The following is a 288,358-nucleotide window of genomic DNA, read 5'->3' as shown; positions in this document are numbered from 1 at the left end:
TTATTTAATGTTATCTATTGTTGAAAGCCTTATCAGTAACTTAATTGCTTCCAATTGATCCATTAGTTGTGGCTTAATTGTTTTCTCAGTGAAGAATTCAGATTACAGTTCAGCACATTTGATACAGAAAGTTTATCCAAGGTGAAATTCCAGTGAGACATGGAATTCCCAGCTAGGAGCTGAAGTGGGAGCCATTTTAATGGCTCAACTTCAACAGCACTGTTTTGGTCAGTGGCTGTACAAAGGCACTGGCTGGTTTCGACCTGCAAAGTTTGGGCAGTTTGTCATCTCCATGGAAGGATTCTTTTTGTCTGATCATGGGAAACATGGGGAAGGGCTGGGTGATTGTAAATCTCCTGCCCTCATTGTCCCAGAAGGTATATTTTAAACTTAGCTGATGGGACCTCCACTGGGTTTCCATAGGTTTGCGAGCAGAACCTGCAGAAAAATCTATGCTCCTTAGATCGTTAAAATTGTATCGGGATCCTGTTGACATCTTAGAACCCTAATTTTAATATATTCCTGAGTCTCCCACTGAAGTCAGGCAGTTGCCTCAATAAACCAGAAAACAACACCAGCATTAAAATAGATGCAGGTCAAAAAAGATCAATAAATCCACTGCTCAGATTTTAACTCTTCTCCAATGCGATTACCACAGGGGACTGAGCTAGAATTTCTCCTCCTACATCAACAATTGAAAACAGTATTGATTCCAGTGTTCCAAGGAACTGCAAATTTACTGTTTCTTATGAGATTTCGACTTTTTTTCTGTTTTTATATCTCTCATATTTTCTTTAATGTGTAAAATATCAAAGCAATCAGGCAAGAAAATTGCATATTTTCAGTAGCAGCCTGGATATGAAGCTGGTTGAGTGACAGGAAATGAAAAGTAGTGGTGAACCACTTGTTTATCCGACTGGAAGATGGTATATAATTGGGTTTGAAATATGTTAGTACTAGGGCCACTGTTCCTCTTGATATATATTGATGACCAAAACGTGGGTGTGCAGAGCACAATTTCAAAGTTTTCAGATCACACAAATCTTAGAAGTGTTGTGAACTATGGAAACAGTAAGTGATGCACTTCAAGAGGCCACAGAGAAGCTGGTGGAATTGGCAGACAAGTAGCAAGTGAAATTTAATGGTGGAGAAGTGTGATGCATTTCATTTTGGTAAGAAGAGTCAAGAGAGGAAACATAAAATAAAGGATATAATCCTAAAAGGAATGCAGGAACTGGGGGTATATATACATAAAATATTGAAGGTGGTGGAGCATGCTGAGAAAGAGATTAAAAAGACACATGGGTTCCTCTGCTTTATATTATAGGCATAAAGTGTAAAAATAAACAAAAATTATGATGAATTTTTATTAACAATAAAGTAGTATTATGTACAATTCTGGACACCACTTAAGGAAAGATGTGGCTTTAAAGAGGGTGCAGAAAGGATTTTAGAGAATGGTTGCAGGGTTTAGTTCTAGTTATATGCATAGATTATAGCAGTTAGAAATGGCTTTCTTAAACAGAAAAATGAGAGAGGATTTTATTGAGGCATTCAAAATTGTAAGGGATCTAGATAGAGTGGAGGAGCTAAAACCATTCCTATTGATGAAACGGTTAAGAGCCAGTGGACACCAATAAAGGTGAGTGGTGAAAGAACCAATGGTAAGATGAAAAGGTTTTTTTTATACAATGGGTGGTTTGTTTCTGGAATGCACTGACTATGGTGAGAGCAGGTGTAATTGTGACTTTCAAGAAGGAAACATTTAAGCACCTGAAGAGAAACAATTTGCTTTTAGAAAAGGATGAGGGAGTGGTTTCCATTTTGCTGTTAATACAGAAAGTCAGCATGGACTCAAAGGGCAGAACGTCCCCAGCCTCTGAACAATGTGGGCAATGGAGAGTCAATTGCGACCATGTGGTGAAAATGGAAAACTGAGATTCTCCACACCGACAGAAAAAGTGATTTTTGTATGTAAGTTTTTAATGGTTGGATGAGAAACACACTAGCGAGCAGTGAGAGGCCTATTCGTATTCATTAACATTTTATTATTACAAAGTTTGTGAGAAAATTTGTAGCTCGGGTGCTCATTGCTGTGGTTCTGTTCGCCGAGCTGGAAGTTCTTGTTGCAAACGTTTCGTCCCCTGTCCAGGTGACATCCTCAGTGCTTGGGAGCCTCCTGTGAAGCGCTTCTGTGGTGTTTCCTCCGGCATTTATAGTGGCCTGTCCCTGCCGCTTCCAGTTGTCAGTTTCAGCTGTCCGCTATAGTGGCCGGTATATTGGGTCCAGGTCGATGTGTTTGTTGATGGAGTTTGTGGATGAGTGCCATGCTTCTAGGAATTCCCTGGCTGTTCTTTGTTTGGCTTGCCCTATAATGGTAGTGTTGTCCCAGTCGAATTCGTGTTGCTTGTCGTCTACTAGGGATAGCTGGTCGTGTCGTTTCATGGCTAGTTGATGTTCGTGGATGCGGATCGTTAGCTGTCTTCCTGTTTGTCTTGTATAGTGTTTTGTGCAGTCCTTGCATGGGATTTTGTACACTACATTAGTTTTGCTCATGCTGGGTATTGGGTCCTTCATTCCGGTGAGTTGTTGTCTGAGTGTGGCTGTTGGCTTGTGTGCTGTTATAAGTCCTAGTGGTCGCAGTAGTCTGGCTGTCAGTTCAGAGATGTTCTTGATGTATGGTAGTGTGGCTAGCCCTTTGGGTTGCGGCATGTCCTCGTTCCGTTGTCTTTCCCTTAGGCATCTGTTGATGAAATTGTGAGGATATCCGTTTTTGGTGAATACCTTGTGTAGGTGTTCCTCTTCCTCTTTTTGCAGTTCTGGTGTGCTGCAGTGTGTTGTGGCCCTTTTGAATAGTGTCTTGATGCAACTTCTTTTGTGTGTATTGGGGTGGTTGCTTTCATAGTTCAGGACTTGGTCTGTGTGTGTGGCTTTCCTGTGTACACACTTCACATCCAACAACCAGATATACGAACAAATCAACGGAACACCCATGGGCTCACTGATCTCGGGACTCATAGCAGAAGCAGTAATGCAAAGGTTAGAACAAATAGTCTTACCACAAATTCAACCCAAACTCTGGGTCAGATACGTTGATGACACCTTTGTAATCATTAAAAACACGGAAATAGAGAAAACACACCGGATCATCAACTCCACACTCACAGGAATCCGATTCACGAGAGAGGAAGAAAAGGACAACCAACTCCCATTCCTAGACGTGAGGGTACAGAGAACACCTAACGGAGAATGCACCACAAATATACACAGGAAAGCCACACACACAGTCAGGGCTGTCTATCCAAGTTGGTGAGGGGAGTGAGCCACTGGCACTCCTGGGAGTCTGTTCACTGAAAGTTCAGGGGACTTATCTGGGAGTAGTATGGGAGGTGAAGAAGTAAGCCATAGGGATCGGAGGCAGCATGCTGAGATGCAGAGGGAATAGCGTTTATGAAGAGATGTAATTCAATATCTTAAAGGGTGATGATACAGCCTGAGAGACGCAGGGAAATACGAGAAGGGGTTCATCAATGGTCATCATGTCCCCAGCTTTAATACTGGACAGTGCATAACAATGTTTGACATAACTAAGCTTATGCCTGGGGGGCAGCAGATAAAGTATGGTTTACGATTTTTGACAAGATTGGTAGCTCAGGTTAAGGTTCAGGTTGTGAGTTTGTTTGCTGAGCCGGTATGTTTGTTTTCAGACATTTCATCACCATGTGAGATAACATCACTAATGAACCTCCCGTGTAGCGCTGGTCTTCTGTCCCGCTTTCTATTTATGTGTCTTGGTCTGTTGTGCTGGGTGATATCATTTCCACAGAGATTGGCAAATGGGGTCCAAATTGATGTGTTTATAGATGGAGGTCTGGATTGAATGGCAGGCCTCTATGAATTCCCGTGTGTGTCTCTGTTTAACCTCTCCTAGGTTGGAGGTGTTGTCCCAGTTGAAGTGGTGTCCTTCTTCGTCTGTGTGTAAGGATACTAGTGGTAGGGGATCATGTCTTTTGGTGGCTAGCTGATGTTCGTGCATCCTGGTGGCTAGTTTTCTGCCTGTATGACCGATGTAGTGTTTGTTACAGTCCTTGCAGGGTATTTTGTACATGATATTCATTTTGCTAGATGTTGGTATAGGGTTCTTTAGGTTCATCAGTAGCCTGTTTGTGTGTTGGTAGGTTTGTGGGCTACCATGATGAGTCTGGTAGTCATCTCCGGGATGTCTTTGATGTATGGCAGTGTGGCTAGAGTTTCTGGGTGTGTTGTGTTTACTTGTTTGGGTTTGTTATTTAAGAATTGGTGTACTGTGTTTATTAGGTATCCGTTGTTCTTGAATTCGCTGTATAAATGTTTTTCTTCTGCCGCTCATAGTTCCTGGGTGCTGCAAAGTGTTGTGGCCCATTTAAATAATGTCCTGTTGCAGCTCCGTTTGTGGGGGTTGGGATGATTGCTCCTGTCGGTGAGTATTTGGTCTGTGTGTGTTGCTTTTCTGTAGACACTGCTGGTCTGTGGTTCTCCATTAACTGTTCGCTCCACTGTGATATCTGGGAAGGGGAGTCTTGTTGTTCTCCTCCCCTTTGGTGAAATTTATGCTAGTAAGGATATTGTTGATGATATTGTCCATTTCCTCTAATTTATTCCATTTCGCAATGACAAAGATGTCATCCATGTAGCAGACCCAAAGTTTGGGTTGGATCGTGGGGAAGGCTGTTCGTTCAAGTCTCTGCATCACTGCTTCTGCTAAGAATCCTGATATCGGTAATCCCATGGGTGTTCCATTGATTTGTTTGTCAGTCTTTTCATTGTAGGTGAGGTGGGTAGTGAGGCACAGGTCTATGAGTTGAGGATGTTGCCCTTGCTGATGGAAATGATGCTGTCTGGTATTTGTGTCCTTGGTTCATCTAGTAGTGAGGTCAGTGTTTCTTTGGCCAGGCTGATGTTAGTTGATGTGAATAGGGCCATTACATCAAAGGAAACCATGACTTTGTCATCTTCTAAATTGGTGTCTTTGATGATGTTCAGGAATTCTTGAGTGTTGTGGATGGAATGGCATGAGTCTTCTACTAGGTATTTCAGTTTATGGTGAAGTTCCTTTGCTAGCCTGTATGTCAATGTGCCAAGGAGTGAGACTATGATCTGAAGTGGGCTCTTGGTTTGTGTACCTTAGGTAATCAACTTCTGTGGACCCTCTGCTGTATTTCATCTTCATCTGAATCACAACAGTGCAATGGAAATGAAAGCTGTTACAACCACATTCACCCCAAGCAGAGTCAGAGTTTACTTTTATCTGAGAGGTTGCAAGTTCTACTTACAGCCAATGTGAGGCCCTTCAAATGGCTTTAGCAATGAACAGATACTCAGATAGTACAGATTAACGATATCTCAGAATCTTGGATGCAAATTGCATGCATTGAACTATCCTGTTGACCACAAGCAATCTCAACAATGTTATTGAAGATGACAAATGAATCCAAGTAATGGCTATGAAGTAGCAGTAATGGCAAGTGAACTGTAATGTTACATCTAACTTCTTCAATTCACAAACACATTCCATGATCTTACAGCCTGCACAAGGCCCAGGAGCTGCTCAGCTTATATCCTGCACAATAAAATGTCCATGTCTTTATCTTAAATGAATGCTGCCTTTCTTGAATTGGGATTGTGAGGTTCTCATTTTCCTACCACACGTAGTCTCATACTATACATTTGTCAAAATAGCTGTGAGCAGAATATATCTGAATCTGGTTAAGAATGTGGAAGATCCACATAGAAGCATCCCATTGCCCTCCTTGTCTGAGATATCCAACATTTTCAATGTTTAAGTGTTAATTGTGTGTGACTATTGAATGATCATGTCACAGAGGAGCTGCTTTGTTTCTGATATTGCCCCATCTCGGCTAATTGGTACCATCCCTGGTGGATCCAGGCTCAAAGGCTGTGGCTGTCTTTGTGCCCACTGCACTAAGAGTGTCCACAGGAACAGATGAAGTACACCTGCATCTGAAAGCCCACGGTCAGCAGTGACCTCCTGCAGATGTAGAACAGCCTCCTAAATGCAGAGATCCCAGCCTGAGGTGCCCACATGATGCAGTGGAAATGCAGAAAACCCAAAGTCAATCAGCTCCCATGAAATGCTGTGCAACTAAAAGAAGAGTGAGCCACACTCGGCTAAATTATGCGTCAAAGTGCTATATCAGGATGCCTAGCCTATCTGCAATATAACACATACTTCCACTGGGACCAACAAGAGCAATAAGTTGTCTCGCTGATTTCAGATTTCTCAGCTTGTCGGGGTAAGGGTTCATTGCAGTACAGTAGAGTACAGAGTGAGATCGCTACCTTACTATTGCTCCAGACTCAACAAGGGTACATGACAACCAGGGAGGATCTATGAGAGCTGCCATATTGGCCTGAGTAGGAAAGTGAGGACGTTCATCAGAAAGAATGTTACCACTACCACCCATTATTCACCAGCACAATTATTGGCTTTGTCAATCCTGACAGGACTTGTTTAGAAACCGTTATCAATGAAACTGGAAAAGATATAATCTCTTACTCACTGTGAATGTTTTCATGCCAGAGAGGCAAGCAACTCTGTTTATTCCAATGTAAATGTGCAGGTGACTAGTCTACTGTTTCTTTATGTTCCTTCTTGTTTAGAAATATTAAGGTTATAGACTTGTGGAAGTCTTCCCAAAATCTGATACTCCGTCATTCAATCCTGACAAAGTTTGATGCTTGTTTGGGTGTTGTGGACAGGACAGCTATCATTCAGATAAGGTTAGAATACTGCGTGGCACTAAAGCTGGCTAGCCTCTCTACCTTCATTCCTGTAGCTGCAACTAAAATGACATTAACACAAACACACAGCTGATGATGAAAAGTGAACATATATTTACAACTCTGTTATTCTAGTGGCAAACAAGTTTCACTGCATCTCCTATTTGTGCTCTCAGAAGATTTTGTTTTTCCTTTCCCTCTCACTATATCTAGATGTAGTCCCAGCTGCAGGGTGGACACTATGTTGGAGGGGATCTGCCCTATAGTGGAGCGTAATGCCCTTGAGATGTTTGGACTGACAACCTCTGTGGTGTTTTTGGCTTCAGGGCTCAGATGTGCCGAGGGTGTCCTGACCAGATGCAGGTACATCCCTATCACTTTGGACCTCAGTAGGGTTGATGGTCATGTGTAGGGTGGAGGTGGAGAGACCAAGTACCTTGGGAGGGGCCTGAAAGGGTGCAGCATCTGGGAATGGCTTATATATGGCTCTGCCTCCAGGAGGGTGCCTATTGTCTCCTTGTGAGGGAGGAGCATCTGCAATGAGGTGAAGATTCCATGCTGCCCTGGCACCTTTATTGTTGTTGGTTGGAGAGGAATAGAGTGCAGCTCTGTGTGTATAGTGATAGCAATGAGTGTGCCGAACTGGGCTTACCATGGCAGCCATCAACATAACCATGGTGACAGCCAGACATACGTGCTGGAAGGAGAACATAACCAGTGGCATGGGTGGACTCTACCAAACTGATCCACTTTGCCAAGAATTTCCAACAAACCCGTCGCTCCTATGTTTATTCTTGCCTTTGAATGTAGTTTTTATTGGCCAACACCCTGAGGTTCACTCCTGCCTGGGGCTGAGAAGAAACCTGCTCTCTAGGAGCTATTTGAGTGACATGCTCACTAGCATGGCTCCCAACTCAAATCTAGCTAAAGTACCCACTGAGGTGTCAGTGACCTGAGCTGATAGAGGGTGCAGATGGAGCCTGACAGGTGTATCTTCTGAGAGATCCCTGCCTCCTGCCACAGAGATGGAGGAGGAGGCTGATGGTCTGCACTCTTTGGGACAGATGTTTTGGGGGTGTCACTGGTTCTTGTGCAAAGGTAATAGTGGGGAATGACTTGCAAGATAGAGGTGCAAGTTTGAGCTTGTTAGGAATATGTTCACAGTACTAGTAATGGGAGAACAGCGCTTGACAATGAATCTTATTGGTTGCCGGGATGTGGAGATTTCGGCATCATGATGTGAGCAATGTCTGTCCTTTCCTGTGAGTCCAAGGATTCCCTGCTTGTGTAGAGTGAAGAGGCAGACTTTGGCCACTCCCCGACTCGTCTAACTTCCTTTCTGCCCCATTGTGGGCTGCTTACTCTTAGAATGAGATGAAGGGAGGAATTGAGTGAGGTGAAAGTATCTGGCACAGTTGTTAGTCTTGGGGCAGGTGGAGGAATGGTGGTGAGATGTCCCGATGAGTCAGTGAGAAGCAAAGGGATGGGATGGGATGGGTGAGAGCAATTGAGGAAAACATAATGCAGGAAATAATGAAAGTTATAAACCATATTCCTTTGGGAAAGTGCGTGTCATAGCTGAGTTAGACTGAGTGTGAGATATCAGAAAGAAGAAAGTGGCATTGACCTACTTGAGGTATTCCTTCAGACTGTAGACACTGTACTGACCCAGATGGCAACTTGGACCAGCTGGCAGGGTCTGATGTTGTAGTCTCTTCTGTGGTCCGGAGGAAAGAGGACAGGTCTCTGTCAGCAAATTGGAATGCCAATTTGTCTTTATCGGAATTGCCGAGTCAATACTTCACTCCCTAGAACTGTGATCAGTAAATCCTGGTTTGCAGTGTTTGAACTGGCACACATCTGGAATTTAAATAGAGTGTTGATGACAGAAAGTCCTAGTAATAGTGAGTATGTCTGCCAGTAATGAGCGCAAGTTATCTCCAGTGTCTCACTGTGGGGACGTGGTGCATAGGTGAACAGTGCAAAGTTGCATGAGAAAACTCACTCGAGCTTACAGAGAGAATATTTCCATGACTTAGCCAAATCTTGGGGAAATTCAGCCCAAATAGTCAAATGCTCTCCCTCTGTACTGCAACTATTCAATGATTTTAATAATTGGCATACAGTTATTTTGAACACGACTCTCAACTTTAGATTATTCACAATTCCAAATAACGAGTTAAAGATGTTGTCATATTTCCAGGGCTATCTTCTCACAGTCCTGGGTTTTTATAATGTTGACATTTATGAAAATATTTGTTCTGCTTATGAGTAATTCAGGCAATGTTCCTTCTTGCATAATATTGAGAAACAATATAAAAGTGAGGGGTTCATGAATAGTGCATCACCATTATAATCCAATAGAGCTCTAGTTTTCTGCCAATTTTGGGACATTTCAAGGTTCATGAGCTGGTGTCATAGAATGATAGAGTCATAGAGCTGTACTATATAGAAACAGGCTCTTTATTCCAACTCGTCCATGCAAACCAAATATCCTAATTAATCTAGTCCCATTTGCCAGCATTTGGCCCATATCCCTCTAAACACTTCCTATTTGTGTACTTGTCCAGATGCCTTTTAAATGTTGCAATTGAAACAGCCTCCACCACTTCACAATGAGGAACAAAAACAAAGGTATTATTACAGCGAAAGAAAAGTACTACTTTTGATATAGCACCTTTTTCATTTTCAGGATGAATGACTTACCTTTGGGTTGTTAGATTGACAAATGCAAAACCCAATGTGGCATTGAAGATTATCATAAAGTCCATTAAGATAAAATATCAGTTGAGCAGTTTTAAAGGGTAAATTTTGATCAAACTCCAGTTGTTGGAGGGTTAGTTAGCTCAGTTGGCTGGACAGCTGGTTTGTAGTGTACAATAATGCCTACAGCATGCGTTCATTTCCTCCATTGGCTGAGTTTGCCATGAAGGACTCTCCTTCTTAACTTCTTTGCTCACCTGAGACATGGTGACCTTCATGTTACTACCACAAGTTATGTCTGTCTCATGAGAGAGCTGCCCTATGGTGGCTTTACTTTTATAGATGTATTTTACACTTGGATAGAGAAGGTTTTGTTTTACTTCATTCATAGGATGAGAGCATTGCTGGCCAAGCCAGCATTTATTGCCCATCTCAAATTTTTCAGAGGGCAGTTAAGAGCCAACCACATCGCTGTAGGTCTGGAGTCACATGTAGGCCAGATAGGGTAAGGATGGCAGATTCCTTTCCTAAAGGACATGAGGGAGGCAGATGGGTTTTTCCAACAATTGACAATGGGTTCACGGTCATCATTAGACCCTTACTTACAGATTTTACTGAGTTCAAATTATGCCATCTGTTGCAGTAGGACTGAAACCCAGGTCCCCAGAATATTACCTGGGTCTCGGGATTGACAGTCTAGCAATAATACCATTTGGCCATTGCCTCCTCTTAACAACAACAATGAAACATTTAAATTAATTATTACCATAAATAATCTTGTTGTGGAACAAGAGCCCCCCAACAAATTATGATAATAAAACAATTTTGCTTCTACACAATTGGGTAAGCTGAACCCACAAAGAAAGAGGAGTGGTCTGAACATCAGGTCAAAAAGTGTTTAAAATTGTAATTAGAGAGATAAAACTCTGCTAAGATTTCCAGAGAATGGAAGCAAGATGGTTGAAGACTGTTTTATTAATATGTGATTGTCATCTGTTGAACATTAATAAAAGTATGAAAGAAAATAAATGTTGTTTATTTGAGTCAAAGAATATACAATGTGATTGGTTTGTCAATTTATTATGAATGAGCCCTTCATCAAGTCTTTTTAATAACACTCTAATTCTGAATCAACTGTTTTCTTGATTTGCAAAAAAACATGAGAATACTGTGATACAGCAAATAAAGCTTTCATAGCTGTCATAGATAGTGATTGTAAACAAAACCTCGCACAATATGTCAAGTTTGACATGATGGGATTACTAAAAATGATCTGTAAAAGACAGCAGTGATAATTTGTATAAATTAGTATGGAAAGCTGACAGACTAGTAGAAGATGCACAAGAGACAAAGTAGTCACTTTATTTGCACTCCATTGTTTTTCCTGTTGTGCTAATATGCTTCATGGGTCTAATCAGATGATCATTGAAACAAGTCAGTTTGATTTGAAAGTACTTCCCAACAGACATTAGACCTTTGCCCTCACTAGAAAATAGTTTCCTATTTTAGTCAAACCAATGGATGGTTAGCAACATTCTTTAAAGCGTTTGTTATAATAACTGAAACTACATCTAGATCTGAGGCTACATCAGACACTCCATAAAGTGACTGCGGTGAAAACTATCCATAATGACTACCTTTGGGATTGACTTCAGGCGATCCTTTAGACAGGTTAGGCCTTAATACATATTCAACACTCAGTCATGAATCTTTTGACGGAGCTGGCATTAGATAGATGCCATGTACAGGTTTGGTGTGATTGTACTCAAACAGGGAAACACAAGGAAATCTTGCTTATTTGCTTTTGTCTGATGTACTTTAGAATGAATTGTTGCTGTACTTTTTTTTACAAAGTAAGCTCAATAACAAGTCACATCTTCCTATAATGAATTAATATTTCCCTAACCATTGCAAATGCTGCAGTCAGGTTGTAGCACAAGAATGATAAAACCGTTCACACAAAGAAACATTTACTTGAATTTTTTAATGTTTTCATTGCTTTTCCTCACTAAATAATTCATGATACAGTATTCACCACTGTGCATCATTACAAACAGCTGTGGTCTCTACACATGTCTGCTTCACAATGATCAAAACAGCATGCTCAAAAAACCACTGTTTTCAAATTGAGAATTAGTTCTGTACTCGTAAGTACAAATCTATTGAGGAATCAATTAATGCATAAATGATGCTCAAAGAATACTAGTAATAAATCAGCATGGTCAACACACCAGGAATATTGCACATTATATTCTACTGATCTGTAGCGGATTCTGCTTTTATCTAAAACTCAGCACCTTAAACCATTCTGTACTGGGACTTTGCCATTGTCTATCTTCCTGACCTCAATGAATGAGATTGCTCAACATGCTGTATCTTTTGGGAGATTTTGTTTTTGGTTAGAGATGGATTGATGTCAACTATAGACTGGATTAGTGATTCCCAAGCTCATTTCACCTCTCAGCTGTCAGACAGGAGTCTTTCATTCTCCCTGTCAGAGATAGTTTTGAACTCTGGCCCAGAGGTGCAACAATATTTTAACCTACTGCATTACCTCTTCCTTAATCAAAGTGTATCTTTAGAAACTGAAGATGAGATTGCTGTATGAAAGTATCACATTAAAACATTGTCTACTTTGCTGCATTGTCTCCTCTATTGCAAAAATTATTAAGACATTTTTTTGCCAAAAGACAAGCTCCAAAAGTAATCTGTCTGCATGGTACAGGTTGTTCTGCTATAACTCAAGCTTTGTTAACACTAATTCATGATAACACGATTGACGAATTGGGGACACTTTCTAAAGCACAAACTTTTAAAGTGTATATCGCTTATAATGCTATTCCGGCCCCATTAGTTTAAATGGTGCTTTATTACGAGATTGTCTTATAACATGGGGTTGCACAAGAACCGAACTATCATGTTATATCAGAACCAACTATATGTCTTTCACATCCAAAAAAAATGATATAAAGAAAATCTATTGCTCTCGATTTAGGTGCAACAAAATCCATGGGTTAATGTACTTGCATTTTGCTGTATTTCTAAGTTGTAGAAATATTGTAGACTTGTTGCATTTTCTTCAATTTTAGAAACACATTCTTTGGGAATTAAGACTCTTAACAATTATCTTGAAGCAATTTCAGCCTTTGATGTTTAATCAATGAAATTTAGAAAATACATCAAAAGACAATTTTATTTGTCATGTAATCTACCAACACACCTAATATTTAGGAGGATATGTTAAAATTTCTTCAGCAGAATTAATAGCTCATACCTGAGGCCATTTGAAGCAAAGTCTTGCATGTGCTTACCAAGGGTGTGCCTGTACGTTAACAGGACACAGCATTATGTAATGAAATGGATCTTACTGCTTTTCAATATCATTTTATAATCTCTCAAGTAAATAAATGATTCCATACTTTTGCAAATATGATTGATAAAAAATGCTTTCTCTGAACACTTAGTTATTTTACATTCATTAAGTGATGGTGATGTATGTTTTCATACATTGTGAATTTATGTGACCTTTCATTATTTTAAACTACACATAACCATTTTTATAGCTCCAGGTGCCCGCACCACTTTATGACAATTAGGCTATTACTATACTGAAAGTTTGGACTGCAGCTCTCAATTTCATAAAATGGGTCTGGGTGGGTTGTTCAGAGGGTCAGCGCAGACTTGTTGGGCCAAATGGCCTCTTTCCATACTGTAGGGATTCTATGATTCTATGATAAATAAGACATAAGTGCCTGGTGATACCCACTGAAAATACGAGAATTGTATTTGTACATTGGAAGACATTCTTATCAGAAACAAGTGTATTCTCTCACTCATACTCCCACCCTTTGTTAATGGGAGTTTATATAGTGATGTAACTATACTGCTGCCCACAGCCTAACTTCCATAGGCCTTATTTGTTTTCAAATGGTTTTCTGCCCTTGCTATTTTCATCCTGAGCAACGAACTCAGCAGTAATTAATCTCTCTCCAAGTTCTGAGTTGCAAGTCTTCACAATTAGATACAATCACTTTATTTGATCTGGAGCTTGTTGACTTTGTTTATTTACCTTTTTTAACTCTGAAAAGAATCACACAAAGGACCTGACTGCCTTACTTCGTGCCTGTCTCTTTCCTTATCCCTTGTCACCCATTTAAATGTGTCAAACATCAGGCATTTTATCTAATCAAAAATGTGCAAACATTGATCGATGTCCTCCTCAGGCCACAACAAAAGCTTCCCTCAATCTGGCCATGTTTGGAACAGGGCTGTGCTATTCACTGGTAAGGCAACCACAATGTGTCTGCTTGTGGTGCCCTGAGAGACACATACTGTAGAACTGCTTTGAAATATTTAAACTGGTGAAAATACAAAGTTGGGAATTGCAACACTTCCACAACAGCAGTTATACACAAAATGACACCCAAGTCGACACCACTGAAGTGACTGATTTTTATGCCAGATGCTGTTGTAACCAACAATAACAGAACACAGCCCTAAAATGCATTAAAGGAAATGTTAAAACTAATCAAATTATCAAATGTCAGTTGTAAAATTGTGTCTCATTTCAGGCAACTAAATTGTATGTAACATTTGTTTAAATTGCATTCACGCATTTTAACTCCACCTTTGTTCGTCACTGTATGATTTCACTGAAGTATTGACAAATGCATCTCTCAAATGTGTGAGTCAACGCATTCATACATGACATGTTCATTCAATAAAAAAGTATGTATTGTTTATTTTGTATTTTCAAATGCTTGACTTTTATCTGTGCATATTGTTTTGTATTATATTAAGATACTTATCGAGGTACATTTAGATCTACATGATTATAAATCAAAGAAAATGCATTAGGGGTTGGTTTGCAATGACTTTGGCAGTTAATTAAGTAGTTCATCTGACAAGCAAATTAACAAAAAATCAACTAAATTTTGTTCATTGGAATACTATCATTATAAAGATCTTCTAAATTGGATATCCATTGTAAAGCGTACACGAAATGTTCTAGGCATTGTGGAATGTTTTGAAGTTCAGCCTAATATCAAAAACATGTAACGTAAGCAAATAGTTATCATGGATGGTAGGGTGCATGTTATGGCAGTGATAGCTGACTTTAGTTCATTTTCACAACTTGCCCAACCAGATCAATTACCCTGGCATTGTATTGTAGGGATCTACCCACTCCTCTATCGAAATTTGGCCTATACTGTGCTCCAAGTGTCCTTTATGTATTACATCCCTCATGCCAAGAACATTAATGGACACATCAAAAAAAAAGTTACTCCTACCACCAATTTTGTCTATAATAGTCACTGGTAGTTCACTAATCGGTTATTGTAGAAGAACAAATGAACTTTGTCTTTCATCCTGCTTTTGTAGATTAATTTCAAATATCCTATTATTGCAACAGCCAGGCAGGTACATTGAATTTTCATGAATCCATTGTTTGCAATCAGAATGAAGAACAATATTCCACAAAAATTAATTTACTCCAATGTTTTGTGTCAGGTTGCTTTTAAACTCTTCATTAAAATATTCAGATATGGCACGTGTGAATCTAATACTATAGACCATGTATCAAATATTGAGATACTGGCCAGGATATATTTGGTTTTGAATTGCAGCTCATTGTAAATGCTGTCGGGGGTCTGATTTTGATCAGCTATTGCAGATCTAATAACAAACTGTACACCTAATCTCACAGCCCTAGAGAGGAGATTACTACCAAAGGTTAGGTTCCATCTGCAGCTAGAAACTTGTTAGGTGGTCAGTCTTTCCAACGCACATCTCAGAGAACAACTTGACACATTTGAACTGTTTCTAGGACAAGAAAGCTGACTGAAATAAGAGAAGGGAACAAGTCAAAAACAATACCTTGTACATAGTCAGGCAAAGGTACTTACATCAAGCATCAACTACTGGTAACAAGATTCCTTTGTCCATCTAAAACCAATAATTAACAAATTATCATAAACATTATTGGATATATGAACGGAAAGCACAACAAGATCCAAAAGTCCAACAATTATCCACAATCAATATATATATAACAGCACAACAAAAGATCCATGTATTTACAAAGAAGATGTATAGAACATAGAATCTAGAACCTAGAACACCTTGACACCAAGAACAGCTACATAAGAATCCTACTCATTGACTACAGTTCAGCCTTCAAAACTATTATCCCATTGAGACTGATTACTAAGCTTAGTGATCTCAGACTAAGCCCCACTCTTTGCAACTGGATCCTCAGTTTCCTGACTCAAAGACCACAATCAGTGAAGATTGGAGACAATATTTTATCCTCACTAACACCCAACACTGGAACCCCCCAGGGATGCGTACTCAGCCCCCCCTACTGTACTCACTGTATACCCATGACTGCGTCACCAAATACCAGATTAGTACCATTTACAAGTTTGCTGACGACACCACCATAGTCAGTCAAATCGCAGATGGTAACGAAACACACTACAGACGGGAGATGGAAGACCTGGAAAAATGGTGCACTGAGAACAACCCAGCTCTCAATGCCAGCAAAACCAAGGAACTCTTTATTGACTCTTGGCAGGATGTTACTCATGCCCCCCTACATGTTAACAACACAGAGGTGGAACAAGCTTTCTTGGACACTTCATGTGGACGCACAGGTTACAAAGGCCCAGCAATGTCTCTTTTTCCTCAGGCAGCTGAGGAAATTTGGCATGATGGCGAATACACTTGCCAACTTTTATTGGTGCGCCATCAAGGGTATTCTATCTGGATGTATCACAACCTGGTATGGCAACTGTATCATTCAAGATCGGAGACGGTTACAGAGAGTGGTGAACTCAGCCTGGACAATCACAAAGGCCAACCTACCATCTATAGAATCCATCTATCAGACCCACTGTGAAGGAAAGGCTGCCAGCATTCTCAGAGATCCATCCCACCCTGGCAATGTTTTTCTACAATCTCTACCATCAAGGAGAAGATACAGAAGCCTGAACACATGTGCCAGCTGGTTTTGAAACAGGTTCTACCCTACTGTTGTTAGAATATTAAACGGACTCACAAACTTTTAACATTCGCCTGTACCTGTGTTTTTGATTTGCTGCTCTTCACTTATTATTTACTTATCTGCTGTGCCTCGGTACACGTGACAATAAATTCAATTCAATTCATTATAGCACAGTACAGGCCCTTTGGCCCTGAATGTTGCGCTGATCAGTGGAACCAATCTGAAGCCTGTCTATTTGACACTATTCCATTCTCATAGAAATGCATATCCAATGACCATTTAAATGCTCTTCACATTGATGAGTCTACTACTGTTGCAGGCAGTGCATTCCACGCTACTACTACTCTCTGAGCAAAGAAACTACCTCTGGCATCTGTCCTATATCTATCACCCCTCAATTTAAAGCTATATCTCCTCAGGCTAGCCATCACCATCCAAGGAAAATGGCTCTCACTGTCCAACCTATCTAACCCTCTGACTATCTTATATGTCTCAATTAAGTCGCCTCTCAACCTTCTTCTATCTAACAAAAACAGCCTCAAGTCCCTCAGCCTTTCCTCATAAGACCTTCCCTCCATACCAGGCAATATCTCCGAGTAAATCTCCACTGAACCCTTTCCAAAGCTTCCACATCCTTGTGGTGACCAGAACTGTACGCAATACTTCAAATGTGGCCACACCAGAGTTGTGTATAGCTGCAGCATGATCTTATGGTTTTGAAACTCAATCGCTCTACAATAAAAGCTAACACAACATAGACCTTCTTAACAACCCTATCAACCTGGATGGCAACTTTCAAGGATCTATGTACCTGGACACTGAGGTCTCTCTGATCATCTACACTACCAAAAATCTTACCATTGCCCAGTACTCTGCACCCCTTCCAAAATGAATCACCTCACACTTTTCTGCATTAAACTGCAGTTGTCACCTAGCAGCCCAGCTTTGCAGCTTATCTATATCTCTCTGTAACCTACAACATTCCTCGTCACTATCCACAACTCGACCAACCTTTGTGTCATCTGCAAATTTACTAATCCAGGCTTCTACACCCTCATCCCATTCATTTATATAAATGACAAGCAACAGTGAACGCAAAATAGATGCTTGTGGTACCCCACTAGTAACTGAACTTCAGCATGAATATTCCCCATCAACCACCACCCTCTGTCTTCTTTCAGTTGGTCAATTTCTGATCTAAACCACAAAATCACCCTCAATCTCATGCCTCCGTATTACGTGCAATAGCCTACCATGGAGAACCTTATTAAATGCCTTACTGAAATCCATTTACACCACATCAATGACTTTATCCTCATCCACCTGTTTGGTCACCTTCTCAAAGAACTCAATAAGGTTTGTGACGTACAACATACCCTTCACAAAACTGTATTGACTATCCCTGACCAACTTATTCATTTCTAGATAATTATAAATCCTATCTCTTGTAACCCATTCCAACAATTTACCCACAACCAAAGTCAGGCACACAGGTCTATAATTTCCAGGGTTGTTTCTACTCTCCTTCTTGAACAAAGGAACAATATTTACTATCCTCAAGTCTTCTGGTATTATTCCTATAGACAATGATGACATAAAGATCAAAGCCAAAGGATCAGCAATCTCCTCCCTAGCTTCCCAGAGAATCCTAGATTAAATCCCATCCTGCCCAGGGGACTTATCTATTTTTACACTTTACGGAATTGCTAACACTTCCTCCTTACGCACCCCAATCCCATAATGGTTAATCCCATGATGGTATAATGATTAGTCATCTCCAAAACAATAATATACAATAATATATAATTTCATTACTTGGAAATGGTAAATTGGCAATTCATGATCTCTCTTAGCTATCTCTGCTGTCCTCCTATTGATTATTTCTCCCTCTTCAGCTTCAATCTTTCTCTTTCTTTACATCTTTCTTCTTCAGCTTGATCTTCAGATGGGAGGTATTGGGTAGACTAGCATCTTACAGGAGAAAATGAGCTTTCAAGACCTGCATTTCTACTGGACACTGCGGAACAATGTAGTCTGCAATGATCAGCAACTTCCCCACCACTTGCACTTAACAAGAGCAACATTCATTTATATGGTATTTTTAGTTTAGAAAAATGCCTCAACTAACATGGCAGATACATAGGGGTAACTTTTGATATGCAGGAGTGCATAGCTTTGGGAGCAAGTCAGAGTTTAAAACCTGGTAAAATCAACAGTGCATCAGGAAACCAGCTCTAACCCACTGATTTCATTAGTTAAATGCAACACACTGCTGTAAGATATCACCAAGGTTGTATAGAGTGGCAGGCTTTTTTTTCCTCATTCCAGTGAACAAGAATCTTTATTAACTATTTACATGATATCCATAGGCAGGCAGGGGAGAGCATTTATATCTTTCTTCTTCAGCTTGATCTTCAGATGGGAGGTATTGGGTGGACTAGCATCTTACAGGAGAAAATGAGCTTTTAAGACCTGCATTTCTACTGGACACTGCGGAACAATGTAATCTGCAATCTCTTCACCCTGGAGGCTCCCTGCCTCATTCCCGATGAAGAGTGTTTGCCCAAAACGTCGATTGTCCTGCTCCTCAAATGTTGCCTGACCTGCTGTGCTTTTCCAGCACCACTCTAATCTTGACTCTGATCTCCAGCATCTGCAGTCCTCATTTTCACCCAGGAGAGAGCATTTGTCAAACCAATTCCTAATTCCAAATGTTTCGCATCAGGAGGCATCAACTGATGACATACACCATGCATTTAACATAGGGGAATTACCTATTATCTTGCATCTCCTTCAACTCTTTTGTTCTAGCTCTCACAATTATTGTCATTTAACCACGATCATATCTCTTAATTTTTAGCCATTAATGTTTTCCTCATAAAACTCCCACCCCAAGGTGTCTACTGTTCTCAGGCCAACATGAGGAAAGATGAGATGTTGGTGCTTTGCTTTTATAGACATGGGAGGTCAAACACATGGAAAGTCTCCATGTTGGTTTGACTAATTTTCCAAATGGCACGTGGAGTTTCATAGCAGGTTACAACGGATCGGTAAATGTCGAAATGCAGCCCTGAGAGTGACAGCCCTTGGCCTAGTCACTTTTAGCGGAGTTAACACAGCATCCTCCTGGGAATGTGAGTTTGGAAACCACCAGTATGTCCTTTAATAAATGCTTGTCCTATTATATGCTTGCAGGAGGCAAATCTGAGGCGAAGTACAGTTCTAACAGCATGCAGTAATATAGACCACATTTATTTAATCTGTAAGTAGTTACAGTGGTGCAGTAAATCTCTTACTGTTAACACAAAATTCTTCTAATTAGGTCAAAAAGGTGGCTATCCTCATCCATGCATATTGTTTCAGATTTGAAGGAACCAACACACACCACATGGTGAGTTGTGATGTCGTGAGCAGCAGTATACTGGAAATGGTTGGGCCCTACTGGAATGACTGAGAAGCAGTGGACTATTGCAAAATGATTCCATGCAAGTAAAATTAGATATCTGGTCTTCAAGGAAAGAAAACAGGATAAACATTGTAATCACCTAGAATACTTCAACACAAACAGAGACTATTTACTGCTGATGACAGAGAACCCCACAAATTTTGTGATAACACTCAACACAGAAGAACACCAGACAACAACACGGAATATGTTCACACCTCATACAATATTCAGAAGATGAAATGGAAAGAAACTTGGAGCTTAAAGACAGATGTGCAGGCTATATCATGACACAGTGGACTATGGGAGTGGTGCTCAGTCTAGGTTGAGCCAGTTGAGCTGACCAGATATCAGAGATTAAAGCCAAAAATCTCTCGTAAAAAAGGGGGAGCATCAAACAATGCAGTAATTCAAGCTGGAAGTGGAGTAATTCCAAGGAGGCATTTTTGTCATAGCGCAAAGATGCCATGAGGAATGGTCGGAGAAATGAAACTATGAGAGTGATGAGAGAAAAATTACATATCGTAGGAGCAGACAGCCACTTAACAAAGCCAATTAAAGCATCGAGCAATTTAACAATGATGCGAGAAGCAGATGTTCAGAAGCTACACATACCAAATTCTAAGAGGAAACAGTAAATCGTGCACAGGGGATCAGTGGAATCTATTCATTTCCTAAGGTACTAAACCACAGAAGAAGCACCAAGTAAGTCAATGTTGCCAGTAGGACAGACACCAGCCACTAAAAGTCCTTGTTAATGCTGTGAAGCAAAGAAACCTCACAAGCATGAACAGTATCCAATTTTAAGGACTGAATGTTTTTCTTGTAAGCAACTGGATCACTTACAGAAAATTTGCCAATGCAGGATGCACAGAAAAGCAAAAGCAAATGAGCCAAATAAAGACAAAAATGCAGAACAGTTAGTATGAGCCAATGGCTCCGTCATTGTTCCTGGTGAAAGTGTGTACTGCAGATGCTGGAGAGTAGTGTCAAGATTAGAGTGGTGCTGGAAAAGCACAGCCGGTCAGGCAGCGTCTGAGGAGCAGGAAAATCGATGTTTAGGGCAATTCCTGATGAAGGGCTTATGCCTGAAACGTCGATTTTCCTGCTCCTCAGAGGCTGCCTGACCTGCTGTGCTTTTCCAGCAGCACACTAATCTTGACTGTCATTGTTCCTGCTAGCTGAACAAGATGGATCTAAACTTTGGTCAGTTCCTTGGAGAAATTGCACGTGTTGTCAAGTGTCAAGCCACCACTTTATAACTTATTCAATAGTCTCTGTAATGTATCATTGAGCTTTAGGGAGCCATGGGTGAGAACGTCATCCATGTGACAAACATGGCTTTCCATCCGTTCTTTAGGCGGCACCGTGGCTCAGTGGTTAGCACTGCTGCCTCACAGCGCCAGAGACCCGGGTTCAATTCCTGCCTCGGGCAACTGTCTGTGTGGAGCTTGCACATTCTTCCCACGTCTGCGTGGGTTTCCTCCAGTGCTGCGGTTTCCTCCCACAGTACAAAGATGTGCAGGTTAGGTGAATTGGCCATGCTAAATTGCCCGTAGTGTTAGGTGGATTAGTCAGAGGTAAATATAGGAGGGTGGCTTTCTCTTCAGAGGGTTGGTGTGGACTTGTTGGGCCGAAGGGCCTGTTTCCACCCTGTAGGTAACCGAATCTAATATGTTGGACATTGACTGTTGAAAATGGGATGCCAAAGGGCAGGTAATTTCTGACCTGGAAGAATTTGCCAGAAGCTGCTCTTTGCATTTAACTTAGTGAAAATTATGCTGTTTGTGAGCTTGGCAAGACTTTTATCCATAGATCCTGCTGGATTGATCTCACTGCTTAGTTGGAATGTGATAAGTTGACACAGATCCTAACCATTTGATTTGGGAACAGGCACCATAGCTGAGCTCCACATAATCAGCTACATAACTTTTTAAACTAACCACTCTTTTTAAGCATCATCCCAATCTCCTCTTTTACCTTGATTCTAAGTGGATGTGGAGCCTTGCTAGGTGTGAAAAACCAGATGGGTTTGGTATTGATTTGATGATGGTGTGATTGGCAGTAATGAGCCTACCTTGGCCTGTAAAGTGTCAGAGGAACTGTGACCTAAACTCACTTCCAGGTGTCTGGCTGACAACTGCCTCTAACTTAAAGACAAGGCTGAGAGCTGTACTAGTAATGATCATGCCTGGTCATTGAGAACAAAATGGGTTTCCTCAATTTGCCCTTCTTTGTGTTGGAACATTGACTGAAGCTGAACTTTTCCTGTTAAATCCTTCTGGCTGAATAGTTTGGCAGATGAAATTTGCAGGGTAACCATTCTTAGCCATGTAAGGCTGTCTGACAAAAGAGTGACTGTTCCCTCTGTGCCGACTTACTGTGTGTAGTGTGGCCATTCTATCCTTGCCAATTAACTATTCTGGTTTATGTCTTCTCTAAGAGCCAGATTTGTTCCACATGTATGCCTTTCAAATTGTGTCTTGTGTGTTCCTAACACAAGCATGGGTGCTACTGATCGCTGTTGTTTAAATATTCATGGTAACGGCAATCCCATTGCTTTGAGAAAGGTCTCTTCAGTTTTCTCACTGCTGCCATTTTGTGAGATCATATCAAGGAATGTAGAGAGAGAGTCTGACCTCATAATGGCGAATGATGACTTTTATTAACTGTTTACTCAAGTGGGTCAAGAAAGCATTCATAGATCTGCAAGGTCTGCCTGAGTTTCAAGTGTATCTCATGTCAGCAGTTGGTTCAGTAGGCTGGATGGTGGGTTTGTGATGCCAACAGCAAGAGGTTCAATTCCTGGATGAGCTGAGGTTACAATGAAGGACTTCTCAACTTCTCCCCTCAACTGAGGCACAGTGACCCTCAAGTAAAACCACTAACAGTTGTTAGTGAGTGAGCAGGATTATGGTGACTTTACCTTTTATGCGCATTAAAGCTCTGACCCACCAGATCAGCGAGGATATCATTTATGCGGTATTACTTTGGAATGCAAGATGACCAGCAGTGGAGCACAAGCAATGCTAGGAACAGGAGGCACAGCAGCATGAACAGGCTGCTGCTCAAAGAGCTTCACTGAGGGAAGGATATCATCAGAGAGGTGAGTCTCACAGGAAGCCATACCGAGCACAAAATGAAACGCTTTCACAATAATCAGAATATCAGTGTCTCAGGAGGCTCATGGTGTTGTGTCAAATAGTAGTAGACCTTTGCAATCCACTGGAAGCTTATCTGCTGTCAGGTGGACCTGAAGACCATGTTCCACCAGTACCTATCAAAATCACCATTGTTTTCATCCTCGAAGCCTCTGGATCCTTCCAAATGCTATGACCCCAGCTGATGGTGCCTCTGGTCCAAACAGATTCCAGAATGAAACCTAGCTTGATATTTTTTTTTAAGCTACTTCACATGATAGTCAGTCAATGAATATATTCATATCAGGCTGTAGATTTTCTTTTAACAGATCAGAGGTTTATTGCACAAAAGATGAAAAACATAAAAGAGAAAATGTTCTCTAAACATAGAAGGCAGTTAGCAAAACCTAAAACACATATTGAAGCTAGGTTTCAACCTACTTCCTGGCATTACTCATTACAGGGACTCTCAAATCCAGAAATATTTCATTCCTATCGCAACTCTTTAGCTTCCTGCTTAATTGACACCTTCCAAGTTCTTTTCCCTGGAGTGTGGTGATACCTCAATAAGTCCTTTTCCAAATGTGTTGACGTAAACATTTTTTTTCACAAATCTGAGAGCCTGAATATTCCCAGTTCTAATAAGCAGCAGATTTCTAACCAAACTCTTCTGGTTTGGAAGTTTCAGAAACTAAACCCTTCTGCTGAAGTGACTCATTCTCTAACTTGCCTTAAATCCTTCACGAAGAGAAATTAAAATTACTTCTAACCTCAACACTGATGTTTTCTGAGCAGAGTTTATGTCTTCAACTGTTTACTGTGCTGGTCATAAATGCAACAATATAAACAACCTTCCATTAATATTAGTGCAGTTGCCTCTTCTCTGACAAATTGTTGGATTTCAATCACTATTCCAAAAGGACTCATTTATTTTGAAAAAGAAAACCTTTCATATGAGTAGCCCAGACTTGCTCTCTTTTAAAATCCAGATTCTAAATTTGATACTAATATTTCAAAACCAGACTTCCTTCATCACACAAGGCTCGATTGAAATCAATCGAAGGACCTCATAGTGCCCAGCCCAATAACGCATCAGATAGCTGATTGATGGCATGGTTGCCAAGTACTACAATTCTGTCAGTTTTGCCTGTGATGACACGAGTCAGAATGGGGGGAATTCAGGACTGCTAGCTGTTACTGGCTTCAATGCATAATCACTTTCCATAAGGCACCCCAAGATCACCCAGGATATTGATTTTCAGCAAAAAGCTTCCGTACCATTCATGTATTGGTAGTGCATAAACAACACAAAAAACATTATGCAGATGCACATACAATTCCTGAAAAATTGCCATGATTCTTATGCCACACAGTAATCCACCGTCTCTGAACTCTTCACACATCATAAGTGATGATGTCCATGAGGACTTCAACCAATAAGGCTCAGGAATGATGCAATGAAAATGAAAAAAATGAACTGAGTGTTTTATTGTTGATGGGGCATGCTAGTTGCCTGGACAAATCTTCAGTATTTTAGTCAGGATCTCCAAAGCTGAGCCAATGTGCTGTGTCTCCACGACATTGCACAAAGGTAAGGTTTGGCCCCACAGAAGGAACAAGGTACAAGTTTCTTCAGACAATTCTAAGGAGTAGGAGAAAGACGATGTGAAAGCAGAATGTGATGTGGCCGAGGCACCAGTAGCAGTGCACAATAATCCCTATGATTCCCTCATTATTTTGAAGCTTAGTAAGACAATAGACCATAAGACCATAAGATCATGAGATATGGAAGCGGAATTTCGTTATTCAGACCATTGAGTCTGTTCTGCCATTTGATCATGGCTGATATGTTTCTCTATCCCATTCTCCTGCTTTCTCCTTGTGATCTTTGATCCCCTTACTAATCAAGAACCTATCAACCTCTATCTTAATTACACTCAATGACATGGCATTCACAGCCTTCTGTGGCAATGAGTTCCACAGATTCACCATTCTTCTGGCTGAAGAAATTCCCCCTAATCTCAGTTGTAAATAGCCGTCCCTTCACTCTGACCTGTCCCCTTGGGTCTGAGTCTCTCCTACTCATCGTAACATCTTTACTATATTTACTGTATCCAGGCTTCTCAATATTCTGTAAGTTTCAATGTAATCCTCCATCATGCTTCTAAACTCCAATGAATGCAGACACAGAGTCCTCAACTGCTCCTCATATGACAAGTCATTCATCTCTGGGATTATTATTATAAACCTCTTCTGGACACCCTCCAAGGCCAGCATATTTTCCCTTAGATACAGGGTCCAAAACTACTCACAATATTTCAAATGTGATATAACCAGAACCTTATACAGCCTCAGCAATACATTTCTGCTCTTGTATTCTTGCCCATTTGAAATGAATGCTAATGTTGCATTTGCCTTCATAACTGCCAAATGAAGCTGAATGCTAACCTTAAGGGAATCCTGAATAGGACTCCCAAGTCCCATTGTGCTTCAGAGTTCCAAAGCCTTTCAACATTTCAAAGATAGTCTACGCTTGTTATTTCTATCAAATTGCATGACCGAATAATTTTCCACATTGTATTCCATCTGCCACTTCTTTGCCCACTCTCCTAGCCTGTCCAAGTCCTTCTGCAGACTCTCCCCTTCCTCCACATTACCTGTCCCTCCACCTAACTTCATGTCATCTGCCCTCAGTTCCTTCATCCAGATCGTTAATGTAAAACGTGAACAGTTCTGGTCCACAATGGTTAGGTTCCTCTAGTTCCCTCAAGCTGACAACCACATCTATAAACCACGTCCCCACCACACCTCCACTGTATCTTAAAAGAAGGCAAACCTGCCAGTAATAAGCCATCCCTTTCACAGCCCTTCATTGCTCGGCATGAGTTCACATTTTTCTGTTAATCTCTCCTTGAAAAGGCCTTTTGCCAACCCAGCAACCAAAAACAGACGTCATGGGCAAGTGGTGAACAGAAATTATATTTATGTGGCTCAAAAATTAAATAGAAGCCATCTGTCTAACATTGCGTAAAACACCCATGTGTAAACTTGTGCAGCTTTAAATTGTTACTTTTCCTTGCACTTCTGCTTGGCATGATCCCTATGACTTCACCAGAGAGAAGCAGCCTGTTCAGATCACTGCACTGACTGCTCAGATGCTCTTTGACGATGTCTCATGTGCTGAACAGAGCTCAGAGCACCCTGCACTTTCCAGTAAAGACTTGCCACTGCTGGTCCTGCCTCCACCATCTACTCTTGCTCACTTGTGACCTGTGAGTCATTATGTGAAAACCCAATTATCTTCCTTAGCCACCCCACTGAAGTGTGAGAATCTGAGATAGTGCATGATCTGCTTGTGTGATGGTGCATTCTCAAGGTGCTTTTGTCAAAGGAATCAGCTTTATTCTCCTGGACTGCGTCATGCAGGATGCTTGACAGCCCAGTAGGAGATTATTAATATGAATTAGAACTGTTGAGTTAGTGTATTTTAAACGATAATTATGCACATGAACATATTGCATTCAAAATGAGTGACCATATTGCTGGTTCTCGGAAATTTAATTCAGCCTCCAAGTAGGTTAGTGACCAATGTCACTGCATCTCCAACTTTCAAGTACCACCAAGACATGACTGTCAGTCCCATGACCTCTGCAACTGAGAGAGAGTTGGAGGTTTCCATCCAAATGTTTGCCTCGACTTCACGCTCTATCTTTTATTTTACTGCAAGGAGAAGAGGGGACCTGTGAGTAAGAATAATTGCATGTCTTGAATGAATGAATGGATGGAATGAGTATATTTGTCAAAAGTGACAATGAAAAAGAGGAATGAAAGATGAAGATGATAACCAATTGTGAATGTGGGAAAATGCATAGGCAGAGGATGATGGATGTACTGCAAGCCAAGTTGGAGTCAAGAATGATAAACTGGTGTTTTCTTGAGAAGACAAAATGAGAGAGATGGAGTGATTGTCGTCTGAGGATATAGCTGATTGCACAACTGTACTAACTTTCTCTGTCCTGCTTATACATGTCTTTGAGCTGCTTCCAGCATTGAATCCCGTAAGGATGGCTCCAGTCATTCTTTCTTGCTTTCACCTGTAGACTTCTTTGTGCTGTTTTACTGTAGATCCAAACACCTAACATCACAGCCTTTGAGGTATCACTCAAAGGAGAAACACTTAACCTGTCCTTTAGCAATAATGTGAGGCAAAAGGCTGGCAAACTAACCTGATATGGCTTTGGTAATACACCTGACTGTTTCCCTTGCTGTGCCATTTATTCAGCATTGGGAAAGCTGTCAGATCAGCAGCCCACTGGGAGTGACTTAACTGCCCACTTAAGGGCCAGTTTCTGCCTCTGTGTGCATTTTTCCCACATTGAGATGACCTGCCATTTCGCTGGAAGACTGAGCAATAAGACTAGCCAAAAAGACAAAGAGCACACCTAAGGAAGACTGGAAAATATGAGGAGTACATCTGAGAGTGAGAGCATGCTGAGACCAGAAGGTGTGAGAGTTAGAGTGAGATCACAGTGAGACTGCAGGACTGAGAGTGAGACTACAGTGAAACTGCGGGAGTGAGAGTGAGATTACAGTAAATTGCATGAATGAGAGTTAGAGTGAGACTACACTGAGACTGATGGGGTGAGAGTGACTGAGACTACAGTGAAACTGCGGGAATGAGAGTGAGACTACAGTGAAACTGTGGGAGTGAGAGTTAGAGTGAGACTGCGGGAGTGAGTGTTAGAATGAGATTACAGTGAAACTGTGGGAGTGAGAGTGAGATGACAGTAATACTGCATGAGTGAGAGTTAGACTACAGTGAGACCGTGGGAGTGAGTGTTAGAGTGAGACTACAATGATACTGCAGGAGTGACAGTGAGACTACAGTGAGAATGTGTGAGTGAGACTGCGTGAGTGAGCGTGGGAATGAGACTTTAGTAATACTGTGTGAGTGTGAGTTAGAGTGAGACTACAGGAGTGAGAGAGACTGCGGAGTTTGAATTAGAGTGAGACTACAGTGAGACTGCGAGAGTGAGTGTGAGGCTACAGTGAGACTGCGAGAGTGAATGTGAGACTACAGTGAGACTGCGAGAGTGAGTGTGAGACTACAGTGAGACTGCTGGAGTGACAATTAGAGTGAGACTGCGTGAGTGAGTGTGAGAGAGAGACGACAGTGAAACTGCAGGAGTGAAAGTCACAGTCAGAGCATGGGAAGACCAGAGGGAGTGAATGTGTGAGTATATTGGGAATGGTGAGAGTGAGTAAGGACATAATGACAATAAGATGGAGCAGATTAAATCTGCTCTGCCATTCAATGTGATCAATCATGGCTAATCTTATCATCCTCAACTCCAATTGCCTACTTTATCCCCACACAGCAAGAATTCTGGGAAAGAGAGTGAGAGCATAATGAGACAGGTTGGAGTCAGTGTGGGAACACAGTAAGATTCACAGGAATGACAATGAGAACATAGTGAGAATGTGGCAGTTAAAGCAGCATGATATTGGTGAGAGAGGATGAGAGCACAGGAAGACCTGTGAGAGTAAACGTGACTGCAGGGGGGAGAACAGCAGAAGTGAGAGTAGGAGCAGTGGAGGTGACAGTGAGTGGACGGTGAGGCCAATGGGACTGAGAGTGTCAGCCAGCAGGGGGTGACAGTAAGCAAAACTGCAGAAGAAAATTAGCAATAAGTTTGATTGGAAAAAATGGCAGAAAAATCCCCACTGAGCAATATAAAGAAGCAGTATCTTTTTTTTTCATTTAAAATTTAATAAAAGTAAAGTAACAGTATCACCATAATGAACAATTTAAAGCTTTAATAGAGAGTTATATAATGAAACTGCCAAAATAGAGTTTGAAGCTTGCGTGCAAATGAAAATTGCAACATTGCTCAAATTTAAAATTTGAAAAGATTTTAAGTTGAGAGCATTAAAACATCATTGAATGCAAGTTTACAAAATTTAAGACTTGCAGTATTTATTGATTCAGAATCATAAAATGTTTCAGGTAAGTAAAATAAACAGCATTGAGATCCCACAGATTTAAAACAGAATTTGTGCAACAAGAATAAAAAGATATTATAAGAAATGGCAGGAGAAATAATATTACCACCGAGATTGAATGTCAGTGATTGCCAGTCAGAAAACAAGTTTGAACAGCTTGGAGAAAACAGTTTTTTGATGCAGAATTTCTTCAAAATTAAAGGCTAAATCTCATGATGCACAAGTAAATATAATATTGTTTTTACCAAAGTGGATGGTATTACAAGTCGTTCTGCTATAACACATGTTTCGTCAATGCGAATTCACTGCAATGCAATTGATGAATTGGGGACACTGTTTCTAAAGCACAAACTTTTAAAACATATGTTAGCTGTAACATGATTACATCGCCAACATGTTAAACGCTGTTTCTGTAATGTGAGGTTGCACAAAAACTGACTGTATGCATCATCAAGTTATAAAAAAAGGGACAAATACATGATGTCATGATTGTAACGTGGTCAACCAGCTGGATGTCATAGAATAGGTGTTCCCTGATTAGAGCTGTTAACCTAGTCCAGTCAGGGAGCCCTGGCTGACAGATAAGAACAGGGATGTTAGACATGCTGTTCACTCTGACAGCTGGCTCTGAGGGAACTATAAATAAAGGGTGACTTGGTGACAGGCTACTGGCCTCTGTGGAGTTAGTTTACTGGCATAATTGTTTTTAATTAAATAATAATGGCTGTTATAAAGTTGAAACTCACGTATTTTCTGTCCAGCCATATTTCCTGTCAACCTGATCTTGCTGCATGAAATGAAAACATATTATCAGTTTAATTGAAGAAATGGGCCTCTTTATCAGTATTAGCAGCTAAGTCAATAACAACTCATTGCAGTTGTCTATTTATTATTGCCTCCATTTAAAATTGCAACATTTAAAAGACATCTGGATGAGTATATGAATAGGAAGGGCTTGGAGGGATATGGGCTGGCAGGTGGGACTACATTGGGTTGGGATATCTGGGAAACAAAAGAAAAAAGAACAGGACTGTCAGACAAGCTGTTCACCTTGACAACTGCCTCTGAGGAAGCTGGATCAGTGTCAATGACTCTGCATGTGTAAGTAAAGGGTAACTTGGTGATGGAATACCAGTCTCTACTGAGTTATTTCAGTGGTGATAAGAGTGGGATATGAACTTGCAAACTTCTGACTCAAAAGCAAAGGCACTGACATTGAACCACAGCGGGTATTTAAATTACATTAAGCACTAAATTGTAACTCTTACAAGTTGTATAATATTTAAAGTTTTCATGAAACAGTTCTACATTTCACCTCTTTTTTTTAATTCGTGAACTTTCACTCCTAACAACCAAGTGACTGCTGGCTTTGACATTCTGCATTCTATCTGCTTGCCCCTGTACATTTTTGGCACCTGCTAAAGTATATGATGAGTAGCAGCAAATGACTTTGAGATCAGATCATGCTGGATAGATCAGTCTTGGGCAGCTACGTTTGCATAAAGGGTGGTGAATTATTACGGAAAATTCATACATAATCTGGCCTCCATCCTTTGCATCAACTCTTTAAAAAGGGTCAGCCTTGGAAATGGTCACATATCCAAGCCACAGCTTTTACGGAAGTGAGGAAACAGCTGTCATCCTCAAAGGCGTTGGCACACTATGATCCCAAGCAAGATCTGGTATTGACATGCGATGCTTCCCTATACTGCATAAGGGGAGCATTAGCTCATAGGTAGCCCAATGCAGAGGAATACCCAATAGCAGATAGAGGAAGAAGGTTTTGTAGTCATATTCAGAGTCAGGTTGTTCCACCAATACTTTTACAGACATAAATTTGTAATAATAAATTTACAATAAAATTGTAACAAACCCCTGCTAGGTCTACTTAGAGAGGACAAGGCAATGCTGCCCGTAGCTTCAGGCTGAATTCAGCAGGGGTCTTTAATACTAACTACGTGTAATTACATGTTTGAACACAGACTGGGAGGCCAAATAGCAAATGAGGATGCATTGAACCGTCTCCTGCTGGCAGATCTACCACTGGTGTTGCTGCCACTGGAAGATCCATGATGGTTTTACATTTTCTGGGCACATTTCCAGTCACAGCTTACAATGTCAGACTTTGGACGCAAAAAGATCCTCTTATTCCCAAATCCTCCACCTCAGCTGCATCTGCTCCCAGGAGGACCAGTTCCACCACAGAATGCACCCGATGGCCTCCTTCTTTAAAAACTGCAATTACTCCTCCCACATAGTTGATGATACCCTCCATCCTCAACTTCACTCCATGAAGTGCTGACATCCACTTCCCACACCTCCGCCCTCGAAACCCACCCTTCAACCACAAGGACAGAACCCCCTTTGTCCTCATCTTCCACTCCACTAACCTCTGTATATATCACATCATCCTCCACCATTTTCTCCACCTACAAATGGACCCCACCTTCAGAGATGTATTTCCCTCCCCATCCCTATCTGCTTTCTGTAAAGATCATTCCCTCCGCAACTCCCTCGTCAGGTCATGCCCCCCACCAACTCACCCTCCCCTCCTGGCACCTTCCCCTGCCACTGGAGGAAGTGCAAAACCTTTGCCCACACCTCCCCATTAACCTCTGTCCAAGGCCCCAAAGGAGCCTTTCACATCCATCAGATTTTCACCTGCATTTCCACACATATAATTTCCTGTATCTGTTGCTCCCAATGCAGTCTCCTCTACATTGGGGAGACAGGACGAATACTCACAGAGTGCTCCAGAGAACATCTCTGGGACACCCGCAGCAATCAATCCCACCGCTCCGTGGCTGAACACTTCAACTCCACTCCCACTCCGCCAAGGGCATGCAGGTCCTGGGCCTCCTCCATCACCACTCCCTAACCACCCGACACCTGGAGGAAAAATGCCTCATCTTCTGCCCCAGGTCCCTCCAATCCCCGGCATCAATGCGGATTTCACCAGGTTCCTCATTTCCCCTCCCCCCCACCTTACCCCGGTTCCAACCTTCCAACTCGGTACTGCCCTCATGACCTGTCCTACCTGTCCATCTTCCTTCCCACCTATCAGCTCCACCCTCCTCTCCGACCTATCACCAATATCCTCACCTCCATCTACCTATTGCACTTTCCGCTACCTTCCCACCAGCCCAACCACCCTCCCATTTATCTCTCTACCCACTTAGCTCACAAGTCTCATTCCTGATGAAGAGCTTTTGCCTGAAACATCGATTCTCAAGCTCCTTGGATGCTGCCTGACCTGCTGTACCCCACTCTCGACTCTGATCTCCAGCATCTGCAGTCCTCACTTTCGCCCCTTTCTTTCATTTTCACTCTCTTTTGCATAAAGATCCCGTCCCAGCAAAACTGAAACAGCTGGTGGAGATGGGGGACACCAAAGGGCTGCCACAACCAGAACTGAAATCTTTTCAAACCTCAAGAGACAAGATCCCAGCAGAGGATTATTGCGGGGAGCAATATTATTATGGGGAGCAAGAGTGATTGTCCTGAGCAAAGGTCACTGCCAGATAGTGGCTGAACCCCATCAGGATGATCTAGAGGTTTCCAAAATGAAGATGTTAGCGCGAAGTAATGTCTGGAGTCCAGGACTGGATGCAGACACAGCCGCATTAGTGGGGCAGTGCCCAGAGTGCCAACGAGGACAAAAATTACTGCTAGCAACTTCCCCACATTTGTGGGAATGGGTGGGCAAACCATTGACTTGATTCCACATTGACTATGCAGGTCCTTTCATGGGCTCAATGTTCTTAGTCATTGTGGACGACCACTTAAAGCAGTTTGACGTGCATGGAGTTTAGTCGTCAAACACAGGGACAACAATAGAAAACCTGTGAGTATCTTTCACAACATGTGGACTCCTGGAAGTGTTGGTCACAGATAATAGATCTTCATCTACCAGCAGGGAATTTCAGTACTTTCTAAAGTTGAATGACAGTCAACACATAAGGACAGCTCCATACTTAAATAAGCAGCCTACACCTTCACTAGATACCAAACTGTCCCGATTCCTATTTGATTATAGGATCACCCCTCATGTAACTACATGAACAGCTTCAGCAGAATTGCTAATAGGGAGAAGACTCTGCACCAGGTTAAATCTAATCTTCCTGAACTTGGGGGGATGTGTTAAATGGCAACAGGAATGTCAATTCCGGACACAAGACTCCAATAAGTGAGCAAGGTAGCTTACTTCAGGGGATGAAGTTTGCTGCGGGAACCATGGGAATGGCCCTGAATGGGTAAGAGGCATGGTCGATATGAGGTCAAATCCAATGATGCATAAAGCTCGGGTAGGTTCTGATCTTCCTGAACCTGGACCATGTGAAAGCTGCAAATGGTGTGGGACTGAAGCTTGCCTTGGTTCTGAACAGCATTTCTGACCTCTCTGGCGCCCATGAGTTCCGCCTCTCTATCAAGAAAGGATTGGGAAGGTGATTCAGGAGATGAGTGACAGTAATAGGGTGGTTGTTATGGGGGACTTTAACTTTCCTGATATTGATTGGGAAAGCTATAGCTCAAGTTCGTTAGATGGGTCAGTGTTTGTTCAATGTGTGCAGGAGAGTTTCCTGACACAATATGTAGACAGGCCAACAAGAGGTGAGGCCATACTGGATTTGGTTCTGGGTAACGAACCAGGCCAGGTGTTAGAATTAGAGGTAGGTGAGCACTTTGGGGATAGTGACCATAATTCGGTGATTTTTACACTCGTGATGGAGAGGGATAAGTGTGTACTACAGGGCAAGAATTATAGCTGGGGTAAGGGAAATTATGATGCGGTGCGGCATGACTTAGGATGTGTGGCTTGGAAAAGTAGACTCCAAGGCAAGAGTGTAAATGATATGTGGAACTTGTTCAAGGGGCAACTATTGAGTGTCCTTGATAATTATGTACCTGTCAGGCAGGAAGGAAAGGGTCGTGCGAGGGAGCCGTGGTTTAATAAGGAATTGGAATCCCTTGTTAAATGGAAGAGGGCGGCCTATCTCAAGATGAGACGTGAAGGTTCAATTGGGGCGATTGAGAGTTATAGGGTAGCCAGGAAGGACCTGAAGAGAGAGCTAAAAGCAGCAAGGAGGGGACATGAAAGGTCCTTAGTAGATAGGATTAGGGAAAACCCTAAGGCTTTCTATAGGTATGTTAGGAATAAAAGAATGACTAGGGTAGGAATAGGTCCAGTCAAGGATAGTAGGGGGAAGTTGCGTGTGGAGGCGGAAGAGATTGGGGAGACACTGAATGAATACTTTTCTTCAGTATTCACTCAGGAACAGGGCATTGTTGTCGATGAGAATACTGAGGCACAAATAAGTAGAATGGATGGCTTTGAGGTATGTAGAGAAGAGGTGTTGGAAATCCTGGAAAAGGTGAAAATAGATAAGTCCCCTGGGCCTGATGGCATTTATCCTAGGATTCTCTGGGAAGCAAGGGAGGAGATTGCAGAGCCATTGGCCTTGATTTTTATGTCCTCTTTGTCTACAGGAGTAGTCCCAGAAGACTGGAGGATAGCAAATGTGGTTCCCTTGTTCAAAAAGGGGAGTAGGGATAGCCCTAGTAACTATAGGCCGGTGAGTCTCACTTCTGTTGTGGGCAAAGTCTTAGAGAGAATTGTAAGGGATAGGATTTATGCACATCTGGATAGGAATAATGTGATCAAGGATAGTCAGCATGGTTTTGTGAAGGGCAAGTCGTGCCTCACAAACCTTATTGAATTCTTTGAAAAGGTGACGAAGGAGGTTGATGAGGGGAAAGCGGTAGATGTGGTATATATGGATTTTAGTAAGGCGTTTGATAAGGTTCCCCATGGTAGGCTACTGCAGAAAATACGGAGATATGGCATTGAGGGTGAGTTGGAGGTTTGGATTAGGAATTGGCTGGATGGAAGAAGACAGAGGGTAGTAGTTGATGGCAAAGTTTCTTCATGGAGTGCCGTCACTAGCGGTGTTCCGCAAGGATCTGTTTTGGGACCATTGCTGTTTGTCATTTTTATAAATGACCTGGAAGAGGGGTTAGAAGGTTGGGTGAGCAAGTTTGCGGATGATACGAAAGTCGGAGGAGTTGTTGACAGTGAGGAAGCATGTGGCAGGTTACAGCAGGATATAGAGAAGCTGCAGAGCTGGGCAGAAAGGTGGCAGATGGAATTCAATGTAGCTAAGTGCGAGGTGATTCACTTTGGGAAGAATAACAAAAAGATGGGGTACTGGGCTAATGGTCGGATACTTGGTAGTGTGGATGAGCAGAGGGATCTTGGTGTCCATGTACACAGATCTCTGAAAGTTGCCACCCAGGTAAATAGTGCGGTGAGGAAGGCATATGGCGTACTGGCTTTTATTGGTAGAGGAATTGAGTTCCGGAGTCCTGAGGTCATGATGCAGTTGTATAAGACTCTGGTACGGCCGCATCTGGAATATTGTGTGCAGTTTTGGTCGCCATACTATAGGAAGGATGTGGAGGCATTGGAACGGGTGCAGAGGAGGTTTACCAGGATGTTGCCTGGTATGGAAGGAAAATCGTATGAGGAAAGACTGAGGCACTTGGGGCTGTTTTCACTAGAGAAAAGAAGGTTTAGGGGTGACTTGATCGAGGTGTACAAGATGATTAGGGGGTTAGATAGGGTCGACAGTATGAACCTTTTCCCGCGTATTGAGTCGGGTATTACAAGGGGGCATAGCTTTAAATTAAGGGGGGGTAGATATAGGACTGATGTTAGGGGTAGGTTCTTCACTCAGCGAGTCGTTAGTTCATGGAATGCCCTGCCAGTAACAGTGGTGGACTCTCCCTCTTTATGGGCATTTAAGAGGGCATTGGATAGGTATATGGAGGATAGTGGGTTAGTGTAGTTTAGGTGGGCTTGGATCGGCGCAACATCGAGGGCCCAAGGGCCTGTACTGCGCTGTATTGTTCTATGTTCTATGTTCTATGTTCTATGTTCTATGTAAGTATTGAAGATATCCCAGAATCTGAGTTGGGCACAGCGAATGTCACTGCTGTAATGCCTTTGCCACCTGAAAAAGAGAATGAATTTCTTCCAAAACACTCTGGAGCAAGAGGCAAGCTAATGTGCCTTATGCACTGTCCACATCAGTGGCAGAGTCAGAGGAACCTGACCCGGTGGTTAAACACGCCAGAGGTATCTACAAAAAAAGGATGCAGCTATGTCCTCAGAATCAGAGAGGGAGAGATGTAGTGATTGTAATAAGGTCAGCCAGGTGGACCTTATCAAATACGAGTTCCCCGATTCGGGCTGTTAACCTGGCCAGATCAGGGAGCCCTGGCTGACAGAAGAACAAGGGTGTCAGAGATCCTGTTCACTCTGATAGCTGGTTTTGAGGGAGCTGGTACAGTGTGAAGGACTCTCCATCTGTAAATAAGGGGTGACTTGGTGACAGGATACTAGCCTCTGTGGAGTTATTTCAGTTTCAAAGAATTTCTAACAATGTTTGGAACTGCTTGAATCTGACAACAAACAGAATCTTTGAAAGAACAAGATTTAACAGAAGAGTACAACAACCAGGGGAATCTGTACATAATTTTATTAATAATTTCCACAGGTTTGTGGAAAACTATGACAGGGAGCTTTTGAAATCAGAATTCATTAGAGACAGATTTTTTGTTACAATCATTGATGATTCTTTATGAAATTTATTACAGTGCAAGAAATGTTGAGTTTGGAGAAAACTATTCAAATTGTGCTAGATACAGAAATCAGAAAACTTTTAAGACAGATCCTAAGACGGGAATGACAACTTTGTCATAGGAGATCAATTGCACCAATCCAGTTTGTAAGGTATAAATACTCTATACACATGTGACAAGACAAAACAAAAAGTAGACCAAACAGCAGACATTAAGTCCGTGACAATGCTCTGGAACAATAAAGCCTCCCAAGCACAAATAGTGCCCAGGTACAATGAAAGAATGCTACATATTAGGTCACTTTTAGAAATGTTTACCAGAACATAGAACATATGGGAAGTTTGGAGGTGTGTACAATTCTGAAACTGGTACTCATCATAAGGAACTACTAGGAGTGATAACACTTTGATGGAGTACAGTGAATGGACAAGTGATTATACAGAACAGAACATCAAGTATGAATAATGCAGCCATTATTAGGGTTGCAGTTTAAGGTTAGAAATAATCCCAAATTTACAATAAATTTGATTCAGCTTGAGAAAGAGAATTGAATTATTGGGAGGGGTACCCAGTTTATGGCAGGGTCCAAACAAAATGGTTTAGTTCTTCTCAGTGTCAACTCAATGTATGTATGAACAAAGGTGTACAATTTTATTTAAAAGCAAAATTGTGTTTTGAAAGAAAATTCTGAATAAAAATTACCATAATATACTGTGCCTTATGTTTGCCTGCTTTGATTATTATAATGTTCGTCTAATTTAGCATTGTCATGTGGAATTTTCCCTGGCTGGGGGTGACAGAGGCAGATGGTGGGAGCAGGTTTCAGGTCAAAGGGAAAATGGTCCTGGAACAGAATCCTAATGCATTCCATGTCTTTCCATGGTTCCAGGATTGTGTTAGTAGTGAAGTCAGAAACCCCCACTGCTGAGGCCAGAAGCCAAGTGAAGTACTTCAGAAGATAATGAAGAAAAATTTTGTGTCTCCTACCTACAGCTTGGATAAGGCAAGTGCACAGCAAGAAGAATTTTCTCAGTGAAACTGACAAGCTGTGAAAGCTTTGATCATTTACACAGAAGAACTCCAGCTATGTCCAGGTGAGAGACTGCTGTTCAATATATCCCTTCTTCCAGGGAGTGCTATTCATGCTTGAAAGATGATTGCTTACAAGGTACTTCAGCTATCTAAAAGTTTACCTACCTCAGCCTTCACAGAAGCACAAAAAGAGTGCATGCAGCCTCATTTATCCCCTCGACTGAGGGTTCAGGTCAGAGAGCTTCCCACTACCAAACGGTCTGTCTCAGCAGCAGCACCTGTTACTCTCTCCTCCGCTGAATGCCCGCCCTCAGGACAAATGGAGTAGACATCAAGGTCCAGCTGGAAGAAGTCAAAAACCACCAATATAGACTAAGCACGGTGAGGATCAATTTTCCCAACATGTCTGATTACCAGTGCTTTAGGGACCCCAGACTATCACTATAGGTTGGTGTAGCCTCCATGACATGGACCTCACTCTCAATTGTTACAACAGTGGTGATTATTTCTGTTAATTAAACCAAAAACACAGAAAAGCTCACCTCACCTCATATTCTGTTACAGTATGAGTGACAGAGAATTCCCAAATTCCACTATTTAAAGAAAAATCAACTTATTCTTTAACTCTAAAAATAAACAACAACTACTCACAACTCTAAGCCCTCCCCCTTTCCTCTTAACTGCTTATTACCTGCCTCCAACAGGATATGCTGTTCCAACAAACATTTATTAAAATTACCTCAACTTAATTTCAAAGCTATACAGCGGCTGTCATCGCTGGTGTCTTTCTTCTTTCAACTGAAAATCTCCTTGGGTCATCTTTTGTCATTTACTGCAAAGATGTTTCACATGAAAAGATACCTTGGATAGAAAATGTTTTGATGGCAGTTACACTCTCAATGGCAGTTACTCTGTCTGACTTTCAAACTGCCTGCCTTTTTTTTATCCCCCCAACATCGGATCGTGTCATTGGTTTGATGCTGGCAAAATGATAAATTCAAACTGGATTATATTTTAGTATCCTGGGGCATAATTTAAACTGATTGGTTAAATTTGAATTGTTGTCAAAACAGCAACCAACTCAGGTATCTACTTCACAGCCAATTGTTATATATTTTCAATTTTCCAGGACATTCTGAAACTGCTAGTTAGTCATATGACAGGTGTTTGTAAGCTGTCAGTGCAAAACAGCATTCACTCTGTCTTAAAGGTACAGTACATGCCTTCAACTTCATAACATAATGGAGAAGATGGGAATGGATTTTCAGTGATTATCGAGGTTCTTGTCACTACAGGAGTATCCCTTGTTACCCCCTGAACCCTATCTTCACCTGTCACCAAGGTATGTGTCCTTCCCTTCAAGGAGAGACATCAGCAAGGTATGAGAGCTCATTATGGATTAGGTGTGAGAGTGGGAAGAATACCATTTGTGCCTTCTGACAGGCACGCATTGATGTGCAATAGGCTTATTGTGATTGAATGTTGGCTGCTCGGTGAAGATGAGAGAGAATCATTGATAGAGGAAAGTGAGATGCTGAAGGATGAATTGGCAGTGTGCAGGAGAATGCCAGGCATGACAGAGTATGCAATTGGCATTTGACAGTGATGCAGCTTTCATCTGCCCTCCTGAAGTGATGGATCCTTGGCTTTCTTGACTATTTCCAGCAATGTCCTTTCCTTACTCATTCATGGAATTGCTAGCTGAGCAATTTATTGATCATCCTCATTGCCCTTGACAAGGTAAGGCTGAGCTGCCTTCTTAAACTGTTGCAGATCATGTAGTGTTGGCGCACCCACAGTGCTGTTTGGAAGGGAGTTCAAGGATTTTGACAATGAAGAAATGGCAATAACATTCGAATTTAGCATGGTGTGTGCCTTGAAGGGGAACTTGCAGGTGGTGATGTTCACATGAATCCATTGCCCTTCTCCTTTTAGATCAGAAGTCACATGACACCAGGTTATACTCCAACAGGTTTATTTGAAATCACAAGTTTTCGGAGTGATGCTCCTTTGTCTTGTTGGTGACTTGTTGGACTATAACCTGGTGTGTGACCTCTCACCTTGTGCACCCCAGTCCAACACTAGCACCTCCACATCACTTCTCTTTTTAGGTGGTTGAGACTACAGCTTAGGAATGTGACTATTGCTGTTTTGCATCTTGTACGTGATACACCATTGTCTTTGTTTGTCAGTGGTGGAAGAACAAAATGTTGAAAGTTCTGGATGGAATGCCAATCAAGCAGCTATTTTGTCCTGGCTGGTGTTAAGCTTCTTTATTATTGTTGGAGTTAAATTTGTCCAGGTATATGGAAGGTGTTCCATCACCATCCTGTTCTGAAGAAGGGTCATCATAGCCAAAACATTAACTCTGATTTCTCTTCACAGATGCTTCCAAACCTGCTGAGCTTTTCCAGCAACTTCTGTTTTTGTTTCTGTGCACCATCCTGGCAAGGTTTAGCCTGTAAGGTGGTGGAAAAGCTTTGGGGAGTTAGGAGGTGAGTTACTCACTGAGGAATATTTAACCCCTGGCCTGCTCTTGTAGCTACAGTATATTATTGGCTGGTCTAGTTGGTTTCTGGTAATTAGTAAGCTCCAGTCAATAATGGGAGATTCATCAATAGTATGCCATTGATTGTCAAGGGCAATGGTTAGATTGTCTCTTGGTGAAGATGATTGCCTGGCCCCGGTAGCACAAATATTCCTTGGCACTTGTCAGGCCAAAACTCAATGTTTTTCAAGTCTTGCTACATAGAGATTTGGACTGCTTCAGTACCTGAGTTGTAAATGTGCTTAATACTGAGCAAACATCAATGAACAACTTTATTTCGAAGCGTATGGTGGAAGGAAGGTCATTGGTGAAGCAGCTAAAGATGGTTAAACCTGACACATTAACCTGCCAAAATTCTACAATGACGCCCAGGGTCTGACTTTTTGATCCCAACAACCACAACCATCTTTCTTTGTGTTCCGTATGATTCAAACCAGTGGAGAGGTTTCCCCTTGATTTCAGTTTTGCTAGGGCTCCTTTATACTAACCTTGGTCAAATGCCCCTTGATAACAGATGCAGTCACTCTCCCTTCACATCTGAGTTTAGCTCTTTCTGTTTATCCTTAGACCAATGCTGGAATGTGGCCAGGAACTGAATGGCCCTGACAGAACCCAAACTGAACATCAATGAGCACAATATCATTGAGTAAGTGCTGCTTGACAGCACTGTTAGTGATCCCTTCCATCACTTTGCTAATGATTGAGAGGAGTAATATGGACATTAATTGATTTAAATTTGTCCTGCTTTTAATCAGCATGACATTGCCAAGTCCATGTCATTGTTGTAGTTGTACTGGAATAGCTTGGCTAGATTCTGGAGTACGTCTTCAGTATTATTGTTAGGACTCACAATCTTTGTATTATACAGTGCTTTCAGCATTCCTTTATATCACATGGAATAGATATTTTTAACCAACCTGTTCAGATGTGTTATGGCACACATCTGGAGCAGGTCGGACTTGAACTTGAACCCAAGTCTTCTGGCTCAAAGGTAAGCTATGACAGCCCTCATCACTGGGTATAAATATTTTCTCATAAAACTTTTCAGAGATATTATTTTTTACATTTTCTAATCAACCTGATCAAAGATGTTATATATCCCTGAAGCCAAATCCCCTGGCTCAGAGGTAATGGACACTGCCACTGTACCACAGGAGCCCCATCACATGGCTTAAATCAAATTGGCTGAAAACTGACATCCGTGATGCTAGAGACCAAAATGGATTGTTTATTTGGTACTTGGCATTTGGCTAAAGACAGCTACAAATGCATGAGCCATAGTGTCATCGAGTCTTGATTTGCTGGGCTTTCCCATCTCAGTCAGGTTGGGGATATGTGTGGAGTCTTCTGTTGCATATGCTGCAGAAATAACCAATACCAGCAAATGGTTAGCTCAAGGTTTAACAGCTTATTTGGTTAACAATGGTAGAAGATGAATGACTATTGAGTCTTAATTAGATGGGGCAATTGTCTTAACAAGATGAAGTTTATTGTTCAATAACAATAAATTCAGATTACATTGACTAATTAGACATAATGACTAAGACAATCAGGAGGCAATGAGGCACATCTATTTCCACGGGGATCTCAAGCCATTTTTGTCTATTAAGACGCTATGACAATCTCTTTTCTAAATTATTGCCATATACAATATTACCTACTACTATCAACTCTTAGCTTTTTCTCCTTATTGTTAATTGTTTTTTTAAACATTACCTCATCTCCAGTCTGGGAGTTTCACAACTCTTCCAGAACCCAGTCTCTTCAGGCGAGAAGACTGATAGCATTTTGCCTTGAGGACTTTTCACCTTGGTTCTGCTTTGACCTTGATAGATCTAGGAATAATTTATCTGTTGAAGGATCTTTTACCTATTGGATATTCTTTGTGGAGGATGTTGTTCTGTCTAAAGCTGGTAGTTAATCCATTCCCTTATCTAGAGATCAGTTAATTTCCTGAAATTCTTTCACAGAAGAACTTTTTAAAGGGGGAACACTTTAATACCCTGGAAGTCCATCATAAAAGATGGAAACAAAAGCTTTATCTTTTGCAGTATCATGGATTTCTGAACCAGGTATTTTCTTACCTATTGTGTGCTAAATCTATTGACATCGATCTGGCTTCCATGAAGTCATTTGCAGTTCATCTGCAGCATATGCAAATCAATTTTCATTTCTAGTCTGCTAAAATTCTTCCTAGTAATCTGGACATTTTCATATCCTCAGTAGGTTACTGGATGATATCTTCTCTGTCACTGGTACTGATTTTTTTTGGAACACAAAGGATTGAAATGTTACTCTTGAATTTGTGACATGCATTCATCTGACATCAACGTATCAATATGTTCACTGTGCTGCTTTGCTATGTGAATAATTTCAGTTATTGATTCCTCAATAACTTTAAGTGGGTGATACTGACCGTTCTGTTGTTCACTAGTTCCATATTCGCATAAACTTTGTTGGTTTCTATCATGTAAATTTTCTTCGGTGACAATGTGTGTTATCCAGATATGACAAACCCCTAGAATCAAACTCTCCTGAGACCTTTAGCCACCACACCACTGACTGAGCCCTGGCTGTATACCTGGTGATGTGCAAGTGCCCATAGTGTGTCCTTTCCAAGACACCTTCTTGATGGGAAACTGCAAAAACTAAACACCAGTCTATAAAAGTAAGTGGTCTGTAATTTTAAACTTTGTCAGTGTTCAAAATAACTGTTTCGCAAACTCACTGGACCTTAGATCAGATAATTCCTCAACTCTATAGCAAGAAATGGTCACACATTCTTGGTCACCTGTCTGTTCTTGTTGAGTGTGATTGAACTTCTTTTGGTTTGTTGGTCATTTTTCTTTGGTGGTATGAACATCTCTTTTATGCCACTGTAGGCAGTCTCAATAAATTCTTAGTCTCTTTGGAGTCCATCAATTTTCTAGGAAGCCCATTGAGGTCTCTTACTGACTGTCTCTTGATGAGTTGATCAGCAATGGTTTGTTCCTGGATCAGGTGTTCCAGTGGAACTAGTTGAACCACAGGATCTTGACCCAGTATCACTGAAGGAATGATGATATCTTTCCAAGTCAGTGTGGTGAGTGGAAGTGGGGGGGAGGAGATGTAGCAGGTGGTGGTGCTTCTGTATATTTACTGCCTCATCCTTGTAGATGGCAATGGTCATAAGCTTGCAAGATGCTGTCGAAGGAACCTTTGTGAATGACCTCTAATTTTACAAATATGATATTTTTTTATCATGGCAGGGTCATGCTTGTACCTTTGAAGCTTTCATTGTTCCATGATGGTGACACTGACTCTTCTGTTTGCTATTTACTTATTCTGTGTTGGTTTTTCATATGCCTTTAGAGCATTGCAGACTTGTACAATGGAAGGATTAGCTTGATTCGTTTCTTCAAACTCAAATTGTATTTAGACAGCAGTAGATCTGAAAATTCTAACAACAATTGTTACCTTGTAGTTTTTAAGAAAAATGCCCATATCTGATTACCATGTTGTATTTGCAGCAGAACTAAGCACTACCAGAATCTTAATGAGCAGAGACATTTGGTTTAATAAGATATGCTTATTGCTTTAAACTACAAGTTAAATAATATTAGCTTTTTCTAGCTAGCTAATCAGGAGACAATGATGACACCTCTGTCTCCATTAAGACCTTAAACTAGACTCCTCTTTCCCCAACCAAGACATCATCAGATTGTGTGGAGCTTAATGCAGTCTCCAACATTAACACTTCTGGAACAATTACCACATATATTATCTCCTCCTCCTCCTCCTCTAGCATATTGTACTCCTCCAGCCCTTGAGGTAAGTCAGCCCACTGCAGCCCCTCAGATTCCACTCGATGGTCGATAGGGAAGACCGGGAGACCAAGGTCAATCTTTTCCATTTACGTGAGTGCTGCAGTCTGAAAAATCAAAGTGTAACTGTGCTTCTCTGAAACTTGCCATGATCCCTTTAATTAGAAATTCTCAATCTCCAAATAAAAAGGTGCATCATTTCTCCCACCCCGATCTTCCCCCAGTTTCAAAACAAATCAACTCTAATTAATTTTGAACCTGTGTTTATCTAGTAAACGTTCATTTACCAAAGAAAAGGGTAGGAGCTGATATGGCTTACGCATAGGTTTATTCTGAACACTGAGCACAGCATAAATGAAGAGTGCCTTTCCCTTGATATTGATATCTTATTGATATTTTCAATCAACTTGCTCACAACACACCTCTGCGGCAGTTGGGACTTAAACCCTGGCCTTTGAACTCTTCTGAGTACCAAAGAAACAAAAATAACATAGCTGCCCCATGGTCCACTTTCTAAAGGGGCAATATAATGAAAATCAAAACTTTAAAGGAACCTTAAATAATGAAACTAAAATGCCATTATGAAGGAGGTAATGTCCTCTAGACCCTTGGGAGCCTACCGGTCACTGAAGATTTCATACATTATGATGGACATGATGTGCTCTCTCTTCAATGACATCAGGCATGAAAGAGGGGTAGGTGAGCTTACAAGTAATTCCCTTAACCAAGGGATATCTAAGGGTTAATTTGAGCATATTTTAGTATGTTGATTTAGTAAAATCACACTCATTTAATTGCAAACATGCCATTTTACAGTTGCAGTATGATAACTTAGGACTGCATAGAGTTTGACAATTATATGTCTAGACTCTAACAGGTAATTGAACTCTTAGCATTTAAATAAGGGGTATAAAATGCAACACTATGCATTTGGAAGAAAATTACTGTAAATATGTAGTTAACAAATAAGGCTTCATGTTAATGAATGGTGAATGTTTTAGCTTTAAGTGTACAACTGCTAAAGGTATTGAAGTGGAGAAGACTGCCATAAAATATTTTTGGGATTTTTTAGTAAATGGTCTATCCATCGTAGTTACAGTTCCACATTGATAGACCTTTGAGTGATAAATGCATTGATTGTGTAATTTTAAAAGGTAAAAACATAATCCATGCATTACATCTGATCCAGCTAACACAGAAATAATTATTTCTCCATTGTTACCAACTGTTCTAATAGGCATCTTTCTCATCGATAAAATATAGCAGAAATGTTCAACATTCACCTCCTGTAACAAATTGTCAAGGTGAGCGCATTGGCTTAAACAAGCCCTTTAACTACAGCCCTAATTTATGGTGGACAAAAGTGTTCTTTCTAAACATATTACTGTTGTCCATTATTGGCCCAGACTTCCAGCCACCTCATGTCATTACTCTCCCTAGTGCATTGTTATTGATCACTGTCTTAGTGCTACCTTTGTTGAGTGACAATACTTTGCAATTGTAAAAAAATCCCAAGTTAAAAGATGTCCAAAATTATTGTACAGAAAATGTTTTCAAAAAATGCAAATCATATGTATTTTAAAAACCCTGTTGTTATCAAACCGAAACACAACACTTAAGTCATTATAAAAAAATTCTAAAAACTGTCTTAGTTTACAATGCCAAGTTAAAATATATGCTTTCATGATCCACTTTCTTAAATAAACTTTTCAGTTCCTTGTGTCTTCAGACCTGGTGATCCTCATCTACGCATAGCCTTAAATAGTGAATGCTGGCGTCTATCTATTTCAGGATAGATATGCTAATGTATGTTCTATATTTCACTGTCTCAATATCAGAATACCTTCCTTTTACACTTCTGCTTTCTATCCACTGCTTGCTATCTTTCATTTTTTCTTGTCCTTATTGAGTTAATGTTTCAAACCAGTGGGATTATGCATGGCCATATTCTTATTCTATTATTTGTCCTCTAACACTGGATGAAAAAAACAGTTTTGTTTCATTTTAATCAGCTGACTATTTCAATATAAACAGAATATAAGAGAATTTTTGCTTGTAACTTGTCAAGCATGCCTTAGTTATGAAAATTAAGTTACTATACGCAATCAGGGCACCTTCTGTGTATAATTCAAGGTGATACAGATGTGTTAAAAATAGAAATCATTGTTGGTGCATCAACAGAACATTAGGCCAGAACATAAAATACATTGGCATCATGTGACCTTGTCCTTTACATATAATTAGCTTTGGTATATTAAAAGAAAGCATTAAGGGACAATAGAATGAGCTGTATTGTTATGGGTCTGCAATAAATTGATTTGCCATTTCTAAATGAAACACTGTTCACAGATTTTATCAGACCCCTGTCAAGACCTGTAGATTTCCATTTCATTGGATTTAACGACTGTTGGAGGAGGTGTGCGTTACAGCAAGATACTATCACATTTGTCAGCATGATCCTTTTATCTGTAATTCAATTAAAGTGTTATTCTCTAATTTCATTACAAACTAAGCTGAGTGCTAATGCAAGTGACTACTTCTGCTACAGGTAGATAATGGTGCACAATTTGATTTATCCAATTAGAGTTTAGTGGTCTAACATGCTTTTCATATCTTAATTCCCTGAATATTCTATAACTTTGCATCCGGAACAATTCTTTTAATGGAAAATGTCAAGATAGTACAAGTGTTACTTTTTAGAGACCAACGTTATCCCATTAGAATATGCATCCAATAGTATTGAAAGGATTCCATTAAATGCTGAGTATAAATTTTTGTCCTTACGTGTTTCAATATCTGCCTTTTGTATCCATTGTATGTTTAATGCCAGTAACCATTGTTCTCCATTATAAAATATCTGAGACTAACATATTTTGAGAGTATTTCTTTCTTCAGCTTCAAGAACAATGCAATTCAAGGCTAAAACTTCCAAAAACACATTTCAGTGAAATGTCCAGTGTAAATTGCTATGATTGACTAATGTTAGTCCCTTTTTGTTCACTCAATTAGAAAATCATTTTAGTTTCAATTTTCACAGGGTAGCTAAAAATGAGCTCTATTGAATATAAAGTCCTTTTAAATGTCCTTTATTGAAAGTTCCTATGTACTGAGATAAATTGAATAAAATCATGTGAAAGGACATAGTTTAAAAATTTTCAGAAATGAAAATAAAATAAATTATATCATGTGGAAATTCTATCTGTTGCATCAAATTAGTTAAATATGTTTCTTCTGAAAGTAAATGCTTGTACTCTTTATGTCCTGGAACAATGAAATAGAAATATAGTATTGAAATCTGTTCTCAGTCTCTGACCTTTACTGAGAAGGGACACAGACACATGCCTAGCAATGACACCCTTAGTCCCCAGTCCTTACCGTTGTGCTATTATCTGGAATGTGTGATTATTACTGCTCTTTCTACAGGAAAATATGCCTTGATTTCCATCGACCCGACTTAAATCAATGCTTTTAAAAATCTTGGAACCTTTTACTTAAGAGCAAAAGCATGCATTTTATGTTTTGACATGGTTTTATTGATTGGGACCAGTATGAGAGAGCAGTGCTCTATTCCTAACTGTCTACTGCACTTCCAAGCTACCAGTGTCTGATAGCACACTATTCATAATGATTTCATTTCTTTTTTTCCCTTTTCCTCTCTCTCACTTGCCCTATCTCTCCCACTTGGTCACTATATCCTCCCAGCCGACAGCATGATGCCTTTCTCGGTTTTTTAGAGTAATCAATACCTCCTGCTGTGCCTCTGTCACTCATATTTGTTCCAGCCATAAATTATATATGGGCTGACCTCATCTGATATAAAATTTCTATTGCAGTTGTCAATTGTTGATCAATAGTTTTAAATTTTCATCCTCAAAGGCTCATCATTTCTGAACATCTGATGCAAATATTTCCTTGAACTTAAGATAAAAGAATGTCCTATTACAAAAGAATAAAGGTGTAAGCTTTAGGTGCTGGTCACTCCTTTAAATTTCTATATGTCATATGCTAGCCAAAGACATGATACAAAGCTTTAATCTTTGCATTTGGCCATTTATATCACTCATAGTTATGTATTCAGTCAATGCCCTTTTCAAAGATAGAGCTCACCTTTTTCAACCTGAGTCACACAAGCTGCTTTTCTGCCTGAGGTCATGTTTGAACTTCTTTTCTCAGCTAACAGTGGCTGGCAAAAAAAAGTGGCTAGTGTTTTCCTCAATCCAGCTGAAAGACATAAACTGTTTTGTTAGTCTATGTGTGGAATTTGTGAAATTATCCTCTTTAGTTAAAGGCATGTAGTCCTTTAATGGATATTTAGTGCTAGTGTATTCTGTGTATTTCACCTGTTTTCTTTGCTAAGTTGTTTATCTTGGTCATAGTGGGTAAAGTAGGAAGTTCAATTCGATAGCATCCACGAAAGGGTGGGTGGACTGGGATGGCCAATTTAACTGGACTTGTTAATGACTGTGCAGGCAAGTGCTGGTGGTCATGGGGAAGAGATCTTGATCTAGGAAACATTGAAGAATGATGCAACATGGGAGAGAGTGCACTCCATGGTTTCCAAGTGCTGCACTGCAGGTCTTGATGAAAGGGAGGAGAGATGGCCTGTATCTACAAAAGACTAAGAAGCACTCCAGATAGACACATTCAGAAGCCCGAAGAAATCAGCAGCAGTCAGTGTCCTGGCAGTCCAGTAATCTGCCTGTTCTTTGGATTGTTTCCTAGGATTGCTGATGTACCATTCTAGGAAGTTGTAATGATTCCATGAAGCAGGTGTCCGTTGATCCATCCTCAGGCAGTCAGCTTTCATGCTCCTGCCCATCCTACGCCAGTACAGAACAACCTTGATTATTCAAACAAGAACAAGATGGGGCTCAGTGGTTAGCACTGCTGCTTCACAGCACCAAGGTCCCAGGTTCCATTCCAGCCTTGGGTAGCTGTCTGTGTGGAGTTTGCACATTCTCCCCGTGTCTGTGTGGGTTTCCTCCGGGTGCTCTGTTTTCCTCCCACAGTCCAAAGATGGGCAGGTCAGGTGAATTGGCCATTCTAAATTGCCCATAGTGTTAAGTGCATTAGTCAGAGGGAAATGGGTCTGGGTCGGTTACTCTTCGGAGGGTCGGTGTGGATTTGTTGGCCCAAAGGGCCTATTTCCACACTGTAAGGATTCTAATCTAAATATGGGCAGAGAGTATTTTGTTCAGATAACTGATTGTTCAGATGTCTGATTGTTCGGATAATAGACAATGTTTTTACAGGACCTTGAAATCTTGTTCAGATAATCCAAAATTCGGATAATTGACATTCAGATTATCAAGATTGTTCTGTAGTTGCTGTTGTCTGTTAGCCAGTCAACCAGCCTGGAATACTGCCTCCCATGTCAAGATTGCGTCATCTCAAACTGGATCTTAGAGTCATAGAGATGTACAGCAGGGAAACAGACCCTTCAATCCAACTCGTCCATGCTAACCAGATATCCCAACCCAACCTAAACCCACCTGCCAGCACCCGGCCCAAACCCTTCCTATTCATATACTCATCCAGATGCCCTTTAAATATTGCAATTGTACTAGCCTCCACCGTTTCTTCTGGCAGCTCATTCCATGTACATACCAGCCTCTGTGTGAAACAGTTGCCCCTTAGGTCTCTTTTATATCTTTCCCCTCTCACCCTAAACCTATGCCCTCTGGTTCTGGACTCCCCTACTCCAGGGAAGAGACTTTGTCTATTTAGCCTATCCATGCTCCTCATGATTTTATAAACTCTTTAAGGTCATCTCTCAGCCTCCGACACTCCAGGGTAAATGTCCCTAGTCTATTCAACCTCTCCCTAAAGCTCAAATCCTCCAACCCTGGCAACATTCCTGTAAATCTTTTCTGAACCCATACATGTTTCACAACATTCTTCCGATAAGAAGGAAACCAGAATTGCACGCAATATTCCAACAGTGGCCTAACTAATGATCAGTACAGCTGCAACATGACCTCCCAACTCCTGTACTCAATACTCTGACCAATAAAGCAAAGCATCCCAAATGCTTTCTTCACTATCCTATTTACCTGCGACTCCACTTTCAAGGAGTTATGAACCTGCACTCCAATGTCTCTTTGTTCAGCAACACTCCCCAGGACCTTACCATTAAGTGTATAAATCCTTCTAAGATTTGCTTTCCCAAAATGCAGCACCACTCATTTATCTGAATTAAACTCCATCTGCCACTTCTCAGTCCATTGGCCCATCTGATCAAGATCCCATTGTAATTTGAGGTAACCTTCTTTGCTGTCCACTATACCTCCAATTTTGGTGTCATCTGCAAACTTACTAACTATACCTCTTATGATCCAAATTATTTATATAAATTATGAAAAATAGTGGACCCAGCACCAATCCTTATGGTACTCCACTGGTCACAGGCCTCCAGTCTGAAAAGCAACCCTCAACCACCACCCTCCATCTTCTAACTTTGAGCCAGTTCTCTATCCAAATGGCTGGTTCTCCCTGTATTCCATGAGCTCTAACCTTGCTAACCAGTTTCTCATGGGGAAATTTGTCAAACACCTTACTGAAGTCCATATAGATCATGTCCATCGCTCTGCCCTCATCAATCCTCTTTGTTACTACTTCAAAAAATTCAATCAAGTTTATGAGACATGATTTCCCATGCACAAGGCATGGTGACTATTCCTAATCAGGCCTTGCCTTTCCAAATACATTACAGACATAGAGGTCCAAAATTACCTAAAAGGTAAAGGTAAAGTTGCCATAGTATTACCAGATCAGAGGGATGCTCCCTCATTAGAGTGAGATATCTGGTGCTGATTTAATCTGCAGGTCATCACGCCTCAGGTGAGAGAGAGGTTGAGAAGGAGAGTCCTCCATGGTAACCTCAGCTGGACAACCACTTATAGTCCTGCTAAATAGAAAGCCTCAGTGATCTCTTTCATGCAACAATGAATTGCAAATTGTGAGATGTTGCAAGTATAATAATCGTGGATAAATCCATTAAGCCAATTGTCTGATTTCCATGAAGAAAATACATGGGTGGAACAAGGAGAGGACTAGAGTGTATGCAGGGGGAAGTTCTGTTGACTCCACACAGTGCCAGACAGAGTGGCATCACTGAGAAGCTTTCTGAAGAAGCTTACCAAAGAAGGTCGTAATGCCTTCCAGATTAAATCTCTTCAAAGTTAGGTTAGATATGCATATATAAACATATTTTATAAGAGCTGCTGGGAATATCAGGAAAACAAACAAGGTGGATCTATTTTGTTTTTTCCAAATGGGACTTTCTGTATTCTGTGATTCTTGGATATCATAAGCTAAGCTGTTTTCTATGAGATAATCTAATTTTCAACCCTGTGTACACAATGGCAGAAAGGAAGAAGCTAATAATATGACAGTATTTTGTTCAATTATGTATTTCAGTCACATCACGCTCTGTCCTTTCCCATCACATCCAGTACTCATAAATGCAGCTGGAAAACTGCTTGTAAAGATCAAAGCTGCACTTATTCCTGACCTGATAACACCTCACCATTTCTGTTCTATGAACCATGACAATGTTGGTGACCTTGCAGAACAACGCTCTTTTGCAACAGACAGACCATATAGTCATGAATTATCTGTCTCTTTCCTTGCCCAGATCATTAAGTTCACCATCTTCTCCTACACTTAGGTCTTGAGCCTGGTCACCACCTTCTAACAGGCAATGAACCAGCATCAAATGGGTAAAGTGCCCAGAAATGCCAATCACAGCAGATCCTCAATGCACCATTTCATGTCACAGCTTCACCAGTTGCAGGCAAGGGGGAAGTATTGCACCACTATCACTTGCCCAATCACTATAATTTTAATCTTAAAATAGGTTTTGTTGGGAAGGGAGAGGAGGGTTGTTAAAATTTCTGGAATCCCACAATATCAAACCAACCTACGTCTGATTTTTATGGAGAACAGAAGCAAGATATTACAGAAGAGCCAGAGATCTCATACCTGCTTCATTGGTGCCAAACTGGATCAAGTGCAGGAGGCAGTTAGGAAGACGAAGGAGGACCTTCTTTCTGGAAGGTCGCAAGAGGAGGCCACATCGTCATGAAGCAAGGGCATTTCTCTGATTAGCATTAGCTCCCTCCACCCCTTCTTTCTTCACCTCTCTTATCTCATTCCCCTTCTCGACCGAAAAGCTATCTGCTTTCAGGGTATAACTGTCCTCTGGAAGGCTATGTAATAGAAGGTGCAGCAGTGCACCACAATCAGCAAGATCCTTGCAGGAGTACTCTTCAGGATGCTATCCAGGCACTGAAATCTCAAACTTCCAACACTTAACTGTCTGCTCAATGATTAACCTTCTAAGTTGGTGACACTGTTTAGAATCCTGCTATGCCTCAGGCTTCAAGGAAATTCAGGCCCTTATATCTGAATTAGAATCGAAGCTATAAGTGTGAAATACATAATTGGTCAATTTAAAAATCCAGGTTTTAAAGAACATTTATTTATTGCAACGATCAATGAAACAATGCTATCAATTGATTAAATTACCAAATTTATTTTAATCCATTAGCAAACTTCTGAGCAGTTCCTTTTAAATGTTCAGTTTGCATGTATTATTAACACTGCCTTTATAGACCTTATAATAGATTATTTTATAGTGAGTTAAGAAATGCCACATGCTGAGTAATGCCCGAGAGAACAGAGTGTTATTAAACTTTACATTACTTATCAATATAAGAATGTTGTAGCTAATCTCTAATTAAGATATATTTCTGGAGCTCACATTAACTTTAAAATAAGTTTTGGAAATTCTGCAACTTTGTAACAATCTTTCAATATCTGCAATATCTGCAGAAAATGAAATCAAGAATGGCTAGCATATAAATAGACAGTTATTTCTATTCTCTACATTGGATTTGTTTCAAAGCTATCCATGATAAGGTTCTGGCAGTATTTCACTTAAACTCATGTTATTGCTATGTGATCGTACATGCACAACATATGTGAAATTCTGAGCTGAAAATGTGTTGCTGGAAAAGCGCAGCAGGTCAGGCAGCATCCAAGGAGCAGGAGAATCGACGTTTCGGGCATGAGCCCTTCTTCAGGAATGAGGAGAGTGTGCTAAGCAGGCTAAGATAAAAGGTAGGGAGGAGGGACTTGGGGGAGGGGCGTTAGAAATGTGATAGGTGGAAGGAGGTTAAGGTGAGGGTGATAGGCCAGAGTGGGGATGGGGGTGGAGAGGTCAGGAAGAAGATTGCAGGTTAGGAAGGTGGTGCTGAGTTCGAGGGTTGGGACTGAGACAAGGTGGGGGGAGGGGAAATGAGGAAACTGGAGAAATCTGAGTTCATCCCTTGTGGTTGGAGGGTTCCTAGGCGGAAGATGAGGCACTCTTCCTCCAGCCGTCGTGTTGCTATGGTCTGGCGATGGAGGAGTCCAAGGACCTGCATGTCCTTGGTGGAGTGGGAAGGGGAGTTGAAGTGTTGAGCCATGGGATGGTTGGGTTGATTGGTCCGGGTGTCCCAGAGATGTTCTCTGAAACGTTCCGCAAGTTGGTGGCCTGTCTCCCCAATATAGAGGAGGCCACATCGCGTGCAGCACCCCCAGTGACATCACTCACCTGCACAAGGACCACGCCGCATGCGTCTCCGCCCCCACGCCGATCTCCATCACCACACCTAAACCCACCCCCAAACCGATCTCCGTCCGCATGCCTAACCCCGCCCCCACGCCGATCTCCGTTCGCACGCCCCAAACCGAACCCCATCTTGCCCTGATCTCCATCCCCGCCCCCAGGCCTAACCCCGCTCCCAACTCCAGCCCCACACCAGGTCCTAGCTCCCATGCCTGCCGTGTTTTCACCATCCCTCCAGAACTACCCCTCTCTGAGGATGAAAGATCAGTCCTCGGCAGAGGCCTCACCTTCATTCCCCTATGCTTTTGGATTAACGAGTTCAACACGCGGCGAGACATCAAACAATTCTTCCGCCGCCTTCGCCTCCGCGCTTACTTCTTCAACCAGGATTCTCAACCACACTCTGACGACCCCTTCTCCTGTCTCCAACACACACCATCCACCTGAACACCCCGTGCTGGCCTCTTACCTGCCCTCGATCTCTTCATAGCCAACTGCTGCCGCGACATTAACCGCCTCAACCTCTCCACCCCTCTCACCCACTCCAACCTCTCACCCTCCGAACGTGCAGCCCTCCACTTCCTCCGTTCCAACCCCAACCTCACTATCAAACTGGTAGACAAGGAAGGCGCGGTAGTAGTTTGGCACACCGACCTTTACACCGCTGAGGCTAAACGCCAGCTTGCAGACACCTCCTCCTACTGCCCCCTTGACCATGACCCCACTTCCCACCACCAAACCATCATCTCCCAGACCATCCATAACCTCATCATCTCAGGGGATCTCCCATCCACCGCTTCCAACCTCATAGTCCCACTACCCCGCACCACCCGTTTCTACCTCCTGCCCAAAATCCACAAACCTGACTGCCTCGGCCGACCCATTGTAACAGCCTGCGCCTGCCCCACCGAACTCATCTCTGCATACCTCGACACGGTCCTGTCCCCCTTAGTCCAAGAACTCCCCACCTACATTCGGGACACCACCCACGCCCTCCACTTCCTCCATGATTTTCGCTTCCCCGGTCCCCAACGCTTTATCTTCAGCATGGACATCCAGTCCCTGTACACCTCCATCCCCCATCACAAAGGACTCAAAGCCCTCCGCTTCTTCCTTTCCCGCCATACCAACCAGTACCCTTCCACTGACACCCTCCTTCGACTGACTGAACTGGTCCTCACTCTGAACAACTTCTCTTTCCAATCCTCCCACTTCCTCCAAACCAAAGGAGTAGCCATGGGCACCCGCATGGGCCCCAGCTATGCCTGCCTCTTCGTAGGATATGTGGAACAGTCCATCTTCCGCAGCTACACTGGCACCACGCCCCACCTTTTCCTCTGCTACATCGATGACTGTATCGGCGCTACCTCATGCTCCCACGAGGAGGTTGAACAGTTCATCCACTTTACCAACACCTTCCACCCTGACATCAAATTTATCTGGACTATCTCAGACACCTCCATCCCCTTCCTAGACCTCTCCATTTCTATCTCAGGTGACCGAATCAACACGGACATTTACTATAAACCGACTGACTCCGACAGCTACCTAGACTACACCATCCACCCTGCCCCCTGTAAAAACACCATCCCATTTTCCCAATTCCTTTGTCTCCGCCGCATCTGCTCCCAGGAGGACCAGTTCCAATACCGAACAATCCAGATGGCCTCCTTCTTCAAAGACCGCAATCTTCCCACCAGACTTGATCGACGATGCTCTCCACCGCATCTCCTCCACTTCCTGCCCCTCCGCCCTTGAGCCCCACCCCTCCAATCGCTACCAGGACAGAACCCCACTGGTCCTCACCTACCACCCCACCAACCTCCATATACATCGTATCATCCGTCGTCATTTCCGCCACCTCCAAACGGACCCCACCACCAGGGATATATTTCCCTCCCCTCCCCTATCAGCATTCCGAAAAGACCACTCCCCCCGTGACTCCCTTGTCAGGTCCACACCCTCCACCGACCCAACCTCCACTCCTAGCACCTTTCGCTGCAACTGCAAGAAATGCAAAACTTGCGCCCACACCGCCCCCCCTTACTTCCCTCCAAGGCCCCGGGGATCCTTCCATATCCGCCACTAATTCACCTGCACCTCCACATACATCATTTACTGCATCCGCTGCACCCGATGTGGCCTCCTCTATATTCGGGAGACAGGCCGCCAACTTGCAGAACGTTTCAGAGAACACCTCTGGGACACCCGGACCAATCAACCCAACCACCCCGTGGCTCAACACTTCAACTCCCCTTCCCACTCCACCAAGGACATGCAGGTCCTTGGACTCCTCCATCGCCAGACCATAGCAACACGACGGCTGGAGGAAGAGCACCTCATCTTCTGTCTAGGAACCCTCCAACCACAAGGGATGAACTCAGATTTCTCCAGTTTCCTCATTTCCCCTCCCCCCACCTTGTCTCAGCACCACCTTCTTAACCTGCAATCTTCTTCCTGACCTCTCAGCACCACCTTCTTAACCTGCAATCTTCTTCCTGACCTCTCCACCCCCATCCCCACTCTGGCCTATCACCCTCACCTTAACCTCCTTCCACCTATCACATTTCTAACGCCCCTCCCCCAAGTCCTTCCTCCCTACCTTTTATCTTAGCCTGCTTGGCACACTCTCCTCATTCCTGAAGAAGGGCTCATGCCCGAAACGTCGATTCTCCTGCTCCTTGGATGCTGCCTGACCTGCTGCGCTTTTCCAGCAACACATTTTCAGCTCTGATCTCCAGCATCTGCAGCCCTCACTTTCTCCCATATTTGAAATTCTGGTCATTTTTAAAAAATGAACACAAACCAGCATTAAAATGGCTGCCACAAATCAAGTGATTTTTTTTGGCAATTAGACTATACACAGTATCAAGTCTCCAGCAAATATCTAGTTAAATATGGATGTAGATGAGTGTATCTCACAGCATTGATAGAATTCCCACATCTTGAGAGAAGAATGATTTAAAAGAGACCTAACAGGCAACGTTTTCACTCAGAGGCTGAATGTATGTGTCAAATGAACCAGCAAAGTGATGGCAACTAGGGCAATTACAGAATTAAAAAGGCATCTAGGCATATGAATAGGAAGGGTATAGGCGAAATGCTGGAAAACGGAACTAGATTAATTTAGGATATCTGGGTCGGCATGGACAAGTTGGACCAAATGGTCTGTTTCCATGCTATACAGCTCTATGACTCTATCTCATTGTTTAGAGATGATCCAAACACTATGAAAAGAAACCACAGAGTTTCCAAACAGCCTGTCTCCATGTTTCGTATTGTAATGAAAAGGAAGATCAAGTCTTAGTGGCCAATGAATCACTATGGTCTCCCCATTCAAACCAGGTAGTTAACCCAGCGGTCATTTGACTGAAACTGGGTTCAGGGACTGTACCTTTATTATTCCTGGATCCAGCAGATTCTTCTGAAATATCAGTCATCAGCCAGTCAAGCCAAAATATTTAACTTGTTTTGATTTCAAAGATCGACTGAGGATCAACTCCTAGATATTCAACTACAGGAAATCTCCGAATCTGTTGGGGGCCCTTTGCTTTTCACGATCCACTTCAACTTTAAATCACAGAAGAAATCACAAGTCTGCCACATCGGAACCAGAAATTGTACATCAGAAACTGAAGTCACTGTAATCTGAAAAAACCTAATCTTTGTCTGTGTACAATCTGTGTGTATATCTGAATCTGCATGCAAGAAACAGTGTATGCGACATTTGGGAGAATAAATAACCTTTATTTTAAGCTCATCAGACCTTACTGCTATATGATACAGTTGGAATACATATTCCAATTATCAGAAAATTTTCTTTTACACACTTAACAAATTCCTCTCCATCCAAACCCTTAACACTATGGCAGTCCCAATCTATGTTTGAAAAGTTAAAATCCCCTACCATGACTACCCTATTATTCTCATAGATAACTGAGATCTCCTTACAAATTTTTTTCTCAATTTTCCGCTGACTATTTGGGGGTCAATCTCAATAAAGTGATCATCCCTTTCTTATTCCTCAGTTCCATCCAAATAGCTTCCTTGGAGTACTCCCAGGAATATCCTGCCGAAATTCCTTCCCAAATAAATGTGTGACCATGTACCGTTTCAAAATCTTTCCAACTTGGCCTCCGTTATGTATGGTCTTTCACTTCCCATTCTATAATTTCAGCTCTTGCAGCATACAGCAGTAATCAATTTCTACGTGAGACGCCAGAGAGGGTGGCCAACGGTGAAGCACATATCCATAAACATTCTCTTACTTGGGTTGTGACAACCTTGATGGCACAGAATCCTGAGGGACTCCCTTCCTTGACCCCTCTAAATGGTCTGGTTCTACGCTGGTAATATCGCTGAAGTGGGTCTTGATCAATCATCAAAATTTTGCCTTCCAGTCTTTAGTTCTCTACTCTCTCCAATCGTATAATAGAAACAGTTACACAATTCCTGCTCTTTCCAGATATTCCCAAGCACACTATGGCCTTAAAGAAACATCCTACAGAAAGAAAATACATGCTTCAAAAACACATGGGTCATTACATATGTAAAATCATTTTCTATAATAGAATAAGAATTCACAATGCAAATCAGATTACAAAACTAAACTGATTCATGATGTTCAGAAAGTCAGCAAGTTTTTGAATCTGTAATTAACTGTGGAAATATTCTGCACTCTGCAAGGTCAGATTAATTCTGGGGAATCTTGATTACAAACAGTAGGAAGTCACTGCCTTAAGGTACAAAGGTACTCGCTGTTCCCTTCTGAAGATTCAAGATTAAACTTAACATTTTTCACTTTGTAAACATTCATTTACACCAAATATAATCTGTGTTATTTGGACCCTCTTAACTAAAATAATTTTCTTTTTCATTAGAAGTAAAATGTAAAAATGAACTACAGTAATGTATTGATATTTTGTCTTGAACATCAACCACGTCAAATTTTATATCAATCTTTAGTTGATGTGAAATTGTTTTAAACTTGAATTATATTGCTCAAATAGTGCTAGTTTTGGATAGTGATGCCTTATAACTTCTAACGTTCAGCATTGCAAATTGTAATGCCTTTTGAAAAAGATTTTGTTAGAAATGGAGATTTTGTCCCTGATGTGAAGGTGACTGCAACTGAGAAATACGTAACAAATGGGAATGTGAATGTTCTGCTGAATTTATTGGCAGGGTCTCATTAGGATTCTATTTACTGCATTTCAAGCCCGTCAGTAAACCAAATTGAGAAATCAGAGAAAATAGGGTGCTGTTTCTGGGTCTCACGGCCTGCCAGAGAGGATTCAGGAAAGGAAGAGGTAATCACAAGTGGTGAGTTATCGGAGAAATCGTAAACATCATCAGAGACCTGATGATGTTAGTTAGTCTGGTAGTTGGGATGGAAGGGTGGTGAAGTTCCGGGAGACAGCACTGTTTCTCCTCTGAACCCACAGCCAGTACTAAAAAAGTACTTATTTACGACTCTATCAACTCCCATATCTTCCCAGCAGTGAGGTTTCCTCAAGCCCTGGGAACGTCATTTTATTTGTTTAAAAAATGCAAGTACCTTCGGAAATCTGAGGAATGGAGCCTTGTTTAAAAGGTTATTTGCCCCAAAGCCAGACATACATTCATGGTGTCAGTGAGGTCTGCAGATGCTGGAGATCAGAGTTGAGAGTGTGTTGCTGGAAAAGCGCAGCATTTGAGGAGCAGGAAAATCAATGTTTCGAGCTGAAGCTCTTCTTCAGGAATGAGGCTGGGAACCTTGGGGGCTGGAGAGATAAATGGGAGAGGGCTGAGGCTGGGAGATGGGAGCTGAGAGTGCAATAAGTGGATGGAAGTGGGGCTAAATACATTCATGGTGAGTTGAGGTCTGGCTTTGCTTATTTACAAATAATTGCTTAATAGTACATAACCTAAATATTGTTAAAAAGCAATATGAATTTAAAGCTTTTTGTGTTGGAGGTAGGGCACTAATTTATTCCAGCTTATCTGAGACAAGAGGATGCTGAGGCTACCAATCAGCATCCTTCTTTCATGCTGCCATCAGCACCCTCTTCTCATACTCTATAAATTGGTGTTCCCTTTCCAAGTTTGGTTTCTTTCCTGTCAGTCCTCCTGAATGCAAGATGAAAAATTCCAACTTCATATCCCTTTTTCGCAATATTTATAGTTACCCCCTCAACACTCTGCCAGTTGTGAAAGGGTAATAATGACTGCCTTGATCTCTTGCCTGTGCCTCTTCTGTTTGGCTATTTTTTTTCCAGGTTCATTTGCCATGGTTTTCATTTCAGGAAAGTTATTATGTTTTTTTCCCCTTTTTAAGTTACTATCAATATTTAGTCACCTAACTCTGCTCTTTTGGTTTGGCTGCCGACTTCTATTATTTATAAGTCCATTTCTTTTTTACAATATAAGGAAAAGCATATTGTCAGAATATGGCACCATGGGACTGATTCCAGAGCTGGAGTGGAATGGAGGGTCAAATTGGTCAGAAAATCAAAGAATACACCAAAAGGCATGGTGAATTACACTAAACTCTTACAGGGCTCGACAGGGTTGATAAAGAAAGAATATCTCCCTTTGCTCAGCCGTCTGAAGTTGGAGGACATAGTCTCAAAATAAGAGATAAGCCATTTAGAACTGAAAATAGAGAGAATCTATTCATTCTGGAGAGGTGTAGAGGCTCAGAGATTGACAGAGATCGATAGATTTCTGGATATTAAAGATATCAAGGGATATGGGATCGTGCAGAAAAATGGCATCAGGTAGAAAACCATCCATGATCTAGTTGAAAGGCAGAGCAGGCTCAATGGGCTGAAAGGCCTTCTTCTTTTATTTCCTATGACATGGAACATGGCAGTGAAAAGAAAAGTGGGCATTAATTTGATTAGGGTTTGTGCCTGCGCTAATTATACATTCAAACTAAGGGAAGAATCACTTTATGAAACAAGATTATAAATCCATTTGAAAAGAACATATTCACATAGTAAGGGAGCAATGCCTCCCAGTTAGTATTAATAGAATTGTGCAAATTTCTGTGTAAGTTCAATTCATTGTTTCCTGATCAGAATGTGTATTAACATATTGTTTCCTTTTGCTTACTAGGTAATTATTAAGCAAAAATTGATGCAAATTTACTCAGGATTCACTGGATTTGCATTTTACATTAATTTTGCACAGGAGGTTTACCAGCATGTGAGAAGGACCATCAGGAATCAAAACTATCCAATGCTCTGTCAATGCTATCAAACCTGCCCTTCAGTTGGGCCTGAGTATGGAACAGTGCTTAAAGGGCCTGCTCTTTAGCAGAGACTCAATCTCCTGATAGTGGCTGTACATTTCAAGTACAACAAGCAGCCAGCACTCAGTAAAACTGAAAGTCATCATTGTACTGAAGTTCTGCACTATGAGATCTTTCAAAACACCAGCAAGGGACATCAGTCAAATCAGTCAGTGTATGATTTACAGGTGCATTACAAAGGTAACAATTCTTTCTCTCACCCCATGTCTCCATCCATCACATTACCATTGGCCCATAGCAGAAGCTGGAAAGACAGGCTGCCAAGGTAGCACTCCTCAATACTGTTCTAAGATCTATGAAGGGGGAACTTCAACCCATCAGAGACATGAATGCTCCCAGCTGATCCAAAGTTGACACATCCTGTATTTTGCACAGCGAAAACATACTTCACAACATTGGTCAGCTGGGTTGCGAAATCCAAGACTTTGTTCAGACTGACTATCAGCGTAGAGTCATAGAGATTTACAGCATGGGAATAGACACTTCAATCCAACTTGTCCTTACCAACACAGATATCCTAGCCTAATCTAGTCCCATTTACCAGCACTTGGCCCATATCCTTCTACACTCTTCCTATTCATATACCCATCCAGATGCCTTTTAAATGCTGTAATTGTACCAGCCTCTACTACTTCCTCTGGCAACTCATTCCATATATCACTATCCTCTGTGTGAAACAGTTGCCCCTCAGGTCCCCTTTATATCTTTCCCTCTCACCCTGAGCCTATGTTCTCACCCCAGGATAAAGACTTTGTCTATTTACCCTATCCATGCTCCTCATGATTTTATAAACCTCCATAAGGTCACCCCTCAGCCTCCAACGCTCCAGGGAAAACACCCCCAGCCTATTCAACCTCTCCCTATAGCTCAAATCCTGCAACTCTGGCAACATCCTTGTAAATCTTTTCTGAACCCTTTCAAGTTCACAACATCCTTCTGATAGGAAGGAGACCAGGATTGCATGCAATATTCCAAAAGTGACCTGACCCATGTCCTGTACAACTTCAACACGACCTCCCAACTCCTATACTCATTGTTCTGACCAATAAAGAAAAGCATACCAAACACCTTCTTCACTATCCTATCTACCTGCGACTCCACTTTCAAGGAATTATGAACCTGCACTCCAAGGTCTCTTTGTTCAGCAACACTCCCCAGGACCTGTCCATTAAGTGAATAAGTTCTGCTCTGAATTGCTTTTCCAAAATACAGCACCTCACATTTATTTAAATTAAACTCCATCTGCCACTCCTCGGCCCATTGGCCCATCTGATCAAGGTCTCATTGTACTCTGAGATAACTTTCTTCGCTGTCCTCTACACCCCACTTTTGGTGTCATCTGCAATCTTACTAACAGTACCTCCTATGTTCACATCCAAATCATTTCTATAAATGACAAAAAGCAGTGGACCCAGCACCGATTCTTGTGACACACCACTGGTCACAGGCCTCCAGTCTGAAAAGCAACTCTCGACCACCATCTTCTGTCTTCTACCTTCAAGCCCAGTGCTGTATCCAAATGGCTAGTTCTCCCTGTATTCCATGAGATCTAACCATGCTAACCAGTCTCCTGTGTCTCCAAAAAATATTTTCCATTTTGCTGAAACTCCCATGAAGCTAAAATCACAATGTGACACCTAAGGGCCCACAAAATGGGTTCCTCCACACAGAAACAAACAGCCTTTTTTAAGCACCACTTGTGTTGGTTTTTCACCTTTTGCTCACCATGAATTTATCTCTCAAATTCAGAGACATCGTCTGAAATCACAGAGACTTACAGCACAGAAGGTGTCCATTTGGTTCAATGTGCCTGTGCCTGTGCTTTGAAAGAGCTGTCTAATTAGTCCCACGTCCCAGCTCTTCCCCCATCACTCAGCAAATCTTTATTTTCCACATGTATATTCAATTCCCTTTGAAAGTTACTATTGAATCCTGCTGCTACCACCTTTACAGGCAGTGCATGTGAATTATGGCTGATTGCCTATTAACTATGCCAGACTAACATGTAAAAAAGACTCTTCCCTCCTCTCCTCTCTCAATCTTTTGCTGAATATCATAAGATCTGTGTCCTCTGGTTACGGATCCTCATTATATTGGAAATAGTTTCTTATTTTTTAAGTTTTCTGGCTCTGCTGTGGCTCAATGAAATCGCTCTTGCTTCAGAGTCTCACTCCAAGACTCCAGCACAAAAATCAGGGCTGATGCTCCCATGCAGTTCTGAGGGATGCTGCATCATGTAAGGTGCTAACTTTTGGATGAGATGTAAACTGAAGCCCTGGCCCTCTCCCAGGGATGTGTGAAGATCCATTGGAGAAATATAATAGAGCCTACAATTTTAGAAAGTGTAGTGTGCAGGTTAATTTACTGAAATGGGCTGCAAGATTTTGACTTCCCAATAGTGGTTTGAAATTTAGAGATAAAATCAGCAGCCTGTCAAGCTTTATGCTAACCTGGGACGGGTTCATATTTCTAATACGTTTACATGCCGTGAATATTCTTTAATGTGAAACAGTTCTTTAGAATGTCCAACTTTCAAAATAAAGTCAGTATCACCAAGAATCCCGTGGCACCCAGTATAATGATCATAGAGTCATAGAGATGTACAGCACTGAAATAAACTCATCCATGCTGACCAGGTCTCCTGATACACCTGGTTCCATTTGCCAGTATTTGGCCCATATCACTCTGAACCCTTCCTATCCATGTACCCATCCTGACGCTTTTTAAATGTTGTAATTGTACCAACTTCCACCACCTTCTCTAACAGTTCATTCCATATGTAATGCCCCATTTGTGAGAAAGTTGTCCGTTAGGTCCCTTTTAAATTTTTCCCTTTCACCTTAAACCTATGCAGTCTCGTTTTGGACTCGCCTATCCCAGGGAAACAACCTCAATATGATTTTATAAACTTCTATAAGGTTAACCCTCAGCCTACAATGTTCCCGGGAAAATAACCCCAGTCTATTCAGCCTCTCCCTATAGCTCATTATCTATTGTTTAAAGGTGGGGTACACCTATCAGCTTCATGAGGTAATCAGTGGCATTCTCATTTAGTTTTACAAGACAAGTGAGGGAAACAGGAGAGTGGACTCTTGCACAGAGGCAGAGTGAGTCAGTTGGTGCTGGAGTCATGGGGAGTTGAAGAATGATTCAAGGGAGCAGAGAAGGTAAGGTCAGGGGCATGGAATAGTGAAGATGGAAGGGCCTAGCGTTGGACAGTCAATTAAAGTAAGAAAGGTAGGGGCCGAAAGGACTGTGTCAGTGCTGTCCAAATGTGTGGCCCGTTCAGAAACAAAAACAGAGATTGCTGCAGAAACTCAGCATGTCTAGCAGCATCTGTGGAGAGGAAACAGAGTTACATTTCGGGTCCAGTGACCCTTCTCAGAGCTGACTGAAGCTCAGCAAAGATCGGCATATATGCTGAAGGTGGGGTGGAAGGAGGGCAGAGGAGTAAACAAATAGTTGGGGGTAGAGCCCAGAGGCAGAGAGCAAGGATTGGGCAGATAAAGGAATGCATAAAGGTCAGCCTGGGAGAATCAATAGCTGCTAATGGGGACCATTAATAGTTGACAATTGATTGTTTGTGGTAGCAGTCCATGTGGTGACAAGGCCTGGTGTGGGAGCTGGGGTAAGGACATGGGCAAAAGTGCTCAGGTCCTAAAATTATTGAACTCGATATTGAGTCCTGAAGGCTGCAGAGTCCCCAAGTGGAAAACGAGATGTTGTTCTTCCTGCTTGCACTGGCGCACTGCAACAAGCCTGAGACAGAAATGTTGGCCAGGGAACACAGTGGTATTAAAGTGGCAGGCAACTGGAAGTTCAGGATCATTTTTCGCAGAGCGGGCACCCACTCTCATCTCCTTAATTTTGAGGAGAGCACATTGTGAGCAGTGAATACAGTAGACGATATTGACTGCAATGCAAATAAAACACCTCTTCTCCTGGAAGGTGTATCTCATGCTCTTGGATAGTAAAGATGGAGGAAGTAAATGGACACGTGTTCCACCTTCTGCAATTGTTTGGGAAGGTGCCGTGGAGATGAGGGAAGGTGTTGGGAGTGGTGAAAGAGTGGATTAGGGTGTCCCAGAGGAAATGGTTACTGTGGAAGACTGACAAGGGAAGGGAGGGGTATGTGTGTCTGGTGGTAGCACCCCACTGGAGGCATCACAAATGGCAGTTGATGCTCTCTCGGATGTGGATGCTGGTGAGAAGGTAGGTGAAGGGAGGCTCTCTTGCTGGTATAGGAGGGAAGAGAAGGGGTGAGGGCCGAAGTTCGGAAGATGGGTTAGACCCAACTAAGGGTCCTGTTACCCACTGTGGTGGGAATCCTTGGTTGGGAAAGAAGGTGGACATTTCAGAGTCCCCGGATGAACCTAACATCACCAGAACAGATGCATCGAAGACAGAGAAGCTGATAGATTAGAATAGACCCTTTACAAGAAGCATGAATTGAGTGTGTATAGTTGAGCAAACTGTAGAAGTCAGCGGGTGTGTAGTAGATATTAGTGGTCAACCTATCCCCAGAAATAGAAACAGAGATGTCACAGAAGGGAAGGGACAAGTCAGACATGGACCAGGTGAAGTTGAGAGCGGTGTAGAAATTCGTAACTTTTTCCAACTTCAGACAAAAGAGGGAAGCAGCACCAAAGATGTAATTGATGTACCGGAGAAAGATTTATGGGTGAGGGCCAAAGTAGGACTGGAACAAGAATGTTCCACATACCCCATGAAGGGACAGGCATCATGGAGCCCATTTGGGTACCCCTTTGACCGGAAGAAAGTGAAAGGAGTTAAAGGGAAAGTTGTTGAGGGTGAGGACAAGCTCAGCCAAACAGAGGAGGGTGGTAGTGGATGGGGACAGTTCATGCCTTTTTTCCAGGAAGAAGCAGAGAGCACTAAGACCATCCTGTTGGGGGATGGATGTGCAAAGGGATTGCATGTCCATGGTGAAGAAAAGGAGACTGGAGCCTGCAAACTGGAAATTCTGAAAGTGGCATCAGCGGAATCGCGGATGTAAGTAAGAAGGAAAGAGAAGAGAAAAACATTGAGTTGAGGTAGGAAGAAATTAGTTCCGTGGGGCAGGAGCAGGCAGAAACCATCAATCATAGAATCATAGTATCCCTACAGTGTGGAAGCAGGCCATGCAGCCTACTGAGTCTACACTGAACCCACTGAAGAGCATCTCACCTCAACCCACCCCTCTAGCCAATCTCTATACCCCTGTATATCCCATGGCTAGCCCACCTAGCCTTCACATCCCTGGACACTATAGGCAATTTAGCATGGCCAATCTGCAAACTTTGACTGTGGGAGGAAATTGGAGCATCCCTGGAGGAAACCTATGCAGACACAGAGGGAGTATGCAAACCCCACACAGACTGTTGCCCAAGGATGGAATCAAACCCAAGCCCCTGGCACTGTGAGGCAGCAGTACTAACCACTGAGCTACCATGCCACCCTGGTCTGCCTAGGGAGTTTTGTTTGTGGATTTTGGGATAAGGTAGAAGTGAACTGCGTAGGGTTGGGGGACTTTGAATTTGGAGGCAGTGGCGGGGGGGATCACCAGATGAAATAAGTTTAGTGACCATTGTGGACAGAACTGGCCTGATGTTCAATTGTGAGGTCAAGTTCCAAGCAGAGATGGGAGGGGTTATCTGAGGGCTAGTGTTCAGCCTACACAATGTAGCAATCAGAACACCAGACAACAACAGCACTACCCATCTCAGCAGGCTTGATTCCAAAGTTAAGGTTGGATCTGAGAGCATGGAGTTCAGTCAGTTCAGAGAGAGATAGGATTCAAATGGATAGAGGACACAGAGAAATTGAGGCGATCAGTGCCACGTTTCTTGGTGTCCAATTTTGGCTGGCAGTCTTTGCAAAGCTTTGAGTTCACCTACGACATTTCCATTACCCCTGCTGACATTTGACTTGAACAATATTCACTATCGTGCTCAGAAGGGAAAGCCCCCTGTGGTTGTAGCAGAGAACAGTGAGCAAACTATTGGGTGCTCATATGAACATTGTTACGCTAGTGGGAAAATATGGACAATCCAATTTTAACTTCTTTCATCTGATTACTTGAGACCTTTCTTGAACTGAAAGGATTTTAATAAAGAAAGAAATATAGATCTAAATTAGCTGCAGTGCTTTCCTGATCATGGCATTTCAGGCTGGAGCAAACTTTGGGAGACCCAAGTGAAATAAATAAAACCATTTGCAGTGAAATTGCTGTTTCTATCTAGAAATGTTTTAAATGAAATGTGATAGCTGCATTCCAAAAATACGGTTGAAATATTTTTGTGACTGATCCAGAGGTCTAAAAAGAGGGAAGCTGATACCCCCTCCTCACCTAGTCATAATGATGAGTGAATGGAAAATGACACCAATAATCTTTTTCTCCCCCCAAGAAAGAAAATGTCTCTGACACCCAGGCAATCATCAAGTGTGCAAACTACGAGATGTGTCTGTACACTTAACTCTCTGCTGAAATTAATCGCGACAAATAACTATAATGAATGAAATGAATTTTAAAAATTTACAAGTGAAATTTACTTGTATGCCATATTTGTTCCTTCAAGGTTTATATTAATGGCAATGGAGCTGAGCAGAAAAGTTGTGGCCAAATTACAGATCATGCCACTTTGACCAGGAGACTGTTCTAAAGACCGCTGGTAACTACTATTGTTGGCTAATACCAGATTTCACTGACAAAATATTTTACCAACTATTACATCGAACATGCCTTTCATGTACACTGCTAGCACTTAGAATTTAAATTTTACTCGTGTGGGATAAGGCAATAAGTTATGGTGCACAATTCTGGTTATGACATTAGGAATAGCTTACCACTGGTAAAAGCCAGTCTCATAGCATGGTTTCCAAGAAGCATAATGGGGGTATACTTGGGGGCCTTCCATCTTTATCACAGAAAATACATTATCAAGGTATCACATTGCTGTTTGTGGAATCCTGCTGTACAATTCCTGCAATAGTGATGAAATCAGAAATATTTCATTGACTATAAATCTTTAGGATATATATACATTTCTAGATCTGCTATATAAATTGAAGTATTTCTTCCTTTCCATCAAAAATGCTGAAATGCTTCTATCATGTCTCCCCTTAATTTTCTCTGCTATAAGGAGACCAGTTCCAGGTTTTTGAGAGTCTCAATGTAGCTGAAATTCATTCTGTCTGATATAATACAGTAAATTTCTTCTGCTCGTCTCCATGGGTATTCTTCCAAAAACACTCCAACTGAGGCCTAACTAGTGAACTATAAAAGCTGAACATATCCCTGATGCATGCTCCTGGATGTTGTATCCTTCAACTAAGGTAGGTGAAGTGACAGTCCCACAGATCTGTATTCCTCTTCCGTGACTTTCTGCAGCGAAAGGCAGATACAGGATGAACGTGTGGAAACTGTTATGCACAGTCATCTTTCAGTGACACTGCATGCTGTGTTTAATGCCAGAACACAAATCGTCTTTGAACTTGATCTCGTCACATGCTGCTGAACCCTCTGCTTAATGAAAGCTTTGCCTTTATGACTCACAGAAAATAACTTTGCCATTTCCTTGCACCTTCACAATGATCTATGGGCTTCTCCAGTGATAGCTTTCCACATCTTTGTCCAAATTTATATACTCCAAAGTTGGATCAAAATACTGATCATTAGTTGTTGCATTTGTATGTGACGTAAGGCAGTTTCCGGGTCATTCAGTTACATTATTTGAATCAAAATATCCTGAACAATTTGGTTGTTTCTGACAATGCAGTAAAAAAGGGCAAGAACAACTCATACAGTGCATAAACAGTGCCAATCACACAAACAGGTGACTCCTCCAGTGAAAACAATTTTAAGCACAGTGTTTTAACCAACACACAGAAAAAGAACATGCAAGAGAAAAGATAATAAATCTTATGTTCTGTCACTAATTGATTTTTATCTTCTAGTTTGAAGTATAACCTGTTGATACATTACTAATTGAAAACACAATAAACTTTATTGAAAGCTGATATTTAAACAATGCATTCTGAAAATCCTGCAGCAATTATACTGGATTCTATGACTGCCGTAAATTAGCAAATCCTCTCATTACGAACCAAGAAATGTTTTAAGTATCGGCATAGATGGTTAATTATTTTCAGTGAAATATGCTGTAAGTCACTGAATATAAAGTCAACTCACAACACTGAGTCTCAGAATAATGGATGACAATCTAGAACTGAAATAAATAAAAATTTGTTCATTCATAGGTTTATGAATTGTTCAAATTCTGTACCCCAAAGATCACAGATACTGAGTCATTGAATATTTCAAGACAGATACTTTGATTTTTGGATCCTAAATGAATCAGGGTTATGGCAGAAATGCAGGATCACAGAGTTGCAGCAGAAGATCAGCCGTGACTGTGCTAAATGGTGGAGCAGATTCGAAGGGCTAAATGACCGATTCCTCATCCTTTTTCTTCTGTTCTTGCTGAATCAGCGTTCCATCAAGATCTCGCTGTCATAGAAATCAAAAAGTCAATTAATAAAAATATATTTTATTCTTCCACAGGTTGTGGTTGGCACTGGCAAGACCAGCATTTGTTGTCCATCCCTAATTGCCCCTGAAATGAGTAATTTACTCACCCATTGTGAAAGGCAATTAATATCTAATCATGTTGCTGTGAGCCTGGAGTCACATATATGCCACATCAGGTAAGAATGGCAGATTTCCTTCCTTAAAGCACATGAGAGACATTTTTTATATGAAAACGGTTGTTCCATGATATTGTTACAGAGATCTTTCAATGTTTTATTTCAGCAGCTGCTATGGGTGGGATTTGAGTCTACGCCCCTAGAGCATTAAACTGGGCCTCTGGATTACCCACTCAGTGATATTTACCACTTTACCACCATCTCCCCATCACCAATAAAGGTGCAGTTTTAAAAATTACAATGTTTCCACTCCCGATCTTAAGAACAAAACTTTAACCTTCCTTTCAACAAAATATTTCAACCACCCCCCCCCCCCCCCAAACACCATCCTTTAGCAGCTCTTTCAGTTCCACACTGGAATACCCGAAATGGGAATTTTGGCCCAGATCATTGCTACTACTCGCAAAGTTTATTTTTTGACCTGAAAATACAATCCATTTCTCCCAGAAATTCCGGATCCCAGTTGAAGCAGAATGGGCAGTGCGGAGACATCAGGATAAATCCAATCAGCATGGTAAATGGAGGACAAATCCCCTTTGTGCAGCAATGGCTGCTGAATTTGGGTACCCTTTTAAAGGGGTTAAATATTTGAATGAATGAGTGTAGATTAGTTTGTGGGTGAGAGAGTTAAATTACTGTGGATAGTTGTGGGAGATTGTTGAATTGGGCAGGTGGGCTGGGGTAATTGGATCTGATGGGGTTCGAGGTATAGTTGGGTGTTGTGGTAGAGAAGTGGTTGGGGATGTTGGTCATTCTGGTCAGGAGCTAATCAATTTGGTGGGAGTATTTGGGTGTGCGGAACTTATTCAATTAGTGTTAGGGGTGGGGGAGTAATCAGGGAATTGGGAATAGATTGTGGGGAATCCATTGTTATGCTGAGTTGAGTTATCTCATTAATAGAACAGATATTAATCTCTCCAACATTCCCTGGTGAAGTGTCCAGGTTAGCTCTGTTTCACTAGCCCTGGTCCTTGCTCTGAACTTAATGTGAGAGATATTTGTGGAGGATCCTTGACAGTAGAGATTCAAGCCATTAGAAATTTAAACCTTCTGTGTAATTTTCTCCTTTATCAGGACTTCTACAGGTTCCTGACACCCATTTCCCATTTTCCCTATTTCTGACAATCCAGAGGCCCAGATAAATTGAACCTTTGTCTTTCAAACCCCAAATAGTTTCATCTTTGGTCTCAGGTCATCTGTAAACCTTTAGCTCTCATACACCTGTTTTCAAACAGTTTTAATGGATAAACAAAACATTTGGTATAGTGTTGAATTATATAAACCAGGAAAGTCCTAAATTCAATTCAAAATCTGTCCAAAACTAACTAATCTCAACCTCCAGAAAGTTGCCCAAATTAGTCTCTGTATTCTTTGAAGTGGGAAGTGGGGTTAGGCGAGAGCTGGATGAATTTCAGTCATTTATTCTACTCCAGGTGACATTCAATGACTAGTATTTTAATATTGAGCAGACGTTTGAAGCATAGATTGGGCTTAGATTGAATGTCCTTCAATGAAAGAAACCACCAAGATTCACGGGAATAATAATCACTTGGACAAGGTGTAAACAGCAGTCTGTGGATGTATCAATACACCAGCTCTGCAAGAAGACAAATTGAGAAAATTGTAAATAAGAATATGTAAAATTCTTATTCTAGAGTGCAATCAGACAATAGCTATTATTTTACGTCTAACATGTTTTAGTTTTTTGTTGAAAACCAGATAATCTGTGCATGTCACAGGAAGATTTTTAATTGTAAATTATAACAATTATCAAAATAACCATTCAGACAAGGGTTCTTTAAAATCATCTCATCAGTACCAACATAAGTAATTCCAACAGTACAAATTTAATTAAGTCATGCTATTTTCATATAAGTCAACTCCTTGGACATTGAGGTGCACCAATTACAATTCCCAGAATTCACTGCACCACTTTGCTCATGCAATTTTGTCACAGTAAATGGAAAGTAGAATGTTTATTAAGTTTTATTCCCATAGCATGCATGCTTTTCCTTGAAAATGCAATCACTAATCAGTTCCAGTTGAACGTGAAACTAGTTGTTTTTCTCTCTCTGCAGCCAAAATTTCAACCATGAGGCAGGATAAGTTAAAATGTATAAAGTGACAGACAACAGCATCTGAACTGGTGACAGCAACCTCCTGTGGAAAATTAACAAAGGATCAGAGCAAGCAGTTGCCACCTAATCAAAGGGTCTTTGGGGAAGATTGTATCAAATTCTAACAAAAGCGTAGATAAGGTGGAAATACCCTTGAGCTACCTTCAGTGTTCCAGATGTTAAACAAGAGGGAAAGAGTTTGTAAAACTGATTCAGCTTAAAGGATCCTGGCAGACAGATGAGGGTTCAAATTTCTTTACATTTTTCAAAATTAACAGTAAAAGGGATTGCCAATCTGATTACGCAAATCTTCATTTAAGGTGACCGATATATAAGGATTCACTTGTCCTACAATAAAGTCAAGCTGCCACATTTACATTATCTAACTACATGTGATACACATAGATAGCTTTTTTCTAATGTTGCAGAAAGTGAGTTGGTCATGTCAAAAACAGGTTACATTGTAAAAGTTTTGAAATACAACTGCTGGACAGCAAAAAGGCAAGTGTATATCTCCTTTACAAAATAACACTGCCCTGAGCCGTCTTTTCTGGGCCAGCAAATACAGCCATTGCCAAATTAACAGGAATTACAGTTTGTATCTGGTTCCATAAAATTATAGTTCTTCTTTGTTTAAAAAGAAGTAAGGCAAAGTAACTGAAAGAGTACACTGTTGATCAAGACTATTCTTTGACTACACGTGGCTATATTTAGCAGATCATAAACTTTTAAAAAATGAGCAATGTACCGCACCAGCATTGTTTGTCAGCAATTTGAGACACTGAATGGGGTCCATTTTTGTCTTCATTGCTGATTTAGTCATCTGGCAGAAATCAATGCAATGAAGATCGGGTGGGTTCTAATAGCAGTGGGTGATCCACTCAAGCAGTGCAGGGAAAAATACACTCCCATGAGTTTCAAAGCAACAGAAAATATCCAAGGTATAATCACAAAATGATCAAGATCAAGTGATCAGTAAGCAGAGAAAATATTAGGCACTCACTTGCATGCAGCTGTAGGATATTCCAGAGCTTGAACGTAGCCCTTCCTGTTGAACTCAATAGTCACTCTTCTACAAGTAGTGTGATGTGGCTGTAATATACATCTGTGGGACTCCAACACCACTGCCATCAGGTCAGACACCATCCTGAATTGGATGTGTACAGTTATGCTCAAAGCTTACGTTCAGCACCATCACCACAAAGACGGAGCCTTTTCAAGGTGGAGACTTAAACTCAAATTCTGAGTCTTTTTAAAAATTCATTCATGGTATGTGAACATGAATGGTAAGGCTAACACTTACTGCCCATGTCTAACAATCCTTAAGAAGGTGGTGCTGAGCTGCTGTCTTGAACTGTGACAGGTCACATAGTGAAGATACTCTCATAGCACTGTGAGGAAGGGACTTCCAGGATTTTGACCCATTGGTGATGAATGAAAGGCACTTTATCTTCAAGTCATGACTTTAGGAGCAGATCTGCTGCCCTTGCCCTTCTCTTGGCAGAAGCTATAAGATTGGCTCTCTTTAGTCTCTCAGCAATTAGAGATGGGCATCAAATTTTGACTTAGCCAGAGTCACCCAGATCACACAAACAACTTTGTATTAACTTATACAAAAACAATAGCTTATTGCATATTTGGTGCAAAGGTGAACCTCACTACTTACTTCATAAACGTGTTGCAGCAGCATCTTTTTCTGTCTATCTCATTAATTATCTTTCAGTTCTGAATTGAATGCTGTTCCTCCAACGAAAATACAATGGAAAATCACAGAGATATGAGTCTTGTGTGATATGCCAGGCTTTATAAATTAAATTGAAGAGCACTGGTGGCAATTTACAGATAATTATCCCTTCCAGCTGTATGTATTAATCTTCTTGGTATTTGCTACTGATCGCTGTAACAGCTAATCTCCTTATGCTTAAGGTGTCAGTTTTCTTTTGATGTTGTAAGACATGTTGACTCTTGTTTCGGTTGGACCCACATTCAAGGTAATACAATTATACTGTTACATTTTTGAAAACTCCTTTCCCACAATTTATCATTTTTATTTCTGCCACATTCATTAATTAGGCTGGATTTTCCCAGCCTCTGAATGATGTGAACAATGGTGAAACAATTGGGAAAATATGGCAAGATCAGAAAAATGAGATTCTCAACAGTGAGAAAATAAAGTTGAAACTTTATTGCTGGAACAGCACAGCAGGTCAGGCAGCATCCAGGGAACAGGAGATTCGACGTTTCGGGCACAGGCCCTTCTTCAGGAATGAGCAGAGAGTGTTCAGCAGGAGAAGATAAAAGGTAGGGAGGAGGGACTTGGAGGAGGGGAGTTAGAAATGTGATAGGTGGAAAGAGGTCAAGGTGAGGGTGATAGGTCGGAGTAGGATGGAGGCGGAGAGGTCAAGAAGAAGACTGCAGGTCAGGAAGGCGGTGCCGGGCTGGAAGGATCTGGCTGAGACAAGGTGGGGGGAGGGGGGATGAAGAAACTGGTGAAGTCCAAGTTCATCCCCTGCGGTTGGAGGGTTCCCAGTCGGAAGATAAGACGCTCCTCCTCCGACCGTCGGGTTGTTGTGGTTTGGCGGTGGATGAGTCCAATGACCTGCATATCCTCGGTGGAGTGGGAGGGGGAGTTGAAATGCTGTGCCACAGGTTGGTTGGGTTGGTTCATCCGGGTGGCCCAGAGGTGCTCTCTGAATCGCTCCGCAAGTAGGCGGCCTGTCTCCCCAATATAGAGGAGGCCACACCGGCTGCAGCGGATGCAGTAGATGATGTGGGTGGAGGTGCAGGTGAATCTGTGGCGGATATGGAAGTTTCCCTTGGGGCCTTGGAGAGAAGTGAGGGGGGAGGTGTGGGCGCAAGTGTTGCACCTCCTGCGGTTGCAAGGGAAGGTGCCGGGAGTGGTGGTTGAGTCGGTGGGGGGTGTGGATCTGACAAGGGAGTCGCGGAGGGAGTGGTCTCTACGGAAAGCTGATAGGGGAGGGGAGGGAAATATATCCTTGGTGCTGGGGTCTGTTTGGAGGTGGCGGAAGTGACGGCGGATGATGCGCTGTACATGGAGATTGGTGGGGTGGTAGGTGAGGACCAGTGGGGTTCTGTCCTGGTGGCGGTTGGAGGGGCGGGGCTCAAGGGCGGAGGAGCGGGAAGTGGAGGAGATGCGGTGGATGGTCCTCCTGGGAGCAGATGCGGCGGAGACGAAGGAATTGGGAGAATGGGATGGCGTTTTTACAGGGGGCAGGATGGGAGGAGGTGTAGTCCAGGTAGCTGTGGGAGTCGGTTGGTTTGTAGTAGATGTCCGTGTTGATTCGGTCGTCTGAGATAGAAACAGAAAGGTCTAGGAAGGGGAGGGAGGAGTCCGAGACTGTCCAGGTGAATTTGAGGTCGGGGTGGAAGGTGTTAGTGTAGTGGATGAACTGTTCAACCTCCTCGTGGGAGCACGAGGTAGCGCCGATACAGTCATCAATGTAGCGAAGAAAAAGATGGGGGGTCCCCATCTTTTTCTTCGCTACATTGATCCCCCATCTTTTTCTTCGCTACATTGATCCCCCATCTTTTTCTTCGCTACATTGATCCCCCATCTTTTTCTTCGCTACATTGATGACTGTATCGGCGCTACCTCGTGCTCCCACGAGGAGGTTGAACAGTTCATCCACTACACTAACACCTTCCACCCCGACCTCAAATTCACCTGGACAGTCTCGGACTCCTCCCTCCCCTTCCTAGACCTTTCTGTTTCTATCTCAGACGACCGAATCAACACGGACATCTACTACAAACCAACCGACTCCCACAGCTACCTGGACTACACCTCCTCCCATCCTGCCCCCTGTAAAAATGCCATCCCATTCTCCCAATTCCTTCGTCTCCGCCGCATCTGCTCCCAGGAGGACCAGTTCAAAATACGTACAACACAGATGGCCTCCTTCTTCAAGGACCGCAATTTCCCCCCCGACGTGGTCGACGGTGCCCTCCACCGCATCTCCTCCACTTCCCGCTCCTCCGCCCTTGAGCCCCGCCCCTTCAACCGCCACCAGGACAGAACCCCACTGGTCCTCACCTACCACCCCACCAATCTCCATGTACAGCGCATCATCCGCCGTCACTTCCGCCACCTCCAAACAGACCCCAGAACCAAGGATATATTTCCCTCCCCTCCCCTATCAGCTTTCCGTAGAGACCACTCCCTCCGCGACTCCCTTGTCAGATCCACACCCCCCACCGACCCAACCACCACTCCCGGCACCTTCCCTTGCAACCGCAGGAGGTGCAACACTTGCGCCCACACCTCCCCCCTCACTTCTCTCCAAGGCCCCAAGGGAAACTTCCATATCCGCCACAGATTCACCTGCACCTCCACCCACATCATCTACTGCATCCGCTGCAGCCGGTGTGGCCTCCTCTATATTGGGGAGACAGGCCGCCTACTTGCGGAGCGATTCAGAGAGCACCTCTGGGCCACCCGGACGAACCAACCCAACCAACCTGTGGCACAGCATTTCAACTCCCCCTCCCACTCCACCGAGGATATGCAGGTCATTGGACTCATCCACCGCCAAACCACAACAACCCGACGGTCGGAGGAGGAGCGTCTTATCTTCCGACTGGGAACCCTCCAACCGCAGGGGATGAACTTGGACTTCACCAGTTTCTTCATCCCCCCTCCCCCCACCTTGTCTCAGCCGGATCCTTCCAGCCCGGCACCGCCTTCCTGACCTGCAGTCTTCTTCTTGACCTCTCCGCCTCCATCCTACTCCGACCTATCACCCTCACCTTGACCTCTTTCCACCTATCACATTTCCAACTCCCCTCCTCCAAGTCCCTCCTCCCTACCTTTTATCTTCTCCTGCTGAACACTCTCTGCTCATTCCTGAAGAAGGGCCTGTGCCCGAAACGTCGAATCTCCTGTTCCCTGGATGCTGCCTGACCTGCTGTGCTGTTCCAGCAATAAAGTTTCAACTTTGATCTCCAGCATCTGCAGACCTCACTTTCTCCTCCAGTGAGAAAATAAAACCTAATTTTTCCCATTTGGTTTGAACGATCAGATGAGAATCTTGCCATTGAGTAGTGAGAGGCCTATTTGCATGCATTTAAATCCTATTGGTTACTAAACTCACCTCAATTATATGCAATTTCCTATTCTCCCATGTAACAGATAGAAATTAGACTACAACAATTCCTGATATGGAAAGCAGAGCAAAAACCTTATGACTCCTGCTCACTTCATGCTTCTCCAGGACTCCAGCTTGAATAGCAGCTCCTAACATTTCAGGGTACCGTCCATGAGTAGTGACCGTTTGTATCTCCCATGCATGAAGGGTGGCATCAAACATGCACCAAATCATCATGGCATATCTCTGACCTATTTACAATACAATTCTGCGTATAATATTGGACTTTGGAGTACACTGGCACCTTGAACTGTAATGCTGCATCGGGTCACTTTGCATACAGGGACAGGCAACTACCTCATGGATCAGAGAGCCTGCCATTGGCTCTCTTGGCACTTACTCATTTTGTTACTTACTTGGGCACTCAAAGTATCTCTGCATTGGTTTGTTTTGCCTTTTCACACTTTGCTGCATTATTTATGGAATAAAGTCGTCCCAAAGTCATGGCTTGAAAATATAGTACCTTTCCTTCATCACCACACAGTCAAAATCCTGAAAGTCCTTTCCAAACAATGCTGCAAGTGTACATTCACTACATAAGCCGCTGCATGACCTACTCACCAGACTTCTGCCCTGCCTTGTTTTTGCGCAGACACAAAGTCAGGCAGCTTGTCATGTTTGTTGGCAGGGATCAGTCAAGGGACCAGATATGTAGCTGAAAGGCACCGTGATGCATCAATGACATACATGGTGCATGTGCTAGCAGCTTATAAGGCCATCACACTGAATGAACGGCAAATAACAGTCCGTCTCTATGTCATTCAAGAATCCACTCACACATATGTCTCAGCATTTTGAACAGCATTCTTAGGGCTTTGAGAACAGAACCCCAACCTAAATCTGATCTGCAGATGATGCAAAAAGAAAATACTTTTCAAGAAATAAATGAGAATGTAATCGTGTGTTAGTTGTTTAATTAATCTTCCCATACTGTGAATTAATTAAGATGCAGGGTTATGCTGGAGACAACATGTAAATTTTAGTTACGACCTCCCCAATCCATGAAGACATGTTTATTATGATGGCATTTTGTATAAACAGGATTTTTTTTTAATCTTTGTTTCTAACTTATACCTGTTGTCTTGTGCCAGTTTAAATACTGCGGTGTCTAGGAAATTAATGCTTTGCTTGTTTATATTGTGACTTTAAGTTGCATGCAGTGGTAATGATTATTGAAGATGTTGTTGAATTATTCCAATCCTGCTGCTGTGAGAGCTCAAATATGCTACATATGTCCGCACAGTTTCAAAAGATAACATTAGGACTACACCACCTGATAAAGGAGGTACTTTAAGAATAGAAAAGATGCCACTGACAACCAAAACGTTGTTCCCAGGGTCAAGAAATAGAACTTAAGAAAATCTCAAGAGGAGTCCTCACAAATGACTTCTGCTTCAGCACAGTTGTAAAAATGATATAACATATTTGATCCACTTCTATTTATCCTTTTTGTGCATGGGAGAAATGGGACAACACAAACGATATAGTTTCCTGCAAAGGGTCTTAAACCGTTTATCTTCTGTGAGGTCAAAATATTCAGATGGGAGTTATACCATCTTTACCTGAAAGTTGTTTGCATTGCTGTAAGAGATAACATAGCTTTCCCTAATTATTCAAATCAATTTTGGTGGGGCAGGTGATGGTGGTGTCCATTGGCTTAGTTCATACTAGCTTATGGTTGAATTCAGTTTTTACATTAGATTCCCTACAGTATGGAAACAGACCATTCGGCCCAACAAGTCCACACCAACCCTCCGAAGAGCAACCCACCCCGACCTATACCCCTACCCGCTATTTACCCGACTAATGCACCTAAAACTATGGGCAATTTAGCATGGCCAATTCACTTGCCCTGCTCATGTTTGGATTGTGGGAGGAAACCAGAGCACCCAGAGGAAACTCACGCAGACACAGGGAGAATGCAAACTCCATGCAGTCACCCAACGGTGGAATCGAACCTGGGTCCCTGGCACTGTGAGACAGCAGTGCTAACCACTGAGCTACTGTACTGCCCTTATTTTCCTTTATTTATATTCTGAAGTAAAGCTTCAAACCTTTGCTGCTTCTATAAATCAATAATCTGAACCAATGAATTCCTGTAATTCCTCTTGATCTCATAGTCTTTGCACAAATTTTGAACATTTCATGCTGAGAACTGAAACCCAAACCCAACATGGGACAGTGTAGTGTGGTGGCAGCATATTTCAGACTAATAGAAAAGTTGTGAATATAGTCAAACTGGAGATGTACTTTATAATAAAGTAACACTGCAAGTACTTAGCAAACTTCTAATTCTACAAATCATTCTAGTAACTTGTTTCAACTGCACAAACCTGTCATTTAACATCCTAACTCTAAGGAATTTGTGTTGTTACGTTGAGAACCACAAGATTTATTGAAGTTGTCACTGGTTATCTATTTTAATATCCACTGCTATCCTGTAACTAGAGTACATAAGGCCAACTGATTAAAAAAATGTTTGCCTAATTATTTTCATTGAATTCCAATTCTAATTTTGATTTTTTTAAACTTTTCATGCAGACCATTCCTGCTATGTTTGGAATGGACAACATGGGATGGACACTATCCCTTGAGACAGGAAAGTCATTCTGAGGTTTTAAAACACCTTCACATGTAAGTTATGGTGCATTTTATAGCTACTATTTTCTCTTTGGCATTCTCCTAAATATTTATTAGCCACATTCAACCTTGTCAGCCAAAGGGACTGGGCAAAGTTCATTTGCAATTATTTCCAAGGAAGGAAGACAAATGGCAGAAACAGGCAGTGTTTCTAAAGATTGTGAATTGATTTTGGGAATTTAAGAAAAAAAAGATTGTACTGTTCATTGTTCAGATACTGTCTTCTACTAGCCATAGGGATCTTCACAAAATCAATTATACTACTTACCCCTAACACAAGTAGCAGGTCCCACTTTAATATCATTAAGTTATTACAAGGGATTTCTAGGCATCTGTGTTTTAGGAAATGCACTGCATCATAATAAATCAGCGATTCAAGAAATGACATTATATTTTTATGATTCAAAGATTGATACTAATGCTAGGAAAACAGACTATTTGAGGTAATAACAGAGACCTTGCTCAAACCAAGAAGGAATGGTGAAACAAACATAGAGTATGCTGGAGGAAGTCTGGCAACACCTGTGGAGAGAAAACCAGAGTTAACATTTCAAGTCTGGGATGATATTTCTCAAGAACTGGAAAGCAGTATCAGAAAGTATCAATTTATTTTAATGCAAAACGGTATTTGGTTAACTTGATTGAAATTTTGCATGCAGTAACAGAGGGGTCTAATCAGGGTAATGCAGTTTACATGTATGTGGGCATTCAAAAGCTGTTTGACTGAATATCACATATTAGACCTCTCAGTAAAATTAAAACCCATCAGACCAAAGGAACAGCATGGATACAAGATTAGTTGAGGGACAGAAAGCAAAGTGTAGTGATTCGCAATGGTTCTTCATTAGAAGGAACAGTACAATGAATTTTGCTTCTGGTTTCCAATATCCACAGTTATTCAGCTTTTTTTTTGTTTTGTACAATGGTGTTCCATTGGGCTCCAAATTAGGATAACTGCTTTTATCAATGTGCATTAATGACCTGGACTTGTATGTGCAGTGCATAATTGGAACAGTTTTAGATAATACAAAACCCAAAACAATAATGAAGATTGTAACATAGGTTTATGAAATGGGCAGAAGAAATATAATACAGACAAAAATGAATGCAATATTTCATTTTGATAGGAAGAATGAGGGTAGGTAATGTGAAACTGGTAGAACAATTTTAAAGGCAGTCCAGAAACAGACCAGATAAGTCTACACAAATCTTTAAACATGGCAAGATCATATTATCAAGTTGTTAAAAAAAGCAACAGGGATCCTTGACTTTATGAATGTAGCATAGTGTACAAAAGTAAGGAAGATACAACATACCTTTACAAAATCATAGTCAGGGTTCAACTAAGATACTAGTTGTGTGCCAGTTCTAAGCACCACAATTCAGGAAGGATTTCAAAACTTTGAGGAAGTTGAAGAAGAGATTTACTGGATGGTAACAGGGAACAAGACTTCCATTCTGTGGAGACACTGAAGAAGTTGGAATTGTTCTCCTTAGAATACAGAATGTCCAGAAAAGATTTGCTAAACCTGATCAGAACTATGATAGAGTAACCAAAGAGTAAGATTTGCAGGGAGAAAGATTAGTATCTAGACGGCATGTGTTTAAACCAACAGGCAAAAGAACTAGAGGAAATATGAGCAATCTTTTTTTACGTAATGAGTTATGATGACTAGGAATATTGATGGGGTGGTTGAAGCAGATTCAATACCAACATTTGGAGGAGCACTAGATAAACTCTTCAAGTGAAAGACATTATAGAACTATGAGACAAGATCAGAGGAATGTAATTAGTTAAACAGGTCTACTGAAAAGCAGGCATAGTCCTTATTTGTCCTGTAAGGGATATGATTCTGTTATTCTAGGACAATACATTACATGTAAAAAAAATCTAATTTGTTTATATAAATTTTTAGTACCCATTCCGTCATATTACAAACACAAGAGTTCGATTTACATATAAAGTCATACCATTTGCTTGTTTGAAAAAAAAGTAAATGGTGTTCTCTCAAGATCAAGCCTTAGATGCCAAGATAAATCATCGGTGCTATTTGATCTTCACAACCCTTCCTCTGTTTTAACTGTAATCATTAAAATATAAAAGAAAAAACCCTTGAAGGAAGTTTTCTACTTAGGGAGTCAAAATCTTTTTTCCATAATTTCAGCAAAAACAATTAATGCTACAAATTGGGAAATTTGGTTTGGTACTAAAATTATCAAAGGAATATTTTTTACCCTGTGGGTGTCATTAGTTCGTTTTGTTAAAATTGTATTCCAGAGACATCTAGTGGCATATTTTGGGCACTGCACCAATTACAGCCTGTTACAGGTGCAGGTGGATTTTTCATATCCATTACCGTTGCCAGTCAAATGCTTACATCTTTATTAAGAAATTAGTATTCATGCTATTCACTCTATACCTTAGCGGTCCAAAAGATGCTGAATAAAAGTTTTGTTATATTGATTATATATGTGCAATTACGATTAGAAAGAGTATAGATTACGCTTAATTTTTTTTCCTGAACATATTAACTATTTAGAAATCTTATGGATTTATTTGAAGAACACACTCATGCAGCTCTCTTCATGAATTCATTGAAATAATACATTATTGTGGTGCAGAAAGCAGAGAAAAGAACTGAGTTTCAAATGTGTCTAAAAATGCTGTTGCCCATTGAATACATAAGATTAAATATGATGGAACTTGATTGTTTATGTACATGTAACATATAAATAAAGTTCAGTAAACACTTAATATTTACAAACAGAATTTTACTTGTATGCTATCTGTACTTTCATTTTCTATTTCACAACAATAGAGTATTTTACTTCAATTTGAAGCTGCAGCTGACCTTAAGATAGTCACCTTACAAAAAATGTTGTCATACTGAAATGTTTTGGGGCAGCCATGATCCTATAATTATTTTCCAGCAGATACTACTGTATTATTCCACAGTAGTTTTGGGAGATAATTTTCATTGTCCAAACCGTTCTTTGTAACAGTTTGATATTTAACTAGCAACCAAGTACTAGCGGTAAATGCGTCCTTCAAACAGATATGTATTTTATTTTAGCTTCACTGAAATACCTCAATCTTATTCTTCTGTTCAGAACACCCTGTTCTTGTGTATTTAGGGTGTGTAGGTTGCCACTGACATCTATTCTTCCTGCAATGGGAAAACAAAGTCACCTTGGACATACAGTTCTCATGTAATGTCAGCCCTTATTACGTCATTCTTGTTTAAATAATGAAATTGTTAAGTAGACTTCAGACACAACTGTCACATTATGATTATTCTCATGACCTCCAGTCCTCCTATTTTCAAGAGCTTGACTCTATTTAAAAGGGCAAGACTAATACTCTGGAGCTAAGCCGCACTCATTCAGTCATCATATTTTATCGCCTGATATGCTGCAGATGCAGTTACCCCAACTATTGGCTCTAAACTGCTACAATTTTATGATCTACCCAAGATAGCAGTCACAATATTGCCAATTTGCATAATCCCAAATTGGGGAAAATATAGATATGTATCTGTCTTTAAGTGACAGTTTAGATCTGTGTGCACTGGTTGGTAGAATTCTTTCAAGTTAGTGAATAGCTGACATTCCTGTCAATTTTGCTTTTAAAAGTAGAAAAATCATCTATATTTTCCTCTTCACTGTGTTTAGCAGAAAAACAGAGCTGAAAATGTGTTGCTGGAAAAGCGCAGCAGGTCAGGCAGCATCCAGGGAACAGGAGAATCGACGCTTCGGGCATAAGCCCTTCTTCAGCAGAAAAACAGACAAGTGGAAGACAGTCCCTCTACTTTATGCAGACCTATCTTTGCTTTAGTTAGTGAACAAATTAAAATAAACACTTTAAAAAACTGTTTTTGAAAGTATACTACATTCATTTTCATGACAGTCAAGCTGAAGACATGAGACTACATGACTATTAAGGTTTTAATGGTCAACCTTAAAGGTCTCCGTGGAAGTTTTGAATGTTAGAGGTTAGCAGATGAGGTAGAAATTTGTGTTGGTGTTAGGGACCTTACATAAAATGTTTCATCAGCTCAAGACCTCCTAGTGCCTTAGAACAAATTAAGTACTTGTGACGTGTAATTACTATTGGAATGTAGAAAAATATCACAATCTTATCCAAGTGTAATGGAAGAAAATGAATCTGCATCTAGCATATGTCATTTAATCCAAATAAATGGTGTATTGTGTGTGCAGCTGAACAAACATGATTATATGCCATGTTTAGTACAGAATTGAAGTCTGTTGACTAAGAGAAGAACCATGGCACATCACTACATGAGTCTCTGAAGCTGGATGAGCAGTGCTATTGCAGAGGTAAACAGAGCACTGGAATGAACAGCCTAACAATACAACATTTAGCAATTCAGTATGAACCTAAAAGAACCACAGTAACATTGTACAATATATTAATTAGGCCTCATCTAGAATACTTTTTTCAGTTTGGCCCCATCACACAGATAAGATTTAAAGGTGAGTCATTTGAATGATTCCCAGTTTAAACATCTCTAGTTGTAACAATAGCTTTAGATAGCTGGGTCAATGTAAGGTAGAAGAGTGTAGACTTTTGGAATAATTAATTGATTTGTTTAAAATATTAAATGGACTAGACAGTCGACTGACAATTGAACAAAATAGTTTAAGAAAAACGAGTGGTCATATTTATTTTTATAAGCAATTGTTTAAGTTTGATATCAATAAATGTTTCATGACACAGAGGGTTGTTTACACTTGGAAGAAGTTACTAGTTCAGAGGCAAGCATGGATTCAATGCAACAAAAACAAAAATAGCTGGACATGTTCATTTCTGTGGATGATAAGACTAACAGTACATGTTTCATGTCCAATTTGATCCCTAGAATTCCTGTGGACTGCCTTCTGGGTGGTGGGGCTGGCAGGGGGTGAGATGTCAAAGAGAGATTTCTACTGTGTTTGCTTTATTCTGAATTGCCACAATACTTTATTAATCTGGATATTTGCCTCTCCGAGGACAAATAAGACCATAGGTAGGAAGATGCACTTGGAATCACAAAGTCCATGAATCAAATATCTTGTCTTGCAACATCTAAACTTTGCATTATTGTGTGCTAGGTTCAATGGCATAAAACATATAATGTATACTGAAATTGATATTATTGAGAAGCAACATTACCTCCTTCAACACTGTTCATCTATGACATATGTAAACAAGAATCTACCTTGTATTTAAATCATATTATTAAGGTCAAATTCAAGCTTGTCAGTTCTGTCTTTAGATATATTGGTATTCTGTCCCTTCAACAGAGATTTTCTATTAAAAAGGTAAATCAAAATCAATTTATTTTTAATCAATCAAAAGGCCCTCTTCCTCTCATCTCCACTGGAGATTAAATCATTTTAAAAATGCAACATCATTTTAATAGTTATATAGAAAAATGTTGTGTTCTTCAATTATTTCTTCCTATGTATTTTCTTATTTTGTTTCAAATTAAAATCAGTAACATTTTATTCTTGAAGATAGAAGTCCAGTTTTTCATCAAATGAAGCACAACTAAATTTACCCTATTTAGTCCCACATATGAGATATGAAATAAAGTTATTTGTCCATTTCTCTTCCATGTAGAAAAAGGATGCAAATTGAAATAATACTGATTTTAAAACACTCAAAGACTCAAAGGTCTTCATTGCTTAAAATAGATTTTCTGAAATTTTAAATAGTCTTAAAGATATGCTCCAATTCATAGGGACCATGAAATTTTGCAAAGAGAGAAGTAATTTTTATCTGTGCATCATTGTATTATTTCAGGCTTTCAAATTGAATAAACTACAATTAGTGGTGTTCCAGTGCTATATACTTTACTGAATCATTGTAACCCATTATAATTAACAGTATCATTAAAATCTTTGACTCACTACAATGTTGCAATTATAATTGCGACTTGTCTAATGTTTTTGTATGTTTCTGAATTCATGATCATTTTCTACAATTCCTCCAGGCAGATAGGACACTGAATATGATTTGGAATTTTGATTTGCTTGTAATGAATTAAATTATTAAAAATAGATAAAATAGTTCAATGCAACTCCTTGAGTTTACAGGATTGTACTATACTGCTGAATAATTACAATAATTAGGTTAAGATAAAAAATGGTTTCCAAAAACATAATCAGATAGGATTTGCTGCAGGATTTAGATTTTACCTGAGATTCTTGATTTGATTACATTCTGATTTTGGGTTTATCTTGAAGGAGGTGAAGAGATGAAGTTGTTTCTCCACAGAGACAGTGTGGTAATCTCAATTGTTGGCCATACCCATAATCTCATATCAGTGAGTATCCAGTTCTGAAAATCCATTGTCGATATCAAATTTTCATAAAAATGATAGCTGGCACTTCGGACTCAATTAGTAGGAAAAAAATAAGTTTTAACAAATCACAAATACAGTAAAGAAATCTGCAAATATTAGTGACAAAATATTTGAAAGAAAATATTCCTTTTTGAGGTGATTTAATTCATTGACTGTGCACTGATCCTACAAAGAGCATCCCATCAGACCCACCCCATCAACCTAACCCCACATTTCCTGTGGCTAATCCACCTAGCCTGCACATTCCTCAACACTACAGGGCAATTCAGCATGGCCAATCCACATAATCTGCATATCTTTGGACTGTAGGAGGAAACCATAGTAACCAGCTGAAGCCTATGCAGACATGGGGTGAATGTAGACACTCCACACAGAAAGTGACTCAAGGCTAGAATCAAATCCAAGTCCCAGGATTTCATAATCTAATTGAAATTTGCATTTTTATATGTTTTACTTGTAGGACATGACTGTTGCTTACCCATTCCTAGCTCCCCTTGAACTGAATGGCTTGCTCGGCCATTTCAGAGGTCAGTGATAATCAATCCATTGCCATGGGTCTGGAGTCATATGTAGGCCAGACCAAGTGAGGGGGCAGACTTCCTTCCCTAAGAATAATAGCTAGCCAAGTGGATTTTTCCAATAATTGGCAATGGTTTCACATGGTTATCAGTAATTTCTTAATCCTAAATATTTTGTCGTATTGAATTCAAATTCCACTGTATTCAAACCCAGATCCCCATAACATTAGCTGACTTTCTGGATTAATAATGTAGTGATAATGCCACAAGGCCATCAATTGTTCAATTATATATTGTCCTATAATATCTTTTCTGGGGAGGCAGCCTCGTCAATATCCTCTTCCCCAGAATACTATGTACAAAACAACAAATGCTCACCTTTTCACTCTGCAGACACCAAGACTAAACAATTCGCCATTCTCCAGGGAATATGTCAAGACCCATCTGTTGGATTGCCAAGTAAAATTGATTCATACTGTGCCACTCGAGCATTAGCAAAGAAGTAATCTTCAGTAACCATATCATCAGGAATGGTTTCCAGCATCTGCAGTCATTGTTTTTACCCCTTTTATATCATCAGGAATAAGATGCTCTAGATTAGATTAACAAACATGTGAAAAATATTCCATGTTACCATGTACCTTCTAATCAAATGACTAAACCTCAAAAATGACATCGCCATTCATTGCTCAGTATGCAGCAACCTTACATTACTCAAATTGAGCAACTTTGGGTTCATGCCAAATGCAGCTGACATGGCAAAATTTAGGTCTTATATATTTCTTGCAATAAATATCAATTCCTTGCAACTAACCTCATATGCCCAATGCAATTTAGTGCTATTCAAGACCACATCAGTACTTTTTCTGGTTAAACCTGACTAACAATTTCCCTTAGTTACTGCTTTAGCCAATTACCTGTGAATCTGAAAGCGTAGATAAGCAATTATTCCTTGGCTATGCTGTGGAAATGGACATTTGTCTACAATTAGGTTTGAGGAGCAGATAGTGGCCCAGGTTTTGCAATAGGAATGATGGATTAACTGGCAGTTTCACTGACACTACTCTTTTGAAACTGACAGCAACTTGGCAAGAACATCTATGTTCAAGAAATTCCAAAGTCAAAACAGGGATTCAATTTTTTTCCATGGGTTGTGATTTTGAAATCCCTCTGTCAAAAGATCATAATTGCATAGGAATCATTAAACTGACAAAATAAAAACTGTCCTTTTAGACTGTGCATCTGAATGTAATGATTTGGAGGTCCTGGTTTTGGACTGGGATGGACAAAGTTAAAAATCACACAACACCAGGTTATAGTCCAACACGTTTAGTTGGAAGCACTAGCTTTAGGGTGCTGCTCCTTCATCAGGTGGTTGTCCACCTAATGAAGGAGCGGTGCTCTCAAAGCTAGGCTTTCCAAAGAAATCTGTTGGACTATAACCTGGTGTTGTGTGATTTTTAACTTCATCTGAATGCAAAAAATGTTTGAACAAGTTGCACATTCTTGAATGAGATGTAACTGAGTTTTTAACAGTGCACTGTTACTGAAAAATTTCCTTTGCACACTAATTTTAGATTTGTGGAATATCAAAGTTTTCCATTATTTTCAAAACAATTCACATTTAAATTATTTTAATTTTTTAAGTGATATTTCAGGTCCAATCATGTGTATCCCATGATGATCCAATTTATATATCTAATCATTTATTTCACGCTGGTACATTTTAATTGCAAGTGAGAAACTCACTGTGTGTTACAGCTTTGTTTGCTATCTGTGAGAATACTTCCCTTTGATTGGCTGCCTATCTTGCCTAGTGACAAGATTGTGGATGGGCATTAGAGATGTTCTTTAATTGGCACAAGACAAAGAACAATATATCTTGGTGATCAGTTTTCTTCGAGATCAGTGGCAAGCACTATCACCTTCCAATTAATCATGAAATCTAGGCCAATAAATGATCTCTTGATCAGTACATTTTTGTATCAAAGAATGACATGTTTGAGTCTTGAATGTAAATTTATTAACCTTCAGATTTTTTACTTTCATTTGGCACACATATTGTGGTTATGTTGTTCCCAATCGAATACTATATTCTCATAAATTGATCCCAACATTGATCTACGATGTAGCAGCAGGAAGAGACAATGAAATAAAAGATGTTCTTAGAGGACCAGCAATGGTCAAATTAAATCAACTGGGCTCCGTTTGATTTTTTAAGGGTTAAATTAAAATTTAAATAGCAAAGGAGAAATGGATTTTCGGAAGGATGCTAGAACTTTGAGAGAGGAAGATACTTGTGTAGCATGCTTGTGGTGAGATCAGCTACACCTACTTTAAACATCCCATGGGCTGCAGACAGCTACTAGTGTGACCTGCACAGTGTTCCTCATTGATATTTTTTAAGCATAATGTGCTGATAATTACACATGATGCTCTTTGCCCCAATAAATCAAGCAAGTCTGCCTTGTGCCACGAGAAATGGAGCTATGTGAACAGGTTTCTCCAGTTTAATGTTTAAATCAGATTGCCAAAAAGTACTGTTAAATGTATATATTTGCATGTTGCTGTTTAATTTATGATTACAATTCCTTTATCACTGGAATATTAAGGTGCATAACTTATAAGTTGAAAACTGAAACTAATTTGATGCATTGGGTAGTCTCACTCTCTTATAGCAAACATCAATGTAAATATTATGAACTGCTCAGATTATGCTTATGTTATTAAACAAAGATTAAGTATTAGAAAGACCACAATTGTACTCTGGCTATACATAACCTATTTCACCATATGTGAGGATAAGCATGTCAAATGGGGAATTTTCTTAGAGCTTTGGGGTGAATCCACACTGATCAGTGTTATCACTTTCATAAAGTTGCGTACTTGAACCTTGAAGTAGTGGGGAATGGTTGTTCTTCATGTGGATCTGAACTTGGGTGCAATGCAAAACTTGAAGCTGACACACAAATTCATGAGAGAAAGTGAGCGCTGCAGATGATGGAGATCAGAGTCGATGAGTGTGATGCTGGAAAAGCACAGCCAGTTAGGCAGCATCCAAGCAGCAGGATGCCTACCTTGAAGAAGTTCTTCTCCTCCCTTTTCAAGACTTCCTGCTCCTCAGATGCTGCCTGACTGGCTGTGCTTTTCCAGCACCACACACTTCAACTCTGATCTCCAGCATTGGCAGTGCTGACTTTATCCCATATGATTATAATCTTACTGTGAGGCCTCTTCCAAGGACTTGAAGAAGTTCTCCTTCTCCCTGTACAAGTCTATCTATCACATTCTCAACTACCTTCCCCTCAGCACACATACCCCCCATTTATCTTTCAGCCCCCTTGGGCCACCCCATCATTCCTGATGAGGAGCTTATGCTCGAAACATCAATTTTCCTGCTCCTCGGATGCTGCCTGACCATCTGTGCTTTTCCAGCACCACACTCTTTGAAACAAGCTCATGAACAGTGAAATGAGTGGTACTTCAAGAGGATGTACATAACTTGGTGATGTGACAGATTAGATTTACTGTGATACATTTCAGCAAAAGGGAAAGCAATATAAGCTAAAGGATTGAATTCCAACGGGAGATCAGGGACAGAGTCACTTGAAGATATTAGTACATAAACTAATGAAAGTGGTGCGGCAGGTTGAGGAAGTGGTGAAAGATGCATAAGGATTCTTGGTCTTATAACTAGAGTAAAAGAGCACAGTCATTCTATAAAACCCTCTATAAAACAAAGACTTGGCCACAGCTGGGATATTCTGCATAATTCTGGGAAGCAAACTTCAGAACAATGTCAAAACTTTAGAGAAGGTGCAGAAAAGAATTACTCGAATTGTTTTAAGAATAAGTTCATTAATTACATGGATAGATCATCGAAGCTGGGGTTGTTCCCCTCAGGGCAGAGATGCTTGAGAGGATATTTGATAGTGTTTGAGGGATCTCAAAGTAGATATCCTTATTTATTCTTGGGGTACACGCATCTCTACCAAGGCCAGCCTTCATCAGCTATCCCTAATTGTTCTTGAGCAGATGATAATGAAGTGTAACAACTGTGCAACTATATCATTTCAGATGGCAGTTAATAGTCAACTACATTGATGCAGGTCTGGAGTCACACATAGGCCAGACCAGGTAAGGATGGCAGATTTCTTCCCCCAAAGAACATTAATGAGCCAGATGGACTTCTACTGAGAACCCAATATATTCATAGTGACTATAATTTCATCCCAGTTTTTTCTTAAGTTAAAGTCTTGAACATGAATTCTGCCAGCTACCATGGTCTCCAGACTAGATTGCTAGTCCACTATCAACACTTCTGTGTTATCCTTAGCAAGATGCTGTTGGGATTAGCAGGAGCTAGAACCAGAGGTTACAGACACAAGGGGATTGGCAAGAAAATAGCGAAAGACAGCATGAGGGTAAACCGTTTAATACAGTGAGTAGTTAAAATTTGGAATGCATTACCTGAAAGAATGGTGGAAACAGATTTAATCACAGCTTTTAAAATCATAAATACTTGAAGTAGACAGTTTGCAGGATGACAGGGGAAGTTTGGGGGAGTGAGACAAGTTGAGTTGCTCTTGCAGACAGCTGGTACAGACTCATTGGTAGAGATGACAGCCTCCTGTGTTATAACTGTTCTAATATTCTATGATCCTTTGAAGAATGCCTTGCTTGGCAAATTTGCTTTTATTGCTGTATGGGAAAATATTTGCTCAACATGAGACATTAGATTTGTGATTTCATTGCTTCACTTAGACACAAAGAAATTCTTAATCACTGCTAGTAATTTAAGCACATTTAATAATAAATAATGTAGCTTTAATAAAATATTTATAAGTAAGTAAATCCCTAACCTAACAGCCTTTTTTAAAAATCTGATAGTTAATGGATCCTCATTAAAATCTAATATTCAAATGTTCCATATCTTGAATCTAAACTATTCCTCTTTTTGTGTGAACTGTTCTATTGGTAACTCAAGGGAGATGATTGAGATTCATTGCATTGCATTACATTACCAGTAGATTGACCGTACAGTGAACATATATTTGACAATAAAATTGAAGGGAAAATGCATGCAGTATTTAGAATTTCAAATATTCTAAGAAAACATTTCAAATGGGGATGCATACTTATCAGAGTGTAAACAAAAAGATGGATAAAGGGTTGAATAGTGATTATGCTGCAGGAATACTAAGGTTCAACTCTGGAATAAAAGACCTTCAGTTAATTATGATACTAACAATTATTTCCTTATTTCCCACCACAGCAGAGAACTTTGCGCTTTTATCTATTGCATAGACATAAAAAGGAACTTACATTCATATCATAATTTTTCCATCTAAAGCACTTTGCAACCAATGAAATCTGGTATTGAAATCTAACAGGCTTTTGAGAACTAAGAAACATACTAGCCACTTTGTAACCAGCAAGGTCGCAAAACGACAGTGAAATAAATAACCAGATTAGGTGTTGCTTAAGAAATATAGAAACTTCTCATATGGCTAAGAAGTTATATGTCTTGGTCAATGCAGTATTGAATCATATTTATTACGTATTGAATCATATTTATTACATATTAAACCTGTGAGTGAGTCAAAACATCCCATTCCAGAATATAATGAATAATCAGTTTTGAAATGCAGTCAATACGCAGTGGTTTAATGAACAATCCCATTAATCCATAGGCAATTCCCACCCATTGGGAATCAGGAAAGGAATGGGGGAGCACCATAGTCAGGGATACCACAAACTGGAAAGTGTAGAGATGAGAAGATCCTGCTGATAATCATTATAGTTTTCTTCTGCTGCCTCCGGCCTGTAAACCAGCCAGATTAACAGCCTGGCTGGCTGCCAGCTGGACAAGTGAGCAGAAGAAGGCTGCAGTTGGGAGTAAATGTAGGCAGTGCCTGGCAATCAGCGATGGGGATGGTGGGTGGGTGAAACCAAGCTCAACAACTGGGAGGATGGAACTGGTTGGGGAGTGGGGGGTTGCTGATCATGACAGCAAGGAGAAGCTACATTCGGGAAAAGAGAAAATCAAAGACTTCTTTGATCAGCCAAGAGGAGTACTTCCTTCCCAGTGGCTCTAAACTGTCCTAACCTGTCAGAAATGGTGTCTATAACCTGCCTGTCAGGTTTCCTGAGCCCTGAGAAATCAGCATGTCAGCAATCACCACAATTTAAATCAGGTTTCAAACTACTGTGAAAGCCTGACTTAAATATGATATAAAGGCGTTTCTCCAAGCAGTGACACATGCACACTACACAACACGCCATTAGTAAATGGCATGTTCATAATGATTTGAAGATGCACTCCCCAATTATTAATATTTAAGTCCTCTCCAAACTCTCTCCCATATACTATGGGAATTTTAATATCAAAGCCATTTTAAACCAGTCTGATTTTACCTGTTGCAACAGGCATTGGTCACATGGTAGGGTTTTTTTTTTCTTTTAATATTACATATCACATAACGCTGGCAGTCAACCAGCAGTAGCTTAATTGATAATTAATATCAAAATAACTGATGATATTCTGTTAGGTTCTGGACATTAAGTATAGCAATCTAAGCTTGTATTTGCCAGTAAGCTTGATTAATATAGGCAAGCAAACAAAGTACATTTTCAAGATCACGAGTAAAATGCAAACTTTTCATTAAAAAGTTTGTTCCCTGATTATTTGTCTGGAATTCCTTAAACCTGAGCCCCATATTTCCAATCTCTACCTTAGAATCAGTCATTTTTAAAAACTTCTTTCCTGGTTGCCAATGCCAATTGAATGGCTCACCAGGTCATTTCAGAGGGCAATTATGAGTCAACCCCATTACTGTGGATCTGGAATCATTTTAAGGCAGGACTAAGGAAGGATGGCTGATATCATTCCCCATAGAGGATTAGTAAACCAGATGGGTTTTATGATAATGAATGATTATTTCATGGGCACCATAAATGAAATTTGCTTTCAATTCCAGATTTTATTAAGTAAATTTAAGTTCCACCACTTAGCACTGTGGGATTTGAAGCTGTGTCTTCAGAGCTGGCTCTCTGCGAGAACAACATAACTAGCTTCAATTGTTTACCTTTTCCTGCGGGTATATGAACCGTTTTCTTCATTCAGGTAATTTTCCACTTCTCTTCTGAGGTCTGGATTGAACCTGTCTAGCAGTGAATTTCTGACCAGAACCCTACCCTGTATTGAAAAGGTCTTCACATCACCGTTACTTCTTTTGCTAATCATTATATCCCAGCATCCTCTAGTTCTCAATCTTTCCAGCAACAGGAATTGCTTTTCCCTCAATACTCCATCTAGACTCCTTGTGATTTTGAATACCTTTTTCAAATCTTCTGTTAATGTTCTCTTCTCCAAGGGGAACAATGCCAGTTTCTCAACTCTATCCTTGCAATTGAAACTCCTTATCCCTGGAAATATTCTCATGTACTTTTTTTTGCACCCTCTGTGTAATGCCTTCACATGCAATCAAGGGCAAGTCAACACAGAGGATTTCCTTGCAGAAGCAACTTTGCAGGCTGCTGTCACCACACCTTAGTTGCTATAAATCAGATTTTCTTATGAATGCTCATGCATTTAAAGCATTGAATCTGCTCTACATCGTCACTGTGACATGCCCAAATATGCCCCTCCTTATATTGCTAGTTACTGCATCTAAACTACCATAGATTACATTCCTTCATTATATTACCCAAAACAGCTCCAAAAAGCTGAACTGAAGTGAAATGAAATGGTAATATTCTAAAAGTGGTGTGTATGCAGCGAATAGGCTTCCTTTTGCTGTGTAACAGGCATTGATCAGTCCTTCTAAATTAAACGTAATGATTAGAATTCTGATTATTGTTTCAAAAAAACCTTCTGTGGTATGACATCATCCATTTTAAGTCATCAGCTTGACAAAGTACGAAACAGACAACCTTTCACACTCTTAATGGTCAGCAGTTTCCTTTGTGGCAAAGATGTCAATTCATTTCATGCTTTGCTATCTATGGATTCAAATTCCTCACCAAAAGATGACACCTGATATTTCACAATTTTAAAGTTTAGATAATGATGTGCTCACATTAATACTTTTAAAAAGAACAAAAAGATGTTGTCCTATTTCTATTGGTATTTTGGCATGTGAAGCTTGTAGTAGCACCAAACAGATGCTCACACATCAACAGCCAATTTAATCCTCCTCATACAGTTATAGTGTCATAGAGATGTACAGTATTGACACAGACCCTCATCCCACAAGCTCATCCATACCAACCAGGTATCCTAAATTAATCCAGTTCTACCTGCTAGCATTTGGCCCATATCCCTCTAAACCTCTTCATATAGCCATCCAGATGCCTTTTAAATGTTGTATTTGTACCAACCTCCACCACTTCCTTTGGCAGTTCATTCCATACACACACCACCTTCTGTGTGAAAATGTTGCCCCTTAAGTCTCTCTTAAATTTTTTCCCTCCTACCTTAAAGCTATGCCCTCTAGTTTTGGACTTCCTTACCCTGGGGAAAAGACTTTGATTATTCACTCTATTCATTCCTGTCGTGAATTTATAAACTTCTAAAAGGTCACCCCTCACACTCCTACGCTCCAGGTAAAATAACCCCAGCCTATTCAACATCTCCCTATACCTCAAACCCTCCAACCCTAGCAAACTTGTAAATCTTTTCTGAACACTAAGTTTCACAACATAATTCGGAGATGCCGGTGTTGGACTGGGGTGTACAAAGTTAAAAATCACACAACACCAGGTTATAGTCCGACAGGTTTAATTGGAAGCACAATAGCTTTCGGAGTGACACTCCTTCATCAGGTGATTTTGGAGGGCTCGATCGTAACACAGAATTTATAGCAAAAATTTGCAGTATGATGTAACTGATATTATACATTGAAGAATTGATTGTCTGTTAAGCCTTTCATCTGTTAGAATACAGTGATAGTTTCACTTCTTTCATGTGTAAATCACAAAACCCTTTTTTTTAAAGTTGCATTCTCGGGTTAGCTGTTAACAATGGTGATAGCTAGACAATATGTTGAAGGTGTTAGCCCCCTGTGTTCTCTGTCTATGACCTGATGTTTAGATAGATTCCAATCCATGGGCGGCACAGTGGCACAGTGGTTAGTACTGCTGCCTCACAGCGCCAGAGACCTGGGTTCAATTCCCGCCTCAGGCGACTGACTGTGTGGAGTTTGCACATTCTCCCCATGTCTGTGTGGGTTTCCTCTGGGTGCTCCGGTTTCCTCCCACAGGCTAAAGATGTGCAGGTCAGGTGAATTGGCTATGCTAAATTGCCTGTAGTGTTAGGTAAGGGGTAGATGTAGGGGGTGGGTGGGTTGCGCTTCGGCGGGGCGGTGTGGACTTGTTGGGTCGAAGGGCCTGTTTCCACACTGTAAGTAGTCTAATCTAATCAAATCAATCTAAAAAGTGAGATAACAGAGTTTTACATAAATTCATGCAGTTTCTGAGCTCAGAGTTCTACATGAATGTATGTGGTTTTTGAGCAAAGTGCAATGTAACTCTGAAAGTACCAAAAAAATTCACCACACAAAATATATGTGTGCATGTGGGTCTTTGTCTGTGTGTGTGTGTGTGTGTGTGTCTGTCTGTCTGGGGTGGGGGTTGTAAGTGTGAGAAAGTATGCGTGTGTGTATGTGTGTAGTGAGTGCAGAGTGTCTTAAGTCTGTGAGGGGGTGCGTGTGTGGGAGTCTGTGTGTCGAGAAGGGTGTGTGTGGGTGTCTGTGTGCGCGTCTGTGTGTATCTGTGTCTGTGTGTATGTGAGAGTGTGTGTGTGTAGGAATATCTGTGTGTGTGTGTGTGTGTGTGTGTGTAGTGCAATGGTGATCACCTGTAATGTGACATGAACCCAAGGTTGAGGCCCCGTTTTACACATGAAAGAAGTGAAACTATCACTGTATTCTAACAGATGAAAGGCTTAACAGACAATCAATTCTTCAATGTATAATTTCAGTTACATCACACTGTAAATTTTTGCTATAAATTCTGTGTTACGATCGAGCCCTCCACAATCACCTGATGAAGGAGCGTTGCTCCGAAAGCTAGTGTGCTTCCAATTAAACCTGTTGGACTATAACCTGGTGTTAACTTTTCACAACATAGAGTCACAGAATCATAGAGATGTACAGCAAGGAAAGAGACCCTTCGGTCCAACCCATCCATGCCGACCAGATATCCCAACCCAATCTAGTCCCACCTGCCAGCACCCAGCCCATATCCCTCCAAACCCTTCCTATTCATATACACATCCAAATGCCTCTTAAATGTTGCAATTGTACCAGCCTCCACCACTTCCTCTGGCAGCTCATTCCATACATGTACCACCTTCTGTGTGAAAACATTGCCCCTTAGCTCTCTTTTATATCTTTCCCCTCTCACCCTAAACCTATGTACTCTAGTTCTAGACTCCCTGACCCCAGGGAAAAGACTTTGTCTCTTTATCCTATCCATGCCCCTCATGATTTTGGATACCTCTATAAGGTCACCCCTCAGCCTTCAACGCTCCAGGGAAAACAGCCCCAGCCTGTTCAGCCTCTCCCTATAGCTCAAATCCTCCAACCCTGGCAACATCCTTGTAAGCCTTTTCTGAACTTTTTCAAGTTTCACAACATCTTTCCAATAGGAAGGAGACCAGAATTGCACGCAATATTCCAACAGTGGCCTAACCAATGTCCTGTACAGCCGCAACATGACCTCCCAACTCCTGTACTCAATACTCTGACCAATAAAAGAAAGCATACCAAACGCCGTCTTCACTACCTATCTACTTTCAACTCCACTTTCATGGAGCTATGAACCTGCACTCCAAGGTCTCTTTGTTCAGCAACACTCCCTAGGACCTTAACATTAAGTGTATAAATCCTGCTAAGATTTGCTTTCCCAAAATGCAGCACCTCGCATTTATCTGAATTAAACTCCATCTACCACTTCTCAGCCCACTGGCCCATCTGGTCAAGATCCTGTTGTAATCTGAGGTAACCTTCTTCACTGTCCACTACACCTCCAATTTTGCTGTCATCTGCAAACTTACTAACTGTACCTTTTATGTTCACACCCAAATCATTTATGTAAATGACAAAAAGTAGAGGACCCAGCACCGATCCTTGTGGCACTCCACTGGTCACAGGCCTCCAGTCAGAAAAACAACCCTCCACCACTACCCTCTGTATTCTACCTTTGAGCCAGTTCTGTATCCAAATGGCTAGTTCTCCCTGTATTCTGTGAGATCTAACCTTGCTAACCAGTCTCCTATGGGGAACCTTATCGAATGCCTTACTGAAGACCATATAGATCACATCTACCGCTTTGCCCTCATCAAGCATCTTTGTTACTTCTTCAAAAAACTCAATCAAATTTGTGAGACATGATTTCCAACACACAAAACCATGTTGACTATCCTTAATCAGTCCTTGCCTTTATGTGTTTCAAAACATCCAGCACTTCCTCCTCTGTAATATGGACATTTTGCAAGGTGTCACCATCTATTTCCCTACATTCTATATCTTCCATATCCTTTTCCACAGTAAATACTGATCTTTCCTATAGCAGGGAGACCAGACTTGAATGCAATATTCCAATAGCAGCCAAACCAATGTGCTGTACAGCTGCAACATGGCATCCTAACTCTTATACTGAATGCACTGACCAATAAAGGCAAGTGTACCAAATGCCTTCTTCACTACCCTGTCTACCTGTGACTCCATCTTCAAGGAGCTATGAACCTGCACCCACAGGTTCATTGTTTGGCAACTCTCCCCAGGACCCTACCATTAAACATATAAGTCCTGCCCTGATTTGCCTTTCCAAAATGCAATACTTCACAGTTATCAAAATTAAACTCCATCTGCCCCTCCTTGGCCCATCTGCCTATCTGATCAAGGTCACTTTGTACTCAGAGTTAACCTTCTTCTCTGTCCACTACACCTCCAATTTTGGTGTCACCTGCAAACCTACTAACCATAATTCCTATATTCACATCCAAATCATTTATCTAAATGACAAAAGCAGTGCACCCAGCACCAATCCTGCAGTACACCACTGGGCACTGGCTTGCAGTCCGAAAAGCAATCGTCCACCACCATCCGCTGTCTCCTACCTTTGAGCCAGTTTTGTATCCCAATGGCTAGTTCTCCCTGTATTCCAAGTGATCCAAACTTGCTAACATGCAGAACCTTGTTGAAGGTCTTACTGAAATCCATATAGACAACGTCCACTGGTCTGCCTTCAATCTTATTTGTCACTTCTTCAAAAACCTCAATCAAGTTAGTGAGACACGATCTCCCATGCACAGAGCTATGTTTGCTATGCCTAAGTCCTTGCCTTTGCAAATACATGTAAATCTTGTACTTCAGAATCCCCTGCAACAATTAACCCATCACTGATGTCAGGCTCACTGGTCTATAGTTTCCTGTTAACATGAGTTAACACTTGCTTGGTTCCAGTGTTCTGAAGAAACCTCCATGCCAGGCCCAGATATTTTGTTCAGGATCAGAAACCCTATGTTCATCCTAATTGGATGGAATCATTGACACGTCTTTAAATTAGCTCTTGCCCTGATTTTCCTGGCCAGGAACCTTCTATTTCAAAGCACCTTACAAAAATTCAGAAACTGGCGCAGAATTTATTAATGCTAAAGCTAATGACACTACGTAATTGTGCCAGATAAGTGTGAGCATAGCCTGTCAGGAAGAGTGCAGGGGACAGGGTGCCACCAAGTGGGTGAGGGGTGAGGGTGTCAAATAGATGGATGGGTACATGGGATAGGTTAAGGGTACGGGTCGGGGGAGAATGGTGTTGGGTCCAGGGTGAGATTCTGTTGGTGATAGGGGACATGTTGGGTCAGGGTTGTTGGGTCCAAAGGGATTGATGGGGAGCTGGGGCATTTGGAAGATGGATGTTCGGTCCAACAGAGTCAGGTCAGTGTCAGAATTGAAGATTTGGTGGGGCATTGGGAATTATCAGGTCTCACAGGGTCAGGAGGTCGTAATCAGATGACTAACTTTTAATAGTTACAGATATTGTAAGTTTTAATCCCTTAACCTTTCATGGCTAACTACTAAATTAAGTGAATCAGGAGCTTCCAAATTCTTTAACTCTCCCTTAAACTTTGGGACATTTTTGGAAGGTTTGAGATGCCGGATAATTGCTCTCAGGGAATTCCCTGTGCAATTCCTGCAGAGTTACCTGAGTCAGAATTTCCAATTGTTCCCAATGGTAACTCCAGTCCAGATGCTGTCCATGACTGTCTCTCTCTTGGAATGTCTCTGCCATTGTCTATCCTCAGAGATCTGGGTGCCTAAACTGCACCACCATTTGAGGCAAAATTAAGCATGCCTCGAAGCAAAGATATTTTTATTTGTGGGAGAAAGTGAGGACTGCGGATGCTGGAGATCACTGTCGAGAGTGTAGTGCTGGAAAAGCACAGTAGGTCAGGCAGCATCTGAGGAGCAGGAGAATTGGTGTTTTGGGCATAAGCTCTTCTTCAGAAATTTGTAAAAACTGAAAGAACTGCATCTACTGTAAATCAGAAACAAAACCAGAAATTGCTGGAAAAGCTCAGCAGGTCTGGCAGCACCTGTGAGGCAAAATCAGAATTAACATTTCGGGTGTGGTCACCCTTCCTTATTTGTCCCTGGGTCAGACAATGCATGTCCTGACAATCGTATGGATCCAACTTTCAACAGCAGTTTATACCCTTAGAGGCAGTTGTTGCTGTGGAGGATCCTCTGAGAGCCACAGAATGACCATGAAAGAGGATCTGCTCTGGGATCACAAGGGAACACTGGCAGTGCTCACCTAGCAGTCTCCACACACATCGGCAGTGTCACCCAACACTAGTAATACAGCTGCACAGACAGGAGCCGGTCGCTATTGACCACATTGTTAATATAATTGGGCACAACAGTACTACTCTGACTTCCATCACTGGTATTATCCAGTGGCAGCAGTGAAATATCAGGCTTCCGTCCCTTGTGTTCACCAGCCTTCCAACCTCTCAGTCTGTTGACAAAGGGTCGTAAAATTCAACTCTATCTTGGTTAAGCACAGGAAAATTGTTTAAGTGGTTTTTCAGTTTTAATTCCTTTATTGTTGAAGTTCTCTGTTGCATAAAGCATGGCATTTATCATCTTGGTGCAGTTATGAAGAGGAATAAGGGGGTAAGCATATCTTTATTAATAGAACTCTCTGAATAAACTGAGTATCACAGATATGCTGCTGAAGGCAATATTGCGTTCATTCATTCATATGCAAATGTTACACTTTTCACATTCTTTGCAATAAAAGCACATTCATTTGAAATGCTTGTAGTATTGCTTATCCACTCATGGCTTAATCAACTACATTAGACAACCCCTCTACCATAACTTAAACTCAATTAAGGTTTTATACCAGGCTGCATCATTCTCATTTGGCCTCTAAAGGCTCTTTCATAAAATAAGACTATCCACTGGTGTCTGGTTTAACATGCTAATCTTAGAAAATACATTCATTTTTCTTTAGAATTCACTTTTTCAACATCTACATATTTTTCTATAGAAACTGGACAAAGGCATACGCTACGTAGCCAAGAGCTGCTCTACATCTGTGTCAGCTTCACTGATAACAGTCGTCTGCAGAAATGAACATCGTGCAATTTCTTTTATGGATAGTTGATTCACAGCAGTTTTGGAGCTGGACAGTAGATTACGATTCTACCTTGAGCATGTCTCTTCACATAATGTTGCTTCAGTTTTCCAAAAACACCAAATGAAATCTGAAGCCAGCTAGCTGTTTCACCTGTGTTTTGCTGACAGTTACAAAATGTCAGTGCTGAAGGCTTACACAGGTAAGACAGAAATTCTAATTTCACACACTTATGATGCTGAAGGGAGACAACAGGTCGAGAAATGGAGAAAGAAAGAGAGAGAAAAGGAGAGGCAGGCAATGGAGTGGGGGGACATGAGGTAGGAAAAGGGTTTCTAAGAAATATGTTTTGCCTTCAATTCTTCACAAAATGCCGTCTGCTGTGAATGGTGGCTCTTTATTCTACCCACCTTACCTACCAAATTAAAATAAGAGAATAAAGATCAGAAAGACAAACATATAAAAAGAGAATTTGCCAAAAAACATAATTCTCATCCATGTGGAGTCTTTTACATCATTGGGATATCGTGAAATACTTTGCAGCCAAGACCTCTTTCTGAAGTGTAGTCACTGTAGTAATGCAGAGAAACAGTAATCACAAGCAGTAATGAGATAGAAGACTGGGTCATTTGCATTCAATATGCAAACTGTTATATGTTCCAAAGGTTTGACACAACATCATTCCTTTTCTTTGATTATTGCCTATGTCTTGATTGGAGTAAAGCAATTATCTAATGCAAATAATTTCAATAATCAGTTCTAAAACAAAGCAATGCAGATGCTGGTAATTTAAAGCAAAAACAGAAAATGCTGAAAATACTCAGCAAGCTACACAGCATCTGTGGAGTAAGAAACAAACCTCAGGAAGATGGCTTGATGGAAGGTTTTTCTTTCATATTCAATATCATTGTGGGGTAATAACAGAAACATCACTTAATGAAAAATCTTAATATTCTTTAATATTTAACAACTTAATTTGTCTGCAATCCCACAAAAATAATAAAGTTTTTTTGCTTAATTGTACGACCCAATATTGAATTCTCAATTGTTATTTGCTGGTGAGGTTGGAATCATTATTTCAGTTGCAGAACATCAGTGTGTTTACCACTATTCATCTGTACCATCATAACTCAGAACATTGAATTGGAATCAAAGTATATGAGTTGAAAATGATCCAACAAGGATATCCTGTTCATGTCTTGCCTTTATGACTAACTTTATAAACCTTCCATCAAGCCATCAACCTGATGTTTGTTTCTCACTCCACAGATGCTGCGTAGCTTGCTGCATATTTTCAATATATTCTGTTTTTACTTTAGATTACCAGTGTCTGCATTGTTTTGTTTTGGAACTGATTATTGAAATATTTAATTGCTCATTTGCATTACCTAATTGCTTTACACCAACCAAGAAGTAGGCAATAATCAAATAAAAGAAATGATGTGTGATGAGCCTTTGGAAAGTATCACAGTTTGCATATTGAATGCAAATGACACAGTCATCAACGTTACTTTACACTTACTATTCTTTTATAGAGAGAAATTGTAAATGTAAATTGTGGGCAGCACGGTGGCTCAGTGGTTAGCACTACTGCCTCACAACACCAGGGAACCAAATTTGATTTCCGCCTCAGACAACTGTCTGTGTGAAATTTGCACATTATCCCAGTGTCTGTGTGGGTTTCATTCAGGTGCTCCGGTTTCCTCCCGCAATCCAAAGATGTGCAGGTTAAGTGAATTGGTCATGCTAAATTGCCCATCATGTTGGGTGGATTAGTCAGGGCTGAAAATGTGTTGCTGGAAAAGCGCAGCAGGTCAGGCAGCAGCCAAGGAGCAGGAGAATCGACGTTTCGGGCATGAGCCCTTCCTCATGCCTGAAACGTCGATTCTCCTGCTCCTTGGATGCTGCTGCGCTTTTCCAGCAACACATTTTCAGCTCTGATGTCCAGCATCTGCAGTCCTCACTTTCTCCTGGATTAGTCAGGGGTAAATATAAGGTAAGGGAATGGGTCTGGGTGGGTTACTCTTCAGAGGGTCAGTGTGGACTTGTTTCCATACTGTAGGGAATCTAGTCATTGTTGTATTTTGTATCTAGAACGGATAATAACCTAATGAGCATTATAAAATATCTCAGATCAAGGAAATTTTGAAGCAAATGTGAGAACCTGCAGCATTATAGGGAAGAGTGAAGTGACTCAAAAAGTAACTAATCAATCAGAAGCATAGCAATTACAAAAGGGTATTGTTGGAGTAGGAGAAATGTGAATAGTACAGTTCTATAGGAATCAATCGGGGATGAATAGTTTTCATTATTTACATAAATAATTCAAAAGAGAGAATTCCAAAAGAAAATTCATAAATGTCTTTGTGACCTAAAATAGTGTGTGATTACAAAAGTATGCTCCTGTTCAAATGGGCGAATGACTGACAGGGAATGGGTGGAATCCAAATATATGTAAAATGATACATATAGATAAGAAAATATTAGTTTTATATTACAAGATGAAGATAGAGCGGCCTTTGCTAATAGTACAGAGGACTATTTGAAAACAACAACAAAACAGAAAGTGTTGATAAACATGCCTCACAAACATTGAGACACGCCGAGTAAACTCGAATCTAAAACCAGCAGGAATGGAATCATCTTTCTTTTGTTTGAAAGGTGAAGTTTTTATGCTAAATCTAGTTTCAGCTGAAAACACCTCCAACTGGGCACTGATAAATAAGAAATGAAATAATATCTACTGATTCTTTCAAAAGGGAATCTAACTAATTAAGAAGCCAAGAATGAAAGAAACCTAACTTTAAAGGCAAATTTGTATTGGAATCCAGTTTCAGGTGAGCAAGTCTGTGCAGTACTCTTAAAGTTTCACATTTCAAGATGGGGGCCACCCTTCATAAGCTAGGTTTTGGTGACAGCACACGCGAGGTAAGTTTAAATTAATCCCTCCTTAGGCTAGCGACAGAAGTATTGACCCATATTTCCAAAAGCCTACAATATTTTCAGAATAAAGAAGCTTGAATTGTTTACACAATAAGGTGCTGCCAAAGGAAGCACTTTGAGTTGCAGTCTGCTAGACATATTCATATAAAGGAACCAGGAATCAGCACTCAATTGGAGAGTGAATTGGAGGATTGGCATTATAGTGTAGCAGCCATGTCAAAAAAAACCCACAGTCTGCATAAATGTTCCCTGTTGGAAACACAGATATAATACATGTTCTTTTTCTCTGAATTCATTTTGAGGATGTGGGTGTCATTGATACATAGGGCATTTATTGTCCATCCAAACTGTCATTAGAAAGTACTGCTGTAATCCTGAGAAATTAGAATCTAACAATATTGTTGGGTGGAGATTTCCAGGATTTTGGTCCAGGAACAATAAATAAAACAATAAAGAAACAATATCTCCACATAATAACAGAGTGTGGTTTGTAGAACTGCTTCCCATGCACTTGTTGCTCTTGTTTCTCGAGGAAGTCTGTCAATGAATCCTCATAACTTTGCATTCAGACATCTCACACACAGCACAACGATGGTGAAAAAGGTTAGTGGATGAGGTACTAATCAAATTTATAGATCTGTTCTAAATACTGTTGAGCTTCTGTTGTTGCAATTGCATCTACTCAAGCATGCAGAACATGTGCCATTGTACACCAGACTTGTGCCTTGTGTGTGGTAGAGAGCTAGGAATGAGTCACCCTCCAGTGAGTCTCGAGCCTCAAACTTGTTCTAGTAGCCACAGCATTTACGTGGATGATCTAGTTAAGTTCCTGATTAATGGCAATCCACATACATTAATGATGGGAACCAAGGCATCAGTAATGCCAATGAATGTCCTGGCAAGATAGACGGCTTCTATCTCCCTCCCTGACTGGAGATGCTGGTTATCGGGTACTGGTGTAGTGAAAATGTTACTTGCAATCAAACCTGGATTTTGTCCTGGGTCTTGCTGCGCGTGGGCATATATAATAACCATCTCATTCAGAATTAATAATACCCAGCCACTTTTAATGATCAACTTTGAGGTTCCCATTACTCTCAGAGAACCATTAAGTGTCAACCAGGACAACCTGAGACTGTTACACATAGAATAGAACAGATAAGAATGACAGGTTTCTTTCCTTAAAGAGCCTTGGTGATGATTGTGAAAACCAAATTCAGCCTGATAGCTGTAGGGTCACGTTTACTGATGAACATTACTTGATTTTCCAGGCTTTTAAACTAAATTCAAATTCTCAAACTGCAGTGGTTGATTGAACATATATTCTCTGGATTATATGTGCAGGCCTCCAGATCATGATTCCAATATGACAGCCATTAGACTATCATATTTCTACACGGTAAAAACATCTCACACAGACCATGAGAAGAGCTCATCTGGGAATAGCAATGGATGGGTCTTAGACTGCTTTCCAATGGACTAACAAGGCTGATGTGCTGAAGGATACATTCTAGCATTCTTTTTATTATGATTCAATGGGACTCTGGAGCAAGTCCATATTTTTCAAATGAGGAACAGATGGAACAGAGAGAAGTAAGTTGCTGTTAACTGTACCAGAATCAAATGATTTGATATGTTTTCTGCAAATAGCTCCACTTTATTTCTATTCGTGCACATATATGTTAATTTAGGAGGGGGAACATAACAGTTCCTGCCTACTTTTCATTCTCTGCCAAGTATAATTTATGCATTGACTAAATGAGCTGCACAAAGCACATCTGCAAACATTTAAATTTGTTCAGAACTGACATTTGTTATCAGTTAAAGTAGCCCTAGCATATTTATTAACAAAGTCTAAAATGCTTCACTATGAAGAGGATGCAAAGCTTTATGTGATTTCTAGATTTGTTTTAAAGCTTTGAGGAAAATTAGTGACAATAATACAAAATACTGTCCTGATGCTCTTCAGTCATTTTCAATATATTCAGAACTGAATATTGCTGGAAAAGACAAATTTTTGTCTTGTACTCATCAGGACAATTCACAAGAAATACCCATGTAAAGGAAAACAACATTTATATTGTATGAAAGGACAGTTTGCATGGTTGGCAATTGAACTCTACCATCGTTGTCTTTGTCAGTTAAATCTTTGGTGGTAGCTATAATGCCTTCATGTTAGTTTAAAACATTTCTGTAGTAACTGTACTTGCCTCAGTCACTAGCACTGTGCAGCTATTATTGAATCATATGCTATTTTATTAACATAGCTCTTTGTTGTCAATGCTGAGTTGGTTTTAATTACCCATAATAATTTGGAAAAATGGCTGAAGATTTGAAGGTCTGTAGCAAAGTAATTGTAAGGTTTTTTTCCAGATTGTTGGTCAATTTTTGCTCACTTTTGGGGCTGTCTCAATGCTTTGCCTAACTGGTTGTGAATTATGTATGGTCCCAACATATGGACTCATGCCTCAGGCTAGTGATTTGTTATCAATCAGATGCCGATATTATCACTGCATGTAAATGTTCTAAGAAAACATTGTTGCAATCAAACAGGCATCATATTCATATATTAAATGCCAAAAATTGCAATATTTCTTTTGGATATCACACCAACATTCTTTCTGAAACTCAACGGCAATTAGGTGTGTCTGTCAAATTTTAATGTTGTGTATTTTTTTAATGTTCAGCTTTCCCAAAAGGAACAGTGTCACTGGCAGAAAGGATGTATAATGTTCAACATTCATTGAATCCAGATATCTGTTCACATCACAATCAGAAGATAGGTTGGAAGGTAAAGTACTTGAATAATATTTCCATTCAATGATTTTCTGTCTTCAAGTTTTCTACTTGCATGAATCAGCAACTTGTGTTCAAATTCTTAACTTAGAATAATTCCCTTTTGAATCTTTAAAAACAATTGTTAATACAAGTTTTCTTATATGGTTTAATATCACTTAAATCATTCAAATGCTGCATTTTACATGTAGTTTTTTTGGTAAAAAGGAAGAGAATTACCAATAGGACAATAATAAAATGCACTGTAAATCAATTTCCCCTGTTTGATATCTTGATTTTTAAAAATCTTAGCAGTTATTTTTGTGACATGAAGCTTTACAATATGTTGATAAAAGCTACATTAGTAACTGAAGTAGCTGAAGCTCTTTCAACATTCATGTAAAAAATGTTAAGACAGAATCATTTTGTTTCAGAGTTGACAAACTGCCTTGATGTCTGATTTATTTACTGCACCAATTAACACCATATAGAACCATTGTCTGTTTTTTCAAGCCAGTCTCTTCCCACTTTATACACTGTCACTCCCTATTTTTACACTTATTGACGACCATGAGTGTTGGCATCTGAGTTGGTGAGCTGCCTTAGGACTCCACATGAGAGAGATAGCATGAGAAAATAGAACTGGACAGAAATTATGCAGATGGAGTCAAAGGAGGGAGAACAAAATAGAAATCAAATTTCTAGGATAGAAGAATAATAACCAGAAATAGTAAGCATCATAGGCAGGAGATGCCAGAGATAGAGATAAAATAAATAGTGCATGAGGAGATACCAAATCAGGAGAAAAAAATACATGTACATTGATAATGGAGCACTAAAAATGGATGGTCAGGAGCATAAAAGTGATGAAGAAAAGGAGTCAGATAATCTGTAGCAAAGAAAAAATGGAGAACAAGATGGTAAATATTTATGAATAATGAGAATAAATTTTATTTCAATAAGGAACAGACTAGAAATAAAAACCTTTTTAGAAACCTTATATCATTTCATCACAGAATCAAACACCGATTTAACCTCAACACCTTATCAGTAGTTACACATCATATACAATTGCCATATTGATCAGGAATATACAGGCTGCTGAATAATATATGTTTTGAAAATTTTTACATCCAAAAAGTATATTTCCAGGACACTTACCAGAGCCTTAGGGTGATGAATCATTATTCAAACGAAAGCATAAAATGTATTGAATATTTACACCAATTGTGTGTCATGCAAGCATGATAAAGTAGCTTGCTCATTTTTTCCAAAAAAGTTAACAAAGGAACATAAGAACTTAAGAAACAAAAGAAACATTAAGCTATTTGACACCTCAAGCCTGCTCACCATTCAATACAATTGTGGTTAATGTGATCATGGCCCCAAGTTAACTTCTCTGTTTGCTTCACATAACCCTTGACTCCAGCGTAGATCAGAGTTTTTCTAACTCAAATAATATAACTTAAATATAAGCAACACCCCAATCTCTATTGAAAGAAAGAATTCTAAAGAGATCCTTTTAAGAAAATCCCTCATTGTCTCCTTCTTAAACAACAGGCACCTTATTTTGAAACTGCCCATTAGATCAAGATTTCTATGCAATAAACATCCACTCTTGTCACGTACCTTCAGAATCTGTGTGATCGAATAAGATCGCCTTTCATCCTTCCAAAGTCCAATATGTACAAGTCCAACCTGCTCAACCTTCCTTCATAAGATAATATCTTAATCACAGGAATCAGTCTAATTAATCTTTGTTGAACAACCTCCAAAGCAAGTTTGTCCAGGTATAAATAAGGAGATCAAAGCTGTGTAAGTAGTCCAGGTATGGTGTCACCAGTGTCTTGAACAGATGTAGCAAGTCTTCCCCATATTTATATACAAATTGCATGGTAATAAAGGTTAACATTCCATATGTCTTCCCAACTAATTGTTGTATCTGCATGCTAAATTTTTGTGATTCATGTCAGAGCTCATCCAGAGCAATCTTTACTAATATTCTACCATCCTGAAGGCTCTGTCAGATTAAATAGTATTCTTCTGAAATGGTTAACTTCACATTTTCCCACATTATACTCCACTTGCTTTTTTTTTAATCCACTCACTTTATTCATCTATTTCCTCCTGCATATTATTTGTATCTTCTTCACAATTTGCTTTCTAACCCAATTTGGCACAACTGCAAATCTAGCTACAATAGATTGTCCCTTCATCCAAGTCCTTATTTTATAAATAGTTGAAGCCCCAGCACTAATGCCTGTGACAGGCCACTAGCTACATTTTGCCAACCTGAAATTGATCTATTAATCCCAACTCTTTTTTGCCTGTTAGATAGCCAATCCTCCATCCATGCGAATATATTGTCCAACACAATGAGGTTACATTGTTTATTAAGTTTTCATGTGGCACGTTTTGTAAATCCAAATGCATTTCATCTACTGGTACTTCTTTATCTAAATTGCTTACTATATCCTCGAAGGAGAGGATTCCTGATGAAGGGCTCCTGCCCGAAACATCGATTTTCCTGCTCCTCGGATGCTGCCTGGCCTGCTGTGCTTTTCCAGCACCACTCTAATCTTGACTCTGATCTCCAGCATCTGCAATCCTCACTTTCACCTATGTCCTCAAAGAACTCTAATAAATTTATAAAATACAATTCACATTCTTTAAAGACCATTTTTGATGCTGCTTTATAGTGTTATGATTTTCCAAATATTCTGCATTTTCTTTCTTAATAATGAATTCCAGCATTTTCCCAATGCCAAGCATTAAGCTATAATTTCCTGAATACTGTCTCTTCCATTTCTTAAACAGGTATGCTACATTTTTGGTTTTCCAATCCACTGTGACCTTTCCAGATCTTAGTGAATTTTGGAAGATTACAAAAACAAGGCATCCATTATCTCTGCAATCACTTCCCAGAAGGCCCTAAGATACAGGCCATCTCATTCAAGGAGCTCAGTACTCTTTAGTCTCACTTGTTTTCTTCATACTTTTTCTCTCATGATCATGTGATTGTTTTGAGTTCTTCCCTCCTTCTTATCCTTGATTTTCTATTATTCATTAGATGGTTTTAGTGTTTTCCACTATGAAGACAAATACATAATATTTGTTCAAATTTCTTTGCCATTAAGTGCATATTAAGTCTCCAGGCTCATCTTCTATGGCACTGATGTTTCCTATCACTTTTTTCTTCATATACTTTTAGAAGGTCTCATTTTTGATTTTTGCATTTCTTGCTAGTTTATCCTCAATCTTATTTCATTTTTGTTTTAGTCATACTTCGCTCATTTTTAAAATATTCACAACTTTCTAGCATACCACTAATCTTTATTTTGTGCATTGTATGCCTTTTCTGTAAGCTGATACCATCACTAACTCTTTTAGTTAGTGAGGGACAGTTCATTCTCCTTATAGTTTTTCCTCCTCAACAGAACATATCTTTGGGCGTTATGAAATATCTCCTTAAATGTCTGCCTCTGCTTATCTACTATTTTAACTTTTAATATATTCTCTGCTTACATTAAAATATTAATCCAATTTTATGGAAATATAAATAAAATACATCTGGAAACCATTCTGGGGTGAAAACTTTACATCCATCAAAAAACAGATAATCAGTATAGAAATAAATACAACTCGATAGCATAAAAGGATATTACATTTTGTGTCTTAGCAAATGGCTTCTTCAAGGTTGAATGTTCTACTGCTTGATCAATATGAAGCTACTTACAAATCACATGCATTGATCACTGTAATCATCCACAGGAATGTAGGGCAGTCACTAAAACCACATGCACTTAGTCTTAATTGCCCACATTAAAGCAATTATGTCTGCAAACTATCACTGTCTAACATTATGCTTATTATTAATACCATCTCTTTACTTATATTGACATAAACTGTATTTACTGGAAATCAATCAAACCCTGCTCTCTGCCACACATTCAAACTGCTGATGTTCTGAAATATTACCACAGTAATAGCAAAAATGTCTTCTTCCTCTGAATGTCAAAACATTTTTGGCAGTTGCAGTGATAACTCCGTTAACTGATAATGCATAAGCATTTTTATGAGCTTCTCCTATAACTCTTGCTTTCCATGATAATAGCACTACCAGAAACATATGACCTTTTAATGAACAGACTGTAAAATCATTTAAAATTTAGAGAACCATTTAGTAAATGAACTTGTCTGTATTCATTCTAAAAAGAATTATCCAAAACTTAGTAAGTGCTTCCTTTTGTCTATATGTGAGTGTGATTCCACACGGGACTAGACTTGTCGAACGTGGCTGAAAGCTACCAGCGATGCCATGTTTTTGATGTTCTGCATTCATTATAAACATCAACCACTCTCTATGTGGCAAACCATGACTGTCTTCTATACATTGTGACAAAATCTGCCTTAATCCCAATATCAGAGGAGTACCGCCCTATTGAATCAATGTACTTCTCACAGTTATCACCATTTTGATCTGTTAAATGGCTTTATTACATTACAAAAAAATGAATTAGAAGCAGGAGTTGGCCGTTTGGCTCCTCAAACATTTTCAACCATTTAATAAGAGAATTGCTGATCTGATTATGGCCTTGACTTCACATTCCTACTCCTGATAACATTTGACTGATAATTATTAAGAATCTATCTACCTCTGCCTTAAAAGTAATAAATGACCACCACTCTCTGGGGAAGAGAGTCTCACAACGCTGTGAAAGATTTTTAAAAGTTTCATTTCATTTTTAAACAAGAGATGACTGTTTTTTGAACTGTGTTTCTGAGTTCTCCAACGAAGATTGTTTAGAATTCAATTCAAAATTATGGAGTTTATGCTTCAATTATACAGAAATTTGATGAGATCACATCAGGAGTACACTAATGGTTTCTTTATTTAAGAAATAATTACATTAGATTACACTACATTACAGTGTGGAAACAGGCCCTTCGGCCCAACAAGTCCACACCAACCCGCCGAAGCGCAACCCACCCATACCCCTACATTTACCCCTTACCTAACACTATGGGCAATTTAGCATGGCCAATTCACCTGACCTACACATCTTTGGACTGTGGGAGGAAATCGGAGCACCCGGAGGAAACCCATGCAGACATGGGAGAACGTGCAAACTCCACACAGTCAGTCGCCTGAGGCGGGAATTGAACCCGGATCTCTGGCACTGTGAGGCAGCAGTGCTAACCACTGTGCCACCGTGCCGCCCTTTGTCAATAATGTCAATGCATTGAAAGCAGTTTAGGGAGATTTATTCAACTAATAAATGGAATGGGTGGGTTTTCGCATGAGAAAATGTTGTACATACTGGCTTGCATCCACTGGAGTTTAAACGGGTAAGAAGTGACTTAAGTGAAAATTGTAAGATCCTGAGAGTCTTGACAATGTGCATATGGAAAAGATATTTATTTTGCATGAAGCTAGAATTAGGGGTCATGATTTTAACATAAGGGGTGACTTATTTAAGACAGGATTAGGAAAAACATTTCACAGAGGGCTGTGTGTCTTTGGAACTCTGTTCCTCAACCAATAGTTGAAGCAGAATTTTTGAATTTTTTTCATGTAGAGACAGATAGTTGCTTGATAAGCATGGGGATGAAAGGTTATTGGGGGCAGGCAGAAATGTGGGATAATCAGATCAGTCAGGATCTTTTTGAATGACAGAGCATACTTGACTCCTAATTCATGTGCTCTTATGTTCAGCATCCACTCTGTCAAGTCCTCTCAGGATTTTAATGTCTCAAAAAGATCACCTCTGATTCTTCTAACTTCCAATGAATATAGGTCCAGCATGTCCAAGCTTTCTTTATACGATAACCATCATCTCATCCCGGGTATCAGCCAAGTGGACCTTCTCTGAACTGGTTCATTAACATACTTTCCTAAATAAAGAGATCAAACTTCACATATACTCGAGATGTGGTCATAATAAAACTCTGTATAGCCATAGCAAAACATCTTTACTTTTATATTCCATTCCACTTGCAATAAACAACAATATTCAATCTATCTTCTTAATCATTATTGTAATTATATATTAGCTTTACCTGATTCATGTACCAGGATATCCAGATCCCTCTGCACCTCAGAATTCTGCAATTTCTCCATATTTAAATCATGTGATGTTGTTCAATTCTTCCTGCTAAAGGACACACATTCTGATCTTCCTATGCTTTATGCCATTTGCTGTTTTTTTTTGCCCACTCACTAAGATGTCAGTGACAGCAGTCCAAGCTCGAATGTGGTGTTGTTGGGCAATGGAGCACTTGCTCCTGAAAGTACTTAGTTCTTAAGCATTTGCTCCTAAAAGTACGAAGCACTTAAGAACTTTTTTTATTGCTGACAGTATTCCTGGCAGGCAAATTGACAATATTTAAATGGTCCATGTAGCTAACAGTTTTGACAAATGCCACAGATCACAATGGTCAAATAGAAATATTGGATTGATGTTACTATCACTGGAGACTGGTTAGCTCTGATGGTTAGATAGCTCTTGTATGGTTTCAGAATGATGTCAAGAGTGTGGGTTTGATTTCCAAGTGAGTGGTAGACTTTGGACCTACCTCCTTGCCTGCTTGATGTTTGAACTGCCTAACAAATAATCTCTCTCTCTTTATTAGAGATAGATACTTAAGGTCCCTACGGACTGATTAAGCTAATTACCTGCATACCTACTACTGGTCTGTCCCCAGTCTGCTGGCAGTCACAGCACTGGACATTCAGATTTTTACATTGAGCCACAGCGGGAGCAGGTGGTAAAACAGTCTCTTCCAAATTTCCTGGTCAATAAAGTTCAGAGAGATAAACTAACAATTCAGTACAGGTAAATAGAATGGAGTTCCTTGTGCTTTGAAGGCAACACTCCAGGTGGCTACAGCAATGCTTGTTGGACAAACTGCACTAATACATGCTCATCAAACTTTTCATGCCATACAATTCATGCATCACAATTGAGTGTAGTTCTTCTTTACTTTAATGTGCTACTATTTATGCTAAGCTTCATGAGTCAGAGAAGCACTTATAATTTCTGAAATCTAAAGAACAGTTGCTTTTGATAAATGACATAAGATGTATATATGTCTTGTGAAAATAGTACACAAATCCTTTACACCGAAAAGAAGCTCTCATACTTCTCCCTTTATTTAAGCAATAAAAGCTGTTTTGTGATAGTTGAAGTGCAGCATAAGTGTGAATTTACTCAAAGTTCTTCCGTTGCAATTAAGTACCCTCACAGTCACACTGAAGTTTCGCTAGCAAATCGAATTGATCTGGAAACCTTCCTCTCTGTTTCCAATACATGACAGTTTCGAACATGAACTGCACATCTCAGACTGCAGTGTAATTGAAAAGTTTCTGCATTTTCAATTCAGCAGAAATAGGGGAAAGAATTAAACTAGAAAGAATCCAAAATAGTTATCATTCCCCCACTCCAAAGATTAATCACCCAATAGCAACATTTGAAAACAACTGAGCTGCTTGGCACATAAACATAATGGCATGATAGCATCACCATCAAGGGAATGTCTAATGGAGCTGATGTACTGGTGGAGAGAATTTAGTGAATATATCTGATTCCTACAGATGAAATATAAATGCACTCATGGTGTGTTCTAGGTCACACACAAAATAAGCAGCTATCACAATGATAGGAACAGTAAAAGCAAAGCTCAAGTAGTTTGTTAATTCATCTGATATACTGGAATACATTGTGTATGTTATTATCTGTAATGCAATGAATCAATTATTTCCAACCACCTTCAGTCTTTTTTTTAATCTATTTTTGCGAGCAGAAGTGTCATACCAGACTCAATGGTTGCTAGGTGCCATGAATTAATTAAATGATTGGGTTAAAAATTAAGTTATATCATCTAATCCAATACAAGGTGATCTTGGTATTTAGTTTATAGCCTTAAACAAACAAATTATCATAACTCCACATTATAGAATATGTGTAACATGTCTCCATTTCCAAAACTATGCTGCACAGTAAGTAACACATTAAGTTCTAATTACTATGAAATTGAAATGTACTTATTTAACTATTTTTGCCTTGCTGAAAATAAATAGTCGTGCTCGCAGAAAAAAATCAGTTTTTTTTATCCATTTGACATGTCATCTGTTGTCACTTTAATCAATATTTAATTTATCACTGTTGTGCCTTTTTTATTTTAAAGCAAAGAGTTTTTGTGTCAGTTTGTCTTGCACCTTATCCTATTACTTCATTTAACCACTTCAGTAGTCAAAGAGGCTGGGGGCCGAAAACTGAGCAGATATCTCCCTGCAGCACCTTTCCTCACATTTCTCATTTAACCTCCTATCAAATCATCCTTTGTCTCACTAGTCCCCTCATGTTGCCTCTGTTACATATAGAAATTTAACAGGTCAAATGGGTCAGAAAGAATATTAGAACTGTTGAACTGAGTTTTTAACATCTATGAATAGACCTATGCCATCATTTGTCATTACCTTAGATATCACATACTCTACTTAGACCAATTATACCAGACAAGCTTCCATTTAAAATAGAACATATTTATTTTTCTGATATTACTTTCTATATATTTTTTCTTTTGCTTTTATTTTTAAAATGTCCTTTTTTCTTTGAATCTTGCACTTTTCCTTTTTGAATTCTTTGTCTATAACTTTATCTTCTAAATTTTGTATATTTTCATTATATTATACCATTTTATATTATATGCAGCACTTGCCTTTTGAATCATACTGATGCCATAATTCAGCTGGAGTCTCTTGGTAGTTATTGCTCATATGCAGTGGACATCACAGCATCTTGTATTTTCTTTTGGCTTTAATTAGATTCTAATCTGACCTAACCAGCAAAGTGAATGGGGAGATTTAAAAAGGGACTTTAAAGTGATTTAAAGAGAAAGGGTCTGAGGAAAGTGGATTTGAACAGAGAATATTCAGATCAGCCACAAACATCTTCAATCAGTAGGAGGAAAGGGGTTATGACACATCGTGGAAAGGACTTGACAGGACAGAGCAGGGACAAAAGTGCTGAAAAAAATCAGTGAGCAGCAAGGAAGTAGACAATGAATTCAGAAGTAGAAACAGTTGTGAGTTCTGGCTCTGGAGCTAAGAATGGATGCAGGTGGTAAAATTACCCAGCGAGCTGGAGAAGTAGAGGTGAATTCAGAATTCAATAGAGAAGCCAAAAATTATAAAGGAAACGTAAAACTCAAGGGCATCTGGCATATGCCTATATATGTGTTATAATGTATTTTATCAATACTTGATTAATCCAATACCAAACTGCCACTCAGATGCTGAAAGTCATGTTTCTGGCTATTCTCTATATACAACAGACACTACACCAGGAGAACAAATCACACTCCTATTTGATGAGCACTAGGGCAATAAATTCATTAATCATCATTTTATGCCTCATCAAACCTTTTCCAAGCTGCTCCATGGGAGTTATACAAATTAGCCAGTGAAAAGCCAGTAATTTTAGTTTAGCTAGGTAAGTGCTTTTTGATTGCCTTCTTGAACAATGCTTCCCTTGACAAGCTAATAAATCAGTTCTTTCTAAACCAGAAGCGCAGCAAGTGTGAACAATAAGTTCACATAGTTTTGCCACTGATTTCAGCCGAAATAAAGACATAAGTGAATGGTCTAAGATCAAAGTCCCAAAGTTTATTGCAGAGTAAGGTTTTCTCCATCAAGGACAGCTAGTGAAGAGAAAGATTTTGTTTTATTATTAATGAACAGGGCAAAAAAGTCTGGTGACAAAAGGAACAACTGTATGTAGCTGAAATTGCAGCATTTGACCCCTGTGCTTTGTGGGCCACCATTCAGACTTATTGTCTTGCTATTTGTAAGGGTAGAAAACAGAAGCAATATTGCAACTGTTGTATTAGGTGCCCTGCTGTGGTCCTGAAATATCTCCATTCTCACGCAGTTGGACAGGTGAGGAGGGGTGGTTTCATACAGCTAGGAGATACTATTGTCAGTGTAACAAATTACCAGAGAAACTGGTAATAGAGATTGCATTTAATCTGCAGCCAATTGATTGCTTGACTGTCTCAGGTATTTGTGGTGTAGCACTTGATTTGTTGGGTGGTTTACGTTAACATGAACGAAACCTTGTGGGTGTGCTATCTTGTCTTTTTGAATTGCTGCCTTGACAGTTTCATCCTTTCTGTTAGGTTGTAAATCATCTCACTAATCAGCTTGCACCAAGCCAACATGCATACATTGGCACTCAGCCGGAGAATTTGTTTTGGAAGGCCTTTAGCAACAAAAACTGTGTTTATATCAATAACTGTCTGTTAATGGCTCATGCATATGGATGTAAACCACACAGAAAAAAACAAGTCAATAAAGTGATATAGGCTTTTTGGTAATAATTGCGTTTGTAGTTCATGCTTGATTACACACTATGAGGTGAAGTGATTGCTTGAAGCTGTGATCAAACAGCAAAAAAGTGCAAACTGATGAAAATTAAAGCAGCATTTTAATTCGTCAGGTATCACCAGTGCATCACCAAAGCAAAAACTGATCTCTCCATGGTCGTGTGGGATTTTCTGTTATTTCAGTAATGTTTAGCAGATATCCTCCACAAACCACCACCTGTTCCACTGAAGGGCATGTCAATGCGTCTCTCAAATTCTCCTACATGTAAAAAAAACTCTAGGCTTCCTTTCAACAAGTCTAGACCCAAGGTATTTTAAGTACAGTTTGTCTCTTTGCTTCTTCATTAACTTTCACTACACACATCACTGCATGCCTCTGAAAATAACTTGGCAAACTGGGAGCCGTTTATCTCTTTTATCTTGGGACCTGATCCAATTAAATAAGTGCACATTTACATTTGCATCCATCAAGCTTAAGCAAAGAGCCTATGGTTTGGTTTCAGTGAATAAAAAACCGAATTCTTTTAGGAAAGGGGATGTCTGGGAAAATTGTGCTATTTTACTACTAAATGAAAATGGTGACTTTTACCTCTAAAACCTCTGAAATTATACCTTGAAGCATGTGTCAAGAGAAGGTTAGAAAGCTGCATAACCTGATGTTGTGTGATTTTTAGCATAGTTATAAAATCACCAAAATTAAATGTGGTCCTTTATTTAAGCAATAGGCAGATCTGCTATCAAATCTTTTTCAGCACTGCAGAAGTGTGCAAGCATACACACTGTATATAAGATACACACAGATACATAACTTTTGGCTCTGCCATGGATTACTCTAGAGTTTGTCTTTGCAGCGTAAGTAAAACACATATATGCACAGGCAAGCACTAATTCCTCACTATAACTGTAGCTTAGCCCATGGGACAGTAAATGTTACTTATGGTTCCATTCCCTAACCAACTACGTGCAACAGACTTTCAACGATATCCCCTTTGCAATGTGACACGTTTTATGCAGCTCCCTTAACAACTTTATAGAAGGAATCTAGCTTGTGTATTTATACTCCATGTATAATCTTCAGGCACATTGGCTTGCTGATAGTTTATGAGACTCATAACTATTGTTGACACTATTTACAATGTTTGATTACTGCTCCCTTAAAAAGAATTGGCCCTTTTAGATTCATGTACAGCTAAACTATCGTTCCCCATGACAAATTAAAATGGAACCATTAAAATCAATGAGAGATAGATGAAGGAAATTACTAATAATTAATTGACACACAGGCAATCCACTTACTCTTGCCTTATCAAACTTAGTTCCTGGTTTCCTGCATGTAATTTTCTTTCCTTCACTGTCTGCATCTTTCTTTATCATGGCCAACTCACTATCAGAGTGTTTTCATTTTTCTCTAATCTCATTGATCGCAATTTGCCTCTCCATCATCCTATCTCTGCCCTGATGAATCTGTGCATCTATCCATCTCTAAGCTTGGCATTCTTCTTATAAAAGCTTTTGGTTTTCCCGTTATATTTTTGTGATTTTTGTTGCTTTTTCAAAAGCCACTCACTGATAAATGTTATCATATTTGTTGCTATTTCTTTAATGCTCTATCTCCCTCTTCTTTTTTTGTGAATTAAAATATTTAGATTATTTCATGTAAGATGCTCGTTAATGGGGGTTTACATATATATCGTTCTGTTCATCAGAACATATAATCAATAGTAAAGTTTTTCAATGTAAATATTCCAAGATCAGAAACAAAAATAGAAATTACTGGAAAAACTCAGCAATTCTGGCAGCATCTTGGAGAGAAAGTAGAGTTAACATTTCAGGTCCAATGACCCTTCTGAACCTTTTCAGAAGTATTCCAAGTTGTTGAATATAGTTTTGTAGCAAATTGTTATGTTTTTTTTAAGACTTCCATTATTACACAATTGTTTTCATTGCATTAATTCAATGGACAGAGCAGCACCTGCAAATAAGTTAAAAGGACCAAAGTTTGAAGATCATCTGATTTGATTATTACCAACATTGGAGCAGTGGAATCCTATTTGTCCTATATTCAACTCCAAGAGCAGGACCCAAGGTCAACTTCATCACAGAAGTAAGTGGGACTTTGATTGAGCTACCCCCTGATAAATATACTTAACATGACATGTTACATCTGTACTATCTTATAACTTGAATATATGTAAGACCTATATTATATTAAGGTGTTTCAAGGTACTTCATGGGAGTATTATCATACTATGTTTGACACAGAATACAAGTTCAGAACATTTGTCATAGTATTGGTCAAAGAAATAGGTCTAAGCAATGGCTGAAAAGAAATGGGCAGAAAAGTGGGCGGTCTAAGGAGGGAGATCCAGTGGTGTACTAGAGGCTAGAGGTGATAGATCAGAGATCTGAGTGCTGGAAGGAATTTACAGATATAGCAAATGAGTGAGGCCACGGAGGCATTTGAAAACAAGGGTAAGAACTTTAAGGTTGAGTTTTTGACCAACTGGTAGCCCAGGTTATTCAACAAGCACTGGAGTGATGGGTGAGTGAAATTCAGTGACAGGGAGGACATGGAAGCAAGTGTTATTTTTAAAATGTCCTTTAAATTCAAGTTGTAACATTTTTTACATGATGAGAATTATTTAAGTTAAAATATAAAGATAGTATTTTTGTCCTATTTAATCTAGTCCCAGGTGAAGACTGTATGAAGTAGTTGCCTTTCAAATTGCATAATCGCGCTTGCATCCACTATCAGCATCCTGTGCATTCATTTTTAATGTTAAAAAATATAAAGCGAACGTGTGAACTGATCACTTAATCAAGTGGTGACATTTCAAAGTTGGCTGATGAGGTTTTACCTTACCAAAGGGGGTGCCGCGTGGGTGAATGTGGTTGAGGTAATTTCACACCTACACCACATTAGGCCTCTGTACCAAACCGAAAGCAGTTCACTCTGACATAAAACCTATAATACAACCGATCTATAAATGCACATATCTCCCAAACAAGCCCTCCATAATCTATAATGTGGGATGCATTTACCGCTTTCAGTTGTGTGTTCCTGATATATCTATGAGCATTTACAATACTGTGTTGAGTTCTTTCTAGTGTGATCGACTGCGGTTAAATAGTGCGAGGAGCTTAACGTTAACTTGGGGGAGGGGGACATCGAGAGATCTTTTAATTTTTTTACCACGCTATGTTCATTGCCAGGATCTGACTGGATCAGCATTCTAAGGACTGTTGCAGAGTGTTATCAAACAGCTGCAAGTATCACAAGCGCACGTTTTCCCCCAGAGACTTCAGTTAGAACTGGCGAAACAAGGGACAGGTCTATTTGTCTTAGTTACTTTTTCGTTGGTTTTCAAACCTCCTTCCTTAAGAAATGTGGACTGTTGCTTCACTAACCTTGTCCGTTATCTATAATATTTTCTACTTTGGAGAGGTTTGTACACAGTTTTAAATCATATCGTGACAATCCACATCTAGGTCAGTTTACAATTTGATCATAAATATTTAAAGGCTTTTAACATGTAGAAGTGCAAAATCGTTAATAGTCCAACTCGGCTGGACTGTGCTATACTGTACAGGGTATAGAAATCTAGAGGACAATAAACCATCCGTCATTAGCAGGTTCATTTTCACTAAGGAGTATCATTAGGAAGTGATTTATGCTGAATATGCTCTAGCAGTTCTCAGCCCGAGTTTGTCTTTCTCCACTCGAGCCAGCGCCAAGCTAAAGAAACAGCTGGGCTGAATTTTTAGCGCCCATAATTAATTAAGAGCTTCATTCCCGGGATTTGATGATTAAATAAAGCAAGACCCTTATCCCCTCTGCGATTCCACTGAAAAGTATACTCCAGTCCAACTCTCCTGATCCCACGCCGGTGGCGCTTTATAATCCCTTTTTGTGAGTAAAATGCCACAAGATTGCTTATAGACGCGCACAATAGGTAAATTCAAAAACAGCCACTTGCTTTGCAATCGCTTCTGTTTTCTCTCGATTGCAGCATTTCTACCAATTGTTTTGTGACTCTAGAATGATAGGGGAGGGGGAAGCGGCTCGTAGGAATTAACATATTGCTGTTTTATTGGTGGTGGGAATAACCGGGTATGTTTCTGGTAATATTTGGTAAGCTGCCAGTCACAGATGTCCTTACTAATAATCTAACCAGGTCAAATAATAGGATTCCCTTTACACATTTTAACTGAATTTGACGTTGTTCTGAAGTGGCAGCCTGACTCTTGTCAGTGCCTCTAGTGGTTTGTTTGTGCAAGCCGGTATAGTAGAACTTGACTCGTACATCTGGATAATAACAATAATTAACAACGTATCACCTCGTTTGTCAATAGATTCCTATTACATAATGAATTGGCAGCCTGTTTTATTTCTTTTTAACCTGGAAACCATTTACATTTCTTCTCCTTTAGAGTATAGGCGAGAACAGAACGAGCAACAACAAAAAAAATCTACAAAGCCTGGATAAGGCAGAAGGAAATGATGAAAGACGCCAAGCCCAGATAAAATCAGCAACTTGGTATGTAATTTTGGAATATTTCTTTAACAGTAAAGCATAAAAGGAGCTTAGCAAATTCACTCCTGATCCCTTAGAGATTGAAGCTCCTGGAAGCTTGCATTCAGCATGATCTTCCAACAGCTCCAGCCTCACCATTTCAAACAGCGTGGATAATGAGGCAATAACATTTTTTTTTAAAGTTTCACTAAATCCATGTACAGCACTAGGAGCAGAGCCTTCAGCCCATCGACTCCATTTCCCCATGCAATTAGATCGTGGCTGATCTGTGCCTCAACACCATTTGTCTGTTTTTGCTGTGACAGTTTAAGCCGATAAAGTACCCTTGTGGTGAAGTTAAACCCCTCCAAAGTCGCTTTACTTGTATAGCAACCTACGTAGATGCAATGTTATACATGTGTGGTCGACACGCCTTAATACTCACCCATATAAACCATTAGAAGTTGTTGTGTAGCGCCATAATGAGCTCCACAGCCCTTATCTGTTTCCCCCTAATCCAACAGTCAAGACACGCGAGGTTAAAAATATCATCTTAGATTATTTTTTTCCATACAACAGTAAGAGGATACGCACAACTAGTCACATAACGTTCACAGCTTAATGATTCCAGCAAAAATATTATTCTCCAACAAACTACTTACTATAAAAAAGTCAAACTTTCGTGTTACTCTGTGACTTAAAACTTGACGCTTGAACAACGGATTCATTGCGGTCGCATTATACACAGCTATCAATTACGGAATTAACGTGGAAGTATTGCATTGTTGGTTGGTTTTCATTTTAAAGAAATAATGTACAATAAAAAAAATTGCAACCCTATTAATTCCCCACCAGGATTCTATTTGCAGTGCATATCATTTTCAATTGAACTAGAGAGACCAATACATAATGCACATAAAATGAGTTTTTAAAATTAAAATCCATTGGTTTTCCAAGGAGCCTGGGGTCTCTGAGTTATGTGTACTTGCACGTGGCATTTTAAAGCAATTAGGAAAACAGTTGAAGAAGTTATTAACTCTCCGCTATGTAATTTGATTTACTTACGTTAGTGATGACCATCCATTCATTACCACACTAACAGGACTGTACTGACATACGCAGTGCAGAGGTTTGCAATTCATTAGCAGTCAGCACAATGTTCCCATCCGCGGCGCCAGCCAACACTTCAAACAAAGTTGGCATTTGTTTACAAAAAAGGTCTCGTTCGCCATCCCATTTTTTTCCCCTGCAAATGTGTTTTGTATGCTTTCTTAAAGTGGTCTCCCTGTTGGGTTCATGTCAAGGGTTGGGATCAGTGGAGTATTTTCTCTCTCTCTCTCTGGTTACAGAAACGAGTTTCCTAAATATGCTCGCAGGACACAGACAGGCTCACATTTTAGCCCAAGCAAACCATGGCCTTTGATCATCTCGATCAGCTCCAGATGGACTCGATTTGTAGAATTTTTTTTAGGTTTTTCTCCAAATGATTATTTATGTAGTGTGCAAACGGCACCTTTTGCTCCCTGGCGCAGCCAAGAGTGTACAAGAGCTATCGGCTCTCACCTTGTCCGGATACAGAAGTTTATTTGGAGACGGCGGCGGTAGATTAAATAGGCAACTAAAACGTTAACACTGTGGGGAGAGGGGCTGTATGGTCAAATAAAAAACAGCTTCACGAAAAATCTCTTGTACCAAGTTTGTATAACAACTTCAACTGCACTTTTTGTACTGTTTTGAAAAACGCAACAACAAAATGTCAAAGGGTTTTCACGCGCTGATTGGGTTTCGTCTTCAAGTTTTAAGTCGGCTTATTTTTGCACGTTTAGTGCAAGACTACATGTAGAATAAGAGGGCACTTTTATAACAGATTTTCGCTGTCATTTTCACATTGCGCTGATAATTAAGCAGCCCATCGTGTCCTGTAATTATTATGCACATTAACAGTAAATCACGAATCCCTTGACAATGAGTTGAACTGCTTCGAACATCAATTTTATTCTTTAGCAAAAAAACTATAAGTATATGCAGCATCACGTAAGAGCGGATAGAATGTATTGGTGGAACTCAGTCATTCTGTTTCAAGACGCTGGACAGTAAGATAGGAAAGTACAATTGAAGATCAAGAATTTTCAATTTTTAGGAAGATTGGTAAGGGATGTGGTAACCACTGGTTAAGGGTTCAGCTCATTTAAAAAATAATACCATGAAAAGCATGTTGTTTTTAAACATGTAAGGTTGTGTTAAACAAAATGAATAGGTTAATATGTCCAAAAATGTGTTCCTTCGCCTGCCCCCCATCCCGATTGCAAATAAACTCCCTCTTTGTTTCATTAACAATGATGTTGGAATTATCCCGCAGAAGTCGGATGGAAAATGTCAGTGGCCCATTATTTTCGGCAATATATGATTGGCCGAGGTGGGTAAGGGAACCCAAGCTTTCAGTGCCATCCTTACTCTTGACAGTATTACCTGTCAGGCGCGAAGAAATGAACTGCAATAGTTGATGTTTCTTTCTCTCTTTCTCTTTCTCTCTGCATGGCTGGGACTGAATGTGATTGCTGTCCGCTTGCTGTTACTCCACAGATTTGTTTTTGACCATGCAAAGGGGAGGAATGTCAGGAATTCACGGCTGGTTAGAGGACACAGACTTTTCACCTCTTGCCAGTCAATGGGGCGAGTTAAGGACGTACTGCGGCGTGTGGAAACATCCTTAGGACAGAAGGGAATCATTTGGACGCGGAAATCACCGTCCCAGTTTAGTTCCAGAAGTTTTAGCAACATGTCGATGTTCTGCTGTTCCTTTGGTCCCTTCCCGCTTTGCTCTTGTGTTAAAAGAGACATCCAGAGCTTTGTTTCTGTTTTCAGTCCGCGTTGTATTAATACAAACAGTGACTTACTGGTACTCATCTTGCCTGCCTCTTGCATTGCAACTTTAAATGGAAATATAATGACATGCGCCTTCTTGTCCATACATTAACAAATGTGCCCCCCATCCCCACCCCCACAAACAGGCTACTTCTTTTTATCTGTATATTCATATATCTACATATATCAATGTGTTTCTAACAAATGTGTCCGTTCAACACATTGCACGTTTCCTTAGACGCCAGGCTCATTCTTTTCCTCGCTTTCCATTTCTCAGAGAAGACCCTCCAATTTTGTAGCAGTGACCACAAAAACTTAGCTTTTCAACTTTACCTTTTCGGTTGAATTCAGGTTAAATTGCCTGAAGATCCATTTCGCCGTTTGGTACGGTTGGTACAATAAGCATCTTTACATAATTGCAATGAACACCGGTATGGGTATCCATACTCCCAGAAGTATGCAAAGTGCTTCAAAGTCACAGTTGTTCCTGGCAAATCTCTCACATTCATTTGTGTAAAAAGAATTGAGTCTTTTGCTTTGGGGAGAAGGGGTGTGCAAACGATGATATTGCATTATTTACAGTACAGCCAAACTATGTTTAAGAACTTTAAATTGTGTTCATTAAAAAAAAAAGACCGCCACAAAAGTTGTTTAGTTTTGATCTTCCTGAAAGGGAACAGACAAAATACTGGTGAGTATTAGCCATACTTATAAAATAGGAACGGCAGGCGATGGGAGCTTATGTACAGGTGTACATGTGTGTATGTACATCTGAAGGCAGTTATGTGTGAAAATATGCATAGTGAACCTGAGAACACGCATGCCTGTTCATGACTATGTACTGTGCAAGGTCTGAAAGCTGCCGTCAAACAATCCACATTCTGAAGTTAGAGTAAGAAGTTTGTTGAACCCAATAACTGTTATAACATTAATTATTTTCATTTCTAAATTAAGTAGAAAGGATCAGCAATAAAAGGATAGTGAAATTATGTGCAATAAATATTAATACTTTCGGCTATCAGTCTTCTTTAATATGAAGGCCGCCTTGGGGCAAGATTAGTGTGTGTGATTATATAACAGCAAATTCCACGCTGGTCACCAACCCCTAAAGCCCATATAATTCAGTGAAAACCATAAGGTAACTGCAACTAGTATCTGATGCGCTTGGCACCGATATATTCCGATACTGTGCAGAACATTGGATATAGGATTTGTAAATCTGTGCTAATGCACTTGAGTAACTTATAAAAGATCATTTCTTTATGAAAAAATATAAAAATCAGCTTAAGACTAATACCGTCTGTAAATCACTAATCCTTTAAAATTAAGTAAAGATTAATTTAATTCCTAAAATAGACACCATATCCACACTACTAATTTGCATAGATTCTGCGAAATAAAGTAATTTGCCATTAATTCCTTGTTTGAAACTGATCACAACTTCAAGCTGCATGTTATTTTTGTATTTATTTTTTAAAAATTGAGAAAACCCAGGTGGGGAAAGAGGCGAGGGGAAACTAATAATTATGGTGCTGCCTGATGATATATTGCAATCACGCCAATGCAGCTAACACTTTAGCACCAGATAAAAATAGAAGTTCTGATTTGAATGTCCGAGTGACTCTGAATATTTTAGTATCGTTTCGAGGAGTATTTGTGCTCGTCCTCTGAGACACTTAGCGACAATTTACTGAAATACCAGAAAGGTGGAAATAAATCTAATCAAAGGCAACCCATCGTTTATCAGTCTTAGAGAACCCGAGTTTAATGAGCATTGGGAAATAAAACCGCCTTTCTTAAATGTTTTCAAATGTACTTTCTATTTTACGTTTAATAAAGTCTGAAGGATTGTTTCAGGGGCGTCTAACCACAGTCATAACATCACAAAAATACCTCATTTTGGAATAACATTCTGTCCAATGTAAGTGTGTGTTTTTTTTTAAAGAAACACAGCGAGTGCTGAGAAGTACCTGAAATGTAGGTTCAGAGTGAATCATAGGACGCTGGCAAGTAGCAGTCTAAATGTGTGGTGCATTATAATGAGAAGCAAACGGAAAGTTCAATCCCTATTCACTGAGACAACTTCTTTTAAAAGGCTTTTTTATTCAGTTATTAATTGTGAAAACATCCAAATTGTGATGTTTCATAATTGCAGTTGGTTGGAAAATTCGTTAAATATGTGAAACACGTGTACCGGCGTTCGATTGAGCCTGACAACCAAGTGTTTCCTGTATTCTCTGTGCTAAAAGACCATTGTAAATACAAATAGTATGAGTAATTTTACAGTAACAAAATATATACGTATCGAGTACAAAATTTACATCAATTCGTTTCCACAGCTAACTTTAAATTACCCGTAGATTAGGTCGAAATGTGGAGTTGTTATACAATATTTAATGGGCTCGCTGATTAAATTCAATTGAGGGAAAGGGGGTTGACATCTTCAATTTAATTGCCTCTATAAATGAGCTCGTTTTTTCGTTTTCCTTTTTTCCTGTAGCGAAAGAATTGGAGGGGTCTGTCATTAATATTTAATTTCTCAATCTGTTGATCTTGTAATTAGGATAGTCGGTCTGAATCAGTTCTTCAAAAACATAAACAAGAAGCATCACGTTGCATTTGGAAAAAATCAGGCTGAGGTTTTATTTACAAACATTTCCGATTCCATTGTTTTGCGAAAAAAAACAGCCGCATAAATTAGTAAAGGCTCTGTGTATAGTTCTTACAAAAATACAATTCATTTTTTTAAAATCTCCTACGTACAGCAGACTCCATACACAGACGACAATATTCCACGAAAAAAATTAATTTCTGGTTTTCGTCCTATCACACTTTGAGGTATGGCGACATGTTCAGGGCATTGACTGGAGTGAAATGATTCACATCAAATAAATGGGGGTCGTTTTACTTCCCTTTTGTAAAGTTTGGTGTTAAGTTGACAGTCAGTAGTATGTGAATTGGAAGGGTAATGTTGCTAGGAGTGCTATTCCTTTTTTTAATTTTTTTTTAAAAAAAGATATTTTGGCACTTAGTTGAAAGTCCGATGGGTTTCTATTCGGAACAAGTGTGACACCTACCTGCGAATATGGGAAAAGTTCAAGCCAACACTTAACTGAATGGGTTCCAGTATCGTAACATTGAAGGTGGAAGAAATATGAGCAGCGAAAAAAAAGTCTAAGGAAAGCTTGCGGTCAATACCGGAGAATGAAGCGAATTTACATGGTAAACGAGCACAACTTGTGGGGGTGGGGTGAGAAGATCTCGGCGAGGTTATCTTGTATGGATGTCAGCATGCATTCAGTTCTCTGCCTCAGATATAGCACTGCTGTGTTTTTTTGCGATAGTAATGAGGACTAAATTTGGCATAAAATCGAACTCATTAGCAAAGTTCACCAGATGATTGCTTTGCATAAAACACGACACTGATTGGATGTAATTAGGTTAAAGGATGGCACTTTAGTTTTAGCCTTATTATTCTAGCCAGTTCCTGCACTCCCCGAACTGCACACGGAAAGTGCTACACTCTCTGGAATTAATTCTCTTTGAAAATAAAAGTTCTTCACATTTTGACAACAAAACAAACCAAGCCAAACAGCAATGCCCGCCTGGATATGGAAAACCGAAACTGTGTTTTAATTGATATTTACATTTTGCTCAGCAGCGGCCCTTGGATTTATTTTTTCTCTCTCTAATTGAGTCTAATTTGTATATTGTTAAAACCTCTCCCTCCTAGACACACATTTAGAGAAAACAACTTTCGTCTTAAATTAAATTGCCAGCATCTTAACTAGGAAACATTTCAAAAACACAGATTTATATTAGATATGTTTATATATTATACGAAAGAACAACAATAATATCTGTACAGGACACTCGTTTCATAATTTACTTCAAAGAGGGTGTATTATCCTTTCTTAAATACAAAAAAACGCTACATTAAATATACAGAATTAGTCTCAATACAAATTAATCCGTAGTTGGTTAAGACATTCATTTCAGATGTTACATTTTGAACAGTTTGCATCAACCGTTTTGAACATATGAGAAACTAAAAATCTGTGTCACTTAATACCATCTTCACGGAAAATACTTTGCCATGGCCAAATAATAAATAGTGTCCAGAAATTCGGCGAAGAACCAGTATTAAATATTGGACATACCTTTCTTCAAATCATAAGACGACGTGTCCTTGCAATGATCTATTTGTGCCGGGCTCTTTGTTTTAGCTTCCGGACAGAGTTTTGCTAGAGCCTCTGCTCTGCTTAAGACAGTCTGGCTTAATCCATTGGAACTGAAGTGTGTTGTGCTGCTACCTCCATGGTGGCTGTGAAGGTGCCCGAAGCTACCATAGTTCGTGTAGCCCGTGTAGAAGGGCGAGGTGTAGTAGAGAGGCCGACCCAGCACGGCGCTGTTCGGGTAAGGACAAGGGGAACGGGATGGAGACGAGGCGCTGGCCGACACGGCGCAGCCCTGACCCGGGCACGCACTCTGCAGTGGCTCGCTCTGTTCCTTGGACTTGTCCGAGGTAGCGATTTCCGCCAGAGACCAGAGTTTGGGCTTGGAGCTTGTAGCCGGGGGGGAATGGATGACTGAAGTCACATTGCAGTTCGCGGTGTTACTCGGAAGAGTGTGAGTTCGGTTTGTATGTGCATTTTCCAGTTCGGAGTCGTTGCTTTCGTGTAAGAGCTCAGCTCCAGGAGGCACAACCAGGGAAGAAGTAGTGGCTTTGGGCGAGTGAATGGTTTCTCTTTCCTCTCCGTCTTTTAACTCCGAATCGCAAAGGATCTGCCCACTTTCTTTGCTGGGATCTTGTTCCTCAAATCTTTCACAGGCGATTTCTACTATCTTCGTTTTCTGATTCCCTGTTTGATTCAATGTAAAAAGAGAGAGAGAAAACAAACTAATTCTGAGCGAAAACGGGGTTTTAAAAAGAAAATGGTTATGATATAATTAACTACAATACATTTGCTTCAAAGGAAGTCAAAATTATTTGATATTTAATTTCTGGGTTCCGCTTAAATGTTGCTGCTTCGAGGCAGTATCTAAAACATTTCAGTGTTGCATTTTTAAAAGGGTCTTGCAACTGCATGTGTGGTGACAACTATAATTCAAACGAAAATCAGTCTGTTATTTGCATTTGTGTGCGTTATAAATAATAAACTCAAGTCAACCCCGCGCCCTTATTGGAAATGATTTCTCTAAAATATTTATTAATATCTTACCTGACTCTGATTCCGACGAGTTTCCCTTCTCTAAAGATTTTGGTGGCTCGTCATCGTCGTTTTTCTCCAGGTCTATGTTCTCTTCTTCCTCCTCGTCTTCGCTCCTGTTTCTCGGAGTCCAGGTCATCTTGTTCTCCTTCTTCAGCCTCCTCCTGGCGTTCGCGAACCAAGTGGAGACTTGAGTCAGAGTCATCTTGGTGATGATGGCCAACATGATCTTCTCGCCTTTGGTGGGATAAGGGTTCTTCCTGTGCTCGCTGAGCCAGGCTTTCAGAGTGGCAGTGGCATCTCTGGTGGCATTTTTTCGGTAGGCTGGGTCACCATAGGGATAAGAGCCTAAAGGAGCAGCGTACGGGTGATATCCTATAGATCCAGCCATTCCCGTCGAGTGATCATAGGGAGAGCCCTAAGACACAACAAACTCGTCAAAATCGCATTTTGTACCAAACGCAGCCGGCTGTAAATCCTGTTATCTGATATATTTTTAAAAAACAAAGGTAAAGCTGCGAGCTTTTCAAGACTGCAATAAAATCAAGCATTTTTTTAAAAATAAAAAATCAATTTCGCCAAATTTATTCTGAACGGGAATCAAATTGCATTAAGTAACAAACTGTGGCGACTGAAAAGTTTGTAAAGACAGAGCTGAGATCTTTTCGGAAATGCTCTGAAAGAGGCACCATTGTACTCCGCAATAGTTACGAATGCATTCTAATGGTGTCCAGAAAGCAGAACTTACCACGTAGGAAGTGAAAGCAGCGGTCGGATCTGTGCCGTACTGGAGGTGACTGTTATAGCCTGGGGAAGGAGCTGTAAACGCTGTCGATCCGGCGTACGGACTGAACGCAGATCCCGAGGAAGATCTCCCAAGTTCATCCGTCCTGGGTCCCGATATTACGCTCGTGCTGTACGCTGGACACGAGTAAAGAGCTAAAGAAGCTGACGGTTGGTACAAGTAGCCCTGAGGATACGACATGGCTAAGATTATGGTTTTGTGTATGTGCGTGAATCAACCCCCGACTTCCACAGTTCTGATGTGAGTTTATGAGCTGGAGTCATGCACCGGCAGATTGCCTGGCTCTGCGCTCTCAGCAGCTGACTCTGCCAGTGTTTACTTGCAGAAGTTTTCCTTTCGATAGGGCTGCTTGGAAAAGGTCCTGCCAGCTGCAAGTTAGAAATTCAGGGTTTCTGACGCCTTCTACGCACTCGCAGCTCCTCCTATCAGGGTGTTGTCAATAGAAGAAAGGCAGCAGCCTGATGGGGTGCCACAACCAACCTAATGAGAGGCTGTTTTTTTTCTCTCTCTCTTTCGACACAAGCCTCACTTCAAGGCTCAAGTGCGCCGGCCCCTGGATGGCAATCTTTTACCAGGCTCTAGCAACTTCACTTAAAGTTTGCTAATATTATACGTGACAGAAGCCTAGCGAATCATAGCACATATAATCAGGAACAAATGTTGATCTTACTGGAAATGTCTGCCAATCAAACACTCCCACAGCACATTTTCTAACCTTCCATTCGACTCTCGACTTACTGCTTGCCAGTAATTTTAATTCTATCGTGTCCGATGTTACATGTTTGCCATGTTACAGGTGTGTGGCCATCATATATGCAAGCGTAAGTCTTTTCCGAATCATTTACTGGGCCATGTCATATGGAGAGAATATATTACATTTCTGACTTCTTAATCTAAGATTCAGCTAAATTCAAATATGCTAGCAACTCCACAGTAGTCTAGTCAATAGCGAAATCAGAGTGGATTGCAGGGAACAGGCGAAGGGGTAACATTAAGGCGAGTTGCGCTGTCACAGAGCCGGTGCAAGACGTGATGGGCCAAATGGCCTCCTTCTGTGCTGTAACCTTTCTGTGATTCTAGGTCAAGGATTCCCTTCCCACTTAATGTCGGTGGCACTGGCTTCACCAACCCGAATTAGGGAAGAGGTGAGGGACGTAGGTCATCTTCTCTCTCCTGCTGCATTGGAGTTGTGTGTGTGTGTGTGTGTGAAAATCTTGGATCAAACCAGGATGGACCTGGGCTGTGAAATCACTTGCCATCACTCACTGTAGTATTTGAGTACGTGACCGTTTAGGGGAGGTGTTGGAGGATGGTTGGGTCTCCTGAAGCCTTGCCCAGCTTGGAGAAGGGGGCGAGGAGACACAAGAAAATAAAATGTTAACGATCGCCTGAACCCTATTTTATTTTCCTGAAGTCACTCAAGGCTATGAGTTATTTGTATATTTCTGAAATCTGTTCGGATGATTTGATTCAATTCTGAATTTGTTTACTTTTGTGGATAGCAACTGCCAGTCAAGTCCATGACACTAACACAAAAAGAGGAGGATCAAAATTATCTGATATAATTACTGAAAACGTACAGAGAAATAATTTGCAGTTTGTACATTGATACTCTATTTGTTTACACACAAGTACCTCTTTCTCCTTAAATACAAATCTTGATAATAAATGTAGTGCACAGCGGTTGTAGGGGAGGAGAAGCTAATTTTCACTATTGGCAACTAATTCACACGAGAGAGCAATACTCATTAGTAAGGAATGCCAGGAGATGATAAAGCACAATGTGCAGACTGTGTGCATAAAATGTGTGGATAGAATTACTGTTGTAAAAATAGACACAAGTTCAAGTGTATAATAAAATAAAATCCCTGACATGCAGTTTTTGGACTATTAAAATGAAATCTATTCATCTTGGGTTACATAAGTACTCTTGAGATTATAGAAAAATATTTATGCCAATCATCTAATTATTTTATAAACTGAGAAATAGATTGAGTTATTGGTAATTAACAATGTTTAGATTGTGAAAAAAGTGATTTTCAGAAAACTGTCTCATTAGTGAAAACAAAACTTTCTTGGAGGTCCTTATGAAGACAAAGTTTGTCTGAGAATATGTCATTTTATAGTTGTTGACATTTTTGTTGATATCAATTCAGTTAAGAGTATGTTGATTTGGCTTCATATAATTTATATGATAATCTGTAATAAAGTACAAAATATACAGATTATACAATATACAAATATGAAGGAGCATTAAAGTGCAATCCATCAACATGGGCTGATTTGCTGAATATTTGTGAATTTTGTTTGGAGCTTCTGGGTTGTACTCTGCCTAACCCAATGTTTAGATTTCCTGCATGCCCTTTGCACATGTCCATTACCATCAGTCTGATCTTCCAATTGTTTTCTGTGCTGTCACATTGGTTGTTATCTAAGAGGTTGCCAGCTGGAACTAGAGCCTCAATAAATTCTTTCTAACTGAATTTTTTTAAAAAATTCCTACCGTTAAGAGATCATTCACCGTTTCTTTGCATCACATCCTTTTAATTACTTGTGCAAAATTCACAAAAGTGATGAAGGCAACTACTCTAGGAAATAGTGTCTGTTATATGTGTTAAGTTTCTATTCTAGGAAAAAAACATGTTTGCTTTATAAATCTGTATAATCCAAAGTAGACTCTACAACTATCATGCATGGATGAGAGCAAAGTTGAGATTAGTCTTGATTAGTCTTGAACCCAAAATATTATTTTATGGGTGTAGGTTTGCTCGCTGAGCTGTAGGTTTGATATCCAGACGTTTCATTACCTGGCTAGGTAACATCATCAGTGGGGACCTCCAAGTGAAGCGAAGCTGTTGTCTCCTGCTTTCTATTTATATCTTTCTCCTGGATGGGGTTCCTGGGGTTTGTGGTGATGTCATTTCCTGTTCGTTTTCTGAGGGGTTGATAGATGGCATCTAGATCTACACCCTAAATCTCAACCTGCGCTACAAACCTTCACAAACCTTGCAAAAAATATTATTTTATGTCTGTAAAGGAAAATAAACTCCTTTGTGTGAAGATATATGTGAAATAACATTGTGACTTACATATTACAACTTTAACAATTAAAATTCAGAAGGTCAGAACATTGGGACCACCTGAGAAGATCTGAACATTATTCTAAAATTTAATGCATTGTATATTATTATTTAAAACTTCCTGCTCACACCCACCTTTATGCTAAGATTTTGATTATGTTTTCTGCCAACATTAATAATTGTAAATTGCAATGTCAACATCTTCCAATCAGTTTCACTATTTTGTGCTACCTGTCATAATAATAGTTGCAGTTTCTGGCCAATAGGTGGCTTGGTGAAACAAATTTCTGAAGTGTCGCAATGTGTAATGAACTTAGAATCATCAACTGACTACAGACAACATGAACAACAATTTGCTCGCAAAATAAACTGCTAACTTAAAGCTGCAGTAGTATGCAGAAATGACTGATTACTTGTTAGAATCACTGAACTGAAGGCTAAGGACATTGTACATTTAGAATTGCTCTATAATCTGAGGAGCAATATTTTATCTTGAATACACATATCAGAAAGAATCAGTACAGTGACAATTCTGCAAGTGGAATGAAGCTATAGAGCTTCACAATGGCTGTAGAATATAGAGAGGCTCATGGAGCAGGTAGGTGTAGCAGATAGGTTTCAATACAAATGAATGTAAGGGAATGTGTTTCAGTAGGAACAATATTGACAGACAACATAAAACAGGGACACACATATAAAGGGGGTGCAGGAGCAGAAGGACGTGGGTATATATTTTCACTGATCACTGAAGGTGGCAGGACAAGGTAAAACAGCAATTAATAAGCATGCAATATCTTGGACTTTATTAATAGGGATATAGAGCACATGATGAAGGAAGTGATATTGAGCTTTTATAAGATCTTTGTGAGGTCCCTGGTAAACTATTGTGTACAATTCTGGATGCCACATTGTAGGAAGGATGTGAATGCATAGGAAAGAGTACAAAATCAATTTACAAGATTCCTTCTGGGGTAAGAAATTTTAGTTATGGGGATACATTTAAGAAATTAAGGCTGATTTCTTTGGAGAAAAGTAGACTAAGAGGACAGTTAATAGAGTTTCCCAAAATCATGAGTGGGCTGGACAGAGTGGATCAGGAGAAACATTTCCAACATGTAAAATGAACAAGAATGAGAAGTCATAGATCTAACATGAGTTGCAAAAGAAACAAATGCAAGGTAAAAAAAAAAGCTTTTTCACAAGTGTGATTTGAGTCTAGAATGCACTGTCTGGAAGTATGGTGGAGTCAGGATCAATTGAGGCATTTAAGAGGGTATTGGATGACTGTTTGGATAGAAATAGTGTGTAAGGGTATAGGGAAAATGGAGCAGACTGACATGGGGTAAAGATGCTCATTTGATGAACCAGTGTGGATGCAATGATCTCAATGGCCTCCTTCTGCACTGTAACATTTCTGCGATGCTGTGATTCACGCAGTCATCAGCAAGGATGTTATGAGGCATAGGAGAAAGTGAGGTCTGCAGATGCTGGAGATCAAAGTTGAAACTTTATTGCTGGAACAGCACAGCAGGTCAGGCAGCATCCAGGGAACAGGAGATTCGACGTTTCGGGCACAGGCCCTTCTGTGCCCGAAACGTCGAATCTCCTGTTCCCTGGATGCTGCCTGACCTGCTGTGCTGTTCCAGCAATAAAGTTTCAACTGTTATGAGGCATACTTTGCTATAAATGAAAATTATACCTTGAGAAGCCATAATAACCCAAGTTTTATGATGTTAAGTTTTATAGTTTCTAATGTAAGCCCCTGGAGTTTGTTGTTGATGTGAGATTAGTTTTCTTTTAACAAGAACTGTTTTCTCACAATCTTCTGTGTTTAAAACACAATATTCACAAGCATATATAAAACCTCATGTTCTCAAGAGAAGGTTAGAGAGGGGCAAGTAAGTTTGCTCCAGGCATTGATTTTCCACTTACAATCATTCATGTTTACCTATTTTTTCAACAACATTGAACTTACACTGATCACCTTTTGTGTCAAATTTATATTCTGTTATCCAAATTATATCTTTTTTCTACTTTACTGCACTGTCCACCATTCTATATATTTCACTCCTTGAAAACAAGTAGGCAATTAACATAGAAATATAAAATAAATAAACAGGAGTAGGCCATTTGGCCCTTCAGCTCTACTCTGATTTAATATGATTACGTCTGATTTTCCAGCTCAGTACCCTTTTCCCACTTTCACTCCATACTCTTTGATCTCTCTAGCCCTAAGAACTTTAGCTATCTTGAACAATTTTGAACAAAAGCAATGGGTTTGAATCCACGCTCAGGTGACTGTGTGGAGTTTACACATTCTCCCCATGTCTGATTGGGATTCCTCTGGGTGCTCCAGTTTCTTCCCTCAGTCGATTGGCCATAGTAAATTGAGGGTTACGGGAACAGGATGGTGGGGCAGTGTATGGGTGGTTGGAACTGGGTGAAATGCCATTCAGAGGGTTGATGTGGACCTGATGGGCCAAATGGCACACTTCTACACTATATGGATTATATAATTCTATGAACAACAGAAGCCAAGTTTTCGGCAGTGTGTGAATTTCAGATGACAGTTGTTCCTGGTCAAACTATATTTTATTGGAAAATCTGAAAGCACTTCATTGCAGTTCTTCCTTCTAACTGTTGTAAAGTCATGTAGCACATCTGTTGACTATATCCTGGAATACCAAATTAGCTGATGCATTTTGGTTTTGCTGGCTGTGGATTTTGATGACCATGATTGTTGTTTTATTTCCTCTTACTGTCTCAGCAAGATTTATGTTATTGCAGGCTTAAATGTAATTTGTGTCTCTGTATGTGGCATGCTTAGTGCTCGGGATTCTTATTGCTGCAGAATGAGAGTTAGAAGAGGACATACTGGATCAAAACCTGGTTTAAGGTTTTATGTTACTAATAGATTTGAAAACAGTCTGCTAACAGTTCCTATAACAGTAAGTCTGCTTTTTGTATTAAATGAAAAAAAAACAGGAACAATGTCATAGCATTCAAACTTGGTACTTCTATTCCAGTAGTTGGAACAGAAATCTCGGATGAGACTCAAGTCAGGATCTCTGCGCATATAATAAGTCTAGAAATTGCTTTGTTGATATTAATGAAAGGACATTTTTATAATTGACTAGTCCAGGTCTAAATTTATTTAAGTTATTATAGATTGGTTAACAACCCTTCTATCATCACAGTGGAATCTCATAACCAATGCATTAGGGGCTAACACTATCAAAACATATTTTTGATTGTACTGTATATTAGCATAATTCTCTCATATGTATTTAGAATACATATGCTAAGTGTTCATATCCATCTCATACACTAATATGAAAAGCAAATTTGGGGTCAGGGCCTTTTGATTAGAATTTTATCAAGATTCTAATCACATCTAGAAAGAGTTAACTAATGTGACAGTAAGGTGGGAAAGTAGTATTTTGTTTATGGCATATACTATCAAATATAAATAAAATAAATCATACAAAGACCCTCACTCTTTTAATGTGGTATATCCAGCTTGATGTGATTTTGGAGCGAGAATCTTACATTGACAATTCCGATCATGACCTTTCTTACGACCCGAAATGTTCATTTGGTTTCACTCTCTGCAGATGCTGTCAGACCTACTGAGTACAGTATTTACAACATTTTCTGTTTTTTTTTGTTTTGACTGCAGATTTCTGACTTTAACGGTTTGCTGCGTTTGTGTTCTTCGCTTTCTGATGGAAATCCCGATACTTTGCTGATTGGTAGGGGAATCGATATTTTGAAAGGATTAATTCTGCATTGATTTCTCAGGCTCTCGGTCGTAGAGCGAATAGAGCGCCTTTCTTGCCTTTTTATCATATCTGGTATAAACTTCAAGCAGCTTTGTGTTAACTTGAATTTTTATTGAAATAAAGATTACCACTAATTCATTTTCCCCCTGTTGCCATCAACCTCCAATTGTAACCGCAGAGCCATGTGAAGATTATGTTTCAAACATTAATATGTGTGGGAAATGTAACAGCTATCCGTCTCGACAGAGGTAAACGCCTTATTGAGGCTGGTCTGCTGCCTCAGTCTAGGTGTGAAAGCGCTGATCTTATAATAGAAGAGGTCGTTGGGGGGAAGGGGTTGAAGTATGGACCGATTCAACTGTACACATAGCGCAAAGTTTTATGGTATTTTATATATCACTCTTAAGTAATACCAATTACTTGGACCATTCGTAATCGATAGAGGAATGTCACTTTCCGCTGTAGTGTACACCAGCTGATTCGCTGTCTCTCGCACTTTAAGCTCTAAGTGTTTGTTTACTGGTGGATATAAGCGAATAAACGAACCAGGTATCCCCTCTCCAAAACTCATAAAAGGGTAGAAGCAAAAGCAGATTAAAACCATATGAACTAGGATAAATCCCTGCCGATCAACGGATGTAATCTCCTTTGATTCCACCAGATATATTTCCCAACACGAACATATCCCGGTTTATTTAATTCTCTTTGTCTGTTTAGAGCAGCTATCCTGCTCAAGCCCATATCTCAGCGGGCTATCTCGTAAATCGATAGTTTCTAAAGTCTTTGCCCTGCAAAATTAATCAGCGAATTGAATGTCGTATTTGGCCCCTCAATATAATAACGTCTTTTTTACTGTACAATGCGTGCTTTGATAATATTATTCCATGTTAATGGTTGATTGAGATGTTTGTTCTTGCTTTCATCTGTTCATAATCCGTTTTTGTTACTTTCAATTACTTTTTTTCGCGTGGATTAAAGGCTTAATTCTACATCTTTCTGAAATCATCTTTGGTAAAGCTGTATTTACACAGGCGAATGACCAATACTATTACCGAACAGAGAAACATGTCAAAATGTGGACGATACAAAAGTGTACATATGACGTAGCGTTTTTGTCGACAATGGACACTTGTTTTTGTCCATATGCTCGGTTTAATGAATTTCCCTTTAACTAAGAAGAGTTTTTAATGAAATCATGACGCACCTACTTTACTGGACTTTACAAAATGCAAGGAACAACTGTTTTAAAATTATTCACGATCAATCTCCAAATTCTGCGAAGAGGTATCCATTCTCCTGCACTTCGCAAAGCAAATATGATTTAGGAGCACTGGATCTTGGACATAGCAATTGCGCATCATGCCACCTTAAATAACGTTCGATGTCAGTATCTATTTTGTTATACGACCATGTTTTATATTTCCATGCCTTAAACGTCCTGCATCTGCATTATACATACAGCAAAGCGAAAGGAGCCGCTCTTACCACTGTGCAGGTAGCGTTGCTCTCGAAACACTTTAGGGAAACTTGAGTGACAGGCGTACCTGTGAAGCGCGATGCATTCTGGGAATTGTAGTTCTCTCACCACTGGAAAACTTGCAAAACCCAAAATGCAATGCGAGGTCCACGGGCTTGCAGTGGGCGGACGCAATGATTGACCCGCTTCTTGATTGGTTTGTAGGCTCGCCTATTTGCATCGGCTTTCAGCCAGTCGCGGAGAGGAGGACACTCTATTCCCCACCCCAGCATCAGCATCGACATCACATCCGTTTCGCCCGCAGCGGTTGTCAAGGCAGCGGGCTGGGCGACCGGAAGCACGGTACGGGCCGTGCACCGTCCTGTCACCCTTGGAGACGTGAGTGCTGACCTCGGCGGCGAAGGAGTGGGTTTTTAAACCTGCTCTCCTTCGCCGCCGTGGGGCAAGATGAACTCTTCAGAACTAGTTAACGTCTTTGAAGCGGACATTCAGCACCGGACCAGAGAGGTGAGTCACATGCTGCGTTTATATTCGGTCCCGGCGAATTTAAAACCTCCACTTCTAGTTATTAATTTTTCTTTCCCCTGTGCATGTTTGCAACTAAACGTTTGTTTCATGTTGGAAAATGCAGAGGCATACAGAGAAATCGAAACTGACGGCGTTATTTATCGCATCGTATTATTAACGATTTGTTTTTTTTTACAAGAAAAGTTACATGCGTGAACGTTCTCACTGGGGCATTTGAAGTTTTATTCAGCTGGGTATGTTAGCTAACATGAACATTCCTGGGCTCCTCTTCTCGATAATAGGGGAGCCAACAGTCATGTTCAATCTTGGAAATAAGGTGCAATTTTCACTTGCCACACTGTTACCTTTAGAAAGAGTGCGGTACGCGAGGTGGTTGTAAGCGAATGCTCAGGACTCTCTGCTCCTTTCGCCAGCCCTGGGGTTCAGCGTCAGAAGAAACTTGCACCTTGATGTGAAATTCGTGACCCGAAATGGATCGCGTTTATGTTTCGAATCGTCAGTACTTAAAAAAAAAGCTGATATCCACCAACCGAACGGAAGATGCGGTGTTAAGTTTTTAAATGCTGGGAAGCCTGGTTTGTGTAGCCCTCGTAAAACAAAGCGAAGATTAGAAGAACCCTGCTCGGCGATCAGATTGGCTGACAGCATATTTTCCGAATAAAATGAATTGTTTTCAGAAAATCTGTACACCAAAAGTAACTCTGCTTGATTAATTTATTGTTGTTGTTTTTATATTGGAACATATTTATTGAACGGAATGACTGAATCAGCATTCATTTTAACCAAAGCGTCATATCGCTTTGATTCTTTTTGTTACATTGGTTTTGTCATGTAACAATTGAATACATCGTCAACAACAAACATACTACGTTATATAATTTCTATCTTGGCGACGCAATAGTTATATGAAGTAATCTTCCAAATATGTGGTAATCAAATGCCATTTTGATTAAATGAGAATCAAATGACATTGTCTATTAATTATAAATATTACGATTTTGCCTTTGAACATAAAAACGGGTAGTAAGATACATATATTCGCTTGTTAATTTATGTCAGTCCTGAAACAAATGTTAGTTTTACCAGTATTCTATAGGTGCTTAACATACATAGATTTTTACTGAAAATCTTTAATGTGATTTTAGCATGGTTATCATACAGGTTCTTAGTAATCGTGGGTTTCAAACAGCAATGACAACATAAATAAAACTGAGTGTAATCAACAGTCATATACCACATTTTATCTGTTTTGTGACACAGTTTTAATTATTGAGGTGTTTAATTTATTTGCATTTGTATGTAAATATATGGAATTCCTAAACCAAATTGATGTTCTTTCTATATGTTCTCAGTTGCAATCTGTGTAATGAGTCATTAATTACTGTAGAAGTACACACAGTTTCTTAGCAGGCTGGAAATGGCATTGTTATGCAAATTAGGGATCCAGTGCAATATCTAGACAGTGTTCCCTTGTATTGAAATTTCACTCATTTTGACAGCATCTTTCACTTTCAAGTTGATACAGGGAGAAGAAATTATTACAAATAACACAATGCATTAGATATTTGAGTCAATTTTGTATCGCTTAATACTTATTTTAGAAAGTCATTATGAGAAGCAAATATCAATGTTACAACAATTGCTATTAAGAAATGTAAAATTTCCCTTGTGTTTTTTTGTGAGTATGCTTTGTAAATAGCTATATATCAGTTATTATTCAAAAATCCCTCCAATAAGACACCTGGATGTATGGAAATGTTTATTGATTCCAACTATTCACAATTATTTGCACCTAATTGTGGAAATTACTATTTAAATTTAGAACTCTGTACGTCTTTGTTAAAAAATTCAATGAGCAGGCATCTCTGGGTAACAGACATGTCAATTAACCCACCACAGGTAGTAGACATGATTTGGAGGAGTTTGTGTTGGACTCTTGTATACAAAGTTAAAAGTCGCACAACACCAGGTTATAGCCCAACAGGTTTATTTGGAAGCACTAGCTTTCGGAGTACTGCTCCTTCATCGGGTGGTTGTGGAGCATATGCTGGTCTCAAAAATAGTTTGCAGATCTGAACAATTTGTTTAGAGAAAAAGGTTTAAATGGAAGTTATGCCTGTCTGTCACTTTGGCTTGCCATTGCTTGAGCTTCATCAGATCACAGCTGGGAATGACAGTCTTGTATATAAAGATGAGAAGCTCTCTCTTAAAAATTGTTCACTAAAATAATCTAATACCTCTCATCTTCTGCTTTTGTCCACTAAAATGTTCTAGATAACATCCAGACTCTGACCAGAAATACTTAAGTACAAAACATTTAACCTAGACTATGTTTAATAAAAATGAATGACAAGAATTGTTAAAATATTTTCACAAAAATGTGGTATAGACATGCTTGTTTGAATGATTATTTTTTATCTTTTTAGACTGAAAACATTTCTAAGATGTGCTTGCAAAAGTTGATTTTATCATAGAAGAGGAGGTAAGGCTGTTTGTCTACTTTTGCAAATTTACAAAAGAAAGAAAATCGTAAGTATTGCCAATGTAATATATGTACTTTCCTTTAAAATGTAGGGGGTTATTATGTGCTCTGCATGTCTAATATTTACTGTATTAATTTTGATTTCTTATTATTCTAATTCATTTGACATTTTATTTAGATTCTATTTATTTTTAGTTGGTTATTTTAGTTAGTTTATTCTAGGTTACTTCACATCTTATTCATGAACCTTTGAGATGGATCATATTCTTATGCCAGAAGAGTAGTCTGAACAGTTTTAAATTTATTTATTCTTCTGTGCATAAAGTTAAGTTGGGTTGGGTTTCACAGCTTTTGAATAGCACTGCTTGATTACTCAATACTACAGAAACTTTGTACTTTAAGATATATTGGATAAATAAACAGCATGTTTAAAGTTTAATATGCTTGCCTTTATTGGTCAGTGCACTGAGTATAGGAGTTGGGAGGTCACTTTGCAGCTGCATAGAACAGTTATTAGGCCACTTTTAGAATACTGCATATAATTCTGGTCTCCCTGCTATTGGAAGGATTTGTGAAACTTGAAAGGGTTCAGAAAAGATTCACAAGAATGTTGCCAAGGTTGGAGGATTTGAGCTATAGGCAGAGGCTGAATAGGCTGGGGATATGGGGTGACCTCATAAAGATTTATCAAATCATGAGCGGCATGGACAAGATAAATAGAGAAGGTCTTTTCCCCTGGGGCGGGAAGTTCAAAATTAGAAGGCATAGGTTTAGGGTGAGAGGGGAAAAATTTAAAATAAATCTAAGGGACAAATTTTTCATGCAGCGGGTGGTGCTTGTATGGAAGTAGTGCAGGCTGGTTCAGTTACAACATTTAAAAAGCATCTGAATAAGAAGGATTTAGAGGAATATGAGCCAAATGCTGACGAATGTGACTAGATTTATTTCGGACATCTGGTCGGCATGGACGAGTTGGACCGAAGGGTCTGTTTACATTCTATACATCTCTATGACTAAGTGTCAAGTTGTAGCCTTAAAATGAATGCTGCCGCAAAGTTATAGATGACTTTTATTGTTACCAATTTCAGTACATCTATTAAATCTGAATAATGGTGGCCAGATGATCTAATGTAATAAAAGTCAGACTTCTACAAAAACCTTTCCAAGTACAATATGAAGAACAAAGTACATTTTAAGCACAAATGTTTCTTTCCTGATATTAAATTGTAATGCTGTTTTTCAAGGATCTCTTAAAATCTCAAAACAATAGTTTGTATGTATGTGTAAATATATATATTATATTTATAATAGATATAGCAGGCTGTAATGAAAGATTATCAGATTCTGACACTTCTTTCTTCGAAGAATGTACATTAGTATGTATAATTTACAACATATAATTACAAAGCTGAATGCCAGACTTGGTGTATTTTATAACTACATGAGGAAGCTGAAGGTAGAAGTGCAGTGATACACTTCACGCAAGTGTACTTCTTTGACTTGCTTTAGAATCCATATGTGATTTGTTCTGTAGAATGCTAACCCTTTGCCATTTATAAGTACATGCTTTTTCAAAAAGTCTGGATTATAATCATTGGTAAATTTGTGTATCTTAGTGAAAACATGTTTTGTTTAATTTACACTCCAGTATGTGTAATTTTACAGTTTTAGTGCTTATTTGGAATTCTCAAAGCAATTCAGTTAGTTTAACAATATTGGAAAAGTTAGAGATGAAAGAAAGGACATTGCATCATTATCTCACTCCTCTCATTTTAATCTGCTTATCATATTTATGTTAATTGTGTACTGAATAACACAACTGTTCTGGACCTCTATTCCCTTTATTTGACACAATAATCAAAATGTTTTCACTCTTTAAATTTCTCATTTTATTTAAATTCTTTTGTTCACTCATGAAGCAGCATTTATTGCCTGTCCCTAGTTGCTCTTGAGAAGGCAGCCTTCTTGAACTACAGCAGTTCATGTGCTGTAGATAAACCCACAAAGTTGTTAGGGAGGGAATTCAGGATTTTGAACCAACAACACTGAAGGCAGTGCAATTTATTTCCAAATCAGAATGGTAAGTAGCTCGGAGGGGATCTTGCAGTTGGTGGCGGTTCCCATGCGTCTGCTGCCCTTGTCTTACCAAGTGGTATGGGTCATGGGTTTCAAAGGTGCTGCTTGAGCATCTTTGGTGAATTTCTGCAGTGCACCTTGTTGATTGTACACACTGCTGCTACTGAATGTTGGTGGTGAAGGGAGTGAATGTGGTGCCAATCAAGTGGGCTGCTTTGTTCTGGATGATGCCAAGCTCCTGTGTGTTGATGGAGCTGTGATCAATGAGACAAGTAGGGTGTATTCCATCACACTCCTCATTTGATCCTAATAGATGGTGGACAAGCTTTGGGAGTCAGGTTACTTAATGCAGTTGTCCTAGCCTCTGACATGCTATTTAAGCCATTGTATTTACATTACTATTCCAGATCAACTTCTAGTCAATTGTAGCCCCAGGGTGTTGATAGCAGAGGATTCAGTGTCGACAATGCCATTGTGAATATCAAGGGATATTGGTGAGATGGTCATTTTCTGGCATTTGTGTGGTGTGAGTGTTACTTCCCACTTTTCAGCCTAATCCTGGAGCTTGTTCAGACCTTACTGCCTTTGGACATGGACTGCTTTACTCATGGAGGAGTCCAGAATGGTGTTGAATATTATGTTGTTATCAGCGAATGTCCCCACTTCTGACCTTCTGATGGAGGGAAGATTGTTGGTGAAGCAGCTGAAAATACTTTGGGCTAAGGAATGCTCATAGATGTCCTGGAACTGAGATGACTGACCATCAACAACCACCACCATCTTCCTACATGCCAGGTATAACTCCGACAAGTGGAGAGTTTTTTTTTCCGAATTCCCATGAACTCCAGTTTTACTAAGGAACTTTGATGTCACGTGCTGTCACATGTGGCGTTGATGTCAAGGGCAATCACTGTCACTTCACCTCTGGAAGTCAGCTCTTTTGTCCTTGTTTGAACCAAGGTTGTAATGAAATCAGGAGCTGAGTGGCCCTGGTGGAGTGTCACTGAGCAGGTTATTGCTGAGCAGGTGTTGCTTGATAATACTGTTGACAACATTTTCCATCTCTTTTCTGATGTTCGAGTAGACTAATCGGGTGGTAATTGGCCAATTGGGGTTTGTTCTGCTTTATGTGTACAGGACAAACCTGGGGAATTTTCCATATTGTTGGGTAAAGGCTAGTGTTGTAACTGTACTCTACTCTAACAGCTTGGCTAGGGGCATGGCAATGTCTGGAGCAAAAGTCTTCACTACTATTTCAGAAATGTTGTCAGGGCCCATAGATGTTACAGCATCCAGTTCCTCCTACCATTTTTTTTTTTGATATCACGTGGGGTGAATTGAAGTGGTTAAAGACTGGCAGCAGTGATGCTGGGGTCGTTTAGGAGGAGACTAAGACAGAGGTCAATTGGCCCATCGAGTCTGCACCAGCCTTCCAATTAGCATCCGACTCTATCTCTATGTTAGGTTATTTCCCCGAGGTGAGATGCAATTCGTGCACACCAACTTCTGCAAACAGTTAAAGTTTTTCAAAGCCTGTACAAGCTAGGCGACTCCATTGACACTCTTCGTAGACATGTGAAGTTGATTCAAAGAGGCCCCGAACAAAGAAAACACATCCCCTTTATATAGGGCAGTTGGTAATGCTTACAGGTACTCTGGCCACTCCCCACCACCACTACCCCAACCTCCCAGGTACTGTGGTGGGATGAGGTCATCCTCGGATATAATGTAAATGCCCTAATCCTGGGGAATCGTTATGGAAATGATTTCCTGACTCCATGATTCCCCAAGACAATATAGGTGTGATATGTCCTAGCTTCAGTATCAGGGGACGATCACGTAAACTAATTTGATTGGCTGTGGGATGGCTATGAAAGCATTTCTGAATGGAAGGGACTGAATGAGAGTTAAATTTGATAATAGCAGGAGAGTAGTAGTAAATGGCTACCCAAGTGAAGTATGAGTCATCCACATTCATGCACGAATGTCGTCCCCACTCACTTCCAGAATGTTCAGCTTCTGGAGAAAGTCCATACAGTTTAACCCTTTAATATTACATTAATATCCAGATAGTGCAATTTAATCTTTTAACATTGCACCTGTAACCCCATTTACCATGGACGCTATAGGGCAATTTAGCATATCCAAACTGCCTAACCATGGACTATGGAAGGAAACTTGAGCATCTGGTGGAAACCCACACAGATGTGGGGAGAACGTGCAAACGCCACACAGACAGTCTCCCAAGACTGGAATCAAACCTGGATAATGTACTGGGTTCTTCTGGTTGCAGGCTATTCCAAATGCTTCGGTCTTGTCTTTTGCACTGATGTGCTGAGCATCCCCATTGCTGAGGATGGAGATATTTGTGGAGCCACCTCCCATAGCGAACCACTTATTAACCACCATTCATAACAGGATATTGTATGACTTCAGGGCTTCGATTTGGTCTGTTTATTTTTACTTATGTCCTGTTGTGCCAACATTTATACCATTTAATGTTTGTATTTTCATCTGGTCTTCCTGTTAACTGGCAGTTTTCTGTTATTATTATTTAAAGTTTGCTGATATTTCTTTCAATCACTCTTGCATTCCCGAACCTCTCAAACATCTACATACCTTTTGAGACAGAATTGTATAGATCACATTAATGTGTTTCAGGAGTTCAGGATCCTAAAATTCCTTGCTAACCTTTCTGTCGCCCCCTTGTCTATAATCTGGAGTGGGTGGAGTGGGACAGAGGAAGCGTACAATGGTCTGCTTGCCCTCATCTCAATTGAGAGCCTTAAGAGGGCAATGGTTGTCCAATTGAGGGTTGCTCTTCATTTTGTGACTGCTTTGAAAGGTTTCAGGGCACAAGCAAAGCCAACTTCTGATCTCTGTCATGAAGGTTAGGGGGTGCGGTAGTGGCTTCACCTCCCTCCTCACTGGTCCTAACTTAGAATCTGGGGACTGTTTGTAAAGTCAGGCTTATCCACTGTTGCTGCTGGGACTGCAGAGCTGTCAGTCAATTCAGTTGGCCAGCTGTTCCCTGGATGCAAACCTTTGCAAAAGTGAAGGGCAGAGGTCTGTTTCCAGCAAGTTGATGTTCTGTGGAATGTTAAATAGCTGTGGGGCTGTTGCGATCAGCAGGGGTACATTTACACTGACTCTTTGGGTAGCAGACAGGAAACCCCATTAAATGATAAGTGTGAGGTAATGCATTTTTAGGAGGTCTAATATGGGAAGGATTTATGCAATGATTGGAAGGTCACTAGGGTATCCTGAGAAATGCAGGAACCTTGATGTTCAAGTTCATAGATCCCTGTAGATGTCAGCATATAGAGTTAGAAGAAGGCACATGGGATGTTTGTTTTCATTAGCTAATGCATAGAATTTAGGAGAAGTGAAGTCTTGTTGCAACTATAGTAAGCATTAGTTATATCTCAGAATAATGTGTGTACTTCTGGTTGGAGGATGGTGATTGCATTGGAGAGAGTGCAGAGGAGATTATCAGGATGTTGCTTAAGATGGAAATTCTATATGAGGGCAGAGTGCATAGCTGCGTTTGTTTCTTCAGAAGTAGAGGAGCCTTAGGGGGAATTCTGATTTGAAGTATGCAAAATTATGAGAGACTGTGTTAGGGTAGACCATGAAAATCGTTTCCCTATGGCAGATGTGTCTGAGACCAAAGGGCATGCGTTTTAAGGTGAGGAGTAAGTAGAGTGGATCTGAGGAAAAGATTTTTTACTCAGAAGGTCGTAGGAAGATGGAATGTACTGCCTGAGAGAGTGGTGGAGGCAGGTACTCTCACAACATTTTAAGAAGCATCTGGGTGAGCACTTAAAACACCCAGGGCATAGTAAGCTAAGGACAGGGTGCAGGTAAATGGGATTAGTATAGTTTAGTGTTTGTAGGTCGACTTAGACATGGTAGGCCGAAGGGCCTGGTTCTGTGCTGTATGACTCGATGAGTGAGTCACGGTGATAACCTAGTACTCTATCAGTGAATGACAAAGAGTTGACATAACTTTGATGGATTTATTGTGCTGTTTTTAGTTACATTGCACTTGCTTTTCACCTTGTGTTCACTCATTCCTATTCCTTGCATAATTTAAAATTTAGACAACTAAATGAGTATGAGGAGCTATGCACGATGGAGTTTAATAATAAAGGTAAGACTTTGCACTTTGCATCTGACTAAAAACAAAGAATATTTTCTTAATGATGAGCAATGGTATGCTGTGGAAGAGTAAAGGAATTAGGGAGTCCATGTACCCAAATTACTAACAAGCTCATGTATGGGTAAAAATAAAATGTAATCAGCAAGGTTAAGGAAATGTTGGCCTTCATCTCTGGTGGATTGGAATACAAAAAATAGGGAATTTATGGTTTGGTAATACAAAGCTTTGGCTAGACCCCAGCTGGGGAAACTGTGTTTAGATATGTTAATTAAACTACAGGAAAGATATGTTGACTTTAGAAAGAGTGCAGATTCGCTAAAATCACATCAGGGTTAACACATCAGGGTTAAAGGGTGATCAGTATAAACTTTTAGAATTGGATCTTGTAGTATACGATATCATCTAATGCCATATGGGATTACTGTTGTGTACTTATTATGAACCGACCATTGTTTTGAATTTAAGGAAAAAGGCAAAATTTACAAATGAGAAAAGGCTCAGTGGACCATTGCAGGTAATTCCAGGCTCAACCAGCATTGCACACATTTCATCTTGAACGCTCCACATCTTGTTGCTATTACCTTCCTGGTTTATTATTCTGACAATGAAAAAACATTTCTAATATGTTGTATTTCTATTTAATTAAATCTAAATATGTGCCTTTTGGTCTTATCTGCATTTGTTCTTTAAAAGTCAACTTATCTGTATTAATACTATGTGTACCTTGATTAGGTTAATGAACAACTCACTATAAGTTTAAATGGAAATGGATTCTGCCAAATATTTCTTTGAAACGGGTTTTTAAAAAGATGTATCTATTAACTTAAGTTGGATTTTCCTTTCTACAACAACATTCAAGTAATAAGGTGTACCTGGATTTACTCCATTGAATACACAGGGCAATTAATGGAATGCACAACTTAGAAAACACTACTTCAGCTTGATGCATTTACTTGTAAGTATCATCATATTAATTTTTTAAAAATCACCCAACAATAACAAAAAACTTTTAAAACTACTTATTTGATAGCAAGATTATTGAATTATATATGACAGATCATTGGTTGTATACTATTGGAAGTCTGGGCATCAGTACCATGGTTCCTCAGCATTGCAAATGTTTTTGTTTGAATATGTGCACGTTTTCTTGGATTTTGGAGTACTCAAATCGCATGAAAATGAATCTATTAAGTACATTTATTTGGACATTGAAGATTAGTTCAATTACTGGAGTATACAATGTGCTACTATTGTTAATATTAATCATTTCAATGACAATACCAGGTATTCATGACTTGTTATTAAGAGTGTACATTGCCTTTCTGTAGGAGCTATAAAGACAGGAATATAATGAATCTGCTTCAACTTTTAAAAGAAAACTGTTCTTCCAATAGAGTTTACAAACTGAATAATAGTTGAATCAGTTTCTCCCCTACTGTTGTTAGAATACAGAATGGACTCACAAACTTTTGGCATTCACCTGTACCTGTGTTTTTGTTTTGCCGCTGTTTACCTATCGTTTGTTTATCTATGCTATTTAACTATGTGATCTGCCTGTATTGCTCGCAAGACAAAGCTTTTCACTTTACCTCAGTACACGTGACAATAAATTCCATTCAATTCTTTCAATTCAAATTTTAAAATTTATTATGTACTGGTGTCCACCCATTAACTTATGAAGAATAATTAGACATCTCAATATTTCAGCAAATGTTTAAAAAAAGTTTGTGTTTCACAATATTGATACATGACCCTTAATAAACTCAGCTTCTAAAGAAAAATGAATGTGACAGAAACTTTTTTCCCTGTTTCATTAAAATGCTAAACTGTCAACTCCAGTAATTCAAAATTCCTTTGTATGCTTACAATTCATTGGCTTTAATGGATACAGTTGTTGTGGGATAGTTTGCTCTGCGTTTCTATTCCAAAAGTAATTTTTTAACTTGTTTCAATTGTTTTGAATTTTCTTTCACTGTACACATTGCAACACAAAAATTTTTGCAACTCTTAAAAAGTCAATAACTAAAAATAAAGCTCTTATCTATAAAGTTTTGTGCATTTCTGTGCTCTATCCCATTGTCATATTCTGTTGCTTTTTTGATATTCCATGTGTTTTTATTGTCAACCATTATATAAATTTAGAAACTCTGTATGACAAATTTAAGTTCTGCAAAACAGCATGCACTTCATGATGTGCACCAGGTTTGAAATATTACATGTAGTTGTGAAGTTTTGCGTTATTTTCACTCTTCTTACCTCCTCTCCTGAAAAAAACCTTTCCCAGATGTAGGAGCTATAAAGACAGGAATATAATGAATCTGTCAAATTTAATATTACAGTATATTTGAATTGTCTAGAATGGTGGATATCACTTGCATGAAAAATTACTATTCTAGAAAAAAAAGAGTTCAAAATTATTTAGCTCATTACCCTGTTCAGAATTTTACAAAACGTTCATTGGCTATCTGTTATTTTGGCAACATGGTCATTGTTTTGTGTTTACAGCAAGAATGGGTCAGACACTGGAATTTTGCCTCGAGAACCAAGTGCAGCTTAGATTAGTCAGATGAAAATTTGGTGTCAAGGAATGTTGCAGCAGATTGGAGAAATTTATTTCTGTATTGACTGCTATTTTTGATGTATGGGTATTGGGAATCATATAACCAGCATTAACATCCCTCATTTGATGAGTCCAAAAGCAAATGAACAATTTGTCTTCCTTAAGACTTGTCCAAACACTGAAAGGTGCAGTAGACCTGAAATCTGTTGTGTATGTCTAAGCAAAATTACGATTTGAAGTTAATGGATAGATCATGTCCTCAGGCCTTGTGTGAATGTTTACCTTGAAAAGCTTATCAAAATAACAGAAAAAATTGTCACAGAGGAAATTATTTACGCTGTTTTCTATAGTCAAAGGCAGGTCAGCCTATTTATAACAAACTAATAATGTGCAGTTATTTTAAATATTTTATGTTTGCATGTAAACATTTAAAAGCAGTGAATATGTTTCATTGTATAGTGGTAGAAGTCATGTGTGATTGACTAAAGATAATACGTATATCATTATCAGTAATGTAACACAATAGCATGGGACCAGAATTGCAAGAACCATCATCAATTATATTATAATACCTATTTAGATAGCTTATTTTAATTGGATCAAATTCCATGTACCTTAGTACAGCTTGGCAACCTAAATTATCCAGGTAAGCATCAATATTATCTTTGGCACTATTTTTGTCTGCTCCATTCCAGTTATGTTCCATTATTTAAATATAATTTTATTTTCAACTGTGCTTTCTTGTTACAGTTTGTAACATATATGTACACATTTTAAGTAGTCAGTATATTACACTAAACATCTGTTACAAATTTCTTGTTTTTATGTGCAATAACCTCACCTGTGGTCTGACTGATACTTTTTGATGAATTCTTAAAGAAAATTATCCTTTTTCAACAGCTGAGTGAGTCTGGCCATTATTGCAAAAATTTAAGTTTATACATGGAAAGCCAGGTGCCAATTAATAATTAGCACATTGTATAAAAAGCACAGAACCCTTGCCTTTAGAATATTTTACAGGCTGAATACAAATTTCCTAATGATTTTTTTTAATTAAGTAAAGCACTTTTCTGACTGGATTGACTCATGAGATTATACTCAGGTTTTTATTGGTTTAAGTGAAAGAAAAGTAGCTATTGGAAAAGTGCCATTTTGATATGTTAACTGCTGGAAAACATTTAGACTTTTAGAGATGATCATTGATTTCAATGCAAAATTTACAAATACATAGAATAGTCTAAAAGTGAGAGTAAAATGCTGCTGTTGTAAAACTATTTTCTGACTACAGATATGTTTATAGAATTCTCAAAGTGTGAGCTGCACAGAAAACCATAGAATAATGGAAACATTACAGCACAGAACAAGGCTATTCAGTCCATATGCCTGCATCAGCTAAATTTAAAACAAACTTTCCCACTTTCCAGCACTTGGTCTTTTGTGTGTTACACTGCTTCTAGTGCAGGTCCTGGTTCCATTTAAATGTTTTGTGGATTTCTGCCTCAGCCACTAAATTGGGCATCAATTTCCAGATACCCACCACCCTTTGGGTGAGAAAGGTTTTTCCTCATGACCCCTCTAATCCTTAACTAATCAGTTTAAAGATGTGCTCCTTGGTAATTGACCTTTCTATTAGGAAAACTGTTTTTCTGTCCACTCTCCAAGCCCCTCCTTATTTTGGTCATCTCAATTATGTCACCTCCTTGACCTCCTCCTGATTTAAAGAAAATAACTGTAGCCCATCAAATCTGCCTTCATAGCTACAGTTTTCAAGCCATGGCAACATTCTTCTAAAATTCTCTGTACTCTCACTATTGACCAATTATGTCTTTAAAATGGTGACCTGAACAGTCCACTGTAGGTATAGCCTAACCAGTGTCTTGTGTATATCCAGTGTTACACCCTGATTTTTAAAAATTCAATATCTTGCTCAATGAAGGAAAGCATACCATATGCCTTCTTTGCCACTTTACCCACCTGTCCTGTCACTTCCAAAGACCTATGGACATGTTCTGCAAGGTATCTCACTTCATCGACTCCTCTTTATTATGCTTCCATTTATGTATTCTCATGCTTTGTTTGCTGACCCAAATGCATAACCTCACACTTTTTTTTCCAGATTGAATTCCATTTGTCATTTTCTGCACACACATCAAACCATTGATACCATCCTGCTGTTGACAATCATCAAAATCAACTGCATTAACAATTTTTGTGCTACCTGCAAAATTCTCAATTTCGTCTCACACATTTGAGTCTAAATCATTAACATATATCTCAAACATCAAAGGACCCAACACTTTGCCCTGAGAAACACTACTGGAAACAATTTTCCATTTGCAAAAACACCCATCAATATTTACACTTTATCTCCTGTTATTGAACCAATTTTGGATCTGATTCTGGTTTAAGTATTTCTGGGTTAAATATTTCTGAAAGTTATGTCAACAACATCCACTGCTTTATCCTCATCAATCCTCCTGGTTACATACCCAAACATTTCAATTTAGTTAGTAATAAATGAACATTCCTAAATTTATAAACAATGCTGACTATCCTAATTAATCTGTACCTCTCCAAATATCAATTTGTCCTCTTTTTCATTATTAGAATCAATACTTTTCCCCCCACCAGGCTCAGACTGATCAGCCTTTAATTATTCAACCTATCCTTCACAACCTTTCTGAGTAATGGTTCAATGTTTGCAAGCTTTCAGTTCTCTCTTACCTCCCTTGAATCTCATGAAAATTTTAATATGATCCTCAAAGCACTTACTTTTCCTTCTCTGACTCCTTTAACAACTAATTCATAAGATTCATCTCGTCCTGATGATTTATTCATCTTTAAGAAGGACAGCATCTCTCTCAACATTATACTTATTTTGAATAACATTTCTTGCTCCTCCTTTACCTAAGAAGTCTGTTTTATCCATTTCCTTTGTGAAGACTGAGATAAGGTAATGATTAGAATGTTATCTCCTGACTTCCTCAGAGCTTGCCCACCATCTGCAAAGAACAAGTCTGACATTTGTTGGAATGTGACCCACTTGCTTGGATGATTGCAGCTCTAACAACACTCAGATGCTTGACAATATCCAAAACAAAGCAGCCCGTTTGATTGGTGCCACATTCACGCATATTCACTCCCTGCACCACTGATGCACTGTAGCAGCAGTATGTACCATCTACAAGAGGTACTGCAGCACCAATCTGTTGTAGCAATAATATGCTGCCCTGGTGTCTATCTGTGCCCTTGACTCATTGGTTTATTTGTTATTCTCCTTGCATTTACATATATCCTTGGAGATTTTTGGAGAAGATTTGTAGCTCAGGTTGTGGATCAGATTGTAAATTTGCTCACTGAGCTGGTAGATTTGTTCTCTGACATTTCATCACCATGCTCAGTAACATCATCAGTGAGCCTCCAGTGAAGCGTTGGTGTTCTGAAGCTTGCTATTTATCTGTCTTGGTTTGTTGTGGTGGGTGATTTCACTTTCGGTTCTGTTTTTGAGAGGTTGGTAAATAGGGTCCAAATCTGTATGTTTGTTAAGGAATTCTGGTTTGAATGCCAGGTCTCTAGGAATTCCTGTGTGTGCCTTTGTTTAGCCTGTCCCAGGATGGATGTGTTGTCCCAGCCAAATTAGTGTCCCTCTTTGTTCCTAGAGGCCTAGTATTCAAACCAGAACTCCATTAACAAATATACAGATTTGGACCCCATTTACCAACCTCCCAGAAACAGAACAGGAAATTATATCACCCACCACAACAAACCAAGACCGATAAATAGCCGGCAGGGCAGAACACCAACACTTCATCAGAGGCTCACTGACGATGTCACCTAGCATGATGACAAAACATCTGAGAACAAATCTACCAGCTCAGCGAGCAAATTTATAACCTGATATATCCTCTTTAATACTGCCAAATCCTGTGCTGTATGTATTTTAACCTCCGCTTCCTCAGTCTTGCAAATTATTCTTAATTTGTTTGTTGGTTTCCACCCCTCTGCCAATCTAGTTTAAACCCTCTGAACAGCATTAGGAAAACTCCCTGCAAGAATCTTTATCCTGGTCCTGGTTAGGTCCAGGTCCAGGTCCAGGTCCAGGTCCTACCTCCCTCAGAACTGATCTTAATATCTTAGAATTTTAATGTCCACTGTCTCACACTAGCTTTCCAGCAAGTGTTCAGTCACTCAGTTCTCCTATTTCCATGTTCTCTGGCAGGTGGCACTGGAAGTAATCATGAGACCATTGCCTTAGATTTCCTGACTTGCAGTCAGTATCAACTGCACAACTGTACTTCAACTGTTCACTTTTTAAAAAAAATTGATTAAAGTGAGCAAATTATTACATCTAGAGTTGCTTATTAAGCTGTTAAATATTTGTAGTATGTTTAGATACCCAATACATGCTATTTTAATTCTGTGATTAGAGCTGTTTGTTTTCTGTATATTGGCACCAATCGTTCCCAAATCAGTTGTCGCACAGCCAACTAGAAAATAAGGATCCGTCTTCTAAGCAGCTCCTCTGGACCAAAATAATTCAATTTTCTGCAGTAGTCATGTCTGCTTGGAATCTTGGGTTTCAGGGCCAATATTTCATCATGGTTCCTTACTCACTAGAAATGGGCAGCAACAATCCAAGTTCAATTCATGCAAGATGTCTCTCTTTTTCCTCCTATGCATCCTATGGGTTTGAGCCTATATTCTGTAAGAATCACAACAGCGTGCCTACAGTTTTCATTAAGATACCAGCAATTCCTTTTTTTTGACGTTAAAATATGCAATATTATTTTGCAGTCAATTTATACAGTCATTTTATAGATAGTATGATCTCTTGTGTGTGGAAATAACCTTATTTTAGTAGTCTCAATATTGACACTAACCTTTTGTAGCAACTATTTCATATCATTGCCTATTATATCTCCCTCCTTGAGACTTCCATGCTTGCACAAATTGCTGTTTTCCTCCCAAAGAATGCCTCGACTGCTGGTTCAGTCCTAGATGCTCTCCAGATTGCTCATTCTATCTCTGATGAAAGCTCTAAGATCTCCTCTTACCATTGGAAATGACTTTCTCAATGGCTGCAGCTAATAAGAATGGAAAATTTCCAAACTTAATGTTCTAGATTTTGTGGTCAGTGAGCAATTTGAAGGGGCTCACTGTTCACATCGAAGAAAGCTGCTCACAAAGATTCAGTGATATTAAAGTTGTGTAAATTTCCCCTTTTCCAACATTAGTGTAAATGTGATGCCAAGTCAATGAGACCTCAAAACATCCAGCAACATTGATTTCATTAAGCAGGGTAAGCAGCCAATAGAATTGAAGTATTCTTACAGGCAGCAAACCAGTAAATAAAATGCATTCAAGTTTTCATTTTTAATTGAGAGTGAAATATAATTAGAAAGTACATGGAATTGAAATAGAACTGAAATGTCACATATTTAAAAAAACAGAAGTTTGTCATTCTACAATCATAAAATTAGTTTTCCAGGGCCCATGAGGCAGTTCCAAAGTAATTATTAGCTTAACATGTCAATAAAAGTTAAATTACCCCTCATTCAATAAGGTGCAGCATTCTTGAGGGTTTTTACATTATGTTGTGAGCATCAAAGGACATATTCTCATAAATTCAGTGATTTATACATAATTGCAGTTTGGGGGGTCCTTAAGAGAAGCATAGAATTGCAGACAGGAGGTTCTGGATTTCCATGTTTAACTGTGCATGTATGCAGTTGTTGTCAGTTTCAGAGCAATAATGAAAATGCACTCTGACAGTTTAGCCATCGTTACAGTAGCACGTTGGGGCCATTGTATCCACTTAGCAAATGAGTGAACGCTATCATTATAAAATTTTTTTTAGTCTGGTTTGAAAGAAAATATGAACAAGTCAGACACGATTAATTTTTTTATTTCCATTTCTTAGGTTGATGGATTGGCAGTTTTATGTTCCTGAGAGAGTATGATCAACAACTCATGGCAATTATACTATTTCAGTTTGCTATGGCTTAACTTCTCCTTTCTCTGCACACACATATTGGCAGTATCTTTATTACAAATTAGCAATTATGCATCTTTTTGCAGTTATGATCTAAAATATGTTTACAGTGATGAAGATTTTTACAGGAAAATGTTTTTTTAACCTACTAGGAAATATGTAACACTATTGTTTATTGATTATATACTGGATTGTCTCCAATTCTTGGAAATATTAGGTTGGTGAAACTACAGCTTATTGTAGTTTGTTTGGGTTTTTGTTTTAATTCCGTGACTACAGTTTTACTTCAGAATTTCAAACAGTGAGGAAAACTGGGAGATTTGGAAGAAATAAAATCTCAATGGGGGAAAACAAACTCAGCTGTGAAACCCCTTAATCCATGTCAGAGGAGACTGTGTGCACTATAGCGTATCTATCATAATATTCTGTACCATGCTGTACACATAACCTTTAGTACTTTAGGTGGCTGGATAATAGTCAGCAGTCCAATACATTTGCCCCAAGGCAAAAGACAGAAGCTTTTTCATCATTTTCCTCCTTTGGGTATTGAAACTTGTGACTCGAGGTGAAAGACAGTCATCTGTGTTCTGTTCACAGTGCACTGGATTATTATACAATGCATAGATACATGCAACCATGTATTGAGTGCTATTTTGAATTCATATATTCATTACTTATCAGATTAAATTGATGTGTCACATATGCAGTACAGACTTTTTTATTTTGTAAGGAATAATATGAAAATAGTTGCATTCATAGTACCCAAGTAAAATATTTGAGTAGAATTCTTACTTTTATAGAACCAATGCATAACAAAGGCGTTAAGTTCCTGCAGGAGTTAATTTACAGTGAAATTGCTCATGTGCTTCATGTGAGGCATGCATAATTGATTAAGCAGGAAAAAGACCTGCTATGTACTATTGACAGGTAGTTGGCCTCACTTATACAACTGGCAAATGCAAAAACCATTTAAATTAAATATTTGTTTATATAACAGTGATGGTTTTTCTCCTTCTCATGGTTCTCACATTCAAAGCTAAGAGCTGTAGTTGCAGTGACTGCTAAGTGTTTAAATGATGACACCATTATGTGAAGTGATTTTGAAATGAGAGATTTCACTGGAAGATTGCATCTGCTCCTTTCCCTCCCTATATCACACTCCCTGGCTGCGTAGATTATGATTGATTTGTTTGTGACAGATTGCAGGAAACAGTCATTGATTTTTCAATATTTTACCAAAAAATTATTTACAGTTGTAACCATGGGGAGGTATTTCCATGGGCTGTCAGCCCTTGAAAGACTGGGATAATATTCCCTGCTCCCTGACAAGACAAATTACCTGTAATGAGTGCAATAGCTGAAGGGTATACTTTTATTTTAAAATATGTCAATAACCCCAGTGACTAAACGAATATTGATTCAGCATAATGAAGCCTGAGTAATGCGAAAATGAGCTCTTCAAGGAGCCTACTAAAGGGTTCCATTCAGCTCCTAGTAGGAGGTTTTCCATTCTTCACTGCTGGGTCACGAAAAGCTGCTGCTTATGAACAAATCATTAGAAAATTCAGTGCCCTACCTCAATGTGAAGACTGCAAGTAGGCCTACTGGAAGTGATAGATAGCCAGGCTCTCCTATGTTTTTATTCCTACATTTATTTTATGCACATACAAAACAGATTTAATAATAATGTAAGGACTGTTTGTTCTATGAGCTGTTGCCAAGAGTTGTTCCGCGATCAATGCATACCTTTTAATCATTGACATTTTCAAAATTAAGTTTTTTTTTCTACTCCAAATCATTTAGAAACACTACTTGTCAGAAAAGAAGAGGTGAAGCACAGGAAAGGTGACATAAAATTTAAATATTTAGTTTACCTTTATTTTGAGAAGTGCAAAAATGCTGTACTGACTTTTAAGAACATGCATACTATTTTTTATCTTGTTTACTGGCAATCCAACACCTTAGTAGTCACTGTTAACTGATCGTGTGCTAGCGTTCTACACCATATTTTTCTCTTAAACTTATTTCTCAAACTGCCATGGTGATGATTGACCTCATTCAGTGGGTTATTCAAGTAGGCCTTTGGATGACCTGACCAAAAAAAAATAACTATTACACTGGTGCATGGTCATTTCTATGGAAACCTGGCACATTGTAGGATTTGGCAAAAGAAGGACTCATAGTTACTAGAAGTTTTACTTGTGCTCGATTTGTATATTATTTCTATGATGATAAATATAGTTTAATAAGTTAAATGTAATAGAACCATGGTAATTTTATTACCTCCTGCATGATAAAAGCAATCTTTAATTTAGAAATGATAGACACATTTAAAATATTCCCTGCATCATCTGAAACTCAGTTTTACTGCTTTTTTTTCAGTACTGTGTTTCAACGGTACAGACAATAAGGAATTTAATACTCACCAAGCTACCAGTATTGCTGGCTGCCTGCCATAGAGTCACCAGAATAATTCTCATACATATTACTCTCTTCTACTAATAGCTTCCATGTAATCGATGCAATAAAACGTGAGTGGTTGACACAACTCCCTTACAAAGCATGGACTATTCAGCCCATCAAGTCCACACTGAACCTGTAAAAAGCATTCCACCCAGAGTGTTCCCACCCCCCCCCCCCCCCCCCCACCAAAATCTTGTCACTGTAACACTGCATCTCCCATGACTAATCCACCTCACTTGTACATCCTTAGATATATCAGACGAAACTAGAGCACTCAGGGGACCCTCATGCAGACACTCTGAGAATGTGCACAGTCCATATAGTCACCAGAGGGTGGAATTGAACCCAGGTCTCTGGTGCTGAGACATCTTGTTAACATCAGGAACAATATGATTTATTCTTTCGATGTTCAAAGGAACTTTCTGCATACAATTTGATCACTGCATCTGCCTATGAAACAGTATTTGTGAAACTTTACACCTTGAAGAGCAATTGGTTTATGATACTTTGATGAGAACATCAATCTTATGATTTTATCATATCTGATTCCCTTTTATTTGTTTAAAAATTAGATGCCATTTTTCAATGAGTGTCAGCCTTTAAAATAGGTAATTCAGGGTAAACACTCTTCGTTCTACTGTTGCCCTCTTCACTCCTTAACTGCTTCTCCCATGAAGAGGCGGTGAGTAGATTTGTCAACACCAGATGTATTCTAACTGGGTTATTGTATCTAACTGCTCTGCTTGCACCATTGGTTTCCTGACATGTCTATTTCCAAATAGCATTGCCTTTCTACACCAATCATGAAGCGAACAATTAAAAATCATTCAGAACTGAATAACCTATCAATAACTGTCCTTCCCTTCCATCTTTCTTATCTGCCTTCTTCTCTTCTATCCATCCTGTCTACTTTCCACCCTGCTTCTCTCTCTTCTACTTTTCAGCTCTCTCTTGTGCTTTCTTGCTTCCTCTTCCCACCTCCCATCCAAGACTGAGCTAGATTTCTTGGCACTGAAAGATGTGGACTTGTTGTCTGCCTTATTAAAAGTTTTCCTATCTTATCACTTGCTGTGAGGAAACTCGATGCCAACAAATCTCAATATAAAAGTCAGAGTGGATACCTGGCAACTTCAGCTAACTGCTTGCCCCGGTCAGCTGCCATCTTTGTCACCCAACAACAATGGCTCAGGGAACCAGTCACCACACTGCGCACCCAAAGATGCTGTCATCCTACACATGCAGGTTCTCATGACCATCATGATACCTCTTCAATTCCTTTTCAGGACGCTTCTGTACCTTAAAGTTGCACTTCAGGGTGCACCAGCAACTAATATTTCAATGCTGTTATGAGGACACTGGAGAGCAAGAATAGGCACACAGCTCTTGGATTGGACTAGACTGTAAGCATCTCAGGGATGTTCATACTATCTTATTGTGCAATCTTCTTGATCCTCACAGCACCCCTATTTGCCTTGTTGCCCTTTGTGTCCCCATCCAAAGGTAGCAGATTCATTTCTGTCTTGCTTTGCTATTAACTGCAGACACAAAGCCAGGATACTCTTCATGATTGTAACAGTCCTCAGGTAAGGCCAAGGAGTCTTCAGTCAGTGGGTCCTGGTACAGTCAGTAAAGGGCAGTCTCTAATGCCAGTCCAGAACCTTGGGCATGATTGGTCTGCCATTCGAATAGTCAGGATCAGAATCCTTCCCTCAGTGAGGAGCCAAGTGTCAGACAGCCCACCGCCTGTCTTTTTCTCTTTCTGCCCTGTTCCTGGAATGAGGTATTGAGTGAGATGAAAGTGGATGACCAGCTTTCACTGCTGATGGGGGAAAAGGTTCTGGATATCAGTTTTCTCACTGAGCTGGAACGTTCATTTCCAGACATTTTGTCATGCTACTAGGGAACATCTTCAGTGGGCCTCCGGGTGAAGCACTGTTGATAAGTCCTGTTTTTATATGTTTGGGTGTCTTTGCATTGGTGACATCATTTCCTGTGGTGATATCATTTCTTGTTCATTTTCTCAGGGGGTGGTAGATGGGGTCTAACTCGATGTGTTTGTTGATGGAATTCCAGTTGGAATGCCATGCTTCTAGGAATTCTCGTGCGTGTCTGTTTGGCTTGTCCTAGGATGGATGTGTTGTCCCAATCGAAGTGGTGTCCTTCCTCATCTGTATGTAAGGATACTAGTGAGAGAGGGTCATGATGTTTTGTGGCTAGTTGATGTTCATGTATCCTGGTGGCTAGTTTTCTGCCTGTTTGTCCAATATGGTGTTTGTTACAGACCTTGCATGATATTTTGTAAATAACATTAGCGTTGCTTGTTGTCTGTATAAAGTCTTTCAAGTTCATTAGCTGCTGTTTTAGTGTGTTGGTGGGTTTGTGAGCTACCATGATGCCAAGGGTCTGAGTAGTCCTGCAGTCATTTAAGAGATGTCTTTGATGTAGTGGGGAGTGGCTATGGTTTCTGGACACGATTTGTCTGCTTGTTTGGGTTTTTTGCTGAGAAATCTGCGGAGTGTGTTCTTCTCAAATCTTCTGAAAACTTGCTGAGGGAAAAAGTGTTTGTGTCCCAAGTGAGTAATGAGGCAACAGAAATACCATGCAGGTTTAGAAGGAATGAGAATTGCGACCTGTGAAAGCTAACAAGGGAAGAAGTTGTATATAATAATGAGCTGTGGTTGGTGCAATAGCAGAATGAAGTGAGTGTGTGGTAGCAGAGAGAAGATGGTGTCACTTACCATGGTTGAGCAAAGAAAGTCATTAACCTTCCTTCTTCACTGGTAAGTTTTCCACCAAATGACTGAGACAACATTGGCATGGGTGGCAACTATGGACCAGGCTAGTGGGTTCTGAGGACATTGCATTCTCTGCTGGTCTTGAAGTAAGAGGTTCTTCTTCTGCATCAGCCATGGACCCAAATTCTGTTTGTCTGTCTGCAAAGCAGCAGTTTCTCTGTATCTTCCATGTCATGAACTGGGCAGGGTAGATTTGAGCAGTCTGTGCTCGTCCAGGTGATAAACTACCTTTTAACTATTCCACCGGCTTGAGCGATGTTGATCTACTCTGGGACATCCCAGCCATCATGAGTTCTTCTAAGTTTGGTGAGATGGTAGAATCAGAGATTCCAGAACCTCAATAATGCCTTCTGTTCTAAATTCATACAGAATGGTGGATAGTTTAAGGGAGTGTCCACCAGCAGTGACACTCACAGAGCAGTATAGGTACTTCCAACTTACACTCACATGTGTAAACACTTTGCATCATTATACTGTCTTTTAGTAGCCTTGTCTTTATTAGAACCGAGTCCAGCAACAATAACATCAGAGACTCCTAGCCAGATGGGGCAAAATTAGTTATAAAATCAGATAATGGGACCTATGAATTGCTGCAGCTCTATACTTGAATGTGCCTTCACCACCGACACATTGACAACAGCATAAAATGCAAAATATACAAAGGTAACTGTGAACACATTAATCAGATTATGCTACTGGTATAAGAAAATTTGACGAAATGATTTACCTTTTAATATATTTTACAATTTTTCCACTATGCAGAAAGTGAAATGTGAATTATTCAAAACCAAAGCATTTACGGTATGCAACAAAAACTGAGCAGGGGTTGTAAATAACAACAATATGTAATGTGTCAGAAACTAATACAAAAGAAAAAAATAGTGCCCAATTATACAGTTCACGAGAAGAGTTTAGCACCATGATCATAGAGTCATAGAGATGTACAGCATAGAAACGGACATTGTCGTTCTGTTCGCCAAGCTGGGAATTTGTGTTGCAGACGTTTCGTCCCCTGTCTAGGTGACATCCTCAGTGCTTGGGAGCCTCCTGTGAAGCGCCTCTGTGATCTTTCCTCCGGCATTTGTAGTGTTTTGAATCTGCCGCTTCCGGTTGTCAGTTCCAGCTGTCCGTTGCAGTAGTCGGTATATTGGGTCCAGATCGATGTGCTTATTGATTGAATCTTTGGATGAGTGCCATGCCTCTAGGAATTCCCTGGCTGTTCTCTGTTTGGCTTGTCCTATAATAGTAGTGTTGCCCCAGTCGAATTCATGTTGCTTGTCATCTGCGTGTGTGGCTACTAAGGATAGCTGGTCATGTCGTTTCGTGGCTAGTTGGTGTTCATGGACGCGGATCGTTAGCTGTCTTCCTGTTTGTCCTATGTAGTGTTTTGTACAGTCCTTGCATGGGATTTTGTACACTACATTGGTTTTGCTCATGTTTGCTCACAAACATAGAAACGGACTCTTTGGTCCAACTCATCCATACCGACCAGATATCCTAACCTAATCTAGTCCCATTTGCCAGCACTTGGCTCATATCCCTCTAAAACCTTCCTATTCCTGTACCCAGCCAGATGCCTTTTAAATGTTGTACCAGCCTCCACCACTTCCTCTGGCAGGCCATTCCAAACACGCACTACCCTTTGTGTGAAAAAGTTGCCCCTTAGGTCCCTTTTAAATCCTTTTCCCCTCTCACCTTAAACCTATGCTGTTTAGTTCTGGACTCCCGTGCTCCAGGGAACAAACCATGTCTATCTCCTCTATCCATGCCCCCATAATTTTATAAACCTCTATTAGGTCATTCCTCAGCTTCCAATGCTCGAGGGAAAACAACCTATTCAGATTCTCCTGCTAGCTCAAGCCAAGCAATATTCTTATAAAACTTTTTTGAACCCTTTGAAATTTGGCGACATCCTTCTGATTGGAGGGAGATCAGAATTGCACACAATATTCCAAAAGTGGCCTAACCAATATTCTGTACAGCTGCAACATGACGTTCCAATTCCTATACTCAACACTCTGACCAGTAAAGGCAAGCATACTAAATGGGTTCTTCACTATCCTATCTACCTATGACTCCACTTTCAAGGAACTATAAACCTGCAATCCAAGGTCTTTGTTCAGCAACACTCCCCAGGGCCTTACCATTTAAGTGTATAAGTCCTACCCTGATTTGCCTTTCCACATTTGTCTCATTTTAAAATCCATGTGCCACTCCTTGGCCCATTCACCCATCTGATCAAGATCCTGTTGTGCTCTGAGATAACCTTCTTCGTTGTCCACTACATCTCCAGTTTTTTAGTGACATCACAAAGTTACTAAGTATACCTCCTCTATTCACATCCAAATCATTTAGGTAAATGACAAAAAGCAGTGGACCCAGTACTGACCCTTGTGGCACACCACTTCTCACAGGCCTCCAGTCTGAAAGACAACCCTGCATCACCACCCTCTGTCTTCTACCATGTCAGCCAAATCTGTATCCAAATGGCTAGTTCTGCCTGTATTCCATGTGATTTAAACCTCGCTATCTAGTCTGCCATGAAGAGTCTTGTCAAACACATTACTGAAGTCCACATAGATCACGTCCACCACTCTGCCATCATCAATCTCTTTGTTACTTCTTCAGAAAACTCAATCAGCACAACAGTTGTAAATTTGTCTTCATGGAAGGTTTCTGTCTCTAATATCTAATGAGTTATCTCACACAATTTTCTCTGCTTACATCACATGTGTGAACCACGTGTCTATGGCATGGTGCTAGCACTATTCAGTGTTCTCCAGTAACAGTTACTTTCCACTGTTGGGTCCTTTTCACACCATATCTAAGCCCCAACTTTCCACGAAGTCTATCCTGAACTCACAGGATTCACAGCATTCACAGTTGCAGTGTGGGAGGAATTGCCTTGGATATGGTCAGCAGAGGCTAATTGGCACACTGATTTGCTGATCTGAAGGTCCTGATGTATGGGGTGGTGGAGAGGAGTGCTGTCTGCTTTCCTCAAGACTGCCAGAGTAGTCAACAGCACTAGACCATGCCACTGTAGGAATTGCAAAACCTGCGTCCACACCTCCCCCCTCAACTCTGTCCAAGGCCCCAGAGGAGCCTTCCACATCCATCACAGTTTCACCTGCACTTACACAAGTCATTTACTGTATCCGTTGCTGCCAATGTTGTCTCCTCTACATTGTGTGGAGACAGGACGCCTACTCACAGAGTGCTTCAGAGAACATCTCTGGGACACCCGCATCAACCAACCCCACTGCCCCATGGCCGAGCACTTCAACACCCCCTCCCACTCTGCTGAGGATATGCTGGTCCTGGGTCGCCTCCATTGCCACTCCTTTACCACCCGATGCCTGGAGAAAGAACGTCTCGTCTTCCACCTCTGGACTCTCCAACCCCATGACATCAATGTGGATTTCACCAGTTTCCTCATTTCCCCTGTCCCCACCTTCATCCTAGTTCTAACCTTCCAGCTCAGCACTGCCCTCATGACCTGTCCCACCTGTACATCTTCCTTCCCACCTATCCACTCCACCCTTCCCTCTGACCTATTTATTACCTTTAACCCCACCTCCATCCACCTATTGCACTCTCAGCTACCTTCTACCTAGATCTACCTGCCTTCCATTTACCACCCACAAGGCTCCCAGCCTCATTTCTGATGAAAGGCTTTTGCCCAAAACATCGATTTTCCTGCTTCTCAGATGCTGCCTGACCTGCTGTGCTTTTCCAGGACCACACTCTTGAATCTAATCTCCAGTATTTGCAGCCCTCACTTTCGAGGACTAGCTGATGTTCCATCAGTGTTTGTGTTGTATCCATAGTCCCGAAGAACACTGAATAGATGAGGAAGAGGTTTAATGACTGTTTGTTTGCATTCCACAAAGAGCCACCACCTTCTCTCTACCACCTTACATTCACTCTGACTTTGCTATTGTACCTATCTTCCACAAAGCTCATGGTATACCACTCTCTCAAATGCACTTGGCATATTCCCTATTTCACTCTCAACACCCATCTTAGACTATTGACTTTGTGTCTGTGTGCTCTTTGTGCTTCATGCAAACTCATTTGGGACACCTTGCCATATTCTCCTCACCTAACTTGCACTAATAACCATGTTTGTTACTTCATTTCATTCAGTTCCTTTCTTTGTTCCGTTTCAGGTGAACATAATAGAGCAGAGAGCAGCAAAATCGGTGGTGGGTGCCCAATATCCAGATCCTCAACCCTATGAAAACAGAAGCCTTGCCTTAGTGGCAGAGAACTGTGACAACTTATGTGGTGATGCCATGACTTCTGTGATCAGGCAACCAAATAAGAATCATTGTCAAGTGCTGCACTGGTCTCGCATTACCAGCAGTAGGCATTACTTCTTAACATGCTCTAACTGTTCCTATTTCAGAACTAATTCCCTCTTGTCTCCTGCAGGCACCAGCTACATCCTGTCTCTGCCATGAAGAGACCAACCCCACAAGATATTGTCTGCTTCTCCACCTCTGATGAAGAAACCACAGAAGAAACCAAAGGAATCACTAGCAAGGCTCTCTTGCACCCTCCTCTACCTCAGATGATATTTTAGCTAGCTTAGAGTTGGCAGCAGGTTTTGAGAAGCACATGACTGGCACATCTCTACAGCTGGCTGAGAAGAAAGTGTCCCAAGTTGGTGGCATTCACCTGTTCAGTTGGGGCAGAAAAGGACTCTGTCATATTGGCCATTAATAATTTCATTTAAATGCACAAGCAGACACAAGAACAGCAGGCACATTTGTCAGAGGTACACATTTGTCGGAGGAGTCCACCAACACTATCTATGTCATGCTGTGTGACAAATGGGTTTCTACCTGATTCCATGACCAGTTTGATGGCTGCCTCAGAGACCCAATTCCAGCACATCGTGTTGGCTGTATATTCGCACAGATCTGCACTCCATCACTCCAGCCACTGAAATGCCAGTGGTAAAGTGACAGGGATCCTTGATCTCACTTCCTCTCAAGGAGGTAGTGGTGCCAGTAGGTACCCAAGCAGAAGAGGAACTATAAGTAGGCACCCCGGCAGCCTTCCCTCAGAAGGTTGTCTGCCTGGCATCTCCATCTCCACCCTGCCTGCAGACCCCCTACCATGTGGGGGTTCAAGCTGAGAAGACTGAACCTGCATGTCAGCAGACATTCTCACATTTAGCATGTCAGGGTTCCTGGGCCACAAGTGCGCTCAGGCTTGCCTGCGTGAAATCCAAGGCTAACAAGCTCAATTAAAGATAGACTCCGGGACTGAACTTAGACATAATGGGAGTGAAAAGAATAAAAGACCCATGCACATAGGTGGCATGGATTAAAGTTAATTGTAAATACATCAACATATACTTTGTAAGTATATGTTCATTTTTCATCATTACTTGAGTGAACAACTTTCATTTTTGCTGTAGCTATGAGAATGAAGGCAGAACAATTCACCATCCTTTGTGCAATGTGATGTTCTAACCCTGTCTAAATATTAGTTATCCTTTTAGCATGGAAGTTTTTTCTTGATTAAATTAGTGATCATCAGAAGATACAAAGACCTCCATCAGTTTGTTGCCTGAAATGTTTATTAATAAATAGACAAAGTATAAAAAAGTCAGTGATAAGATGCATCTGCATTTGAGATTACACAGGGGATGCTGGCATCTGCAGCATCTTAAGATTTCCAGTCTGTCAAAGATGACTTCATGCAACTCCCTTCCAAAGAACAAAATTCACAAAGACATCATTTGCTGCTGTGCTGTTTCTTCTGAAGAATGTCCCATTGTCTTTCTTGTTGCAATGCTGTGGCTCTCATGGATTCTTATTATCCAGCAGAAACCCTGCAGTAGTCTGGAGCAGATTATCCAAGGATTAAGTAGTATTCTCCATCTGAACTGCAGCAAACCTCCAAACTGCATGAGAACTAATGTGGAGGAGTCGTCTTTTGACCAGTGTTAACCCCAGTGTAAGAATCTGTTACATTCCAGGTAGGCTGGATGTCATGACATGGCATTCTGGTTGCAACCTTTAAACAGAGTATAATGCAACTGGTTGCAATGGACATGCAGTACTGACTGTTACCCACTACCTAAACTGTAAGCATATGGATGCCTTGACCCTGATCAGCACAAGCAGTCAAGTGACTGTGTTCAATCTCCTGACCATATTTGGATGATGCTGTTGAATCACTCTGCAAGTACCTTCTGACTGAAGATGATCCTCCTTGACTAAGGACTCCTTCTGTTAGTCCTTGCCATGTGGTCATTTGGTTGTAGCACATTCAATGCATTTGTCATGTATGCAGCTAGCACAGTTGTAACATTGACATAGCAATTGACATAGCCATAGAACAACATCTGCACGCCCTTGACTGACCTTTGCTAGCGAATATGACAAGCAGTGTGACTGTGTCTGGTTTGAAAGGCAAGGCAATGCAGAAATACTGTTGGCCTGTAAGTTATGCATATGGCAGTAAAACACAAAAGGCGAAAGTAAGACAAATACAGATGCTTTGAGCATTCTAGAAGGTGCAAAATGAGTGCTAACAAAATAAGTGAAGTGCACTGAACTGCACCCTGCTGCAGTTTGTGAGATGGGTACGACAGTAACCTAGCAGCAGCATTATGGTCCAGGTGCATTCAAAGTGCAGTACAGAAGTGGATAGCTAAACTTTAAGGGTGTGGGAAATGAGCCATGATAATGTGATGAGGTTGATGCATGTCCAATGTCAATCTCTGTGGGCAAGAGATGTTGGGGATAGTTAGTCAAAGTGAAGTTCCAGATGAACAAGTAGTGAACAGGAGCCACCAAGAACTTGCTCAGACTCCTATTGTTGCCATATAGCTTTTCCCTGTCATGTAAGGAAAATAACAAACTGTATAGAAATAACGTAAGAATAGATAATAATTAGTTACAAATGCTTGCCGATAAGCCTCTTGCTGTTCACCAGCAAGATTCTCGTCTCACCGTTCAGATTTAGATGGAAAATTGGGCTTTTTTTTTTATTGTGGATCTCATTTCACCCAGTCTCATCATATTTTCCTGACTGATTCCTCACTGCCCATACTGTTCAGAAGCTAGGAGAATTCTGCCCCTAGTTCATGCTTCATTGTGTTTGTATATAATTTTTAGTTTAGGAATTGAGGTTTTACTGGAGAAATTGGAGAGGAAGCCTAATTAAAAACTGGCAAACATCTGATGAAAATGCAAAATAAATAAGCAGGTAGATTGTTACGTTTAAAAGCTCAGAGGGAGCTACAAAACAGCAGATAAACCTAAATGATGTATAACCTAACTGAAAATGAGAATTAAAAAAAAAGCATTGAAACAAAACTGACCTTCCCAATTTCTAAGGAAACGAAAGCTCAACCTAAGTTTTGGAAACACTAAACTTTGGGCAGACTAAAATTGATTGAAACCATATAAAAGTGTTGCATAGCTTTATAAGCTCAGTTAGTTGCATTTTGGATCTGGTTTACAGCTCAGTAAGGGCCAAAATAAACAATGGTTAGTTAGACCTGTGCTATCAACTGAGCAAAATCGAGCAACTTCATTCACCATGTGAAATGCTGATGAGGCTACTGTTAGCTTGAATTTAATGAGGGAACAAAATTTGGAAGTTTTCTTATTTTAGAGCTGGTGTAAGAATATGCTGTAGTTGGCAGATGTTCTTAGAAATATTGGAAAGGTAATCAGAGTAAGGTCTGGAGGCATTCACAGTCAGAAGATGGTAGTTGTAAGATTTACTTCTGGGAAGAATGGTGTTGAAGTACTGTGGCATACTAGTGGATGCTCTCTACAGAAATAAATTACATTTAAGATTGATGTGTCTTATAAGAGATTTCTTAGGGGAAGTAAGAAGTCAACTTATTGCATAAAATAGGAGAAAATGAGGACTGCAGATGCTGGAGTGCAGAGCTTAAAATGTGTTGCTGGAAAAGCGCAGCAGGTCAGGCAGCATCCAAGGAGCAGGAGAATCGACATTTCGGGCATAAGCCCTTCTTTTATTGCATAAAATATCTAATTGTAGAACATTGTTATGGCAATGATGCTTGTACAAACAAAACAATGATGGTTGTTTTTGTTTAGAGGTGAAATCTTGTGGTGTAATTTGATTGAAACATGGTGTTCAGATATCTCTTTAATTGTTAACAGTCCCTAACAGGATCATAATACAACCAACTGATGCATAGTGTGGCTGATGACTGCTACATACTGTTCCACTCTGCTCATGTTTGTAACTCTGCATCAAATCAGAGGCCAGCAGCTCCTGCATGGAAAAGGCCATGGCAGATGTCTTCGGCAATCCTGGGTACTCTTCTGACAAAAGACTAAGATAAGTGATTTGTAGGTAGGGATTTTTTGGGTTAAAAGTTCCAGAGAAGAGGGGGTTCAGGGCAGTGGCACCTTTTTTGTGTCATGTCTTGGAGTTAGTATGAAGTACATCTTTGAGAGACATTATTCACACTATCACCATGTCATGGCATGTGACCTGATGGCATAAAAATCTCAAATTCCAATTTAACTGATGCGCTTGAACATAAAAAATAGGTTAAAAATTACACAGCACTATGTTGTAGTCCAACAGGTTGATTTGGAAGTGGTGGCTTTCAGAGCAGTGCTCCTTCATGAAGGAGCAGTGCTCTGAAAGCTAGTACTTCCAAATAACTTTGTCCACCCCAGTCCAACATGAGCACCTCCACATTGTAAGAAATAGGTGCAGCAGTAGATTGTTTGGCTCCTCAAGGCTCCCCTGCCATGCATCAAGATCATCGACGTTTTGGGCATAAGCCCTTCTTCAGGAATGAGGAAAGTTTGTCCAGCAGGCTAAGATAAAAGGTAGGGAGGAGGGACTTGGGGGAGGGGCGTCGGAAATGTGATAGGTGGAAAGAGGTCAAGGTGAGGGTGATAGGTCAGACTGGGGTGGGGGCGGAGAGGTCGGGAAGAAGATTGCAGGTTAGGAAAGCGGTGCTAAATTCAATGGATTTGACGGAGACAAGGTGGGGGGAGGGGAAATGAGGAAACTGGTGAAATCCGAGTTCATCCCTTGTGGTTGGAGGGTTCCTAGGCGGAAGATGAGGCGCTCTTCCTCCAACCGTCGTTTTGTTGTGGTCTGGCGATGGAGGAGTCCAAAGACCTGCATATCCTTGGTGGAGTGGGAGGGGGAGTTGAAACGTTGAGCCACAGGGTGGTTGGGTTGGTTGGTCCGGGTGTCCCAGAGGTGTTCTCTGAAACGCTCCGCAAGTAGCCGGCCTGTCTCCCCAATATAGAGGAGGCCACATCGGGTGCAGAGGATGCAATAGATGATGTGTGTGGAGGTGCAGGTGAACCCCACTGGTCCTCACCTACCACCCCACCAATCTCCATGTTACAGCGCATCATCCGCCGTCATTTCCGCCACCTCCAAACGGACCCCACCACCAAGGATATACTTCCCTCCCCTCCCCTATCAGCATTCCGTAAAGACCACTCCCTCCGTGACTCCCTCGTCAGATCCACACCCCCCACCAACCCAACCTCCACTCCCGGCACCTTCCCCTGCAACCGCAGGAGGTGCAAGACTTGCGCCCACACTTCCCCCCTCACCTCCCTTCAAGGCCCCAAAGGAAACTTCCATATCCGCCACAGATTCACCTGCACCTCCACACACATCATCTATTGCATCCTCTGCACCCGATGTGGCCTCCTCTATATTGGGGAGACAGGCCGGCTACTTGCGGAGCATTTCAGAGAACACCTCTGGGACACCCGGACCAACCAACCCAACCACCCTGTGGCTCTACATTTCAACTCCCCCTCCCACTCCACCAAGGATATGCAGGTCTTTGGACTCCTCCATCGCCAGACCACAACAAAACGACGGTTGGAGGAAGAGCGCCTCATCTTCCGCCTAGGAACCCTCCAACCACAAGGGATGAACTCGGATTTCACCAGTTTCCTCATTTCCCCTCCCCCCACCTTGTCTCAGTCAAATCCATCGAATTCAGCACCGCCTTCCTAACCTGCAATCTTCTTCCTGACCTCTCCGCCCCCACCCCAGTCTGACCTATCACCCTCACCTTGACCTCTTTCCACCTATCACATTTCCAACGCCCCTCCCCCAAGTCCCTCCTCCCTACCTTTTATCTTAGCCTGCTGGACAAACTTTCCTCATTCCTGAAGAAGGGCTTATGCCCGAAACGTCGATTCTCCTGTTCCCTGGATGCTGCCTGACCTGCTGCGCTTTTCCAGCAACACATTTTCAGCTCTGATCTCCAGCATGTGCAGACCTCACTTTCTCCTCATGCATAAAGATCATGGCTGATCTAACCCAGGTGCCAATCTCTCTTTCATGCCAGCCCAGTATAGCTATCAACTCCCTGAAATTTCAAAAATCGTCTCATTAATACTTTCAGGAATCTAACCTCTATAATTCTCTGGGGTACAGACTTCCAGATATTCACTACACTTTAGGAGAAGAAATTCCTTCACATCTCAGTTTCAGTGTTCCCTTATTCTGCAAATTCCAAATGCCCTCACTAGTGGAAGCACTCGACATCTACCCTGTTAAATCCCCTCAGAATTTTATGTTCCAATAAAGTTGCACCCCATTCTTATAAACTCTAATGAATAAACTCTCAGTTGTTTAATATTCTTGATAATTCAACCTCTTCATCCCAGGAATTAGCCTCGTCCATCTCCTGTGAATTGCCTCCAGTGAGAGAACTCTGAAAATCTTGCTTGCCACTGTTAAAGAATCTACTGGTGAATTGTTAGAAGATGGTCATAGGTATCAATTCTCCAGAGAGAGGCCAATTGATTTGGAAGTCACCTCTAAACCAATTAGTCCTCTAGAATGATCCCAGCAAGAAGAAGGGCTTCATTATTGACATCTTCTTCTTTGAAGGTGAATGTAAGCATGAAGACAGCACTAGATAGGCAAAACTTATATGCTTTTTATGCAGCCAAATCTATCTACAGAGCCAACAAATAACAACAAACCAACAAGGTCTGTAATAGATATGATTTGATGCAACTGTATTTAAAAAAAAATGTCCAGTGTTTCTTCAAAGTGTGTGTCATCAGAGGTCATTGGGTATGCATGTGCAGGCTCAGTCAGATTCCAGATAAAGCACAAGTGACCAGGAAGATGGTATAACACAACATTACTGGCAACAAAGAACATGTAAAGAACAAACTCAAACACACCTGTGAAGTGCACCAGTGGTAAGGCAAGTGGTAAGGTAAGCTTTTTATATTAAACAAAAACAGAAATTTTTGGAAAAACTCAGCAGGACTGACAGTATTTGTGGAGAGTAAATAGAGTTACTGTTTCGAGTTCTGACGAACAGTCGCTGAACTCTTTTTTTTAATGTTGTTTTTCATAATATTTACCTCTAACACCATGTTGATGGTAGAAGGCTCAGAGTTTTACAGAGCATATGGTAGATTCAATCAAATCAATGATTTTCAAGTGTGAAGTAACAATACAAGAATTTCTCATCGCCTTACTGCATTTTTGTGCAATGCCAGTGGAGAAGGAATTGCTATCCAACTTGAGTTCAGAATGCAAGTATGAATGACCTTTCTCAGCAATCAATTATCTTAACTGTCCTGAGATAGCAGAGATTCTTTTTCAAGAACAGAAGACATTGGAAGAGATACATGATCAGTGAGTGAGTAGAGAGCAATCACAATTGTACACTGCACAAGTGAGAAATACAAATATTTCAATATTAGCAAACTTTCTGGAATATGCAACCATCAGAGACCATACAGAGTTTTTACTGATCATGGTGTCATATTGTAAAGGAACAGTAACCACCTCAGATCAATGTACAACATGCCAATTATGCAGAAGGAGTTTGAGTGATAGTATTGGGTCACAGTAACCAGCAGTAACACTGCTGAATGGTCAACCAGTAGCAACTGAGTGGAATACCTATGTCTCTGAATAGGGATCCGATCAAGACTCCAAAGCATTACATTGAAGTTTGATTGTTAATTTTGTAAACTCTGTTTCTACCTGTTTGACTGCAAATGCCTATGTAATAATTATATTCTGGATTAGTGGTGCTGGAAGAGCACAGCAGTTCAGGCAGCATCCAAGGAGCTTCGAAATCGACGTTTCGGGCAAAAGCCCTTCATCAGGAATAAAGGCAGTGAGTCTGAAGCGTGTGATTATACAATGTTCTTTTTGGGATATGTTTTGATTTTTGTAAAGATTGCTGTGTTATGTCTCAGCTAATATGCAGTATACTATTAAATGATATGCTAATTGTATCATGGAATGTACCCACTGATATACAAGACTCCAGAATCCATCTTATTTAAGCCCACTTGAAACATGACATACTGATGAAACCATCCTATTTATAACAAAATAGTTTATTATCCGTGCAGACACAAGAATTTGTAACTGTATATGTCCATTTTGTAACACTGATGAGTGTGTTATCTGAATTTTAATGTCATAGAGTCATAGAGATGTACAGCATGGAAACAGACCCTTTGGTCCAACCTGTCCACGCTGACCCCTATCTTTCCAAACCTTCCTATTCATATACCCATCCAAATGCCTCCAAATACCCATCCAAATGTTGCAATTGTACCAGCCTCCACCACATCCTCTGGCAGCTCATTCCATGCATGTACCACCCTCTGCATGAAAAAATTGCCCCTTAGATCTTTTTCTATCTTTCCCCTCTCACCCTAAACCTATGCCCTCTAGTTCTGGACTCCCCGATCCCAGGGAAAAGACTTTGTTTATCCTATCAATGCCCCCCATAATTTTGTAAACCTCTATAAGGCCACCCCTCAGCCTCTGAAGATCCAAGGAAAACAGCCCCAGCCTGTTCAGCCTCTCCCTGTAGCTCAAATCCTCCAACCCTGGCAACATCCTTGTAAATCTTTTCTGAACCCTTTCAAGTTTCACAACATCTTTCCGATAGGAAAGAGACCAGAATTGCACGCAATATTCCAACAGTGGCCTAACCAATGTCCTGTACAGCCGCAACATGACCTCCCAACTCCTGTACTCAATACTCTGACCAATAAATGAAAGCATACCAAATGCCTTCCTCACTATCCTATCTACTTGCGACTCCACTTTAAGGAGCTACGAACCTGCACTCCAAGGTCTCTTTGTTCAGCAACACTCCCCAGGACCTTACCATTAAGTGTATAAGTCCTGATAGGATTTGCTTTCCCAAAATGCAGCACCTCGCATTTATCTGAATTAAACGCCATCTGCCACTTCTCAGCCCATTGGCCCATCTGGTCCAGATCCTGTTGTAATCTGAGGTCACCCTCTTCGCTGTCTACTATACCTCCAATTTTGGTGACATCTGCAAACTTACTAACTGTACCTCTTATGCTCACATCCAAAACGTTTACGTAAAATGACAAAAACAGAGGACCCAGCACCAATCCTTGTGGCACTCCACTGGTCACAGGCCTCCAGTCTGAAAAACAACCCTCCACCACCACACTCTGTCTTCTACCTTTGAGCCAGTTCTGTATCCAATGTTAGGCACCTCTAGCAATGAACCACTGATCTAAAGAGGAAAGGCTAATTGTCATACCTAAAAGGCTAAAGGGCCCATTTACCAATAGATTTAAAAAGATTCTCCACTGTGTGAGACTTGGAACTGGGAGCCATTCTAGTTAGCTGTCAGAGGACGAATGCATCATATGATGTGTTTAAGTTTAAGATTTTAGCAATATTAATAAATTATTACACATAAAATACTACACAATTTCATTTTTTTTAAAGACAACTATGACTATCGTTCGGTGTTGCACTATATATTGGCTCCTTTGGGTAAGTGTTCATCTCGGCCAGTGCCAGATTAGATCATTCATTTATTTGTCATAAAATATTTGCAAACGTTCAAGCATCAGTGAGGTGATTAGCATCGACACGTCCTGGGGAAAGATCACTATTCCCTAGCAGTTGTGTGAGGTCGTCAACCATTATCCATATGCTGCCATAGCAAAACCGAAGTACTCTGGCTCAGAGCCCCCTGTCAGGTCCATAATCTCCTGTGTAAGATGTCTATGTTTATTTGCCTTCTCAATTCAAGGTTTTTCCAATGCATTCTCATCATCCTCGACCAAATGGTTACATTCACAATGCGATTGGAATCATACAGATGTACAGCACAGAAACAGACCCTTTAGTCCAACCTGTCCATGCTGACCAGATATCCTAAATTAATCTAATCCTGTTTGCCAGCACTAGCCCATATCCTTCTAAACCTTTCCTGTTCATATATCCATCCACATGCCTTTTAAATGCTATAATTGTACCAGCTTCCACCACTTCCTCTGGTAGCTCATTCCATGCATACACCACCTTCTGCATGAAAAGGTTGCCCGTTAGATCCTTTTTAAATCTTTCTCTCCTTACCATAAACCTATGCAATCTAGTGCTGGACTCCCCCAGTCCAGGGAACAGATCTATTTATCCTATCCATGCCCCCATGATTTTATAAACCTCCACATGGTCACCCCTTACCCTCTGACACTCCGGGGAAAACAGCCCCATCTTCCTACAGCTCAAACCCTCCAACCCTGGCATCGTTCTTGTAAATCTTTTCTGAATCCTTTCAAGTTTCACAACATCCTTCTGATAGGAGGGAAACCAGAATTGCACACTATATTCCAAATGTGGCCTAACCAATGTCCTGTACAACCACAACACGACCTCCCAACTCCTATACTCAATACTCTGACCAATAAAGGAAAGCATACCAAACACCTTCATTATCCTAACTACCTGCTACTCCAATTTCAAGAAACTATGAACCTGCACTCCAAGATCTCTGTTCAGCAACACTCCCCAGGGCCTTACCATTAAGTGTATATGTCCTGCCCTGATTTGCCTTTCCAAAATGCAGCACCTCACATTTATCTAAGTTAAGCTCCATCTGCCACTCCTTGACCCAGTGGCCCACCTGTTCAAGTTGTAGTCTGAGGTAACCTTCTTCGCTGTCCACTACCCCTCCAATCTTGGTGACATCTGCAAACGTACTAACTGTACCTCAATGTTCACATCCAAATCATTTATATAATTGACAAAAATCAGTGGATCCTGCATTGATCTTTGTCACACACCACTGATCACAGGCCTCCAGTCTGAAAAGCATCCCTCCACCACCCTCTGTCTTCTGCCTGTCAGCTAGTTCTGTATCCAAATGGCTAGTTCTCCCTGTATTCCATGTCATGTAACCTTGCTAACCAGTCTACCGTGAGGAACCTTGTCAGACGCCTTACTGAAGCCCATCGAGATCTTGTCCAGCATTCTGCCCTTGTCAATCTCTTCATTACTTCTTCAAAAAATTCAATCAAGTTAGTGAGACATGATTTCCCATGCTCAAGGCCATGTTGACTATCTGTAATCAGTCCTTGCCTTTCCAAATACACACACATTCTGTCCCTCAGGATTCCCTTTACCACCAATGTCAGGCTCACCAGTCTACAGTTCCCTGGCTTTTCCTTACCATTTTTATTAAATAGCGGCAGCACGTTAACCAACCTCCAGTCTTTCGGCACCTCACCTGTGACTATCGATAATATAAAATCTCAGCAAGGGGCCCAGCAATCACTTTCCTAGCTTCCCAAAGAGTTCTAGGATACACCAGATGAGGTCCTGGGGATTTATCTACCTTTCTGCATTTTAAGACCTCCAGCACCACTTCCTCTCTAATAATGGACACTTCTCAAGCTGCCACAATCTATTTCCCCACATTCTCTATCTTCCATGACCTTCTTCATAGTAAATACTGATGCAAAATATTCATTTAATATCTTCCCCATCTCCTGCAGTTTGACATAGGGTGCCTTGATGATCTTGAAGGGGCCCCTAGTTACTCCATTGTCCTTAACGTATTTGTAAAATCCCTTTGGATTCTCTTTAACCCTATTTGCCAAAGCTATCTCATGTCTTCTCTTTGCCCTCCTGATTTCCCTCTTAAGTATACTCTTCTAAGGTTTCACTCAATCTCTGCTCTTTATACCTGACACGTGATTCCTGGTGTTTCTTGACTAAAATCTGAATTTCTCTAATCATCCAGCATTCCCTAGACCTACCAGCCTTGCCTTTCACCCTAACAGAAACATACTATCTCTGAACTCTCATTATCTAATTACCTAATTTTTGTCTATCTTTTCTTAAAAATGATAAGTACGGCTTCCAAAGCAATCAGTGTTTCTCATTCGGATCGATGAATCTTGTCAAAGTATATTTGCCAACATAATTCTGTAGTTTTGACACGATCTTGTTGTGTCACTTAGTTCTTGAGTTTTTAAAGAATTGACAGTAACGTTTCAAATGGGGTCTCACATCTTTGACAGTTTCTATGTATGCATGTATGGTCTACCTCTTGTTAGGATAGTCCTTATGGGATTTATTTTGCTTGACAATAGCAACCTGTTGATTAATCTTGATGATTTGATGTTACTATGAAGATTTAGTCCAATAATTTGAATTTTTTTAACATGGTATTTGATCTCAGACCCATGGCTGTTTAATTTCAATCATTCTGCCAATTCCCACTCTCTCCATGCTTTATAATTGATCTGTAGCCTTGTCTTGGGTGATATTTTTATAGGATCAGTTTGACTTCCAAGCTCAAACATTTCCATCATGGGGTTATGCTTCTCCTTAGTTAGGAAAGCCTCGATTTCTTGTAGGACCTTGAGTCTATGCAGACCATTCAGTGTCTAAGTTTTCCTTTCCACGAAATTGGAATTAGACTTCTGTTACCGAGCCTTTGGAAGGCTCCCATTTTTGAATTATTGCAGCTGGGTTCTCATCCCCCATCTCTGTCCTTAGCATTTCAAAGGCATATGGAGGGAGATGTAGAATTTGGTTGTCTTACGGATTACTTGATCGAGCTTACAAAATGTGTTTTGCAATATTTCAGTAAGAATCAAGTGTTAGTACAACCTTGGGATGGTGTGCACTCAGAATGTTTTGATTTTCTGCATCAGTCTCAGTGCAGCGGCTTCCAGGTTGGATTCCCAATTTTTGAACTTCACTTACCAGTATTACTAAGTTGAACGATTGTATGGTCACTTTTTAAGAGAGAGGTGCCTTTTCTGAGCTAAGACATTGTGATAGTGCATGTGTCTGTGACTAACTGACAGGTGCAGAGAATGTTGAGAATTGATAACATATAACAGTCAGCTTGGGATTGTGTTTTGATGTCAAGGTAACCGGATTTGAAAAAAAACAATTGTATTGACAACATTGGCCCAATGAGAGGATACGAGTTTGGTGGTTTAAAATCTTTGAAAATTAGTCAGAGCTAACTGCCCATTGGATAAGAGAGAACATGTCATGTGAAAGGGCCCTTAAATAAATCTCTCAAAAGGCACTACCTATTAAAAGTACCAAGAAATTTTATGCAAAAACACTCACAGTAAAAAAGAAAAATCATAGAAGATGACCCCAGGGAAAAGACAGCACAATCAGAAAGATGGAAGGAAGCAGCAGATTCAGAAGACCAGAAGGAAGGCAGCATAAGAGACTGTTTGGACTTTGAGAGATTAAGTAAATTTAATGTTTATTAATTGTGTTATTGGAGCAGCATTTTAATATAGTTGGTATCAGTGATTAGTTAAGAAAAGGGACTCGGGTTTGTTAATAGTTTTTGTTTAGTGTTCACTGTTAGAGTTAAGAAAATAAGTTGTTATTTTTTCTTTAAACAGTGGAAATCAGGGGTTTTCTTTCACTAACTCACATTTTTAACAGGTTACGAGGCAAGGCGAACTTACCTGAGTGTTTTAGTTTTAATGAGCAGAGAGGTTCGACCTCAGTGTCTTTTATGTAGAATCCCACTGTGTGGAAACAGGTATTCGGACTAACAAGTTCACACCATGCAAAGACCATCCCACCCAGGCCCTATCCCTGAAACCCTGCATTTCCCATGGCTAATGCACCTAATCTACACATCCCTGAACACGATGGATAATTTATCATGGCCAATCCACCTAACTTGTAACCTTTAGAGTTTGGGAGGAAACCAGAACACCCGGAGTAAACCCATGCTGACAAGGGGAGAATGTGCAAACTCCACACAGATGCCTGTCCATGGCTTAATCAGGGCATCCAGGTATTTCTCCATTTCTCTTTGAATGTATTCAATCGTATTTCCCTTAAGCATCCAGTTCTTTTCATTGGTATATAAGAAGGTCTTCCCTTTATAAATAAAATGGAAGCCTTTGGTTTTGGAGATGTCGATTATGAAACAGGTATTATCACAGTATGTCTGACCAAATTTGAGTTTTCTCTCCATCATCCCAGCATGCAAATTACTCAGGAGGGCAGTATTGTCCGTGAAGTCCAAAGCAGAGTGGTTTATCCTTTTGCAGTTAATTGTCATGGCCACTCCTGACTTTGCTTACTTGAGGGTGCACATCATTGGTTCCAGTGTGATGTTAAAAAATATTAGTAGCAGGGAGTCCCCCTGCTTGACTCCCCTTCCAATTTTGATCAAGTTGGTTTTTATTCAGTTGTATCTCGGTATAGAAATCTTCACCGAGATGTCTGACTTTTTTGTAGATAGACTTCTTGAGGTGTTATAATGAGTAGTTTGTGACTAACAGAATTGAAAACCTTCTCAAAATCAATAAATATAACTGCAAGATCCCTCCTGTTTTGCTTAGCACCTTTCATAACATTCTCCAAGACAGTGATATTTTCAACCTGGGTTGCTACCAGAAAGCCCTTCTTGCCTTGCTTAATGTCTTAGTGAAGATCTTAAATACATGAAGTAACATGGGACTAATGGTGATGGGCCTCCAGTTATCAATGTTATTCAAGCGTTCTTCATGTTCTGTTTTTGGAATGAGGGCAATTCAATCCTTTTTTAAAGGAGTCCGGAATTAAGTCTGTTTTCAGATATAGGGAAAAGTGTCTCTGATGACGAGTCATGTCGACTCGATGTTAGCTTGTTGTGTCTCCATGGATGCTGTCTGACCCACTGTGATCTCCAGTATTTGTCGTTAGTACAGATTCCAGCATCTATAATAATTTGCTTCTACATTGGGAAAAGAGTCTTGATAGACATGTGGTATCTCCATTGTGGATATCCTGGATATCTTTCAATTTCATTTATCCTAGTTCTGCTGTGGTCTTGGGGTCTATTCCTGTGTTAACTACTTCTTTCTGTATCGGTCGTGTCAATTGACTGTTGTTTCTTAGCCTGGAATATTTTGCAAATTTGTTCAGATTTGCCTTGTTGTTTGGCATTGATAATTTTGCATGGAATATTTGTTCCAGCTCTTCTTTTGACAGGGGAAGTTGAGTTATAGCTGGCGCCTCCATGATTTAAATGGCCAGCTGGTGTCTATTGTCTCAGTAATGTAATTGAGTCTCTAAAACGTGATGTTTTGGCTGCCCATTGTTTCTTTGCACTGGTGTTTTTTGTACCTCTCTCTTCCCTGCATCTCCCTATGTTTCCTACTTAGGGCTTGGGGCCTTTCTTCAAGGGTTTATCTGCATTGGCAAGAAAGTCAGTGATGTTTTCCATAAGGCCTGATCCTAATGCGCTGATGTAATAATTCTTCAGTTTGAGTTAGTTGGTCGTCAATGTTCATATGTTTGGGATTATTGGTCAGGGGTTGAATAATCATCTTGGTTTGCTAGGTGACCTCCATTTGGAAGTCATCTTGCAGAACATCCTCAGGAATATTGTCCTCTAGAATATCAGTCACTGGGAGCTGAGCTACCACTTGGGTGTTGCTCAGTTTTCTATGTTCATCTGAAGTCTATTTAGTAGTAAGGACAGTGCTTTTTTCAAATTGATGAATGATAACCTGTGAACCACAGCTGTAGCTGCTGGAGAATATTTTTCTTCTTCTGTCCACTTATGACTTTTCCTCTGTGGCTTTGAGCTGGCAGTAGTGATTCCAGGCGTCTTTCATTTCTTCGCTCTGCATGCCTATGTCTCTCATGTTAACAGAGGCTAATTTTTAATGTAAATTTAAGCTCACAATTACTGCACGCATAGGGTCCGAGTTGTTTGGCCAGCCCTCCGCCACTGCATTTTGCTATAATATGATATTCCCCACCTTTCCTGGCTCCTGCAACATCTAGTTTGAAATTTCTTTATCTGATGTTTCTTAGCCAAGTGGATATGGAAATAACCCACTGTTGAGAAGAGTGAATTACAGAACATGCAAAATAGCCCGTCCATGGTATAGCAGATCACACCTTAATTCACAGTAACTCTGTCACATGTCAGATCCATAATGATTGGTTCTACGTACACCGTCTTTCTTCACCAGCAGTAATATCAACTTCATTGTTCAGGATTTCTGTTCCCTTCTTTCTAGAACTTGCATAATAGAAAATTTCTGTCGTAATAATGGTATTAATATCCATTGCGAAGGTAGCCCTAACAGTTTCTTCAATAATAAGTTCATCTATTAGTTTTCATGGTCCTCTTGACCCAATTGTTGGAATCAGGTCTCTCTAGGGAAAGTATACTAGTCTCTTGGGGCTCCCTTCCATCTCCTCTTCTTAAGGAGATGGACCGTTTGTCAGTGCTAACAATTAAACTGGCTTATGTGTGGCACCGGCTGCCACTAACACACCTGCAAGGTGATTGCTTACCCAAGGCGGATTCCAACTGAACTGACACAATTAATCCCTCCACCTTCTTCTGTCTTTTTGTCAAGTGAATGCTCTGCAATGCTAAGTGCACTCATCTGCATGGATCTACATTTTACAATTTTTGAGTGGTTTAGCCAGCCAGTAGCAGCGCTGTTGCTCTTTACGGTGAGGCTCACAGGGAGGCACAACCATCATTGTGGCAGGCAAAATCACGTCAAAACTGCCACAGAGATCATCAACGTGGACAGATCTCCCGTCATAGTTCTCCACAAGAATTATAGTTATTCCCATCAGGAGTTGTAATTGGTATCTGTAGAATCTCTCATTAACACCTTATCCACGTTTAGCTCTTATGTAAGGAGAGTTAAACCAAGCATTGGCACTTTAGGTACAAAAACTCTGCTGAAGGCAAAGTCAACATTATGATGGCAGTTCAACTCTCAGCAGACCACCCTGGCTGGTGTCCAATCTCTTGATCAGAGACTGATCACTTTTGATGATGGGATTTCTGTACCCTTGCATACGCACCTCTGCCCACTGCACTCCCCCCACCAACTCCAATCTACACCACTTCAACTCCGATGTGACAAACAGTCCCCAAGGTGTGGCTTCTGACAGTACCACATAATAGCATGCCTAATGCTGCTGGATTAATTTCAGTGGCATTTGGCTAAGGCCTTTAAGTGGATTTTATTTGGCTACATAAAGGCCTCAATTGATGATAGGATGGGAAGTTTGAATATGGACGTTTTGCTTTTAGGACTTAACTTTGATGGCAATGAGTAGGTAGCAAGTTTGGTACACCACTTATCCACTTAACTTGGTGCCCTTACCACCTTTTGAAAATCTTTTCAATGAGAGCCCTGATTTTCCCTTATGTATTGTTGTAACTCTTTCCTCTTGGGGTATGGACTGCTACAGTGTGGTTTTCCCAACTTCACTTTTTATTTTGTTTTAGAAAATGTAGTCTTTCATGAATAGAAGGTTTGCATCTTGGGCTGGGTCTAGTAATGGACCAATACATTTTTAAATTGCCCACCAGAGAATACGTTCTCCAAATGGATTTAATGAATTTTAATCTTAGATACTTCATTCTGTTTAAAATAAGATAGCTATTTATAAATTTTGCCAAATGGGATTGTAGACAAATACCATTCATAGTTCTTTAATTTTCAGAGTGCTAAGTGAGAGTTTACTAATCATTTATTAAAAAGCCTCAGTCCTCTCAGCTGTGCATTAAGGTACAGAATTTTAATTTGGTTATTTGCATTCTATTTATGTTATGACAGAATAGTCGTACTTTTTAAAAATGAAATAGCATTTGTGATTGTTGCAAAATTGCTAAAACAACCAGTACTCCTGAACTGAAGTGCATGATAATGTTCCTGTTACCACTGCAATGGAATAGTGCTGAGTGAACTAACTGTTAACAGCAGTGTTTCTGATGGAAGCCCTGAAAGGTCTGAAGGTCCATGTTACATATGTATTGAAGCCAACAGGGACACTTCGTAACAATGCAGGACAGGTGATAACTGTCCCTACATGAATCAGGTGTTGTCATATTCATGGCTCCCTATAGCTTCCTCCCACTCCAAACTAGGTGTCATCCTTTGCTTAGTGGTAACATTTCCACCACAAAGAGAGAAATTCATGGCTTTGATTCCAATTCCAGACTCAGCACATAATACGGTGTTTCTTCAATGTACCATCAGTGGACTGCTGCCAGATGAGACTTAAAACAGAGGTCTTATCTGCTCTGTCAGGTGGACATTCAAGATCCCATGGCACTATTCAGAGAAGAGCAAGGGAGTTCATTTGATGATGTGGCCAACATTTACCCCTCCACTGGCATCATGAAACAAATTATTGAATTATTTATTTAATAGTTGTTTGTGAGATAACGCTTAGCACAGATTTGTTGCTTTCTTTGTTTACATTATAACAATTATTGCACTTCATCTGTATTTCATGGGCCACAAAATTCCTACCATCCCTCCAGGCCATGTGCTTGTCAGTGTGCCTCCTTGCCTGTTTTTTTGACTGGCCAAAATAAGTTACTTTGCCTTTAAATATTCAGTTATGATTTTTTTTTGAGAGCATTAATGCTCAGAATGGTTCTAGCTGCAGAAAATCCAGCTGTCAGCACTTTTTCAAGTGTCCCCTCTTTATAAACTTCTATTCTATTGCCAAAATTCATTTATAGAGGGACACCAGGGCTGATGACTTTTGATGAGTTGACATCAAATGGCCAAATAATTTCAGGCTGAAAAATAAAGTTTTGGGTTCGTACTATATAAGTCATAGGCTGCTGACCAATAGACATTCTGACTCCTCTATGATTACTGTACAACTTGTCCGTAATGTGTTTCTGAGTTAGAACTTGAGTTTAAAATATGGTTCAAGTTAAATTACTGTTTTAGCTATACATGATTCAGTAAATGGTGCTATACACTTCCTGCATTATATTACAGTGATATAATTTATGTTGCTCTTTCTAGAGTTTGATCACATATATTCCACACAACAAATGATAAAGTGCAAAATTATACTATAAGTAGTTATTTGTACATCCTAATTGACATTGCTGATTATTCTGCACAAATCATCACTGTAATTTTATGTGTTCACATTTCTTTTTAAACAGTCATTTGAATGGTTAAAAAGTAAATGAATATTTGGGGAATACACTTAGATTGCTGTTGGTTTTGAATTTCAAAGATGTCAAAGAAATTCCTGTGTCTGATAACTGAAAAAATATCTGTGATTAATTTATTTTAAAAACTACAAGGAGAATGCTTTGTTTTGTCATTTAACTGCACTATTAAAACTATAATACAGGTCCATGTTTTCCGCTAGGAAATTGATGGGGATGGCTTTGGGTGGTTAATGACACAAAACATACAGTTCTAATTGCATACAGTCAACCTTTATAAATCAAAACTCTGATATTATTAATTGTGATACAGTTTATTAAGAGCAGTGTTGGTGAATTTTTGTTAGCATAGTTAATATAGTTGTTAACTGTAACATCAAATTTGATAAACCATGTGAAATGGGAAAGAGGCAATCAATGGATGCCAAGTTCATCAGCGCATACCAAATTCCCCATTTTGATATTTTTGTAGTGCATTGGGTAGATGGTCAAAATGCAACCAGGGGAAAAAAAAGGAAGATTGATGCCACATAGATTAATGCAGCAAAATACAGCAGATGCTGACAATCTGAAATAAATGCTAGAGGTACTTCACAGCCTGACAGCATTTCTGAAGAAAGACACAATTAATGTTTCAGTTTGATGATCTTTCTGTATGATGTTTTACTCCAACAAAGCTTAATTCCATAGGTAATAATGCTGACACCGAAGAGATAGATTCCGAGAATTTGCAGTGCAGTTCCGAACAGCATGTCGGATAACTTCTGATGAGAACTTTGTGCTGCAATGAACTTGAATCACTTTATGCTATCCTTCCAGCCTTAAGACCCCATTCCTTAGCACTAAAAACTGGTTTGATGCCATTAGTTATGTGCCAGCCATGGCTCAGTTGTTAGCTTTCTCACTTCTGAATCAGAAAGCCATTTGGATGAAGTCTGTCTGCAAGATATGAATATAAAGATCAAAGTTGATACTCGACTGAAGTACTAACGGAATGGTTAGCACTATCAGTGATTTAAGATTTTACTGTCATATGTACTCAAGTACAGGAGTACAGTGAAAAGTGTGTAATGTCACCACACATGGCACCATCTTAGGTACTAAGGTACCTTGGATTAAAAAAAGCCTGGCTTAAATACTAAGAGAAATGAGAATTGAAAGTTAAGCATTCCTTCATAGAATAATAGAAAAACAAGTAGATAATAGTTAACATTAAAGTCTTTTGTAGTTTAACCTATGAATTTGAAGGAATAAGTTAAAAGTTTGAGGTACTGTCTATTGGCTGAGATGCTAATTGAGAAGTCTGTTTGCCCTTCAAGTAAAGATAAAAAAATTCTATGGTACTGTTTTTAATAAGGCAAGGAGGTTAACTCTAGCATCCTTGGTGTTAATCATTCCTCGATGAACATTAGATTATCTGGTCATTTGATGTAATGCAATTTGTAGTACTTTGCTCTGTTCAGTTTTGTCAGACTTCCTACATTATAATAGTTGGGGGAGATGGTGGCATAATGGTAGTGTCAGTGACTTTGTAATCCAAAGACCTAGGTTAGTGTTCCAGGAACATAGGTTCAACCCCCCAGCAGCCCCACCTTGGTAGAATTTAAATTGAATTAATAGATCTTAACAGTGGTGCAAATTATGAATAAAAACCATCTGGTTGACTAATGTCCTTCATTCAATGAAGGAAATTTGATGGTTTGATCTACATGTGACTTGAGCCGCACAACAATTTGGTCAAGTCTTAATTGGGCCCAGAAATGGCCTAGCAAGCAATTTAATTTGAGTGCAACGCATATTAATGACAAATTGGCTTTGCCAATCACACACCGATCCCATAAAAGGAAAAAGCAAAAATACATTTTAGCTTCAAAAGTACTAAATTAGCTGTAAAGCAGTTTGAGACTTCCAGTGGCCATTATCTGTGCTATTTAAATGCAAGTCTGCCTTTCTTCGGGCACAAAACATATTGACATTTTTCCAAATTATTGCAAAGTTCCTGTGTTCACTATGTAAAATATACCAGTTTACAAATTAAAATATTTAAAGGAATACTGTTTGTTTCACTAAAGGCTGAATGTTCCTTAGATGTGCTTCATTTCAATTTCAAGCCTGCATTCAGTCACCTTCCTTGGTTAGAGAAAGACACCTTTCCCACTAAGTGCAGAGAAGGAAATAAAAGGGTCAGTTTTCCCACTCTTGATTGCATTGCAGTGTTCCATGCAGGAAAATATGAATGTGTGGCTATCCGGACAGGATTGAGTTTGGTTTTCCTATGATGGTTGATAAATGTTTGGCAATACAGATAAGGAATTTGAGGACTGACGTGCAGGAACTGCTGATGTTTGCAGCTGCATTCCAACGTACATTGCTACCTTCAGTTAAAGACATCAGAAAGGCCTATTCTTGATTGGAGGAGAGATTGCTGGCTGCTCCACATAATTTCTGTGTTAATAACAGGCAGAACATGTGACAAAATAATGAAGAACTCTTCAAAACATGCAAAACATGAAATGTTTACATGAAATAGGACAGCACAGTGGCTCAAGGGTGGTAGGGTTGCTCAGTGGATAGCACTGCTGCCTTACAGCGCCAGGGACCAGGGTTCCATTCCCACCTTGGGCAACTGTCTATTTGAAGTTTGCACGTCCTCCCCGTGTCTGCATGGGTTTCCTCCGGGTGCTCCCGTTTCCTCCCACAATACAGCGATGTGTAGGTCAGGTGAATTGGCCTTCTCAGTTGCCCATAGTGTTAGGTTCATTAGACAGGGGTAAATGTAGGGAATGGGTTAGGTGGGTTACTCCAGAGGGTCAGTGTGGACTTGCTGGGCCAAAGGACCTGTTTCCATATGGTAGGGAATCTAATCTAAAGAAATGCTTATTTCAAAATATTATGGAAAATCTTAAGTAAAATATACTAAAGTACCAACGTCTATTTCCTGCATGACCTCTGACTTATTGTTTATGTATATTTAGTGTGGAATATAGGAGTAAATGTTAAAAGCTGCTGCAATTATTGAGTTAGCTTGATTCTAAGAATGCAGTACTTTAGAAATCCTGAGGGAGACATTATGATGCAACAACTACTTAACAGATTGCCACGTGAAATACACAGAGGTCTCATTGTGATGTCATGCTCATTTAGTGCTGTACAGTCAAATCATAGTGGAATAAAGTCACATGACCCAATATAGTAATTTTAGTTGATGTCCCATTAATTCCAATAGCTGGTGTATGGCAACAAATCAATCATGTAAATTAGTATTTGTTCTGGATGCTGACAAAAAAAAATGTAAATGTGTGGATTATTTCATATTTTGCTCAATACCTCACAATGTGATTTTAATATTGCCTTATTTACCATATCTCTTGAATAAACACATTAAAAATTATAATAGTGCAGATTTTGTGCAATTATTTCTCTGTTATATTAATATGATTACACTTTAGACAAGAAGAAAGTACTGAAATTGAACTGAATTCAGAACTGTTTTGAAAGAAGCAGAATTATGAGCATTGTCCATTACTTAGCAGAACAATGTAATCTAATGAAGAAACAAGAAAATATTGAATTAAAGTGAATTGTTGCAATGCTGACATTTTACTTATTAAGTTAAAGCTTATGTGATTTGGTTAAGTGAAACTTTTACAATTATATATTCATGCCATTAACTAAATGAAATTTAAAACCAGTATGTTGAGGTCATGCTACAGAGGGCAGTGAGATATTTTTGCTTCCATAAATGAGGCAGACTCGATCACTTATGACTATCAACAGTTCAAATAAATTATTACCTGTCTCAAGAGTGGAAATAAAAATCATAATTCACTGACCTTTGCTGCATATTCTATTTATAACACTCATAATTAAATGTTTTTTTCATTAATTTAAGTTTGATTTCATTTTAATGAGGAGTAATACAAGCACAATGGTGCTTCTGTTTTCACACCAGCCAGTAAGTTATGTGATCTGCCTCTCTGCTCTTTCAGGAGGTGATTGACCCTCACTATTCCGCTAGCCAGTTTTAGTATAATATGAATTTTTAGCTCCATGGATTGTTTGTGAGACAAAAAGTTCTCTGTATATCTTCAAATACTGATCACTCAGGGAAGATCATTTGCAGACAATGGTGAAAATAGTGTGGTACCATTGTCAAAAGCCATAAAATGTGGCAGGAAAGTAATTCCACACATTATATGTCATTATATGTGATCTCTGGTTTTAAACAAAATACTATCTGATGATACCAATTTTGTTGAATAGAATTTAAATTTGGTTTAAGTGTTATGTTTCATCCCACTTTTTGTTTACTAAATTTTTTTTGGCTTGTTCCATGCTTTCTGACCATATTTTCTAGCAAATCCTTTATGAATGTATGCTGCAGTGATGTAAGTTAATTATTTCTTTCTTTCTTTGTTTAGAATGCTTTTTACTTGCTCCAAGCACATCTTTCACGTGGCGCCTTGAAATCAGCAATTTTCATCTGCTATATTTTTCAGAAACCACTGGACTAAAAAGACACATTTTTGACTTTGACATATTTTGAAAGATTTTTTTTAGAACTGTTCATCCATGAGTAGTTGAGTGAGTAATATATGTAAAAAAACTCAGGTGTAACGGATTATGGTACTTTCAGCTCCAGAATCAATCAGCTAAGGAAAAGTGTTAATAGATGAGGGAAATACACTTCAAAAGTTAGTGGTTAGGTCTTTTGGAGTTAGAATTTTAATACAAAAGGTACAAAGTTAGATGGACTCTACTGCATTTGGAAGATGTGAAAAAATCTGTTGGCTGAGGTTTGATATGAATAAATGATTAGTACATTTGTTAGTCTTGAAAATTTCTGTCAAAGATTGTTCCTTTATCAAAAAGATACCACTATGATTTAAGTGTTTAGAGATTGGAACAAGTATTGATTTTTGTTTGCAAATGGGACCCTTTGTTCTTTCTTTTAAAGAAAATGACACGTTAGGACTGGGGAATAGGTGCTTCATTTTTCAAGCACATATTTCAGCATCTCCAATTCAGGATTTGGGTATAGAAGAAAGCTGTAGCCAATCAAAATACTTTGATTTGAAATTCTTATTTCACAGGTTTGATGTTTTTCTATTTCCCAAATTCAGTCCTTGGGCTTGTTAGAGAAAAATCATTAATTAACACTTAATTAGAGCAGTTTTATTCTGCAGGCCAACAGGAACTTAATTTGTATCAATGGGATTTACAATCAATCCATTCTATGCATCCAAGGAAAATGAAGGAAGTAAAAGCTTTTTTTCTGGACTTGGGTAGTAACAGAGGACGGGAGAATTGCAAATAATACACCCGGTTCAAAAAGATTGTAAGGATAAGCCCAGCAATTACAGACCGGTCATTTTAACTTAAGTCATAGAAATTTCTAGGATTAGTCATTTGGGACTGAATTAATAGTTACATGAACACATTTGGGTTATTTTGGAAGGTCCAGCCTGGGTTTCTTAAGGAAATATCCTGTTTAGCTAACTTGCTGGAGTTCTTTGAAGAATAAACTGGGAGGTTGATGAGAGTAATGCTGCTGATGTGGTGTTTATGGCATTCACAAGGCTTTGAATACCATGCCATATAGATTGGTGAGAAAAGTTAAAGTTTATTGAATAATAGACTGCTGCAAAGTGAATGCAAATTTGGTTGAGTGACAGGAAACAGGGAGTATTGGTTCATGGACACTTTCCAGGTTGAATGAAGGTTTGTAGTGGAGTTCTCCAGGGATTGGTATGAGGACTTATGCTTTTCGTGATTTTTATATTAATCTAAATCTTGGAGTGCAGGAGGCAATTTCAAAGTTTGTGGATGACGCAGCATTTTAAACTGAGAACAACAATGCAGAATTTCTAAGTGACATTGACAAGTTACTGGAGTGGAATGCACAGGTGGCTGAAGAGAGGTATGAGGTGATACATATTGTTAGAAAAAATTTGGAGAGACAGTATAAAATGAAAGGTACTACTTTAAAGATGTACAGTAGCAAAGAGACCATATGTGTATATATATGGATAAGTGATTAAAGCTAGCAGAAGAGGTGGACAGAATTGTTAATGAGGCATGCAGAGTCCTAGGCTTTATTAATGGGGTCGTAGCGTGCAAGAACAGGGACGTTAACACACTAGTTCGACCTCAGCTGGAGTGTACAGTTCTGGACCATGTGAACACATTGCCGATAATGTAGATGTTGTTTATGATAAAGTTCTAAAAATGAGCAACTTCAGTTATGAAGATAAATTAGAGAAAATGATATAGTTTTCCTTGGAGAAGAGAAGATTAAGATTTTATCACGTTTGTAAAATCATGAGCAGTCTGTACAAAGTAGAGAGAGAAACTATTCCTCCTTGTAAAACGATCAAATTGAGTGAGCACATCTTTGACCTGATGCCATGAGACCTCATGTGTTCCAATGTCAATACTGAAGCTTCCTGACCTGCTAGTGAAATAGTGGAATGGTGATGTTTGGGCCATGATCTCTGAGTCTTCTGTAATTCTGTACACATCTCAGTAAGAAAATTCTTGTTGAAGCATTTAACAAAACTATAATCACTAATTTAGAAGAAAACCTTGTCTGTTTACTGGACAATAAGGGTTGATAGTTAAGAACGACTAGTCGAAGAATGGTGTGACACACAAAGTAAGCATATATTAGTCTGTCTTTCACTTTGATCCCGTGATATTTGGCACAGTCTCTTGGTTTCTTGAACTTAATCTCTTGACTCATTATATCTTTTGATATTTTAGTTTAAGCAATTGAATTTTTAATATTTTTTGCAGCTTTAAGATTTTAACTTTGGTTTCGCAACCTATAGATTCTAATTCATTTGAAGTTGCAAGAGTAAATAATCTGCCACCATCTGTGTGATCTGAGAATTGATTTCCTGATTGTGGGAAAGCATGGAAGGCTAAGATAAGGCTTAGGAGCTGTTTGTGAATTCACAGCCAACACCAGCATTTCATTTCTACCTGTTATTTCAGTTCTTTAGCAGAGTTAACTCTGTTTCACTCTCCACAGATGCTGTCTGACCTACTGAGTTTCTTTATCATGTGTGTTTCAATTCCATCCAACTATCTGCAAAAACCAATCATCCTTGACTCAAAAGATTACCATTAGATATTTCAAATAACTTAAGTTAGACTTGCCATCTTTTGAGGAGAAATCGTTACTACAACATACCTCTGGAACTTTTATATTGTTTCATTCATGAAAGAGTCTAAATCTTCTTAAGTTCTATATTGTACTAGATTTCATGTCCATCTTCTAAATCGACATATATAGAAAAACTATTGATGTTGAAACTTGTGATTGAGTTCTAGTAGATATGATAAATTGCTGAAACTGTATATGGTTACAACATCTTAATCTTTTTATTTGCAAATTTGTATGAAATACATAAAGGCTTGCATTTATTTTATTTCCATGATCTCAGGTAGGTCATCTCGAGGCAATTTATATTCTAATGAAATAAATACTTTATGAAATAGAGTATTTGTTGAAATGAAATACAGGAAGCATGACAGTCAATTTGTGAGCAATAAACGTCCACAAGTGAATGGTTTACTGATGTTGATCGAGGATTTAACTGAAATTCTGTGTGTGGGGTGTGTTGGTTTCCCTTCTGCTCTTCTTCATAATAGTGCCATGGGATATTTTATGTCCGCCTTAAAACAATTATATGACCTCAGTTTAATGTTTCATCCACAAAGTAGCATGCTTTTAGCTTTCCATATTTTGAGCTCAGATCTCTGGAGAAGTACTTGAATCCATAATCTTGTGTCTCTAACGAATGTGTCTTTCTCACTATACTTCCAAATATGTATCCTTTTGTATTAAATTTCTTCAGTAAAATACTGCTACCTTTCATTTCAGTCTGCTATGATGTTCCTGTTCCATACTTCATATTCTTTTTGGTCCATCAGTCCATGGTTTTACAGACTATCCACAATCGATCTGGACCTGGAACATGGGGAAGCATCAGAGTTCAATGGGGGTTTGGAGCTCCATGAGGCTCTACTGTGCTTGATTAGGGTTAGAGAGTGAGATCTGAGGCAGGAGTGATGGAGCTGTGATTTCTGTCTGTACCCCTGCAATTAGGTGAACTCTATTCATTTTTAATAATTTTATGAAAAACACCACGGAAACAAAAATTGTTTCCCAAATGTGCAGCATGTGAAAATTAAGAGTTTTTGATTAGTGTTGTATATGATTTTATATAATACACTTTGTGTTCTGGTTGATTTTGTTACTCTGTGTTTGAGTTCATAACACCCATTTCTGTTTTGCACAGAATATTAATGCTACTTTTCTTTAAGGTGTTAACTTTTCATTAATTTCTTTATCTGCAAGTCTGCTCAACACATGCTTAACTTTGTGGGAAGATAAGGATTGGCCCAAATTTTATGGTCAGCTGTGCAGTAACTGACCAAAAGAAAGCTGCCAGCAAAGATTTAAATTTACTGCCAATTTCAATTCTGTGCCAGCAATAGTAACATTAAACAGGGTTAGCATTCTAATCATATTGAAGAATTCTCTGTAGGCAGAAACTAGGAAGTAAATTGCACTTAATTTTTCATTTTTAGATTAAAATTGGAAAATGAAAGATTGAAGCAAACAGAATTAGCACGGGAAACTAATCTTTTAATTTTTTAAAAAATTGAAATTGTCTTTATTGTAATTTTTTTTTAAATTAAGATTTTTCAGGGACAGTGAGGCTGTAGATTTGGAATTATGAAGTTAATATCTTTACTAACCCAGTTGCACCTCATTCAAGAAGGTGTAACATTTTCAAGCATTTTACAGCAAGGATAATTTGTGGCACAGTGGTTAGCACTGCTGCCTCACAGCGCCAGAGACCCGGGTTCAATTCCCGACTCGGGCGACTGACTGTGTGGAGTTTGCACATTCTCCCCGTGTCTGCGTGGGTTTCCTCTGGGTGCTCCGGTTTCCTCCCACAGTTCAAAAATGTGCAGGTTAGGTGAATTGGCCGTGCTAAATTGCCCGTAGTGTTAGGTGAAGGGGTCAATGTAGGGGAATGGGTCAGGGTTGGTTGCTCTTCGGAGGGTCGGTGTGGACTTGATGGGCCGAAGGGCCTGTTTCCACACTGTAAGTAATCTAAATCTAAGTAATCTAATCTAATTGCATAAAAGGGCAGATTTTTGTCATTTTAGTACTTGCCACTTTATTACAATCTTAGGGGACTTTATCAGAGCATGCCATTGGGGAGTATAGAATCACATTTGGCAACTTCTAGATTCCAATGGTCAAATGCGCATGCACACGCTGTGGAAATGTCTGTTAGTTTGTGGAATAATGAGATACAATGTCATCATTCCATCAGCAAAATCTGCACCATTATTCCAATGTGTAGCATGCTTGACTTACCTTCTTTGTTAGAGCTCAAGAGTATAATGAGGAAACCTGAATTGTACTTTTTTTAAAATATACAGGTTGATTTAGTAGGTATAAGTAGTTCTGGGATAATGTTCATTTCAGCAACGCAATTTGGCTACAATGTGGCTGAAGAATTAGGATTGGTATTTTTGAGAATGCTTACCTCTCATTGGCAATAGCGCAATTGCAGCGAGGATCAGTTCACATGCTTTGTTCTGATGTCCAAGCTGAAGTCTCCAAGCCATTCTGCACATGTGCGAGGTCAGTGCCAGTCTTTGTGCCATTCTGCGAATGTGCTGATGTCAGCTGCTGACAGAGCAGTTTTTTTGTGAGAGATACTGGATAGAGGGAAGCTTTCTTACATTTTTTAAATGTACAATGTTAAATTTAGTTTCGTTTATTAATAAATATGATTTCAACCTTCATTCAGGCTATTCTGTACTTTCTGTTAGACTTTTGGGTGATGTTTGAGTGATTGTGAGTGATATTTTTTGCTGGTCTGCCCCAATCCCACTTTTCCCATAGGCCCCATTATTTCTATTAAGCGATTTTCTACTAAACGAGGTTTCGCTGGAATGCAACTACGGTGTTATGGGAGAACTACCTGTATCAGACTATCATAGTAGATCCATGAAATTTGATTTGGTACTTGGATTTGTCTGTCTAACATTCTCATTTCAATTTTCTAAAGAAATTTTCAATCAAATTCTTTCCATTAATTTCTTTTAGCACTATTTCCTCAGCCTTTGCATGTATACTGTTTGAATATCTTTCAAGCTGTCTCATCATCAGGTGCTGGAGATACTAAGCAGGTCTGGCAGCACCTATATAGAGAAGCAAAATTCATGTTTGTCATCCAGTGACCCTTTAAAGTTTCTCCAGCACTTTGTTTTGTATTTCAGATTTTCAGCATTCGCAGTTGTTTGTTTTTATATTACTTGCAGTTGGGTTAAGCAATGTATAACATTATTTTCATAAACAGAAGATTAATATCTATGACAGAAATTGAGAATTCAGTCAGACCAAATTATGACCATATTATGAGTAAATAACAGAATATTTTTGTAAAAATCTGTTTATAAGTTGCTGTTAAGAGCATTTATGTTTTAGTACACTGGAAAATCAGGTCAAAGGCTGCCCATATTTAAGTTCAACATCTGAATCCTCGGGTATTTAGGTCATAACAAGCAAGGTTTAACAAATAAAAATTAAGTCTTACTTATCTTTGGCATGATCTTTCTGATAAATTGACTATTCATGACGTATTCCTGGTTCCACATTGGGCAAATCAGAGACAGAAACATTGTTTATTTAATACTGACAGACTGCCTCTAATACTTGTAAGTATAGCAAACACAGCTGGCCACTTTTCTTTTTAGTTCAGTAGGTGGTTTTGGGCAGGACTGTTATCCAGTGTGAGATGGTCAATCGTTCTCCGTTCTCTATAAGAGATTATAAAACCTCTGATGGAACTGTGTCCAAGGTTTCCTACTGATATTGCAATCTCTGACTACAGTAAAAGGATCCAAAATGTGTCAAAGAATATTGATCAGATAGGTGTAAATGTTAAACTATTATATGTAACGATGAATAATCTATATCTCTTACGTATAATTTTACCTAAAAGACAGTGGATTTGGATCAACTTTGACCTCTAGTTTTGTAACTATTTTATTTTTTCCTTCTCCGATCTCCAAAACTTTGCACCTGTTTGCCCCAGTCCCCAGCTCTGAGGCTGATCAGTTTTCCCAGCTTCTGATAGCATTGTTATTTAACTGACCTTTTAAGATCATAGTTTATGCCAATAGCAACTAAACAACCTGAAAATAGGTAACACACATACTGCTAACCTGAAAAATCAGCACTATAATACACAGAGCAGAATGATTCAACAACAATGCTTTAGGCCACATCCAGTCATGAAAGTTGATAAACAGTTAAGCAGGTAAGTACGACACCATGAACATTCCTGCACATATTGATGATGGTACCCAGTGCATGAGTATAAAAGAGAAGATTGACTAAATGATCTTTCTAAAACTTATCCTGGCATTGCCATCAGCACTGATGCCAGTCTTCAACAAAATGAGTCACTCAATGTGGCATCAAAAACCAGTTGAGTGTGCTGCAGACAAAAAATAGATTTAGGATCTGACAACATTCTGGCTGAAGACCTGTTCTCTATAACGACTGTGCCTAGCTGAGATGTTCTTGTGCAGTTAAAATACTAGTATCTAAACCAACAGTGTAAAGTTGCATAGGTAAATGTCCACAAAAAAAATCCCAACCAGATAATTAATGTGACATAAGCTTATTTCCAATGATCAGTAAAGTCATGGAAGGAGTAATCAACAGTTATATTGTGTGGCACTTACCAATATTTTACTCTCTAATGCATCCATTTTGGGTTCTGCCAGAACCAGTCTGGTCTTCATTGCAATCCTATTTGTACACTATCTCCAGAAGTAATCTGGGCATGAATATTCTTGACATTGTGATGGCATTTAACCTACCTGGAAACTGAAATGTAATTTTTATTCATTCATGGGATGTTTTTAATCATCCTCGAGAAGGTGGTGATGAGCTGCCTTCTTGAACTGGTGCAGTCCGCCTCCTGTAGGTTGATTCCCAATGCCACTGGGGAGGGAATTCCAGGATTTTGATCCAGTGGCAATGAAGGAATGGTGATGAATTTGCAAGTGAGGATGACTTGGAGGGGAACTTGCAGTTGGTGGTGTTGCCCTTGTCCTTCTATATGTAAGTGGCTGAGAGTTTGGAAGATGCTGTCTGAGAACCTTTGGTGAATTTCTGTAGTGCCACTTGTACATAGTACACACTGTTGCTACTGAGTGTCAGTGGTGGAGTGAGTGGATGTTTGTGCGTGTGGTGCCAATCAAGCAGACTATGTTGGCCTGAAGGTGTCAAGTTGGAGCTGCACCCATCCAGGCAAGTAAGGAGTATCCCATCACTCTCATCTCCATGCCTTGTAGATGAATAGGCTTTGGGGAGTAAGAAGTGAGTTGCTTGCTGTAGTATTTGTAGCCTCTAACCTGCTGTTGTAGCCACTGTGTTTAAGTGATGAGTCCAGTGGAGTTTCTGATCAATGGTAACTCCCTGCATCCCCACCTCCTGAATGTTGATATTGGGGGATTCAGAGATCGTAACACTAATGAATGTCAAAGGTTAGATTATCTCTGGTGATAGTCATAGCCTGGTATTTGTGTGGTATGTTACTTGCCACTTGACAGCCCAAGTCTGGATATTGTCCAAATCTTGTTGCATTTGAATATGGACTGCTTCAGTATCAAGAGTTGTGAATTGTGCTGAACGTTATGCAGTCATCAGTGAACATCCCCAATTCTGATCTTATAATGCAGGAAAGGTCATGAATGAAGCAGCTAAAGATGGTTGGGCCTCAGATGCTACCCTGAGGAAATACTGCAGAGATGTCCTGGATTTGAGATGACTGATTTCTAACAAACATCATGTCATATGACAGGCATGACTCCAACCAGTGAAGAGTTGCTCTCTGACAATCATTGATGCTAGTTTTGCTAGGGATTCTTGATATCACACTTGGTTGAGTGCAGCCTTGATGTCAAGGCCTGCCACTCTCACTTCACGTCTGGAATTCAGCTCTTTTGTTCATGTTTGAACCAAGGCTGTAATGAGGTTTGGAGCTAAGCGGCCCTGACAGAAGCTAAACTGGGCAGCATTAAGCAGGTTTTTGCTGAGCAGGTGCTGTTTAATAGCATTGTTGATAACACCTCCTATTACTTTACTGATAATGGGGAGTAGACTGTTGGAGTGTCAATTAGCCGGGTTGGATCTGTTCTGTCCTGCTTTTTATGTACAGGATGTACCTGGGCAATTTTCCACATTATTGTGTAGGAGCCAGTGTTTACTGAAAGAGCTTGCCTCAGGGAACCACAAATTCACAACCACAATAGCACTATTGCAGGAATGTTGTCAGGGCCCGAGGCTTTTGCAGTGTCCACTGTCTCTAATGTTTCTTGATACCACATGGAGTGAATCAAATTAGCTGAAAACTGATGTCTATAAAGCTGGGGCCACTGGAGCAGGCCGTGATGGATTATGCACTGGGCACTTTTGGCTGAAGATTGATGCGAATCCTTCAGCCTCAGGTATTGCACTGATGTGCTAGGCTTATCTGTCATTGAGGATGGGGATATTATGGAGCCTCCTCCTTGTAATTTGTCTAATTTTCCACCAGCATTCACGATTGCATGTTGCAGGACTGCAGAGCTTAAATATGATCTGTTGCTTGTGGGATCACATGGGTTGTCAATCACTTGTTGGTCATGCTTTGACATGCAAGTAGTCCTGTTTGGTAACTTCACCAGGTTGACACTTTGTTTTAGGTATGCCTGGTGCTGCTCCTGGCAAGCCCACTTGCAGTTTCCACTGAATTAGTGTTGATCTCCTGGCATGGTGGTAATGGTCTTGGGCAGAATGCTGGACCATTAAATTCAGTAGGGAATGGGGCCAAGACTGAACATTGAACTTCGGGAGTTTCAAAATATTTGAATGGTGTTGATTTTTAAAAGCCCTGAGGCAAAGTTTGTTTTTGACCTAGTTCAACCAAATTGCCTATAGTTTGATCACTCGCAAATTTTCAATAGCTGTAAACATCCTTTATCTAAGAAATTAAATGTCCATTAATATCACAGGAAATTTGTTTATTTGGTTTACACTCACATGTGTATGCATGTCTGATGCAATGTAATTTACTCATTTCATTGTTTTTCCAATTAAATTACTTCCTTCATATTTGTCCTGTGAAGTATAGTTAAATAGCATACAATTGTGTAGGTTTGCAATGGGTTTAATGTTTTGGTTTTTTTGACTTGAATGGTTGATGTAATTAGACTTCATGGTATCATGATCAGATTTATTTGTAATTGCTTGCTGTTCATGTATCAAAACATCTGTGTTCAAAAACGTAGTGTAGTTTAACGTATGTCATTGAAGGCAAGGTTCGCTGAGAACATGAAGGGGAAATTGATGTAGTTTTAGTGGCACTTGTCGACATATATTTATAGGCATATTAAGGAAATCATCGAATAACTGCAATCATTTACAGGTTGATGGCTAATGCAAATGATTTCAACTAAGAGAGGGAAAAAAAACAAGTAACAGGCACCCACCATCCACCTCCCCCTAACAAAAGTGGAATTATGAAGTATTCTTACAAATTGTGTTGAGTTTAAACATATTTACGTAAGTTTTAACAGGCAATTCTGACAAATCAGTTGTGGAGCAGTGTTGCGTGTAATTACTTTACCAAGAGTTTGCTTTTCATGGCTTAGCATTAGGTGACTTAGCTTCTATTTCCTTGTCTTTCAGCAGTGCTACAAGAATTCACAGACATGAGAATCTAAGCTATTTCTCAATATTTTGGAAAGAGCCAGTTGAGAAAACATGAGCAACTTCACTCAAGAAAAGATTTGTCAGATTCCTGATTAGTTTTAAACCTGACCAGCCATGAAAAGGAGTGTTAGAACTGTAAAGAACAATATTTTATATTGACATACAAAGCCAGATTAGAATAGTTTTTTGACCTGGGGAAAATGTTGATTTCTAAGTATTTCTAGCAGATATGATTTTGTATTTTTTTTCTAAAGTATTAATAGGGAGGTGAACAGTTGGATAGATCTAATAGGTTAAATCAGCAGTGTAGAAAATCTAATTATAGATGTTTATTCTGAGTTAAAATAGTCATTATCAATTTTTTCTTGTCTGGAAAAAGTTTGAACTATGTGTTTCTCATCCTTCATAGCAGAGAATTCCTAAAGGACGTTATGTCAAAACCTTCTGATCTGTACTTGCAATGATTGTATACTGTCAACCAATCAGCCAGCTGTGATTTCTTCACCCAAGAAAGTCGTGTTTGGATAAATGTGTAGGTCCAGTAATTATTCTATTGAGCACATTTGCATTTGAAACCTTTCAAATGTTAATGAGAAAAGTAATATGGACTCTACTAACTAGATCATTTAAAGCATATGAAGGAAGTGTTATCAGGAAGAAAGTCATCTAATTATTTATCCAATTATGGTACCTTTTTATTAGTTACAGACAGATCATTTCTATTTAAAGGAATGTGACACTTTTAGTTAAATTAACTCTGTCCTTACCATAACACCTTCCTTTCTAATTAATAATTTTATGGTGAAAAGAGGTTGTTTGTTGAAAATAGAAGATTAGAATTGTGATAGTATTGCAGGGTATTACTTGATATTTCAATGGAAGGAACAAGTTTCAAAAGCCAAAATCATGACATTCAAATGTAAAAATAACCTCCACACTATACTGTGTGTTTTGCATCTGTTGTTTTAGAGATGATAATTTTATTGATTTCCATCAAGAAATATATAGGTAGCTTTTTTTTTTGCTGTGTTTTACAGTATTGTGGATAGACAACAAAAGAAACACTTTGAAAATTGTTCAGTTGACCTAAAAGAAACCCTTACTATGGATCACAAACACAAAATGCTGGAAAAACTCAAATTTGGCAGCATCTGTGGAGAGACAAGCGGAGTTAATTTCTCAAGTTCAGTATGACTTCTTAAGAGCTGTCACTGTGAAAGTGACTTTTGGCAAACACTTTATTTAACACTAGAAGGGAGATAGAAAGCAATGAAATTAAATAAGCTGAAATGTTCAAATGAAAATCATGCCTGAGAGAAGAGCAGAACTTTTTCTATGTTGGCATACCTGGAAGAGAAGCAGTAGTGAATTAAAAATTCAAATAAAAATAAAATACTGTGAATTCTGAAAATCTGAAACAAATACAGAGAACACTGAAGAAACTCAGCAGGTCTGTGGAAAGAGTAACAGAGTTAAAATTTTGAGTCCAGTATGACCTTTAGAACATTCCTTTGTTTGAAGATTTGCCCTGGAGGTGATGGAAAGAGGCAAGTGGCAACTTGACTTACAGAGACCTGGAGGTCCTGGTGCATGGGACGATGCAGACGATGGCCATTCTCTTCTCTCAGTACAGTTATTGGAGACTATGCTGTTAGGACCTCCCAGTCTGATCCAAGCTTGCCTTCCATGCCAGTCCATTTCTATGGTCCAGTGAAAAGATCAGCAATGCTGCAAGAAGGTCAATGTCTGCTCTGTCATAATAAAGGAGAAAGTGAGGACTGCAGATGCTGGAGATCAGAGCTGAAAAATGTGTTGCTGAAATTCCTGAAGAAGGGCTCATGCCCGAAACATCGATTCTCCTGCTCCTTGGATGCTGCCTGACCTGCTGCGTTTTTCCAGCAACACATTTTCAGCTCTGACATAATAAATGCCACCATTTTCACACTGCTACCTCACACTCAATTTACCCCTATCTGCATGTTCCCATTGTCAAGTGGATGATTCTGCAAGACCTCTCCACTTCTGACAAAAAAGTCAGATGCTTCAGTAGATATTTTTTTCTATATTAGAGTCAGGAGCCCATGCTGATGAGCACAGGACTGCCATGTCTCCAGAGCTGGTCGAGGTGAAATGCTCCAGGTTGCTAACACTCAGGGGCACCTGCTCAGCTCCAGGCATGAGTGGACCCCCATGGTATCAGCAAACAACAACTTCATGCAAGTGGGCAAGCAGAAGTAGGAGTAGGCAGTTTTGTCAGAGGCACTGAGCAACCTGTCTTAATGGTTGGAGGGCTTCACCAGTACTGGTTCAACAGTACTGCCTCCCGCATACAAACATCCAGTTGTCTTCATTACAGGTTGGCAGCTGCTATGGAGTACTTGGTGTCTGCTGGATATATGCTCAGATATGCACTCCATAATTTTAACCGTTTGTGCTTAGCACCAATAGCAAGGAGACAGTGAGATGATGGACCTTGACCTCTCCAAATCCCCCTTAAGCAGACTGAAAAATACTAATTAATAGGCAGCGTTGAAAATGTGTTGCTGGAAAAGTGCAGCAGGTCAGGCAGCATCCAAGGAACAGGAGAATCGACGTTTCGGGCATAAGCCCTTCTTCAGGAAGGGCTACCCAATTAATAGGCACCCAACTGGAGGAGGAACAACATACAGACCCCCTGAGAAGCTTCCTGTCAGGATACTCAGGAGGTAGCCAGCTTTTTTCTTCAGTCTGCCTGATATCCTCACTCCTGTGGGAGTTAAGTTGAGGCGGGTGATCCTGCATCTGGCAGGACACCCTAAGTACGTCTGAGCCCTCTAGACACAAACACCCCTGCAGTTGCCTGACCAAAACACCAGGTCAGCAAGGCTCCATTTTGGGGCAGAATTCCTCCACAATAGTTGGATTCATTGAGAGGAATAAGGAGTAGAAGATCTCGGAGGGCAGAAAAGTGGCATGGATGATATTACATTGTAAATGCATTATCTCAGCTATTAAGATATGTTCACTTTTCAATATAAGGCTGTGTGAATGTCAGTTTTGTTTCCAACGACACAAATGAATGTGCAGAACCTAGTCATCCTTGGTGAGTAGCTCTTACTTTATGTGTGGGCTGTGGACCTTGGAAGGTGATTGCTACTTTTGCTGCTGGGGTGAATCTTTCCAGGTCATAATCTGCTGCCTGTGCCACATACCTTTAGTAGGACTGATTTGTGCTGTTGTGAGACATGCGCAAGAATGTTTGAGGCCAGGATTTTTGATTTTGAGACCAGGTCAGTGTGTAAGGTTACATAGAGTATTTTGTGGTCTTGTGTCTTTCGCCTGGACTATGTGGGGGTCTGTTTAATGCTATTGCCCTTTGAAGATCCTTCCATGACATAAAAGCAAGGTCCTCTTACAAAGTGAATACTCTGCTTAGTATGGGTATTGTGGTAGCAGTTTTAGTATCCTTTGTGGAGAAAGTGAGGTCTGCAGATGCTGGAGATCAAAGTTGAAACTTTATTGCTGGAACAGCACAGCAGGTCAGGCAGCATCCAGGGAACAGGAGATTTGACGTTTCGGGCACAGGCCGAAGAAGGGCCTGTGCCCGAAACGTCGAATCTCCTGTTCCCTGGATGCTGCCTGACCTGCTGTGCTGTTCCAGCAATAAAGTTTCAACTAGTATCCTTTGTGCCCTTGCTGTTTGGATGAGGATGGAGGGATACTGCAGTCACACTTTACAGAAACCCAGCCTCTTAGTCTAAGTGACCCTTCCAAATTACACTTTTCTCTCCCAGGGTGCATTGACTCTTTCCCCCCCCCACCACCACTCCTCTGTCTTCCCAATTATTATTCTCTCTGCATCCCACAACCAGAAATATTCCAGACCAGTATCTTGTTGTGCAGGTAATAGTATTGGCTTAAAGCACAAGATTAAGCATGGTTTCATGGTGGGGAGAAAAACTTTGATAATAGGGATACAGAGCATTCTGCTGTAATGCACATTTTGTCAGCTTGAATTGACTATAACGCGATTGACTAACTGTGGATGTTGTTTGGATAACGTGAACTTTCCACTGAACAGGTATAACAAATTTCTATTCGCAAGCTTCTACAGTGCAATTTTCTATTGCAGTTTTCTATAGCACGAGGTCATAGAGGAACACAGCTGTCACGTTATGGTAGAACGACCTGTACAGAGTGGAAGATATTGGAGGATAAAAGAATCTTTGAAACCTTTGAAGACTTTGAAGACTTTGAAGATGAGCTACGAAGTAATAATACCGTGGCGAGGACAGATACTGAATTAGAATACTTCAACAGTAAGAAAGAAAAAGCCAAGTATTTAGTGAGGCCAGTCAGACACAAGTCCATAGGGATGGCAGTGAATTCTTTGTCATTACTTCAACTACTTGATAATGTTGACAACTCAAACTGAGGCCAGGAATGGGAGAGCTGGAAGTAGCAAATGTAGCACTGCAGAATGGATTCAGACTTGGATCCAAAGGAATCGTGCCATAAAGTTAGCACATTTTTCTGTGCATTAGGTGTAGGAACTGATGATGTAAGCCAAAGCTTGGAAGAAAGTACTTAAAGCATTTGATGAGTACTTAACCCCTCACCCCCACCCCCACACAATTTACTTAATAGAATGGGCAAGGCATAATCTGTGCTTTCAGCATTTACATGTAGGTTCGGGCAGATTATTTAGACCAATAGTCTAGATTGGTGACTGCATTCATGATATCATTTGGGTGGTCCTGCTTCACCTCTGAACCATTTGGGTCTCTGCACAAAATCATTTCCAAAGAGCAATACTTCGAATCCTGGCAGGGAAACAGGGAACTACTTGTTATATGGATTTAAAAGAAAGGAAACATGACCAGAGAGTCAGGGAATTGTTAAGGCTATTACAGAACATATGCTTTTGGAAATGACAATACTCAAACAGTAAAAAAGAAGACAGGAGCCATTAGTGAATTGTGAACACCAATTGTGTAAAGGATGTACAGTATTTCTTGCACAAAATGTTTATCCCTACTGAGCCAGTCTTACTGAACCCATAAAAGAACTTTTGAACAAGGCCAATAACAGACCTGCATTCACAAACAGTCAGAAGCATAACCTCACAAGAAAGTGAGAAAGTAAAAAAAATGAGAAAAATTTCACAGCAAAAATCAGCAGAGGTTGTCCAATTCTAGGCAGGAAGTGAGACTGAGTAAATTTCACAGAATATGGGGAGCCATACGTACAATAAATCAGATAGTGTACAGAGTGGAACAACATTTCCAGACATGGTGAAACAACATCATCCTCATGTTGAACTCAAACAAGCCAGATTGGGATGTCTAGTCAGAGTTCCAGATCATGCTGACCTTTTTTGGACTTCAGTGGCTGGAAGATGCTGCAAATGGTGATCACAATGAAATGGGTAATAGTGATGTTAATGATTATAAAGACTACGTAAATCAGTAAAAGTAACTGTAGACCAGTTGAGAAGAACCTGGGAAGATAGTAAAAAGTCACTATAGGGCTGCTCTCATAATTAGAGAGAGATGACTGGTGGTGGTTTTTTAACCAGAGGGTCACCAGGTCTCAGGTGAGGGGAGAGGTTGAAAAGGAAAGTCCATTATGGTAACTTCAGCTCGTGCAAGAATTGAACTCACACTGTTTGCATCACTGTGCAGCCATCCGGCTTCCTGAGCTAACTAACGCTTAAAGTAATGTTGCTATTGTCCTACTGGACCATTGTGCTATTTTCTACAAGATTTGTGTAAATCATGATGTAGCAGATCATATGATTCCCAACACCAGTAAACAAGAAGAACAGTCTAGAATGAGCATGTGATGAAGGTGATCTTAGACACTGCACTAGAGAGCTGTATTTGATGACATACATGTATAGATGTAAATAAAGCGTGTGACAGGACATAAATAGTTGAAGAGACTTACTTTGTGACAAGGAACCAGCTATCTCATGGTCAGTCGATGTGCAAGCGCCCAAAGTCCAGACAATATCCAACCTGCATGTTGCAAAAAACAGAAAAGCTCAGCAGGTCATAGAGTCCTAGAGATATACAGCATGGAAACAAAATTAGGTTAGGATATCTGATCGGCATGGACGAGTTGGATCGAAGGGTCTAGTTCATATGCTCATCCAGATGTTTTAAATGCTGCAATTGTACCAGCCTCCACCAATTTCCATACAGGCACCACCCTCTACATGAAAAGGTTGCCCCTTAGGTCCCTTTTATTTCTTTCCCCTCTCACTCTGAACCTATGCCCTCTAGTTCTGGATTCCCCCACCCCAGGAAAAAGACTTTGTGTATTTATCCTATCCATGCCCCTCATGATTTCATTATTCCTCTATACGGTCATTACTCAGCATCCGATGCACCAGGGAAAACAGCCCCAGTCCATTCAGCCTCTCCTATAGCTCAAACCCTCCAACCCTGGCAACATCCTTGTAAATCTTTTCTGAACCCTTTCAAGTTTCACAACATCCTTCTGATAGGAAGGAGATCAGAATTGCACGTAATATTCCAAAAGCGGCTTAACCAATGTCCTGCATAGCCGCAACATGACCTCCCAACTCCTATACTCAATGCTCTGAACAATAAAAGAAAGCATACCAAACGCTTTCTTCACTTTCCAATCTACCTGCAACTTACTTTTAAGGAACTATGAACCTACTTTCCAAGGTCTCTTTATTCAGCAACACTCCCTAGGACCTTACCATTAAAACTGGCAGCATCTGTCAAGAGAAATCAGAGTTAACGTTTCAGATCCTGTGATCCTTCCTCAGAACTGCATGTTGCAATTTTAGTTTAAAGCTCAAGATAAAACAACCATAAAGAGTGAAGCATACGCTGGATCTTGAGGTTAAAATTGTGGGTGAATACAATTCCACTCCTAATGGCTCATGTTAGAGACAAAAAAAAATTGCAGATGCTGGAATCCAAAGTGGACAGGCAGGAGGCTGGAAGAACACAGCAAGCCAGGTAGCATCAGAATGTAGCGAAGTCGAAGTTTCGGGTGTACCCCTTCAGGACTGTAACAAGCCCTGAAGAAGGGTTACATCCGAAGCGTGACTTCTATAACTCCTGATCCTGCCTGTCTTGCTGTGTTCTTCCAACCTCCTGCCTGTCTACTTTGGACTCCAGCATCTACAATTTTTTGTCTCTAACAAATTTATTCCACTGCGAAGTTTCTTCAAATGGTGCCCACTTTGAAGAAGTTCTCTGCCAGTCCTGAAGCAGGTTTACACCTGAAACATTGACTTCTCTACCTCTTAATGCTGCCTGGCTTGCTGTGTTCTTTCAGCTTCCTGCCTAATGGCTCACGGCAGATCATGAATGCTTAGTTTTGAGCTGCTAGGTAAGTTCTAGCACTATGCCATTTATCAAGACGCTAATGTCACACCACTTGATGAAGTGTGCCTTTAATGTGATGAAGGGACTTTGCAATAGTTGTGATATCTCATGCATTCGTACTAATCACCACAGACTCCATTTAACATACTGGTATGTTGCAATGCTTTATAGGGTACAAGCTGATGCAGTGGCTGTTTGAATATTGAGTGCATGTTGTAATTTAATACGATTAATGTTAAGAACGTTTTTTTTAAAGTATCTATCAAAATTGTGTTGAAAGGTAGCATTTCAAAACTGTACTGCAGGTTGGCCTTCACAGGTGTTTATTATGATTAAACCAAACACCTGGTTTGCCCCTTACTGATTTCAAATTTATACAAGTTGATTATTATTTCACTACTAAGATCTGTGCAACTGGTTGATTTTTTTCCTGATAATTCAAATGGAACTACTTATGTTGTAATATTTTCACAATTACATTTTTATTTGGATTTTATTGACATTTAATTTGGAAAGAATTTTATTTTTAATTCTTTTGTGTGGTAATCAGAACAAGGAAAGTTGCAAATATGCAAATTAATTTTTGGTCGTGCTTTTCTGAAATGTCCTTTCTCTACTTTTGTTTCTACTTCAAAACAAATGTACTTAAATACAAGAGAGTGCAATATAGTAACGGTTGATTTGAAACTGTTTTATCCAGCATAAATTAGTAGGGTCCTGAAGGCCAAAATGACGACAGGTTACTCGTACACAGTTTAATTAATTGAAAATGGTCATATTGCAGTAAATTGTTATTAAAAGCTCGAATCAGTGTTGCCAGTACTCGACCATAATTGGTACTCTGGGGAATTAAATATTTAGCATTAGTAATGTAGCAGCACTAAGACACAAATTTCTATTTCAGTAATGAAAGGGATTTACTGTAAATGCAAATGGCTGTAATGACAGCTGTGACAAGGGAAACAGTCTAGGCTATTTCAATAAAAGATTTCATTGGATAGCAAGCTTTACTACATTATTTGTTGGTAAGAGATCTGCATGTTTAATTCCCAAATGTAATGCATTACCAAAAGTACTGAGATTTCTAATTGCAAATAGGATGAACAGTTGGCCAAATGTCTTGCCTTAAGTGGCCGAAACATGAAGCTCTCACCAACTAACATGACATCAGTTCATGCTGTTGTCAGTAAAAACATAGACGTCAAAAAGATCTTGTTTGTTTTAAGTTTAATTACATTTTGAGCATAAGTGCTTCCACTGATACAACATGAAAAGTCGGATATTGGGCTCTAATGAGCTGTAGTGGTGGATGGCTGAACACCCTGAGGGATTCCTTCACTAAATTAACTATGGATCAGTATTTGGTTTGGACACAATATGTCTTTTAGATGCAGTTAAAGCACAATTACAGAACTATCTCAGTTTTCTGTTTTCCATCCTACCAAACTGAATTGAGTTGTTTTATCTAAAAATATCACCATACTTAACTGTTTGATATGAACAACAGAGCGTCTGGGGCATCATTCGCCACAAAGCTTGAACTAAACAGAGAAATCCAACTGATATAAAATATAGTATTACAAATATATTCTCTTCTGTGTGGTAGCATTTGAACAGGTTTCTCTAAGTTATTCAAATCATTTTAATTCAATTTTAATTTACAAAAGCAACCATTACAAAATCAGAACAGACATTGAACTTGAATATATTTGTACAGTAATGAGAAATCAACTAGAAGACATGATATATTTTTGAGGAGTTTCACTCCAAATAAGATTTAATCGAATGCTTTGATATCAAATTTGCAAATATTCTATTTCTGAGTAGTGAAAACATGGCAAATTAAGCTAGAGCATGGTGATATATTTTATAAATGTATAAATAAATTTAGCAATATTCTCATCATGGTTTGCATGGGTTTAATCTTGATTGCAAAATTTGATATATCATTTTATTTCATGAAAATCTGCCCCTTTTGGTCTACTGTGACAAATATTGGGACATAATCTGGATTCCAAGTGTGTATAAATACAGATATTAAATAAACCACAGATTTATCATCTTTTCATTTTGTTTGATCTAAAGTGAATTTCTTGTGCAGATTTTGGGAGAAAATACAATGACTTTAATATTGGTTTGAAAAAAAACTTAGGTAAGCTGATTTCCCCCAAGGTAATTTTATAGATAGTTATAATTACATTCTTGTGAGATATCTGAAAACTGCATGAATAGTGAATTTTTTTAGAAAAATTCCAATCTAAGAAACTGTCACAAAGTGCTTTCAGTTGTCATGGCAGCATATATTTTCTCAAATTACCAATGCTGTTTGTTTTGCTTTTATCAGTCATCAACCCATCAGCTGGTCCATTCATAATGATTTCTGGCAGCTCATCAGGGGAATTCAGAACCATTGAATACAGTTCTATCAGTCTTCACACCTCATTGTGTGAAACTGTTTACCATGTCAGCCTTCTCTGTAAATTGTACACAGTTCAGTGAGAGGATAAATGCATGGAAATGAAACCATATAACCTTGTAGCAGTCAGCTGAGATTGAAAGTTTGTGTTGACTGATAATTCACAGGCTTTTACTTAAGTTGGTCACAAAGCAGCATCAAAATATTTGGCTTTGAAGTCTTGTATATGTTAGTTAATTAGACAACGTTTCATTTGACCTAACATTTGTCAGGTTTTTTTTTTGAAGGCGATTCCCCATAATTGGGGCGTATGGTTCAGCTTTCTGACATCAGCCTAATCTTTCACTCTCATTTATGCTAACTTCTTCTAAAGCATTGTCACATTCAGTACATCAGACTTTTTACAATGTCTGCATTGAATTATAACACTGTTGCCCTTTGATACTCTGCTGACTGTAAATGAAATCACTATTACAAATGTAAGGCCATGTAATGTGGTGGCATTTAATTAAAAAATTGTATAAGATTATAAACATTAGTTTGAGGCACAGTACTGTTGTGCTACTTCTTTACAGAAAATGCTTTTTTCACATTTTTATTTGGATTTCTGTCAATTTTTTTTCTGAGGATACGAAATCATACTTTTCAAGGGGTCATGATTCATTTTTAGGACACGGCAGTATATGTCAGTGAACTATTTAGAGTCATAGAAATGTACAGCACGGAAACAGACCCTTCACTCCAACTCGTCCATGCTGACCAGATATCCCAACCCAATCTAGTCCCACTTGCCAGCACTGGGCCCAAATCCCTCCAAACCCTTTCTATTCATATACCCATCAAGATGCCTTTTAAATGTTGCAATTGTACCAGCCTCCACCATTTCCACTGGCAGCTCATTCCACGTACCACACTCTGCATGAAAATGTTGTCCGTTAGGTTTCTTTTTTATCTTTCCCATGTCACCCTAAATCTATGCCCTCTAGTTCTGGACTCCTCCTTCCCCTATTATATTCATGGCCCTCATGATTTTATAAACCTCTGTAGGATCACCTCTCAGCCTCTGATGCTCTAGGGAAAACTGCCCCAGCCTATTCAACCTGTCCCTATTTTTCAAATCCTCCAACCCTGGCAACATCCTTGTAAATCGTTTCTAACTCTGTCAAGTTTCACAGTATCTTTCCAATAGGAAGGAGACCAGAATTGCACAAAATATTCCAAAAGCGGCCAAACAAATGTCCTGTACAACTGCAACACGACCTCAAAACTCCTGTACTCAATACTCTGACCAATAAAGGAAAGCATACCAAATGCCTTCTTCACTATCCTATCTACCTGCAACTCTACTTTCAAGTAACTGTGAACCTGTACTCCAAGAACTTTTTGTTCAGCAACATTCCCTAGGACCTTCCCAATAAGTATATAAGTCCTGCTAAGATTTGCTTTCCCAAAATGCAGCACCTCACATTTATCTAAATTAAATTCCATCTGCCACTCCTCAGCCCATTGGCCCATCTGATCAAGATCCCATTGTAATGTGAGGTAACTTTCTTCGCTGTCCACTACGCCTCCAATTTTGGTGTCATCTGCAACCTTACTAACTGTACCTCTTATGCACACATCCAAATCATTTATATAAATGATGAAAAGTAGTGGACCTAGCACCGATCCTTGTGGCACTCCACTGGTCACAGACCTCCAATCTGAAAAACAACTCTCCATCACCACTATCTGTCTTCTGTCTTTGAGCCAGTTCTGCATCCAAATGGCTAGTTCCCCTAGTATTCCATGAGACCTCACCTTGCTAACCAGTCTCCCTTGGGAACCTTACTGCTTACTGAAGTCCATATAGACCACTTCTACCACTCTGCCCTTATCAAGCATCTTTGTTACTTCTTCAAAATACTCAATCAAGTTTGTGAGACATGATTTCCCATGCAAAAAGCCATGTTGACTATCCCTAATCAGTCCTTGCCTTTCCAAATACATGTACATCCTGCCCCTCAGGATTCCCAACAACAACTTGCCCACGACTGACGTCAGGCTAACTGGTCTGTAGTTCCCTGGCTTGTCCTTACCACCTTTCTGAAATAGTGGCACCACATTAGCCAACCTCCAGTCTTCCGGCACTTCACTTGTGACTATCGATGACACAACTATCTCAGCAAGGGGATCAGCAATCACTTCCCTAACTTTCCATCGGAGTTCTCGGGTACACCTGATCAAGTCCTGGCAATTTATCTGCTTTTATGTATTTCAAGACATCCAACACTTCCTCCCCTGTAATGTGGACATTTTTTAAGATGTCACCATCTATATCCCTACATTCTAGAACTTCCATGACCTTTTCACAGTAAATACTGATGTAAAATACTCAAAATGATCAAAAGTTGAAACCTTAGATAAGTTTCTTGTTTCCACCTCTGGGCCAATGAATCCAGCTGCAGCATACCTTGTGTTCACTTGGGTGCTGAGATCAGTGGAACCTTCTGGTTTATACAGGGTATGACTTAGTAATACAAAAGCAGTATCTTTCTTCACTTAACCTGTGAGGGAGTTGTTATTTTTAACAATTGATAATTAAAATATTGTTGAATGATGCTTTTATTGCTTTTTAAAACTGATACCTATGATATGATAAGCTGAAAGCATTTTAATAAAAATAATACATAATGGGTTGGTTGTTCATTGTAAACAGCTAAACCAGCACATTGTGAGAAGATGCAGTTATTCTGGATGTATGGTTGCTCACTGAGCTGCAAGGTTCATTTTCAGATGTTTTGTCACCATACTAGGTAACATTATCATTGAGCCTCCAGTGAAGCACTGGTGTAAGTGGCCCACTTTCTGTTTGTGTTTAGGTTTTCTTGGGTTAGTTTGCTGTGGTGATGTCATTTCCTGTTCTTTTTTTCAGATGCAGTTATTCTTAAGCAAATCTTGGAATGGTAAATTTCTGTTCCTCTCCTGAACTTCCAAAACCTAACATCTACTGTCCTTACAGAGAAGTAGAAAATGTTGAAGGCAGGTTGACCTTTTTGTGCTCGTGGCCATTTTAAAAGTGATTTTGCCAATTGACTGGGAATATTTGCTTAGCTACGAAGGGTCTGTTTCCGTGTTTTACATCTCTGACTCTACTGATTTTCACAAATTATACATGTCAGTGAAGAAAGGAACTGTCACAAACTGATGTTGTAAAATCTGAATCTTTGATTTTAATTTTTTTGTAGCATTGGAGGTGATTCTGAGTTATGGAAACTTGAGTTTTGGCTCTGAGGTTTGACTGCATTAGTTATCACAGCTATGTGGGACATTCAAATGGAACTTTGGATCTTCCGTGTTCGTTTACAATTTTTGTATGTTCAAACCCCAAGAATATCATCTCCCTCTATTCTCCCAATCACAATATTGATAAACGAAAAAATAAATCACTCTTCCCCACCAAAAAGACCCCTACTCCAGTTTTGCTAATCCAAAATGTTGGTGATCATAACTCACACAGATGGCTGATATCCTTGATACGATTGTTCACAACAACAAAAACAAAGAAGCAAAGGCAAGATTCTAAGCTCAGTCTCCTACAGACTGTCCTAGAAATGTGAGTGAAACAATTAAAATGTGTGACATTCCCTTAAAATATGGGAATAAGTGGCAATCCTGATATTTTAAACGTTTTAATATAGATTCCTTTGCTTCATGCTTTTCAAAAGTATAACAATTCAGAATATCAAAAGAAGGGACTAAAGTTGGTGATTGGATGAAATATAGACATACATAGCTTTTAAGAAAATAACCTCTTTTGTTCAAATTCTGTCAATGAGCATAAAGTAGCCCGCAGAAAATCAAGCAATCAAACCTTTCAATGTATTTGTAATTACTAGTCACCAGTAAGTACCAAAAACTGACCAAATTGTTCAAGTAAGTTATTCACATTACTTTCAAGCACTGTTTTTCTTCCTGAGTATTTTCTGAAAGCTATTGCTATTGCGATACTACCCTCTGTGCTGCCCATCTGTTCAGAAGGAGTAAGTAAAAGTGTTCACATGGCTGCTTAGAGTCAAGTCTTTTTCTTTACCCAATGTGCAAGAAAGATGACTGCAAGGGGAGGATTGAATTTTTTTGGAACTCTTAAAGATGTTTGACTATTTGAGAGATTATTTTATGTATATGTTCAAGAGGCAAAAATGACACAGCTGGGGAAGAGGGGTGGTAGGGGGATGTGAATCAACCCTGACAAAAAGAACTGGTTTAATTACAAACGAAGGTTACATATTTAGTGAAAGAAGAGTAAACATAATCCTGGTAAAGTCAATTACTTTGTCACCACAATAAGATCAGAATGCTTTTGACTTAATGTTAAACTAGTCTTGCTTGAGAAATCCTAGTACTATGGAATACACTGAGATTAATGAGAGTGTGGATTCCTATTGCAACACAATTAAGTTAGAAATTAAACTGAAAGTTGCATTCTGTAAAAAGGAAACAGTTATCAAGTGAGACTAACAGATTATATTCTTGAGCTCAAAAGATATCTCTTACCACAGTGTGTATGGCAGGAACTTCCAAATCAACCAGAAGATACTTTTGTTCCAAGAATTAAAGGGGAAGCCAGATGGCAAATAAATTGACATGGAATAAATTTAGCAATGAGACCATGGCCATAGAAATGACAGAGTTTTAAGCTAAAAGACTGTTGTTTACTTGGGGGTAAATCCACTGAATTTAGCAAACAACCTGGCCACCACAGCCAAGTTTGCCACCTCAGAATCAGAACTTTAGCTATTATCATTATACCTACCAATCCTCTAAATGTTTCCACTTTCAATCAAAATGTTATGCCTTTGGGAATGTTGGTCACAAACAGATGGCATCAGGAGTAGAGGGAACAGTAATGCTTCAGGTCTCAGTCAAGCACCAGATATGGGTCACAACAGATCTCGAGCTCATTCAGGAGCTTGCAAGTCCTCAAATATGAATATAGAAACAGTGGATTCTATCAAACAGGAAGATCAGAAGTTATACTCCATCAGAGAATGTGAAAAATAACACATGCAAGAAGAGAGTAATAGGGCTAAAGATATACTTCCAGAGCCAACAGTAAAAATGGAAGTCAATGATATAGTTGCAATAGTGTTAAATATCCCAGAAGCAAAGTACACCTAATCCTCCTTGTCCGCAGGGATGGGGCACACACTTCCTGCCAACAACAAAACTTGTAGATATAGCTCTTGTGTACTGCATAATCGGACCGGACAAATCAATAAGAAAAAAGGAACCTGAGACTAATCTCACAAGTATGCGAATCTGTGGATAATAAGGAGAAATCTCGAAACAACATTCCTTTAAGCAAAACTGTTTTGAAACTGACTAGTTATTCTAATAATAATATATTTGGACAAATTGTGTTAGCGTGAAATATGATGATACATTCAACTCTTGCTATTGCCCCTCTCCAAATTAAATAAGAGAACCGTTGAATGAATGCTAGTATTCTTAGAGCCGGCTCCATGAGCATCCAGAGCAAAAATACTCTATCACTATGTCATCAAGTATAACCAATATCACTCAACATTGAATAGTGATGCTGAGGGAAGTATCGTGAGTATGAAGAGATCTTTGCCTAAGCATTTGCTAAATGTGAAGCTGAGAAGTAATTCTCATATTTCTCTTCTACACAAGCTTGACAATTTTCTGTTTGCTCACAGGAAAACCCAACAGGCTACATTAGGTTGCCACTCTTCTGAATTAATGTTTAAAAATGCTACTCTGATAAGGTTTAGTTTGCTTGACATTGATGGTAAAGTAAAAGAAATGCAACACAAAATGAAGGTGAGTCATGGTACACGAGGCATGTAACTTTGAGAGTTTAGTGCTGGTCAGAAGGTCAAGGTGAAAAGACTGAGGGATTTAGGAAATAAGCTGTCTGTGGTGTGTTTATATATTTTATATATATATATTATAAATTACTTAGATGAAAATGTAGATTAATGTGTTAGTAAGTTTGCAGACAATACAAAGATTGGTGGAGTTGTGGATAGTACAGAAGGTTGTCAAAGGATACAGCGGGATATAGATCAGTTGCAAATATGGACGGAGAAATGGCAGGTGGATTTAATGCGGATAAGTGTGAGGTGCTGAACTTTAGAAAATCAAATGTTAAGGAAAAGTCTACAGTTGATGGCAGGACTCTGAACAGCATTGATTACAGAAAGATCTTGGGGTTCAAGTCCATAGCTCCCTGAAAGCACCCACACAAGTAGATGGGGTGGTAAAGAAGGCACATGACATGCTTACTTTTATTGATTGGGTACTGCTTGCCAGAGTCAGCATATCATGTTGTAGATTTATAAGACTTTGCTTCGGTCACACTTGGAGTATTGCATTCAACTCTGGTCACCACATTACAGGAAGGACGTAATGTCTTTGGAAAGGGTACAGAAGATATTTACCAGGATGCTGCCTGGATTAGAGGGTATGAGCGACAAGGAGAGGCTAGAAAAACTCAGGTTGTTTTCTCTTGAGTGGGAGAGGCTGAGTGGAGACTTGATAGAAGTCTATGAAATTATGAGATGCATAGATAGGGTCGATGATCAGAATCTTTTTTCTAGAGTTGAAGTGTCTAATACAAGGGTACGTGCATTTCAGGTGAGAGGAGGAAAGTTCAAAGGAGACCTGAGGGGCAAGCTTTTTTACACAGAGTGGTAGGAGTTTGGAATGCACTACCTGGGGTGGCAGTGGAGGCAGTTACAATTAGAGCATTTAGGGACTTTTAGATAAGCACACGAATATGCAAGGAATGGAGGGATATGGACCAAGGACAGGCAGACTGGTTTAGTTTCATTTATTCCTGTATTCCTGATGAAGGGCTTTTGCCCGAAACGTCGATTTTACTGCTCCTCAGATGCTGCCTGAACTGCTGTGCTTTTCCAGCACCACTCATCCAGACTCTGACTGGAGATGCTGGAAACCATTGTTTTTACTTAGTTTCATTTAGCACAACATCATATCTGTGTTGTGCTATTCTATGTTCTATGTGATCCATGTTTTAGTTGCATTCACTTACCTAGTGGAGATTTAAGGGAGAGTGTCAGTGTCATCGAGATCATTTGCTTGAAAGAAGAAATCTGATAAAGAGAGTACAATAATCTAGCTATAGTCCAAACACCTCCTGTATTCCAAAGTAAAAGTCAAACCTGTAGTGAAAATTACAAAGAAAGAAAGTTTACCAATACAGGTAGCTCTCGGATAGCATGCAGCATTCGGCAGTTCCGGCAGCATTCTTGAAAAAAAAACTACTCTTACCATATGCCTGACCTAGCAACATAATTTGTGGTAAGAGTAGTTACTTGCAGTCAATCCCTGACATTGCCCGAAATGTCAATTCTCCTGTTGAGAATGCACCAAAACTTGCACTTATGTTGCTCCATTTTCGTTTTTTGAAATTATATGTCAGTTATGCCAAGTTCTTATTTTGGTCTTCCATACAGATGCTAGATGCAACAAGGATAACTACAAGTGCTACTACTGAAAGCACTAAACTGTGGTCCTGCCATAAATGTCATTTGATGTTGAAGATGGAGCTGAATTTAATATTTTTCCATGTGAATGTTGTTTATAAAGATTAAGGTACATAGGAGAATATAGTAGGTATTTTTATTAGAAGATAAATAAAAATGGTGACACCACAAGTGGAGAAAATGAATGGAAAACATCAGAAAAAGAACAAGTGCTCCTTGGTTTTCAGCTGTCATCAAATCAGTAGCATAATCACTGAAAAAAATCTTTTAAGGGGTTGAATGGCCTATTCCTGCTTCCTGTAAGCTCAAGAGACAGAAACCCCACTAATTTCCTGTATTTTTATGTAACTTTAGCACCCAAGGAGACAATATGAACGTACAAATTAGAGCAGGAGAAAATCACAAGCACCTTAAGCCTGCTCTGCCATTCAGTAGCATCATGGCTGACCTGATTACTTCACATTCCTGGCTGCCCACAATAATCTTGCACACCCTCATTTCACAAGAATCTATTTACCTCTGCTTTAAAAATATTCAGAGACTGCTGCCATTCCCTTTTGAAGAAGAGTTGTAAAGATTTTCACAACCATCTTCAAAAACAAATTCTCCTCATCACTGTTGTAAATGCGTGATCCTTTAGTTTTAAACAGTGACATCTGATTCTAGAATTTCCACAATGGAAAACCTTCTTTTCACATGCATTCTGTAAATACCTCTTAGGATCTGATATATTTCAATCAAGTCACCTACTCTTCTGAACTTCAGATGTGTTCCTAAACTGTACAACTTTTTTTCATAGGACAACCTGCCCATTTTAGGCATTTGTCTAATACATCTTCTCTGGTTTTCACCCAATACACTTCCATCCAGTAGCGAGACTGATATAGTACACAGTACATCAGATGTGGTCTCATGGACTCACCAATGTCCTGTATGATTGAAGCATAACTTTTGTATTCCATTCTCTTTTTAAAAACTGATAACATTCTGTTAGGTTTACTAATTCTTTCCTGTACTGCATATTAATCTTCTGTGATTCATATACTCAGGTACCTAGATGCTTCTATATTTCAGTATTCTGCAACCTCTCACCACTTAGAAATTGTTTCTTTTCATATTCAGTCATGTAGACACAATCAACATGGGTGATGTCGTCAGGAACTCTAGAATTAACAGAATGGGAATCTAGGGGGAGGTGATCACAGCGACATCATAATGCTGAGGCTGAAAGCCAATGGCAGAGGACTGCTCACAGTTATTTTCTTCTTGAGCACTAAGACATTGATGGTTGTGATTGCACTCAGTGGGAGGGGTAGGTGAGCTGATGTGTGAGTGAGGGTTCTGCATCTACAACTGGTCACAATATTTGCAGGGAACGAATGCTGATGTTGCACAACTGAGATGTTGATGGTTGAGGTATACAGGCTGTGTACTCCTTGGCTATCAAGTAACGTTAACACTCGCTGTATGTTGCATCTCCTTGGCACTCCACTGCGGAGGAACTGCCTGAGATTGGCTGTGTTCTGAGAGTCTCTGTTGGAAAGCCAGAGCCAAAATCAGAGACAGCCATTGCCATGTACATACATTGCTAACCCTACCCACATGATGCCACTGGCGGTTGTTGTATGCACCCCATCATATTTCATCCTTAAGGACAAATGAGTGATGGTGCAGAGCATAATGAATGACCTAGGCCCAACACAAAGACACAGACAGCCATATGAACAGCAAAAACAAACATTTTACCACAAATTCAAACCATGTACACAAATGTCAGTTGTGGGCTCCACAAGCTATCACAAGACCTTTCGTCTCTTCTCCCTCTCCGCCTGACTGAGCTCCCCTGTTGTATATCTGATGGAGAGCGCCAGTTGTGTAGTATAGCATGTTGTCCCTGAAGATTTGATGGGTGACCTCAGGGGTGTTTTTGGCTGGCTAGGCCAAGGTGAGAAAAGGTTACCTTCCTGGTCTAAACTTCCAGGGATTGAGGAAGGGAGAAGGCAAGTTGGAAGGACCAGATACATTTACAGTCTCCTGAATGCATCCTGCCAAGACACCTGTGTGTGGCCGCTTTGGCTTTGGTGAGGACCAATTCCTGGGCTGATGGGTTACAGGTACGTACAACACTCCAGCAGACTCTGAGAGTGTTGACCCTGTCTCTGCATTGTCACTGCCAACCTGTCAATGGTGACAGTTAAATGGTCTCTGGATTGGCTGCATTGTTCCAGCTTCTCAGCACTGACAGTCATTGTGTTCTGAATGTCTTTCTGCCTATCATGTGCAACTTCGAACATTCAAGGTTTGTATACATATGAAAATCAGAGTTGAACAAAAGGTCAGACAGCTTCTGAGAAGCAAGAGTATCGACGTTTCAGGCATAAGCCCTTCATCAGGAATATGGTGGGGGAATAAGGGGCTGAGAGATAAATAGGAAGGTGGTGTTGGCGGGGAAGATAACTGGGAAGGTGATATGTGGATGTGGGTGGGGAATGATAGTGACAGTTGAAGGGAGGTTAGAGAAAATAGGTGGGAAGGAAGAGGGACAGGTAGAATAGTTCAAGGGAAGTGTGCCAAATTGGAGTGTTGGATCTGGGATGCTGAAAACATTTGAACATCTCTATGAAGTCCTTCACCACTGACACCAGAATCTGTGGGCTAAGGAGGCGCCTGTTCGGCAGACCTCCTTCAAGTGCCACAGGCCTAGGCATTCCTCCTTCACCCATCTGCACAATTATGGGTGTGAGGTCCTCAGTTTTCATACATCCCATACTCCCATCACCTATTGAGCCAACTGATGATTTGCCGCTGGTGGGAGTCCAGTGGGCAGCCTGGCCTGAACTATCTTTTCCTGTGTAATCCAGAGGAGATGGTTGCATCTTGGCTGATGTGCTTGGCTTACTGGTTGCAGCTGTAAGACACAAATAGCAGAGGTGTCATAGATGATGTTAGAGGTAGTGCCTGATTCAGCACACTGCCTGGTGAATGTTGCAACTTCAGCATTCAAATAGTATTCACTCAGTTGCCAGGACATAGATGTGTCTCCATCCGCCTGGGAACCTGTCGTGGTTCAGCTAGAATGAGTATTCTCTCCTTGTGAGTGGTAAGGCCTCTGACATCCGGAACTCTGGTGCGCCCTCAATCATTGCTTCACCTTCATTCTGCTCAGTGGTGGGATGTCTTCTAAATGTAATGACAAAAGGGACCTAATGGTTTAACCACAGATAGATGGCATGGCTTTTAGTACTGGTGCATGCAGGAAACTGTGAGAATGCATTCTGAGAGACTGAGAAGACATTGTGGAGGGGATGTAGGGTTAGTGTTGTGGGAGGATCATGATAAGGGTAACAAGTAAGGGTAGATGTTGCATGCAAAAGAGCAGGTGTCCAGAACAGAAGCCTTGCTGTGAGAGGTGAGTGCAGTATCAGAGCTGGAGTGAGTGTGAGGTGGCAGAAAGCAGAAAAGGTACTTACACTAGCAGCATGGAGAAGATGTTTGACCTTTTTTCAGTACTACTGCCCAGTCCTCCAAAACCTGGACAGGGCCACGATCCAGATAGAAATCTCTGACCAGACAGCCACCTTCATCTACTTTCTAGGTGAGATGGTTCCACTGTGCACCATCCCATCATGCAGGGCGTCCATATCCCTGTCAGAGTAGCCAGTTGCCAATTTGCACATGGTAGCCATCACCATCCAGGGTAGATGCTTGCACTCCTCCAGGTGCACTGCAGGCTGTTAAAGATGACACACCTACAAGGGATGTTGGTCTTACAGCATTTGCCTGATTGAGTAAACTGTTATTCCGTAACTGGTGCCTGTTAAGATTATATGGAAATATAATGTGATACTCACCATTGGGTTGATCATGACAACGAAAGTGGCAAATTTGCTAAGATATGGAGAGAACAAATCATCTATTCTCACCCTCCAACAAACTCATTGCAACTTGCCCTCAGCCAAAAAAAAAGACATTCTACCCAGAAAGAGAAAATGGTGATGAAACTCAGTGGTGACCTTACAGAGGTATATAAAATCATAGGGTCTTTTGATATAAAATCAAGGTCTTTTCCCTGTGGTGGGAGAGTCAAAAACTAGAGGCATAGGTTTAAAATGAGACGGGAAAGATTTAAAAGGGACAAGAGGCAACGTTTTCACTCAGAGGGTGGTGTGTCTATGGAATGAGTTGATGGAGGAAGTGATGGAGGTTGGTGCAATTGCAACTTTTAAAAGATATCTGGATGAGTACATGAGTAGGTAGGGATTAGAGGAATATGGGCCAAGTACTGGCAAATGGGGATAGATTAATTTAGGATATCTAGCCAGTATGGACAAGTTGGACTGAAGGGTCTGTTTCTGTGCTGTACATCTCCATGATTGTAAGCTGGTAGCATCTGTTGAGAGAGTAACAGAGTTATTGTTATGAATGCAATATGACTTTTTTTAGAAGCAATATGGCATGTGACAGAAAATGGAGGACTAGATGTTGACAGACGAGCAAAGCTATCAAGATATGGGTCATAGGCAACAGTGTGAAAAGTGAATTTTAAGTCAGACAGGTATATCCTCGAACTAGGAAGCTAGGGAGGTGACTCTTGGGTCCCTTGTTTGAGACATGGTGAAGATGATTGTTGAAAGCAGAGCGGTGGATGTTGTCTTAATGGACTTCAGGCAGGAGAAAATGAGTGCAACAGATGTTGGAGATCAGAGTCGAGAGTGTGGTGCAGGACAAACACCTGTAGGTCAGGCAGTATCTGAGGATCAGAAGAATCGATGTTTCGGGCATAAGCCCTTCATCAGGAATGAGGCTTGTGGTCCAAGCTGCTGCGAGATAAATGGGAGGAGGGTGGGCCTGGGGGAAAGGTAGCTGAGAATGCGATAGGTAGATGAAGGTGGGGGAGAAGGTTGGAGAGGAGGGTGGAGGGATAGATGGGAAAGATGATGACAGGTCAAGGTGGTGCTGAGTTGGAGGCTTGGGATTGGGATAAGGTGGGGGAATGGGGAAATGAGGAAACTGGTGAAATCCACATTAATCCCTTGTGGTTGCAGGGTCCCAAGGCGGAAGATGAGGCATTCGTCTTCCAGGTGTCGGGTGGTTAGGGTTTGGCGATGGAGGAGACCCAGGACCTGCATATCTTTGGTGGAGTGGAAGGGAAAGTTGAAGTGTTCAGCCACCGGACAGTGAGGTTGGTTAGTGCGGGTGTCCCGGAGACATTCTGTAAAACGATCTGCAAGTTGGTGACCTGTCTCTCCGATATAGAGGAGACCACATCGCGTGTGATGGATACAGTGGATGACATTCGTGGAAGGACAGGTGAATTTCTGTCGAAAGTTGAAGGATCCTTAGGGGCCTTGGATGGAGATTAGGGGGATGTTTGGGTGCAAGGTTTGCACTTTTTGCCTTGTGCAAACCCACCTTCATCTACCTATTGCATTCTCAACGATCTTCTGCCCCCAGCTTCCCCCTCCTCCCAAATTTATCTTTCAGTCCCCTGGCCCACAAGCCTCATTCCTGATTAAGTGTTTATGCCCAAAATGTCATTTCTTCTTCTTCTCGGATGCTGCCTGACCTTAATGGACTTCAGTAAGGCATTCGACAAGGTTAGACTGGTTAACAAGGTTAGATCACATGGAATACTGGGAGAACTAGCCATTTGGATTCAAAGATCGGAAGGTAGGAGACAAGCTGGTGTTGGTGGTGGCAGCTTTTCAAACTGGAGGCTTGTGACCAGGTGTGCCGCAGGGATTGGTGTTGGATCCATTGCTTCTTGTCATTTTTATAAATGATATGGATATGAATATAGGAGGTATGGTTAGTAAATTTGCAGATGATACCAAAATTAGACAGCAATGAAGGTTATCTCATGATCAGATGGGCCGATGGGCCCATGAGCCGATGAGTGGCAGATGGAGTTTAATCTAGATAAATGTGAGGTGCTGTATTTTGGTAGGTAACTCAGGCAGTTAAATGATGCCTAGTTGGGAAGATAGAAATATTAAAAGTGTAGCAACAATATCTTAGTGGCAGAAACACATCAGGAAAATATCTAAAATGGGATTCATTAGTAATAATTGTTGAATGCTACATGATAATAAGGTATGGGACAATTTATATTCAACAAAATACATGAATGAGAAAAGGCTGAGGATCAATATTGCTGTTTAAAACAAGTGCTGGAAAATTGAGAAATTTCCAAATTGGAATGGATGCGTTGCAGCAATTAGCTATATGGTTACAAAGAAAGGAGCAAGCTCTAAGAAATGATTAGAAATGTGGGAAAACTGTTTGGAATTTGAATGTATATTTCTAAAAGATTTGAATATATGTTGTAATTTAGCACATTACTTTTTTTGTTTTATGTTTAATTATTATTGTATGATGTTTTAAAAAGAAATAAAGGGAATCTGTTATCATTTGGATGGTTCTGTCAGAGATGCCTGAGACCAAATGGAGCTAGGGAACAGGTGATGGTTATATGCTATTTAAGCGATAATTCGGTGAGAACGGAGTACATACATATGGAGAACAAGTCATCAATGTGTTGAAGTTTTGTGATGTATAAGTTGAAATAAAATTTTGACTAGAGAAACAGGTATCTGAATTCTGTCTTAGTCTACCTTTTAACTTCAGATGTTTAACAAGGGCGACTTTAAGTTTGCCACAACGCACAAATTTCACCAAGCATTAATGGATTAAATTGCTCAGTCTTCGATGCAAGATTTTTACTCAAAGGTTCTCACCCACCTCATCTTCTCGAACTACTAAGCCTTCTTGGCCTCTGCATGTCCTTCTCACTCACTGGGGACACCTCAGCAGACGTCCTGCTAATGCATCACTACTGATGTCTCTTCCATCTGCTTAGTTCCTCTCTCTATTTCAATGCTTGAGTAGTTAGTCCATAACCTGATCAAGAAACCTAAGGCCAGTGAATGGGTGGTGGACGTCAGGTTCCTCATTCTGTATGAGAGGAAATTATAGAATTAACAGGAGAGCAGCATAATTATTCATGGGGACAGGGAGGCCTCAATAGTCAGCCAGTCTAGTAAGCTTCATTGTGTTGTGCTTGCTGCAGTCCCATTACCACCAGTGCTGACTCATTCTTAATCTGCACTTATATTCCTCTTGCAAAACAAATACTCTGTTTTATGCAGGTAAAAGCAGCACCAAATGAACCTCCACTTGGAAGAAGCTAGTGCCAGAGACTCTCAGTGGCACTTCTACCTCTGGGGCAATTAACCCTCAGTTAACCAGCAAGCCTTCAGCTGACCCGTCTACCAGCTCATAGATTTTTACCGTGGTGAGTACTCTGGTTTAGATTTAGGAGTACAATTTGATGAGCATATTCTCTGATATATCTTCAGAGCTGGTTGAGAAAGACACACTGGTCAGGCAGCATCCGAGGAGCAGGAGAATCGATGTTTTGGGCAAAAGTCCTTCATCAGGAATGATTAAGGGCTTTTGCCCGAAACATCGATTTTCCTGCTTCTCAGATGCTGCCTGACCTGCTGTGCTTTTCCAGCACTCTCCACTCTAATCTCCACTTTCGCCTCACTTTCGCCAAGAAAGACACGCCCCTGATCTCTGGCATTCGGAGGACTACTGGAGACCTGGTAGCAGCTCATGACCCAGGCAGAAGGTGATCCCATGTTCTCAGCCATGAATGAATTTGTCAAAATGCACAAATAAGTATTGAAACACCTGACAGGCAGGTTTGTCAGAGGTACTTGATAAACTGGATTAAAGGATGGTGAAGTGACCATAAGACGGAAGAGCAGAAATTAGCCCATTCAGCCCATACTCCGGCATTCAATCATGGTTGATGTTTCTCAACCTCATTCTCCCGTAACCCCTAATCCCCTTGATACTTGAGAATCTATCTATCTCTGTCTTAAATGTACTCAATGACCTAGCTTCTACAGACGTCTGTGACAATGAATTCCATAGATTCACCACACTCTCTGGCTGAAGAAGTTTCTCATTATCTCCATTCTAAAAGGTCTTCGCTTTACACGAAGGCTGTGCTCTCAGGTCCTAGTCTCTCCTGCCAAAGGAAGCATTTTCCCAACATCTATTCTGTCCAGGCCATTCAGTGTGTTTCAATTAGATCCCCTCTCACCCCTCTAAACTCCATCAGATATAGATTCAGAGTCCTCAAACATTCCTCATATGTTAAACATTTCATTCCTGGGACTATTCTCATGAACATCCTCTGAACATGCTCCAAGGCTTGTACATCCTTCCTGAGATTTGGGGCCCAAAGCTGGGCACAATACTCCAAATGTGGTTTGACCACAGCATTAGAGAGCCTCAGAAGTACATCCCTGTTTTTATATGTGAGTCCTGTCAAAATAAATGCTATAATTGCATTTGCCTTCCTAACTACGTACCCAACCTGCAAGATTACCTTGAGAGAATCCAGGACGAGAACTCTCAAGTCTCTTTGCACTTCAGACTTCTGAACCTTTTCCTTTTAGAAAATAGTCCATGCCTCTATTCTTCCTACCAAATGTGTATGACCTCACACTTTGCCATGTTGTACTCTATCTTTCACTTCTTTATCCACTCTCCTGACCCGTCCAAATCTTTCTGCAGGCTCCCACCTCCTCAATGCTACCTGTGTCTCCACCTATCTTTGTATCATCTGCAAACTTACCCAGAATGCCCTCAGTTCATCGTGAATGTATAAAGTGAAAAGCTGTGGTCCCAACACTGACCCTTGCGGAACACCCCTAGTCACTGGCTGCCATCCCGAGAAGGACCCTTTAATCCCTACTCTCTGCTTCCTGACAGACAGACAAGCTTCTATCCATGCTAGAACCTTGGCTCTAACACTATGTGCCCTTTATATTACTCAGTAGCCTCCTGTGTGGTACTTTGTCAAAGGCCTTCTTGAAGCTCATGTAGATAACATCCATTGGCTCTCTTTCATCTAACCTGCTCAATACTTAAAGAATTCTAGCAGATTTGTCAGGCATGACATCCCATTGATGAAACCATGCTGACTTTGCCTTATTTTACCATACACTTCCAAGTATTCAGAAATCTCTTCTTTCACAATGGATTCCGGGATCTTACCCATGACTAAGATTAGGCTGACTGGTCTGTAATTTCCCTCTCTTGCCTACTCCCTTTTTTAAACAGAAGTGTCATGTTAATGATTTTCTAGTCCTCTCAGACCCTTCCTGATTCTAGCGATTCCTGAAAGATCACCACTAATGCCTCCACTATCTCTTCAGCTCTTTCTCTGAGAACTCTGGGGTTTAGTTCATCTGGTTGAAGTGGCTTATCCACCTTCAGGCCATTCATTTTATCTAGCAACTTCACCTTGGTGATGGCCACCATACTATACTCTGCTCCTTCACTCTCTTGAATGTTTGGGATATTTTACTCATGTCTTCCACTGTGAAGACTGATGTGAAGTAATTATTCAGTTTCCTTGTTACACACTACAAAACCTCCAGTGTTATTTTCCACTCTCTTTTGCCTCTCTTTTCCTCTTTGTATATCTAAAGAAACTCTTAAAATCTTCCTTTATATTACTAGCTAACTTACCCTCACACTTAATCTTCTCTCTCATTTTGTTTTTTGTTGCCCTCTATTGGTCTTTATAAGCTTCCCAACCTTCTGATTTCCCATTATACTTTGCCACATTATATACTTTCTATTGCTTTTATGGTATTCCTGACTTCCTAGTCAGCCAAGGTTGTGACATTCTCCCTATACCCTGCTTCTTTGTCCTCGGGATGAATATCTGCTTTGCCTTCTGAATTACTCCCAGAAACTCCTGCCATTGCTGTTCCACTGTCTTTCCTGCTTGGCTCCTCTCCCAGTCAGTTCTTCCCAGCTTCTCCCTCATGCCTCTGTAGTTGCCTTTATTCAGCTGGAATACCATTATCTCTGATTCTATCTTCTCCTCCTCAAATTGCAGAGTAAATTCAACCATATTATGATCACTGCCTTCTAAGTGTTCCTTCACCTTAAGCTCCCTTATCAAGTCTGTCTTATTGCACAACACTAAATCCAGTACTGCCCGTTCCCTAGTGGGCTCCAACACAAACTGCTCCAAAAGGCCGTCTTGTAGACATTCCACAAATTTCTTTTCTTGCAATCCACTACCAACTTATATATTGAAATCCCCCATGATCACTCTAACTTTGCCTTTCTTAAGCATCTTTTCTGTCTCCTGGTGTATCTTGTGCCCCAGCTCCTGACTACTGTTTGGGGGTCTGTACATAATTCCAACTATGTTTCTTTTACCTTTGCAGTTCCTCAATTCTACTGCACTGATTCTACACTATCTGACCCTCTGTATTGATTTAACTTCATTTCTTCCTAAGGAGACAACCTCACCTCCTCTGCCCACCCGTCTATCTCTTTGATACGATGTATATCCTTGAATATTCAGTTCCTAACCTGATCCTCTTGCAGCCACGTCTCCGTGATGCCCACCATATCATAACTGCCACTTTTGATCTATGCCACAAGCTCGTTTACCTTTTTTCCTTATACCACATGCTTTCAGAAATAAAACTTTCAGTGCTACATTAGCTGTTCCTCCTCTTATTATCATTCATTTGTCCAGTGTGCTTGAAGTTTGATTGCTTACCCTTTCCATACACTGTCCTATTTGTACCTGTGCTGGAGATTTTAATGAGTTCTCTTGTGTCCTGTACTCTTACCTCCTCCTTTAATTTGGGTTTTCTGATTTCTCCTATTACTGACCACACCCCTGACCTCCATCATCTCCCCCCCACCCCCCACTTTGCCGCTCAACCTCGATTTAGTTTAAAGCCCTGTCTACAGCCCTAGTTAGGTGATTCACTAGGAATCTGGTCCCAGCATGGTTCAGATGAAGACTGTCCAATCGGAAAAGGTCCCTTCTTCCTCAGTACTGGTGTCATTGTCCCATGAATTCAAACCTATTTCTCTCACACCAATCTTTGAGCCACGCATATACCTGCTTACTCTTATTGATCCTGTGCCATTTAGCTTGTGGCTCAGGTAGTATTCCAGAAATGATTACCTTTTCAATTTCTGCTTTTTCATTTGGCTCCTAGCTGTTCATACTCCCTTAGCAGCCCTAGCTTTACCTGTGTCATTAGTACCTATGTGGACCATGACCACTGGATCTTTACCTTCCCACTCCAAGTTCCTCTGCAGCCCAGATGAGATATCCTGAACCTGTAGACAGACTCCAATTTTCAGTATCCTGCTGGCTCCATGATCAGCTAACAGCTCATTGAATGCAGCGCAATCTCAATTGATCTACTTCTGATCCTTTGTCTTATGGCCTTGTGATCTATTCTTCCTCTCCTTCCCTGGAGAATTAGCCAGTACAACTTCCCTTTGCATCAAATCAGAGTTGGTACCTGGCAGCTGTAGCTTGACAATTTCTTGTCCCAGACATAATTCAATTATGTCTGTGCCACAATGCCCAGGATGCTTCATGGCTGCCAGCCTCCTTGACCTTTTGTGCATGCAAGTCAACAGCGGTAAACCATCTCATCATATTGTCAAGGCTTCTTGGGAATCAACACACAGACCACTTCAGCCCTTCAACACTCCACTTTGGAGCTTAGGAACACGTACGGCTTGCATGCCTTTGCCAAGACATATTACGTGCAGGGGCATATGAGCATCTCATAAGTTGCTTTCTGTGCACATGTATGTCTCTGAGCTCACTTTCTTTGCAGGAACTCACATTGTACTTATTGGAAGCTGGTAACTTCTGCATAATTTCTGTTAACCCTCTATAATGATCTTACAGTCTAAGTGCTTTCTATTGCTGGAACCATCTAGTTTTCATACTGTTGACACCATATTTCAAGGCCATCTACACAGCACTTCAGATACTGCAAGCCAGGAACAATCCCCACACTGTTGTTTGAGTGTCTAGATTCAGAACATAGCCCAGAAGAAAGGAAAACTCACACCCTGCATTGTCAACAAGGTGGGTGGTGAAGAGGCTAACAAAGAACAAAGAAATGTAACAGCCCACGAACAGGCCCTTCGGCCCTCCAAGCCTGAGCTGATATAAATGTACTGTCTAAATCTGTCGCTCAAGTCCTAAGCATCTGTATCCCTCCGTTCCCCACCTACTCATGCGTCTGTCCATATGCATCTTTAATGAATCTACCATGCCTGCGTCTACCACCTCTGCTGGCCAGTGTTCCAAACGCCCACCACCCTCTGTGTGAAGTACTTGCTAGTTCTTTTTCCAGCTGATTGATACTGGAGACTACATTACATTACCTACAAGCAAACCTGGGTGCACATCGCAATAAGGCTCAGGCACTACAACTCTCACTACTGCATGCACCATTTCCACTCAACAACTCTCATCTACCTCATCCTCCTGAACTACGAAATGTTCCTGCCCTCTGCACTTCCTACTCAGTCAGTTGAGATACTTGGATTCTTGTCGGACTAAATGCCTGATTAACTATAGTCAACACCATGGAATCAGATGAACCCATTGACTATATGTGATAATACCTTGTGACTGACTCGAGTCCCCTTCATTCCACTAAATAATGCTCACTTTTAAGTGTGGCAGACTGGCTGCCCTGGTCTGTGCTAAGAAGTGATGCAAGCCTCCAAGATTGGCCACCTCTAAAAGATTCTGACCCTGTGCACTAGAAAATAATGTGATCCACACATATACTGCCAGCCTGTAAATCATTATTGCAATCAATGCATAAGAAGAAAGCTAAGAGGCATAAGATGCTGCCAGTGCAGATGTATAAAATGTGTGTGAGTCCCTATGTGCAAAGAGGTCTGGCAGAAGCATGCGCCATCATAGATATTGCTAAGCTATAAAGTACTGGGGAAGGGGTTAAATAATTTGCAAGTTGGTCTGAGAACAGTTATGGTGATATGGTGAAGCTTGTAGTTTGTTGATCTGACTGACATTGATGAAAGGTTTAGGCTGCTGGCAGTCATAGGGCATGAGGGACATTATTTTGAATAAGAAGTTGGACAACAGTTGTAGCAAGTGTTCTATGAGCTACAGCCATCAGGTATCTGCTCTGATTTGCACGTCAGAAATTTGTGCCATCTAGTTTTTCAGAGAAGGCAAGAAGAGAATTGACAGTGTCATATAAATGAGTTGGAACTTGAATGAAATGTAAGTGCTTAGAAGTAAGGGAGCCACTGCTCAATTGAGGGTAAAATCAGAAAAAGTTTTTTTCAAGGTTGAGATATTTGATCTTAAAAAAAAAACTCTGTATTTTTCCACCTTTCTTGACATTGTTTATACCACACCAGAGAGGGGAAATGCCTTGGTGCATTGCATTTACAGCAAACCAGTACACCTGTGAAAGGCCAACTGCTCTCCTTCCAAGGTATAACCATTCTGTTTTTGTTTCCTCCCTCCACAATATGTGTATACATCAAGAAAGGAATTCAGAGAGCAGTGAATGCTGGAGATTCTTGAGCTGTGCAGGTTTCAATCTATTTGGATTCAGTGGAGAAATGTAAGCTTGGTAAGGTCATTTCTTGTTTGGTCACAGATTCTGGGCATTGCTGGCTAGGCTCGCATTTGCTGCCCATTCATAATTGCACATGTGCCATGGTGGGAATTGAACTTATGTCCCTCGAACATTTACTTACGATTCTGCCTTCAAGTCCAATAACATTGCCACTATGCCACCATCTTTAAAATTGTTAAAGAAGTCGATAGTTTTTTTTAGTCAAGCTGGTTCAGCAAGTGAATACGTGAGAACTTGGGACCGCCAATTTAAAATGTGAAAGCTGAATGAAGGCAAATATTTAGAAGTTTAGTTTTGTCAAAACGGGTTAGCTGTGAACAATGGAGATGTTTGTGAGTGCTGACTTAATGTAATTCTTTGTTGTGTTGCCATAGTCTTACCAGACCGTTGGGTTGGTTTTCATTAGAGAGTAGCGACCGGTGGTGATTTAACCTGAGGACCACTAGACCTTAGGTGATGGATGAGTTTCAGAAGGAGATAACCTCAAACCGGTGATGGGAATTGAACCCACGCTGTTGGCATCACACTGCTCTGTAAACCAACAATCCAGCCAGTTAAGTTGTTGGCAATATTTTTAGAAGACGGAAGGTTTAAAAGATTTTTCTCACAATTAATATAAGTATAAGTGGAAATCTCCAGCAATTGTTTTACAAGACAAATCCCCATTGTTGTTATAAACCATCACATTATTCTGTTTATCTATGATTAATAGAACAAGATAAAAGAATTTCAAAATTTGCAAGTTTTAACTTTTAATTGTCAAGAGGATCAGTTCCTTGTTGATGAAATATAATTTTGTCTTTCTTACTGAGGGTGATAAAGATTAACAACGATCAATGCTGGTTTTAAAAAAAACAGCAATTTTCTGTGTTTTCCTCTTATGTGCATCATAATTAAATTTTTGTCCAATAAATTGAAAACAACAATAAAATGAATGATAAGATAGAATCCACTGTAAATGAATACATTTTAAAATTTGATTTTTCCTTGAAGTCAGTTCTTAATTCTAATGAATAAACTTAATTTCTATAGAATATTTTGTGTTATATTTGAGATTATTTCTTTCGGAATTTTAGTCACTTTCACTTCATTTAATCAAATAAAAAATATGCAGAATCTCATTTTAATTAGAAAGAAAATCAAAGTGAAACAAACTAATACAATTCATAACATGTGAATGGGGCAGTAGCCCTTGAGTAGATCTGAGAAATTTAAAGCCTGATAAGTGAACCCCAAATTGGATTCTTGTACACTACAAATGACACCTAACAAACATCGCTACAGACTTGTAAGAGTCCAGAACTGGGAAGGATTATAGTTGTTGTGTGAGAAGTGACTGTTTATACAGTGCTTTTCATGTTTTTATTTTCTCTTTTCAAATAGGAAACAAAATATGTCATTCATAAACCTGCCTGGGATGGTGCATTTGGATTTTAAAAAATTGTCAGCTTTTGTAGATGATTCAAAAGGATCCTTTGACACCAACGTCCCTGACAAAGATCCAGCAATGTACCGGAGTGGTGGTTTTTGGACCCATCAACTAAAGTAGTAACAGCGGAAGCACTGCTTGAAGATGAAAAAGATGACAGAAGTAGCTATAGCAGCCAGGGTGATCACACAAGCAGATGGGGTATGTGATAGACAATATCTTATGTAAAATTCACTGTCATCTGGCTATTTGTATGCAAGGCAGTAGTCAATGTACTGCACACATGTTATTTCTCACAGTTTTGGCTTTACGTGCCTTTTTTAAATTTAGCTGGCACATATGTAAAACATATGTCTTTCCATATTATCTTTTTGAATTGTATCTTTAGACTGAGGCAATTAAAAGCAGAAGCAAATTTGTTGTATTTGCCTTAAATTTTCTTGTGGATTGTTTTTCGAAAGTAACCATAAATCCATTACTAAATCCATATTTCCCACTTGGTCTTCTGAAGGCCTGTCTACCACTTAGCAAGGTCAATTCCCGACATTTAATTTTCAAAAATTGGATTTCCATCCTTGAGGAACAAGACTGGATGAATGATGGGACATGAGAGCTGATTGGGAAAATTGCAAGGAGCCAGTAGATTTTCTAACTGTGGGCAGCTATGTGGTGCTTTAGGCAACTACTGGTACTATGTTAAAGAGGTGGCCTAATGTATCTGTATCTATTGAAATCTGTTCAGGAGTCCACAAGTTTGCATAATCTGTGGAATGCAGCCAACAAAGTTTTATTTTGGCTAGAATGTTTTTTCTTTCTATTCTTCAATCAAATTGAGATATTGTATTCCAATATTGTAATAAACAATACAGGGAGATTGTGAGGGCTGCAGATGCTGGAGAAGTCAGAGTTGATAAAGTGTGGCACTGGAAAAAGCACGGCAGGTCAGGCAACATCTGAGCAGCAAGTGAGTCAACGTTTTGGACTTGACCCTTCATCAGGTCCTGATGAAGGGTCAAACCTAAAACATTGATTCTCTTGCTCCTCAGATGCTATCTGACCTGCTATGCTTTTTCCAGCAACAAACAACACAGGCAATTTTTCTCAAGTAATGCTGATTTAATACAGCTATGAGTCTTTGTGTTCTGTGTCAGCATGATGTTAGGACTAGCATGAAGTATTAAGATTCCAAAAATGAATATGATCAAAAATTTTAAGTTTGTCTAAAGACTCTGACCTAGATTTTGTTCTCAATAGAGAAGAAACTGCTTTTGGCCTTTAATTTAAGAATATTTGCCCAGAATCGGTTAGCAGATTTGTCATCAGGAATTTCTGCTAGTCCCGTGTGTCTTTCAGAGCAATGCCTTCTAGAGGAAATCCTTTGCACCTTTTGAATACTGCAAACACTACTGAAGTGCTTGAACCAATCAAATTCAAATATCATACTGAGATACGCACTGTAAATCAGGAAGTAAAAAGTTAGAAATGTTAATTACATTTTGATCATGCAGCAGAAGTGAAATGTATATTTTAAAAATACAAATGGGATGAGGGAACATACAGAAGAAATTAAATTGTGCATTTATTTATATCTACATTGTATTTTACCCAGGGATTGAGTCCCCACACTTGTAAAATTAATTCTTCAGGTCCTGAAAGACCATTCAGTAATAATTTATTACTTACATGCCATTAGAAATGCCCTACATCTAAATATTAGTATGAACATTTCCAGCTGCATTTAGTATGGAAGTATCTCAACATCATGCCATGGTGCTGAAATTTTTGAAGTCTATCAGCACAGACTGGAACAGTGTACCATATGGAGAAGCAGATATCTCTGAAAACAGCATCAGATCTTTCATGTTTAGTTGTGCATGTGTACCTGCCAGAGGTTGCTGTTTGATTTTCCCTGTAATAACAATGGAGCACTGATAATTTTATCTTTATTATTACAGCAAAAGCTGAATTGTTAATTTTCTTATTAATTTCTAATGTGTTGCGAATTTATTTCAATAAACCTTTCATATCACTGCTTTCACTTTCTAAAGCATGTTGAATGTAGGTCTCAAGTGGTCTTATCCATGAAGAATAAAGACTTTAACTGTATGTTCATTACATCTCCCTATTGTTCACAAATGCTATTTCTGTTGGAAACCTTGAAGCAACTAGGAATATTATCTGTTTATCTTTAGCACAAAGATTTGTGTCAATTTATTTCTGACCATAAATATTGCCTAAACTGAGCTGTCACCATGTTTTTCATCACCGTAAGTTTTAAAAACTTCCCTATTCACAGAAAAAACCTCCCCACAAGAAAAATATCTCCAAAATAGAATTCTCATCAATCTTCAATGAATTCACCAGTTAACTCTAACAATAAACTTTAACACCTATTTTAAATACAACTTTGCATTTAAAAACACATACTTTACATCTTTAGGAAATCCAAAGCCTTGCATCCTTTAATCTCTCTTTTACATGTTGTGTAGATAAAGTGGAGAGCTAATTTTCACTCAGGTTCCCCAAACAAATGTGAGACAAATGACTAGTAACCTGCTTTTGATGGTATTGTTTGATGGACTAACATTGGTTGGCAAACTGGAAAACTGTTGTTCTTTGATAGGCTTTTGCAATATTTTATATCCACTTTAACAGGCAACTATGCCCTTGGTTTAACATCTCATCCAAAGGTCAACTTTTTAAATAAAGAAGTACTTTTTGAATATTGTGCTGCATGTCTAAGTCCAGGAGCCCCACATTATAGATAGTAGGTGACCTCATCAATGTTGGTGACTCTCCATCACCGACAATTCATACTTCATAGAAACATAAAAATATGAACCCGGATAGGTCATTTACCCCATTGAGCCTGTTTTGCCATTCAATTTGATCAAGACTGAATGTTTTTCTCTATTCTATACACCTGCTTTCTCCCCATACCCTTTGACACATTTAACTTTTCGAAGTTTACCGATATTCAGTGATTTTGGGGTATTCTGGGGTGGAGAATTCTGCAGGTTTACTACTTTCTGCATGAAGAAGTTTCTCTTCTCAGTCAGAAAAGGTCTATTGCATATCATGAGACCATGGACTATTGTTGTGGGCACATGTAATGTTAACTTCAGCTTCTCTCTTGCGTAGTCCATCCTCTTGTTTTCTATGTCTCAAGTCTGTGGTCTGAGTATAAGAATCGTAAAGTATTAGAACCTTTGAGCCCACACCTCAATCCACCCCTCTGCCCTATTCCTGCAACCTACATTTCTGCTGGCTAATCCACCTATCGTGTACATCACTGGACAGTATGGGCAATTTACACCTAACCTGCAGATCTTTGGACTATGAGAGGAAACTGAAGTATCTGGAGGAAACCCAAGCCGACACAGGGAGAATATTCAAACTCCACACAGACAGTCACCCGACGGTGGAATTGAACCGAAGTCCCTGGACCTGTGAAGTAGCAGTGCTAACCACTGAGCCCCTGTGACACCCATTAAGACTGTGATCCCTTTGCTAGTAACATTTGGACAAAATGGTAACTGCCAAAAATGAAAAGAAAGATGCATTAATCAGATGGAGAAAGAAAGGCATGAATTCATATTGAGCCTTTCATGACCTGTGGACCTCACAATAATTTACAGCCAGCAAAATAGTTGTTGAAGTTTAGTTCCTGTTATAATATAGCAAGTTCACTGTAATAAAAGCACCAAGGCAGCTATGAACCTAAACCAGGAGGAGAAAGTGAGGTCTGCAGATGCTGGAGATCAAAGTTGAAACTTTATTGCTGGAACAGCACAGCAGGTCAGGCAGCATCCAGGGAACAGGAGATTCGACGTTTCGGGCACAGGCCCTTCTTCAGGAATGAACCTAAACCAGGCAACAGAGAGAAAGTGGATGGTAGCAAAATAAAAATGTAATTTAAGAATAAGATAAAAAGAAAATAGAAATCATACAAGTGTCAGGGACACAGTAAGACTTTTTAAAGATGAGGAAAATAACATTGAGGTGCTGGTACAATGAAGGCAGGCAAATGAAAGAGCAACTCTCCCAGAAGACACCAAATCTTTTTGACATATTGGCAACAGCAACTTAAATAATGCCTTTAAAATGTTGCTTCAAGATGCTTCACAGGAACATTACAAAACAAAAAGGATTGCTTGCTCACACCAACTATTTGGACGATCCAATGACTGTGCAAGCTCACTGCTGATTATTTCTGACTGTGTATACAATATTTTGCCAGTTTTCAAAAAAATTAACATCTTACTTTGTTTAAAACTTTATTTTTACTACAGCATGTACCCTTTCAATTAATGTTTTCATGTTTGGACTTTTGTTAGGTTTTTGTCACTTTTTAAAAAAATACATTTACAAGAGATATTGCTGCCAATGTGCATGCTCCTGTCAGAAGTACAGCCAAAACAAAATATGCCATTGAACTGCACAAAGAAATATTGTGTTTAGATGACCAAAAGCTTGATCTATAAAGTAAATTAGGAAGTGCCTGAAAGAGGAAGGTGAAGGAGAGAGATAGAAAAGTTTAGTAAGGGAATTAGAGAGCTTAGACAACTTAAGGTTCAAACCAAGCCAGTGGTGGATTGATTAAAATTGGGAGTGACAAGAGCCCAGAGTTAGATGAACATAGATATCTCAGAGTATTGTGGGACTGGAGATTAGAGAGATCAGGAGCCACAAGATCATGGAGGGGTTTGAATTCAAGGGTAAAAATTTAAAAATCAAGATGCTGTTTGAGTGGGAGCCAGTGTAGGCCAGCAGGAGTATGGGGGTAGGGATTGTTGGGTGGCTGGGTAGGGTAGGTGGGGAGGTGAGGGAGTTTGTATTAACTCAATATTTCTCAGAATGTTCAAAATCATTAAGAACATATTTTCAGACATAATAGGTCTCAATTTATTTCGTAGACTTCTGTCCAGCTGTTTAGATGTACTATCTATTGGACCTAAATGGGGATGAGATGGTTGCCTGAGGGGGATTTAATTATTCATTTCAGATTTCTTTTTATAGTTGAAATACTAAACAAAAATTACAGTTAAAACACTTATAATTAATCATATTCATATCTTGAATTTCTCAGTGATAACATCTAATTTTAATTGAAGATTTAAAATATTTTCCTTAAGCAAATACTGTAATTCTGAAGTTTCTTTCAATAAAAACTTTGAAAAGGTGTCCACAAAATTGACAAGGCTAAGTAATATTATGTGACTGATTTCTTGGCAAGTGAAAATTTTTTGCTTCATTTTCGTGAAGATGTAGTGTGCCTCAGTTTATTTACTTTAGCAATGTATTGGGCCTTGCTTTTGTTTTAATTGGTATGACATATATTCAAGCAATTGATATTATCAATATAATACTGGAATGCAGTTCAGTGACTGAAATAATTCTTGCTCTGGCAGTTGAGTTGTTTTAGCAGTACCTAGGCTGTAATCTCACAGCAATCACTGAGCCATTAATTTAATACTTTCCACATTCTTACATGGTATCTTACCATGGATGATGAATTAAGTCTTCCAGTCCAATCAGAAGTAACATAGAACATGTAAATTAAATAACTGGAGAAGTGAAAATTAACTACCTGACCTCTATTAACAAATAATGAATTGGTTTTGCTGAGAATGAATGTAAAACAAAATGCACAAACCTACCATATAGCGTAAAACATGTCTTGGAAAAGTGGATCACGTTTTAAACACTACAATTTGTCGAAAAATAAAATCATGCAGATATAATTTCTGCAAGGCCTACCAAACTCTGCCATAACTGGCAGATAATTGGTTGAAGCCCTGAAAAAATTGTGCCAGTGGTCATTTATGCACTTTTCTCATCCTTGCATTGATCATCCACAAGTTCTCGTGAGAGGTCAAAACAACAAAAGGCAGTGACTGGAGTCAGAATCAAAATGTATTAACCTGACACTAGTGAAATACCTGGGTGAGAGGAGCCCAAAATGTGCATTAACATTTTCAAATGAAGGTAACTGGTATCAGAATCGAAAACGTAAAGTCACAGGAAAAGTACATCTAATTATCTAAAATGATGTACAAGTACTCGATGTTCATATACAGGCACTAACATCCCTCATCACAAAAAATACATTGTTTTGTATTAATTAAGACAAACATTCTGCTCATAAAACACAATGGCTAGAAAATTCTTTGAAATCTGAATCTGTCCCAATGATGTCTGACACTTCCAATTGAGGCAGCATGCAAACCTGCTCACTTAAATTACATTTTAAAAGAGAAGTACATTCTAGATGGAGGGAGATGGCAAAAATTGGAAGAGAATACAAGATAGGAAGATGCGGAATGATGGGAGCCACAGGCAGGCTTATGGCTTTTCTGATGCTGCACTGGAGGCCTTAGTTGAGGATGTGCAGAAGGGGAATTATTTAATTGACTTTCAGGGCCCAGGAAACCCTCAACTGTCTGAAGGCATTGGGAGCCATAACCATGGCAGTACCTGGCATGATTGTTACCTCACTTTGATCTCCATGTGACCATGTCTCCGTAATGACTATAAAATCATAGCAATTAACCTCTATTTGTGTTGTTAATTAGTTTATTTTGATCTGAATACTGTGTACATTTGTAAAGACCAATTAATGTTGTCTTTTACCACTTTCCCTCCCTCGACTCTATTTGCTATCTTTTGTTTATGTTTATTCACTCTATCTCTTCCTGCCCTACTCTGGGTATCATTACCCAAGAAATGGTGTAGAAATTAGGAAAGGTGGACTAATAATGAGCTGCAACACATGAAAATAATGTTAATACCACTTAATAGTAAGATTCTGAGCTCATCATTTAAAGCCTAACAGCAAAGTTGAAAAACGTTCTCAATGTCAAGATGCTGATCCTTTGATTCTTGCCATAGTTTCCCAACTATCTCACTATTACTCATGCCACATCAGGGAGAGACATTGCTTTATTCTTGTCAATAGAAGACATTTTTAAAAAAAAATTCTGAAATAATGGAAACCAAAGGTGGTGAAGTGGAGAGTTTGGGAAAATTATTATTCATAGACAAATAGTACAGTAATAATAAATGGTATTTCAAGGTTGACAAATCCCCTAGACCTGTTGACCTGTATCTTAGGGTTTTAAGAGAGAGAGTGAGATTTTAATTTGCAGAATTCCCTAGGTTTTAATCTTCCCCATGGATTCTTAAAATGTAAATATAACCCAACCATTCAAGGAAGGAGGGAGGAATACAATAAGGAACTAATTAGCCTGATATAAGAGATAGGGAAAATACTAGAATCTGTTAGGAACATTAAAGCAGAGAATTTGGAAAAGTATGTTATGGTCTCGAGTTAATATGGATTTATGAAAGAGAAATTGTTTTTCACAAACCTTTTGGCAGATTTTTTGAGATTGGAACAAGTCGTATAGTGATTTCGGATTTTCAAAAAGCATTTGATAAGGTGCCATGCAAAATTAGAGTTCATATGGTTGAAGATAAAACATTATCTGCATGTATTGATAATTGACTAATGAACAGAAAACACAGGATAGGAAGAATTGAATTAGTTTTGGTTTGGCAAGTTGTAACTCATGAAATGCGATGAGGATACATGCCTGGGGCTTGGATATTTACAGGGTATAATCAATGACTTGGATAAGGGGGTGTATCCAAGTTTGCTGAAGAAATATTAGATTCCCTGCAGTGCAGAAACAAGACTTTTGGCCCATCAAGTCCACACCAACCCTTCGAAGAGTAACCCACCCAGATCCATTTTCCTCTGAATGATGCACCTAACACTATGGGCAATTTAGCATGGCCAATTCACCTGACCTGCACATCTTTGGATTGTGGGAGGAAACCCATGCAGTTACAGAGAAATGTGCAAACTCCACACAGACAGTCATGCGAGGCTGGAATCAAACCTGGGTCCCTGATCCTGTGAGGCAGTAGTGCTAACCACTGAGCCACCATGCCACTCCATTTGGGGTAGTTATCACGGAATAAAAGTTGAGCATGGAGGCAAAGGGGGTTTGGAAGAGTAATTAAAAACAGGAATGTTCAAGAACTAAACATTACTCAACGTTTTAAAAAATCTTGAACGGGGAGAAAAGGGTTGGTTGTTTGGACTACATCCATCTCTTATCTGTTGAAGTGAATTCTGCTTGAACTATACAAGTCAAAACTAAAGAATGATATGGTGTTCAATTTAAATTGAAGAACGTGAGATAGGACAGACCTTACATCAGACTCAAAAACAGGTGGAATTTAGTTTACAATAGTAGCATGGTTTTTTTTACAACAGAAGCTTACTAAAATTTGCAAAGTTTCTAAATAGACAATTTGTTCAGCTCAGCTCAGTTATATTTTAAACATGTTCATTGGGAGGAAGCAAGAATTTGTAAACCAATTTAGCAACACATATTTGTCCTATTTGATATCCCAATTTAAAAACATCAGCTGTGTGGTATATATTGAAATATAGTTAACATGACATATATGAACAGTTCTAACTACACAATGGCACTTAAATACAGTTTGTACATTTGATAGCACACTAGATCTACTTAGAGTACTACACAAATAATCTTGAAAAAAATCCTATTAAAACAAATACAACACAAACAGTAAATTCGGGAAAAATGTCTACATATCCGCAACCTAAGGTACATTTGAATTTGGATTCTTTGTCCCTTCTCGTGTAAGAGAAGTTCTATAGTACTTACAAGGTGAACTCTTAACCATTACAAACGAAGACCAATAATCTATATTAAGGGACACCATCATCACTTCTAAAGACAAACAAAGACAGTGCAAAACAGATATAAATTAAGGTTTTATGTTTCATGTTTTATGTGCCTTTTCATAAACATCAATACAACATGAGACATTCAAAATTTCTTGCATTCCTTTGCAACACTTATTCTGTTTCCCCAAGGCACCAAATCATGTTAGAAATTGACAAAATATTTGCCACACTACTGCAATGGGAAGAGGAGTTCACCATGTCACAACTTCAGGGAATCTGATATGTCAAGAGAGGATGGCATTAAATTGGAAAAGAAGTCCACTGTGGCCGGGTGGGTCCCTTATCCCTAGGCTGCAAGTCGGTAGTTACCCTGTTGGATAGTTGGCGAGTCTCTGTTATTTCCTTGTTAGGTCGGAGAGTAAACTCTATGAAAGATACAAAAAGGTTTCAAAAGAATGGAGACAGGTAAAATTAGTGGACAAGAAGCTCACAAAAACCACAGTATAATGTGGGGAATTAAGTTATCCACTTTAGTAGGAGGAATGGACAAGTGGAATTCTTTTTTTAAATGGTCAGATTAGAAAATGTTGGTACTCTCAGGAACCTATGTGTCCTTGTTAATGTGCAGGTATAAAGCACTATTAGGAAAGTGTATATGTTAGCTTTTATTACAAAAAGAGTGAATATAAGTGTGAAAAAATATAACTACAGTTGCATAGGGCTTGATCAGGCCAGAATCTGAATACTGGACACCGATTATGGCCTCCTTGCCCAAGGAAGGATGTATTTGCCTTCCAGAGAGTGCAACAGTGGCTTACTAGATTATTCCTGGAAGGAGCAAATTACCTTTTGAGAAAGATTGCTAAGATGTGGCCTGTATTGCCTAGAATTTAGAAAAATGACTTGTGATCTCATAGACACAGCTTGGGGCATTTAAAAAAGGGAAAGCTAAGTGATGACCTAAGCCAAGCCTTTAAAATTATGAAAATTTTGATGAGATAGAGGTAGAGATGGTCTAACTGTTGGGAACCCGACAGTAGGGGCTATTAATATAAAGGAATAGAATATACAGACAGGATAGATCAGTATGGTGCCTTGTATAGGGCATAAACATTAGCATATTAGGTTGAATAGTCTATTTTTTAGTTGTAAATTCTACAAAACAAAGTATTCCTAAGGGCTTGATTAAGTAGATACTGAGAGAATGTTTATCCTCACTCTGAAGTCTTGAACTAGAGTTCATGGTTGCTCGTTAGTGTGAGAATTTTGTTCACTTAGAGGTTTATAATCTTTGGAATTTTCTATCTCAGAAAACTATGGATGCTCTGTTATTAATTATATTCAATATATCTGACTGTCTAGTAGATCTCATAAAAGTGGATGACTGTTGTACTAGATTCGCATTTTTGCAATGAAAATATTTAATTATAATTTAAAAACCACTTCAGTCTTGTTTCTAGAAATTCTGTATATGATAATGCTGTGTGAGTTCAAAGATATTCTGCTGCACATGTATATTACAGTTTGATTATATGCGGTTTAATTGTTTATCTAGCTTCATTCATACTTTAAGCCTTTTTGATTAATGGTTTAAACTTTGAGTGAGAGTCGATGTGATGTTCTACTGTTTTTGTAGACTAGAAGTGAGATTTTATGGAAGCAGAAGATTAGTTCAATAGTTGTACAAGTTAGAGAAAAGGTTTTCTATGTGCTTGTCCAGATATACTGCTGAAAAAATGTGTGAAGTATCAAGCACCAGCAGACAGACTTTAAGAAATCATAAGTTAAAACTCACTACTCAAAGCACCCCAAGCTATGAGAGTCAAAATAAGCTTTAATACAAAGGTTGGAAAAGACCTAAAAGTGTACAATTATCATTGTCATCACAGAAGACGGTCAGTTTCCCTAATTTCCCAGGTATTAAATAATTGCTACTGAGTGCAATCAGGAAAAGAGAAAGCTGAGATCATAACTTATTTGCAGGTTTCTCCTTGACCTCACCACTGAGTTGAATTATTCTTGGTACCAAGAATATACTGTGAACTGGTCTGCATAGTATTAGGTGCATTTTCACTACCATATGCCAGTACTGCAAACTGTTTTGTATGGGAGAATAAATTTTCTGCAAAGGCAAGGATTGGATGTATCATCAGCAAATTGATGATAAAGGCATCTGCCGAGGACGTGAGGGTCTTGAGCCTCCTCCATTGCTACTCCCTCACCACCTGACGCCTATAGGAAGAATGCCTTATCTTCCGCCTCGGGAACCTTCAACCCCAGGGCATTAATGTGGACTTCACCAGATTCCTCATTTCCCCTCCCCCACCTTACCCCAGTTCCACCCTTCCAGTTCAGCACCGCCCTCATGACCTGTCCAACCTATCAATCTTCCTTCCCACCCATCCGCTCCACCCTCCTCTCCAACCTATCACCTTTACCCCCACTTCCATCCACCTTCAGCTACCTTCTCCCCAGCCCCAACCCCTCCCATTTATCTCTCCACCCCCGAGGCTCTCAGCCTCATTCCTGATGAAGGGCTCCAGCCCAAAACGTTGATTTGCCTGCTCCTCGGATGCTGCCTGACCTGCTGTACTTTTCCAGGAACACACTCTCAACACTGATGATAAAGGCATTCTAGCCAAATTTATTAAATGAAACTGTATTTCATTGCATTCAATCTTGCAGCCATATTTTCTGGTTGTGACCCAGGAAGGCCTTATCTTAAACAGGGCACTTCTATGGAGGTTTATTTTATTGGGCCAAGACTTATCCTTTTGACTGTCTAGCTACAAGATTATGGATGTTATTGAGACTTGAGCCCACAGAGCTTTGACGTTTTTCAAAATACTATGCAACAACTGTGTAATGAGGTTATATCCTTGATTCACATTATGGAAGTTGAAAGACATAGTTAATTGAGCATATTGGCTTTGTCGTTATTCAGCTGATAAGATTGATCTGCAGCATGACACTTTCCTCTGCACACTGTCCCCAGAGTCATGTGTGAGATTCTCGCAAAATTGTCAAGAAGTACCAATGAAAGTGATGTTGCAAATTTCATGCTGTTTTAAAACAATCTGTATTTCTATCCTTGCTATCAAAATCAATAACCTACATTATACTCAATCTGGCACCTTCTTGCTTACTCGAATAATCCATCTGTATCTTTTTTCAGCTTCATTGTGTTCTTCTCACAGCTCATGTTCCCACCTAGCTTTGCATGGTCATCAAATTTAGATATATTAATAACTTAGTTGTAAGGTAATCCAGTGCTGAGACTTCAGTGCTGACCATTGCAGCAGTCCATCAGCTATAGCCTTCTAATTTGATAATGCCCTATTTATTCCAAGGAGAGCCGGTGGCACCAAGTTGCTTGTCTACCCATTCACCTTCACTCCCAACCCTGACCTGTTTTAAAATTGTGGTCCAGATCTTTATAATAGCAATTTGCTCTGAAGCAGTTTTCTCTGTTTGCATCACTAATTCATCTATTGTATTCTGAATGCTTCACACATTCAGATAAAGAACCTTTAAATGTTTTTACAATTATTTACATGGTCCTTATTCATTGATGCATCATTACCGTTAAACTGTTTGACCTCACTGGTCCCAACTGTTAAACTAAATCGCTGTGCCATTCCATTGTTAATACATTGATCTTCAGGTTTCTAAATATCCCCTCTTTTTTAGAGCTCTATCTATAACCCTAGTTATTTAGTTCATCAACATAGCCCATTTTAAGTGGAATCCTTTGCAATTGGAACAATTTCAACTTTCCCAGTACTGATGCCAGTGCCCATAATTGCCCTTCCATTCCATATCATTCTTTGAGACACATACTTAATTCTCTAATCTTCTTAACCTTATGCCAATTGACATATAGCTCATGTAATATCCAGAGACTAAGATGGAAAATAAAAGCTTAGATTATGAAATTGCACAATGCTCACGTGAGTGTCAAGGATTAGCTTGATTCAGTATGTATATTTGTTTGTGTTGAGTGCTATTCAAAGCCTTTTTGTAGTGCTGTCTTAATGATGAAATATTAACTTCAGCTCTCTCTTCCTTTAGCTTGGATGGAAAACATGGGTACCTAGAAGTTAATCAAAGAAGATGAAAGAATTGGCTTAATGTCCTAGTCAACATTCTTGTCTCTCCTTTGCTACCAAAAAAGATTTATGATTTAGAGGTGCCGGTGTTGGACTGGGGTGGACAAAGTTAAAAATCACATAAACACCAGGTTACAGTCCAACAGGTTTATTTGGAAGCACTAGCTCTCGAAGTGCTGCTCCTTCATCAGGTAGTTGTGTAGCAGAATCATACGACACAGAATTTGTAGCAACAGGATTGCAGTGTCATGGAATGTAATATTAAACAAATTTAGCTTGAGTCTTTCGTCTTTTAGAATGATCATGCTGGAACTGAAACTAAGATGATCACTTGGCAGCACAGTGGCTAAATGGGTGACATGGTGACTTGGTGGTTAGCACTGCTGCCTCACAGCACCAGGGACCCAGGTTCGATTCCAGCCTTGGGTGACTGTCTATGGGGAGTTTGCACATTCTTCCCATGTCTGCGTGGCTTTCCTCTGGGTGCTCCAGTTTCCTCCCACAGTCCAGAGATGTGCAGGGTAGGTGAATTGGCCATGCTAGATTGCCCATAGTGTTCAGGGATGTGTAGGTTAGGTGCATTATTCAGGGGAAATGTAGAGTAATAGGATACAGGAATGGGTCTGGCTGAGATATCCTTCGGAGGATTATTGTGGACTTGGGCCAAATGGCCTGTTTCCACATTGTAGGGATTCTAAAAGATGAAAGACTCAAGCTAAATTTGTTCATTATTGCATTCCATGACACTGCAATCCTGTGTATGATTCAACCCCACAACCATCTGATGAAGAAGCAGAGCTTCAAAAGCTAATGCATCCAAATAAATCTATTGGACTATAATCTGGTGTTGTGTGATTTTTAAAAAAGATTTAGTAAATCAGCTGCTTTATGTTGAATTTTACTGCATATACAATTGCTGTCACACTCACTTACATGGAAATAGTACTTTATTATTTCTATGTGTAGCACTTTGAACATTGCTAAGAAAGAACATCAATGCAAGTATCTCTTCCTTTCTCAATTTGTGTCCAGCGGAAGTAATTTTGAAATTTTGCAAATTAAGTGCTATTCAGCAACGTATGGCAAATACTAATGTTCAGTTTTGAGCTTGGATTGATAATCATCAGTTCACAGGGAATGCTTCCTCTTTATATCCATATTATTCTTATTTTTCAAACATGCTGAACATATGAATTAAAAGGTTTAACAGGATATGCAAATTTGTGGTAAACTGTATAATAGAACTTTTTGATGTGCAACAGATGATTTGGGAATAAGATGCATTTGCTTTCATGCTTCTTGCTGTGTCTGTTCCTGTTCGAACTGTACTGCTGTGTTTCTGTTATAATCTATTTCAGAATCCACTGTCCAAACTATCCTGAAGGAAATCTCTTGTATAAACTGAACAAAGAAGAGACTTCTTGTTTCACAACCCAATTAAATAGCTTGCATTTGAAATGTTTGTCTGAACTAACTGATGTAGTCAATATGTCAAGTAGGAACTGGCAAGCCACATGCAAGGTAACTGTCCAAGGAGAGGATTTGGAACAATCTGATTTGCTTTGAAGTTTGTTAGAGGAAGTAAATGGAAATGTCCACTTAAATTATTTATGTAAGTTAATACAATAACTTTCTTAGTGTAGCCACTTCTTTATTCCCTGCAGGTCATCTGTCCATTTTGGTGCAGTGTAAAGGGCTTTGCATTCTCTTTAGTCACTGTGATTTCATTCATGTTGGAAATATGAAACTATCAAAATAAGTCAAATAAGTCATATGTTTGAACAGCTGCTGTACTCTAACTTGATTAAGCTGCTAGTGACTATAATGAGAGCATGTGCCAAATAATACAGGATGTATACACTTTGCGACCATTGTATTTTGTAAGATGTAATCAGATGTTTATTCTGACAATTTCAACTATCTGTTAAAATGACTACCTATTAGTGGGAAACCCTGGCTGTTTAATATGGTTTGAACATATTTGATAGTTGGCTTGGAGAAAGTGATGTATAAGGCCAGAGAAGAAAGATTTAAAAAGGACATGACGGGCAACTTTTTTACACAGAGAGTGGGTAGTGTGTGGAATTAACTGCCAGAGGAAATGGTAGATGAGATGTAGTTACAACATTTAAAAGACCTTTGGATAAGTACATGAATAGGAAAACTTTGGAGGGATATGGGGCAAACACAGGCAGGTGGGAGTAGTTTAGTTTGGGAACGTGGTCAGCATAGACTAGTTGGTCTGAAGGGTTTGTTTCCATGCTGCATGACCTTATGGTAAGCTACCTCTTGAACCACTGCAGTTCATAAGAGGTAGGTACACCTATCTTTGAGGAAGGATTTCCAGGATCTTGATCCAACAACAGGGCAGCAGGAGTGAGGTAGTCCCAAGTCCAGATGGTGTGTAGCTTAGAAGAGAACTAGCAGCTGGTGGTTTTCCCCTGAAAATGATGCTGTAGAAATTGTGTTTGAAAAGTGCTAACCTTGGAGTCTTGATTAAGTTTTTGCATCATGTCTTGTAGATGGTGCTCACTACCACACTGAATTATAGTGGATGAAGTGAATGTTGAAGATTTAGAAGGGATGTCCATCAAGCAGACTATTTTATCCTGGATGGTGTCAAGGCTCTTGAGTATTATTACAGCAGCATTCACAGGCAAAAATGGACTATTCATCACATTCCTTACTTGTGCCTTAGAGATGATGGACAGGCTTTGATGAGTCAAGAGGAGAGTTCATGCAGTATTCTGACTTGTTCTTTTAACTACAGTATTTATATGGCTGATCCAGTTCAATTTCTGATCAATGGTAACTTCTGTGATGTTGATAGTAGGTGATTAGTAATGGTAAAGCCATTGAATCTGAAGATACATAAATGTTATGTGCATCGTGTCAGCCCGAATCCAAATGTTGTCCAAGTCTTGCTGCTTTTAAGCTTCAATATCTGAGGAGTCACAAATGGTACTGAGCATTATGCAATCATCAGTCGAGGGCAGTCACCCTCTTGTCCCCTCTTGAATTCAACTCTTTTTTCCATGTTTGACCAAAACTGTAATGGATTCAGGAGCTATGTACACCTGGTGGAACTTAAGCTGATTACCAGTGAGTAGGCGATTGTTGATTTAGTGCAGCATGATAGTACTGTTGAAGACTATCACTCTAATTATTCAGAGCAGACCAAAGGGCAGTAATTGACCGGGTTGAATTTGTTATGCTTTTTGTGGTTAGGTCAAACATGAATAGTTTTTCAGATTGTCAGGTAGATGCCAGTGTTGTAACTGGAACAGATTGGTTAGAAGCAGTTTTGGAACATAAATAATCAGTACTGTTACTGGAATGTTGTCGGGGCATAGCCGTTGCAGTATCCAATGCCTCAGCCACTTTTTAGTAGCATGTTGAGTGAATCAAATTGACTGACAACTGACATCTGATAATGGGTACCTCAGGAGGAAACCAAGATGGGTCATCCACTTGGCTCTTCTGGCTGAATGTTGTCCAGCATTGAGGATGGGGTTTTTGTACAACCTCCTCCTCCAGTGAGTTATTTTATTGTACATTACCATTCATGGTTGCTTGTGGCAGGATCTGATGTGGTGGTTCTTGTATTGCTAACTGTATGTCACAAACTCATTAAAATGATGTACAGAATGTTTTGTGGGACATTTATTGGATTGTAAACAAAGACATTCGTTCATGTTGATTGTGTTTATCAACTACAGAGTTGGAATGCAATGTTATTTTATAGTATTATTTGTTTTCTTAATTTCAGTGTAATTATTACAATAATTTAGTAGAATTTATAATTTAAAAATTGGAAGCATATGCAGTGTGCTGTTTAATAGATTGAGAAAAGTTCATTTTAATAGTTAATTGATCATCTACAATAATGAAAATTCTTTTCAACCATTTTCCTTGTCCGCCTCTAAAAGTTATATTAGCAAACCAATCCTTCCATAGTTCAATGAATTAGACACTCTTTGCAAGTGACTCTAGACTGATTAGTAGCAGAGTATTAACATAATTGAACAGGAAGGCTAGCTGAACCTTACTCTTCTTGACTGAAGGGCATTCATTGCTTGTTGTCCTTGCTTGAGCCTGTTGGAACTCGTTTCTGCATTTAAGGCTTCTTGTAAGTCAGGTAATAACTGAAATGCTGCTATAAACAACTATTCAATTCACTTAATCCTGATTGAAGAATGATTAGCTCAGAACTGAAACAAATTGAATGTCAGCTTTTAGGATACAATACACTGACCAACAAAAATGCCAGATTTTGTTATCCAAGGTCAGTTAGTTAGTTAGACTTGGTTTTGTACCCTTCAGCTGATATAATATGTGTCTTCTAAAAATGTGAGCTGGTTCCGGATTTCAATTTGAATCATTAGAATGTGTTAATTAACAATAGAGGATTGAAAACATTTCAAAACAATCTGGTGTTTGGAGGTTGTCTACTTGAGAAGATTTAGAAAGATCTTTAAAAAAATCTTTCCAGATCATTATTCACAGGGAGGGAAACAGATATTTTTGATCAGTGTTAATAGAACACCCTATAGGGCATCTCCTTAACCAATGAGATTTAACGATTGTAAATTAAACATAGGATGGACTGAGAAAAGAGTATGAATTAGAGTGGGTGAATTCAGTGGCAAATCAAGTACAGAAAGGGAGGGAAATTGTGAGACAAAGAGATGAAAAGGACAAGTAAGAACAATGAATGTAAACTATAAAAATTGACATTTCTGAAGCCCCTTTCAAACATTCAAAACCTAAAGATTGAGTCTCCACATTTGTAATATTTAATTTTCTGTTCCAGAGTTTTATTGAAAGTAATTAATAGTCATTATATTGATAAAAATGGGATTACACTATGCATTGGTTTAGTTTATATCTGCCATGCAAATAAAGCAAGTTCATACATTCAACACCTGTCACTGGGGAGGCAGGTGACAAAATATACTATCCATGATACTAATGATTGATACGAATGCAACTGGAACAACTCTTTTAAGAATTTGCATTTACCTTCATTATTTTTTCTAATCATCATTTATACATAAGTAAAGGTGGCCGCTGTTTGCTTTAGTGTTAACAGCAAAATCTGGGCCCTTAAAGGTTGTGCTCACCTTAAGTCATTTCAATGTTTTAAAAATTCCAAATGATGCAAAAAGATTTGCAGTAATGCTAATATTTTTGGTTTTATAACCTGCTTTACTTTGATTAGTGCTGAAAATGTGTTGCTGGAAAAGCGCAGCAGGTCAGGCAGCATCCAAGGAACAGGAGAATCGACGTTTCGGGCATAAGCCCTTCTTCAGGAATGAGGAAAGTGTGTCCAGCAGGCTAAGATAAAAGGTAGGGAGGAGGGACTTGGGGGAGGGGCTTTGGAAATGCAATAGTTGGAGGGAGGTCAAGGTGAGGGTGATAGGCCGGAGTGGGGTGGGGGCGGAGAGGTCAGGAAGATGATTGCAGGTTAGGAAGGCGGTGCTGTGTTCGAGGGATTTGACTGAGACAAGGTGGGGAGAGGGGAAATGAGGAAACTGGAGAAATCTGAGTTCATCCCTTGTGGTTGGAGGGTTCCCAGGCAGAAGATGAGGCGCTCTTCCTCCAACCGTTGTGTTGCCATGGTCTGGCGATGGAGGAGTCCAAGGATCTGCATGTCCTTGGTGGAGTGGGAGGGGGAGTTAAAGTGTTGGGCTACGGGGTGGTTGGGTTGGTTGGTCCGGGTGTCCCAGAGGTGTTCTCTGAAACGTTCCGCAAGTAGGCGGCCTGTCTCCCCAATATAGAGGAGGCCACATCGGGTGCAGCGGATGCAATAGATGATTTGTGTGGAGGTGCAGGTGAATTTGTGGCGGATATGGAAGTGTCCCTTGGGGCCTTGGAGGGAAGTAAGGAGGGAGATTATCTTAGATTAGATTACAGTGTGGAAACAGGCCCTTCGGCCCAACAAGTCCACACCGACCCGCCGAAGCGAAACCCACCCATACCCCTACATTTACCCCTTACCTAACACTACAGGCAATTTAGTATGGCCAATTCACCTGACCCTGCACATCTTTGGATGGTGGGAGGAAACCGGAGCACCCAGAGGAAACCCACGCAGACACGGGGAGAACGTGCAAACTCCACACAGTCAGTCGCCTGAGGCGGGAATTGAACCCGGGTCTCTGGCGCTGTGAGGCAGCAGTGCTAACCACTGTGCCACCGTGCCGCCCACACTCACCCTCTGAACGCGCAGCCCTCCACTGTGGGCGCAAGTTTTGCATTTCTTGCGGTTGCAGGGGAAGGTGCCGGGAGTGGAGGTTGGGTTGGTGGGGGGTGTGGACCTGACGAGGGAGTCACGGAGGAAGTGGTCTTTTCGGAACGCTGATAGGGGAGGGGAGGGAAATATATCACTGGTGGTGGGATCCGTTTGGAGGTGGCGGAAATGACGGCGGATGATACGTTGTACATGGAGGTTGGTGGGGTGGTAGGTGAGGACCAGTGGGGTTCTGTCCTGGTGGCGGTTGGAGGGGCGGGGCTCAAGGGCGGAGGAGCGGGAAGTGGAGGGCATCGTCGACTACGTCTGGCGGGAAATTGCGGTCCTTGAAGAAGGAGGCCATCTGGGTTGTACGTTTTGGAACTGGTCCTCCTGGGAGCAGAAGCGGCGGAGACGAAGGAATTGGGAATATGCGATGGCGTTTTTACAGGGGGCAGGGTGGGAGGAGGTGTAGTCTAGGTAGCTGTGGGAGTCGGTTGGTTTATAATAGATGTCCGTGTCAATTCGGTCACCTGAGATAGAAATGGAAAGGTCTAGGAAGGGGAGGGAGGAGTCTGAGACTGTCCAGGTGAATTTGAGGTCGGGGTGGAAGGTGTTGGTAAAGTGGATGAACTGTTCAACCTCCTCGTTGGAGCACGAGGCAGCGCCGATACAGTCATCGATGTAGCGGAGGAAAAGGTGGTGGGTGGTGTCAGTGTAGCTGCGGAAGATGGACTGTTCCACATATCCTATGAAGAGGCAGGCATAGCTGGGGCCCATGCGGGTGCCCATAGCTACTCCTTTGGTTTGGAGGAAGTGGGAGGATTGGAAAGAGAAGTTGTTCAGGGTGAGGACCAGTTCAGTCAGTGGAAGGAGGGTGTCAGTAGAAGGGTACTGGTTGGTACGGCGGGAAAGGAAGAAGCGGAGGGCTTTAAGTCCTTTGTGATGGGGGATGGAGGTGTACAGGGATTGGATGTCCATGGTGAAGATAAGGCGTTGGGGACCGGGGAAGCGAAAATCATGGAGGAGGTGGAGGGCGTGGGTGGTGTCCCGAACGTAGGTGAAGAGTTCTTGGACTAAGGGGGACAGGACCGTGTCGAGGTATGCAGAGATGAGTTCGGTGGGGCAGGAGCAGGCTGAGACTGTCTGTTTGGACAGTCAGGTTTGTGGATTTTGGGCAGGAGGTAGAAACGGGTGGTGCGGGGTAGTGGGACTATGAGGTTGGAGGCGGTGGATGGGAGATCCCCTGAGGTGATGAGGTTCTGGATGGTCTAGGAGATGATGGTTTGGTGGTGGGAGGTGGGGTCATGGTCAAGGGGGCAGTAGGAGGAGGTGTCCGTGAGCTGGCATTTAGCCTCAGCGGTGTAAAGGTCGTTGCTCCAAACTACTACCGCGCCTCCCTTGTCTGCTGGTTTGATAGTGAGTTTGGGGTTGGAACGGAGGGAGTGGAGGGCTGCGCGTTCCGAGGGTGAGAGTTTGGAGTGGGTGAGAGGGGTGGAGAAGTTGAGGCGGTTAATGTCGCGGCGGCAGTTGGCTATGAAGAGATCGAGGGCGGGTAAGAGGCCAGGTGGATGGGGTGTGTTGGAGGCGGGAGAAGGGGTCGTCAGAAGGTGGGCGAGAATCTTGGTGGAAGAAGTAGGCGCGGAGGCGAAGGCGGCGGAAGAATTGTTCGATGTCACGCCGCATGTTGAACTCGTTGATCCGAGAGCGTAGGGGAATGAAGGTGAGATCTTGGTTGAAGAAGTAGGTTACTTTGATTAGTGTCTGCTTCATCAGCTTAAAAAAGCTGCAGATTCCAATGCCATCACCAAATAAATAGAAATAGAGAAGTTGATACATATTAACAAACTGTTAGCAAAGTTTGCTAACAGTTGCCCCCTTGACCATGACCCCACCTCCCACCACCAAACCATCATCTCCTAGACCATCCAGAACCTCATCACCTCAGGGGATCTCCCATCCACCCCCTCCAACCTCATAGTCCCACTCCCCCGCACCACCCGTTTCTACCTCCTGCCCAAAATCCACAAATGTGGTGGGCGGCACGGTGGCACAGTGGTTAGCACTGCTGCCTCGCAGCGCCAGAGACCCGGGTTCAATTCCCGACTCAGGCGACTGACTGTGTGGAGTTTGCACGTTCTCCCCGTGTCTGCGTGGGTTTCCTCCGGGTGCTCCGGTTTCCTCCCACAGTCCAAAGATGTGCAGGTTAGGTGAATTGGCCATACTAAATTGCCCGTAGTGTTAGGTAAGGGGTAAATGTAGGGGTATGGGTGGGTTTCGCTTTGGCGGGTCGGTGTGGACTTGTTGGGCCGAAGGGCCTGTTTCCACACTGTAATCTAATCTAATCTAATCTAATCAAAGGCTGAGCAAAGTTGCCAAGTGATCACAAATGATGTAAACTGAAGAAATTAATTAAGCCAAAAAACAAGTTGTTCTCAGTTAAAGAAGTTTGTCAATAAAGCTAAGATGGTTATCCTGAGGATATTGGTGATGAACGTCTTGGCGTGATATTTATGGATAGAATGCTTCGCCTCCAATAGCAACCATCCTGCTTGATGTCAGGAATTGTACTGTTTTTATTAATATTCCTTTACTCTAGCTAGATAGATTCTGCCTTCACTCAAGCTCTGAACACAGTGTTCCCCAAATTATTTTCCAGCATTACCCCATTTTATCTTTTGAAAGTTGACATGATCCCAGACACAAGCAAAACCAAAATATCAATAACGTAGCACAGTAACATTCAGTATGCAGGAATTAAAGTTCAAAGTCTTTTTTTTCAAGCACTTTATAAAATTGTTATTGTATTTGCTTCATGTCGCTTTGAGCCAAGTAATCCATATTCTCAGGTGACAGATCACAGAATATAGGAACAAGAGTAGGCCATTTCGCCCCTCAGTCTGCTCTGCCCTTCAGTATGGTCTTGGCTGATCATCCCACTCAGTATTGTGTTCCTGCTTTCTCCTCATGCAGTTTGATGCTTTTAGTCTTAAGAACGATATCTAACTCCTTGAAAATGTGATCTTAACCGTTCCAGTCCTGTCATCCCAGAAAGCAGTCTGGTAAACCTTCATTACATTTGCTCCATAGCCAGAACATCTTTCTGCAGATAATGAGATTAAAATTTTGATCTTACCAAGGCCCTTACAATTGCAGCAAGACATTCCTGCTCCTGTACTTGAATTGTCTCACCGTGAAGATCTACATAATATTTGCCTTCTTCATTGACTGTTGCACTAGCATGCTTACTTTCAGCAACTGACTAGGTCACATTGCAGCTCCCTCTTTCCAAACCTAGTGCCATTCAGATAATAATCTGCCTTCCTGCTTTTACAAACAAAGTTTTTACCACAAACCTCATATTTATTGACATCTTATGTCATCTACCTTGCATTTGCCCACTCACTCAGCTTGTCCAATCACATCTCTGCATCCTCCTCACAGTTCACCCTGTCTACCAGCTTTGTGTCAACTGCAAACTTGGAGATACTACATTTAGTTCCCCCATCTAAATAATGTATATGGAGAATAACTAGGATCCAAGCTCTGATCCCTGTGGTACCACAATAATTACAGCCTGTCACTCTTTGTTTCCTGTCTGCCAACAAGTTCTCTATCCATTTTAGTACACCTCAATCCCATGTGCTTTAATCTTACATGTAAATTTTTATGTGGGACCTTCTCAAAAGTCTTCTGAAAGTCGAAGTAAACAACATCCAATGGCTCCCCCTTATCAACTCTGCTGGTTACATCTCCAAATTTCCAGTAGATTTTCTCTTAACATGTTATCTTTTTTGCTTTTTCCATCTAGAAATACCTCTTGGAGAGCATAATCCTGAAATCCTTCATTCTTTCTGTTGCTACGGGATATGGTTCATTACTCTTTGAATAAAAGTTTATTTTGGTGTTGACGGCTTAGATTCAAATTATATTCATGCCTGCTTTTATGTGAACGTTGTAAAGCAATCACATTATCAAAGGAAAATTTTGTTAATGATGGAAATCTGAAATAAAAACAGAAATTGCTAGAAATATGCAGCAGGGTCAAATCTTTGGAGAGGAATTAAATCAAGGTTTTACATTGATGGCATTTTTCATCCGAACTTGTTAGATTGTTTGTTCTTCAATCTAGTAATTTTAAAAATTTAACTTTCTTAATGTTCATGTGATAGAAGAACATGAGGAAAAAATGACAGGTTGATGTTAGAGAAAAATGGGAATATTGAAAAGAGTCAGCTGGTGAGGTTATTTTGATAAAAAAGGAGGTGAAAGTGAGGAATGCAGATGCTGGAGATTAGAGTTGAGATTGTGGTGCTGGGAAAGGACTTGCAGCACCCTTTCTGATAAAGGGCCTTTGCCCAAAACGTCACCTCTCCTGCTCCTTGGATGCTGCCTGACCTGCTGTGCTTTTCCAGCACCTTACTCTTGAGTTTATTTTGGATATATGGAAGAAGAATTGTGAGAATTTTGCAGTGTATTTGGAAAGGTCTTGGGAGGTATATTTAGTAATTTTGCAGATGATACCAAAATTGAAGGTGTAGATGGCAGTGAAGAAAGTTACCTCAGGGTACAATGGGATCTTGATCAGATGGGCCAGTGGGCTGAGGAGAGGCAGATGGAGTTTAATTTAGATAAATGCGAGGTGCTGCATTTTGGAAAAGCAAAGCACAGCAGGACTTATACACTTAATGGTAAGGTCCTGGGGAGTATTGCTGAACAAAGAGATCTTGGAATGAGGGTTCATAGTTCCTTGAAAGTAGAGTCGCAGATAGATAGAATAGTGAAGAAGGTGTTTGGTGTGCTTTCCTTTATTGTTCAGAGCATTGAATATAAGAGTTGGGACGTCATGTTACAGCTGTACAGGACATTGGTTAGACCACTGTTGGAATATTGCGTGCAATTCTGGTCTCCTTCCGTTTGGAAGGATGTTGTGAAACTTGAAAAGGTTCAGAAAAGATTTAAAAGGATGTTGCCAGGTTTGGAGGATTTAAACTATAGGGAGAAGCTGAATTGGCTGGGACTGTTTTCCCTGGAGTGTCAGAGGCTGAGGAGTGATGTTCTAAAGGTTTATAAAATCATGAGGGTCATGAATAGGATAAACAGACAAGGTCTTTCGCCTGGGGTGAGGGGGTCCAGAACTAGAGGGCATAGGTTTAGGGTGAGAGGGGAAAGATATAAAAGGAACCTAAGGGGCAATTTTTTCACACAAGAAGGTGGTGCGTGTATAGAATGAGCTGGCAGAGAACGTGGTGGAGGCTGGTACAATTACAGAATTTAAAAGGCATCTGGGTGGGTATATGAGTAGAAAGGGTTTGGAGGGATGTGGGCCAAGTGCTGGCAAATGGGACTAGATTAGATTTGGTTAGGATATCTGGTCGGCATGGATGAGTTGGACTGAAGGGTCTGTTTCCAAGCTGTATATCTCTTTGAGTCTGTGCAGAGTTATGGAAAGAAGTTTACAGATGTGAGACTGGAAACTAGTTTCCAAGAATAAGGGTTATGTGAAAATTGTATGTGTGGTGTTTGCTAGATATTTAGCGAAAGTATTACTTAATGTGGGAGTATGGAAGGGGGTCTCTGGTAAACAAGGGGAGGTGTGTTTGGAGGAAAGGGAAGTTTATCCCAGTAGGTAGGAGGAGATGGCTGTGACTTGTACTTCCTATAAGTTCTTTGGAGCACTAAGCATTCAGTACAGAGATGAGAAGTGGGAAAGATGAAAGGTGCCAAGAGCTGGAACAGGATCAAGAAATTGTAGTGAAAGAGATTGTGGTGAAGACAGAGCAGATAAGGAGAATGAGGGTTGTGACACCTTATCAATTTTCTACACACCTTGCTCTGCCAAAGTTTTATGTGGATCTCCTCAGGACTGAGCTTTGTTTCTGTTAAAGTGCAAATTTTCATGAATTGTAATTGATTTAATGATAAAGCATAAACTAGAATTACACTCAATATAAATATACAATACAGTTAATGCTAATGTCATATCAATCAATTCTGAATATCAGCTGATAGCGAACGTAGGCAAGTCATTCAGAAGATTTCTTCAAATATTATTTGTAAATTTATCTGCTTTTAGTTCACACATTTAATGAGAACTATATACTTAAGTGACACAGGAATATGGTTATTTGAAGTTACATATTATTAATGTATCAAATATTATCTAAATGATCTATCATTAATGAAATATTAAATTGATTTTAAATACTTAAATTATGTGGGAATATCATTAATACAAATAAAATAACAAATGCATTCTAATTTCAGCAAAGATGGTTATATTAAAAAGTTAGAAAATAATTCTCTACAATGTGGATACTATTTATTGAAGACCAAATGGTAGTGGATGTACATTTATGGATTATTAAACTGTACTGTACAAAGTAGAGAAATATTTAAAATTACTTACACTAGCTATCATTTTTAAATCAGTGGAGGTATGTTTAATAGAAATCTGACATCTACTTAAGTTTTACTGAAACTGGAATGCAATTTAGGTTTGAGGTAGTTATATGTTACTCATTGTTCAGAATCAGGACCAAATGCTGCCTTCAGATCAAGTAGGATTAGAGGGGCATAAGTTAACTGAACCCAAGATGAGGGAATGAAGAAGGTTCAGTGGTACAGATGGATAAAGAAGGGGGGAAAAGAAAGAAAAGAGAAATAAAAGAACAAAAGGAGGGGAGCAGCATTGATGGGAGATGTGAATAGGGAAGAAAGAAAAAAGGAAGAGAGGGTTGGGCATGGCATGATAAGGAAGGTTAGGGTTTGGAGAACAAGAGGGAGGAAAACAGATGGTTAATGTGAATGGAGACATTAAAGGAGAAAATATTTAAGCGTGGAGATGAATAAAAATAGTGGAGGAACAAGGAGTTGATAGTGATCAAATAGTTAATGGTGATGAAACCATTTTCCAGAGCCGGTTTTAATGCTTTGAGGAGGAGGATTAGATGGCTGTGGAAGTGAAATTTGCATGAGCTAAGGGCTATTTCTGTTGCATTGATGGGCATGTTATTTATCACTATTTGGAAGAAGATCAAAGTTCTGTGCAGTTATGAGGAGGCAAAGGAAATTTCAGCATTTGTGTGTTAAGGTAGGTAGCTAGGATCTCCATTGTTACTCTCTAGCAGTGTGTTGGAGTAGCTAGAGGTATGGCAGGGCAGAGGTATTGGTTGGTATGGTGGCAATGAGTTAATGTTATACTAACAGTGATATGGACACACGTACACGTCCTCTGCTAGCATGATACATTACAGGAAAAGGATAGACGTTCAGTGGGTGATTCACAAGGTTGATTAGAATGGGAAGGAGGTAGGATTTGGGGCAAAAATGGTCAACGTGACAGTCTTTTGCTGGCCAAGTGCACAAGTGAAAATGATTAAATAGAAGGATTACTGAGGTAGCTTGTTAATATTTCCTACACTGCAAGGGAGTATGGATGTGGGAGTGCCACTCAGGGCAATTCCAATTCTCATTTGTTGTCCATCTTCTATCAATACTTTGCATGTTGCCTCATGTCCCAATTATCGACAGTGACTCTGACTCTATACAAAGTTCCTCTGGCAGCTCATTTCATACACGCATCACCCTCTGTGTGAAAATGTTGCCCCTAAAGTCCCCTTTAAATCTTTTCCCCCTCACCTTAAACCTATGCCCTCTAATTTTGGACTCCTCAACCTAGGAAAAGGCCTCGTTTAATTATCCCATCCATGTGCGTCATGATTTTATAAATCTCTGTAAGGTCACCCATCAAGCTTTGATGCTCCAGGGAAAATAACCCAAGTTTATTCAGCCTCTCCCAATAGCTCAAACCTTCCAACCCTGGCAACATCCTTTTCTTAATCCTTAAAATTTCACAATGACCTTCCGATTGCAGGGAGACAAGAATTGTACACAGTATTCCAAAGTCTTGTACAACCACAACATGACCTCTCAACTTCTATATTCAATGCACTGACCAATAAAGGCAGGCATACCATATACCTTCTTTAAGGAATATGAACCTGTACTCTGAGTTCTCTTTGTTCAGCAACACTCCCCACGACCTTACCATAAGTCCTGCCCTGATTTGCCTTTCCAAAATGCAGCACCTCACACTTAACTAACTTAAACTCCATGTGCCACTCCTCAGCCCATTGGCCCACCTGATCAAGATCCTATTGTACTTTCAGGTAACCTTCTTCACTGCCCACTACACCTCCAATTTTGGTGTCACTTGCAAACTTACTAACCATACCTCTTATGTTCACAAGCAGGTCATTTATATAAATAATGAAAAGCAGTGGACCTAGCACCAATCCTTGTGGCACACTGCTAGTCATAAGCCTCCAGTCTGAAAAGTAGCCCTCCACCACCACCCTCTGTCTTCTACCTTTGAGCCAGTTTTGTGTCCAAATAGCTAGTTCTCCCTCTATTCCATGTGATCTAATCTTGCTAACCAGTCCACCATGAGGATCCTTGTCAAACGTCTTACTGAAGTCTATGTAGATCGTGTCCTCTGCTGTGCCCTCATCTATCCTCTTTGCTACTTCTTCAAAAAACTCAATCAAGTTCATGAGATACAATTTCTCATGTGCAACATTTAAAAGGCATCTGGATAGGTATATGAATAGGAAAGGTTTAAAGGGATAGGGGCCAAATGCTGGCAAATGAGACTAGATTAATTTATATATCTAGTGGGCTTGGATGAGTTGGACCAGGGGATCTGTTTCCATGCTGTATATCTGTATAACTCTAGATATAGGCAATACCATTATGAGCTTCAGAACCCAGAAGGCATCAGCCAAGAGCATCTCGGCAGTCAATAGAGGGAACCTGCCTCTATCACTGCTGAAGGTGGAGGAATTTTTGCCTCGAGAAGCAGTTAAAAAGTTTAAGGAACTGTAATGCTTCTGCACTTTAGCACATAAGTATTATACTTTTGCAGCTGCTGCTTACTTATTTGGTATGTGATGATTGGGAAAATGTAATTTGATGAGGACCAATTAAAGAATGTCCAAAGTGTGGTCAGTTGGCTCTAGGACTGCTTGAAGTCCGTGATATTGCAGAAGGATGGTTGCAGAGATGAGCTGTGATTGTTGCATGTACTTCTAACATCCGTCCGCTGATGCAATCTAAGTGAACCTTTTATTAATAAAGGCAGCCCTGACATCTGCGCAATAATGTGGATAGCTAGTAATCCATGTGTCTCACTATCTTCCTTAATCCACATCTCTATCCTGCTTTTCCTTAGAATGGTCTGAAGAGATCTAAGTTCAGCCTTGTGCTTCTCACAGGTCCAAACCTTGCTGGAAGCCATACAAATTTGTACAGAATGCAGCACATTGTAACAATTTGGGAGACCTGACTGTGGCATGCTGCAGAATGACTCTAGATTTGTTTGAACACCTGAAGGACATATCCAAAATGCCATTACTTATTTGATCATACATCTGTAGTCATATGGCTTTCATTTTAGCACTGTTGGGTGTCATTAGTCAACTTTCTGACTGGCATCATCTTCTGAATTTGGCATGTGCACCTGTTGTCTCAGAGCAACCAAACAACCCAATCCTGTGTGTGCTTACCATCCAATGATGACAGGGAACGTGGAGGGCTACAGGATTAAAATGTCATGGTCGATCCCTGGGAATCTTGTGTGCATTTAGAGGAAATCTATTCGTGGCTCCAAGTTGGAGCAGGAGTTCTTGTGGTTCATGAATGCTCCTGGCTTATCTAGGGTGTGGAGATTGCCAAGTTCTTGTATTCACTGACACCCTGTACTTGTAGGAAGCCAGCCAGTGACTCAGACCTAAGCTCATTATTACTGACACCATCACAGAAAACGTTCACATAATCTTCAGCAATGGAAAGCAGCCCATCAGTCACTGAGAAATTATTATATTTGTTTCTGCAGGAGCTGTGAAAGGATCTGAAAGCAAAAATGTTGAGGGTAGTGGTGATTTTGACAACATCTGACAAAGACTGTGGAATCAAGCTAGAACATTGAAACAAGTTGTTCTCAGTCATCATGAATCTCAGAAGGTGAAATTGGGCATTCAAGTGTTTAAAGATGAGTGAGTTCAAGTGTAGATCCAGGGATTTCAATGGCAAGGCATGTATAGTCATAATGGATGTAAACTGGTGACTTATTGTTCTAAAGTGTGATGTGAGTTGTATGTAGAACTTTATATATAATAGATAAGTGTAACCGAAAATAGAATAGATATTAAAGGGCAAATTCAGTGATCCACAACCTCAATGGGGAATCGTGCATCAAAGAAGAATGATTTGATAATCAGTGGTGCAAAAATGTCTGGACATGCTCCTTTTGAATGCAGTTTTTCACTGGTCACTTAATTTAGTCTCAAAATTGGGAGCCCATTTGTTGTACCCATCCCAGGAAAATTAGGAAAATATTTTAAAATATGGAACAAATACCTTTACCAACTGGAAGATGACACTGATAAATGTTGAGCCATTCCAGTAGCCGAAGTCTCACTAAACAAATAAAAGAGCTTTTGCAATTTTTACAAGAAATTTTTTTTTAATTCTAAGGGCTTTTCTGCTGTATTGTTTGAAGTACCCTTTTAATAGAGTACTTTATTTATCTGCCTCAGTGATACATGATAACAACCATACTGCACTAGCACTGTAATTTCTATCATAAAAAGAACCCTACTGTATCCAATTTACTGTTTAGAGAACCTATGTACAATAGTTACTTTATATAGAAATCTTGTTTGGCATGACGGAATGTCACTTTGTCAGGACTTCTACTGTATCAAGAATCACTCTATTAAGTGGTACTGGCTGAGAGTTTGACGAAATGAACTCAGTAGCACCAGCTTCAGTTACAGTAAACAGTCACATCAACTTGAAATTGCCACAATCTCCACACTCATTTAAGGTAGGATTGAAAAACCAGTCCCAAAGCAGCTTCACATTGTGTTTCTTTCTCAGAACAAACGTTGCTTAAAATTGGCCACATTCAAAATTGTGAAAGGAATATGTATCTCTGTGTCTAATCTTAGATGCATGTTGTAACTTATATCTCACTTTCATGATTTAATTATTATGCTGAGAATAGTGCTAATGGGGCAAACTTGGATTCAAACCCAACATGAATGAGACAGATGCAGTTAAAATTGAGATTTCCTGTTTGTGCCATGATCCTGGCATATTCTGTGCTCAATGCCATTTTTCTGTCGCATGAAACTTGTTCAGGCTGACAGCTGTCCGAGGATAATCAGTCAAAAGTCTCAGCTTGTGTAATTGACAGCGCATGATTATTTTGAGTGATTAAAAATGTTTGAAGCTGGTGGGTATCATGTCGCTGCTGTTGTGTTAAAAAAGAATATAGTTTCAGTTTAGTAGATCATTGGATCATCACAATATGGTTAACCAAAGACTCTAGCATCCAGTCACTTCAATCTTCTTTGCCTTACATTACCTCAGAAAGTTTCTCTTACCATCCATGAGTTCTGTAATTACTGTTTTTTTTCTTCTGGATTGTGGAACTGTTGGAAGAAAAGCAAGAGCCTGAGGGAGCTGTGCCTCTCAGAAGACACAAGGTGAGACTGGTGGGTTTGGGATATTAGGTGGGAATGTGATCATAAGCCATATCCACTACTCAGGATGTACAGGGTCACTGTAACTTTCCTGGACCTAAAAGCAGAGGAGTGTATCAGGCAAGCTATCTTGGACATCTGCACCTTCCTACTAGGATACCTGCTGTTGGTACTACTAGGCACTGTATTTGGCCAGAGGTTCTAAGTCACTGTAGCTGTCGACTTCTTTGCCACTAACTCTTTTGATGTTTTGGAAGTAGCCACCTCCCCCCATATGCCAGGCATCCACCACTATTAGGACAGGGCATCATATGATCAGTTGAAAATGGTACCCTGGTCCATTAATGTGCAATTGATGGTTGCTCATAGAAATTGGATCATGGACATCGTTGCAAAGTACCCAGATGGTCATCGCAGTATGTATGTCCTTAGACATTGTGCTAATCCATCATATGTTAATCCTGAGGAACATGACAGGATATTTAGTGGGGGTGAGGGGGGCGGATTTGATGCTCTCTTCAGACTTGGCTCATAACACCCATCCATAACTCTAGTATTCTGGAGCAACATACAGTGGAAGCTGTGAAACCACTGTGACAATACTGCCCATTTAATACGGGTATGTTGTCCTATGTTTGTTTCAAGAGGGGTTGTAAAGGCAGTGGTGCCAAAATGGCTAATGGAAACTACCTAAGTCAATAATCAGAGGAGGTCTTTAGGTATTTTTTTCATGTACAATGAAAGGGGGAAGGGGGTGGGGGAGATGGTGGCCAGTTCAGATTTTTTCTAGTTTGGTTTAGTTTCTGCAGGTAGTCAAAAAAACTGCTGGGAAAAGAGGTACCATGCTTCAACAGAGGTATTACCTGAACTTTCTGTCTGAAATCTCTCCTGCCTGTAAGAATCTGTGTTTTAATTTACCTTTTGCCAAGGGGTGTGTTTATGGGATATTGCAGGCATTGGAATAGGTTTCTTAAGTTGCGATAGAGTCTGTTGGGTTTTCAAATAGTTAAGTTATTCTAAATTTTGTTTTCTTTTGTTTGCATTTCAATGGTATTGTTTAAATAAATTCTGTTCTGTTTAAAGTTGAGTGGTTTGACCAGCTGCATCCCTCCACTTTACATCTGCCTTTAGATTAGATTCCCTGCAGTGTGGAAACAGGACCTTCGGCCCAACAAGTCCACACCAACCCTCCGAAGAATAACCTACCCAGGCCCATTTCCTCTCTGACTAATACACCTAATACTGGGCAATTTAGCGTGGCCAATTCACCTGACCTGCACATCTTTGGACTGTGGAAGGAAACCAGAGCAGCCAGAGGAAACCCATGCAGACACAGGGAGAATGTGCAAACTCCACACAGACATTCGCCCGAGACTGGAATCGAACCTGGGTCCCTGGCGCTGTGAGGCAGCAGTACTAACCACTGAGAAAATGAGAAAAAAATTAAAATCTGGGCTACCTTCTTAAAACTTTTTGGGGGGTTCTGGCCTGGTCCATAACAGCCGCCCAAGATCATAATTAAAGATGTTATAGGAATTCCAACATTGAAGTGTAGATATTGTGCGAGGAATGTCCATGAAAATTCTTCCATATTGTTGTATGTTAACAGAGCCCTTCAGAGCGTCCTGCCTTTGCAGGATCTAGAGAAGAAGTAGACAAGATTGGTAAGTAAGTAGTAATATTGAAATAGGAATAGGCCATTTAGCCTACTGAATCTGCCCCACCATGCAATACCATCATGGCTGGTGAACATTCCAATCCCTTTTACCTACCCCATCCACATAACCTTGTGTGCCATTGTTAATCAGAAGTCTACCAGTCTCTAAACATACTCAAAGACTGACCTTTCACAACCCTCTGTGATAGAGAACTCCAAAGGTTCTCAAGAATCTGAATAAATTTTTAAAAAAATCATCTTTGATGTAAGTCCTTACTTTTAAAATCCTTCTTCTAGACTCCACAACCAGGGGGAACATCCATGCATTTACCGTGTCTATCCCTTCAAGTATTTTGCAAGTTTCAATGAGATCACCTTATTCTTAAAAACTCTAGAGATTATAGACCCAATTTGTCCAATCTCTCTTCATAGAACAGATCCACCATCCCAAAAACAAGGCTGGTGAGCTTTCATTGCACTCCATCTATGGGAATATTATCCCCCCTGTGATAAGGAGTCCAAAACTGCACAAAGTACTTTAGGAACAGTGTAACTAAGTTTCTGTAAAATTAAAGCAAGACTTCACTCCTCTTGCACTTAAATCCTCCTGCAAAAAAGGCTAAGATTCCAGTGATTTATCAGCAAGACCACCAAGATCCCTTTATACATCTACACTTGCCAGTCTCTTATCATTTTAAGGCAGACTCTGCACATCTGTTTCTCCGACCAAAACAAACAAACTAATTTTTCCCATTATGTTCCATCTACCATGTTCTTGTCCATTCACTAAGCATGTTCAACTCCTCTTGAAATCGCTTTACAAATATGCTAGTAAATAAGAGAGAGGTGCTCTGATATAACCTTTTGACTCAAGGATAGCAATTGTTGAAAATTGGGAGGTGTACCTCAAGAGCTTTGTGAGGTACTGTTGTGGGTTGAGCCAAATAAGGTGCACTCATCCCTGTTGCTCTTGGGAATTTATGAAATCTTCCTAATCTGAACCTCAGTGATTCCACTATATTATAATGAGACTCAGAAGTTAAAATAGCCTGAGAGTTATGTTCAGCTGTCAGCAGGGTGTTCCCCTCTCACCTTGGATGTACTGTGTTAACATTGATGCTTTTGTATCATCTGTTCCATTCCAAGGATTTCAATTATGTTGTATGAATTTATTGGTGATGCTGCTTCAATGTTGGTTTTTAAGATTACAATGTAAGTTTATTCAAAATAAATTCTCAGCAATAATAGCTTAATTTAATAAAATATGAGACATTAGACAATCAAAATGTGTGATTCAGTATTTGGAAACATCAGACCCATTATAGTTTTGTTTTGCAAAAGATATAGACTAAAGTAAATATAAGGAACCAGCATGATATGCAATTACTTAACCACTTTATAAAATTCTTTGCTCGTGAAATAGTTGATTATAGTTAAAATGTTAGTTATTGTTTTCTTAGAGAAGAATACTGGTTGACAGTTCCTTCATATGATTCTTTGCTTTCCATGACCTTGAATTTGAGATCTTTAAAAATATTCCACTTGTTGTGACACATTTTGCTGTTAAAATAATTGTGAAACTGATGGCAACATTTGGTGAGTGGACATATGCAATTAAAATTGGAAATTTGGAAGTCACTGTTTTGAGCTACAGCCACTCCTTCATAAACTGTATGAACATAACCTCTTTCAATCTGACTATCCATACAAATGTGTTGAACAGTATGAGGTTCTTGCATTGACATAATGGATAAGAACTACACTCAACATAAGTGTCAGAGTTTATCCTTTCCCATCTAAGAACCTTTTTCACACATTGATAAATCCTAATTACTGCTAATAACCTCTCTAGCATTGAATGTTACCTTTATCAAGCATTAATTCTAGGTTTTAATTATTGTTATTGATTTAAACCAACATGTGACTTTTTCCTGCTTTTGATTTATTTTTAATCTCTTCATCCTGTGTTTCTTTACCCCTCATTTCACTATGCCAACTTCAGTCATGGTGCCGTTTTTTTAACAGTTCTTCAATTTGCTTGGTTAATGTTATACTAAATTGTTTGCCCTATTTGTAAAGATCTCAAAACCTCTGTAGAGAATGCCACGTTGTTTGGATGTCCTACTAATGGCAATTTTTGTTTTCATTTTTTGGCAAATATATGGACAAGTATAGATCCAGTAAGCAAAAGCTCATTGCTCAAAGCAAAATATGGTCCATTAAATATGACAAATGTGCACATCACACAGTTTACCAGTTACTATGTTGATCTGAAATAATCTAAATATAACTGTGCTAATCAAAGTCATTGTGAGAATTACTTTGTCCAGTAGTGGGTAGAAACAGTAATCATATAAAATAAGAACAGAGAGAAAACAGCATTGTTGAAATGATAAGATGAGAAATAAACTTGCAACAATTATTGTTGCAGTCTCGAATAGTTCAATTGATGGGCAACAAAATGCAATTGAATGGCTTAAGTGAACATTACTTGAGAAATGTAATGCTTCGAAATTAGTAAAATATTTTTCTACTTATTTCCAAACCTTGTCTAAAGATTCTCTTCTGTCACTTTACAAAATGGAGCTTTTTTGGTGGATATGATAGCATTCACTTTCATAATTGTTTGATTATGTTTAAGACTCGGTCATGTGGGCCATAGCAACTTTTTTGTCATTAATTTGTATTCAAGAGTATTCTAACTTGAAAATTTGAGCAATTGTTGATTTTTTTATCGTCTGCAATGATCATTGATTGTAAAGTTAATTCGCATATATTGTGATAAGTAACAGTTTCTTCAGTGAAATATGAAGACAGAAACATTTAGAGCCGGTATATTATGTAGTTTTCAGTAACAATTAACCTTAGTTAATATATGCAAAATGTGGCTAAGAAGCACTAATTATGATTTTCACTTTAACATGCATGTACAATGTCTAATTTTTATAAAATTTGACTAGTGAGGAAATTTATTTGCCACAGTGACCCTGTGGCACAAGGTAATAACCCATTTTAATTGACATGTGCATATTAATTAGAATTTAGACAAAGGTTTTTTTTCAGCGTTATCATTCTCTGGAAATGTTCAGTGCTGTTAAGGTGATGAATCACTTTAGCTGTAATGGTTCACTGTCTGTATTTTTAACCAACCACTGTTATAATTACTGTACTGATACTGTAAGTTAATACAACTCATTAGCACAAAATGTTTGAGTTGGTAATCCATTACTGATTTCAAAGATATTAAGTCATATGTCCTCCTAAAAGTTTCAAGATGAATGAATTGGTATATTTAGACCCTGGAGCCATTGTCCAATGTTGTATGAATATTATTAAAGTTTTCAGTATTAGTGTCATTTGAAAGTGTATTGGTTAAAAACTTAGTGAAATAATAAACACTCTGGATCAGAGCCTTAAAAACTAAGATATGTTGCCTATTGCAAATTCTGATGGCATGTTTTGTTAATCTTATCATAATGTTGGTTTCAGTATTTAATTTGAGGATTTGCAACCAATTACTGCAAGCATTTTCAGAAGAATTGTCCTATATTTGTATTTTTGGTAGATTTAGGAATGGATTATGGCTTATATAGGTCACATAGTGCAAATGTCACAAAATTTGATTAAACATGATAGCTATTATTTTCAAATAAAGCAACTTTATTAACACAGTACGCTGAAAAGATACATCAGTTTATGTGTGTGCTGAAGAGAGGCAACACTTAAGTTTAAAAGATAAAACTAGAATTTTCTGAATTACGAAATCTTGGGCTGTAAGAAATATGTGCAGGATAGTGCGCAGTAAATCCTACAGTCCTATATTTCGTGGCCTCATGCTGTTATCAGTTAAGAATATCCTTTATCAATACACTAGCTGCCACTAATCACTGAAGTATAGATTACAAATAAGAGGACTTTGCTGAGTCACTTTGATGGCTTGTAGACGTTTAGACTTTTTTTTAGCTGTGTTACATGCTTTAGTTAATTTTACAAAAAATAAGCAGAGTTAATTTGTGTAGCTGGAAGACTATTTCTGCCTACGCACCAAATTGCTCTTGCCTGGATTTTCCCATTTGCAGTTAAAAAGTGGTGGTGAAAGAGTTTCATGAAATTATGTCCATCATGGCCTAGGGTGAGTTATCTTTCACGATCAAGAGCTTCTCACCTTATTAATTATACAAGCAGTGTATCGCATAGCCAGTGAGACAGAAGTTTTCACTACTGCTGGGACCTTTCTGCTCCCAAGGCTTTGCAGCCATATTTCAAGCACAGCTAGACACCACTTCAGATGCTGCAAGCTAGGAACTGCTCCTTTTACTGCAATACTTGCCTCTGAGGTCTCATCACATGTCACAGAAGAAAGACACGCCTTCTCCTTGCTTCCCAGAGAAAACTCTTGAGGCACTGGTGGACAGTCCACTTCTTAACTGATTGCAAAATGAGGCTACCTAGTCTGATTAATCCAGCCTGGGCAGAAGTAGTAACACAGGTCAATATTGTCTCCATCATCTATAGCGATCACCAGCAGTGCCACAAGACGGTTGATCTCTGCTCCACAATGGTAGATGGCACCATCTCTCTCTACCTCATATTCACAGGTCTATCTATCACTGTAACTCTGCTAATACACATGCATCTCACTTTGCTGCCTCTCCTGCTCAAGCATGACAACTAACTGCTCTTGCAACATCTTCCATCATACTCTGTCTTTCCCATTGTCTGTTTGGAGGAACGGTAAGCTCACAGCTGGGCTGAGAGTCCTAAGATAGGTGGGGAAGCAGGATATGGCAGACATTGGGCTTCTCAATCTGTGGTTGAGAAGATAGTTAAACTGGCTGTGGAAGAGCAAGACTATCCCAGGATGAGTGGGAGACCATGCTGGACCACCAATGTGATAAGCTGATTTTTGCTGTGCTCTTCTCTAGTAGCCATTAGTGCAAACTCATTCTTATTCTGCACAAGCTTTCATCCATCTTCTCCAACTGATTTCCATACTTCTCTTTAGAAATGCTAGTAATACCCAAGGAACCTCCGGAAGGAAGAGGCAACAGCCTGAACCTCTCAATCACAGTTCCACCTCTGAAGTAAAAGCCTGTGAACCCTTGAAGAATGCAGGCATTCATCTGCACCCTCCAGTTACACAAGCGACTTTTATCTCATGCATAGATTAGATGCAGGAGCATGATCAGGCATGTACATCAGCCACACATCTCCCCAGCTGGTCAAGGAAGAATTGCCTAAGGTCTCTGGTACTCAGAGCACTGCTAGAGACTGGGCATTTGCTCAGTCACATGCAGAAAATGTTCCTTGTTTCTTAGCCAGAAGTGATGTGGTCAAGCTGCAGAGACAAGCATGGAAACAACAGCCAGGTGTGCCAGACATCCTTAGTAGCCTGGAATGAAAGATGGCGGAGCCCTCCAATATCTCCTGTGGTGGCTCTGGCACACAACTGCCTAGCTGTGTCCATGGAAAGAGTGACAGCTGCCTTGAAGACCCAAGTCTTGCAGAATGTTCAGTGGTTGCCTGGACTGTGTTTGGTCTTGTATGCCACCATTTAGCTAAAAGTGCTCAGAATCATTGTCAAGTTGAGGGAGGGAGAAGGCATATCAGCCGGTCCCTGTAGGTGTCTATTTCCCTCAGGGAGACAGGACTGTGACAGCAGGCACCTACATGGAAGAGGAATAACAAATAGACATACTGGAAGTTTCTTCTTAGAATATTCCTGAGGGGCCTGGCCATCAGACACCCCCCTGCCTGTAATCTCAAAGTCCTTAGCAGTTCAAAGCCGAGAAGAGTGAGCTTGCTTCTGGGCAGGAGGCTGACACAGGCCTGGGTTTTCTATCCCAAAAGGCACCAGGGGATGACTGTCCAAGACTTCCAAATCAAGAAAGTCAACCACAGACCAACTCTTTCCACCTGAGCTGTGGATGTTGGGGCTGTATCTTGCCATAAAGGGAGGGAGAGGAAAAAGGAAATATATTAAGGGCACATGTGTGGCATGAGTGCTACATCGTTATAAATAAGCCACCATATTTGACAATATATTTTCGCTTGCATTATTACACTGTAGGACCTGGTTCAGCCATGTCCATGGTGAGAGATACGAAGCCTTTTCATACATCCCAAGGATATAAGGAGTTGCAATCAACAAACATTGTTCATATAAAATTCGCTTTTGACTGCAGATATTTTCATAGATCAGGAATACTTAAACATTAACTTTGAGAATTGGAGTCAAGATGTTCCGTGTTAGTGTAGAGGACACTAAGGCTAGAGGCAATGTGCAGGAATGTGCCAGGCCATGGCCTACATACATCCTTTGATGCTTACACCCAACTCATGGGTGAGTGTACAAATCATCGATTATTCCACACATCTCAGTAGAGAAATATTGTTCCTTTTGTAGAGCTATTCCAGGGAACATAGTAACATTTGAAAATGTTCAGAGAACAGCTGCATAAGCCTAGACTCTCTATGACAAAAGACACCAGGGGGTGACTTTCCAAGACTACGAAATCAGGAAAGTCAATCATAGACCAAATCTCTCCACCTCAGCTATGGATGTTGGGACTGCATCTAGACATAATGGGAGGGAGAGGAAGAAGGAAACATATTGAGGATGCATGTGTGGTATGGCTGCTACATCTTTACAAATAAGCCATCATATTTGACTATATATTTCCACTTGCCTCTTCAGGTTGAGCTCTTAAGGCACTTAAGACTGTCTGTTCACTCTGGAGCGTTGAAAAGATGCACATAAAGAAATAATCAAAATGAGCTTTTTGAGAATTTGTTGCAGTGTAATAACTCTCATGACAGACTGGACCACACATGACTCATATCACATCCTCTGGGATGCTTTCAGAGCTACCTACTTTTAGCATTATTCAATGTAAGTGCACTGTCTCACTGCTTTTCACTGATACAGGGCGTCTTGGTTCAACTCAAGATATCATTCCTACATTAACAAAGATAACATAAGCTTTAATCTTCAAGACAAAAAATGAAGAACAGAAAGCCAAGAGTTAGACACGTCCTTTACATGAAGCAATGGGCTACCTGATTGTTTGCACATCAAAGTTGCTCATCTAAGAAAATTTGAATTCACCCAGTCATCCTAGAAGCAGGAGATCATATAATGGTTTCTGGCCTCTTGGGCCATCCAAAGCATTGCTCTTCCCTCCTGTCATGGATGGCTTCTCTGGATATTCTCCTAATTCTCAGCTTCATTTTCATTGTTAGAGAATTTTATTTGCTCCTCACCTTGTCTGCATCCAGGACATCACCCTTTGATGTAAAAGTTTTGAGGGGCACAGCATACCACAATGATGTAGGACAATCTGCCTGTGTTACACTATAAGCCCTGTCAGAGAGATCCAGTTATTAAAACCTGATCTTCAGGAGGCCCATAGTTTGTTTCAGAACTACCTAATAAAGAAGTAGACATGTAGGAGTAGGAGGAACAACTGATAAACAGAAGTGCCACCTGTCCTGCCAGCTGTTAGAGCTTTAAGTGAAAATGTGAGGTGTTTTGGATTTTTGTTCTGATCCATCTGTGAATTTCCTGCAGGTGGCATGAGTTGGAAGGGGTATACCTTGACTCCTTAGACGAGCTGAGACATTTGGAAAGAGGAGGGCATTGGTGAGTGTTCAGTATATTCAAATCCTAGCAGTTCCCAGAATATCTGGCACCAACCTCCAAAATGGTAACAGTTTAGTTGAACATTAAGGGTGGGATCACAATCTGTTCACAAAAATCAGTGGTTGGTGATAGGACACTTTCACAGCAGCAATTAATAATACAGAGCTCTGGAGCTTTGCAAGACGAGCAGATTTACCATGCAGCGTTGTGTAATTCACACAAAAGAACTCTGACTTATGCATCAACGAGGATGGATTTAATTGTTTCTCTGATGGTATGGGATATTATGTCATCATACCTTGCAAGACTATTCTTGGTCTCTTAGCAGTCTCTGATTTCTTTATTCTGTTACACTTCTCTATCCTCCATCTTTTCAAAAAATCAGGTTTGAGACTTATTGTAGGCAACACAATTATAGGTGCAGAGATGTGCTAAATCATATCTACATGTCTCAAGGAACTTTGATTGAACGACTCAACCCAGTGGCTCAAATTGATGTTCCAAAAGGTGGGGTTCTGCTGTGTGCATCGGTCTGTAGACAGCATGCAATATGGCCTTCAATGTTTTTGCACTGTAATCATAGAATATGCCATTTATTCCCTCAAGCTTGCTCCAACTTTTGATGACATCCTATCTGATCTGCAACCTACCTTTGATCTGTAACTGTGTTCAAATTCATTGTTCCATTCTGCATTCTTTAGAACTGTTTTTCAAAGGAAGAAACCCTCAGAACTACCTAATAAAGAAGTAGACATGTAGGAGTAGGAGGAACAACTGATAAACAGAAGTGCCACCTGTCCTGCCAGCTGTTAGAGCTTTAAGGCAGCAAAACACAAAGGTACAAGATAGCACAAGTCTAAGCTTCCATCACAGCTGTCAGAGCTGTTACTCAAGGCTCCATTGCACAGAACCTTATAGCAGTATGCATATATGTGATCACAAGCCAGTGGTTGACTGCATTGTTTCCATGACTTCCATGTTGACATGTTATAGGTAGATGTTTTCATGCTGTTTGACATTGTTTGCCAGCAAGCCTGCACACAGCCAAGGACACTGAGAAACCCATATGTCCGGTAGCATCTGTGGAGTGAGAAATGTAGTTCATGCTTTAGGTCGATGAAAGGTCATTGACTTTAAATATTAAATCTACTTCCCTCTATGCAGATGATATCAGCGTATTACTGAGTATTTCCAGCATTTTCTGTTTTTATTTTGGATTTTCTACACGCACAGAATCTTATTCTTTGTGTGTGAAGAACTGAATTCTGCAGCCTTCTATCCCTGTACACTTCTTGTTCTACCTTATGCTCAGTACATCTCCCAGTACAGACCCTGTAACTGATCCTTTAAATATGCGAGTATATCTGAAAGTAAAGCGATGTGTAACACCAAGCTTATCTTTATATGGTTGCTCCTGAGATCAACTTGGTCCAGGAAAAAGAGATTTGAATATTTGTGATGAATGGCAATCCAAAGCATCACCATGTTGTTGCGCAGTGTATATGTAAAAGAAAGTCAAGTAGGGACATAAAGGAGCATGAAATGGACAAAATCTTCAATATCCTCCAGCTTTGTGATGCTCCTGATACACGGCTGCTCATGAATTCTAATATAGCCTCTTTAAGTGAACACAGGACTGGTATTGATTAGTCCTTTTTCTGTCCTTATCTACTCTGAGTTCATCTCCCACAAGAAAAGTATGAGCGTTAATATATTGCTCTCTACAACGTTGTAAGCAATATTCCATCCAAACAGCATAACCACAGTGAGCAAACAGGCCCTGTTTAAGCAATTTTCCCTTTAAGATGCACAACTATGTGACTGCATTTCAATCTTAAAGGAACCAGGCAGTGCAGCAAGCCAGCCATGCATCACAACAGAGGTTGGAACTTGCATTGGTTTTAAGATGTGTGTGTCAGGATAGAATAGTGTACATGATGCATGAAAGATGCCTAGGTCTGGGTAAGTGTAGAAAGTAATTGCGGGGACAGCAGGTGCAGAGCCTGCAACAGAAGCTAAAGGAGGCTCAGTGAAGCGTGATGCTGTGTTTGTGCCTGTTTTCAGCACAAGCTGAATTTCCCCCCAATGTTTCTCTTTTCTTATGCCTTTCTTTGCTTCTTCTTTCTTTCATTCAGCATATCTGGAACCTAAAAGTGCAGACATTCAGCTGTGTAGGTGTCAAGACAGTAACCAATGAATAAAGTAAAACTGCATTTTACATTTTGCAAACACTTTTGATGCAGCTATGGCAAAAGAGTTGCAACATTTTTGATTAAAGGAAAATGTTTTTGCTAACAAACCAAGAAATAGTTTCACAAAATAGAACTTAAGGCAGAATTTTTTAAAAAAATTATTATTCACTAATACTTTTTTTTAAATTTAGTTTTATGATGTCTTTCTGTTAATTTATAAAATTTAATTATTTGAACATGAGAACAATTTATATACAGACATTTAAAACATCTATTCAGGAAAGATTGACATAGTAAATTCAGGATATTACAGGCAGTTGATTTTTAATTTCGCAGACTAAATTTATTCCAGCTGCATAAAGTGTTGTATAATAACTTCAATGCTTTTCTAAAATGGTGAAACCCAATGATCGGTGAAGTCTGTCACACACAGAATACAGAAAAAAAAATGTTTGCATCAAAATCAGATATGGTTGTCTAACTGATGGACATTTTCCTCATGACCTCAGACAATCTGCATGTGACCTGTACTGTCAAAAGGAGCAGACTTTTTATTGATGCATTAATTTTATATTTCCCAGTTTTATTTTCTATTAGAAAGAGTATGGTACCAACTCCATGAATTTCAAATGCATGCCTTTAACTGATGTTCTGATATCAGAACAAAATATATAGAACTATAGCATTTTAAATTGCTTTGCCACTGGCAATGGAGTTACCGTAAGTACTCTGACAGTTTTTAGTTAAGTTTTATATGAAAATTGACCATGTTTAAAGTTTTTATTGGCCAAGGAGGTGCTGGAATTTATGTTGGTGCTCGCCTATTAAAATGAAAATTTTCATTTAAGTGAAAAATCCTCAAGGTATTCACATCCAGTTAATTCCTCACAGTTCTCTCTCTGTCATGCAAACTACATCTAATCTTCTTGCTAGTTGCTTCTGGAATTTGTGTTGTTTATCACTACTCTAACACCAAAATGGTCATGGCCAAAATCTAACAATTGCTTCTGCAGATTTGGTAACTTCTGAGATTATTGCAAGTGCAAAACCATAAATTGTTCATTTTCCACACAGATATATTCAGGCCAAAAGCCACCATGTTTAGTAATCAATAATGTTAGAGTGAAATGTATTTGTGTGCAAATACCTAACCTAGACTGCTCTAGTTATGTGGTCTTTATCACAAGAAACACACCCGGTAGACAGATATCTTAGTTTTCACTTCAATATTATCCTCATATTGAACACACTGCATGTTGTACTTTGTAAACACGGTGTCAGAAGAGGCACTGAGATGAGTGTTCAAGCTGAAATAAAAAGTACATCTACAGATGTGGGCTGCCACTGAAAAAGGAAAATGAGAATCACAATGAAAACGTTGCTTAAGAGAAAATGGCTGCAGCTTTTTCTCTACCAGATCCTATTCAAATTACTGCAGAAATGAAGCATAACTGAGAATTCTCCCATGAACAGTAGTGGAATGTATAGCTGTGGACTTGTTGAGCAAACCAGAACAAATTGCTATGTTTTTATTACTGTTGGGAAAAGACTGTTTCAAAATATATTCCAAAATTCTCAGAATAGCAGATAAAACACATGGCAGAAATTTTAAAGCTTTGAAGGCGCAATATTTTATGTAAGTAAATTTTATGTGTGAACAATCTGTATTCAATACTCGAGAACAAAATGAGGAAGTCAGTTGTTCAATGTGTAATATCATTAATTCAGCTTAAAGAAACTTCTGAATTTGCACAATTAAAGCATGGGCTAATTAGACACATGATTGTATTAGGAATAAGGGATTCGAAAGTGAAAGTATGCCTACTGAGAGAAGACAGATTTACACTCAAGAGAATAATTGACCTGTGCAGCAGTGCAAATGATGTGAATCAACAGCTATGGCATATTCATAGCAGGACAGACCAGGGCTTGCATTATATTGACAGATCTTTCAGGCAAATGGAGCAGGATAATCACAAAGAGTAGAATGCAAATACTGTGGAAGAAATTGTACTGAAGAGAAGAAAGCTTGTTCAGCGTGTCATTTTGCACACAAGTATATGACAAAAAAGAAGCACAACAAGTAGGTACAGCTGAACACTGGAGAGGCAGCAATTGAAGACTCTGTTGAATCACAGTACAACAGCTTTTATTGTGAATAGGAGAAACATAGTTTATGAATGTTGGAATAAGGACTGTTAGCAGGAGAACATCAGGTCAACATAAAATTTCTGATAGATGCTGATGTATTGTGCAACATCATTACCTTAACATGCAAAGTGATCAACAGGGCAATCCAAAACTGAAGAAATGGAAAGTTAGGCTAAGATTTTATGATGGCATTATATTGGTGCTAGAAGACAGATTACTGTACTTTGCAAGTGTATTGCAATAACATGAATGAGGATCTGGAGCTCCAACTCCACTGCAAGCAAATGATACTCATCTCAGATGGAGCTTTTTATTGTAAACTTCAATGTGCCAAAAGCAATTTGCAAAGTGTTGCAGTACACAAAATAATTGACTGTGGACCACATTGTAGATGGTTAGGATATCTTCCAGCCGAATATCGTTGCCATAAGTAACAATGGTCTCATACATCACTTGTCATGTCCGCACTATCCCAATTCAAATGGAAATGCTCAGACGGCAGTGAAAATTGCCAGAAGAATCATAAAGTAATTGGATAAATCCTGCACAGATATATACAAAGCATTCCTTGACTGGAGAAATACACCAACTGAACAAAGAACAAAGGCATGAACAGTATGGAAAATAGTCTAATATGAAGACTAAAATGACACTACACACAAACAACTCCAATAGCGAGAAAGCTATGAATTCTGAAGTAGTGAAAGGTGTGGTTAAAAAAGAAATTCCAGATGAAATAACAAGAACAAATTTAATTTCAACATGACTGCTAAATCATTGACAGAATTGATATTGCAGTGTCATTAAGTCTGCAAACAATCTCAACAAAAACTAGACCAAGTGGCAATTTAGGACCTGCTTGGAGTGGTTGTCATCTGATCTTCCGCAGTGAAAGTGTATGACCAGATCATCACAACCACAAACACACATGTCCAACTGCAGAATTCATTCTTCAACTGCAGGTGGCTGATCAGGAAAAGGTGAACATACAACCTGCAAGGAACAGACCTCAACGATCAGTCTCAGAGGTCCACAGCAACCTGGCAACAGAGAAAGAATAACAAGTGACACAAGAATATGTCACTTAATGAAATGATATCACCCAGATGACAGTCAATGATAACACGTGCCATTCGGAGGTCACAATTTCAGGAATAAAAGAATGACTAGGGTAGGAATAGATCCAGTCAAGGATAGTAGTGGAAAGTTGCGTGTGGAGGCTGAAGAGATTGGGGAGACACTGAATGAATACTTTTCGTCAGTATTCAATCAGGAACAGGACATTATTGTCAATGTGAATACTGAGTCACAATTAAGTAGAATGGATGGCTTTGAGGTATGTAGAGAAGGGGTGTTGGAAATTCTGGAAAGGGTGAAAATAGATAAGTCCCCTGGGCCTGATGGCATTTATCCTAGGATTCTCTGGGAAGCAAGGGAGGAGATTGCAGAGCCATTGGCCTTGATTTTTATGTCCTCGTTGTCTACAGGAGTAGTGCCAGAAGATTGGAGGCTAGCAAATGTGGTTCCCTTGTTCAAGAAGGGGAGTAGGGATAACCCTAGTAACTATAGGCCGGTGAGTCTCACTTCTGTTGTGGGAAAAATCTTAGAGAGAATTGTAAGGGATAGGATTTATGAACATCTGGATAGGAATAATGTGATCAAGGATAGTCAGCATGGTTTTGTGAAGGGCAGGTCGTGCCTCACAAACCTTATTGAATTCTTTGAGAAGGTGACTAAGGAGGTGGACGAGGGGAAAGCGGTAGATGTGGTGTATATGGATTTTAGTAAGGCGTTTGATAAGGTTCCCCATGGTAGACTACTGCAAAAGATACGGAGGTATGGCATTGAGGGTGAGTTGGAGGTTTGGATTAGGAGTTGGCTGGCCGGAAGAAGACAGAGGGTAGTAGTTGATGGCAAAGGTTCATCTTGGAGTGCCGTCACTAGCGGTGTTCCGCAAGGATCTGTTTTGGGACCATTGCTGTTTGTCATTTTTATAAATGACCTGGAGGAGGGGTTAGAAGGTTGGGTGAGCAAGTTTGCAGATGATACGAAAGTCGGAGGAGTTGTAGACAGTGAGGAAGGACGTGGCAGGTTACAGCGGGATATAGATAAGCTGCAGAACTGGGCAGAAAGGTGGCAAATGGAGTTCAATGTAGCTAAGTGTGAGGTGATTCACTTTGGTGAGAGTAACAAAAAGATGGGGTACTGGGCTAATGGTCGGATACTTGGTAGTGTGGATGAGCAGAGGGATCTTGGTGTCCATGTACACAGATCTTTGAAAGTTGCCACCCAGGTAAATAGTGCGGTGAAGAAGGCATATGGCGTACTGGCTTTTATTGGTAGAGGAATTGAGTTCCGGAGTACTGAGGTCATGTTGCAGTTGTATAAGACTCTGGTGCGGCCGCATCTGGAGTATTGTGTGCAGTTTTGGTCGCCATACTATAGGAAGGATGTGGAGGCACTGGAACGGGTGCAGAGGAGGTTTACCAGGATGTTGCCTGGTATGGTAGAAAGATCGTATGAGGAAAGGCTGAGGCACTTGGGGTTGTTTTCATTGGAGAAAAGAAGGTTTAGGGGTGACTTGATAGAGGTGTACAAGATGATTAGGGGTTTAGATAGGGTCGACAGTGAGAATCTTTTTCCACGTATGGAGTCAGCTATTACAAGGGGGCATGGCTTTAAATTAAGGGGGGGTAGGTATAGGACAGATGTTAGGGTAGGTTCTTTACTCAGCGAGTCGTGAGTTCATGGAATGCCCTGCCAGTAGCAGTGGTGGACTCTCCCTCATTATGGGCATTTAAGCGGGCATTGGATAGGCATATGGAGGATAGTGGGCTAGTGTAGGTTAGGTGGGCTTGGATCGGCGCAACATCGAGGGCCGAAGGGCCTGTACTGCGCTGTATTCTTCTATGTTCTATGTTCTATGACTGTGCAATGCAAATGTAAAAATTGATGGAAATAACAAACTGATAGAGAATAGCAATACTCCCTCTATTTTTATTTTAGTACATGGACCTTCGAGGTCCATTCGTGGCATTGAATGCATTGGCATACTGGATCACTGTACTCAGAACCTTATGTGGAGGTGCAGGGTTGGACTCGGGTGGACATGGTCAGACATCACACGACATGAGGTTATAGTCCAACAGGTTTATTTGAAATCACAAGGTTCGAAGTGCTGCTCCTTCAGGTGGGATGAAGAGAAGCACACAAGCATATAATTTATAGGCAGAACAATCAAAAATTGTACAAATGGTGTGAGTGAAGTGTCAACAAGCTGAACAATAAGTATCTGCAGGTGATCAAAAGTGTTCGACGGTGTGAGTAAAGTGTCAACTGCTGAATAGCAAGGAAAGGGATGACCTATAATCTGATTAATTGAGCCAGAGAGATTATTACAAAAAATAAGGTGGTGCTGGACAGAAACCAAATAGCTGGAATAACATAGAGTCATACAATCATAGAGATGTACAGCATGGAAACAGACTCTTCAGTCCAACCCATCCATGTCGACCAGATATCCCAACCCAACCTAGTCCCACCTGCCAGCACTCGCCCCATAACCCTCCAAACCCTTCCTATTCATATACCCATCCAAATGCCTTTTAAATGTTGCAATTGTACCAGCCTCCACCACTTCCTCTGGTAGCTCATTCCATACACATAGCACCCTCTGTGTGAAAAAGTTGCCCCGTAGGTCACTTTTATATCATTTCCCTCTCACCCTAAACCAATGCCCTCTAGGTCTGGACTCCCCCATCCCAGGGAAAAGACCTAGTCTATTTATCCTACTCATGCCCCTCATAATTTTGTAAACTTCTATGAGGTCACCACTCAGCCTCCGATGCTCCAGGGAAAACAGCCCCAGCCTGTTCAGCCTCTCCCTATAGCTCAAATCCTCCAACCCTGGCAATATCCTTGTAAGTCTTTTCTGAACCCTTTCAAGTTTCACAACATCTTTCTGATAGGAAGGAGACCAGAATTGCATGCAATATTCCAACAGTGGCCTAACCAATGTCCTGTACAGCCGCAGCATGGCCTCCCAACTCCTGTACTCAATACTCTGACCAATAAGGGAAAGCATACCAAATGCCTTCTTCACTATTCTATCTACCTGTGACTCCACTTTCAAGGAGCTATGAACCTGCATTCCAAGGTCTCTTTGTTCAGCAACACTCCCTAGGACCTTACCATTAAGTATATAAGTCCTGCTACATGATAGGTATACAAGCTGCATTCCGAGGGTCTAACCAAAGTAACAAGTAATCCAAAACTGTACAAACTAATGAAGGTAGAGAGATCATAACAAGTTATCAAGGTGATGGTATCGAAACAGGACAGTAAGATTTTACAAATACAGAACAGTATGATGGGGTTACATGTAGCGTGACATGAATCGAAGATCACTGTTGAGGTAGTCTTCATGGGTTCGTGTCATGCTACCTGTAACCATACCTTACTGTCTGTATCTGTAAAATCTTCCTAACTGTCCTGTTTTGACACCATCACCAAGATAACTTGTTGTAATTTCTCTATCTTAATTAGTTTAGAATTACTTGTCGACACTCCACTTGCACCATTTGTGCGATCTTTTGATCTCTCTACCTATAAATTTTGCGCCTGTGTGCTTCTCTTCACTTCACCTGACAAAAGAGCAGCTCTTGGAAAGCTTATGATTTCAAATAAACCTGTTGGACTATAACCTGGTGTCATGTGACTTCTGACCTCAGAACCTTAGCATGATGCTGCAGCCACACAGCTTAGATGGAACATTGGTATATAGAGTTGGGAACTAAAATTGATGAAGCAAACCTTTCAACAGGGGGCATTTGGATTGAAATGAAATCATCTACAAATGCCCACTCTAGTCTGGTGGAGAGATGTGACCTCTACCATGAGGCACACACCCTGTAGACAGGCATCTTAAGATCATTTCAGTAAAATCCTCTGTTGAACACACTGCTTTGTTTCACACTCAAAACAGGCAGCATCTCACATTCATATTTGGATGCACCAGACAGTACATTGAAGTGTTCCCTCTAATTTATCTTTGCTGTACATGGCTTGCTTGTTGCTGCAAGACCCATGCATCTTAAAGGGCATATTGACTCTGTGCAGTCTGTTTGTTCCTTATGTGCACAGTTAGTTCCAAACAGCTATGTACCCGCTCTCAGACAGAACATTGGTACAATGTCATGAATTGAGAAACCATTATCTTCGAAAAAAAATCTTCTAGATTTTAGATGTGGAATTTATTAATTATAGTTAAAGTTATAGTTAAACTAAAATTTATTAATTTTAGTTAAAGCACATACTGTAAAAGATGGTACATCAGAAATTCTCCATCAGTTATTAGTGGTGTACAGAAATTCTGTAAAAAAAAAAAAAAATTATTGAGTTTACTGGTTCTTGCAACACTAAATTTCTGTATGGCAGTCATCAATGATGGATGTCTCAATGTGCAATGTTCACGTTTACTGATGTGTAGTGCAAATTCTGAGTGAACTAAGTTTTTTTTTCCATCTTGAGCTTACATTTTAATTTTTAAAAAAATGACTTTTTATAGGTTATTTAATGTCATTGATTTTTATCCAACTCAAGCTATTTGTTCAACAATAACACAAATCACCGAGTTCCACATTCTTTTAAAAGAAACTAAAAGTGACAAACTCAATGCACAATCTGTGCAACTTTTTGCATACAGCTGTTGTTTTGTTCTAATTTTTATATTTGCACTGTACTGTTAATCATGCATTTTGTGGAGCCTCCAGTTTTAAATTGCTCACCTAACAACTTGAATACCCTACATATCTGATTTGCCAATGACAAATAGTAATGCTCAGTCATTTACTGTGTCAATGAAGTTAGTTTCTGAGTCCTCTACAGACTGAACAAACAACAGTTTTAACAGACACTCAAATAATAGTTCATTATATTTATTATTCCAACTGTTTGGTTATGAACCACAATGTTGTGATAGAATGTTCAAAAATATCTTGGAATGGAATAAATGCATAAATAAGCACAGCAAGGAAAGTGAGAAAACAGTAGTAGTAGTAGTTCAACATGACAGTTAATGCTGAAAATTGGATCATCACCACAAGAAACTGTACAAAGTCACTGACCAGGGACAAAGCACAATCGAATTGGCCTAGCTGGATGATTGCATGGATGCCTTAATAGGGCAGTAGTTATTCAGTGGAACCCTTACTTACACATATACAGCTAGATTGGTCTGTGAAGATCACATTAGAACCACCTCCTTTGCTGATTTTGGTAGCACTTGTATAAAATATTATCATCTGTCCAAAAGCAATTTGAACAGCTTTCGCAATCATGGTACGAAGTTAATTTACAACTTGTCTTCTTTTGATTGTGTTAGTGGTAAGAATGACTTCTTAAATATTCCTTTGTTGTTATTGTACAGAACATAACCGCTCCTATTCCACTTGTTTTTCAGTGCATGAGTGCACTCATTATTCAAAGTCAGAAAAGTAACTGATCCACTTAGGTATATGGCACTCTACATTTTCTTGCTGTATTAACATTTTATGTTTATTTGATAGAAAGGCAATGTTGAAACTACTCTTGAAGGTAATGCATAATCAACCAAATAGCACAGCACAACCTACAATAAATGTTTTGTTTATACCTGATTTATTGTACTACAGGCAATGTTATTCTTCAAATTATTATAGAAATGGATATTGTGCTCACTGCTAGCTGCTTACCATTTATTAGACATAACAGTGTCTTTCATTTGAAATATTGGTCAAGTAGAATTCAAACATTTTTAAGAGAACTTGTCCCAAAGATAAAAATATATTCCTGGAATAGATAAACACCATTGTAATCCAACTGGATTACACTAAACATTATGAAAATTCTCTATGTGCTTTTGGGGTAGCAAAACCATTTTGGAGGTGAGTTGTTTTTAAGGTCCACCCACTTTACATCTGTTATTTTGGCAGAATAATGAAAACAAACCTGAGAAAAACGGAATAAACAAAGTTAATACCATACTTTGGAAATTCAATGGCCCTACAAGAGTAAATGAATTACAAAATCCCTCAGAATTTTATCCTCTATAGTTTGATGTTATTGACAGCTACAGCTAACGCCACTGCTATAAATGGGTAGTGAAATTGAAATCAGCCACATCTATACTAAATTTCAAGAAAGTAAATATGAATTTTGGCATCTATAAAACTCAGTGGGACTGAAATTGTAAAATATTGCTGATTATTGTTCAATAATTTGGAAAAGTAGAAATCTCAGTAGTTTAGTTCAGTCTGGCACCACTGGTAATAAAACATTTGGATCACAGTGTGTGAATTCTTGGATGGAAAGGTTATATCACCAATTGTACACTTCTTTCAGACTGTCTCATGTAGTTAATGTTTATAGAAAGCCTGGAAGCTGTGACTACTGTTAAAACTTATTGAATTGAATGCCTTTTGCAGCCTCAGAAACCAAGCAGTCATCTTTAATGTATCTTTAAACCATCCTTCTGGAAGGCCAGCCCATCCAATAGATTGGCAATGCAGCAACTGAGGCCCACTGATAGCTGCAGCTTAATTAAGGGATTTAGAAGAGGAGGCTTCATACACACACAAGTCTCCAAGCATTTTTAGACTGGACCATCAAGTGGGGCTTTCCTAACACAGTGGGGAACATCACAGTAGTATTCCTGGTCAACCCACAAATGGGCAGTTAATTTGGCAGACTTACTACCTGCTGATAGATTACCCAGCTCCAGGAACATGTTGCATTGCTGACCCAAATGCCAGGTTTCGTGATTATTTTTTCCAGTCCTGCCTTCATGTCTGTCTCCATGGGACCAAGAAAATTCTTTCTGTGCGCCAGGAAACTTTGGCAGTTGGCAAATTTCCCATAATATCTTTCATAAGGCTTTGTTAAAGAATGCAATTTTGAAATCTATGGCACCCAACTAAGACCTAAATTGCGTAGACTTCTTTACTGCATAACTTGTGTGGTTAGGATACATGCCATATGTGCCACAGTTAAAACCATTAAAAGTATAGTGGTCAGAAGATATTTGGATAGAAGTTATTAGATATGCAAAAATGAGGGCAAATATTACCGTCTTGGTGTTTACACCAACAACCTATGCTTGTACAGGGATAATTACCTGCATGGTTTGTCAAAATGGGATATGATTGAGCTCACAAGCTTTGAATGTCCACAAGCTTTGTCTGAAGCATCAACTTTGACTGATACATTTATGAAAAAAATGTTTCTCAGCTATATAACTAAAAAAGCATTCTGTATTTCCTACAGGGAATTCATTTGTTTCCCATCCTCCAATCATGAACTATTTACCATGGAGTTCAAAATGGACAGTCCTTCATGTGCTGTTGCCATCATGAAAAGACAGGCACAGCAAAATGTGAAAATGATTAATGCTACAGCAAATGAGAAGAGGACCAGGAACACTCACCATTGTCTGCAGTCTGTGTCATTCTCTTGCTGATTGCTTAGAATTAGTCTGCCGAAGAAAACAGTACTTCAGAGGAAACATTGAAGGCACAATTCCAGCTATCTTTTGACGAGCTAATGTGTTTTTCTGCAGATGTTTTGTCATCTCACTAGGTGACATTATCCGTTTACCTCTGGTAAAGCGTTGGTGGTCCAGCCCGGCTGATATTTGTGTCTCTGTTTTCTGCTACCTCTGGTTCTGTATCTGAGTGGATTGTATATGGGGTCCAGTTCAATATGTTTGTTGGTTGAGTTTCGGTGGAGTGCCAGGCCACAAGGAATTCTGTCACGTGTCTCTGTTTTGCCTGTGCTAGGATGGTTACATTGTCCCAGTTGAATTCATGTTCTTCATTGTCTGTGTGGGTGGAAATGAGAGTACTGGTCATGTCTGACAGTGGAAAACTGATGTTCATGCAGTCATTTAGTCAGTTTTCTTCCTATTTGTCCTATGTAATGTTTTTCACAATCCTCACAGGATATCTTGTAGATTATGTTTGTCCTGTTGGATGTATCTTTTGGGTCTTTAACTTCTGGTGCTGGTGAGAGGTGTTTATTGGTTTGTGGGCCACTAAGATTCCGTGGGGTCTGAGTAGTTGGGTAGTCATTTCTGACATGTCCTTGATGTAGGTATGGTCACTATCATGTCTGGTTGAGTAACATTTTCTTCTTTAGGTTTGTTGCGTAAGTACCAGAGGATAATGCTCTTAGGATACTCGCTCCGTTTAAATCCCTTGAATAAGCATTCCATTCTGCTCTCTGAAGTTCTGGGTTGCTGCAGAGTGTCCTTGCCTGTTTAAATACAGTTTCATTTGTGGGGGCTGGAGTGGTTGCTGTTACAGTTCAGTATCTGGTCTGTATGGGTGTTCTTCCTGTACACACTGGTCAGGAGCTCACCGGTAGGTGTGTATTCCACTAATACGTCCAAGAAGAGGAGTCTGCTGCTATTCTCCTTTAGCGAACTTTATTCCAGTGAGGATGTTATGGATATGATGGTGAGTTTCTTCCAGTTGTGTATGTTTAATGATGACAAAATTATTATCTATATACCGGCCTGCTCTTCTATCTTGATAATTAGGTGAGGTATATGAGCTAAGTAGAAAGCTACATAGGCTGTCACCAAGAGAGAGGACACATCCAGAAGATGAATTCTAAACATTCCACTTATGCTGGGTCCTGAGTGGCTGACCATAGATTTAATTGTATCTGTTCAGAAGCCCCAAAACATTATGAGCTGATTTCAAGATATTAGTTGCTATTATTCACTTCAAATGGTTCATCAATCTCTGTGGTCGAAACATCCTATTTGGATCTACTGACGTTTCTACCATAGAAGATGAATATAAATATTCATGATAGAATCACTTGCTCCAGATTGAAGTACATTATGTTGAATCCTTGTTATATATAAATGTTGAATTTGGCACTGAACTTTGCTGTGACCCATGCTATCTGATTCAGATCATCTAAGGTGATCTTCAGTGACTCTGTGAGGTGTCATCCAGCATCCTTTTTATAACCAAACCTCAGAGATCTGAATCTGAAAGCTCTGAGGCAAGGGAATAATTTTTGCAAAGTCTTTGTTCTGCTCTGCTGACTCCACATTATATTTTGGAGTCCTCTGGCACTGAGAATAAAGGATGAAGTTGTACTGCATATATGCAGGGATTAAGTCTTTTTTAAAATTTTTCTGTATTTTTTATTGAGGACTGAAATAGGGAGAAAAAAAGTTTTTAAAACCAAGGATTGGTGGAGCTTCCATCACCTTTTGGAAAGCAAGTAACCTAACACTTATTATAAGCACAGCTACTTGTCTGAGTAGTGTTTTAAGTGTAATTTGAAGCCTAGCTAGAGCCAAGGGCTGTGGACAAATGGACATTCAACCTGCAACAATTAGCTGATTGGTCCATGGACTAGTGACCAGTTACTGATGACAAAGGTCTTCAGTCTGTCAGATTGGCTCCCAGGTAGTTGAATCATGTGGAGCTGTCAACAAGAAAGGGAGAAGTCATCAATCTTCACAAACATAGGAACTGCCTCTTCTCTGCAAAAAAGCCATTTTAAGCCTGAAGAAAATCAATTTGCTTTTCCTTTAGTAGTTGCTGTAAGCTGTGACTTTTAATTAATAAATCAAAGATCTTTACAACTATGAACTGTTCATCCTGTGCTTTCTGCAAATGAGTAAAAGCATCCAGAGATAAAGACTAAGAAGCAATATCTGATCTGCACAAGAATCATCTCACTGAATATTTTCCCAGTCATTGCTTTTGCCTAAAAAACCTTATTTTGTTTCCTGTTTATGTCTGTCTGTGTATGTGTGTAGAGTGTGAATTCATAAGGGGGTTAGAATATTAACTAGGGGAGTTAAATGCTAATGCTTCATAATTGTTTACCTGTAGCTAGAGTCTATTTATTTGAAATAAATAATAATTCTGCTTACATGCAGAAACCTGGTTCATGCTTTCTGACAACCTGGATCTAAAAGTTAGGTAAATGCGGAATTCTGTGTACTTTTAAAATCTTTGACTTTTGTGACAGAGGAGTAATTTCAGTATGCTATCCCAGTGAGACTCAAAGGAAGCAGCTAACTGACATAGAACATAGAACATAGAAGAATACAGCACAGTACAGGCCCTTCGGCCCTCGATGTTGCGCCGATCCAAGCCCACCTAACCTACACTAGCCCACTATCCTCCATATGCCTATCCAATGCCCGCTTAAATGCCCATAATGAGGGAGAGTCCACCACTGCTACTGGCAGGGCATTCCATGAACTCACGACTCGCTGAGTAAAGAACCTACCCCTAACATCTGTCCTATACCTACCCCCCCTTAATTTAAAGCTATACCCCCTTGTAATAGCTGACTCCATACGTGGAAAAAGATTCTCACTGTCGACCCTATCTAAACCCCTAATCATCTTGTACACCTCTATCAAGTCACCCCTAAACCTTCTTTTCTCCAATGAAAACAACCCCAAGTGCTTCAGCCTTTCTTCATAACGGTCTTTCTACCATACCAGGCAACATCCTGGTAAACCTCCTCTGTACCCGTTCCAGTGCCTCCACATCCTTCCTATAATATGGCGACCAAAACTGCACACAATACTCCAGATGCGGCCGCGCCAGAGTCTTATACAACTGCAACATGACCTCAGTACTTCGGAACTCAATTCCTCTACCAATAAAAGCCAGTACGCCATATGCCTTCTTCACCGCACTATTTACCTGGGTGGCAACTTTCAAACATCTGTGTACATGGACACCAAGATCCCT

The 288,358-nt window shown here is 39.9% G+C and overlaps 1 protein-coding gene and 2 long non-coding RNA genes across 5 annotated transcripts; 1 reads left to right on the top strand and 2 right to left on the bottom strand.

Moving 5' to 3' along the window:
• Window positions 1-67,545: 67,545 nt before the first annotated feature.
• On the bottom strand, window positions 67,546-87,054 carry LOC148147334 (uncharacterized). The gene is made up of 5 exons (XR_015759956.1): window positions 86,901-87,054; window positions 85,838-86,035; window positions 80,094-80,158; window positions 69,646-69,736; window positions 67,546-69,517 (listed from the first exon to the last, which is right to left on the bottom strand). It is a non-coding gene; the product is annotated as an uncharacterized LOC148147334 (long non-coding RNA).
• Window positions 87,055-126,740: 39,686 nt separating this feature from the next.
• Window positions 126,741-131,175, bottom strand: irx5a (iroquois homeobox 5a). The gene is made up of 3 exons (XM_043707005.2): window positions 130,616-131,175; window positions 129,880-130,285; window positions 126,741-129,519 (listed from the first exon to the last, which is right to left on the bottom strand). The coding sequence occupies exons 1-3, from the start codon at window positions 130,850-130,852 to the stop codon at window positions 128,801-128,803; spliced, it is 1,362 nt and encodes a 453-aa protein (XP_043562940.1). The 5' UTR covers window positions 130,853-131,175; the 3' UTR covers window positions 126,741-128,800.
• A 5,754-nt stretch (window positions 131,176-136,929) lies between these two features.
• LOC122558431 (uncharacterized) lies at window positions 136,930-287,232 on the top strand. Of its 3 annotated transcripts, XR_015759954.1 has the most exons (7): window positions 136,930-137,504; window positions 139,216-139,518; window positions 141,966-142,021; window positions 224,560-224,705; window positions 232,282-232,528; window positions 246,523-246,685; window positions 247,687-248,776. It is a non-coding gene; the product is annotated as an uncharacterized LOC122558431 (long non-coding RNA). The 3 variants fall into 3 exon arrangements; XR_015759953.1 differs by lacking the exons at window positions 246,523-246,685; window positions 247,687-248,776 and adding an exon at window positions 284,889-287,232; XR_015759955.1 differs by lacking the exons at window positions 246,523-246,685; window positions 247,687-248,776 and adding an exon at window positions 245,127-245,260.
• Window positions 287,233-288,358: the final 1,126 nt, after the last annotated feature.

This window comes from Chiloscyllium plagiosum, unplaced genomic scaffold (genome assembly GCF_037043375.1).
Source record: "Chiloscyllium plagiosum isolate Xiang-an unplaced genomic scaffold, Cpla_swu_hap1 HiC_scaffold_17, whole genome shotgun sequence".
Taxonomy (NCBI): Eukaryota; Metazoa; Chordata; class Chondrichthyes; order Orectolobiformes; family Hemiscylliidae; genus Chiloscyllium; species Chiloscyllium plagiosum.
This window is presented reverse-complemented; position numbering and strand designations above follow the sequence as displayed.

Excerpts from the sequence above, each read along its gene's own strand:
- irx5a (XM_043707005.2), bottom strand. The coding sequence starts at position 130,852 with ATGTCGTATCCTCAGGGCTACTTGTACCAACCGTCAGCTTCTTTAGCT. Across the intron at positions 130,286-130,615 it reads CTGCTTTCACTTCCTACGTG|GGCTCTCCCTATGATCACTC; the intron begins GTAAGTTCTGCT and ends GTTGTGTCTTAG. Across the intron at positions 129,520-129,879 it reads CTCGTCGGAATCAGAGTCAG|GGAATCAGAAAACGAAGATA; the intron begins GTAAGATATTAA and ends TGAATCAAACAG.